Here is a 288,358-nt window from a genome sequence, read left to right on the forward strand (position 1 = left end):
CTCTCCAATTGCTGCAACCACATTTAGAAAAAAATACCTCGACTTGAACACGGTCACACTTTATTACCGACACCAGTCGCTGATTGTTCTGCCCTTTAGATGAGCGAACAGTAATGCAAACAGGGTGCCCAGATTATAAGCACAACGAAGAAACAGAAGGTGTGAGCTGGCTGAGCCAAGCTAGTAATTCAGATTCTTTCAAAAATTGTATGGGTTCTTCCTTGGCCCATTCTACATCATTCCGTTCAATTTCATGAAAATCGGACTGGTAGTTTTTCCGTACTCTTGCTAACAAACAAATAAACAAAGAAGTAAACAAACAAACACAACATAACCTCCTCCCTGGCAGACACAATGAATAAATACATAAAACACCATTATTCTTGCTATGTTTTTTCCACACCTGTTTTAACATTTTTACCACAGAGCTGATAAAAGCAGTTTTTATCAGTTTAGAGCACAAACAAATAACCTCATCTATCTATCTCTATGTGGGACAAACTGGGAGAGAGGAGAGAGGAGAGAGGAGAGAATTTATGGTAAACAGACTAACACAGACACAGTGACACACATACAAAGTAAATCTCACATGGCCTTGTGTTGAGGTAGGATTCTGAGGTAGCTTGAGTTCAGCCTTGAAGGAAAAGAGATGATAAAGAATGAAAAGAGAAACAAGGAGGGAAAATAATGTGAAGTGTTCTGTGAAGTTTTTGAGCTTTTCTCATTTTCAAATTCAACAGCAGTGGACACATTTGACACAAATTTATATTTAATTTTTCATGGGGGGGAATTGTGCTATTCCATCGTAGGTTTACTCAGTGAGTGTGCTTATGTAGGAGCATTTGAATTATTTGCTTGTAAATGTGTGATCATCCATGGAAAGAGTTTATTACACATGCTGAACAGAAGGATTGATTATGCGTTCTAAACTGACATCCGACATGTCGTGGCCTTGACATGCAGCCCAGAGACGAGCAGGACATGAGATTGTGTTTTACTAGCATGTCACAGGTGTGCACACACACACACACACACACACACACACACACACACACACACACACACACACACACACACACACACACACACACACACACACACACACACACACACACACACACACACACACACACACACACACACACACACACACACGTGTGAACACAGTAGAGGAAAAATGCATGTCTGAGAGCTGAGGTTCAACATTTATTCATTAAAAACACTGTCAGAAATATAATGTGATATATAGTTTGAAAATTGTCATAATAAACAGAGTAAAAGGGAGAAAATGATCTTGTGTTGAAAAATGTGTGTGTGTGTGTGTGTGTGTGTGTGTGTGTGTGTGTGTGTGTGTGTGTGTGTGTGTGTGTGTGTGTGTGTGTGTGTGTGTGTGTGTTTCTGTGTGTGGGCTTATCGCAACTTTTGTAACAGCAGCTTGTCTTATTTATCTGCTTCTTTTTTTATTTTCAATTTTAGTAATTGCAAAACATTTTGTGAGTTTTCTCTGAGCTGGCTATTTGCTGCAAAGCTAATTTTTTTTTTCCTCTCCCAATGAATTTAATATTTTGTCCCCTGCTGCTTTGAACAGTGTTTTACACACATTTTTCTCAAGTGCACATTTATAATGTGAATCTTTTTATCTATTTTAAAAGGAATTGAAATGTATTCAAATTAAATACCAGCCTTTGTGAGGACTTCTCTTGTCTCTAGAGGTTTTCCCGCTAATTCAGGGCCAATCAAGATGATGCTCAGTTTATGAGTAAAATGAACATAAAGGATACCACTTCAAAACTAACTCATTTCCAAACCAAGAGGGATTCATTATTCAAATATTTTGCATTTAATTACAAATTGAAGCTTCGATTGTATTTGAAACTGCGATTCAGGTAATTGTTTCATTATAAATAGGACAGCATAATGTCGCTCACAAGTTGATGGCTGTAACCTCCTTTTAATTAATACATTTTGCAAATATGTATGTATCTAATATGTATCTGCAAGCTCTACTACAGTATTTTGAATAAGCCACTGCCAGCTCTTTAATTTAACTGATTTTCATTGTCTTCCTTCATGCATATTTAAATTCCAATCAGCTGTAAATTGGACGATAATAATGTCAGAAATTTTGTTCATGGCACTAAAAAAAACAGTGTTTGCAATGTACATAGTAGAAGTGGTAAAAATAAGGGATGGACGACAAAACAACAAAAATGATAAGAAATGCAATGTAGTGAAGACTATCAGACACAAACGTGGTGAAGGAGGAAATAAACAGTTTAAGATAAGAAAGGCTATACAAGTAAGGGTTAACAATATTTATAGACCGTGCACACACATTGTAGTCGAGCAGAGATCATTTCACTTTGCTTGACTGTTTACACCTCTTTTAAGGACTGTGTGGATGTGCAGAATATGTCTGTATGCAATACTATTCAGTGCACTAACTGTTTGGCATTTAATAGGAAAGTTGAAATCTGAGTGCAAAATTGATATGATGTATTGTATATACTACCCTAAAAAAATCCCAGAGACTTTAGTCATTTCAGCAAGTGCCCCAAGACCACATAGGCTACTGTATGTTTACTTTCAAGAAGCCCTTTAGGGGCCATTGTATATATGACAGGAGCAAATGAGAAGGTGAGATGACAGCATAGTAAGTGACAAAGTCTTTGTATGAGGTAGGTTGGAGTGGGTGGATGAGTAAATAGAACACTGGACTTATACTCTAATTAATAATGCTATTGTTATTGTAACCATGACAACAAAGGTCCCTTAATGAAATATCATTTTAAACCCAAATCACCTTCCACCTACTTTAACTGAGTGCTTATTTTAACCATAAACTCAGATCTTTCTCATTTGATCACTTTTTTTTTTTTTTTTTACTGTATTGGTCACGTAATAAAACAGATTTATGTGTAATCTGATTTGTAATGGTTTTCATAATTGCAGAAATTACATTGGTGTGAGACAACACCTGATAGTAATGGAGCCAAATTAAGTGTCTATTATATAGGGTGTGTTGACTGATTAAATAAGGGAGGGATTTCAGGCAAATCTTGAGTTTGATAGACATCTCCTTCTCTCTCTCTCCTGCTTTGTTGCACCTCAGGGTGAAACAAATTACACCTGTATCATTCAGACTGGTATATGGAGCTTTGTGACCTCATTTTATATCACTTTAGCTTCATTCAACTTTAAGTAGAAATCTAATCAGCCAGAGTGAATGAAAATACCTCTCTGGGTGTCCAGGGACTTTATAATTATACACTGTATTCAAGAGTTTAGTGGCCCGGACTGTGAAAGTTTGGTTTCATTCAAATTTAAGATTAGTTTGCCACTCTTAGCTAGCAACACAGTTTTGAACAAGTGGAATGTAGTTTAGTGAAAACTGAGATATAAAATGAAAAGTTGTTGCATGCATAATAATGTAAATAAACATTTCAGTATCACTTTAGAATTGCTGTATTAGTTAAATAACAACAACAACAACCATGTTCATAAACAACGGACCAATCACAGCATTAAACAGTCAAAAGATCACAGTGATGATGTTGAAAATAAGTAACCATGCAGTTTTCAGTAGGTTTGCAGGATTTCATCCTCAAAAAATGATTAGATATGAAGAGAAATCACCAAGCAGGCAAAAGAATAGGTTTTTCATGTTCAAAACTGTTGACTAAAAGCATCTGATCAAGACCACAGAATTAAACAGGGGAATTACTGATGGTGTGTATGAACTGTTCAAAGTAGGCTCCCAAATTAAACCTAATTTTGCAAACATCAGTGTAAATTAATGAATCACAGAAAAGAGAAATGATTAATTGTCTCCCAGACGACTAAATCAGTGCTTATTCTACTCCGCTGACATCAACATTACTCACAGCTTGAACCAATAATAGACACGCTGACCGGGGCTGGAGGGCCAGGCCGCTCTTAATGATTACACCCCTCATGCCTGCGTGGAGCAGGCTGAACTGTAGCCTGTGAGGAAACATACAAACATGCTCACAGAGCGCTCTTATATTCCCTCCACACAGTGCAGTCCTTATTCATAGGAGTGGAAGGTGAGCTATGCAGTTGGTTCATGTCCCAAAGGGAGCTGTTTTTCATCCCAGATGAGATGCTGTATCCTGGGCTCTCTTTTTTCCTTCCCTCAACCCCCAACCCCATTACCCTCAGAAAACTAGACCATATATCCTCTCCTCGATATTTATCGCAAGAGCAGCTGAACTGTTGTGCTAGCTGCACATACATACTGTTTTTCTCTTTCACACACGCTGCATATACCTAGAATAACATTTGGACAGTAAAAGGAGCTGTAATTGATCTCAGGTCACCCGCAGGTAATGTAGATTACTCTTGGCAAAGTAAATCTATTCATGACTTTCACATATTGATGCTATCATGACATCTTTTAATACCTCCTAAATGTCTGCTGTTGTAGTTTTGACATGTCAGATTAGATTCAGTTAAGTTTAACAGTAACGGACAATTTGTATTCAAAGAAAATGAATTAAGGTTAAACTGTATGTTAGTTGGAAAATGGGTCCAATATCAAGCATATTCAATAAATATTACCTGGAGAGCAAAGGAACTGATGGATATGAGACTTTCTATGGGTTTTGCTCAGTTTCAGTCAAATGCAATACTCCATGGTCACATGCTATTCTTTCTTTTGCCCACAGACTAGCCTCAGTAGTTACTGCCGACCATCATAGCAGCCGTCGTCTCAGTTTGTGAAGTGGAACGTGTGCAGTACCACGTGAGGCTGCACAGCAGGGGATGCATCCAATAAAACCTTGAATTTCTGCAAATTGTCAGAGAGAGAGAGAGAGAGAAAGAGAGAGATAAGAGCTACTCCTTGAACAGATATGCAAATTCAGTGCTTTAGAGTATCAATGTGTCAAAGGAAGTCCCAGACAGTATCGAAAAATCAAATAGGAATAAAATTGTTAGAGGTCTTTTAGACCAGATTGCAGTCACCAACAAGGAGCCGCTCAACCTTTGCTTTTAGAGAAAACCCACCACTCCATGGTGTTACACAGGGAAATGAAATGATTGCATGTCTGATGATGACTGCAGGTAAGGACATCTACTCCTGCAATTTATGAACCCATTTGATGACAGATCATTAAGGTAGTGTGCAATGCAGTGTGCAGGGTCCCTTCACTCAAACCACCAAAATATTCTCTCATTAAAACCATGCGGTATGTAGTTTAGCCCTGTAGCTCCTGCAGATCATTTGATAAGAGACTAATTCTGCTGCAACATGTCAATATTCACTGCCAGTGCTTCGTCCTTCATGTAGGAAGGCAACATGTCAAGATGTGGGTGTTGGGCTGGTGGATGTACATCATGGGACTGACAGGCAGGACACTGGGGTTTGCTTCCTGTTAAAGGCTGACCACCCTGCCTCTCTAAGAAGTGTATTAGTGTTGACTAACAGTTCTTTTAGTACTTTAAAAGAAAAACAACACACATGTTAATCAAATTAAGGAAGAAGCATTTGTAATTAATGTACTGTATCTGTAAATATGCATTGATATGTACAACTAAAAAGAGTAAATTTGATTTCTGTCACCAACAATCATCTGTCAGTATGTTAGAAAACAGTTATTTGTACATGCAGCAGTTACAGACAAAGATGTGCCCATGTGCAAAGCTGAAGTAAATTCCTATATATTTGCAGTTGAAATGCATCTTTGGAGCAAATATTGTTTGTTACAGCGCCACCTTGAGGTCGATTAGTGTCTTTTTTTGTGCTTGAGTATTGGGGGCAATTTGCAACCTGCTGCTAATTTTGGTGAGGTTTGGACATACAGATTCTGCTGCATGAACAGTTTCAGCATAGAATAATAATAATAACAGGGGGTTGATAACGGGTTAAAATCATTCAAAACAAATAATATTTTACAATTACCCCTTATTTCTGATCTTTTGGGGTTTTTAGAAAAAAAAAACTTGACTTCTTGAAGAAAGATTGATCAAGCTCAACTAGATTTTCTCTGGAGTAGAAAACAGCGTGATGTTGATAAAGATGCGAAAGCTGTAGCGTCTCACTGTTTAGAGTTGACTGCGCTATCTTGAGGGCCACCAAATATCACAATAAAAGGGGTCGTTTTCAGTTTTGGCTCTAAAGGTTTCTAACGGAATCTCAAACTATTCCTGGAAAAAATGACAAAGGTTGCACATGATTTGAACATGTGACTTGGAGGAGCTAAACATCTGACACACCTGTCTTTTACGTCTGGATGTATTTCAGACAGCCAGCCTTCAGAGAAATTAACACGTGGTTTTGTTTTCCAAACGCAAGGGAAACTGACATGTCTCATAAAGCAAAGACGTGTTACCACAGACTGTATATTGTCGCGTTGTAGCTGTTTGTGGGAAGCTAAGCCGCTTCGTCTGGATGTGCGTGGGTGAAAATTACTTCACATGACAAGGAATCTTCCGTTTGGAACTTTGCTGAACTTGCAGCAGGTGAGTAGAGAACATACAACTGTTTACATCAGGCCAAGTGGTTATACTGGGCTGTGGACTCTAGCTCTGGCACAGAACAGCAGTTAACACTGTCCATGCGATGAGCCCTGAGCACCATCCAACCTCGAAAAAACCTCTAACTAAATCCCGTCAAGTCTCGTTGCTTTTCCTGCGTGATCGTGTCAGGTTCATGAACCAATCAAAATGCTATATTTAACAACAAGCAACCTGTCATGTAAGGGGATAGAAGAGGAACAAACATCTCTATTGCCTTACAATATAAAAGTGGACGTAGCTTCCAGGTCTCAAAAATGAAGCCGATGCGGAAGTGCATAAAGCTGCAATATTACAGAGTGTCACTAAAGGTTGGCTCCAAAAGACCATAGACCATAGCTCCATAGACTTCCATTCAACCTCTGTCATGAAGTACAAAGTTAATCAAGTGTTTCCACTTAAGTTCTTAGGGTGTCACTAGCTAATGTCCATCATTCTTATTAGTTTTCTTGCTGTCCATCTGAAAATAATCCTGTCATTAATCAGAAAACAAGCCTGAAAAAGCTGTTTTTGGGGGCATGTCTGTTTGATTGACAGGCGTGTAGTGCAGTCAGGTTTCCGCTATCACTGAGCGGGATGTAGTATCCAATCAGATCAAATTAGATCCACCCCCTCCTTCCTCTCAGCTTGTCCAAATATGGTCACTTCCTGCTCCGAACCACTCCGCACTAGCAAGATGGCAACGGCCAAAATCCGAACTCACAAACCAATGGGTGACGTCACTGTTGGTTGCTGCTTGCGTGATACTGATACGCTTCCCTCTGGTGGATGGGCGGGCCTATTACACACTTTGCGGTGACACTGGGTTGCGTAAAAGGTACCTCAGTGATAGATAGAGAGATCAATATTTTAAAAGTTGAGCAAACCAAACTGCAGTATGCATGAAAAGACGTGCCAATAGTGAAGCGATAATAGCTACTGATGGTCTGGAAAGAGATGAAATTGTTGGAGAAGCTGTTTTTTAAATTTCAGGCACTTGGGATCCTTACACTGTGGCAGCAAGGCAAAGATTACTGATATATCGTGGAGATTCTTGGATATTACAATCAGGCCATCTGCTGCTACTAATGCTCTCCCTGAGGACATATGAGGAGGGAATATCAAGGAATGAGTGATGACGTGTAGACTATTAAAACACTGAGTTTATATCTAATCATATTCAGGCCTGCATCAATACTGTGGAGCTTACATCTTGGCTTCTCTGAGACGTTGGAGAGAGAAATGAATTACATCTCAAACCCATAAGCAAACACAGTGACCTTCACCCAAACACATTCTCAGGATCACAGTTAATGTGATGTTATGGTTGACATGTGACCTTTAACTCATAGTCCCTCCATGTGAATCCCTGCAATCTCAGAGAGCCTTGTTACATACACAGACATGCACATGTGTAGCCACATTTCAGCAGCAAAAGTTCTTCCATAAATTCCTGTCTATGTTCGTTCACTATCAAGATTTCAATACAACGACTAAGTCTGTTCTAACTGCTTCCAGTTTGTGGTTTTAATTAGCCATGAAAATGTGATAATGTTTCATGCAGTTTTATCATCTCAACTCCTGTTTGACAGATTATTTGCAGTGTGTGTGTGTGTGTGTGTGTGTGTGTGTGTGTGTGTGTGTGTGTGTGTGTGTGTGTGTGTGTGTGTGTGTGTGTGTGTGTGTGTGTGTGTGTGTGTGTGTGTGTGTGTGTGTAAAACTGGGCGCCTGGGTGTCGTACAGTATGTTTATATACAAGGTAAAGTAAATCAATTGGCAGAAAATAATCAATGACTCTATTGAAGTCGTATTTTCGAACAATTCATCATCAGTGAAACCCAAACAATGCTTTAAAGATACAAATGTTATAGAACAAAGTCATTGATTACTGCCAATAGATTTTCACTTCAAAATGACTGGATGTGCAATATTTGCAAACACACACACAAGCACACACAGGGTGAGTGTTGGTGCTCTAAATCTCTGTGAGCACATGTAATTTCAGTAAAAATGCGCACAGCAGCATACAGTATAAGCCTCTTACAATATAATTAACAAATAAACTAGAATAGCATTTGATGATACGGCACATTTCACGAATGTTCCTTTCCAACACAAAGCAGCCGTTTACCATTTAATAAATAAGCCTGGTGAAATAAAGAAACACAAAATTCTGGTAAACAGAAGCGCTGTGATCTTTATAACTGAATGTGGAGCAATTTCTGTGATCATCACTGAATTCTGCTGTAAAGAAAACAGTGTCATCTGAAAATGAACTTTTCTTGTGTAGCCTCAGGCTATAAAGCATGTACTCTATGTTTATAAGTATATCTCGCAGACTGAGTGAGATGGTGGGCTATATGGCTTTCAAACTGATCAGCTTAAAGTCATCAGGACTTTCTATATTGTTTTTCTCCTGATTTTATTGTCAGCCTATTTTTCTGATCACTCTGCTGCACTGAAATGTGTTTTTTTTTCTTTTCAATGTGAATTTCCAATTTTCTGAAGGAGCATTTTAAAGCCTGCACTCTGTCCCAATCAATCAAGATCAATCAAGTGACTCCTGCTGAGGTCACTCCTTGGTACATGGAAAAAACACCTTTGGTGTATTAAGTGTGGTTCCAATCAGTAGGGGTCACCAGTGATCACTGCTCACGTACCTTCAATACGGCCGTTCCTGCAGTGTTAACTGCTATGACTTTCAGGGGAAATGGAGGCTGTATTTTCTGTGAATGCACTGCATTTTGGTCCCATCACAACTAATGAAAAAGTTAAATTTATTTATATTGCACACTGCAGTTTGTATATAAGAAATGCTGAACTATGAGGAGTTCCATAAAAGAAATGTAAATCAGAAGATTTTGACAGATTCACACCCAGAGAAAGTTGGGAGGAATATTTGGGAGAATAATTCAAAGAGACGAGACTGTGCTGGATTTAAAGATTCTTAAATGGATCATACTATTAAATAAATCAGAAATACTAATCAAATTTACATAACTGGATTTAATTTTGAATAAAAGTACACGAATGATGACTTAGTTTCTCATTTTCTGAAAAGATCTTTAGAGAAATGATGTCAGGGAATAGTGAGTCTGGGGCTGCAATTAAAAATGACAGTCTGCCTTTCTGTTGAACAAATACAAACTAGTGGCCACTGAAGGTCATTGATAATGCAAAACTAAATGATTTCTTTCGACAAACGGCTTCTAATGGACAATACAATTAATGGTGGCTTTTTGTTTAAGCCTGACATTTGAAAGGTAAACTAGAGCGACATCGTTGTGAAAGCAGTTGAATAGTCACTACAAGCTCTGTCTTACAACTACTACACATTTAGATGTGATTAGATTCTTAGTGTATTCTTTTGGCAGTAAATGTAAAGCTTGAATGCCTCCACCAACATGTCAAAGGAAACTATCCTTTGACATCCACGTTAGACCACACCAATTCTGCAGTGAAGACTTTGAAGAAATTGATTAAAAGGTATCAAGTGTATTTTTAATCATCAAGGACATATGTGCCATAATAACAAACAACTCAAGGTTGTTAAAGAATTAAGGAGAAAGAAAACAACAAAATAAATATACTATCTTGTGAAAAATACACGCCAAAGCCAAAAAAAACATGTACTACCTCCATCCTGCAAATTGAAACAAGTGGAATATAAAACTGATATCAAATACAGAGCTAAATAAAGCTCATTTTGAAAATCCTGCAACAAAGGTCCAAAGGTGGCTCATCAGCACAGTTAAGCTTCACTGATAACTCTTTCACAATAAATGTCCAACCAACCTCTTTTTATTTACCAGACTGAGGCAACCAAACCAAAACAGCATATCATAATACAACAAACCATTCAAAAGTCATGCACACATTTGATATGCATACTTTGAGAATACTTGATGTTGTCTCTGTTGCAGTGCAACAGTGTGTTGAAGGCTAAGATCAGCACGGCACCCCGCAGAGAGACACAGGTTTGGTGGAACTGGACCTCCTGAGCTCCATAAGCTCCTGAGCTTAAATTGATGAAAGAGACAGCGGTGCAGCACAAAAGAAGTGGACACACATTGTGTTGATTTGAATAAGCGACATAAGATTTCGAAACCTAACTTGCTGGGAAGAATAAATATTGACAGAATTTCTAGAAAAAGATTGAAGGATTTAGGAGATGCATGCATTGTCAGTAATTAGAAGAATTAGTCATGTTCAGCTGTGGTCCCTGCTCTGTCTAGTTATTCTGTGTCTGGGTATAACTGCCACCTAGAGAAACGTGCACATCATATTGTATACGTTGTTTAATTTCCAGTTTTTAACAATCTCACCACCAAGTCTCTTTAATAGATGTTCTGGAGCTTCTGGTCACATCATGTGATCTTTGTCAGCAAACAACATTTTCCATATATTTCCATAAGATGGGTCAAAATGCAGAGGCTCAATCAATAAAGTACTTTAAAAAAAATACACTGTTGGCTTTGGAAGTGATACTGCTTGAAGTGAGCTTGTTCGCTTTGTGTTTATATGTCACAGCAGACACTGTTGCATCCCATCCTTCCTCTTTCTTCTGTGCTTTTGGCTTTGTAAAAGGCAATACTGTAGGTTTTAATGAACTGAAATACCAAAATTATAATGTAACCCCCTATTCACCCCACCGACAACCTATTTTGTTTTTGTCTGTACTTAGATTTTTTTTGTCTTTTATTTCTTTCATGGTTGTATTAAAAAAAAACAAAACATCCCTGTTTAAAATGTATTGGGATGAGAATTAGTAATACTTGGCATCCACACTTGCGTCTTCTCTGTGTCCTGATTCTTCAGTAACATAAAGCCGACATCCACCCAGACTCACCCATACGCTGCTCCGTTTACCCACAGAGTGATGGCTGAGAGATGCAGGGGGAGACTATATTATATTCATCACTTCCAACGCTACCGGCACTGAAATTAAACAAACAGAAATTTTGAGCAGTGGAGTTTTCAGATTGAGTTGATTGCCATTGGGAAGGATTTATTAAGGGCAAAGAACGGCGACAATCTATCGCTGTCCCCTCAAGAAAGGAGCGTTTGGACAGGCTGAATGGGAATTGCCTGAGGCCCTACTAAGAAACAGAAGGAACAGCTGTCCTTGACACATACACAGCACACAAATATCAGTGCAGGCACACAGACAAAGACATGTACATGGACACGTATGCACACCCACAGACGCATTCAAACTAAGCCTGGCTATTGTTGCCCGAGGGCACATTTTTGCAGGGAGAGGAGTGATTACGCGGGATAACAACACAAGGCTGATATATTGCCAACTCATATCTCCTGCACTGCAAGAAAGGTGGAACAGACCTTGAACATGACTCGCCTTTGAACAAACACAACCACCTTAATCCTGTCACATTTTAAAAAACCTTTTTGGGTGAATATTTTCTCTTCAAAGAATCCTGCTGGACTTGTTAACATAGAGGGCCATTAAAAGGACACTTCTTAAGTCATCCAAGACCGGATAAATCGAGGTGACACACACATGCAAACATTCATAAACAGATAGAGGGTCTTCAGGGAAGTGTGAACGTGGCTGTGAGTTCTGGCAGCCTTTAGGCTTTCACGAGGCGTTCCTTGGTTATTGGTTTCTATTGTTTTCACTAAAACGGTTCATGCCTATTGTAGATGCTTTAAAAATGCTGAAGCACATTCTTTTTGAACGATAGAACCATTTCCGGCAAGTAAGTTGCTTGTAACCTCATGTCAGCAGCGTGTTTAAAAGGCGACATAAAACAGATGTATAGAGACACAATAACAAGCAGAACGGATGAGAAATTTGTCATCCTGGGACATTATGTACACTATAAAAAAAGATAATCATCTCCATTAGAGATGTTACATCCCGTACAGTCTGATTCAGCCTGCTATCACCCAATGCACTAAGTAGGGGAGCTGAAATCTTCAAAACCTGTAAAAGCTTTCATGAAGTTGTTTACCAGCTTGGATATTTCTGAGCAACTGAATGCAGATAATTAGAAGCTTGTTGAAAAGATTCCAGTCAGATGTTCTAATATAATGCAAACCAAAGACATAATGGAGCCTAGTCAGGAAGAAACTCCTGTTCATATACTGTAGAGGATTTAACCCGATGGGTTACATTTTCTTGATATTGTAACACTGGTAACTCTGTAGCCTTAACTGTAGATGAAACGGTTTCTTGATCTTTTTGGGCTATGGGTTAAGAAAAGCAAGGGGACAGCTTCTTCTGTGTAACACTGCTTCTTTAATCTTCCTCTTTATTAACAAAGAATAACCAAGTACCGACCAAAACATGGCCTCATCACCTTACCACATATCATTGCGCCCAATCCCAATCAACATCAACATCAACATCACAGCCAAGTGGGACACTACATTATATAGTTTCCAAATCAATGATACAGAACAATTACAAAATAAAACCCAACAAAAAGAAACCTCATCTTACAATATGAACAAAGGCAGTTGTTTGTTCCTGAATAAAGAAGAGATGGCTCGACACAGGACTTTGTCTTTTCCTTCCACTAATTCTGCAAACAATGAACTGCAAGCTCCGAGCAAACCACAGCTTGATACAAACTGATTTTATGTACTTAATAATTTAATAATGCAGCCATGTACCTGCATATCTGTACCAAGTACCATGCCAAAGAGTGTAACACACCTGTCAGTTCAATGGGGGATTCTGTGTCAGTGTTACATTTTGCCTCGCCTAAGCATGAAAAGTAAGCTGCCTTAAGTCGAGGCACAAAACCTGCTCCATTACGCATTTCTATTTGTCACTTCCTGTTTTATTTAGTATTAAAACATATCTCTCTTTTCAGATGTCTGTTTGTCTACTCCGCCCTTATTGTGTACGTATAGTTTGCTTGGTCCCTACCATCGTTCCAGATATTTTTTTCTGCCACACAGCAACCAAACATGATGTTGGTTTGTGAAATGCGTTCTGACGCCTTGAGTTCAGCATTTCGTCCGTCGCCATCTTGCTAATATTTAATCAATTCATTATCAGATGGACTGCCAGAAAACTAATAAGAAGGAGTGACTTTAGCGTATGACACCATTATGACCTGTGGAAATAATTTATTGACTCTATATTTAATAGGAGAAGTTGAGTGGGAGTCTGTTGGAGGTTTTTTGGAGCCAACCCTCGGTGTTATTGCACGATAAGGCACTTCCATACTGACCTGACTTGTCAGACCCAGAATATATACTCACTTTTTTTATACAGTCTATGGTTTCTTTGTGTAGTCCGCCCTGTAATCTGCTTGCTCTCTTTATTTTTGGGTTAAATGGGAAACAGTTGCTGTATGGTGAGGTTTAGCCACCAAAACTACCTGATTAAAAAAAGATTGTGGTTTGGGTTGAAACAAGTAATCCTAACATTACGCATGTCAAGTTACCTACTGTATGTTAAATATAAGTTAAAAATGTTCCATTATTCAAGTAACTTATGTCTTTTAAAAGAAATACACATTGACAGGGTAAAAGTCCTGCGTTTGTTCCAACCAACCATCTTCGACCTCATCCTTGTGTGTAACTTTATTGCAGTTTGTACTTTGTCACATGACCTGCTTATTCGACCCTGGTCATACATGTGTGTGCTTTTCAGGTCTAGGCAAGGAAAAAAACCTGACACTGACAGTGGTATCCTGTAGTGGACTAAAGGGCGTTTTACGTGATATCACCCAAGTCAAAGGTAACTGGGTCGTTAAGATTTTTTTCAAATAAAAAAAACACCTGCACACCCTGGTGCCTTTCACTCCTTAATCTCTATAGATCAGTGCTTCCCAAACCGTGTGCTGAAACAAGGTAACAGGTAACAAGACAAAAAAAAATTAAAGGCTAAATTCTGCTGCATAGTATTTTTCGGTTTTCTTTTCTTGCAAGATACTATACAGAGTTCTTTGCAGACCTCTAAAACTTCTCCAAGCAAAACAGGCGGTGAGGGGGAAAATCAATCTTTGAACATCTTGTTCAAAAATCCTAGATGTGCACCGAGGGATCACAAGAAGGCGCTGCTTTGTATCACAAGCAGAAAAGGTTGGAAACCATTGCTCTAGAAAGTCCAAACTGTACATTTCAAGTGTATTTTAAAATGGTTTCTTATGTGGATGAAAGTCATTGTAAATGGCTTAAATATCATCTTGTTTATCTCTGCTGGTCAAGTAACCACTGGTGCAACAGCTGAGGATTTATTTCCAGATGCTTTTGCATATGACGATGTTTGCAGTTAAAACAACCACAGACTGAATCACAGCTTTACTCAGACAGAGGAATCATACAAAAAAGGATTCACTGTTCCTGTTTAGTCACAAGCTTTTGCATTTGGGTGACGACCATGAACCTCAACATCTCCGTCTGACATGTGGCCTTCAACTCCCATTGTATTGTTCCTTTTACACAGAAATCACATGTCTGAGTTGCACAATCTTTTATGGAACTTTTACCTTTAATAAATAGGACAATAAATATGGAGACAGGGAATAAGGAGAGTGACGTGCAAGACAGGTCATTGGCTGCAGCTGAACGGTGGACCTTGGTGTTGTGTTTTATGTCTCACCCATTATCAGGATGTCCCTGTGGAGGACATTAATATGCCACAATACACTACAGGGAACTCAGTAGTCACCGTTAGCAGAGAGCATCTGCAGTGTAGTTTTCTTTACATTAAAAACATTAACCTCTCTTCATCTAATCAGATAAAAGCTATAAAACAACTTGAATCTTTTAAAGTTGTTTTTGAATATAGTGACAAAAATCTGAACATGCTGGCGACATGAGGTAACGCCAGTTGTCCTTCAGTAACTATTATTTGTCAAAGAGAGCACAACTTAGCACAGAGCACATTCAGATCAAGAGAGTCAGAGTGAAAGGGAAAGAGTAGGGATAAAAAACAAAAACAAACTGCAGAGTGAGTGAATGGGCTCCTTTGAGATGAGCCCGGCCTGAGAAGAATCGATCAGCAGCAATCACAATTCACAACACATGGTGGTTAGATTTCTGTCCGTCTTTGATCTTGACCTGCTCTGACGTCATGCAAACATAGAGCAGCGATAACCTCACGAGATCCCGCCAGCTGCAGTTTTTTCAGAGCCGGGCGCCGCATGTTGTTGACTACACAGCTGCCGGCCATAGCAACGGGCTCACACCGGATCTAGCAGCTGATTGGTTTAGCGACTGGCTCCACATACATTTTCATTGTTGTAGAATTTTAGAGGTTGTGATTGAAAATTTGAGGGTTTATTCTGTAAACAGGATACATGTTGTTGGTTTTATGGTGATGTTCAGAGCTGTAACAGAATTCTGGGCCCTAAACACTCACTGTGGGCCTTCTTCTTCACCATTCATGTCTGTTATTTATCTTTATCTGTTACAAATAGGTTACTTTAGCCAAGACCTGTACACATAAATCTGTAGTGGTTATCTGAGCAGTCACTAATGAACTGTTTATAGCAGTTAAAAAAAAATAATAATAATACAAAAAAAAATTTGGGATATGTGCTTAAATCTGTACATTACAATCTTCTTTTATCAACATGCTGCCCCTGCACTGGGGCCCTATTAGTCCCTCTTGTCCCCCCATCTTTGACGGCCCTGGTGACGTTTATAAGTCAGAGAGGCTGAATACATTCAGGATACAGATCATACATATCACAGTTCTCCTCTGTTGTGTATCGACATTGAACTGATTTAATTAGTGATATATAACAACATAAAAACTTCTGATAAGTGGGATGTGAGTATTAACTCCTGATAGTCAAAAACAATCTCACATGTAAAGAGTGAAAATTGTCTTGTATTTCCCTCTTCTGTATTTGATTATTTATTAACATTATTATGATTTAAAATGTATCTATATAGTTTAAGAGAGACGTGTCTGCTCAGCTGATTTAATATACATATAATACATTGGTATATTATATATATATGGGTTCCTGATGTACATGGCAATACAAATGGAAGCTGAACTGAACCATGAACAGATCACAGATTGCCTGTACAGCAGTTTAATGGGCTACTTTGTCATATTTAAAATTGTATTAAATCAGGATCAGTCTAACAGGATGTGAGTGTTTCTGTGACTTCTTAGACTGAAGGCTGCTGGATACTGTCTGACTTGACTGCAGCTTTCTGTCTCTGCTGCCCCTCCTGCAGCTCTCAACGATCCTAATGAGTGACACCCGTGATTGTGGGCGGGGCCAAAAAAAATGTAAAATCAAAATGGAGGCAAGTAGAAAGAGGGAGCTCCTGAAAAAGAGCATATCTATTATTTAATACAGCTTCTGGACACTGTGCCTGCAGTCTGAAAGACGAGCAGAGAAAAGCATAAGTACAAATAAGAAAAAAGATTGGAAGAGTGTGAGTGCCAGTTTGTATGCAGAACCATCTGGATTTCCTACTTGGGCAGCCATGTGCTGCTCGACAGACTGCTGATCCCCAGAGTGGCTATGATTGATTTTTTTAATCTTCACCTTTTTTTGCTTGGATTTAACCCTCGACTTTTTTCCCTCGCTTTACTGGATATTCTCATTTGCCCAAAGGAACCGACTACAGTAAATCTGCTGCTTTATTGTCCTCTCTCTCCTGGATTCTCATTGACTTTCCACACCGTTTGGCCATAAAAATATTTCTAAAGTTTCTAAACTGAGCCAAGTCCTTTGCAGACTTGTATTTGACTTCCTAAATTTTGTATTTGACCATTCATCATTTGTACATGTTCTTGTTTACTGGGAGTAAATTAGATGAACTAAACTGTCAGAAACATTGAACCACAAAATAAATGAGTATCTTTAGAGATCTTTCCCAATTGAGTTGGGATAATAGAAAATGTGTTGTATAAAATTCATTTTTCCAGGAATTTTATTGAAAGTTCAGCATTCTCTCTTTGCATGTGATAAACATGCCGACACAGTAAGAGTACAGTGTCTTAAATGCCTCATACTTTATTTACTAACCGCAAAACAAGTTGTACAGATATTATCTTTCAAATTTGGGATGAAATTACAATTACTCTCCTGTCTTTGGCACTACCTTCCTATCTATCTTATCTATCAGCATACATGAAAACTATTTCTGTGTTCCAAATGACAAACTTCACTTAATACACAAATAAAACGTAACAGTGCTCTTACATGTTAGGACTCCTACTTGTGTCATACTTGAATTTAGAGGAGTTACCATCATATTCCACTGAAGACGGATCCGTCACGTTGTGTGTGAGCCGCGACTTTGTTCCATCCTCTGCACAGCTTCATATCCCAGTGGGAGCGTATCAGATGCGGAGCGTTTTGTTTGCCCGTTTGATCCTACTTCCTGATTTGGATAAGCTTCCTTGATTTTTGTGCTTCTGTCGTTGGTAAACGCTGTTAAACTGCTTATTTTTTGTCCGTTGTGTGTTCGTTGTTGTCATTTCCTGCTTTGTGCTGCAGCGTATACAGACAAAGTTAATACAACCTGCTTTGTTTTAGTCATTAAAACATGAATCCTAGCCCCGGGTAGACAGTGATGTAGTAATGTGTTTTAGTTTGAAAATTGACCGGAAGTTTGTTTAATGTTCACGAGACATTTCCTGCTTGGCCGATCTGCTCTGGTGAGACGGACTGCGACACAGCCGATGTGATATGAAGCAATGACTTTAATCACTGCAATTCACTCCAGCAGCCGCGTCGGAGACGGAAACGGGGGAAAATAGCCTTTACTGTTGTCTCAAATCGTGCACTGACTGGACACCACCTGAGCATGTGAATGCATCACCTGCCAAAATATCTGCAGCTTTTATTATTTTACCTAAAAATGTGTCCTCTGTTTATCACACTCAATAAACACACGGATTCGTCTTTCTCGCAGCAGAAGTGAAAAATAAACATTTGTGTGGTGTTCAGGAACAGCTGAAGCTTCCTCTGGCGCCTTAATTTGAAAACTCTTTACGTCAGTGGTCCCAGCCCTTCCTCTATGTATCCAGGATGGTGACCGTCTAGGCTGAAAAGTGTCCAGAGTGTCACACTTATTTTTTGGACCGTTTTTAGTGCATCATCCTGGTGGTGGTAGTGCACTGCATGTTTTTGTACTTTACAATGAGAACGCACTTATGCACTCAAATTAGTGAGTGTTAGTACACAAGTACTCCATTTGGAACACAGCCTACGTGTCTACAAGCTGTACAGATCCACATCGCCTGTCTCTGACCTGCACACATAAATGAAGTGAATCGGTCTGTAGTGGTTAATGTCGATGGGATCATGGAGGTTCCATGATAGTTAGGAAATGATGTACACCTCTTTTAGATGAGTGATTAGTGAAATATCGCAAATGACCGGGCCTCATTCAAACACATATGCTCACAGGCATGAACACGCGCGTGCATGCGCGCACATCCCCCAGTGAATATGTATGAGAGTTGATGCTTCCTGGAGGGATGACAGACTGTTTTCAGCCCCCTTTGATCTGTATGCCTGCTCCTGTATCCCCCTCCCTTACTTCACACATGCACGCACACACACATGCGCACTTGCACACAAACAAACACCCTATCCCTTTGAACCTTGGCCAAGATGACGGGTCAGGGGCACACGGTGGCCAAAAAGGACAGGAAATGGAACCGCTCCATGGAGAAAGCATCATCAACAAACTACTGTTTACCTGTAACAGAGAGGCCAGAGATGGACGCTGTGAGGCAGGGACATGAAGGAGAAGACAATGAGGGAAAAATAACAGCTGAGGGGAGAGTGATATCTGACAAGCCTTTCTAGTACTGTCACAGTCTTTGTAGAGGGTTGACAGTAAATGCAGCTAAGTATATTTTGCGAGTATACACAGCTTGTGTGTGTGTGTGTGTGTGTGTGTGTGTGTGTGTGTGTGTGTGTGTGTGTGTGTGTGTGTGTGTGTGTGTGTGTGTGTGTGTGTGTGTGTGTGTGTGTGTGTGTGTGTGTGTGTGTGTGTGTGTGTGTGTGTGTGTTCGAGCTGGTCTCGTGTGCGCAGCGCCACTAGTGTTTGTGTGCTCTTCACTTGTGCGTCTGCATGTGTCTGTCTGTTGAATAGGCGTCTTGTCATTGACCTAAAAACAGTGTGAGAGCCTGCCAGTGTCGCTTAAATCCTCTTTTCTTCTCCATTCCTCCAGTCTCTGTCTTCTAGCCAGCGCACACACTCGTCTTTGTGTACGTGTGTGAGTGTTTCTGAGGGTGTGTGTGCGCACGCGTCACTCGCTGTCTCTATTTAAACATCATACAGACTCACAAATGGCGCTCCTGCCAACAGAGATGAGAGCACACTGTTCACAAAGACTCTTACTCTCCCACTCTTTCTCTCTCCCACTCTCCTCCTTCAGTCCCCCTTTATACTTTGAGGTACCCATGGGATATCATTAGTGTTATTACTGTATTGAGACAAACGAGAGCATGTATGTCTCCATGCGTGTGTGTGCAGTCATGTGTGTTGTGTGTGTGTGTGTGTGTGTGTGTGTGTGTGTGTGTGTGTGTGTGTGTGTGTGTGTGTGTGTGTGTGTGTGTGTGTGTGTGTGTGTGTGTGTGTGTGTGTGTGTGTGTGTGTGTGTGTGTGTGAAGGGCGTGATGGAGGAGGTGAGATGCTGCATGTCCACACCCACCCTGAAGGGTTGGATGCAATTACTGAATAAGAGCGATTATAAATGCTGCTTTCAAAAGACAGTTTTTCTTCTCGGACGACTTCATTCTCTCCTCCATCAAGCGTCTGCCTACTGTTTATAACTGCGCCTAATTTATTTATTCATTTAGGCCTCACAAAAGGTAGAGCGAGGTGCCAGTGCTTTATCAGCCCCGTGACGGCAGAGAGATGTTGCATCACCAAACACAGAGGGTTAAGCATAATTACGGCTGCCGCTTTCATGTTGTCTCTCTCCTCGGCGAGACTCCGCTGCCACCGCTGGCCTTTCGTTCTGTATCAAAGAAGACTTTGGTCCTCTGGGGCAGCAGACCCAGACACACATTGACACTGATTAACACACACACACACACACACACACACACACACACACACACACACACACACACACACACACACACACACACACACACACACACACACACACACACACACACACACACACACACACACACACACACACACACATGCGCACCCATACACATTCATCACGGTTCTGTTTGGTGATTTGCATCAGTTAGTTGTTTTTTTCAAAACTGTAATTTTAATCTTGCACACACATCAGGATTTCATTTACATTTTAATGCTGTGTTATTAATTTTGAGTTATATTCAGTTTGGCTCCTGATTCAGATGTAACCAAGTGATTTCTATTTTTAGGTTGGGAAGTTACATTTTAGCCCAGTATGCAACAAGAATAGTGCATCTTGGTAGCTGTAGATCCTTAAGTACGATTTAAAATATAATATCTGTAACCTGCCACCAGGTTTTCATATACAGTAGCCTTTCGTCACTGTAGTACACAGTACATGGAGAGCAGACCTTATTATCACTGCTCCTGTTATTCTTGTTATTATTACTACTTTTTGTTCTCACACTGTATGGACTTCCCAATGTTTCTGTTGAATTTCCTGTTAAGAACGACAGCTCGTTCTATCAGCTGTAGTTAGTGAGCTAAATGTTTAAGCCAATGGTTTCTCCATGAGTTGGGAAAACTTTTTCTCCACTACCTTCCACATGACCTATCTTAAAACCGATCCTATAATAGGATACTCTAACTCAGATTCTATTATAGAATCCGAATTGTGCATTTAAAGGCTGCCTGCAATGACATTTGTGAAAGGTTATAGCTGCATGACTCAGGCAAAAAGTCATCAGCCTCACTGATTGACTGTCCAACGCCGGGCTCTGACTACATGAATTCGGCCCGATTTAAACCCAATTTAGTCTTCGTCAGCAAATTTCCAGTGTCGGGCCCAGCTTTGTTATGTCGGGAATTACCTCTGGCCTTGTCGTGTGACTAATTGAAGAACAGCGATGCGGTGTCTGGGACACCACACAGCACCCTCATGAAAAGAGTTTTTGTTTTTACCTGTTTGACGTATTCTGCAACGTGTTCCTTGAGGTCGACCTGTAGGATAGCAGGATGCTCCCTAGCGTGCATTTGTAAACATGGCGAAAAGACCGTTAGCATCACACATAGTGCCTCTGTAGACATGATTGTCAACTTCTTGACCCTCCTCCCACACGACATTAGGCTTGCTGCACCAGACTGTCGCTCACAGCTTCAGTTTTCTTCGCTCGTATTAACATTCAATCAGCCACTTGAAAGGGCGGACCAGTCAGTGACCAGTGTGGTGGTTAAACGTGTTTGTCCTACCCCTCATTCACTATGATTGTATGGCTGGGGACGGTGACGAGCGCACTTTCAGCACTCAGTGTAGAATAAACGCTCAGCACCTCTTCAAGCTGCTGGCGTTCATTTAAAACAATTTAAAAAAATTCGCTGTACTCAGGAAAAAACACGGGCCGTAGGTAGTTGGAGCAATGGCAGAAAGTTGGACGGTTTTGGTGCATGCTGATTGGTTAAAATCAACCCAAGGTCTAGGCTTGGTAGGATGGAACGACTGCAAACGATTCCCTACGGAGCCGGGCTAAGACGATACAGGAACTCTTGCACGAACGTGAACAATGATTGGTCTGGGTCATACTTTTAGTGATTCCAGTCTTCCCACAAAAACAACGAAAAGTTATGACAGTTACCAGCGTGAAAGACAAATATATTGTGTACACTGAGTCTTACTGTCATTTTTATGATGAGATAAACATCAGGCCAGACTGTTATTTGCTTGAAATGTAATATATATATTTTAGCTACACAGCTTATATACCTGCTTATTTGATCTAATTGTATGTAAAGGCTTCAAGGAAATACCATAACAATGTGTTTACCAGACATAACGGTATACCGGTAAATGTTAACTTTCCCTAATCCAATAAATAGCTGGGAAGAGCTGCTATGTTACCTAAAACTCTGGCAAGGACCACCTTTGAGAAAATACTGCAGGCCTGCAGGCAATACCCCCTCAAATCAATATCATAATTTAGTGTCACATTTACCTTGGTAGTGATTGATGTAGTGATTATTTTTTTTATATATATATTTGTCCAAACAATCTATCTTGAAAGTAGACATTTTAATTATTTCAGGTGTGCAATAAAGAGGAAATAATGGGTTTGGATCCCAAGTTATATTCATTTAATATTAAATAATAAGAATACACATATAGCCATATTAAATCTATGCTCTAATCATCCATAATATATAATAATACTTTCTTAAACGTATGAAACTTTGCATCTCTGAGTAACAATTGTCTGTCATACTCACTGGCTCAGACACTTCCTTTGCTGAAATAAAATGTAAAACTACCAGATTGTTTCAAATATCTTTTTGATTCAGGAAATTAAAATTAAACAGTTTAAAATACTGCAGGTCTTTGCATTTGTCACCAAAGGTGCTCAAACAAATTAAAGTTTGATCATATCGGAGTAAATTTAGCAAACACTTTTTGTAATGGACTGTCTGAAAAATACCCATTGGAAGGAATATCATTTTTGTGCAGTTGCCTTTTTCTTGGACTCGCTCCCTGTATTCTCTGTTGTGTTTAAGATGTTCAAACAAATCCAAACGTTATTGTCTTTGGGGGTTAAAGTTGGTGCCAGTCCCAACAGCTGCATGGTGGCAGGGGTTAAAAGTAACCCAACAATGCCTGACAGACCTCCTTCCTCCTCTGGTCTCCTGATGTCATTCATCTGAAACGCTCCACCTGTCGGCATTTCTTTCTGCCTGGCTGTCTCTCTTCCAGCCAGATCAACCTGTCAATCTGATTCTCTGTTGGAATGACAGCACTGACTGATGGGTTGTGACGGTGTGCACGTGTGTGTCTGCGCGTCAACCACACATAAAGGAAACGTACACAGTCTGGACACGGGCACACCTATATGTACTATATATGGGATCCTAATGTCCGTTGGAGTTGAAGTGATACTATCAATGCTGATATAGCAATATAAGTAAGTGTTAGTACAAAGTGACCACGTACATATTTTGTGAATATATGATAGTCTGGTTCAGCCCGCGTGCTGTTCACAGCTTCTGTCTTCTGTGATTTTTGTCTGGAGATCCTGTTCACATGAAGGTCTGAAGGGTGGACCAGTGATTGAGGGCGGTTAAGTGTGATGAAGTCACGTGTTTTGTTTCTAAATGTAGTTCCAACCATGACGGTGGTGGTAGAGCTGGATGAAGCTGTAATGTAGTGACATATGTCATGTCTATGTGTGTGTGTTGTTGTTGTTTACAACAGAGTGACTTTCGGTGCGCAACATATGGCTTTAGTGGCCAATGTCAATTGATTAAAGGCTGGTCCAATAGCTTCAAAATGAACCCGAGGTCTACGCCCATTAGGATTCAACGAACCATAGATTCATGAATGAATGAATAAAATGATATGCAATAATATAGATAAACATGCCCATTCAAAGTGTTATAAGGCATTTATTGCCTGTTCACAGATGTACAGTTGATTCAAAGGTACTATAAAAACTGGTTATAAATGCATTAAAAAATGAATTCCTTGGAAATAGTTAATTAAATATTTCCAGATTTTCCCAGAGCTTTAAGCCACATTCGTGGCCTTTATGAGTGTATGGTGTTTGTTCATTTGTAATTGAAAGTGAAACATATTTTGATATAAATTAAAATATATTTGATCAATGAATATAATATTTTTCATTCATACTAAATCTGTTGTGTATTGTCTTCCACCCACGGCACTCAAAGAAGACATCCACTCTGAACCATTTTACCAGCGTATGTTAAAGTATCTAAATTTGCTGGGTCCATTTTGTTGTTTCATGTTTTTCTGTTTTTCATTCCTGCAGAAAAGTGGCCAAAGGTTGTAAAACATCCCGATGTGATGTTACATCCCATCGACATGTGTAGCTGCAAAAGTCTGACAGTGGAGCATTTTTTTGATGCATCAGCAGTAACGATCAGGTTGAGGTGTCTGTTGTCCAACATCAACGCTTCTTCAACATTTTCCTGAGACTTTTAGCAGTTAAACAGGAAGCGACCCCATTTATAGCCACAATAGACCACGATGCAGGACACATTTTGGAGTTGCTCGTGCTTTGGAAATACTGTCTTGTGCTGTAATGGTCCTGCACACATGTATGACTCATTTTCCAGGTGTTGTTGAAAATCAAAAAGACAGAGGCAGATGAGGCGGGGTAAGAAGAGTGCCCCAACACACACTGTTACATTAACACCAGGAGTGTGAGTCACTGTTTTACAGTGAATACATTTAATCGTGCTTCTTGACCATTTGATTCAAGTGCTCGTTTCTTTTTCCTTCCTTTTGGATTTAGTAATGTTGTAGTCAAAGAAACAACAATTAGCTGTATATTCAAAAAATAAATAGAAGATTTTTAATGCTATTAATATTCACCTGCAAGATAAATTGTGAAAAGCAGAAGTGTGTTTTAATGCACTCTTTGCTGCTTTTGGGACGGTGGACAGACTCTGATTGGCTGATCTGATCATGTGGCTGGTTGCAGGACGTAACTGTTATTTCAAAATATTATAATACTAAGAAAGTAATACATGAATTCCAAAAAAATCTGTTTCTTATCTGTTCCAAATACAGCACTTATTTGTCTCGAGGGGGTAGTTTTAGTTGTTGTGTGCAGTAGCAGTGAAATCAGTGACTGCACGTTACAGCTTCAGTCTGCATAGAGGAGGAACTTCTTTGAATTGAATTTGTTTGGCATTGATTATTGCTGAAAACGAGCCAATTGAATTGATTGTGCTTTAGCAGATCTATGTATTAATTTTGGATAACGTATAATCAACGCAGAATGAGTCATTACACCTTAAATGATCAAAGTCTGATTTCAAATAGCATAAAAGAAATGCTAAACATCACATATTATTCATTGTAAGAGTATCCAAAGACAGGTTACATGCAGACTGGCATCTGTTTGGGTTTAGAAGCCCACAATGCACCAAATGTTCACCAGAGAGTACAAAGACGGTGTTAGTTTTTTGGAGAGTTAAAAAAAAAAAAATTGATAAAGTGAATCTGTATTTGATGTCAATTTTATGTCTGAACTGAAAGGGAAAGTTTGTTTCAAAGCCTTGTCAGGAATTAGCCCACTTTCAGTGGAAGAAGCATTTAATCATATACTGTATTAATTCGTTAACCTAAAAGTAGTCAAATAAGATTTTAATCTGCATTAAAAGTCTTTTTTTTCCATCTGAGTGCAGTAGAAACAAGCCATGGAACCAACCTTGACGGCATGTGGTGTGTCTCAGCAAAATAGAGTCTTTTATAAAACATCCAGCAGAAAGTCAAATAAGTTGTTTCTTCTTTGTCTTGATGAAATTGAAGTCTCGTATTCTCTTTCTGCCAGCCTCTGAAAAAAAATGTCTCTATAGCTATTGAAAGCTCAGCTATGTCAACCAGCCATCACTCCAAAGCATGCAAAACAAATCCACAGTGATTTCTTCTTTCTGACTGACACAAACATGGGTCTCCTGTGAACATTCTGTGTTTGTGTGTGTCTATGTTGTCACATGACCTCCTTCTTCAACCCTCGTCAGACATGCATGTACTTTTCACACCTACGCAAGGCCAAATGTGACACTGACACAATGTGCCCCATGGACCGACACTTAGGAGGTCATTAACTCTGGCATGAACCTGCTGGGTCATGGGCTGGTAGATGTATGATGGTTGTTCAGAGCATCTGACCTGAAAAGAGCTGCTTATGTGTGACAACGACACTGATGAGAGCAGTAAGAGTGAACCAAGACAGAAAAGCTGCGGGAAAACTAAAGCAATGAGCTAAAGGATGATAAAATGTAAAAGATGACAGGAAGAACAAGGCGATCATTTTTTAAGTTTCAAGTCTGCCATTCTATGGGTCGCAATCTTATTTTGGAGCCAGAAGTGACCATATTTGAACAATCTGGGGAGGATCGAGCAGTGAATCTGACTCGATCTGATTGGAAACCTGAAGACACTACGCCCCACCACTGTATAGGGGAAACCTGACTGCACCACAGGCCTGTCAATCAAAAAGAAAGGCCCCCAAACATATTGCTTTTTGAGGCTTGATATCTAATTAATGGGATTATTTCCAGATGGACCACCATAAAAATAATAAGAAGGATTGAATTCAGCAAATGACACAAAAATGACTTGTTGAAAATATTTATTGACATCTTAGTTCATTAGAGAAATTGAATGGGAGTCTATGGAGCCAGAGCCTTTTTAGACCCATGCGGCCCTTGGTGGTTTGCTTCACTTGTCAGACCTGGAAGCTACGTCCACTTTACAGTCTACGGTTCATCCTGACCTTTTTTTAAATGCTGCTGAGCCAAGAAACCACAATCAGCAAATCAAATTTTCAAGAATAATTTAGTTTCAACGTTGGAAAATATAAACATGATGGGAAATTGGTTTGTCATCTAATTGACCTTTTTATTCTATAAATAATATTATGGTGATTCATTATACAGTACGTCCGTCCCTTGTGGAGAAATAGGTCAGAGGCCAGTTACCTCAGCACCCCTGGAGCAGATGCAAATGATTTAATATGTGAATCACAGACACTTCAGTGCGGTCTCTTGTGCAAATCTCTTCTATTTGATTTGACTCTATCCATGCATGTCCACAGAGACAAACAGGATAAAGGATTTATGCGAATTGATGAAGTCGTTCTGTTTCTTCCTCTTTTTTTCCCCCTTCTCTGACCTGATTTGCCTCTCATCCCCCTAATTCCTAATTACTCAATAATGCATTTGGAGGGTCACCGGGGTACAGTTCACACCATTGTCAGCCATCACCTACAGGCATACAGTGGGAGATTACAGGATTTATATATAGTTTCCATATCCACTAATCCATATCCATATGATGTAAGCTAGACAACATACAATTTTTGGATTTATGGTGTCTGTGGAAAAAAGGGCAGCTAATGCGCAAGACTTTGAACAGAGGCCCTGTTTTTCAGACTACAGTACATGTTGTACTGTTAATATACTGTTCTGTATTCATCCAATCGCTACTCTTCCAAGTTGTTTAGCTATTTATCCGCCTCCATGCCTGTGTGTGTATGTCTGCACTAAAGAAGCAGTTAATCTGACCATGTCTGCTGGCAGGACATCAGGTTGCCCCATAGTGCATTTAGGCAAACAGCCAACCTCAAATAACATTAAAGTGTTCAGTCTGGTAGGCTACAGTAGCCCAGAGACCTGATGCCTCCACCAGCAGCAGAGAACCACCCGGCAGCGTGGGCTCCCATCACTCCAGATACATGCATGACTGTTTCCGCTCTCCTGAAGAACTCCAACAGCCTGGATTGCACACTATTTCATCAAGAACTTTGCCAATTTGACTTTAGTACAGTACTTATCAGGTAATCTCGCTCTCCAAATGGGAAAGCGTCCAATCTGAACGACTGTCTGCGGCGCTCGAAGTGCCATGCACACCCCTTCTCCGCTACCGGAACAGCTGGCTGACGGTCGCTTCAGTTCAGAGGAGAAGCGACGGGTTGAGGGGCACATAGCTATAGAAAGAGAGAGGCGGAGAAGGAGAGGGAGAGGGAGAGAGAGGGAGGGAGGGAGGGGGCTGAATTCCAGCGAATTAATCACCGTCTGTTCCCGTGTGAGAGAGGGAGAGTCAAAGGCAGTCAAATAGAGAGAGAGAGAGAGAGAGAGGGAGAGAGAGGAGGGGGAGTGGAGCCTGACGCAGTGTGAGAGGCAGAAACGGAGAGGAGAGAGACAGAGAACGAGGAGAGACAGCGGCGAGGAGGCAGCGCATCACATCGGGCACCGTTTTGCATCCCAAAGAAAAGAAGATCTTGACGCGGGTCATTCGCCACGTCGGCTTGCTTCTGTGACCGCCGAGCTCCTTCCCGGTGCGCTTCACAGACAGCGCAGAGGAGACAGGAGCAAGCTGGGACAAATCAGTGACAGACAACGACTTTAGAAGAAAAAAAAACCCACAAAAAAAACCCACACATCAGCACAGCCGCACGTACTGCCAGAGGCAACCGGCGGACCCGTTGCGCCGAGGAGACCCCGCGAGGCGAAGCTGCTTTCTTCCACCCTGGCATCTGGAAGAGGTAAAGTGAAAAGCAGCGGCGAACATCTGTAGATTGGCACACAGAGCTTTGGCTTCATATCATGTGCCTGCCCTGTGATGGCTGGACTCACATTGCGTACGCAACTTTAAAATAATTATGCCAAGACCTCCGGCATTCCTGCGGTTCTGAAATCACCGACACTGAAACCATATCTCTCTGTTCGTGTGTGTGTGTGTGTGTGTGTGTGCGTGCGTGTGTGCGCGCGCGCGTGTGCGTGCGTGTGCACGCAGTCGTGATGAATGGGGGGAATTTGCAGGGCGGCTATTCCCAGGCAACCTGTCTTGCTTGTCTTATCTCCATCCCCGTGTGTCCATTGATGATGCGGGCGCAGATTCATAAATCCAGATTTACATGATCAGCTGCTGGTGAATGTGTGCGGTGCCTGATGGTCCTGTACTCCAGCCTGTGCAACCCGTAGCAGTGCAGATTTGATCATAGTCTGTGAAGCATGTAGTGATATCATATTTTGTGCACATTTAAGCTGGCCACTTGGAGTTTTTGTCCCGGGACAAAAGCCCTCTTACACCGCAGTCCAGCTGGCTGAGTGTTCAGCACCACGGACAGCGGCTCCACTCAGTCCGAGCTGCAGGCGGTGAAAAATCCAACCCACTCAACTCTTTTTCTTTTCCTCTCTGTGGTGTTTTAAAATGACAGCTTCATCTGTATGTTTTTGCATGTTTCTTATTATATTCTGTGGTTGTAAAAAAAACAACAACAACAACTTTGATGCATCAAGCCTAAAACTAGAAAACTTCTTGTCAATCAGCTTTTCTCTGAGTCTCAACCTGCAGATTCATGCACTGCAGACTACTTCATCATATGTTCTTGTGCATACAAGAGATTTCCCATGTGCACATAGGTGACCAATTAATGATTTTACAGTGATTTAGTACATTCCCATAAAGATAGAATAGAAATTATTGTCAAAATTGAATAGGTCTTTATTAGTTCCCAATATTTAGTTGTATAGTCCATTTAATCATCATCAGGGTGATTTTTTTAAACATTGGAAATCTTCTTCCAGAGCCACAAAGGGCATTATGATTTTTGTTTTCACGCCACAGTACTCATTGTGAAAAGTAATTGGAACGTCTTGGGTAAATTCAGTGGAATGTCCCTTTTAAAGAAAAAAAAAACAGAATAAATGAGTGGAGAAGCATAATATATGAGGATTCTCCCTATGAGGGCACAACGGGTCACTGAGTGGTTTAATGAGCATGGAAATGATGTGAATCATATGCTACGGCCTTCACACTCACCAGATTTCAACCCAATTGAACACCTAAGGCAGATTATGCGGTGACGTGTTGGCGCCTTTCATTGCCATCAAAAACACATCAAACTCTGGGAATAGATTTTGGAAAAATGATTCTCATCCTTCCAGTGGAGTTTCACACACGTACAAAGTGCAGTAAAGCTGCTCTGAGGAGTCGTGGTGGCCCCAAACTTCTTTAAAACCTCTTTGGATTCATTTCCTATTTATATGTTTACCACAGCTTTGCTTGAAATGTGAAAGCACTACCTAATTACATGTGCTCTGTGCAGCCAAACCCCAGGCCTGTTAGCACAGTGTTGATGTGCAGTTAAAAGACAGTTGCCTACTGAGTGCATGTGTGTGACACAAAGTCACTCAGCCAGTTCAATTTTGTCTGCTGTGCCCTGTGCCTCCTGCCTACTGCCCCACTATCTGTTGTAACGGATGTTGTTGCCACTTTGTCCCATAGGGCATGGACTACTAACAGAGTTTTTCCACTGACTGACTCCAATTGTTGGCTGAGTGCCATAGAGGGAGAAGGGGAAAGAAAAGGAAGATAGAGAGATTGATAGAAGGAGAGAGAGAGAGAGAGGGAGCGGAGCAGGGCTGCACTCCTCCCTCCATGAATAGACATGAGGTAGTTCCAGTACAGCAGCTTCAATGACTCATTTTAGGCAATAATGCTTTTGGGATTGAGAAATGGTCGGCGGGCTCTCTTCAAGGCCAGAGATCTCTCTGTCACAGAAGTCTTTAGTTATCCAGGGAATTCATTGATAACTATCTTAGAGGTCGCTCATCTCGCTTTCATCCTGCATTAGTACTGCAGTGCTCGCTGCAGCACAATTTCTTCCCGTCCCACGAGTTGTAGGAGATGAACACTTTCTGATCAGGCTGGAGCAAAAAAATACTCCTAAACCTGTGGTTACCGACCTGCTCCATGTAATTCTCAAGAGCTAAAAGCTTTACTAAATACAACCAAAACAACACTCTCTACAGGCAGCTGCACAGTGAAAGCTTTTTGTGCTGCTGCAGCAGAAGTGTCAGAAACATTGGCACTGTAATGGTTACATCTGTAATAAGGCAGGTGGCAACATTAAAAATCAGCTGTAATGAAAAGTGACAACTTTGCTAGAGAGGAACTGCCAGAATGTCTGCAAGTGCAAAATGAATGAATAGTGATGGGTTTAATGTCTGTGCTGGCTGTTCTGTTGCTGCTCTCAAACTTCACCTCAAGTTGTAATACAGTTTTTTTTTTTTTCTATTCTTGTTGTATCATTTACCGTAGACCCAAGAGTGAGTTATCCATCCGTGGTACAATCTGAGTACCTAGAGGCATCACTGTGGGGCAAGTTCTTCAGGAATACTAAAGCAGCACTGCTGTGTAATGGGAGATCCCTCCGTGCTCTCAAATCCATTTACTGCATTTTTTTTTTTGCCCCCTTGACTTCCCACTGCAACGGAGCAACATGAAGCATTGTGGAAGCTCCAGGCTAAATTTTAGAATCAACTCTCATCAGTTGTTATTTGTCAAAGGTATTTCAACAGGAACTAGCCTTCCATATTAAGGATGTTGGAGCACAGAGCCCTGGCAGTAACCCCTGTCATAATGTTGATCTGTGTTGAGAGGGACAACCCCATGGCGTGGAAGCTGCATGAATAGTTAACATGGCACTTCTATGCTGACACAGTCTGAATGCAGATTTTTTTTTTTTTAACTGTGCTTTTGCTGAGAAATTACATGTATTCATGTCCTGTGTTGTCACTGAACTACAATGAGAATGCAAATGGCTTGGAAAGAAATCTTGGATTAGGCTACTTATCATGAGAAATACACCCATGCCCAGGACATGATGTTGTGTATCAAGGGCTAACACATAGCAGCATGCACCACCTTTGTGAACAAATCCTCTGTATAGGAAAGGTAAGAGGGGCTTATTGAAAGATTCAGACAGGCATGTACGTGTACACAGGCGTACTACAGGTGTACAGGAGGCACATGGATTAATAATGTACCATATTCCCTGTAGGAAGCTAGTTATTTCAGGAAAATTGCACAAACACTGGGGAACTTTAATTAGGAAGTTATTGTTACAAGTTACAACTTATACACTCACACTCTTAAGTATTGACACATAGACACAGAATGCAAATAGTGAAGGTTGGGGGGGCAGTTTGTTATTCTTATGTGACGTATGCTACTCCATTTGTTATTAAATTATGTCTTTTTTTTTTAAGATGGTCCTGGCAAAGATAGGTTAACAGACAACATGAGCCAGGTAAGATTTAATATTAAGCAAGAATAACACAGAATAAATTAAGAAAAATACACTTCATCCTTGAAAAGAACCTGACTAACATCTCAAAACAACCCAAGAGTGGTTCAAAATGAGACTTCACACATTGAAATTCAAAAATACCCCAAACATCGACAGCCCGAAGAGCGAGCGCTTCGTTTTTAGAGTACAGAACACTGTGAGTGAATGAAACAGCACATACCGTTGAAAAAGAGCATTTAAAAATTCAACACTAACATCTCTTTTCTCAAATAGCCTCCCTGTCAGAAGAAGATAGATCCAGGGGAAATTGCTCAGAGGGGTTCATTGCATTATGGCAGTGGCAGACATCCCGTAGTGAATCTCAAAACCTTGGCAAAGTCGACAAATGTTTCTGCATTGGTACCACAAGGTATATTCCTTTTTGTATTGAGGTGAACTGACTTTTTAAGAGTCTGTACATAGGCAATTTGTTGGCATCGGTTTATGCTCTCACTGTGCTGAGGTGATGCCTCAACTTCTTCGGTCCAACGAGGCTCATCAAAATTTGATCGGCGTGTTATCTTGAAAACGAGGATCATTTTGAGTCTCGAGCCGCGGTGTGAGGATTCCTGAGAGCCGCTTTCATTAACCCCAACGCTACTTTTTGAAACGGTGAGACAACCCAACAGTGACCTCATACCTCTTGTTCATAGCGTGAATGATGAATGAGCTGCTTAATATATGCTGACGCATATCTTGCAGTTGCCAGCGTGCCAGAATTAGAGCTAATATCAACCTAAACTCTCCGGCGAAGGTCCTACACCGCACACCTCTTTTTTATTTTCTTTCTAATTCCCCTACCTTTCCTCCCCTCCTGCTATTTCCTCTCATCTTACGCCTTTTCTGCCTCCATCCTTCCATACCGCCACGATACGCACACCCTACTCATGCAGGCGGTGTGTGTATTGAGTCAGCTAGTTTGTATGCCGGCTGCTGCTCTACCAACCCCTCTCTGGAAATCAAGGCGAGATTGCGGTGTGGATGCTGAGAGGAGGAGAGGAAGAAAGAGCAGGGTAGGAGGGGTGAAGAGGGCGAGAGGTGATAGAGACTGAAAGAGAGATGGAGAGGGGGATAGGGATGCCACAGGGGTGAAATGAAAAAGGCAGAGGGAAAAAAAACCATAACAAAAGGCTGGGGAAGCGAGTGGAAGCGTTCAATAGATGTGTTTTCCACTCATCCCGGTCATCTCTATTCCCTTTCATTACCCCTGCCCTCTGTTCTCCAGACAGCACTGTCTCTGTGGCAGAGCTAGTTTGGAGACTCTGTGGCCTGGCACAGACTTGAAAACCCCTCTGATGCTTCTGTTCTGAGTTGCTCTTCAGGGCTAATAGGCGAAATCTCTGGCTGTCCCATTAGCTACTAGTGACTGGACTATTGAAATCGTATTACCTTCCATGGGCGAGCAGCTCATCGGCTGTTCCTCCATTTCCTGACAAATATCTGTCGCGCAAACCCCAAGATACCAGCAGCAGGAGAGCAGCAACAAGGGAGTTTGTTTTTTGATTTGCCTCTCCTCTCTTATCTTTCAGGCATCTCTCTCTTGCTTTTCTCATGTCTCTGGTGACAAATTTCTCTTGGGTTTGGGCACCATTTCTATCCCCTTCCTGTTGCTTGAAATATCCTGAGAGCAACTCTGACAGAGGTGATGACGGAGAAGAAGGGAGAAGATGATTTTCTCTGTTACCTTTTCTCTGATAACTTTCATATTTGAGGCGCTGATTGATCCTTGGATGTTTTTACTCTCCTGTTGAAGAACTATTAGTGAGTCCATTTAATACCCAGAAGCTAATTTTATAGCCAGTTGACAGTCTGTGGCTCTGCCATAGAAATACAATGTGAATAAAATACTCCACAGTAACCTTCAGAGACTTCATTGCATTCAGTTCTTATTTACAAGGAACTGATCTTTCTGTGAAACACGCTTTTGCTCCCAACAACTATTGGTTCGTTACAGTTCAGCAACCATTGCGGAGATGCATGGCAGGTCAATGTTAGGTTAAGTCAAAGCAAAACTCATTAAAACAATGTGTAGGCTTAAAGTGAAATACCACCGATGACCACTTGGGGTTGGCTTCAAAAAGACTCTGGCTCCATAAACTCCCATTCAACTTCTATCATGAAATACAAAGTCAGTGCATTTTCTCCTCGAGTCATTATGGTGTCGTTTGCTAAAGTCACTTGTTCTCATTAGTTTTCTGGCAGTCCTGAAAATAATCATATCCTTAATTAGATATTAAGCTTCAAAAAGCGGTATATTTGGGAGCCCGTATGTTTGATTGACAGGCCCGTTGTGCTGTCAGGTTCCTGCTAAAGGTGGGGGGCATTATGTTCTTGGGTTTCCAATGCGATTGTCAGATTCACTGCTTGCTCTACCCCATCTCGTCCAAATATGGTCACTTCTGCCTTCAAAATATCAATATGGTGACGGCCAAAAGTCAAACTCGAGGCTTCAGAGCAGCAGTTCCCAAACCAATGGGTGATGTCACATTCTTTTGTTATAAGTTACATTGAGGTAGCCTTGTTCACAATAGTACAATATATCCCCACTTTATGGTAGCTGGTCCTGGATGCTATATCATAGTTTAGTTTCACTGTCCTGCTTTTAGATTTGGAAGTTTACAATCCAGCAACACCAGCCAAACTCACTCTCCGATAGCGTTACATTTGCCAAACACACGGTGGTTATCCCTCATCCTAAAACATTTTACCTTGTGACATTAAGTGGCACAAATCTAGCTCACCTTCTACTTGTTTTCTTAAGTGACTGTAAATGGCCAAACAAGTTAACGAAACAGTCGGGTCTTAAATATGAGATAAAACAGGATCACAAGTGTGGCGCTGACTAATGCATGTGTTCTACATGAACCATCAGCGGGTTAGGTTGCTGACTTTTTGCTGGGGATGTAGATGTGGCCCCAGTCTTCCAGAACAATATCACTGAGGCCTCAAAGGCGTATTTACATAAGCCCCTTTTATAAGGCTCTTGTTTTATAATGAGTCGGATTGAAATATTTAAAAGTCGGAGCCACAGCCGGCATTTTTCAGTCAAATCACAGAGCAACCGTTAGCTTAATTAGCTCGCTAGCTGCAGCTGATTAACTCTGCCAGTGACAGAAGATCAAACAGAAATATGATAAGTGCTTTTGTCTGCTTTTGTCTGAAATCCAGGGCCCTTTTCTTTAAAAAAAAAAAATTCTTAATCTGCCAACATTATCGTTGCATATGTGCCATGCTGGAACAGAAAACTTGGCATATGTAGCAACAGTATCTAATAGGGTGAACAGTTCATAATGGTTGGTTTGTATAGGACACTGCAAACATTAGGACAGCATTAAATCCTCAAATCTAGTAGCAAGTAAGCTCTTTGTTTCTTTATTTTTGGGTTGTGGTAGAGGATCAAAAGGAATCACTGTGCCACTGAAGAAGCCACTTTGTGTGTATTTGTGCTACATGTGTGAATGGGCATCTACAAAAAGAAAAATCGTCTTTCTTGTGGTTTCAGTCTGTCAAGTCACGTCAAGCCAGGTTTCTTTGTATAGCCCAATATCCTATTCAGTGTCTCAGTGGGCTTTACAGGCTCACAAAAACAAGCCCGGGCTCTCTAAGAAGACAAGGAAAACATCAACAGCACCTAAAAAATTTAACCAATTTCAGAGGAAATACTGCTGCAGGATCAAAAAACTTGAGACGTGTGAATAGTAGAGTTAGACACTTTCTGTAAATCCAACGTTTCCACTATAGGTTTGTATAAGTGTGTGGAATAGTTTGTTGGCGTCAGTGTGCTGTATGTCAACCTGCACCATCACAGTGGTAGAAATGAAATAAAGCTGTCTATTATTTACAGTGACAATATACTTAACCAGCTTTTCTAACGACATTATCATGCAATAAAACCAACTAAAGTAATAACTTAATGTCGCCAAAAGATGCTATCTTCCATACACTGCATAATCTATGCACATGATTGAGTCCTAAAAACTCCTTTTCTTAAAACAAGTGACTGAATCTGAAGAAAAAAAATGAAATCAATAAATTATCGACTATCTTGAAAGGAAAAAACAAAACAAATTACAGATGAAGGGGCCAAACAACATAAACAATGAAAGAGATACCAATCATGTTCTTATTCACATATAAGAGACAGATGAGGCTGTCAGGATGCTGAACTCTCTCCCCTCTCTCCCTCTTACCCCATAAAGTCTGAACTTTGGCACTATGGACCTGTATTTGCACTACATTGTACTTATATATACTGCAGTTAAACGTCACTGTGGTCGTTGTCTGTTTTATTGTTTTTATTGTGACATATTTATACTTTTCTTGTTTTATCTTTTTATTTTGCACAAAGTGGGACTGAGAAACAATATTTCGATCTCTCTGTCTTGTACATGTGGTGGATTGACAATAAAGCTGACTTTGATAATGCCACCAATGAAGGAGAGGAGAGATGGAATACATTAATTCAACAAAATAAAAGACATATATTAATGTAAATGTATATTTTTAAAGTTAAAGGGACCAATACAATGAAGGACTACTTTTACCTTCCATCAAATCCACTGTAAAAGTCTTCTAGGGCTGAAACTCCATTTTCAACAACTTTAAGAACTCCTGCAATCATTGTTAAAACAGGTTGATTATGATTTGTGCTGTTTGCTGTTCATCAGTGTTTTCAATGTGGCAGACAGGAAAGTCAAATTGTGGAAAAGTTTCCCTTATTTGAAAAAAAAAAAAGTGTGAAACTGTGACACATGTCAACTTCAACAGTTTCTCAATCAAAAAACAGTTGAATCTTTGTTATAAAATCAAGTCTTCTAAGGGAATTTGATGCATGATTAATTACTATATGAGACAGATGCAGTGCGACTGAAAAACAACACAAAAGCAGGTCCTGCTGTTTATGTACTTGATGGTAAAACAATAAAAATGTTTCCACTTCACAGATTTTCTGGTTTTTATGTAATTTTCTGTAGCGTCTTCCTGTTTATTTTTTTTTATTATTTTGTAATCTTCTTTTTGTTCAGTTTAGTTTTCCAGTTATTCACAAGCTATCATCAGCCAGTTGGCAATCACAGCAGGAGCTAAACCATACAAACCTTTTGTCAATTAGCGCTCAGTAACACCGGGGGAAATACCGGTGCTTGGCAGAGGCAAGTGTGTGTGTGTGTGTGTGTGTGTGTGTGTGTGTGTGTGTGTGTGTGTGTGTCTGTCTGTTTTGTGTGAATTACTAAATGGCTGAGTGTTTGAGGGAGGTCAGAGGTCATCTGTATATGTAGCTATATGTCAATTTGAGTGTATAGTCTACGCGTGTATGTGTGTGTGTGTCGGCAGGAAATAGTGTCTGAAGGTGTGTGTGTGTGTGTGTGTGTGTGTGTGTGTGTGTGTGTGTGTGTGTGTGTGTGTGTGTGTGTGTGTGTGTGTGTGTGTGTGTGTGTCGAGACAACTAAATATCTCTCCTGGTATAATCCTTTAATTTCCCAGAGCGCTGTGCATTTTATCCAGTTTTAGTAGCTCACTTGCAGACATAGTGGAGTGTACCAGGGTGTGTGTGTGAGGGAGTGAGTGTTTGTGCATGCAGTGTGTGCATGTGTTTGAGAGCTGATCCAGAAAAAAAGAAAAGGACTCATGTCTGCAGCGTTCATATCTGACAGCTTTTGGCATCATACTCTGTGGTGGAAGTGTGACATGCTCTGCATTGAGGGTGTTAAATGTGTGAATGAAAGCGGTATTAGGTTTATATAACTTTGTAATGGTTGTCTGTATTCACACTATCATTTCCTCCCTTTCTCACCGTCAGTTTTCTGTCTTTTGGGCTGTGTGTCACGATGTGGCATGTTGTCTTAAAGCTTTTTCAGATGGGTTATATTCAGAGAGCTTTAAACACAATTTCAGAGTTTACTTTTTAATTTCAGCTCGTCTGACGAGGTAAAAGCATGCTTCAGCCCTGTGAGTGTTTAAATGGCAGTTGTCCAGTTTAGGGCTTCAACTAAAGATTATTTTACTTATCAGCGGATCTTAAAATTATTTCCAATTGATGGATAAGTTATGTGGTTTACAAAACATCAGAAAAAGATCCAAACTTGTTTGAAAAACAGTCCAAAGAACCAAACATATTACATTTATAATGATCAAACAAAGAAAAGCAGCAGCGTCTTACATTGAATGCAGAGATTGATTAATCATTCAATCAGAACTAATTTTTCACCGACCCGCCAGTCTCATAATTGAACTGCTGATCCAGCCTCAAAGATGGAAAGCTTCTTTAAATCATTGCTTCTAAGCAGAAAGCTCAGAACCAGGAACATAAAAGCAATTTTTAATTGTTACCAGAATCGCTTCTGATGGAGAAATTAAAAGGAGTAGTTTCACATTCTGAACAATTGGACTGCTCTCTTGTCCAAAGTTGAACCACTGTCATGTTTCTCTGGTAAATATTAAACTGTAGGCAGAAACAGCCAGCTTTGCAAAAGTGGCAAAATCCGCTGATATAATTAAGCTGTCATATCTCATTTGCTGTAACTGTTCAGACACCAAAGTGTGTACATTTCTGGCTACCACTGGTATAAGACTCCATCAATTTCTAAACTATAATAAGTCATCTTTACACTTTGGTTTTTGAAAGGTGCTTGTAAGAGGATTTGGTTCCCTTTGGGCTGTTTCCCCATTTTTGTGGGTGGTAGCTTCATACCAACTTTGCAGTTCAAGAATTTATAAATATTGACTGATCCACTCATCTTTTCAGTGTTGTTTTTATGTTAATATTCCTTTAAATCTGTTACTTTTCTCCAAAGGTGTGAAACTTAAACTCGTTATTGAAACTGCAGCTAACCTGCACACTTGTAACAAGAAATGTTTCAAAGGTCAGACAACACCCTTCCAAGGTAAGAACAAAATGACACACACTTAAGCAAAGCAAAAGCGAGGCAAAGAGTCTCTAAACGTATCACAATAGCTCCGTGTTAGATGGACTCCCGTCCTTATTTCTCTATCCCCCTTAGATCTCCCACAGACATGCATTACCATGACAACCCAGAGAATCCTGGGTAAGGACAAACAAGCAGCGCTGTCAGCCGCTGAGGACTGCTCCAGTGTTCTTCAGCTGCAGCAGGCAACGCTCTGCTCTGCGATGCAGTGGAACTTAACCGAAGATTTCCCCAAGATTACAATTTAATATGACCTGTCAGTTTAATAAAATATGATAAGCTGTGATGAGCATATGATAGTAGAAATGGGGTTGTATCAGTTGTTTTAGGATGATATTGTGGCACTTCCATTTTCTCTAAGTTCGTCCTCTTCTGCTTCTTTTTAGTTTTTTGGGAACACAACATTGCACAAGTGCACTTGAATGACGACGTTACTATAAGACTGGACTTTTCTGTACAGAAGAGTAAAAAAAAAAAAAATACCAGGAAATGAATCTGAAATCACATTAAAGATTTAAAGATTATTCATGATCTTAAACAGCCGTTGACAAAAATAATCAGTTCTAGTTCTGGAGCTTTCGGTCACATCACACAATCTTCTTCAGCAGACCTGCACAGAGCTCTTAAAGTTCTGGTTCCCGAACCGGATTTAGAGCTGAGCCACCAAAAATAAATATGTTCATAATTGAAAAGTTGGTTCTTGTTGGGAGCAAGAATTAGTTGGACCAGATGTCCGAACCGTGTCATTGGTGGGTAATTATTATTTAAAGGTCCAGTGTGTAGGATTTAGGATGATCTTTTGGCAGAAATGGAATATAATTTTCACAATTACGTTTTCAATGGTGTATAATCTCCATAAATACTGCTGTTTTGTCAAACACATTAGCATCAGAGAGAAACGCACGCAGTGACCTTTGGCGTTGGTTTCTTGACCACCCAGTTTGAAAAAGGAAGTTAATGGTGTATAAAGAGCAACAAAGAAGGGAGCAGATCACGGGTGGCTGCATGGATCAAACACGGGACTTTTACCCATTACATAACCTGACTTCCTTTACATATGTAACGTTATTTTTTAACCCAAACCATCAACCCTTCAATAACTATGTCGTTTTGGTGTTGTAACTTTGCACCATTATACAGATCACTGTGACACCAGCAGGCTTTGATAAAACTCCTAAGGGTGGGAGTGGGTATTGATGTCTCAACGGTAGCCCAGAAGGAACAAACTAAACCCTGGCTCTGGAGAGGGCTTTTTGCATTCAGTGGTTTCACACCCAGCGTAGATTTTCCTAAACACTGGGAAGGGGAGGTTAAAATGAGAGATGTTCAGTTGGTTGTAATCCGCCACCTCACTGCTATATGCCACAAAATCCGATCTATTGATCGTTTAAAAGAGAAGAACAATGGACAAAGTGGAGACAGTGTCTTCTATTTCATGACTGTGAAAAATATTGTGTGATTGACTTTAAATCTCCAGCTACTAAGTGAACCTTATTTATGAATTATTTAACCAACTGAAATTATATTGTTATGAATTCTATAATCACGCGTGCTGTGCTAAATATTTGAAATTATATATAAAAAAAAAAAGTCCTAATCATTGAAAAGTTCTGTAAAGTTTGGTTAAAATCCCACTATGCAAAGCCTAAGAAAGAAAACCATCGTACATCCATGAACATAATCTAAACAACTTCAAGTGTCACATGAAAACAAATCACAGTAACTTGTTGCTAGGCGACACTGGCGGGTTAACCAGGATGCAGGATACAGTGCACTGACATTTTCACAGTAGGCCTGTACATGAAGCTGCGGCGCTGAAGAACAACAAGTCGCTGAATGGAGAGGTGGTGACTGATCATAATCACCAGCTCCTGAATGAACACAAAGGAAGGGCCGAGCTGGTTTCCTTCAGCTTCCTTCAAATCCTGTATGCTGAAAAAAAAAAAAAAAAAGGGATCAGCATATAATAAATGTTTTTTAATTTTTTTTATTTAAAAGAGACTGAAAACACCACACCTTAATTTGATTTTGGCATAATAAGGTTCTGAATACAACGTGTATTTGAAAACTCCATGTTTGTCAACCACCTCCCGTTCTGCTTTCACATCTTCTGAACTGATGCTGCCTTCCTCAAATATTTCTTACATAAAAAGCAGAGCACGCCTGATAGAGCACAGTAGGTAGAATATTACACCATCTTAAAAACCAGCAATGCTCTAGAGAGGGTTTTATTTCTAAAAGCCCCCAAATGTACAAATTTAGGAAAGCAAAGAGTAACTTTAAAAAGCAAAAATAATACTTAGATTTTATCTCCGCCATGCACACAAAAATAGAGATGCAGTTTTTAGCTGAGCTTCCAGATAAAATCACAGCAGCATATCATAGACCGTGAAGCACTCACACTCACACACAGACACACAAATGCAGCAGCAGCATGATGATGTCAGGACCAAAGTCACATCATCTTGGAGAGAAAACAGGCCAGAATCTCATCTCAGCATCCTGAAATGAGATTACCACCACAGCCTTGCTTTTATATAGAAGTCAATATATCATTCATCCCTCTCTGCCTCCTTCCTCGACAAATTGCATTAAATCCCAGATATATATGTCCCCTGGAATCAAGACCGGATTACTGGGTGGGGTGGTCGAGAGACAGAGACAGAGACAGAGAGAGAGAGAGAGAGAGAGAGGGAGAGAGAGAGAGAGAGAGAGAGAGACAGAGAGAGAGAGAGAGAGAGAGAGAGAGACAGAGAGAGAGAGAGAGAGAGAGAGAGAGAGAGAGAGAGAGAGAGAGAGAGAGAGAGAGAGAGAGACAGAGACAGAGAGAGAGAGAGAGACAGAGAGAGAGAGAGAGAGAGAGAGAGAGAGAGAGAGAGAGAGAGAGAGACAGAGACAGAGAGAGAGAGAGAGAGAGAGAGAGAGAGACAGAGAGAGAGAGAGAGAGAGAGAGAGAGAGAGAGAGAGAGAGAGAGAGAGAGAGAGAGAGAGAGAGAGAGAGAGAGAGAGAGAGAGAGAGAGAGAGAGAGAGAGAGAGAGAGAGAGAGAGAGAGAGAGAGAGAGAGACACAGAGAGAGAGAGAGAGAGAGAGAGAGAGAGAGAGACAGAGAGAGAGAGAGAGAGAGAGAGAGAGAGAGAGAGAGAGAGAGAGACAGAGAGAGAGAGACAGAGAGAGAGAGAGAGACAGAGAGAGACGAGAGAGAGACCGAGTAAGAGAGACGGAGAGCGACAGACAGAGACAGAGAAAGAGAGAGAGCGACAGAGAGAGACACACAGACAGAGACACATGGAGAGCGAGAGACACAGAGAGAGAGACGCAAACAGAGACACAGAGAGAGAGACAGCGTAAGAGAGAGAGAGAGAGAGAGAGAGAGAGAGAGAGACAGAGAGAGAGAGAGAGAGAGAGAGAGAGAGAGAGAGAGAGAGAGAGAGAGAGAGAGAGAGAGAGAGAGAGAGAGAGAGAGAGAGAGAGAGAGAGAGAGAGAGAGAGAGACGTGTGTTGGGGGCTTTAAAGAGCGCACTGTTTCCTTTGTGCGTCACTCGGAGCGAGCCGAGTCAAGGACACATTGAGACGTGTAAACTCAAAATATCACACACGGGAGTTTGTATCTGTTGTCTGCTGCGTCTGTATGCATGTCACACAAAAGTTGAGTGCACCACAGTGTCTCCGCACCGCACGAACACAGCGGCCGAACACGAAGCTGCTGCTCTCGGAGCCCTGCACTCACACTGGTGGCGCTGACATTATGCAACCAGAAGTAAGTAGACACCACGGTTTAGACACTTAACCAATATTCATCAACAAACAACCAAGTGGCAACCAACAGTGACGTCACCCATCGGTTTGTGAACGGCCGTTACAAAGCTTGAGTTTGGATCGAGTTCGGAGCGATTTGGAGCCGGTGGTGACCATATTTGGACGAACTAGGGGGAAGCGAGTGGTTGATGTGACTCGATCTGATTGCAAACCTGTCGATAGGACGTCCCGCCCACCGATAGCCGTAACCTGACTGCACCACAGGCCAAAATTGTTGGAATTACGATGTTTTCTAACAATTTACCTCTAAACTTGAGAACAGATCCCGGTAATGACAAGTTATTCACAAAACATGTCAGCCTTTAGGTGAAAAACATCTCGGAGTTGAGAGGAAGACTTTTAAGAGAAATTGGCATTAAGACAAAGAGGTAGCAGAAATATTCTTTAAACACTGAATGACTGAATGAGTTGATGGAACGCTACAGATTAGATGGTGCAGGGATGATGTTTGTTGTCAATCTCAAAGGAGGAGCACACACATCTTCCACCCAAGGCAGCAGAGTGTCAACACTAGTCTTGTGTTACCAGACTCAAATTTACCACATGAATATATTTATCAGCCTACGCTCCATAGAGAACTGCAGTTGATGCACAATGATGCAGGTTAATTTTGAAACTTACTGGAGCAGCCTTTAACCAATCGGCATCGACCACCATATGCACCAAAACTCTGCCACCAGGTCACTGTCATTTAATCAGGCCTACTACTCACTGATTGGACTGCAGGAAAACTGAAGCCATGAACAGTCGTCTGGTGGAGACAGGCTGTGATCACGCAACAAATTACAGGGCTTTCAGACCTCCTTTCATTCCTCTGGATGTCACTGTCCATTCTGTGCCCCTTATCACAAAAGCTCAATTATTTTATTTTTCTTTGATCAACCAATCAAACTTTTCTGAAAGATGTGTCATACCGAGGAACAGGGTCAGCCCTAACTCCTCACTAGAGGAAAGTTTCTGTTCCTTCCTCCTTCAAAGTTGCTCTGAGAAGTTTCCTAAATCACTCCTAAACTGGGACTCCTTGCTTGAAATTTGTAGCCTAATTTAGGAGCTAATTGTGAATACGGCCTTAGGTTCATGGTTTTTGAAGTGTATCTTAAAACAATAGTGACATGCCTGTATGAACATTGAAACTGTTGTTTCACTGCAGCCATTCTCTCTGCCCATAATGATGCCTGATATAAACCGCCATGAGGCTTTAACAGTCTGTGTTAAACAAATCAAGTGGGCGTTTCCTCCTTCAGACTTTTTAACCTCTAAATTCCCCGTTTGAATAATTATCCTACAATAAAGGCAGGAAATGTTTCCTATGACAGGATGTTTCCTGAGTGACTAGACACTGTCCTGCACACTTGATTCAGCTCAGTCCGACCGCTGTTACAGGACTCTCTGGGTTCTGTCCTCCATCTGTTACATTAAAATTGCATTAGGAGGGATCTCTGTTCGGACTGTATGAACAGGAAGAACACTCATACAGACATGTGCAAGATGTTTAAGATAAAAAGATGTGAACCTATCCCACGCCAACTGCGAGCCAGGCCTTATTGCTCTATATTAGTGGCCGATCCCGCTAATGCTCTTACGGCTGAATGGAAGTAAATCCCTGCCGCTATATCTTGTGGAAAGCCCTTTGTGAGGGAGTTGAGATTGCCTGTATATATTCTTTCATATACCACGTTACATTTTATGTTTTTTCTACAGCGCAAAACAGCAGAGACGAAAATGCACCACTATGCAGACATGCAGCTCCCTCCTTCCAGCTACAGAGAGCATATCCCCACAGGAGGAAACAGAAAAAAAGTCTACTGTCCTTACAGTGTACCTCATCACACAGCAGTGTGACTCACCCACCCTTCTCTTCCCTCTCTGGTCTACAGTTGCCAACTCAGCTATTTAGCTCACGTCTGCCCTCTCTGACCATGCATGGCCTCACTCCTCCTTCCTCTCCTCTGTTCTCCTCTCCTCTCTCTCTATCGGCCTCTGTTGCTCTACAACTCTTAACAAAACTTCTCACGAACACATACCTGCTCGCCTGCCCGTGCTGGACACACATGCATCGAAGGCACTTTATATACTTAAGATGCAAATGCATCATAAAGGAGTGTCCTGATCAGCAAAAGGTCCTGAAGCCAGTCACAGTAATGAGATCCTTTGGGATGCATGTGCGGTGGTGTTTACTTGCATATGACTGTGTTTCACCATGTGCATATGCGGCTCTCGGTGTGTGCTCATGCGTTCGTTGCGTCTGTGAATGGAGCTCTCTATGATGGCTGAACAGTTGACTAGTGTCTCTCTCTCTCCACATTTTCTACAATTAGAATTGAGTGACTGTCAGAATATTTGGCTCCTCTTCCTCCATCCTCACAGCCCTTTGATGTGTGCCGCCAGCAGCTGTGTATCTACGGACTAGTTGCCAATCAGAAGCCAACCAGGGCTCCTTATATTTTGGCCCAGTGGTGCAAAACACTGGGCTCTTTGATTTGAGTGACATGATCATTTTGTGTTCAGAGGATGATAAAATGAAACGGAAACTGGGGTCTGCTGTTGATTGAGAGTTTTTTTTTGATGAGTCTGTGTAAAAGTACTTTCATCACATATGGAGCTGACAGACTGTATTTATAGTGATTTGAAAACTGGAGCCCTCCGGTATATGCATGTGATGTACAGCCATTTATGCTTATTATTACACAGACTTGCTGACCTTTAATTCATGTCTTGGACCTCAATGACCGAGAAGGGCGATGCAATAACCTGACAAGGCAACAGAATTCAAGTCGGGAAAACATCCACAACGATCAACTGAGCCAAGTTGGATACAAGGGTCGATTACAAAGTTCTGAGACTGCTCCTGTTGCACGTGAACAGTAGATAGCACTGTGACGTGCACACAGCAGGGGGAAGCTATGGCCTTCAAGAGTAAGTATTCCAAGTCATGTCGATTGGTCAACATCAGCACCTGAGTTACACACGTTTATGTGAGCGCTCATTCGGGCTCACCGCAATTTGCGAGTTTGACACAATATTTGATGTGTGCCTTCTGCTCATGTTCATGGAAAATTGCAGATGTTCTAAAACCAAAAATGTGTACAACTCAGGTGCTGATGATGAAGTAATGAAACTTAGAATACTTACTCACAAAGATTGTAGCTTCCCCTTGTTCAATGCACGTCACAATGACACTTACTGCACACGAGCAGTCTCAGAACTTTTTGATCAGCTCTCGTAAATGTATCAATTATGGGAAATGTTTGAAATTCTCATTAGCTATTTAAATTTGTCGATTTAGTTAAAAAGCTCGGAGAACTTTTGAAGGCTGTGACAATCCTTCCAAATCAGAAGCAGAGTGACAGCGACACACCAGAGAGTGACTTATTTGTCCAGTTCAGAATCAGTAGAGTTCATGTTGAAGCTTGAGTGAACAAAAAAACGATCACGTATTTGCTTTGGAGTTCACAAGAGCACCCGGGACTTTTCTTGCTTTGTTGTCTCCCCAACATGGTTATGAGTCAGATGGTATCTTATTTGTGCAGGATTTGGTTTGACTTGTGAAATTTTTCCTTCGTTCTCTTCAAAATGATTCTCTGAGCAGAATGAAAGAATTTGAACCTGAAAGCAGCCAAATTTCAACAGCATTCAATAAAATATTTTTACAATATATTGTGTAAAGTTAACGGCAAACCTACTTTAACTCTTCGTGGCTCTGTAGATTCCCAGAGTGAGGGAGAGAACTGTCAATCATTTCCTCTGTTGCTTGTTTGAAATAATGCCTCAAACAAGCGTCTGTTTAACCTCAACAAGTAAACTGTGAACTACTGCTACACTGCCTGACAATGCCAGCTCAGAAGAAAATGCATTCTCTTTTTTCACCATATATGTATCAGAACAAAGTCATGAGCTTTGTATTCATATAACAACCTATTATGTAATAACAAATTCAAGTCCCCCCAGAAGCAGCTGCTATTTGTTCGGACATGTTTTCTATTCGGTCCAAGACTTAATGCTGGAAAAACCGGGAAACACACAATAATATGTGAGTGTATTGTTGAACCAGGGGCACCGTGGTGAATAATGATGTTAACAGGGTCCAATAAGCTACTGAAGCGTTCAGATTTTCTTCAAGGGACTCCAAATAAGCCTAAACTCTAAATGTATTCAGCTGTGCTACATTGCTGAGGTAGCTTTACTGTATGTGCACAACACAGATATACAGGCATTCAGAGTCTACTCAAATTAGCTTCTTTGGTCCATCAGTTGTCAATCACCCAAAAAAACAAGTTGCAGATCATTAGTTGTACAGGTCTTTATTTTCCATCCATGTCATCATAAAATCAAGTAATTATGTTCTCTGGTGACAGCGGTGAAAGAAGGTTCTTTACCAAAGTCAAAGCAGCGGTAGAAAGCATCTGTTTATTATATCTGGGTATGTAAGAACAGTGTGGGCACATTTATTTGTCTTTTAATTTTTACATAGTTGAGTTGTATCCATAGACTGTAAATAAAAGTGGATGTAGCGTTCGTCTGAAAAACTGCAATTCCACCTAGGGCCACTAGGGGTTGGCTCGATTAGGGCTCTGGTTCCATTGACTTCCATTCAACTTATCTCATGAAATACGAAGTCAATAAATTTGATCACTCCACAAATCAAGTCACTCCTCCTTATTAGTTTTCTGGTGGTCCATCGTAAAAAGATCAAATCAATAATAGATATGTTTGGGGCGTGTCTGTTTGATTGACAGGCCTGTGGTGCCTTCAGGTTTCCGCTATAGGTGGGCGGGATGTAGTGTCATCAGGTTCCTATTCAGATGGAGTCAGATCTACCGCTCATTCCCCACCATCTCATCCTAATATGGTCACTTCTAGCCCCAAAATAACAAGATGGTGACGGATAAAATTTTAACTTGAGGCTCCAGAGCAGGAGTTCATAAACCAATGGGTGACGTCATGGTTGGTTGTCGCTTGGTTGTACTTTTATCTGTGAGGTATTTCATCATCATCAAAAGCAGCCATGGCTATTTCATCCCTTTAAACTTCTGAACTGAAATTACAGAAAATGTACTATACCCTGATGTATCAATACTTTGATACACAATTACTTTTTGTGATTAAAGGTTTCTGTCATATCACCCACACAATATAGTGGGTTAAAAGTAGAACATATGCCTCTGAAATGTGTTGAACTACAGATGTAAAGTAGCACATAGAAGTACTCTGGTGAGTAATAGTACCTTAAACCTGTAATTAACTCCTGATATAAATGCACTTGCATTCCTGTCACTGTGTCGGACTCTGAAGAAATGCAACCGAAACAAATCCGTGACTGTGTTAATGCACATCTTTTCCACATCGTCTTCTATCACTTTGGAAAGGTCAGACAATTTTTCTGAAAATGTTAAGATCATACTCAATCAGTCCTCAGTCCCCCGTGACTGGTTTTCATCAGTCGATATCTCCCAAATAGGTCATCCCAGGCCATCTGCTGACTGCCGTGGCTGATTATAGTGTTCGTGTTCCCTGTCACCTGGTTGCTAGGGAGACAACAGGAGTTGACCATATAAGCATCCAGCCTGACGAAACTTCCTTGAGCAAGACACTGACTGAGTCCTACTTCTAAATGAGGCTCCTGCTCTGCAGCCGGAGGCCAACTGAAAAGAGAAACTCCCCAGAGGGATAAACACAGTGTCACATCACTGCTAATTATCAGTGGCCCTGATGTGCTGATGATGATCACCTGATTTAATTATCATTGAAGAGTCTTTTTCTTATCAGCTCTATCGTAGCACTGAGGTGCAAAATTAGAAAGTAGATTCTGGAAGTGCTGTTTCCCTGCCTCACAGTCTATACTCCTGACCTGAAATGATCCGCTTTAAAAAGGGATCTTGTTATGCGTTGCATACTGGCCCCCACAAAAAAATACAAATTACATAATGTACAGATCCAACAAATATCGAGGCAATATTGCCAGTCTGGGTCTGTATGTGCCCATCATTAATGAAGTAGCTGTGCTCTGAAAGAAGGGACATAGGGGTCGAGCTTCGAAAGAATGGCATTGCCATAGGAACCAGCTGCGCCCACGCATTCGTAGAGGGAAGGCAGAGAGAGTCACCGAGAGCCAGCGAGAACAAGAGCGAGTGAAAAAGGGAAAGAGTGCGGGAGAGATGTGAGAGTGATGTCTTTGATGTGACTATCACCCTCAGGGCTCTAATCTCTTGCTTCTAAATATTTTTTTGCTTATGCGATGAGATTTAGTCTCTCTTTAAAATTCAACCATTTACATGTTCTTTGCATCCGTGACAGATGTCCTTGGGCAGAGTGAACGTGGAGATGGGGGTTCAGTTAGAGATACGGCCTTGAACAGCGAGCGCGGTTTGAAACAGGGAATGATGTCAGACAGTCCACCTCTGCGCGCTACAACGTGGATGTTGAAGTGATAATACCTGCAGGGTGCCTTGAACCGGGAGAAGCCTTCAGGGAGGCGGAGATGCACGGGAGGATTTTTATATGCATTGGACATGTGCGGGCCCATGTGTCACATCTTATCAGGCTGGCCAGAGTATCTTAGCAGCCGCCCCGAGTCTGCTGTTGTAGCTCTGTCTGTCACATACTGTAGCTGTTCTCAAATACTGTGGCGTCATTTTGTTTGGCTGAGCATTGATCTCTCGCATCTCGCTCACAGCGAGGCCATCAAAAATTCCTTTTATCGCAGCCAAGTTTTCATCAATTACTAACCAGGCTTGGGCGCCGAACTTTGTTTTTCTGTCGGCTTTATCAGCTTGTTTGCATACAGTAGATACAGCAGTCATGTTTTAGCTGTAACAGGGTGTGCCCGTAAACCCAGGAGGCGATATTTTATTCAGTTAGATGGACGAGTTGCTTTAATTTAAGACGGACGATTTCGCTGACAATCGGATGGTGAACACCGGCGTGCGCCAGAAACACTTTTTACTGTACGTCATTACTCTTTTGTTACCAACCAAAACGTGTCCGGGGCATCAAGTATCAAAAAAGTCAAAACTGAAAGTGACATGAAATGTCTGTTTTTTTTTTTGTCTTTTGTTGCGTTGTATTTCCTTCATCTCCTTTCTGTACCCCATCACACCTTTTTCCACACAATTTCTTTTCTTTTTTCTTCTTTCTTTTCTTCTACTATAATTTTGTTCTTCCTTTATCTTGCTATATATGTGTTCAATAATCTCATTTGTCCGTCTCAACTCATTTTGTTTTTCTAATTTATCTAATTTTGATTTTTCAACTCAATCGTTCAATTGAATTTCAGTATCTCACTTCAATTCATCTATTTCGTGTCTATTATCTCTCATTTCTCTTTATTTAGTTTTGTATGTCAGTTTTCATTCATTCCTTTAATTTCTCTTCTGTATATGAGCTCATTTCCTGTACCTCATTCCACTATATCATCTTCTTCAACTCATTGTTTTTAATCTGGTGTCTTTCCTCTCCATTTTCATCTCCTCTTTTTTTTTTTAATCCCATTTGTTTTTTCTCATTTTGTTCTTATATCTCAAATCTCATTTCTTCGTTTCCTTTGTCATCTCATTTGCTTCATCAAACTTCTCCCTCCCCGCTCTCATTTCATTTGAATTCAAATAAAAAATTGTTTTAAACTGATCTCATTGATTAACCTATTTTCTTTCATCTCATTAAATCTTTATTCCATACACACTTGTATCTCATTTCTTGCATCTACATTTTTTCTCATCACATTTCTCAAATCTAATTTCTATATCTCGTCCAATTTAAAAAAACAAACTCATTTCCCCTAATTTCTTTAACTGTTTGCTCCGTTTTTCATATCTTCTTTTATTCTTTATCTAAATAATTGATCTCATTTGTCGATCTCATCTCACTTTTGAAATCATAATCATCCTTTGCCATCACATTTGATGTCTTTATCTCATCTCTTTCATCTATTTTCCTCTTATTTCTTTCACCACATGACTGTCGCCTCATCTTATTTTGTCACGCTGATCTCTTCTCTTGTCTAATTTCTGAATTTCTTTTCTGACTCGTTTCTCATCTCATTAACGCATTTCTGTTTTTAATCTCATCATCTCGCCTTCCCCTCAATCAATTTTTATCTAAGCAACTCAGGAGCAAAGGTTAACTTCAAGCTGCTTCTCCACTCAATGAAATGCACATTTGAGATACCAGATTTTCATGTGGTACTGAGATCCTCTGTGGAGGCGCAAAAAAGAAAGTGGAGAATGATGAAGAGGATAAGGGAGGTCGGTGGAAATGATAAAGAGGCAGTTGGATGTCGTTCTGTTGACGGGACCACCTGTCATATGCACCTATTGCCCAGCTCGCTGTAGCTGCCTCACTCATTGTCATCAATACAGCCTGATGGATGGACTTGAGTGGTGTGTGTATGTGTCAAGACTGAGTCAACACCAGTGTGACTGTGTGATACGGCGGGTGAGACGAGGGACAGAGTGCCTTTAGCTGGTTTTGTCATTAGATAATTGTGCGAATGTTGTTAGCGCAACATAACACACATATGCTCCGGGGCAGCAGTGTCTATCATTTCCTTGCTCCTTTGTTCTCACTCCGGCTCTCGTGCTGAAATGTCCTTGCCCTATACATTTATTTTTCTATTCTTTTACAGTGTTTTCTTTTCTTTTCCTTTATGCACAAGCCTCTCTGCTTGTTGTATCTGACACTATATTTTTGAAATCCTTCTCCCTTAAGGCGGATAATAACAAAAACAAATATTAGGAACAAGATTTAGGTCATTTGCTTGAAACAAAAGAACTTCATACTATCTTTGTTTCATTAAAAAAATAATAATAATAATCCTGGTTGAAAGCTGTCTGACCACATGAGCTTACTCTCCTCTTAGGTGCTATGAGAGTGGATTTCCTCATGGCAGAACCATGTTTGCAGTATAGGTTTACAAAACCCAACTGATGCTGTTGTTTGTTCAAAACTCTGCAAGATCAAATTGTTCTCATTAGGACACCCTTATATTCTCTTTGACTCATCCCTCCCAACTCTTTCACAATTATCAAAATACAGTGGTTCCCCCACAGCTCCTCTCTCTCTCTCTATCTCTCACTTTGGGTGGCTAGCCCTACCTCCTTAAAAGTGATCTATACCACCACAGGGGTAATTTGCTTTAGCTGAAATCCTAGATCAAAGCCATTTTTCACCCGACAGAGTCAGGACGGCTACATATTCAAGTGCTAAGAGCAATATATTTCACAGAATAGAGGTGGGAAAGGGAGGAATAGTAAGGCCGATGGGGGAGGGATTCAGAAAAACTTAAAGTTCAGAATATACTTCACGGTATTGAGGACATTCTGCACTGCTTTTTATTTTTCCAACAAACAAAATAGCTGCCATTGTTTTTGTTTTTCTGGTGATGAGAATGCTAATTATCCAAGGGATGCCTTTGCAATCATTCGTGCAGAGAGAATAATAAGAAAGAGAAACACTTACACATGCATTATTCATTAAGACAAACCATTTTATTTTGTACTCAAATTTAAAGTCCAGAAAGTAAAGTAGTGGTCTTGTGTTTGGCTTTTTCGAGCCAGTCAGAGAATTTCTGTGACTCTGGGGTGAAAAAAGGCTACTCTAGGTCTTCTGTACATACTGGCTTTCATTTTGCACTCCACTTTAGTAATGTATGGGCGGTCACAGTAAGGTCCAAATCATCCTGCAGCCCAGGGTGCGGCCGCTTTACTGCTGTGGCGAGAAAGAGTTATTATACCCTTCTCTCTCCCTGCTCCAGTATTGGCATGCCAGAGTGATGTTTGGCCAAATGACTTTACATATTTAATGTATTGCCACAGGCTGGAAGGCAACAGGCATCCACTCCTCACTATGTGCACTACTTGTCCCTCATGCCTTCTAACAGCAGTCCTAAATGATGCTACTGGAGGGACTCTCAGCGCTGCCCTGGGCTTGTTCACATGCCATTTTAAAGACTGCGCTGTGGTTTCAGGTTTGAGTTTGAAAGGAACATTAGCAGATGTGCATGTTCTCCGGCTGAGTGAAATCAAAGTGTTTAGCTCCTCATGGAGCATCAAGGCCGAGCTTTAAGGCATGTGCTGCTAGTTCTGCTTTGAGCTCACTGGTTAAAAGGAAAAAAAAAAAAAAAAATCCGCCAGTGAGATTTTCACACCACAACTTAAATCAAATGTTGCCTGGCTCTTTTTTCCCCCCCCTTCAAGCTCGGGTCACAATTTGGTGTATACTGTTCATCTGGAAGACGTGCAGCTTGTGCACATAAAGAAGATCATAAACAAAGGAGAGGGTTGAGGTATAGGGATGTTATTAGTTTATGCTTCTCTTAAAGGGTAAAATGCATCCTCCTCATCCTTGACACTCAAATATCTGGCACAGAGACAAGCATCCTTGCATACTTATATACATTTATGTATGTATTACTGTACTTTGAATTTTGAAAGCCTATAACGCTAACTTAGTTTTTACAGATTTTTCATTCTCTCCTTCAATATGTTGCATTAAGAAGCAACACCCTAAAATACATAAAATATTCATAGTTGTATTCTATCCGATTTGTTAATGGTCCCCAAAATGTGGTCCAAGTGTTCCCACTCTCAAAGTCAAATTGGCCCCATAAAAACTATTAGGCCGCACACACTTTTGCATTTTTAGATTTGAGAAACACTTAATGACGTAAAGCATTCCTTCACTCTTTCGTCCAAATTTAGATACCCATCCAAACTGGATGGGTAATCCTGACACTGATTCTACTCTTTAGTTTTCATCCTCAAAATTCCAGTCCTTGTTAGAAACCATACCAATGTGGTCGTTGTTGTTTTCATTTGGTCTAATTTTGGTTTTATTTGTCAGGGTGTATCAATAATACAGTTTCCAGAGCACCAGTTCTGAAAGACAAAAAACTAAAGTATTTACCACACAATGCACCAAACACACCCTGAGCACATACGCTGTCAAAAATGTATCAGAAGAATGGAAACACTCGTGCAGCCAAACAAACAAACAAACCATAGAATGATCCACTCACTAATATCCTGTAAAGAACTAGAGAACTTGGCCAGTAACAATAATATAAAAAGTCGCAACTGAAAAATGGGATTTGGTGTCAGAAGGATTATAACCAAAGATGGAATTTTACAAAATTTACTGTAAGTACAAATTCAAGGTACTTGTACTTGAGTTGAGTGTTTTCATTTTATGCATCTTTATACTTCCACTTCACTACATTTCAGACGCAAATACTGAACTTTCTTCTCTCTCACATTTGTCTGACAAAACTAAGATTTCGATTAAGATTACAATTCTTCAAACTCTTCCTGTCCAGTGAAAACCATGTAACTCAAAAAAAAATTATTTTGAATTTGGATGTTTCTAGTGATTCTAGAGAATGATTAAATATTCCTTTACGAGCTGGAAAAATTAAACGTCTGATAAATAAGCTTTTTAAAAACCCTCTTGGATCAGATGGAAAATGTTACAAAGCTAAAAGCAGAGCTGTTTTTTTATGAGCTGAAAATGTGGCTTTTTAGAGAGATGTCCTACAGGACAGCAACACTATACAGGACGCTACAGGATGCTTTTGATGAATTTGATGCACTACTGTGGATTGAACTGACCAACAGTACGTACAAATTATCTGCACCAGTAAAATGCACATGATAACAGCAGTAATATTAATCCAAAAAACATTATAGATATTGATTAAACACTGACAGGGACAATTGTACTGAATGAGTTGAGTATTTTTACAGGATTGTATTAATGCTTAAATAAAAGACCTGAATACTCCTTCCATCCCTGATTATAACTTTAGCCATATTTAAACTTTGCCCTCAAACCAAGTGGAGCTGTGAACTGTCTCAAGTAATTAACTTAGAAGATTTTTTTCACCCGAGGACACACATGTGCAGGTTTAAAAAAAGACTGAGTGCTGTCTGAAGGACATAGAGGCCCGAGCGATTAGACAAAAGCATGCTGTTTTGACAAAAAAAAGAAAAAAAAAAGCGAGTCGCGTTAAAGAAGAATTGACCCCCCGAGATGGATGCATTGTTATTTTCAGCTATTAAACTCTGATGTTCAGTACATTTTGAGAATTATTATGTGCTGAAGTGTTGTAATTTACTCTCCCCTGCTTACCCGCATGTACTTTTAGTTCAGTTAGTGGTTTTCTCCAGAGACTCCAGCAGGGACTGATGTTTGAAGCTGTGGATTGTACAGAATGTTTCCCATGAGGCCCCACACGGTTCGCAGATGAAGAAACGTGCCTTGATTGCATTTTTTTATAGTGTGAAGGATTGTTCACAGTGAGCTCAGAAAGAAGCGAGCATTTATTTTTCAATTCTGAATTACATTTTTGAATCACCAGGAGCCTGATTGCACTGGATAGTTGAAACATATTGAGGCCATTTTAAGTAAAATGATAAAAAAAAAAAAAATGGAGTGTTTTCTTCAAATACAGTGCATGTTTGTGAGAAGTGGTACAATCTACATATTTTTTGTGGAATTTATTTTCACCACGTACACTATCTGAATATGTGATGGGTTTTAATTCAGTTGAACTTTGTGCAGCACTTTGGTCAAAATGTCTTTGTGTTTTAAATGTGCTTTACAAATGAACCTGACTTGATGTGATAAATCAAAATGGATGACAGCATGCACCTGCTTGGACAATCCTGTCTCCAGAAATTATATATACATACAACTAAAGTGCAGCAGCAAATATATGTTGATTTTAATAATTAAAATATCTTTCTCATGGTCTTGTTTCAGCCCCGCCAGCACTTGTTTAAAGTCAGAGAAAGCTTGTGGGTTCATACCAAAAACATCTGCTGCAACTGTATTACATTTAACCAAAACCACAATCACTACCAATCTCAACGGTCTGGTGTGGGAACTATTGGCAGAAATTAAATATTATATTCATAATTATGTTTTTTATGTAAATATTCACCTGGAACAAAGAATCATTGTGTTGTCATTACCTTATATTGAGCCCTTCATATCCCCATATGGAGCGGGTCCTCCTTGACGGAGCGTGCCATGTTTCTACAGCTCAAAATGGACACACCAAACACTGACTCTGGACAGGTCTTTTGGTTTTATCACGAGTTTTACATCCACTGTAGGCTCACCGTACATGCTTGGAAAAGGGGAGGATGAACTGAGGAGAACTCTGTTTGTTCTGCAACTTTACCTCAACTTTAACTCCTACACATTGCTCCTCTAACCAAAGGTTTATGTTGCCCCCACACCTAACCGCAGAAGTGAACATAATCCAGCCAGAAATTACATTGCCACCACAACACAACCGTGGAAACAGTTCGGTAATATATGGAGGTAATTTCTAGAGGACAGGGTTGCTTTGGAGCACATGTTGGCTTAAATGTATCCCAATATATCACTTCAGCACTAATCTACTATCCTTTTCAGTGTTATTGTTTTGCCTACAGTCTGATTGAATTCTCGTCCTTTATGTGGAATTTGAGGAGCAGCTGAAGTTCTCCTTGGCGTAACCTGCAGCCCTGAGCAGAATATTATGGCAGCACTGCAGTAAGTGTTGAAAACACAAGTCACACACAATCACTAATGTATTGGGGACTCAGAGCGAATGCAGAAAATTGGGTTTAGGCTGAGATGAGCGATTTGTTGCCTTTTCCAAGATTTTAACACGACAGCCATTGCGTGAAATTTAATGGTGGTTACAGTGTCTGAATGAAGGAGATTGTTAGGTTACTACCAACAAAACTTTTTTCATTACAATGTTTTGCCATTTTATACAAACAATATATTGTGACTTTAAAATTAGATGCTGTAACACAGCATCAAGCAGGTCCTACCCTGAAAATTGATCCCTGGATATATAAGGGATTGATAAATATCCCCCGAACAAGTCATTATGTGGTGAAAATTGCAAGAAGTATTCTGGAAACCTGGCATCATAAAATGTTCATTTTGGACCCAAACAGCTCTGTGCCTGAAGGTATGAACACAGTGAGGGAATGAGTGAACAAATGATTGCTTTTGTTTTTGAATGGTTCATAAAACCAGAAATTGGCCATTTGTCACATGAAAATTCGACATGGAAATTAAGATTTTTGGTAGCTGATATTTACATTTAAAAAGACAAATTACACATCAAATACTCTCCATGTTTTTAAAGCAAAAGATAAGAGGTAATCTTTCACTCATAAACAGACCATCATTACCAATATAACACATTTTTCTGTGTCCATGTGTGTAAATCTAAATAACCTCCTATGCCACATTAGTGATTCCCTGACAGGGTAGAAAAAAGTCCAACAATAATATAGACATTTTGTATATATGAGCTTTACTCATTTCAGGTGGTGACATCAGCTCACTGATATATTTTAAAACATCTTTTAAAGTAATATGATAGTAATATGATCAGAATATGATCAGACTGTAATATGATCAGAATATGATCAGACTGTTGGTCATTCCCCTACTTTAGCGTGAGACTGAAATACATTGACAGCGGGTGGTGGACGGCCCGGCGTGTGACTGATGTGTTTACAGAGACTCATGCAGTTTAGCGTGGGGGCGAGAGGGAGGGTGCAGGTTATTTTCTGTGTCTACAATTGCACAGATGTGTGCGGCCAAAATAGTTTGAAAAGTGTCAAAATATTGTATTGATTGTTATTTACCTAATTTATGAACACCCGTTTCTTTTCAGCTCAGTGTGTGAGTGTCTGCTGTGTTTTGCATGATGGTCTCCGTGTGTCTCACTAAGGGCGGAACAGACAGAGATGAAGGAGAGTGAGGGGAGGTTAATGGTTAATTATCTATACCTGCTTTGTCCTTTGTCCTGGCTAGAGCCTATCCCAGCTCTCTTTGGGTACACCCTGGACAGCTCACCAGTCCATCACAGGGCCAACACTTGTAGAAAAACAGAAACAAAGATTCACGCTCTCATTCACACCTGAGGGCAATTTCTAGAACCACCAATTAACTTGAGGTGCATGTTTTTTGGATGGTGGGAGGAAGCCGGAGTACCCGGAGAGAACCCACACAGGCACAGGGAGAACATGGAAACTCCACACAGAAAGGCCCAGGACCGGATTCAAACCTGGAACCTTTTCGCTGTGAGGGGACAATGCTAACCACTGCACCACTGCGCTGCCCTTTGTTCTTTCATACGGATTGAAAAAATTATAATTACACAATGCTAAAATGGCTCGCCAAATATAATTGGGCAGGCCTTAATACAACTTGGCCCTAATGAAGTTGATGTGTCATTGTCATTGTGAGTGTGTTAGTATTGTTTTTGCTCAAAGAGCTGAAAACAAAAAGTAAAATACAAAGGGGACTTCTATCTTAAATACATCATTCCATTACAGTCCTGCACAAATGGCAGCCACCTATTCATATTTTCTCCATGATGGCAAACAGTTAACCTTCACTGGACCAGAACAGCTGTTTTAGCTTTCTAAATGCTGATCTCTGGCACTTAGTAAGTGAGTGTCTTAGCAATTAAGTTGCAGAGTTGGTCAACCAAAAACCGTCACTTCCTGTATTCATTTCAAATTAAAAGCCCTTTAGTGTTTCATACACGGCCCAGCCATGTCAGTCAGTTAAACTGTTGACTGGTGCTGCCTTTAGAGTCAGATTGACAATCAATCAATCAATCAATCAATCAATCAATCAATCAATATGAACTTAACCTCTCTTTGGACATTTTGAGTTAATGCTGGGGAGCCTTTGATTGACTAATTTTCAAAGTGAAGTCTGGATAAACTTTCCAAATCATATTTTTTTGTAATCATTCTTGGTTACTTGCCATTGAGAACTTTGATCTAACTCCAGTGTCTTCACTCTATCTGATCTGCCACCCACAAAAACACGCCGCTCAACTTTGGGCTGTTTCAATTTAGACGGTAGTGTCATCGTTGTCCTAAATATCCGTTTTAGCATGTTTCCCCCTGTGTATGTTGCTATGTGATATGCCAGTAATTAGTTTTCTCTGAGTTATGTGTTGTGACAAGAATCTTTCCGAGCTAATGCAGTTTGCTTAAAAATAAATGATTACCAATGGGAAAAAGAACGCTACTGAATGCACAAGTAGGTGTGATCATAATACTGTGCCAGGGGATGGTGTAATGATTATGCAGCCCAGTGATCAGTCCTGTGCCTCAGAGCGACACAGTTTGACAGTAAAATCTGACAAATGAAAAAAAAATTAAAGCGAAGAGGTTGTTCTGCCTCCCAGACAGTGACGTCTCTGATGCTTGTCTCTTTTAAAAAAAATACTTTCAGAGTGGAAAAACAGTCTTCCAGCAAAAGGGTTACATGTGGATTTTTACCCCAAAAACCATTTTAAATGGTATCAAATTCATTTGAATGTCAAAATTATTGAGCAGTCTGAGCCCTCTGTACATCAGAATAATATCTGAGAGAGTAATGTAGTTCATACCTCCCGAATTCTAACATTTTCAGCCCTTCAGACTGGCTAGAAATGTTCACATCTTTTATCCCATGGAAAGAGATCCAGTTAAGACAACATCTGTTATAAGTTTTAATAAAACAGCTTTATCAAATCTGGTAAAATGGATTCCATTCCTCCTTCAGAAATCAATTCTTTATAGCCTTAGCTTACTGTAGTCATGACTTTTGTATGGTAAATTAATCAATTGTAACATAGAAAGTTTACTGAAGTTTGATTGATTTAAAAATGTACTGACCTAAATGTAATTTTGGAAAATATCGACGTGATATAAATATAAATATAAATATGTATATATATACATTTTATATACCTGTTTACCAGTACTACCCAGCCCTTCTTCATTTTAATATGAAATTTCCCTGAAATGTGCAGACTCTCACTTCTCTGCTTTTTAATTTTAAAAGCTTCTCTCGTTGTGTTGAGGAGCGGCGTTATGTAAATTCTAAATCGGAGTTGGAGGCACCTTCGAAACACAGCCTCAACAACCCATACGGCCTGAGTACCGCCTGTGCCCATCTCAATCTGGAAATATGCAAGTCCCCATGGAAACCAGGCATGCCAAGAGATCCGCAAAGCTCAGTGTGTGTGATTGTGTGTGCACTTCAATTTCAGAGCGTGTGTATATGCAAGTTGATACCTTTTGATATACTGTATACTGTATGTAGCCTATATCTCAAGTAAACAAACTGTATATAAAGAGTGGGCAAAAAATTTGAGAAATATTTCATCATATGATGCCATCCAACATAACAATATGGCAAAACAGCATCTACCTGTGAGATAATGAGCTTTAATAAAGTTACAGTTGCTTTATAAAATACAGAGTCATGCACTTTTCGTACTTTTTTCTGTTGTTGATTTTATTTTTAATCCATAAAACTGCCATTTAATCCCATCAATCACTCAACAATTCATAATGACAAAGTGATAACATGTTTTAAATTAAAAATAAATGTCTCGGATCTAAAATTTACAAACGTTTTCAGACGCTTAATTCAGTATTTACTGTACTTGGGTAAGTCTCTACAGGCTTTACACACCTGGATTTAAGCAGTTTATCCTGACAGATCCTCTCAAGGTTTACCAGATTGGATGGATTGAACTGCCATCTTCAGGACTCTCCAAAGATGTTACATGGGGTTTAAATTTGGGCTTTTGTCTGGGCCACTCAAGGATAGTCAGAAGCTTGTCTAAAGCCACTCCAGCATTGTCTTGGCCGGGTGCTTCGTGTCGTTGTCATGTTGAGAGGTGAACGATCATCCCCGTCTCAGGTCTTTGCACTCAGGAGCAGGTTTTCTTCAAGGACCTCTCTGTTCTGTATTTGGCTGCATTCATCCTCCCTGTAATTCTGACCACTGCTGCTCAGCATCACTCCCATCACTGCAGGGATACAAGCAGGTGATGAGAGTTCAAGTTTTGTTTCATCAGACCGCAGAATCTTTTTCTCATTTTCCTGTAAATGCAGCTCGGCAAACCGTCATGTGCTTTCTGTTCAGTGCGGCGTCCATCCAGCTGCTCTGCCATAAAGGCCCAGTTGTTGAACTTTCAGCAAGTTCTCAGACTCTGACGCTCCGTTAGAGAGACTGTTGGGTCCCTGATGACCTGGCGGTTCCAAACATCTTCAATTTCACTACACAGCAAATTCACATCTTTGGAATAAACTCTCTCTGAGTTCAAATCAACTCTTTTTGCTTGTACATGAGACCTCTTATTCACTCTCAAGCAGGGTGAAAGTAACTCTTTTCTTGGAGTTGATTTTTAACACTTTTCAGCAGTTGAACCTTGTACTCTGGGAGAAACTCCACTCCCATGAAGAGCACATTTTACTTTAATCTTGAGTTGTTTGAATGTGAACTCTTTCAGTGTTAACAGTCAACACTTAAATGTGTGTAAGGTTTTATATTCATGGAGTTACAATTTCATTACAATATAAAGGTGTTAGGTAAGACTGTAAACAAGATAACATATGTGTCACAAATTTATATTTAACAATTATATGCAATATGATTATATGCAGTGTGCAATGATTAATGCTGCATGAAAACTAATCAATGTATTGCTGTCAGTGATTGGTATACAGTGAGTACAGAAAGTATTCAGACCCTTTTAAATTTTTCACTCTTTGTTTCATTGCAGCCATTTGTTAAAATCAAAAAAGTTCCTTTTATTTCTCATTAATGTACACTCAGCACCCCATCCTGACAGAAAAAAACAGAAATGTAGAAATTTGTGCAAATTTATTAAAAAAGAAAAACTGAAATATCACATGGTCATAAGTATTCAGACCCTTTGCTCAGTATTGAGTAGAAGCACCCTTTTGAGCTAGTACAGCCATGAGTCTTCTTGGGAATGATGCAACAAGCTTTTCACACCTGGATTTGGGGATCCTCTGCCATTCTTCCTTGCAGATCCTCTCCAGTTCCGTCAGGTTGGATGGTGAACGTTGGTGGACAGCCATGTTCAGGTCTCTCCAGAGATGCTCAATTGGGTTTAGGTCAGGGCTCTGGCTGGGCCAGTCAAGAATGGTCACAGAGTTGTTCCGAAGCCACTCCTTTGTTATTTTAGCTGTGTGCTTCGGGTCATTGTCTTGTTGGAAGGTGAACCTTCGGCCCAGTCTGAGGTCCAGAGCACTCTGGAAGAGGTTTTCTTCCAGGATATCTCTGTACTTGGCCGCATTCATCTTTCCTTCAATTGCAACCAGTCGTCCTGTCCCTGCAGCTGAAAAACACCCCCATAGCATGATGCTGCCACCACCATGTTTCAGTGTTGGGATTGTATTGGGCAGGTGATGAGCAGTGCCTGGTTTTCTCTACACATACCGCTTAGAATTAACGCCAAAAAGTTCAATCTTGGTCTCATCAGACCAGAGAATCTTATTTCTCATAGTCTGGGAGTCCTTCATGTGTTTTTTGGCAAACTCTATGCGGGCTTTCATACGTCTTGCACTGAGGAGAGGCTTCCGTCGGGCCACTCTGCCATAAAGCCCCGACTGGTGGAGGGCTGCAGTGATAGTTGACTTTGTAGAACTTTCTCCCATCTCCCTACTGCATCTCTGGAGCTCAGCCACAGTGATCTTTGGGTTCTTCTTTACCTCTCTCACCAAGGCTCTTCTCCCAGGATTGCTCCGTTTGGCTGGACGGCCAGGTCTAGGAAGAGTTCTGGTCGTCCCAAACTTCTTCCATTTAAGGATTATGGAGGCCACTGTGCTCTTAGGAACCTTGAATGCTGCAGAAATTATTTTGTAACCTTGGCCAGATCTGTGCCTTGCCACAATTCTGTCTCTGAGCTCCTTGGAGAGTTCCTTCGACCTCATGATTCTCATTTGCTCTGACATGCACTGTGAGCTGTAAGGTCTTATATAGACAGCTGTGTGCCTTTCCTAATCAAGTCCAATCAGTTTAATTAAACACAGCTGGACTCCAATGAAGGAGTAGAACCATCTCAAGGAGGATCAGAAGAAATGGACAGCATGTGAGTTAAATATGAGTGTCACAGCAAAGGGTCTGAATACTTATGACCATGTGATATTTCAGTTTTTCTTTTTTAATAAATTTGCACAAATTTCTACATTTCTGTTTTTTTCTGTCAAGACCGGGTGCTGAGTGTACATTACTGAGAAATAAAATGAACTTTTTTGATTTTAGCAAATGGCTGCAATGAAACAAAGAGTGAAAAATTTAAAGGGGTCTGAATACTTTCCGTTACCACTGTATACGTTACGTTCCTACCTTGTACACTTGTGGTTTTGAATGATAGCCCCATTTTATTTATCATTATGTCTTCATTGAAATATTAATAAACAGCATGTTTTAAAAAGACTAAATATAATTTCTGCCCATCACTGATTTAATTCAGTTGCTTTATTCTAAAACGTTATGAATAAATAACTAAGGCATCCTGGGAAATGCTAATACAGCAACAAAGCTGTGCAGTCAACACCGGGAGCCGTGTTGAATCATGCTCCTCAACACTCAGCGAATGAACACCAAAATATTACCCACCAAAGAGTTTGTATTATTAATGCCACCGTGCTCCTTGGAAGACACAGAGCTTTATGGTTTTACACTTGTGCCCTGACCTTCACAGTTTTATCATGGAGGTCTCCAGACAGTATCATGGCTTTTGTTCTGTCATGCAGTGTGGACTGTAGAACCTCTTTATTTAAACAGATGTTTGCCCTTTTAAACAATGTGCAACCCATTCAATTTGAAACAGGTGGACTCCAGTCAGGTGGTGGACAGATCTAGGATTATTAAAGTGGACAGGATTAATCTGACCACAATCTGATCCAGCAAAGGGTCTGAATGGTTTTTTTTAAACGGTAGATTTCAGTCTTAAAATTAATTTTGATTCAAGATTCAAGAATCATTTGTCAATGCGGGTAATCAAGTGTAGATTAAGATTTATAGATTTAAAATTAAACCAACAATTCTATCAAATGTGCAAAAGTAAAATGGTCTGAATACTTTCTGAAGACACAGCACATGTGGTCTGTAAAGAGTACGATGCAAAACTTTTTAGATTCTTATCTTTTCACAATCAGGGAGGTGTCAGGTCAGTCCCAAGTTCATTTTGCAGTTTGAGACAACAGAGAGCGGAGTCATATCGGCAGCGACAAGGAGAACAAGGAGTCCTGCAACAGATGGTGTGTCCCCCACAGAGCCGTGATCTCAGCATCATGGAGTCAGCCTGAGATCACATGAAGAGACAGAAGACACTGAAGTGTCCTCTCCACCGGATCTGTCTGTGTCATGTTCAGGCTCTGACACGTTCATCGGAGCCGATCACTGCCATTCGACTCAATGCTTCCACCAGCCGCGCCACGCCGCATGTCAGTGAGATGTAGATTGCATCAAGTTGCAAGAGGCAGGAAGTCAGATAGAGGAAAGCATAGAGGATTTACTTAACTTTCAAAATACAACACAATGTGCAGACTCCTGATCATATACAGTGTCACATTGCTACATCATCATCTACCCACCACAGTCTTTTAAATAGGACAAATAATGTTTTCTTCTCCTGCTAAAGATACTGTATGTAAAACAGTTAAAAACTAATGAGATTTAATGTTGTTTTTTTTACAAATGAAACTTTATAACTTTAGAGGGGACAGCACAATGTACGAAATAACAACAAAAACAGAAAACGAAAAAAACAATAAACATTTAACAAAGCTTCCTTCCAAAAATTAAGGAAAAAAATGACCAAATCAGGACATTAACAAAAATGGGCTGACAACCAAAATGCTCCGAGTGGGGTACGAAACTAAGCAGAGGTCCATGGGAAAAAAACTGTTAGACGAAATAAATCCACAGAAGAACTGTGGTGAGTTCTCCAAGACGCTAAACAACCTACCTGCCAAATACCTGAACTTGATGCCCACACACAATATTGATTTGATTTAAGTTTTTTTGTTGTTTTTACTGTACTTAGCATTTAGCTAATTGATGGATCAAAAACTATTCAGGGCAGGCTATCGTTTTGAAAGCACCATAACTTTATTTTTTAGTTCCTTAAATGTTTTTCTCGGTCCTGTATGTGTTTAGTCAGTGTGATTCCAAGGATGCTTGGCAGCCCTACATGTGGCTGGTGTGGTATATAATCCTATATCACTCATCATTTAAAATGTGCTCAATGTTTAAATACAGCCATGAGGGGACCATAAACCATTTATTTTATTTCCTAAAAATAATGGTAGATTAAAGCATACACGCCGATCTTATTTCTCCATATTCAGTAGAATAAAGTGTCTGGAAAGTAATTTCTCGTGCCTTTATGTCAGCTCTGTGGAAGGTTCCAGACAATACTAGTGTCTTCGACTCAGTGGAGAACTGGTGCACCAGGTGTCTGATATGATGGGTCAGAGTCACCATGACCGTCTGAACACACGGGCGAGAAAATGACTGAAAATTGATTGAACAAGAAATAGGGTGATCTGAAGCCACATGCCAACTAACTTTCAGATTTGCTGTGCTGTCTCTTGATATGCAATGCATTTTACATTGCATTTAACTCTGCAGCATGATTGTATTTTTGTCTCTCTTTTCTCTACCTTTTTTTTTATTTTTTACCAATTACTAAAAAATATATATATTTTTGAAAAGTCAGAAGACTACTAGCCCAACTGAGAGATTTTGACACAACACTGTCTACAGTCAGAACGCTTGATTCTCCTTGTTCACCTAACTCTTGCCACCCCCCAATCAGTCTTTTCAACAGTGATGTAACTGAACTGTAACTGAATTTCAAGTTATTTCTTGTTGAAGAGTGATTACATTACTGTGATGTTGGTGTCCTCACTCTCTACCCTGAGACGCTCTCCTCTGCAGCCTCTCATCTCTCATTGTGCTTCAAGTGTCTGGTTCAACAGTGTCATTTTATCTGGTCACTGGCTGTTAATGCCTGTGATAATAGGTTCAATATTTTGATTTTATTCAATCTTTTGCCATTAAGATTTTATTGTCCATGTATTTGTATGTCCTAAAGAAGTAGTTTGTCTCCCAGACACACACATTTTCACACAAGTGATATCTGTTCAGTGCCCCAGTTAAAGAGACCAAGAATGGGATGCTCTAATAGCTTGTGATCACCAGTTGTCTCCATCATCGGTGTGCTGACACTCTCCTGTATGCCCCAGACACCACTAATACAGCGCTGAAGTGTGACTGAGAGCAACAGCACAATACTCTTCAACTGACTCTGCACTCAAAACGCTTTTTCAGTTTTGAACCGATCTCTTCATCAACTCGTCTGCCTTCCTCTTCTCCTCTCTCCGCATGTCCTTTACTGTCCTTCCCTGTTGCGTACTGCCCTCTCCTCTCCTCTTTCCAACATTACAGCTCATCCGCCCCAACTCAAGGATTGTATGTCTCGTCTCCTGCAGCAGGATAAAAAAAAAAAGGTAGGAGGGAAGGAAAAAAAGGTTTAAGAGTGCCGATGGTTTGATTGAAGTGAACCTTTAAACTTTTGGTCCCTATAGTGAGGATGAAAGGACGAGATATGAATAAAGGGGAAAAAGGAGGAGGGGGTGGAGCGGTGACAAAAGGAGCACTGATTGTGACCAAGAGTTGAAGGGAAGTGGGCCTTTCTTAGCGCAGCGCACTGATGAGGCCAAGACGTGATTGGATTGATGAAACACTTATGCATATACTATGGATTTAGTGCAGCCACATGTGGAGAAGCGTTCAGCTATTCTGGGATACCCGGTAGGTTTTTCATGGCAGTGAGTATTGTTTTTTGTGAGAGTAAACCTGACCAAGGATGTGTTCCTTGAAAAAGGTAGAGCGTATTAAATACACCATGAAACGTTCCAAAAACACTTCCTGAGTTACTGCAGAGGAGTTAACATCAGTTGGTGTTGGTTTATTTGCCTGAATTAGGCAGAGGTGGCAAATATGAAAACGTACCTTGATTACCTGAAGCCGCTCCTCTCCGTCTCGGCTACAGTTGGTCCAGAATGCTGGATGAGACGTAGTATCACTGGGTTTCCAATCAGATCGAGTCAAATCCACCGCTCAATCCCCCCAGCTCGTCCCAATATATCACTTACGGCTCCAAATTGCCCCGAACTAGCAAGATGGCGCCGGCCAAAATCCGAACTCGAGGCTTCATAACGGCCATTCGCAAACCAATGGGTGACGTCTCTGTTGGTTGCCGCTTAAGTTCTACTGACCAAGGCCCTCTGATTGTCCCCAAATTGGGGCAACAAACAAAAGGGGACTTTCAGTTGTGGCCTCCACCCTCTGGAACCTCCAGCTAGAAGAAACACACAGTCAGTTGAGAGTTTTAAGAGGCTTTTAAAAACACTTGTTTTGCAAGTACTTTGTCCCTCAATGAACGCTTTCCTTCTTGATAGTTTTTTTTTCTTGATTCTGTGTTTTAACCTTTGTGTTTCTAGTTCAAACTTTGTTGTACAACATCTTGTACTTCTGATTTTGAAAGGTGCTTTATAAATAAAGTATACTTACTTACTTACATTCAAGTTGTTTCTGAACCAGTCATATGGATAATTTTGCATTACAAAATAAAAAGTGACATGTTTTGATTATCACAACTTGTTGAAACCCAGCAATGGTTGTTAATTCAATGAGGAAATTTAATACAAAAAAGGTTTTTGTTATGTGCTCCCTGTCCTGTCCTTTATACAACCTTCATGTTCTACACATATTTGTTCTATGAAGGTAGAATAAAGGACAGGGTCCATGAAATTGGTTTTAATTGGTGACTCTGTTTCAACATCATGGCCCTGTTGATCTACAGAAGCAGGAGAAACTTTAATATTAATAATAATGTGCATTTGTTTTCCCTTACAGCATTCATTAATAACAGGAATGTGTTTGGTACTTTTATAAAAGATTGTCCTCACGAAAAGTAAGTGTGTGTCCTTCAGTTGTTTTTGCATTATTCTGACAAGAAAACTTTTTTGGGCTGTGTTAATGCAGATGGTAGGTCAATGAAGAGCTTGTGTGACCTTATTGGTGACTGTATGTCAGATGGTAGACCTCTAGTCCAGGTTCTGAGGTGTCCATGGGCAAGACATTGAAACTCAATTTGCTCCTGATGGCAGGCAAGCACTTTGCATGGAAGCTCTGTTTTCATTAGTGTGTGTGAGGGGGTGAATGGGAGGCAAGAATTGTGAAGTGCTTCTAGATCCTTAAGGGGAAAAGGTTCTATAAAAGACCATTTAGCATTTACCTCAGCAGAGAAGACTGCTGTTCATATCTTCAACCCACTTTTAAGATTTGTTTCTTTTATTCATGACCATCATCTTTTCCATCCTTAAACAAATAACTTTTGTGACATCATTAGAATCAAACCATAATGGCAGGTGTGTAAACGTGAATCACTTTTGTAACGGCTCATTGTGATGGTTTTATAAGGCAATTGACAAACACTGTCGTCCTGCCAGTGTCTGTGCCAAAATAATGACGGGCAACCTACTTTTTCTTCGGGTTGAAGGACTCAGCATTTTCTTTTAGAATAAACTATTTCTTTGGCCAAATGCTTAACAGGATGATCCCCTGAGTCTAGATGCTGGTTGAAGAACCAACAGCTGGATGATAAAACGTCTTACTAAAGTCAAGGTGGTAATTGGGAAGCCAACGACTTACCTTGAAAGACAGAACAGCAGAATCCTGGATACATGTTTAGCATTGTTTAATTTGAAAGAAAATATATTTGGGTAGATGTGATTGTGGAACAAACTGTGAAGGAGAGAAGTTAGACTGTGGGAAAGTGGAAATGATGAGGAAGCAAGCTTTCACTTTAAGACAGTAGAAGCTCAGAGCAGGAGAGCGTGAGAGGAAGTGGTGTCATCCTTAATGACATTTTTGCTTTCCTTGAATTCTTCTACTGAAATTTTAAAAAATCTAAAAATGTTTGTGCTCAATAATACATTAAAGATGAATCAGGGGGGAAAAAAAGTCCATCTTGTAATCTGTTTACCAAATGCACAAACATACATGTGAGCAAGCACCCAGTTACACACACACACACACACACACACACACACACACACACACACACACACACACACACACACACACACACACACACACACACACACACACACACACACACACACACACACACACACACACACACACACGCAGGAGAAAGTGCAGAGTTGGCAGGGTGGACTAATTTATGCTTGAGTGCGGTTCAATTAAGGCAGGTGTAAAGAACTGTTCAACAGTCTCAGCATGTGCTATCCTGTTCAACGCAATGCAGAGCGCACATATACTCTCTCTGTTACACACACACACACACACACACACACACACACACACACACACACACACACACACACACACACACACACACACACACACACACACACACACACACACACACACACACACACACACACACACACAATCCAGAGGGCATTCGAAAAATGCCCAAAGTTACATAATGAAGTTGGAATTGTTCACTGACCAATAGGATGTCTACAAACACAAAAATGGCATGGTGACAAAGAGGACATTGGAAGTGCTGGGATTCAACTAAAAGGCTTCGTGACTGAAATGGATTGTGACTTGTGTTTGAAATGCTGGTGTGAAGCTTTGACACTAAACAGAGAAAAACCACAGACATTTTTCTTTTATCTGCAGGGTATGAAAAAAACTAAATCTCCTCGTTGATTGGATAGAGCAGAGCAACGGTGCCGGCAGCAGTAGCAGCGTCGGACCGACCGAACAAGAATTCCAGATGAAACGATACCGACTGAAATAATGTCACCTTGGTGTGAGGGCCTGTTTACTGAATGGGGCAGTTGTCCCACTTGGCACTACATTTTTATACTAGAGTAGTTACGGAGTGTCTATAAAGTTCATGGTATATACTGCCGATACCTGCCGATAGGTTTGTCAACAAGTAATGGAAAGACGAAAATAGACTTAAAAATGGCATGAATGATTGTGTCTGTCTGGTGTACTGGAATAACCTTAAAAAAGAAAGGAAAAGAAAAAACTGCATCTGTCCATTGCCTGTATTGAAATGGTGTGTGAACAAACGTTTTGAGCTCCTATTGGTCAATGTCAGGGACACGATGTGGAAGTTGTCACATGACTGAAGATAAAGTCAAGTAATTCCTACATGTTAACCTCGCTGGGACGCCATGAGGCGTCCGAGGTGTGGCGTTGTTTGTCATCAACCACACTACATACAACAATATTTTCAGTTGATGTATTACCGTGTTGATATTTTGTGGTCTAAACTCGTCATTGGCCGAGTTTTGGTCTGAAAACCTACCGGATAATCAGGCCGGTGTACGTTCTTGTCACTTACACTGCTACCCAGCCCTCCATTGAGGAGAAAACATCGCCCAACCTATTTTCTCAGATGCTGTTTGTATGCAAAATCCATCGCCTCCTCCTCCTTCCTTCCTTTTTCACTCTCTTTGAGCAGAAGTAGCCTCAGTGACACTCTTCAAATACAAACGCTTTCTTCTTCCAATCCATCTGCACACTCGTATGTCCTTGTTACTGTACAGTTTCAGCTTTTCTAGTTCTTACTTAGTTCCCAGCTCTCTGTCTATATCTCTCTCTGCTCCCTCCCACATCTTATTGCTCAGAGCAATCAATTACTTGCCTTGTTTGAGACATTCTGGACTAAAATAAAATCTGAATAAATGGAGGGATTTCAGTTGCAACAAGAATGTAATGCGGATGAGGGAGAAAAAGATGAGGAAAAGCAATGAGGTATACATAGAGGATGTCACTAATGCTGAGCATCAGAAAAGCCCTCCCTGTCTTTTTCTACCATGCACACATACATACAAACACACAATTATATACGTCCACATATTTCGGAAACACATCCCTCAAGGTAGATAGGAAATAGGTAATTTTCTAGTGGATTACTAAAGAAAATATACAATCCTATCAGACCCGAGGGCTTTTTAGTGTTTCTGAGGGACAAAAAAAGCTGTCCCGCTTTTCCCTGCTTTTTTTTCCTGTGCATATTTATATTTCTGTTACTGTAAATTACCAGTGGATCCCCTTAAATCATCCGTCCTGGTCCATCATGTACTGTGACCTCCATTTGAGGCTGTTTTCAACTGCAACTCTAAGATCTTGGAAGAGATTTAAAGAAGCTAGAATAATTTAAATTGCAAATAAGACTGTGCGGGACTCTTGAGGATGCATATGTGCTTTTATTTAAAACATTTATGGCATTTCTGGCTTTTATTTTACAGTGAATGGATGAGAGGAAAAATGAGGGATGGAGAGAATGAGAGTGCGGAGGAATGTTGAGGGTATTGGATTAGATTAAGAACTTTAATGTGGCACTAACTGCAAAAATAGTTTTTTCCATTAAACAAATTACTTATAACTTATCAAGTGATATTATAGGCTCATTTGCTGTACATTTACATTAATGTCTGTTGAATGTTTAACGTACATGTCGACAGTAGTTATAATTTTATTAGGTTCTATTATTTTTTTCACATCCCTGTTTCAGTTTCAAAAGCAACATTTGACATAAACATGACACTTATGAATTAATATTGTTAAAAAGAATATATATTTATTTATATGATGTAATAACTGACTTGTTTTCTTATGTATTTCAGTTTATACAGTACACACCCTTTGAAAAGAAGTTTCAGTTTCCTTCACAGTATCACAGTATTTATCTGATTACTGTGTTCCTATTGAAAATATTAAAACATTTAAATGATCAAACTTTAATAAAACTGTTGGCAAATACACTTGTAAGGATCTAAATCAGATTCATCTTCCTGACCGTTCATTATTTAGATTTTGATGGCTCGTTAAAAAAAAAAAAAGCCATATTATTTTTATTAAAAACATTAATAGAAAATCATGAGACATTTTTGGGCATTTTTTTCATTTTTTTTTCATTTTATGATGTGCTGACAATAAAATAATTAAAAAAACAAAAAACTAAACACCATTTGTCAATGTTTTTTTCTAATTGCTATGGATCCCTTAGTGAGTCTGAAATAAAAGTCTGAATTGAATTGAAGAAAAAATAATTATGAACAAAACAACTGAAAATTAGGAAAGCTACAATACGCTTCAAAACAAAGACAATTAGTAGACACATTTATTTATTTATTTTATGTACAGAACAAATCTTATAGTGGCTGTGGTAAGTATTACAGCAGCAAAGGTGGAAGTAAACAGTGACAAAGTTTGCTACGGGAGGTCAGGGTAGATGGACAGCTCAACTAAACATTGGACTTCAACACAGAAGGTCACCGTTTGTTTCCTGTTTCCAACTGGCAGTCAATATAACAGATCCCTAACTTTAATGAAGGAGTTGTTTCCATCCAAACCTAAATAAGCTAAATAATAGTAAGCTAAAAGTTTAGCAGGGTGTTGTCATATCATAAAACAAATACATTTTTAACAGTAATTTTAATTGTAACAATAAACAGTCAGGAGTTGAAAAAACAAAGTGAGACTGCTTTATGGACTGTACAACTCTCAATAAAATAATAATTACTTGCACAGCCTTCTTTCTATTTTATATTAGTTTTGTGGTGTCCTTTAGATGATATATATCATGATACTGTTTTTCAGCTGATGGTAATTTATTATACGATTACACAATAGGAAGATATAAGGAAATGCTGCATTTCTTCAAATCCACTGGGCTTGTGTATGAGTGTGTATGAGTGTGTATGTGTGCGATTTTGTGCCGATAATAGAATCTTAATTGGTTGATTAGGGAGGATTAAGGTCATTGATTGGATAGAGCTCAGGGCTCACCTGCTGTTCCCTGCATCTAATTGGTTGGCTAAATAACATTTCAATGAAAGGCTGGGAGCTGAACCAGGCAAGCGTTCACACACTCGCACAGAAACACAGGCATACAGCTGAGAGCAAAGGACAGAGACAGATAAAAAGAGGAGCAGGGGATGAGGAATGGGGGTAGAAAGAGAGGGAGAGAACATCCTTTTATACCCAAATGTCTCAGCCTTTCTGGATGACAAAAATATGGTCTGTCACTCACAAAGCAGGCTGAAAGTAAGTGTGTGTATGTGTGTGTGTGTGTGTGTGTGTGTGTGTGTGTGTGTGTGTGTGTGTGTGTGTGTGTGTGTGTGTGCTGACACAGGTTATTAACGGTCTATTCTGAACACCTGCACCTTGTGCGCTTTGAGCATCTTTCTCCCTCACACACACACACACACACACACACACACACACACACACACACACACACACACACACACACACACACACACACACACACACACACACACACACACACACACACACACACACACACAGAGACAGTCTCACACCATGCTGTGTGTGAAGTGTGATAGCTGCAGTGACAGTGACAGGCTGTGGAAGATTAGACTAATAATTGATTGACATTGGTGTCCTTGCTGCTGTATCTGTGTTTGGATGTGTAGTTCTGGATTTTATGGGAGTGAGTGTAAAGCGTAGTGTGTATGCATGCCTCTGTGTGTGATTTGAATGTTGAATTTGACACAGTTAAAAGGGGAAAGAGATCTGTGCAAATGTGTTTTTCTTGTGCAGCTGCATGCTGCGTCTGCACCTGCAGGTTTTTAGATGCAATGGCACATGTTTAGTACCGTGTTGTCGGTGAGTTATCATGTAAAGACGCAGAGAATTTCACCGTCTTTATGAAACCTCTCGAATACTGCAGGCTGTTAGAGAATTACTGAGGTGTCTGCTTGGCAGCTACAGCCCGTATCATTATTATGAGAAATCTTAACGATGGTTAATTATCATTACTGCAGAAAAAGGCAGGCCGAGCGCGGCAGGAAGGAGGTGCATAAACAACCTATTCTCACACACAGGAGGATGTCAATTTCACTTTGGATATTTCCAATGTGCTGAGTAGTAATAGAATGAAGAGTAGAGCAGTACACGTTGTTTGAAAAGAGCACAAATCCAGGAAATAGAAACGTTGTACAACAATGTTGTAATATGAAATTCTAAAAAGGGAGTATGATGTACTGAGTAATGAGAAGTAGTCCTTTTTCTCACAGATTTAATATATTTAATATATATAGTGACATAAACAAAACAAAAGTTGAAAGGTACAAAGACAAACGGTGAGATTTCTCTATTTCTGCTTGACAGGTGAGTTACATTAGTTCGGTTTTACATTTGCATATCAGTTAACGTTAAATTACTTGGCCACAGACATTCAGCTTACTTTCTAGTATGGGAAGATACGGTTCACATAATTTACTGTCCGATATATATCACTGTTTCTCGGTTGAGTTTGGTACACATTTAGTAAAGTGTGGGGGCAGGTCCATGCCATTTTTAACATGCTCTCCATGTACTTGGGGAAAACATTTTGGCATCTGTTTGCCTTAATAAAGTTCTGACGAAGAACATAAGTAACATAAACACTCTTCATTATCAAATCCTAATTAAAAGAATAATTACTGCAAGAAAAATAATACAGATTTGTTATTTTTGAAATAAAGGGGCCACATTAATGACATAAAGGCCGTCAACATTAAGTTAAAGATCGCAGAGATGATCACCTGGGTGTCTCTTATTGGGAAGGAGTGTCTGAAAATCAAAGCTTTTTTATCTCCCACTTCTGAAGTGAAGTAGTGGACAACCACAGTGAGGTAACTCTCAGTAGCCCTGGTGGTCCATCGGTCTGAAGTAAGAGATTTTAGGGTGAGAGATAAGGAATTGTCTGTTCATAAAGTTTGGGAATTACTGTCGCTCAAGTATTTTCATCATATGCTGAAATCCCTCGTCTGCCATGAATGCATAGGGCTGCATATGTTTCACTATAAACACACCAATGCTTTAGTTCTGGATTTTGTTCAGGATGAATCTGCGTGGAGAAGTTTCTCTTTCACCCAACTCTCTCCTCCTTGCACTGTTAAGGGTCACACTGCGGTTATGTCTTCTCAACATATTGTAATTGCCTCTAGCACACATCGTCATCGTCATTGGTAACACTAAGCCCGTCATTTAAGTTGTTTTTCTGTGCATGCCTCACCTGCCTATTTCAAATGAACTGATCAATACAGGCATGACCCGAGCCATGACCAGCGATGCGAACACAAAGGATTTTTTTTAAATTTTTTACTTGAACCGTTCCTCCTTCACTTTCTACTGTGCTCAGACACGCTGATGTTGTGACGTTAGCTATTTTAGCAGGAGTTTTGAGTGCTGCGGTCTTCAGCTGGTGGGCTGGTTCTGGGAAACCTTTCATCCTGGCAGCCTTTTAGCTTTACAGTAGCAACTGTTGCAACAACTTGCTAACCCACAACTCATCAGCAAATGTTAGTTACATTGCCTGCTGTGCCATTGTTCGCTCTGTTTAATGGTATTTGTTGTTTACGAATGGATTTACAGAAGACCTAAGGATCTAAATTTACTCACACAGTGGGATTATTTAGATTGATGCATAATTCAAAATGCTATGCTCGGTAACAACACCTTGCTTGTTAGTTCTGCAACAACCCTACCGTCCTCTATTTAGTCACTGTGGTTCTGTACTAACGATTTATAAAACTAACTCTTGCTAGTTTTTACAACATTGTGTTTGTGTACTTCCAATCATTTATTTGATGTTGCTTTTTATTTGACTTTAATGTTTGTTTTGAAATAGCTATGAGAAAGAAACAATAACTGCCACGCTGTATAAGCTAAGGCTGGGACCTATGGCTTAGTCGTTGGTGTTTTGTTCAAGAGGCAACCAGCAGTGATGTCACCCATTGTTTTGTGAACAACCATTGTGAAGTCTTTAGTTTGAATATTGGCTGTTGCCATCTTGCTAGTTTGGAGGGGTTTGAAGCCAGAAGTGACCATATTTGGACGAGCCGCGGTGGATTTGACTTGATCTGATTGGAAACCCGGCGATACTACGTCCCGCTCACAGATAGCTGAAACCTGACTGCACCACAGACCTGTCAATCAAACAAACACACGTGTGAACCTCTGGTGGCGCTCAGTGATAATGCAGCTTAAGGCACTTTTGCATCGGCCCCATTTTTCAGACCTGGAAACTATGTCTACTTTTATGTACAGTCTATGGCTTCATTGTCAATGTGCATCCGTGAAAGTGAGGGGTGGAGTTGTGAACGGGCACTAAGGGGCGGAGTGTATTTGTTTGGCTTTTGAGTTCAAATATCAACAATCTTTCTCCAAATTCAATGACTTTACCTCTAAAGATACATCAGCCATGTGCAGCTTATGTGCATTTTAAGGTGCAGGAGACACTTGAAGCTTCAAAGAGAGAGGAACATCCATAAATGGGAAAAAACATGACTTACCTCTTTATGATGTGATCCAATCATACTCTACGCACACACACACGCACGCACACACACACACACACACACACACACACACACACATTAAACTGCCAGGCCTCAACCTTTTGCCCAGTGGATGTGTCATACTAAGCAGGGTGAGATCACAAACCTGACTCAGCTTTTTAACTGTAGCTGTTTAGACACACACACACACACACGCACGCACACACACAGATTATGTGTATAACAGTGTTTGTGTGTGCGACAATAATTGCAGGCTCTGCTGTCTCATTTGCCATATTGTTCAGAAGAAGCTACTCACAACCAGATGGATCTCTCTATCAAACACACACACATGCATACACTGTTTTTCACTACTAATTAAGTATGCATATTTATGAGTCACTGAATTATTAAATGGTTTGAAATGGAGCCAGTGAAGGAGCAGGAAGAGTGTGTACATGGGTATGTGTGTGTTAGAGAATGTGTATGTTGAGAAGCCAATGATGCACTTCCTCACCTCTGTAAGTATTGATTACTTTACCAATTACATGTGTATGGACACACACACACACACACACACACACACACACACACACACACACACACACACACACACACACACACACACACACACACACACACACACACACACACACACACACACACACACACACACACTCTGCACTGCACTTACACATACAGCATCTCTCAAAACCGTCCTGTGTGAGAACCTTTTCAATAATTCAGCAGCTGATCGTTTTTTAAATACTTCAGTCAGAGTTTTTAACAATTGATATATTTTTCCTGACTCATAGGCTCAGAGGCCATGTTCGTAAAGTTTAACACTCATTTGAAAAACTTGTTAGCAGTTTGTTTGTTAGGTTGTGAGGATATTCCCACATATATACAATCACATATTCAGACATTCTTGTAAAAATTAAACCCCTTTCTATCTTCTGGTGTAGTCTAGTGCGTAAAGATAATGACAGCCACATCTGTATATTAAACCATTACAACACTCTGTATATTAAACCATTACAACACTGTATATTAAACCATTACAACACTATATATCGTCATTCCACAAGTGATGTAAAATCAATCATTTGATTTGTAAAATCAATCATCTGATCAATCATCAGGCAGCAAATTTAGTTTGTTTTATGCCATTGTACCTTTCCTCTGTTTACACATACATATTTAATGTAGCATAAAATGTACATGATCGACTTTAAAACAGCTGAAATGAATTATTACCTAAAAGTATCCAAACATTGTGAAGTATATATAATTTGAAAGGAACTTCCATGTACTTTTTGACTGGAGAGATTGAATTATTTTAGCTACATCACAACAAATGGTTGAAATGAATGGGGAGGGATGTATATCGTATAACACAGCTCGAACTAACTCGGCTTTGCTTTAATTTCCATTTAGGCAACCCAAATTAATGTAGAGTTTGTATCATCTGGTCTTTGGCTAATATGCGTATTCATCTTGAAGTAAACGAGGGGATGCTAAAGGCAAGATCATAATACACACTGCTCTCTGTTAATAAGATATAATTGCTAATAAGAGAATGGTTTATAACATAAGTGCTGATCTGATGTTTCCTTTTGCGGTCATAAAGAGGTATAAATGCTCACATGACTGGACCGACTGCCCACACCAGCCGTCCTATTCTTAGCATTTTAATGAACACAATCCAGTTTAACATCTTCTTATGAATCACCCACTGCTCAGAATCTTCACTGTAAACACTCTCTGGTTCTCACTCTGTGTTAACTTGAGAGCAAATGTGATTTACTCATTTAAACGCTCATGACAACAAACCACATCAACATTCTCAGATGACAGACGTTTGCAAATTTTAGCCCCTGAAGAGTGCGAGACACACATGTTGTGCACACCCAGTTATGAGACAGCACAGCTTGTATGGTCTGATGAAAAATGAACTGAATTCACAGTCATTACTATAGCATGTGGGCTGCTCAAAAATCCACATACTGTATGATTCTCTTTAGCCTGGGGCTTAAATTAAAGCCCTCTTTATACTGGTAATCATACTGAAAAGGCCTGCGTAGAACATGGCCATATTTCATCCTGATCTCTTCTAACTCACTGTCTTCCTATATGATCTGTAAAGCGCAACACCTTTGCCCTGAAAAGCCCCCTTTTAGTTTAAAGAAGACATATTTGAAGAACATAAACAAGATAAACAGAGCAGTGATGCAGACTAACCATGGACTGTATATAAAAGTGGATGTGGCTTCCAGGTCTGAAAAATGAGGCTGATGTGGAAGTGCCATTAAGTGCAATACCTCCAAGAGCCGCTAGGGGTTGGCTCCAAAAAGCCTCCAGCTCTGTAGACTACCATTCAACTTGTGTCATGAAATACAAAGTCTATACATTTTTTCCACTTGTCAATTTGGTGTTGTTAGCTAAAGTCACTCCTTCTCATTAGTTTTCTGGTGGTTCATCTGAAAATAATCTTGTTATTAATTAGAAAATAGGCCTCAAAAGGTGTGTTTTTTTTGGGGGGGGGGGGTGTATCTGTTTGATTGACAGGCCTATAGTACCCTCAGGTTTCTGCTATCGGTGTAGTATCATTGTGTTTTCAAACAATTTGAGTCCGATCCACTGTTCACTCCCACCCAACTCGTTCAAATATGGTCACTGTTGGCTCCGAAATAGAAAGGTGGTGATGGTGGTAAAATCTGAACTCGAGACTTCATAACGAGAGTTAACAAACCGATGGGTGACGTCACTGTTGGTTGCTGCTTGAGAGTAACACAGGATGTTGTGCTGCACACAATGGTCATCATGGCATTCGTTGCAAACAAAAACTGAACAAAGCCCTAAAGGTTCACAGCAAGATCTGAGGCTCAGGTGTTTCTGCTAACAGTTACAGATGTCACAGACCATTTCTTTATTTTAGCAAAAGCTGAAGAAAACACAAAAATTCAGTTTTGGTGTTTTATTAACTTTAATTGACCTTTTATTGTGTGACTGTAATGTTTGTATGCACAATAACTGTAGCGGTTAGATTGCTAACAACTGCTTTCAGTGTGTGTTTACAATGTGACAGCTCAGGCTCAATCTGACCCTAAAAACGTAGGAACTCTGTCTGCTGTTTGCCTCTCTTTCTCCTTTCTCCTCCTGTCTCTCTGTGTTCACTGATAGGTGAGTCATACAACGTGCTCTTTGCTTGAGTTGAAACATTTTCAGTGTATGTGGATACCACTTCCCCCCGACTGCATACGCAATTCAAACCCACTGGAACCTGTTCATTGACTCGGACGCAATCATGCCTGTAAAATTTGCTTTGCATTCCAGCTGAACACAGAAGGCTGAACTTGCCTCCTGTGTTGAAGTATCAAGATATTATTGTAACTTAAATGATTTATTCATATACTGAAAAAAAAAACAGGCCTTTTACCTGGGAGACCGCTGGTTGAGTTTGTGTAAAAGAAAAAGTCAATATCTGTTTTTTTTTTTTAAGTGACGTTAGTTACTCGCCTAATGTAACATATTAAACTATCTTACTGTACATGCCGTACCTAATGTTCCTTTCATACAATTGCTCATTTCAACTCAAACCATGATCTTTTATTTACCCTGACTATGTGTGTTTTTGTGGCTAAATTTAAGGCATCTTAACTTTTGACACCTTCTCACGTGACACTGACACGGTCTCCTCTAGTGGACTGCGGGGTGTATTACACGCTTCGGCGTGGGACAGCAGGAACAATACCAGGACACAAATGTCTTCTCTCAGAAAGGCCTGTTGTTCCTGTGGTGAAGTGTTATTCTCTTTCAAAGAAAACATGAAATTATGAAATTGCCACTTCCAGTTTCTTGGCTGCTTTGAATAGACTTCATTATCTCTGTCAACCAAAGCAGGTGGCTGTTTTATGTTTTATGATAGAAGCGGATTCACTAATGTTTCCAACCGAGTTGTGTTTGTATATAGCCTATTGTCTCTGTTCAGATGTCTTACCTGCTCCCACTTTCCTCCACCAGACCTTTAAAAGTACATTATGCAATTCATGACTGTTATCAGCAGTTGCCAGCTGCTAGCCAAGTAGCATCCACGGGATTCTGTGCTTTTTTTGGCTTAAGAATGAAATGTGATGTAACAATGGTGAGTAGCTTTTAGCGCACACTTTTCTCCATCTTTGAAAAAGTTTTCTGAGGATGTGAATATATTATTGTGACTGAAGATTTGACATATGTACAGTATCTCTCGACACCCAGAAATCTCAGCAGTAATCTCAGCATGCAAAGTCATTGGTATTGATTGAAACCCATTTGGGTATATTAGGGCCATTTTAAACAGTAGAGTCTTCCTCAATGCACCTTCAACAACTACATACATTTAACAATTATATTGCAGCTGAGAAACATGGAAATTCATTCATTCACTTTGCTAATATTGATTGGGATTGTAGCTTCTTGTACTTTCAGAGTAGTGCCTACTAAATGAATCCCTGCTGTTTTATGTGAAGAAACAAACTCTGAAATATTTGTACGATAATGCGAGTCGACAGATCCGGGAGAGACGTGAGCAGAGTTCAGCATTAGAAACCGAGAGCAAGTCTATGAACACTTTGGGGAGTGGAGCCCTCGCTGTCTGTTCTGGATAAGTGAGATCCTTGTTCCATGTTTATAAGGCCAGACTGAAGTGATCAAACAGTAACAGGTGGAGTCTTAAATTGAAATTGGCCTTTTAATAAGCAGCTGAATAACAATGGGGAAACCAGCTTAGCATATCTTACATGCCTCCCAGCAGGCACGACTCCGAACTCTTGGTTAATGCTGTGACTGAAGTGCTTATTAAAAAAAAAAAAAAAGAGCCAAGACACTTAAAGCTAAGGTCTTTACTTGTAATAAGTCTAACGGTGTAATTTTAAAAATTATGCAATGACATGTGAGTAGAAAAAGAATACACACTGCAGTAAAACAAGGCAGTGTTACAAGTAAAAGTTGTGCAATTTGGGGCCACCTCAACACATTGCACCATGCCAATACAAGTATTACACCCGTCAGTTTACAAGGATACAGTGACAGTGTAATGTTTTGCATCACCTAGGTGTGAAAAGTACAAACATGTATGACCAGTGTCAAGGAAGAAGGTCATGTGACAAAGTACCAAGAGTGGAGAGTGAGTGACACTGAAATGGCATCGTCTAGTGGATTGACTGATGTATGATCAACTTTGACGAAACATCAGGCAGCAAATTCCCTGGCGAGACCTTTACTGCACGCCATTCTGCACCTTTTCTCCCCTCATTTCTGGTCTAAATTCTCATAAAGTAAAAGCACAGGGTCATTGTGTTACATAGCAGAATTTAATATAATTTTGTCTACCAGATAATTGTTATTGTTGATTAACAGCTACCATTTAATCGTGTAGTTACGCAATTTGGATTTTTTTTTTTTTTTTGTGTGTGTTTATTCTCAAGCTCATACAAATGGATTTACAAGAAACCAAAATACAGGTAATAGTGATACATTTTTATAAAGTGGCAGAAAATGTAAGTGTTACAGTAAATGTTAATTTTACTGTAGATTCAGGGATTAGATCTAAGGTGAATAGTTAATGTGTATGGTTAAACAGAAATCATTAGAAAACAAAAAAGTATTGGAAATATGATGGATGAATGTTAATGTGTATGGTTAAACAGAAATCATTAGAAAACAAAAAAGTATTGGAAATATGATGGATGAATGTTAAAATTGTTGAGCAGTTTACTTCCAAAAACAAAGGCAACCACTGCTTCCATTGTCAGGTGTGTATCTCTTCCGATAATGAGCCAAAACAACAACAACAAAAGCTTTATTCTCCCATATGTGCAGGAACATTTGCTTTTCTCTTGACATATGGGTGTAAACACCACTTATACAAACACTAAGCAGAACAACAACCAAAGACTTGACATGGCAGGTGCATGTATTTAATATAACAATGGGACAGCCGGAGCTCAACTGGTGGAGCAGGTTGGCTGATAATTATAATAAGAGTTGGCGATAGATTGCTTCTTCCTTCTGTCAATGTGTCCTTGAGCAAATACTGAAGGCCAATGGCTCCCAATTCATTGTATACAAAACATTAAGCTATTTAGACAAAAGTGTAATAACTATAATCATAATAATGTAACAATTTGGACAATTTCACTGCATAACATCTAGACATAAAAAAAAAAAAATTTATAACAATTTTCACCAGGACATCTGGACATCTTTTTACCAGTAACCAAATGTACTCTGTTCCCATGCTTTAGTGCTTATTTGTACTGCAAAGACTGAGCTAAATACTGTCAGGAATATTATACAGTATGCATTCTGCATCTCCAATTTTCTCTCTTTGTGTGAGACAGATTATACAGTTTTTCTAAATATAATTCGTATTTGTTAGGTGCTTTATATTATAGTCTTACCACATACTCTGTAAGTAAGCGTGTTGCTGCGCAGTTGCAAATAAACTGCAGGGGGACATGACGGCTGAGGACAGGTGGCTTTTAAATGCCTTGTATTGACAAAATGAGGTTATATGGAAGGAGGGCTCACGTTTGTTTCTGCTGAAAAAGCACCTATTCTACAGAACCAGAAGGTAGCGCAGGGAGCCTTTAATAAGGACTTTTATAAAAAAATTACTGGGGTGTGCAGGTACATTGAATGTTTTATTAAACTTCTAGAAAAACAAGCCTTTGCCTGCATATCTCAAAATATGGCTCTAAGGTTCTACACATTGATTCAGCACTACTATCGAAAAATGGTGTCATATACTGTAACATAAACATTAATATGCTCGTGGAATGATTCACAATAAATACAGATAAAAAGAAGCAGGATTAGACATTTATTTAGAGAGACTGGCAAACAGGATGCCACAATTATGAATGCTCCAGCCAAAAGGATGAACTTGACAAATAACATACACCAGCTTAATAGGACACATGAAACTTTTCAACCAAAACAAAAAAGGGAATTGCATCAGTCATTTCATCAAGTGACCCAAAACTGTTTATGTTTACATTCAAGTGAAAAAGGAAATAGAGGTAACATCTGTAATTCACAAATATCCATATTCTGTGTTTCTCATATCTGCCATCGGTTGTATTAACAAGTTGATTATGGGAAAAATGAACACTTTCTTAAAAAGTTTTGCTTTGTAACTATTACTACTGCTGCTGCTGTTATTGCTGCTGTTGTATTTGTATTTAAATTAGAGCATTTGGATCATGAGGTTTTTAACTGATGTGTGTAAGAATTACATTATCCTGATGAGGGTTAACACAATAAGAATGAGAATTGTTGTACTTTAGGTGTCATAAAGTTGACTTTTATGACCCACTGCACACATTAAACACATCATTTGAGACTATTTAAACCTCGTTTAAGAACTGAATCTGACAAAGGAAAAACCTTCATCTGCTAAAAAAAAAAAAAAAAAAAAAAAGTCTGACCACCATCCACCAAGAAGAGAAACATGTTACCTTCACCGCTCAATAATTTTTGTACTGTCTTTTGGAGGAGACACAACATTTTAGTCCAAAGGTTCTGAAACTTATTTTGTCTTGCCACCATTATGAAGCTTAAAAAGGTTCTTACCCTTCACCCCACATAAACTGACTTAACTGTTATCACCCATTACATTATTGGGAAAGCGACAAAGACGCCAACATGGATTTCATTGAAATGAAAGAAAAGATTCAAGCTAACTGTTGTTTAATCCCCTAATACATCATATTTACTCCCTCTGTAGTTCACCCCCTGGTCATCTATCGCCCCTGCAGTGGTTCCATGCCCCATCACGCTGCCTGCCCTCCAGGTCCGGAACCACTGCGTTATTCAGTGAGAACAAAAAAAATCAGAGAGACTGAGCTGGAATATCAAGTGCACTCTTTGCAGGTCAATATTTTTAAGATTGACTTTTTATTGCGTTTACTACCTTTGAGCTTTGTGGGGAGGATTTTTACACATCTGCTAAGGAAACGGAAAAAAAAACAAGGCAACACTCCTGCCTCAGACCACTCCTCATGTTACCTATCAAAATATGATCACACCCCATGAATCATGCAGCACCCACAACAGCCACTGTATGAATTGCAACTTACAGACCAACAGCTGGCCAGTAGAGATACCTCACAGAGGCTTTCCAGACGTGCTCAGTGTTCAAGGACACCTGCAGACGTGAAAGAAGCTACTGAGAGACTTCTTTAAACTGAGATGGAGCGGAAAATAAATCTCCAAGTTAACTTTCAGCTTCAAGTCCCTTCCTTTCTTTGTCCTCTGCTGTGTTTTTACTAGTGCTACAAGTCATTATAGCCATACCGTGTTTCTGTTGTGTTTGTTTCTGACATCATCAAAGAGTGTGTGTCTGTCTCCCTGTCTCTTTCACTACCAATTGTGCACCAGACCACTTCTTCCATTAGAGATTGTTTGTCAGAGGAGCTTCTGGACTTGGTGAGCATCTGTGTTTGTGTGTATGTGGTGCTGTTAACAGTTTAGCCACGAGTCCTGTCAAAACCTTGAGTAAACGCACACAGTAGCTCATTTGCAGAAGATGCTCAACAGCGAAAAAGACAAGACAAACAAGGCGTGAAACAGAAAAAGACGTTACACTGTACAACTGTTCGGTGTGTGTGTATGCTTTGTTTGTGTGATTCCTTTGTGTTCTGGCCTTATTTAGGCTCATTTAAAATAAACAGATGAGTTAGAAATTCTGTTTATCTGCTGTCAGGGGGCGGGAGGGGGTAGTTGGAGACGTGGGAACGATGGAGAGAAGAGACAGAGCAGCTCCCTGCATACAATGATCTATTTATCAATTCCCCATCCTGTTTCTCTCCTCTCCACCCATTCTCTCCTCTCCTCCTCCTATTTCTCCTCCTCTCTTGACTGCCCTACTTGCTTATCCTCTTCAGTGTTGCCAACTCCTCAGTAAAGAAAGTAGCTATTGGCTGTCCTAAAAGTCGCTAGAAGTCGCTAAATGACATCATCGCCTAATGTTTATAATAATTGTAATGGACGCTGTAGGAGAGGAATAACGTCATGGGAGTGACAAAAAGAGAGCAAAAAAACAAAAACACCCTAAATATGTTTAGAACTACAAATGAACTTTTTGTAGAGAACTTTTTCTGTTGACTCTTTTTTTTTTTTTTTGCCATTGAAATAGGCCATCACTTCTCAAAAATAATCAGCAGCGGCTTTGTGCAGTCTGGACTCGGAGAGTGTGGGTCTCCTCTCTGCTCGGGGCTGCTGCGCGAGGCGACTGTGAGACTGACCGCCTGTGAGAGCTTTGGGACGGCGGAGGGGCTCACGGCAGCACCCGCTGCTCGTTGAGGACAGTAACTGCAGGATGATACGTGCTTTCGCGTCAGAGTCTCCAAAACACCAGACAAGTCTCCAATAACACCAGAAAAAGTCGCTAGATTTGTCGCTAGTCGCTTTTGAAAAAAAAAAAAAAAAAAAGTTGCCAAGTTGGCAACACTGCTTCAGAGCACTTTGAATTCAACTTAACACTTTTCTTTTTCGGCTGCTGCACCGTTTCTCTTTGGGTTTTTTTTTTTCCCCCTCCTTGTCATTTAATTTCTGTTCGATCGCTCATCTTCGTTGATACAAATGAGATACAGTAGAAGCAATTGGCTGCCTCTATTTCATTCCCATCCAAACGTGCGTGGAGTTTGTTTCAGAAAGAAAGAAGCAATGAGTACAATACAGAAGGCTCTAATAACCATGGAGTTGTTGTTCTCTGCAGCACACTACTGCAATGCTTTAATTAATGTCTAAATATAGTGCCTTAAATAAATGCTTTGAGGCTGATTTGAAGAAATACATGCCAATTTCCTGTAGGCATATTGCTTAATTAAAAATGTTATTTTTGGAATTTAATATTATGTCAGTCTGTAAAATGGAACCAGAGAAGGCGAGAGAGAGCGAGAGAGTATCTCGTGTGAACTTTTGCAGCGATGCATTGTATCTGGAGTGAGTCTCCATTCGCGTCCATGTCACTAAAACGGATCAGAGGAGACAGACAGACGCTTAGTTCAGTTGCTTATTTGCTTTTTGTGGGGGTAAACATAACTTTTGGCTCTCATTCCAAAAGGGAAACAAACAAACAAACAAAGTGAAGAGACAAACGACAAGAGAGAGAGAACGTTTTTCACAGTTCCCTTCCGCTCACTTAAATGTGCGCGTGCACGGGACATGTTCAGTAACGTGTGCTCCCCCGGAAACCACTTTGTAATTTGAACCCTGCTCACGTCGGCTCTGAATAACATTTATAACCTACTGGTGTACATAAGTATATGCCTACCATGTTCTCAAATGTCATAAAAAGAACATTTGACAGAAATGTACAAATGTTGCTCCAACACTGTCCGATGTAAATCAAGTTGTTTAATTTTCTCCTAGAAGGAACACAATGGACAGTAGCTTAGCATGTTAACTCTGGCTCATAGCATCCACAGCTAAACAGCTGACAACAACTACATCAGGAGCAAAAGTGTCTATGGAAACAAGACGGTTGCTGCTGAGGATTCTCAGGTGTTTGGCCCACCTGATTCCCCCCCCCCCCCGGCTCCATCACCCACCTGCTGAGGCCAGTGTTTCGCTCTCAAACCCTGACGTCTCAACAAATCCAGATAAAACTGTCACACATTTAATAAAACGTGGAGTAAATAAACTGGTCATTTACTGGCTTGTCATCAATGTTTGCGCAGCAATTTGCGAGCAAAATGGACATATTTAATAATATTACTGTGCTTTCAGAAACACTCACTACTTTATTACAAAGTTGGACTACTTGTTGCTAAATGAAAAACGAATGAATTGAGGACCACGTTTCTAGCTCAAGTACAGGCAGGCAAAGGTCACTGGGAAGCATGTTGCTTCTGGGTGTGAGGAGGCGAGTTTATGTTTCTTACCGGTGGGCATGTGCGCTGTGTTGCCTCTTCAGCTGCTGTTGTTAAGACTGCATGTGCACGCAGCCTCACCTTCGGGGAGGGAACTGAGAGTTGTATTCCTTCAAAATTCTGCGGCTAAGTCCTCTCTCCTCTCAAAGTTACCTACTACAACTTTAAGAGACAATTAAAAAAAAAAAAAAAAAAAAAGAAACGTTAACCTGCTGGTGGTGCTAGCAGAAAAGTAGTTTAGGTATTTTAGTCCGGACCAATCCACCCAGCGTCAGACTGACACTGACTTTCCTGAAACCATGCTGCGGGCATGGCTAAAAATAACACTGCTGCTTTTCTATATTTGTCTTCTTACCTACAAACCTCATAAAAAGACGGGAACTGCTGGAACAATGTGGCACTTAATCTCGCAACACTAAATCTTTGTTACCTCGTTTCTGAAAGCTACACCCTCCCCAGTAACAGCTGGGCAGTGTAGTTTTGAGTAAATTGGCACTGTGGATTTTAAGAGGATGAAGTGTCTTGATTGAAATTGCGTGATTAACACAAATTTGGTGTGCTTGTGTGCACTTAGAGCAGCAGGACAGTGCTGTTAGCCTGATACAGTACGTTGGCCTGTTAATCAGAGGGAAGTGCCATTTAGTTTTGCTTCATTCATGCAGTGTGATGTTGATTTCACCATGTTGGCCTGTTTTTGGGGGGATGAGTGGTATTTTGTGAGTAGAAATCAGTTTTTTTCTTGTGGTCATTTTTGCTGTGTGGCTGTGGGAATGCACTGTGACCATACAGGAAGATAATGTTAGCATTTTTAATTACACTAAAACAGACTGGTTGACTGTGTCTTCAAATGGAGGGAAACAACTGCCAGTGACCCGTGTGGAAAAACAGTCAAATATGGGCAATGACGCGGAGAATCCGAAAAGCTGTTTGTGGTATTGATGCAAAACAGCAACAACAACAAAAACAAAATTTGAAGGTAAAAAAGCAATTTGTCACCTTTTGTGCAGAAGAGTAAGCTATTTCAGGACTGACTATACAGACAATACTTATTAGTAGGAGAAATTGATTATTGGTTTTGTTTTTTTCATGGCATTTGTCAACAATAAAGACAATATAAAAACTGCACTCCTGCTTTTAATGCAAGTGAAAAGGGCAAAACCAGGGGGATGTTGAGTCTGCTGTGGTGATTTGGGGAGTTTATTTTGATCGCCATTTGATCCTCTTGTATCCGGACATGCCTGTCTGTGTATGAGAGTGTGTGAGCGATGATAAATCTGTGGCTCCTCATTTTCCTTCAGAATTTTACATCCTTCTCACTGTGGGTTTTGTTTTAGTATGAACAAACCGTAATCAAAGCAGGAAAACCCAGTTGGGGGGCAGGTAGAGAGAGAGAGAGAGAGAGAGAGAGAGAGAGAGAGAGAGAGAGAGAGAGAGAGAGAGAGAGAGAGAGAGTGGGTGGAATCATTACTGTGTGCTGCTGTTTGTGCCGTTCAGAAGAAGAGGGGTTTTGGGGGGTGGAGATTACACTGAAGGGATAACTCAAAGCTGATTGAAGGCTGGCAGTGGCAGGGCCCTGAGCATGTGACTGCTTCATGTTGATATATGGTGTCATCAAGATCATAGTTAGTTTCTCTCTAACACCCTTCAATCAGCAAAGCTTCTAAAAAAGCATGTGTTATATTTAGTAGCGATGCGTCGCCGGCTTCAGGATTTGTACCTAAATGTCAGATTCTCCATACTAGAGTAAAATGTGGGATTTTGGGACATAAAGTGATTTCTAGAATCTTTATTTACAACTCATTTATACCAAGGGTCTCCAACCTTTTTTCCTGAGAGCTACTTTGAGAGCATGAGAGCTACTCATGTTCAGTAATATTTATTCACATAGCTGAGCTCCACCCAAACCAGCTGAATAAGCTTCTTTTATGTGAACAATAACAAACTGATACTCAACGCACCCCTTTTGTCTCACAAGAGCTTAAATGCAACAGCATATGCATGCTTCTTTCTGCTTGCATTTCTTTACATTTTCAATTGACAGGGGAGAGGGGGTTGGGTATTTTCTGTATCTACAACTATATTTATTAATTGCCTACTACAGGGCACACAACTCATGTGGCCAAACTGGTTTTAAAGTGTCAAATAAACCATTCAAATGTTTCCCCTTCGATTGGGACCCGTGCCTTTCCTGAAAGAAACGCATGTCAAGGTCAAAACCTAGTATATGACTGGACCCGATGTGAAACTGGAGGGCTTTTAATTTGAAAAGTCACGGCATTCAGCCGACCAGCAGCGGAGCTCCACCCTGCCTGTCCCCCTTACGCTACACTGACAGTGCGGAGCAGACACAGGTGAAGGAGATCGAGGGGAGATTGTCCACTCAGAAATAGATTGTGTTGATCGCGTCACTCTCTCGTTCGGGTTAAAAATAAAATTAAAAAAATAAAAAAAAAGGTTGAAATGCATCGCCAGATATTCTTATACTTGGTCGGCCGTCGATATACCTGGAAGGCCCACCCAAGGTAGTCTGTGTATGGGAAACACTGCATTGTTCGAACCTTCAGCGAGCTGCTCAGAAAAGGGTAACAAGCTGGTAGGTTGCGAGCGTGAGCAAACTGTACAGATCAAACGAAATATGACAGAGCCAGGCTATCTGTTTTTTTTCCCCAGCAAACATAATATTCTGCACACATGTATTATCGAGTTTCTAAATCAACTCTCCACCAGAAAAAAACTGAGCATATTTCCCAAAGTATATCTCTAATACCAAGGGTGATTGGGAGTATTGCTGATAAGATACCACTGTACAGCCAAATGACAGAGTCACACCAGCACCAGTACTACCAGTGTTTGCTCCATCTCTCATTCAGTTCAGGTGAAGCACTTATGACTGACGAATTCAAGAATGCATTTTGAGTTTCAGCCCAATTCTCTAACAGCAGACTCTCAGGTTCACCTCTGTCCAGCTTTGCTGTGTTCTTTTGAAGGGAAGTCGTAACTCAGTGTCTCATCATCCTGTTTGGAACAGTGTAACATTTTCTCAGTGTTTATTTATCACCCACTTGAGATACATGACATCACATCCTTTTTCAGGGTCAAGTGTTCAGCAATTTCAAAGCCAACTAAAAGGGAAAGTTGTCCGGCATGGATAATTAAATGTTAATGGGTGACTTAGGTGTAATGAAGTCTTTGATTTAACTTGGGACATTTACAGCATTTGGACTTTGATTATACCTGTTAAAAAATGGTGTTGTTCATAACATACCTTATTCATATGTTGAACATGTCAGCAGTATTGACATGTGTTTAGAGTTATTAAGAATATGTCTTGTTATTGGTCTTGTCAATACCAATTTGGTACTTTTAGGAAATGTCAGTTTTGAAAACAGTCATGTAGTGAAAGCTGGTATTATAATCTCTTTACCTTGTTCAGTGATCACATAGTTCCTGGCTTAAATTTAAAAAAAAAAAAAGTGGCTAGATTTATAACATCCAATGTAATCCTGTGCTGTGTTTAGACAACATTTAACAAATTCCAGTGCACAGATTTGTATTTTTTTTCTCCATGGAGACTTACCAGGCTCCAAGACTCATGAATAAATCATGTCAATAACAAAAATCCTGACTTGATGACACCTGAAATAAGTCCTCCAGGGGGAGGAAACTTATCAAAGCAGGACGCCCATGCTGCTGAAATAACCTGGGAAAAGGTTGAACGTGACACACGGAAACAGCACTGTTTATTTATGTGCAGCGTGTGCGTGTGTGTGTGTGTGTGTGTGTGTGTGTGTGTGTGTTTGGGGAGGTCTCCACAGTATGAGCTACTGCAGCTATAAGGTTTAGCTCTTTTGGCAAAAAAAAAAAAAAAACAGGGGAGGGGGGAGATATAAGGAGAAAAATGGAGAAAGGGGAGCGGGGTGACAGAGGGAGAGGTTGGTGTGTTTTCAGCTGATCCACTTCCTCCCTGATGTTGGCTCTCATTTGTCTTGGCTGGAAACTGAATACAAGGCTGGAATACTGATGACTGTTACTCCGCATCTCCACCCGCATCCTCCTCTCCTTCTACCTCTCGCTCATCTTCCTCTCCCCTCCGTTTATCCTCTCTACACATACTCTACATTCTGTCTGCTCAACTGATTTCCTGCCTCCTGTCTCTCTCCCTTTTTACCCTCCTCATTTCGTCTCTCTCTCGTTGCAGCTGCACATCGCCGACCCACATTTCCCTTCATCCCCTCCTGTCCTCTCCTTCTACCGATCTCTCCATCTGACCTCGCTCTACCTCTCCCGCTGCTCAGCCTATCACTTACCGGCTACATTATCCGGCTACATTCCTCCTCCCTCTTTCTTTTCTTTTTACCCCGCGTTACTACCAATTCTTCCTCTCATCTTGCCTTCAGCATCCCCACTGCCTCTCACTGTCTTCTCTGCTTCATCTCATTTAGTGTTGGTCTCCCATCTTTCTCATTTACTCTGCCTCCTGTCACCTCTCGTTCTCTTTCTTTCTCCCCGTCTCTTTCTGGCCCATGTGGATTGGTTCCTGGTCTATGTGGGTCATGGGGGTGATGAGACGTGAAATCAGAGCTGTGTATATATGTGTTCCCATGACATAGAGCAAGGGAAGGTGGTTGAAGGAATCAGGAAGGAGAGTTACAAGGAGAGACCCATGAAAAAAATTGACTTTGGGACAGTTCAGTTTATGTACAGACAACGTCCAGCTTGGTCTTGAGACATTTTGTGAAATCAACCACAACACAAACATGATGTGGGCAAAATGTAGTTTTTACATCTATACTACTGAGTACTCAGAAGTGTGACTGTGGAGAGAAGGGTTTGTAGCTTTCTTAATTAACAGCTTCTACATTTTTTGCTGTTTGTCTTACCTTAACTTAAACGTGCAAACATAAGCAAAAACAACAAGGTGTTGTCTTTGTTGCCGATGTTGTTATCACAAAGTTATGCAAGACTTCCTTCTTGTCTGTTCTGGATGATCTATGACCACAGATTGTATATTAAAAAATGGACCTAGTCTCCGGGTCTGAAAAGTAAAGCAAATATGGAAGTGCCTTAAAGTGCAATACCACCGAGGGCCACTAGGAGCTGGCTCCAAAAAACTTCTGGCTCTAAATAGACTCCTATTGAAAAAATGTCAACTTCTCTCATGAAATACAAAGTAAATATATTTTTTCTACATGTCATTATGGTGTAATTTGCTAATTTCACTCTTTTTGATCAGTGCTCTGTTGGTTCTTCTACAAATAAGTCTATAATGAATGAGATATCCAGCCTCAAAGAGAGATATGTTTGGGGTGTGCCCAGTTTGATTATGGTCACTTCTGGCTCCAGAAAACAAAGATGGTAATAGCCAAAATGCCAGACTTGAGAGTTCAAAATGGCAGTTCACCAACCACTGGGTGAGAAGAAAATACATTTTAAATTTAAAACAAATCTAAATGTGATGTTTAGAACTCTATAAATGTTAACCCCTCAAGATTTTTTTCAATTTACATTATCATAATAGCAACTAGTTAATTTGACTACTGTTTTTGATATTGTAATGACCCAGATATTCTCAAAAGTAAAAGATCAGGCAGAGATGAACTCTATTTTAGCATAGATCCAAAGTCAACAATTGAGTAATTTCACATGGAAACCCTGTATGTTCATGTCCAAATTGTCACCACAGGTCGCAGTAACATGAAATCCTCTTTGGGATTTCACAGGATGCACAAAGAGAACATGTAGTTATGGAAGGCAGTGAGGTCAGATCAAGAGAACTAACCCATCTGTACAGTATGTCAGACAGCCAGAGGCAGGAGTATCACAGGTGCATTCAAGGTAACTGAATTTCTGTACAGGTGTCCTCACTGAGAAAACCCAGCAGTCATCTGTTTGAACACCTTAAAATGACCAGTTATTATGTTCAGAGGCAAAACAGGAAGAACAATGAAATTTATATGGTTTATCTTTCTAAACCACAACTACAATCTTCCTCCAACCATAACTAAGTAAACTGATGCATCTTTTCCTGACTGAAGTTCACTGGAGGTGGGATAAATGATGACTCGATACCAGAAATGCTGATTGGTTGATACCTTTGTTTGCGGTGGAAAAGGTCAGAAAAATTCACATCTTTTAGAAAAATAAAACGCTTTTTTTCTGCTAGCAATATTTGCACTCATGAAACTACAACAGTTTAAAAGAATTTGAATGTGCAAATCGATCACACCAAAGAAACAATCCTAGTGTGTAAAGAACTATCTGGCCATCTTGAGTATAATTTTCATATATAAAGGTGTTTTGGGAAGCACTACAATGTAATTTCCTATTGCTTCACATTAAGACTGTATTATATAGATTGTGGAAATTTAATTTAACACATACTGATGATAATGAATAACTCTGAATGTGAGTTGTATAGAAATACATAACCTTCATATCCCTTAGTTATGTCAAATTTGACATACTCGACATGCTCCTTGTGTTTCAATATGTAAAAGCAATCTGTGGTACAGACTGAACCTTTTCTCTTCAGCTTTAGTGAATTTCATTCTAAATGTGAAAGGATGTGATGAGTGTGGTACATGTGCTGGACTAAAAAAAAAAAATCTGTCTCTCTGGCTGTTTCGCATTTTAGAGGATGGGAAGTGAAATGCATTTTATCCTCAATGTCACCGAAATTGCAGTCGTTCCCACAGCCGGTGCTCCCTTGGTGACCAGGTTTTCCGATGGCCCTGTCTCTCTCTTTCACTGCTCAATAAAAAAATGACATGATTTATGAAAGATGTCATCAGTATTAGCACAAAGGTACAGAGGAGCAGAGCATCTCACCACACACGGGGTGACTTCAATTCATCATCTGGTGACCTGGCTTCTGCTGTAGTCCACCATCGGATGAGCTCTATTGGTTGTTTGTTTCCATTCATTTGAGCTTTTATGGCGTAAATTGAGTCACTGATGGAGTGTTTGATGGAGCGATTTATTGATTGAGGTGAACATGACTAGGTTGGCAGTCTCTCCTGCCTTCCAGCAGGCAGCTCGTATGAAGCCAATCAACAAACAAAGCAAAGTTTGCTTTCAACATGACATTAACTAGCTGAGGAGAAATTTCGCTACACTTGGGAGGATCTGTTGTCGATCTGACGAGGTTTGTCAGCCGACTGCCTTTCTGCCTCTCTCCCCGAGACTTCCGCTCTTCTAATTTTTCTGCACGAGGCGAGAAGGCGCCATAAGGTTTTCTCTCTCAGCGCTCATTTTTACAATCTCTAAATTTAATGAGCATCTGCAGCGGCGCAGTCGATGGTTTGCTGATGAGCAAAAACTCGTTTGTTTTGATCATTCACTATCTGGATGGCTTCAAAGATGGAAGTCTTGAGACATTTTCTTTGGGGTGGCATGGCAGTAGAGCCTCACGGTGAGCAGCAGGGAAGAAGGAGGACACTCTCCTGAAATGTCAAGTCAAAGCTACACTCGCAAAAGAATGCAAAAGTCAGAAAGGCCAAGAGGTTTGTTGAAAAGTGTTCATCGGATCATAGAAGTGCCGCTTAATTTTCTTGCTGAATGTTAAACTCACTTATTTTGAGCGATCTTTCTGTTTCTATGGAGACATGATCAAAAACGTTGCAGCAAAGTTCAACACAAGTTTGTGCCATAAGGGGGTTTCTTCTAGTGGTTATGATGCTCATAGTACAGTATAAATGTCATACTATAGTATACATTTCATACTATAGAATAAATCTCATATTTTATAAGAGCTTTGAATGAAACAGAGCTTTGACTGATGATCTAATGGTGTTTTTCTGTTTTTCATTTCATGAAACCTATACAGGATAAAACTAGTGAAGCACATTGCATTTACCTACGAAAAAAATACCTTATCCCATAATAATTACTCACTGTCTATGTACAAGAAAAGATGACAGGCGTTCCATCTTATTCTGTGACCTGATTAGGAAATGTTCCTCTCATTGCATGCTTGTTAGCATATGGTACCATATTATTGTGATAGGATCACAAATTTTGATAGTTTGGGTGCATTTCTGATGCATGACTTTGAAGCATCCATGAAGCACCCAGTACTTTATCATCAATGTTCTTTTTGCCTGAACAAGGACTCCATATATAATTTATAATTATCACTCTTAAATAGCTCTTCGACAAGACGTGTAAAATACCGATGCTTCATTTCATGTCCGACACCATTGACCTCACATTATGGCTCCATGTCATGCCTGTTTATTCACTCAAATCATAAAATACCACACCAATAAGAATACCATCCATATTGCTCGGTGACATTAATATCACTTGTTTGCAAACCAAAGGGGAAATCAAAGCAAATTAAATCACGCACCAGCATCATGCATCCGTTCGCTCAAACAGCCGATGACTGATAACCGCTCACGGGAGATCACAATCTCATAATTACGAGAAAACTATCTCATTATGAGATAATTTCTCATATTTATGAGATACGAAGTCATCATTATGTAATACAGAAGTTATTATAAAATATGGCCTCCAGTGTTTGGTGAATGCGAAGGGTTTTCCATAATAAAGAAAACTGTAGAAAAAAAGGAAAATAAATGAAATAAACTCTTGGAGAGTAAATTGATTGGCTAGCATCGACACAAAGTTAGCAACCTTAGCACAAAAGAATAAGCCAATATCCAAATTAAACATGCATTGTTGGCACTTTTGACTGGAGCTAAACTACAATTACTCTCTTTCCATTGAGCTTTAATCATTTCTCTGTGAGTTACCATTCTTTTAGAGATTTTACCTTTCAATTTCCATTATGTCTTCACTTTCAAAATAGTAGGCACAAGCAACTCCATTTGAAGGTCATTTACAAATTGTATGACACATTAAATACCAGAGTTATTATTTTTTAATCTATTCCCGGTCTCAAGTCTGTAACTTTAGTTTTTAAGTGGATCCTTTGGTGCAACTTAATTTGGGCTTTTAGTAAATCCCTATTTGTTCAAATTTTTTTGTAAATTGAGTTTTTATCTTACAGCACTTTACCTGCTGTTGAGCCTGCAGGAGCATGTTTGTGGAGGCTTTTAAATTCATAAACACCACAAAATTCATTTTGTGTGGTGCTCTTTGTTACTTAATCTGAACAAATGCATAATGCGACAAGTTTACCCACAAAAGAGAAATCAGCAAAATGCTAAAGCAGACAAGAGGTCAGATTCATTTTCAGATGGTTTTAGAGCAGAGGGTAAACATTTTTTTTTTCAATTTAGTTTTCAGTTTTTCTGAATAAGTAAAAATTGTATTTTTTGTTCTGTTAAGTGAACTCCATTTTGACTCCAAGGTGAACCTTTGATTTTATTTGATAAAGTTAAAGCCACTTTTCTTTAAGAAAATATATTTAAACATGATTTTTCATCTTACCTGAAGGACTATCTACGCATCACAATCATATTTATGTGACTCAGTGACATTTAAAGAAACAAATTGTGGCTCAGTGTCATCTGTTGTCACAGTGAGCTGTACAAAAGTGAAGTTTCTTTAAATTAAAATAATCAATAGGTTGTTGGGAAAAGTGTCTTATTTCTGCAGGTGTGTAAATACTGTTTTGGGTGAACTGTCTCTTTAACTCATGGTCCAATACATAGTTTTCCAGCCATGTCTTGTGTCTTTATAGATAGCGATTCTCTACAGTATCATTCATCTGCATCCACTCATCCATTCTCTTTGGGATCTCTCGATTCCTTTTATCCCTTTATCTGTCCCCTCCACATGCACACACCTCCCCTCCCCTCCCTCTCTCGGCCCCCTCCTCAGTAATTCAGATTATTTTAATTCATATTTCATCCTTCACTTTTTTTTCTCACAACTTAATCTATTATTCACGGCCTGTTTTAAAAATGTAACAGAGGGAAGGTCACTGATCCGTGCTTGCTCGTCTTTGGCTCATACAACCCATCATGCACACGACGCGCACACACACTCACATATAAATAAGCAAACAAATACAGTAACACACATGCCAACTCTGAAATGTCTAAAGAAATTATTCATGCGGCATGAGACTAAGGTTTGGTAGAGTGGCCATGTGCAAGATGATAGAGAGACAAATTCAATGAAAGAAGGAAATATACGAGCCAAAGAAAGAATAAAGACAAAAAAATATAAATCCTTGGACAGTTACCAAAAAAAAAAAAAAAAAAAAAAAAAAAATCAATTATCTTTAGCTCGTAACAGATAATGCCAAGTAGCAGATTATGGGCACTGTAGGCTTCCAGAAGTGGAGAAAGACACAGACATAATACAAACTGAATGACCATAACTTGGTCATTAAGAGTAGAGGACAAAGACAAACTTGGCAACCCAGACAAAGCAGACAGTCAGGTCTGTGAGGAATAAAGCAGTGAGAACAGAGCTCCACTTTCTGACACATAACAGCCATAGAAAGACTTAAGAACCAAGTTCCTTACCCATATATATATTTATATATATATGTATAAAACAGTCAAATCCTAAGAAATAAACATACTCTCAGGCCAAAACAAAATTCAATATTTACTTAGAGAAACAAACTAAAAAACAGATATTAAAATATGTCAGAAATGTCACAGCATGAAAGAAAGCTAGCGGGACAACATATGAAAGATGTTGAGCTTCTTGATTTGAATTTTTTTGCTTTTTTAAATTCTGTGTCTCTTACTCACTATTTATTTAGTTTAATTATTTGCATGCAGTTGTTTATTTTTCTCCTTTACAACACACTGGGCAGTAAAATCATATACAATACAGTGTATGTGGTAGCAATGAGCATATCCTCAGTGAAGCGGCCGATAGGAGGATCAGTTCCGCACCAGGAGCCCATTCTGGTTCCGCTGCACACCCGTGGAGCAGTAATAGAGTAATAGTCAACTCAGACCATTATGCTCAGTTTGTTGTTTAACCCTCGTGTTGTCCTCGGGTCAAAATGACCCGCAGCTGTGTTCAACCAAGTTCTATTTTATTTTCATATTTTTTAGGATCATTGATGACAAGGAGGCTGTGAGGGTTTCTTTAAAGAATGATGACCAATGATCCCAAAAAACATAAAAATACAGAAATAAAATAGAACTTGGTTGAACACAGCTGCGGGTCATTTTGACCCAAGGACAACACGAGGGTTAAGCAGTTAAAAACTGTTAACACTTAGTAAGAGTACATGAATTCATGCTTGACTTACACATTACTTCATGCATTAATACCTCATGAAGTAATGTGGGTTCAAAGTCTTTCATTCATAATCTCATGCCTGAACGACACATTAATTAAAGCATTAACTAAGGTGAGTATGTCGTTAATGATTATGATTTATTAAGCGTGATCATGATATCTAAGCAAAAATTTGGGGCTGAACCAAACTCTGCAGCAGAGAGCCCATAATTAACTGAGCATCAGTAACTAATGAGTTTATCATGTTTGTGGCCCCTGAAGTGAAGTGGTGAACCATTTGATATTCGCTATCTTTAATCAATGTGTTGTTCATGCATGAGATCATGAAATACTTTGAACGCACGTTACTTCCTTATGATTCATGAGGTATTCATGCATGAAGTAATGCTTAAGTCATGCATGAATCTATCATGAGCCCTGATAATTCATGTCCCCTTTATAAAGTGTCACCAAAAAAACCTTGGGACCTAATGAATAAAGCTCTCAAATTTCGGAGAATAAAATAATGTGGGTGATTTGGTCTGATCGGTATAAAGGCAGACTTTTTCTGTTCATTAAATTTTATGGAAATGAATTATTTTTGTCAGTAAAAGTCGCAGAATTTGACCTCTGACTTAAAGTCGGAACCCTGGTTTCTTTTCAGTTGTTTTCCCAGCAGTATCTTTGTTAACATTTTCAAATTTCCCTTAAAAAAGCAAAGTGTACTTGTTCAGTTTCAGGGATAGTGTTGAGATCAAAGAAGTTAAAGTACAGCGTAAAAAAAAAATCTGTCTTTCTCCTCCATGTCAGAAATTTAAAATGAATAAAACAAAAAGACTAAAGAAAAACAGCAACAATAACCCAAACCTATTTAAAAGGATAATAAATGTTGATCTGCTTTTTTAACTTCCACTCGTGTTTATATATTATCTTATCGTCATTGTGCAAACATAGATGATAGATAAAAAAGATACGAGCTATGGACAACTCTTTGTTCCAGCTGGTAAAATTTGGTTTACTCTTTTTTTTTTAGCAAAATACAAAAGATTTGCAAAAGGTGACAATGGTTTTAGGCAGCAATATACAATATGTTCATCAGGCCGTAGTTCTCATATGAGAGCTGAAGTGTTACCTTTTAAATTATGACACTTTGTAAACCTTGGCATTACTGTACTAAAGTGTGATGGCACCAATAAAGTCAGTTTGAATTTGCAAGAGTGAGGATCAATGAATGACAATCAGACACGACTGACAGACATAAAGAAAGAGAAACACATCTGAGTGAAGACGGGAAGATGAGAAAAAGAAATGTAGAAGGATGGGTAAGGTTGGACAGATGCTGCATACTGAGCCAACAGATGGTGGAGTTGGAAGGAAAAAGGGAAACAGGAGAAAGAAGGAGCGAGAGAGTCATTGGACACAAAGTGAATGATGAGGACAAGGAATAAAATGAGAGGAGGATTGATGGAAGTTGTTCTAAAAAAGAAAAATGCTGAAAAGCCGAGGAAGAAGAAAGAGAAACGCCCCGCATACAAAGTACCACACATGTACTGCGAGTACACACTCACTCACACGCACTCCCACATTCATATCGAGTAGCAGATCACAGAGCAGTTAAATAGGATCATCAGTATCAATAATTTAATGAAGTGAGTGACATGCCTGCGGTCCCCCGATGTGTTTCACTTTGAAGCGCACACTCTCACATATAATGTACAGAAAGCTTCACTCTGACTCCCTCTGAGCGTCTATGCACTGAATTCTAATTGCCTCCTTTACCAGCCAATTAAATGGCAGTATCTGTCACCATGACAGCTCATTAGCAAATCAGCATTCAGCTTTCAGGCAGTGTGTTTTCGTGCATGTGTGTGTGTGTGTGTGTGTGTGTGTGTGTGTGTGTGTGTGTGTGTGTGTGTGTGTGTGTGTGTGTGTCAACGTTTTTATGTGCTAACTTTGCCAAGTATGCAAAAGCCTATCGCTAACCTGACCAAGCATGTGTCTGCCAGTGTTGCTATTAGCCGGAAATGGAAAATGTTTTTTTTTTCCTTCCCGCGACTGTGCATGCAGATAGGCGAGAGAACTGTGATCTCTGATTCGTGGTGTTATATATCTGCAGTCACTCCTGAAACCATTTTCATTTGTTTGGAGGAGAGATTAGCACCACGCCTGGCAAAACATCATCAGGCGACGCGGGGAAGCGGGTTTGACACCCTGCCAGAGAGGGAAAGGCCCAGCAGAGCATGCTGGGAGTAATGACTAAGAACAATGGCGTTTTGCCTCATAACCAAGGGAGTTCAATTATGATCTGTACTGCTGCAACTCTGACTGTATTTTATATTAAAATCCAATTGAAATTAAATAGCAATGCTTTTTTTCCACCACAGCGTACAGATTTTCTTTGCAAAATTAGATTACAAAAAGCAGAACCCAAATGAAAGACATTAATATTTTATTTTCTGGTTTCATGATTGTGCCTGTTGTCTGTGAATATACCCGTTTGAAATTCATTAGCTAGTCAAAACATTTCTGTATTTGCATATTACTTTTCTGTCACGGACCTACAGTGATAGTAAGAGTTAGACAACAACACAAAAAGAGTTTCAAACTTTGCACTGCAACCCACTTTAACTTTTTAACGAATGAGATATTTATATCTAAAGGCATAGTCACAGTTTTCTTTCTACTCCTGGATTGTTGAACAAGCTGTCAACCAAACAGCCTCCAGGTTTGGAGTGTGTTGGTCGGGAGTCCTCAGAGATCAACACAGCGTGTCAGCAATATGCAATCTACACATAACCGGTGAGGGCAGTGCATGGGGCAGTATGGAGATGTGAGAGGGTTACAGACCTGCAAACTAATGGAAATGTGGGGGAAGCCGAGGTCGTGTTTTGTCCCGCTGTGATGTCACATTTGGCCAAGAAGCGTTCCTCTCGATTTTCGCCATGTTTATTGTGTACATCAGGCATATTAGAGTGTTCTAACGAAATCCTTGTTTCTCTGGTGTGTCTTTTAGTGAGTCCTCCAGTAATACACAGAGTACAGAAGCAAGTATGTGAGCAATAACGTTCACGACACAAACGGTTGTTAATACAAATGTATGATTCAAATACAATGATAATAATAATAATAATAATAATAAACTTTATTTGTATAGCACCTTTCATACAAGAAATACAGCTCAAGGTGCTTCACAGCAAGAGAATTGCATGCAGTGTTTCACATAAAATTGTTTAAATAAGATATTTCAAATATATATATGGGTTCAGGCAGCCAATCACAGGCCAAAAATATATGAAACTCTCAACAGTTATAAAATCTTGGATGCCTAAAATAACTCCACCCACCTTGCCACTCTAACAAAATGCTCCCTGTTCTCAACTTGTAAGCTACAATTATGAGGACAGGTTCACTCACACTGTGTGCCCCCTCCATGTCCCGGCCCGCCTGCTCGGCTGTCAGCCCACCCCCTCAGAGGCTAATCTCAATCTCAATAGATGTGTTTTTTCTGTCTTTCAAGATAAAAAACGATTCGTAATTGATTTAACAATCACATTGACGTGAGTTTTGATTCAAGAAACAGTTGACTTTTGTCATTTTCAGCTTGAATCTAACAACACTACCTTATGTATCATCTCTGCAGCGCTATCCGAGTATACTGTTTGTGATTGTGGAGTGGGAAGGAGGGGATCATTAAGCCCAAGTGCTAGCTCTTGTAGTCTGCATTACAATGGTAGCAGCTAGTTGTTTCCTCTGTTTTCAGTCCACTTGTTCCTCTCTTGGTTTGGCCCGGCTGCCTGCTCGGCTGTTCTCACCGCACTCCACGCCTCCTTCAGACTGTTTTCACTGCAGATTGTTCTCTGTCCTCTCCCGGTAGGTGTTCTTCCCATCCTCCATTCTCCTCTTTAGCTCCCTCCGGACAGACTTAACATCCTCCCTTGTCCCAAAGCCCTGGGAGCTCTCTTCTTCCTATTTAGAAGGGATTTGATGGCTTTTGTCGTCCGGAGTTTGTCCTTTGGAAAACCGATTTTTGTTGGACTCTTAAGTGTCCACACACTCGCTGAAGTAAGCTGTAATACCGTGGGAGAGTCCTTTGATGTCCCACAGAGCAGGTTTGAGACTGTGCATTTATTACCAGTCCTGTAGACCGTCATACGCTGAGCTCAAACACTCAGTGTTGATCGGAGAGGCAGCAAAGAAGGATCAGGATCACATTGTCTGCCTGCCGTTCAGTGCCGTACAAACTTATATTATAACTATTATTCTTTGTGTTGTTGCCACCTACTAACTACACATATATCAAACATATATCACATAGTAAATTGCACATTAAACACACATGCGGCAGAGCAGTCAAGTGAAATGACATTCAGAGGAGTGGAACAGGGGCTGCCTTGGCCTGGCTTCATGCGCCCTGAGCTTGCCTGTGGCCAACCGGACTTTTTTTTTTTTTCCCCCCAAATCAGATATCACACACTGCAGACCTCCCACTGATGAATACCAGCTGAGTCTGACTCACTCACAGTGCTCCTGGGCTCGCATGGTCACTGTGTTTTTAGCCTTTACAGACACTAGTCTGCGGGGATAACAATAAACACCCAGCACCTCTCTGTGCTGTCCTCTCCGTTCTCAGTCAAGGGGACTACAGTGCAGCAAACGCACTGCTGATGCATAAGGAATAGCAAAATGAGTGCTGTGTGTGTGTGTGTGTGTGTGTGTGTGTGTGTGTGTGTGTGTGTGTGTGTGTGTGTGTGTGTGTGTGTGTGTGTGTGTGTGTGTGTGTGTGTGTGTGTGTGTGTGTGACAGTTTAGTTGTAGTTTCTATGTTTAGCTAATTTGCCAGCAGTAATGCATCAGAGCCTTAGTTTTGAGCTATTCTTTGTTTTTCTGTAGGCTCCTCATCCATCCCTCCCTGCATGTTTTCCCCTTTATTTCTCCTCCCTTTTTTTAATATTTTTTTTTATTTCCTCCCACTGAAGCTACCATACCTCTGCTGCTTCCTCCTCCACTGCATGCCGCTTCACCTGAGTGATTTTCATTTGTGTTGTCTTCAGTGAGCTTTTAATGTCAAATGACGTAAATAGCGGTCAGGTGGACAAAAGCCAAGGAAAAAAAACAAAAAAACAAACAATGTCTTCATGGTTGTGTGCTTGTGTCTTCATCGCCCGCAGTGATTAAAGACCATTTGTGATGTTTGTGTTGAAAAAAACAATCCCTGAAGTAAAGATCAGAGCCGGGGAGCTCAGGGATGTTGACTGACTGTTTATTCTGTCCGGCAGGCTCAAAGCAGTGCGTTGATGCGCACACAAACACACAATGGCTACATGTGTTGTCAGTATCATTCAGCTGTCAGGGCAACTCAACAGCTATTCATCTGTAACAGTTTGCTGTTTTGCCGCTACTGGAGCCTCCCCTCATTTCCCAGCATCCCTCTCTTCCTCGTTGAGCATGTCTCTTGGTCTCTCCCAGTAGGTTTTGTCCATCTCTTCATCCTCAGGCTCAAACAGCTCGCTAGCTAATAAAAAAACAACAACAAAAAAACAATGTAGCTGCAGTGTGTGGATGAGTGTGTCTCTGCATGTTGTAAATACTGGCTTTTTACTTCCAAATTTTTTCTTCTTTTTCATTTGATTGTGTGGTAGAAATGATTTAGTTGAGAGCAGGAGCTCGAGCCGTACTCTTTAGACTGATCAACTTGACTCAGGACTTGACTTGTCTGGTGCTTGGCCCCCTAAAGACCAGACTTCACTTGAGATTTAAAAGCATAACCATTAAAGTCGTAAATACATTTTGTCCTGATCAAATCCTGGAACATTTCCACACACACCAAAAGTATCTGCTTATGTGGCTTACAAATTGAAAGGACAAGTAAAAGCATCACATTTTTGAGAAATCAATCAATGAAACTTGTTATATTTACCAACGAAGGGTACAGTTTCACCCTGGTCTTTTTGACCGACACTCGTATGAACTCGTGAAACAGCACCTCGACATTTTCCTTTCAAGGACCTAAAACTATTGTACCTTGACTTGTGTTGGGCAGTAACATGAGATGTGATTATGTTGACTTGGACATTTGAGTGTCAGCTTGTTCGCTGTCTTGATTTAGGAGGATTGATGTGTTTGATCTCTCTGCTCAGTGGACAGATGTGGTAGGATGGGCTAACCTATCAAGTTTGACGTTGGAGGGGAGGCAGCTACCCTCTACTAAAAAGAGTAGACATGTTATTCCAAAGAATTCCAAACTTATCCTACTTAACTGTTGGGTGTACTTGGCTCATTTGATATCATTAGCCACTGCTACAATCAGCTTTAACATCTTCAAAAACTCAACTGAAAGTTGGTGCCTGACGCATATGCAAAGTTTCATGAGGTTTGGAGCATCGTTTGACCTTAAACATCAACTTCCTGTCTAACATCAAACTCAGCCGCATCGCCCTGGCTACTATATACACAAATTAATTTTGGGTCACTTTTTGGATTATAGACGACTTTTTTTTGAATATTTTGGACGACATAGAGTGTGTGGATTAATTTTTTTAATTTTTTTTTTTTTTTATAAATGACTTTTTGGAGTATGACCTTTTCCAGAACTGACATGCATTGCCTCAAGTGGGGTTTGAACCCAGTTACTTCTGGCAACCGCTCTAACCACTGCACCACTGTGTCATACTATAGCATGTCGTCCAAAATATGAACAAAAAGTCATACATTAAAATGTATTATTTTGGGAAAACGTTTGTGGTAGTTCGGACAGAAATCCAAGAAGAACATCCTTTATTTTTTGTTATTGATTTTTATTTTTGTTTGAGATTTTTGTTTTGTATTGTTGTTGACCTTTGGTTTAGTATTAGTATGACTGCATTTACAATGCAAACCCGAAACCGAGTGGCTTACCCTTAGGGGGACTCGCCCTCCGTGAACCGTGTGGATTATCTTGAGAGGGGCTCGGATCTGCATCCTCATGAGGTCGTTTACAGCTCTGAAGCGGCGTTGTAGGCCGTTGGACTATCTTCAGCGCACTCAACAGGTAAAAGATTCTCTTTCATCAAGGTTGCTATTAATGGTTCAGATTCCACATTGGCCTGTTGATGGCAATTCAACGTTTAGTGAAGTTGAAACGTTTGGGGAAATTGAAAAAGTTTTGCGTACACTACACATTACAGGAAGATATTTAATATCACTGCAGACCCCCTTGAAAACACGTATATCTGCTATCCAAAGAATGTCTGCGGCAATTTTGGTCGCATTTGAATGAATATTTGGGGAAGGTGGAGTTATAGATTGCAGTGAGCCAAACATTTGTCACAATGCTGACCATCTCCTGGGAAGATTGGTGGTGCAGTGGTTAGCACTGTTACCTCTCAGCCAGAAGGTTTGGGGTTTGAGCCACCCCTTTATCATGACTTCAAAAAAAAAAAAAAATACTATAGCATGTCATCCAATTTATGACAAAAAATGGCATACTATAGCAAAAACCTTCCTCAGACGCCTCAGATTGTCACAGGAGAGCTTTGGGGATGTAGGAGATAAATTCACGGCGCACAGCCCCACGAATGTCATAGACGACCCACCTGGTCGTGCGCCTAACCTGGTGCGCCTTTCTTCGGTCTTGGGCAGTGACTTTCCGTCCCGCTGAAGCGAGAATGTTACTCAAAACACCTCCCTTGCCAATTTCCACTTGAGTTTGACACAAAATCTGATGTGCACTCTCCGGTCATGTCCACGGAGAAGTGGCAGACGCACGGTGGAGTTGATTGATCTCAGTTGAAATAGCACGTTCATGTATTAGGTATTTTTTGGAAATTTACAACAGAGACCCTTAAAATGCTTCAGGAGAGGTGCGGCAATGAAGCAGTGAGTTTGTTTTCTTCTGTACCGGGGAAAAGAGTACACTAAAAACTTATAGTGAAAACATAATCTGAAACAAACGACCGCCAAAAGACCTAAAGCAGGTGTTGTAAATTACTCATGTAGGATGGGTTATTTTGGGGAACATAAAATAAGTTTACAATATATATTTATTATTATTATTATTGTTATTAATGCAACGTGAGACACATTTTTATACGCAATCGCCCTAGAGGATTTAACATTTATTTTTGAAACTTTTTTGTTATCCTTTTTTCATTTTGTGCACCACTTTACGAAACGTTTGTTGTATTTAAATGTGCTATAATTAAATCTGACTTGACTTCTTCACTGACAACAGGATGACAACTCATTGTTTGTTTTATTTTCTTATTGTCATTTTTTGTGATTCAAAACTCTAAGACTGATTTTTGTCTACCTGCGCTGCTCAGCTGACAACTTCCACATTATTTACTATGAAGGGGTTTTACTGCCAGAAAATCACCTTGACAGAAGACTACATTAGTCAGAATATGTTCATGCATAAAATATTCATGAAGGCAATTTGCATGAAAATATCCTGCAAAATGTAGATAATCAACTTATTTAGGGCACAATAACATTGAATACATTTTAAATCTAATTTATAATTCTGCAAAGACACTTGCCATTTTAAAATGTACTGCAGGGGAATCAAATTACACTTATTATCATGAGGACAAAGTTTAATACACTTGAAAGGGTGGACAAAATATTGTGAACACATGATAATGGAACATAACTCAATTTAACACATCGAAGCCACGATTTACTATCTCGTGCGCAGAAATGAATTACAATGTGCGCATGAGATACGTTTATATATAGAGACGGCACGGCACAACGGCCTTTCTCCTCAGCATGAAGTTCACTGCACCTGCTTCAAGTGTCAGTTGACCAACTACAAAATCGACAGCATCCTCAAAGTTAGCATATTGCCAACGATATAATCCATAACCTCTAAACCTCTGTGCACAATAAAAAAATTAAAAAAAAAAAAAATTCTCTCTATGGCCACTCCGGTGCTCCGTACAACTGTGTCCTGATAAAAGTGTCCAATGTGCTGAGTCAACATTTTGAGTCACTGGTTTATTGTACACTGTAATGAGCTGGGGACATTTTGGTGCGAAATTTAACAAAATGATGAGAGTGCAGTTTGGAGGTTATTTCAGTCGCACTCTTATTGTTTTGTCTTCCGTCTGACTCATTGAAGGCCTTTTTTTTTCCTCTCTCACATAAAACACATAAAGACCCACAGGTCTGCTCGACATGAATGAGCAGTCATGTGACATGAAGGTTGTAAACTCTCTGTGAGATTGTGTTTTTTCCTCTGAGGCAGAGCCACATATTATCCTCCGAAGTAGGAGCTCTTTGTCACCGTGTCCCCCCCCGTCCCCCCGTCCCCCCGTCCATCATTGACTTGCCAACTGTCAGATGTCGCTGTCATCCTCTGCCGTCCCTTCATCTGTCTCTCTAATGGGAATCCCCCTCATATTTTTTCTTATTTCAACAATCTCTCGCTTTTTTTCCTCTTGTGTCCTATGGCACATTTCCCAGTCGATCTCTCCTCCCCCCGACACACATAGAGCTTTGAGGTGTCCTATTAATGTGTTATATAAATCAAATTTGTATCATTATTTAATGAGTTTCACTCTACCACAGTAACCAGAGGAAAAAAAGATAAATCCAAACTTAATTTCCTGATGCAGCCTAGCTGTGCCTGTTGTTAGGTTTTTAATATGGCGGACTTTGATTCTGTGCTGCTGCCAAACCATTTTCAGAAATGTCTGTCGTTCTAACCACCCTCCCTATCTCTGTCCCCCCTTCCTGCTCCCTCTCCTACTTTTCTCTCTTTTTTGATAGTGATGTGAAAAGTGCACCGAGACCGGAGCCTCAGCTGGTTCGGCCAGGACCTCCATTTGCAAAGGTAAAAAGTTTTCTGCCTTCCTCTTATCGTCCGTCTGCCTCCCATTGTGCTCTCCCTCTCTGCTTCTGAACGCCAACGTTCACTGCACGATGAGAAGACGTCAGCAGAATACACACAAGCCGATTCAACAGCCAAGACAGAAAATGGCAGGCAGAAAATACATATATATATATATATCAAACAAAGGCGTGCGCGCACACACACACACACACACGCACGCACACACACACACACGTGCGCCACAGTGAACAGGATATTCATCATGTGGTTTACCCTTAATGTTCATGACACAAACACCAGAGTGCATTTTGTGTGTGACTCAGTGTGTGTGTGAGATGAGACGAAAAATCCTATTTTCTTTCCTCTTTATGGGAGATTGTGAGCTGTCAAAGGTTTAAAGGGTTACAGCCACCCAAGGACACCTGCATTTATAGCAGAAAAATATAGAGATATTTATTGTGCACTCCACTTGGAGCTGCGTTTATAGAATGACTTTCTGTGTATTACAATGTCATATATATATATATTTGGTGGGGCTGTTTTTTTCTCGTTTATTTCCTTAAATTAGCAACAGGTTAGTGCTGAAGAATCAGTTGCTATTTATTTGTGTTGCGGTTATGATCTGTGAGGCAGGAGCATCGCGGGTTTCAGTGTCGAGGGTCCCTCAAATTACCAGATGAAGTTTCTCAAATCAATATTGTTTAATTTCCACACAAACACACACTCACACACACCTGGAAGCTGTCTCGCACTGAGCTGCTGTTGGAGCGGTTGTTCAGGCAGGTCAGTGGCCTTGCTCAAGGACAAATTACCACCTAGATTTATCTTATCAGTCAAAGGACAGAGCTGCAGCATTCACTGAGGGCATAGAGAGGGTTTTTAGTGACACTCTTTTTGTTTTGGTGGGGTGGTGGGGTGTGGGAGGGGGGGTTGTGGCTCAGATGGTAGAGCACTAGGCAGTTGGCAGTTCAGTCCCCAGGCAAGACACTGAACCCAAGTTGCTCCCGTGACCAGGCGAGCACCGTGCATGGCAGCTCTGTTGCCACTGGTGTGTGGTGTTAAAGGACGATTCAGAGGCGAAAACTGTAAAATGCTTTGTAAGTCTCTAAAAGGGGTTGTATAGGAGCAGTCCATTTACCATTTTTTTTCAATTAAAAAAGCAGACACTTTGTGGATATTTTATGAGTTAAAAAAAAAAATCGTATCACCCGAATGTTGTTTTAAGCCGTGCAACAGCCTTCATCATAGGAACAAAATTGAATAACTGAACATTTAAATGAATAAATGAAACATGAAAAATTATAATAATTAAGAAAAAATAAAAACTTTATTTTCAGTGTTGCTGGTGGGCATACTGAGGGCTCCTGACCCCTGTTTTGTTTTTATGTTATTATTTTGGTTCCAGCTCTTTCCACTGATTGCACTGCTGATCATAAACCTGCTACACAGACCTTTCGCCTGCTTTTTCTATAGTGAATGTTGTTTTAAGTCTTGTAGTTGGCTGCACATGTACTGCTGGGTGAACCAGTGAAATACAAGCATGAAAACAATCTAAATGAGTTATCCTGAGTTTTGATTGTGGACTGAGCAGGCAGCTGTTTTCAGAGACAACACCTCTGATAAACCTACTGTTTGTAGCTTATGGTGGCTAATATCGGCAAACGTTAGGTAGCTATGGATGTGTACCCAACTGTGACGTCACCCTTTGGATTGTGAAGTCTCAAGTTCGACATTTAGGTGACCTTCTTGCTATTTTGGAGTCAGAAGTGACCGTATTTGTACAAGCTGCGGAGGAGCAAGCGGTGAATCTGATGTGATATGATTGGAAACCCGAGGGCACTACATCCGCCCACCTATAGTGAAAACCAGTCTGCGTCCCAGCCCTGTCAATCAAACAGACACACACCCTCCAAAATCCAGCTTTTGGAGGCCTAATGTAAATAATGATGTAATTGTGTTCAGATGGAGCCAATCCCCAGAGGCCCAATGTGGCATTGCAGTTTATGTCACTTCTGTATTGCCTCACTTTTCAGACCCAGAAGCAATGTCCACTTGTATATACAGTCTCTGTGTGAAACTGACATTAGTGAGTCACCTCCCTGCTAAAATGACTCCTCTCTATGTTTCACTATCCTGTAATTGCCACGTGCGGTCACAGTTGTCTCTTGTTAGCAAAGGTGACAATGTCTTGTTCTAATAACTTGTTTCTGCTGCTGCGTGTGGTCAACATGTGTTACTGCAGGTTTAACAATTCCTATTAATATAATATAATTGATGTTATTTTTCACTTTCGCTAATATGTACACATCAGCATTTCATCCAGTGGAATCGATTGAATCCCTTTAACCTCCCCTCCTCTGTCCGAGTTGCACAAATTGAAAGATTCTCATAGGAAAATGAACAGCAGGAGATTTTGCAGATCTTGTTATGACTGTGCCCCCTCGGTCTGCCGTGATAATGGTTGACAGAACACTGTTATTATCATCAGTTTCATAACATATTTTCTCCCTCTGACCTTCATCGTTCATCAGTTTGATCGTTATCGTCATTATTTCATCCTGCACAAATGTACACGGCATTGTGACTGTGTCCGTCCCTCCATTATTACCATCTTCGCTCTGCCAACTCTCTCCCTCCGATCCCCAGACACACGTGTGGCTTCCTGCCCTCGTCTGTCAGCATTTACACACCAAATGGTGTTTGACCAGGATTCAAGGCTTTTTGTATTCCCATCCCTCGTGCATGCGAATGCCCTGTTTGTCTATATCTGTATGTGCATGTGTGTGTATGTATGAGGGGTGTGTAATGAGGTGATTTTTATTTGTCCTCGCTGTCCTCTTGCCTTGTCAGGACCGCAGATTCAATTTGCGTGTTGAGATAGAAAGAGACAGATTGTGTGTGTGTGTGTGTGTGTGTGTGTGTGTGTGTGTGTGTGTGTGTGTGTGTGTGTGTGTGTGTGTGTGTGTGTGTGTGTGTGTGTGTGTGTGCGTGTGTGTGTGTGTGTGTGAGAGAGAAAGGGAGAGAAAGAAATTCCTGCCAAAGGATTCTCATCTTTGAGCCCAGTATCAGAGATGGATGCAGAGATGAATGCTATTTTTGCCAGGCCGTGTGTGTGTGTCTGTGTGTGCGTGTGTGAAAGGAAACGGAGAGCTCAAATTTAACAACTTGGCACCAGCCTGAGTGTGTGTGAAAAAGAAGAAAAGAAATAAAGGGAGGAAAATGGGGCAGGCGAGGTGGTTATGTGTGAACAGAGGAGTGTGTGAAGCAATGAGTGACTTTTGGGTGAACGCGGAATTTCAGATTACAGGAGGGAAGATTATCTGACAGGAGAGACGCGTGCTGCTCCACGCGTCTTCTTGAGCCAAGTGGGCGGATAAATAAATGATACTTATGCACAAAAACAAAGCATATATCACTTTACACTGATGCAAAAAAAAAAACACAAAAAAAAAGTCATGATAGTGTGTGTACCACCACACATACGCACACATTTTGTTATTAGTGCATACCGACTTTGAATTGAATTTGGGAAGCGTGCTAGTTGGTGTTGTAAAGCTGCACCAGTGGGGGAGGAAGTATTAAATTCTTTACTCAAGTAAGTACAACACTGTGCTATACAAATACAGTAACAAGTAAAAAGTCACACTTTTGGCAAAAATTTACACAAATGTACATGTACTTGTGATACACAAATAAAACTACTGGTTCAATAGAAAATCTTCATATGCAGACTGGCATATTATTAAAGATGACATGATAATATTTCAATGTGCAGGCAGCGTTTTACTGCCGTATTGCTGTTTGTATTGAAGCTATTTTTTTTTTACTAGTTTTTATGAAGTTAGGTGGTTTGGTTTAGTTGTTACCATCCTTGGATTCACTAAGACTGTGAGCAACTGATTAATGGAAAACAGGAAAGACAAAAACAAAACATCAACAAAGTTCTGCCACGTTTTGTTCTTTTCTGCTAAATATAAAGATATATCCCCTTTTGACCTTCTAGTACAAGTGTGGATCGATAAGTTCTGAGACTGCTCCTGTTGCACGTGAACAGAGCGAAAGAAGATGTAGCCCCGTCGCTTGAGTTACACAGGCCTTTGTGAGCAGTGGTCCGGTTGCTTCTGCGATGTTTTACGCTCCTGAAACTTAAGCAGAGAGCGCACACCAAACTTTGTGACAAATTATTGGGGAATAGAAAGTAGTAGCAGGGAGCCAAATCCGGTAAGTAGAGATGGAGGGGGGGGGGGGGGGATTATGGGTGAGAAACCTGTGTTTTCAACACGCTGGAAGAGGGCGCTTTATGACGTTGGAGAACCCAAGTGCTATAGCGCCACAGTTCAGGTCATTTGCACCAAATGTTTTTCTTCAGACCCCTCAGAACGTCACAGCAGAACTCAATGTTGACAGTCTGACCCCGGGGGCCAAATCCACGGAGCACACCACCGTGAATGTCAAAGAAATCAGACTGGGTTGCGTGTCTGACCTGATGTGCCCTTTTCATTTTTGAACAGTTATGTTCCGCCCTTCAGATATGTCCGGCCGGCTCATTGCTTCATTGCCGTAGGCTTCCTAAAGCATTTTATACATCTCTGTTGCCGATTTCCTGACTTTGACACAGAATTTGATGTGCGCCCTCTGGTCATGTCCATGGAGGAATCACCGTGCACACGGACCACAAAAACATGTGTAACTCAGGAAATGATGGTGATCAAGTGATGAAATTTGTAACACTTAATCATTAAGGATTATATTTTCGCCATAGTGCTGCATATCGTACGCACACAAGAGGGGCAGTCTCTGAACTTATTGATCCACCTTCATACTGAAATAAAGCCATGTTAGACATTCATATGGAAAATGTTAACAATTCATAAGCGACTAACAGCTATATGTAAATTCATATACATACACACGTTCACATACCACTGGTTCAATCTTTACAATAATACGTTGTGCTCTGTATACTTAGCCTATCATATGTGTTGTTCATCTAATTTAATTACACGTACCTCAGTATGGTGTAAGCAAGTGTACTTATTTGACTTTTATGTCCATTTTATTTACATTGACTTTATAATGAAATCACAGATCCTGCACCTCCACATCTCTCTGACAGATGCTAAATTGTGGAGCTGAAGTAAATCGTTACAAACACATTTATCTCAGAAACTCTCTCTCCTAAGAGCCTTGATGTATAAAACCACCTCCAGGAAGAACAGAGTGGACAGACAGAATGACAACAAAGAAAAAAATATCAAAAATCATGCGAGCAGTTGACGTGCTTCCAGCTGAGATAAGATTGTTCTGAAACTTTTAAACAACTTATTGGTGAAAAGCTGCAAAATGTTGATACTGAACCTATTGGTGGAATACTTTGTGATCCTAGTTACATTTGTTTACTGCGAATGTCCACTATTACAATAATACATGTGCTTGTAACTTACCAAACTTTGTATGGCTCTTTCTTGGCTCTCGACACCACTGTTGAGCACTTGATTAAGTTTAAAAGAAGTTGGCAGTTTTCATTTTGTTTAGTTTCTACTTGACAGTCAACCAAAATTACAATATTTTCCCAAAACTCAATTCATCACACGCACGACATAGTACTTGGATGATCTGTGTGTTGTACATAAATGTAGCGCTTCATTCAGTCAAAACAATCTTTGACTGTGAACAAAATTCAGGCAACAATTAGGTTCCACAGCATAACATAATTGTGGAAACAAATTTGCACTGTGTAAACATAATTTTGCACAGAGGACGAGTTTAGACGGAAGATAAGGCAGGCATTCATAAAAACAAATCTTAACAACACATCCCTGCAGCACTTAAAGACCATTTTTACAATACTTATAAAAGTGTGTGCTGAGAGAAAAAGTCTTACAAATGAGGACTTGAGCCTCGACTTGGAGCTGATTGCTGTTAGATTTGACATATTGGAGACATGACTTCCTGATGACTAAACCTGAGACAGGTAAGAAACAAAAAGTGCCTTTGTATGTCAAGTTTTGACCTGGCCATACCCGGGAACAAGAATTAAATTTAAAATGAAATATGATAGCATCACGTTGGGCTTGTATGGTCTCAGCTTGAATAATTCCATGTATTAGGCCTATAGATTGTAATTGTTCTCGGTATTAACACAGGTCAAAAACAAAATACAGTGATAATGTGTCATCTTAATGGGCAACATTTCAAAGCTGACTTGACTCATAGTCATGGACTCATAGAAGAGCAGACACAAACAGTTCTGGTACTCGGTGAACAGATTGATGCCATGTTGTGTCACCGGTGGTCACAACACAGCTCCCCTTTCATCTTTCCACAAGGTTGAGTCATCAGGTCTGAGCACGGCGTCATACAGAGTAATTCCCACATGCTTGATTTTCATTCCAGCAGGAGTAAATTGCCTTCCACATTGTGAGTCCAAACATGCAGTAAACCACACATCACATCATGAATTACATCAGGTCCTGAGTGATCAATCAACACACTGTTATGACTCACAGTGCGTAATGGTGCGTAATGATATAATGGCTGCTGCAGGGCAGTTAGTGAACGCTGACTATGCGAGACTGAGGACAGAGCAAGTCTTATTTTGTGGCACATGATGATGATTTAAGTTTATCCCCAGAGCCGATTTAGTGGAGGTGTATTAACGTTCATTTATGGTGAAGGCTACAAATGCCGCACAGGTTCAGCTTTTATGCTTCTTCTTTTTTTGCTTTTATAAATACAATTTGTATTATTCATTTATTTAAAACTCCATCATGGAAGTCAGTTATACTTTTTTTTTAAATAGAAAATTAGTTACAAAATGTTTTATTAATTCACAGAAAATGTCATTATAAAGATATAATTTTAAAAAGAAAAACACAAGTCTTTTTTTTTTACTTTCTTAGAGGGACTCAGCTCTTGAAACAATGTTTGCACTGTGCTTATCAAAACAAGAACAAACTATAGTGAATAGAGGAAAACAATTTTTTTTTTTTAAATATCAATCATCCATTTTACACATCTCACCACAGAGCACTCTTGTAGTCTTTTCCTTATTCAGACAGATGGAAAAGGAAGTCAAGATAAAAAAAAAAAAAAATGACGATTTGTCTTTTTCAAGTTTATTTGCCAGAGTAAGAAATATTGTGCACAGCCAGACATGATATCATTAACGTCGTCCGATATCTATCCAGTTGAGTGTAGGCTCCAGTAAACATCCAAATTAGACAGAGCAGCACGCAAAGCTGATCCATCTTGGTTTATTGATAAAGCACAGCGGCAGCAGGAGGCACATTTCAGCACGCAGCCATCATGAGCACCACGCTCTAATTACCCACGTGTCTACCTGAGCGAACAGGTGCATGTGTGCCATTTCTAAACATCAGGACATTTTTCTCAAATGAACTGCCATACCATGGTTTAATTAAAAAGAAACAAATACAGTAAATAGCCCCTACAGTATCTTCCTTGTTTGAATGACTTTACTTTTTAAAAATAAGACCACATTAATCCCAAAACTTTTTTAAAAAGTTTCTTTCTGCCTCTGTCTTTATCCTCGGATAAGAATGCCAAAATTGATTTCCTGCAACTCCTTAATTCCCTTCATACTTGTCAACAGCAATAAATCTGATTATCTGTGCTGCAAATCTCAAGTCATTAATTGTAAACATATTTTCTTTTAAAACAAGTTAAAAAAAAAATGCCAGTGCAGCACATTAGTTTCAACCAGTTTTCAGTATAGATAAACTTTGTGTAGGATTAAGTGTTATAATTTGTGTCTTTCATACTGACCCTGCAACAATTTGCCTCAACTGCTTTCAAGATAAAATCACTTACAGCTCAGTAACAGACAGAACAATGGATGCAGACAACGGGTAATTCTTGGGATGCATTCGACAAACAAACACTACTGCTCTTTAAGGAAAACATTTAAAAAAAACAAAAAACGTGCAAAAGAGAAAACTTTAGGAATACTAAGTTTTGATTAGATGTTTGTTTTATGGAAGGTTTCCAGGCCTCTCCTGGTGAAAAACACCATGTTAGCAGAGTTAATGGAGGAATGGAGGAGCTGAAGAGGACTGGACTCCAAACTGCTCTGGCAGATCATCTGATGATCTGATGATGGGGCCTGTGATGTCTGCATTCGGAGGAAGCTGAAATCAATCAAGTCCTGTCAGGTATGAAACATCTCCAAGATCACTACGATGTAGCTCCGTTAAAGAAACGCAAGCCAACCAAAAAGCTCCAGGGGAACATCTGCTCACGCCGTGATGAGGTGATGAAGATTTTCGTTCACATTGGCCAGGACTGTATCTGCACTCTCTGCACAAAGGATGAACTGAAAGGCCATGAAACAGTCCCAACTGGAACAGAAAGTAGACTGACGCAGATGGAGTTCAGGGAGGGTCAACAACAAAAAAACAGAGATAAACTGCAGGACACTCTGAGTAAGAGTTGGACAAACATCTCCCTGACGCTGATTGAAGGGGATGTTTTACAGCCAAAGACCCGAAGACCCAAGCTGGACTCCTGAAGTATTCATGTGAAATCACACCGGCTCCAAACAGAGTAAACTCAAGCCTGTTATTGTCTGAGGGGAACAGAGAAGCAACAGCAATGACACAACAACAGTCTTATTCTGCTCACACAGGTTCACTGTGATGCGTCAGGTCCTGAGCAGAGAGAGTCTGACTGGACGTTGTTACTGGGAGGAGTGCAGTGGGGACGGTGTCGAGCTACGATGACATCAGCAGAGTATAGGGAGCTCAGATGAATGCGGTTTAGGATGAGAAGAAGAACATTTGTTTGTCAGTCTTTGTCATTTAAACTCTCCTCACTGAAACAGCTTTGTCACACAGAAATGAGCTGAGTTTCAATCACTCGTTGGTTTTTCAAACTAAGATTTAGTTTGTGCGCTCAGTCAATAACAAGGGTTTATTAAACACGCCTCAAAACTGTGCAATTATTCAGAATTCATTTGGTCATGTTTGGGTGTGATATTTGTATCTTGAATGACAAGACAACAGATAATGTTTTGTTGAGGACTTTGATTTATTGTTGTTTTGATTTACAGAGGAGCTTTTGTAATTTATTATTTATTGGAAACAAAGAAAAGGATTAGAGAATGCCGATGTTATGGTTGAGAAATAGTTTCATCATTGTGGTAATATATTAGCATGATACAATATTAGCATATTGTATGTGAAATGCTGCATTAAGTCAGCAATACGGTACATCAGAGCAATGACTCAAAAACACGTTAACTGTTACATCATCTCTCCTTTCTATAGTATCCGCAGTGTTTCCTTTTACAAGTGTTGTTTTAAACCATCTGCTCATATGAATCTAAATCAGGTTGTGACTTTAGCTCTGAGTGTGTGCGTAGCCCTGTAACGGGCCTCGCTGTCGAGTTGCCCCTCTGAGGGACGGTCTCCGCGCCCTGAGAAATCTTTGAACTTGTTGCCCAATCAGAAGGTAGCAACCGCACCTCCTATTGATCCACTGAAAAACACCAGCGTCCCAGCCTTTCCTCTCCCTTTGGACCTCACCCCGGGACTGGGGCCAGCGGGCCTGCAGTAAGAGGGCGACACACATATTTATAGATATGGAGTTAGTCCGCCCTCTAACAGGTCTCACCACTGGTTACCTCCTGAGGCAAAGGCCATTGGGGACGTAATGTACTTCCAGACGGAGGAAGGCACGGTGGGGGGGGGCAACAGAAAAGGTCAGTTACACGCCAAGCTGAGCAGTGAGGTGGTCGCCAGCTCCGCCTCGCTCTCAGGTGACCTGCTCCCAAGCACAACACATACATACGCAAACACACACAACACACACACACACACACGTTCTCTGAGGCTGCTAATGGTGAAGCTGTTCTGAAGACGTCCACGCTGTCTCCAGCCTGTCCATCGTGAGTGGGATGTCTTGGCTGAGGAGAGACTGAGAGGAGAACGGCAGGGGAGTTGATGCCGCTCGGTTTCCTTCAGCGACGACAGGCCCAGCCAGAAGTTCTTATACGTGACCTGCAAACAGTGTTACTTTTGAATTGTAATAGGTTACAGATTACTAGTTACCCTATTAAATGTAATAATCAATGTAATGATTATAATTGCTTCATTAAAGTAATCTAATTTATTTAATTTGATTGAATGTTTTAAACTGGGCAATTAAGCTGAAAAGTCCTAAAAACTAAATGTAAACTAGGCTGTGTACTGATCACTTTCAAATTTGTGTTGAAAGTGATTAAATAGAACTGGAATTAAGATTAAAATGTTTTAATTTTAAAGCACACTAAAACAAATCACTGATTGCAGTGAAGGAAAAATCTCCTCTGATCTTAAATCAAGTCTTCATTCAGGTGGACTCCATGCTGAGAGAACTGTCAACGGGCCTGAAACTGTAAACAGTTTTCAACACTGGTTCCTGAATTACTCTTTTTAAATATCTCTTTGTCTTATCTGACAACATGGCCAATGTTTGCATAGAGCAATACTCATTGATTTGATTGGCATATCAGAGACGGTGCAAATTCATACAAGAATCAATCAAAAACAAGGGTCCGAATTTGAGCGTGTACTGAACAGAGCCTGTCTAGATGTGGACAGAAGACATTACTGCACGGCAAAAAGAAGTAAAGCAACCGAATGGCTATTATTTATACATCATGAAAATAATGTATTCCAATGTAACCCCTTTGTAACTACCAACATGTTGCCATAGTTTGGACCTCCACAATTTCTTCTGTTGTTAACACAGTGCGCTGCTTGGTTACTCGGTTCTGGGAGCTAGCCAAGAAATCCATGTTGCTCGCCAGTGCCACCACCTGTGCTGCACTGGTGTTGGCATTGTGATTTGATACTTTCTGAATGAAGCTCATTATTTCTTATTTGTAGTCTCAATCATCCAGTCAGGACACACTCCTGAATACGTATATTAGAAGGTCAGGCTCAACTCTTTCCTCTTGATTTGAACCGTGACGACGACCCTCCGAGGTCACCACAGGTCAGTTATTTAACTGTTTTATGAACGAGCCATGCGTTCAGCTCCACATCCTCCTGCTCCTCCACGCATGAGCGCCTGGAGTTTGCTGCTTTGAATACATTCAACAGACAAGAAACATTTGCAAAAGCGATTTTCTTTCCAAGTGCAAGACCAGCCCATTTGTTGTGCTTCAGAGCAACACTGTAGAAATCTCCTGAAATCTGACGCAGAGGGATCGAGAGGAGAAACAGGTGTCAGCGGCTGCCAGTGAGTGTCGTTTGTGTACACTGATTATACCAACATCTCAAAATTAAGGTGACATTAATGTATTAATTAAAAAAAAGCTAAGCTCAGCAAAAACAGTAGCACGCACATATGAGGAAAAAAAATGTCCTGAAAAGATCCCGTCACCATCTGTGTGGTTCATTTGTCTCCACAGCGTGGCGTTGACAGGTGTAGAAAGCGAGGCAGACAGAGCAAAGACAGACGGAGAGAAGTTGATGCCGCACCCGCTGACAGTTGAAAGAAGATCAAAATCATCCACATAACTTCTTCTAGCTTTAACACAGGCCCACACATCCACAGCACGTGCTCAGACGCCTCCGAGATGTGACAGACAATTGTCTGGCGACAGGACACACAAGGAAAACAAAACATAAGACAGACAAAACGAATCACAAAGTACGGGGACGTGCATTTTGTTCAAAGAGCAACTACAAGGAACAAGAAAGAGGGAGAGAACACAAGTTGAAGTGTGTGTATGTGTGTATGTGTGTGTGTGCAGGGTTGGAATAATTTGAGACACAAGTGCTCTTTATCCACTGAGTTCAGCAAACACGCAGAAACCATTGAACAAACAATATAAACCGGGTGATAAACAGATAAACAGCAGTGCAGATGGAACGTTTCTGGCTGAGGGTTTACCTCACCGTCCTCACACACACACACACACACACACACAGAAACACACACACTTTAAACACTTATAAACAGTGATGGTTTATTTTTGAATCAAAATCAGATTTCAAAGTGCGTACATGCTTTAGGGCGACGAAGATTATCCTCAAATAGCCGATTAGCTGCTGGAAATTAGCATCTTTGCCTGTATGTGTTTGCAAAAGTCTGTTTTTGTATCTTGTCCTTAAGCATCTCATTTGAATTCTTCAAATGTGGAATTTGCTAGGTGGGACTCACACTCACAGACACAGATAGACGTCTCCTGGGATTATGCAAAGTGGACAAAACCTTGCTGTAAATCTGCACCCTAGTCAGATCTTTTCCACCCAGCACCTAAAACCATATTAAATCTCCCCCTGTACATTATTTTGGTGCATGAGGAAAAATGACTAATAGAATAATCTCTCGTCGTCGCTTTAGAACCTGACTCTTAAGTTTGTCACAAATCCAAAACAATACTCGTCTGCGGCAGAGGGAACCACAAAATCTGCAGTGACGATGTCAGGTTTGTGGTGGGGAAGGCAGGTGAGGCTGCGGTGAGAGAAAGAGCTCATTTCCAGCATCAAAATGGTATTTGGGAGACAAGTACTGTGATAACGGGCATAAATATGCAGTACTTCACTTGGAATAGATTTGTAAAAGTGCCCAGCAATGTTTCACCGCATGAATATTAATCTGGGGTAAGCTGCTCTTCATCCAGTGGAGTATTTCTGTAATTGAGGAAAATTCCTTTGATTTTAAAAGCCTTTTTGTAAACTATACTTTTGGAAAATGGTATAAAAATAATATCATGACCTAAAGTAACTATAATGAAATGTTTTATCATAATATGGGATTGAACTTCTCTGCATAATGTGATGTGAAATTATCACCTGATTCTACAGTTTCCATCAACACTACAGAGTTTTGTAGCTTCTTTCAGCGCATTGTTTTGGTCCCTGCGCACACAGATTTGCTGTTTTGGTGCACTTTATTCTCGTGTTGCAGTGTTGTTTGCAGCTGCGGCTGTTTTCTGCAAAATTTCCCTGATAAACCTCCTTTATATTACTACTGCCTGGTAACACCAAGTTAGTGACTATATTTGTTGAACAGTGTGGAGCATTTAGCAGCTAAAAAGCAAGATATTTCTCTCAGGAGTTGCTCAACAGCAAAATAAGGACCAAGACGGAGAATATTGGTTTTATATGTGGTAAAAAAAAAAAAAAAAACGACTCCAAATGAATGATAATGTTACTTCATATCATTCAGATGTGTAAATAAGCGACTGTTGTCAGCTGGAGGCAAACTTTTGTGACATTTTAAAGTTACACACTTAATATAGTTTAATATACATGCAATAAAAAGCACTTGTCCTTAAATCAATGCACTGAGGAGTTCTGCCGCTGATGGTGGCTAAGGTTAAAAAAAAAAAAAAAACGTAAGGGTAGTTTGTAACGTGTAACTGAGATATTCCCGAGCCAGTTCGATGACGTTTAGACTCCTTTCTACTGCTGTATAACATTATACATCAAGTATTACATATTCACAACATATATTGTGTCATACAATTGCTAGGTGGTGTGTAAAGTTGTATGTAAAATCCTAATCTGCCCACATGGCTGTGACTTAAATGTGGTGGGTGTAAAGTCACAGAACATGTAAAATGGTCAAGTAACGTACACGTATCCCAGATTTGTAAATTTTTCCACTTACATCAGGTGACTGCATTTGATTTAGAGGACATATTTAGTGTTAAAAATAGCTACACATTAAATGTAAAGGTCACTTACTGCTATAGGAACAGGACGCTCCACTGGCGCATGACACAGGAGTGAGTGTGTAGCTGAGCGATGTGATCTCGGGAGATGGATTTATTATTTTCAGCAGGAGACATTCGTGTTTTTATTGAAACAGGACACCTGAAAGATGAGAGCAGCATTTTCATCAAATGTAGTGGATGGTCCTGCTGTTTTACAAGTGTTGAATTCACAATTTTTAAGCACGTCAGAGCTGATTTATGAAGAAATATCAACAAAGTGTAACCAGGAACTGTCTGAAGTCTGCCTTCTCTCAGGGATTTATGTCAAACACAGCTGGTTCTAATTTAAAAGGAATTAAAGGTTTTGGTTGAAATACGGGCAAAAACAATTAGACAAAACATAATAAATCATTAAAAATACATGTAAGTTGATGGAGAATGTGACCCAAGTAAGACATCTAGACAAACATGTCCTTTTCTGGTTCTAGTTTGATTAGATTTGACAGTTATTTGAACGAATCGGTGGCTCTTTGTGTGGTTTCGGCACTCAGCAGCTTCTGATTTTATGGCTGTACTTCATGTTCAGTGGAGATCGAAAACGAGCAGCAGGCATTTCAATGCAAGGGACTGGTACTGAATGGCCCTTTTAATATGCACGCGTCTGCCAAGTATTGAACGACAGAAACATAAAACGCAGAACGTTGATGGAACAAAGAGGGAAGCAGTGGGGAGATACGACAGTGGTCAGACTGATTATTAGCAGCTTGTTGTGTCTGAGTGGAGGTGTAACCGTGGAAATGAACCTGTGATGCAGCACCTCAGAGATGTCAATCAAACTGTGATGAGATGCTGTCGTGAGTAATTCCTCAGAGTATTTGCACACAGAGGAGAGATTTCTGAGCTGTTCTGAATGTAGCGTTTCCTAATTGGCAACTTACTCGATATGCCTTTTAATGACATCACTTAACATTTTAAGAAAACCATATTGCAATTTTAGGTCTTTATTATTGTCTAATGTCACTAGTTGCTGCCCAAGTTGAGTGTTCTCTTGTTAGAGATATTCAAAGTAATAGTAATTCTTAGTAGTTAGGGCTTCGCCTAACTAAAGATCCTCCTCATCGACTAATAGTTGTTAATTAAAACCAATAGTCAACTAATGGTTAAACGTTTATGATAGCTTTTAAAATATAGCTTTTACGAGCACACGTATACAGATGTTAAAGACAAAGCTAACGACAAAGTGGGTAATGATTCTGAACGTGTTAAAGCAACCAGCAATAAGACTGAACATTTAGTACATTTATTTCAAGACAGTATTTTGTATCGAGACTAATAATCTGTGTCCAAGTTACTAACAGATTATTGACAGCCAGGGCATAATAGGACCTGCAGTCTGTTTGTGTGTTTGTTAACCAGCCTTTACTGTCCAAACTCTGCAGTGATGAGGAGAGTCAGAGACACTGGTCAGGTAATGTTGCATTATCTGGGTCTTTATTTCCTTCTCCAGGGCAGCGATCACAGTACACAACATTTGAAAAACAGTTACACTGAAATTTTGGCTTATCTGGACACTTTACGTTCGATCACAGAAGGTTGATCACTGCTGTCAGCTAGTACTTCACAGTGACTGCAGGTATCTGCTGTAAACGTAACGTCTCACTTGAGAGTCGCTCACTTCCCACAACAAGGAACCACTAGACATACATCACCAACATGTTACCCATAAGGCCACCTTCCTAAAGGAGGAGGCCCGGGCGCTGACAAATGTTTCTGTAAGTCATCTGTAACATCTCTGACAAAGTTCAAAAAGAGGGTTTTTTGTCTTTTATCCTGTCCACTATATGCAGACAGTCCTAGTAGTAAGTACAATATTGATTATGTTAATAATGATCAATAAAAAGGAACGATGAATCAACAATGAACAGGTGGGTGGGGCCAGTATCCTCAGGTCAGAAACGTGCAGCGCTGGAGCTGCAGACATACCTGAAGGAAGGTGCAGGGAGAGAGAGGACAGACAGGGAAAAGGTCAAACTACAGCAGAGAGAAGATATATGTAACATTCACACTTCAGCGCAGCAACTCAACCTTTTCTTACTTTGCATTTGCATTTTTTAAACATTGTGCTTGTGTTGCGGTTCCTAAATCTGACACTGACTCAAAGGATCACATGACATGAAATGCCAGAAAAACTGCATTTAAAAAGGAATTTTGAAAGCTGGAACAGTCTAGTAAGTATAGAAAATGCAATCTTTCTCCTGTAATGCAGTCTTTAACACCAGGAAGAGACGACACTTGTCACATCATGATATTCCATGTATTCAAAATCTAAGACAACATCTCGTCTCATATCATGATACTGATTATAATACAGACATGTTGCACAGTCCTGTTTGTTTCAGTATGACAACAACATGCTACTCTTACCTCTGCTACTCAGAGAGGTCTGTCATAGCACAAGAGGTTGCTTGGCAGAGAAACATCATCATCATTCATAGTCCACATTCATTTGTGATTCTTGAAAAAAATACAGACCCCAAAAAAGAGAAGAAAAAAATGCAGCACTAAATACATCAAATATCTCCCATATGTCGTGACTACAATTCCAAAAATCGCTTCCCTCCTCGTTCACTCTCCTTCCTCGCCTGTAACTGTGTGTGAGAGTTTTTGAGAGTGTACGGGATGTCAAGACACCTCTTTCCCATTGTGTTACCTCTGGCTTGCTGCCTTCCTTTTCCTTCCCAACTCTTGTGTGAATGTATTCTTGTGTGTGCCGTATGTATACTGGTGTACTGTGTTTGCTCATGCAAAGGCATTTTGTTTACAGAAAATCATGTTTTATGTATGAAACGCATGAAAGTGTTGCAGCTTGTAATGCACGTCTTAGCAAATCAACAAGCGATGCATTAAAACTAAGTGTGTGTGTGTGTGTGTGTGTGTGTGTGTGTGTGTGTGTGTGTGTGTGTGTGTGTGTGTGTGTGTGTGTGTGTGTGTGTGTGTGTGTGTGTGTGTGAATATAAGTATGTGTGTGCGTGTATGTAAGTATGTGTGTGCTAGTGTAAATGTCAGTTTTTCCTTGGCCAGTTTAGCAAAGCCGGGTCCTTAGGTCAACAAATGTGATGAGGTTTAGAAAAAAAGGTTTACTGAGTCCCACCAGATTTGTTTCACACACACACACACACACACACACACACACACACACACACACACACACACACACACACACACACACACACACACACACACACACACACACACACACACACACACACACACACACAAACACAAACCCTCTCCATGCAGGGTCATTCCAATCGGCCTCTATCTAATCACACCTCATATGAAGTGACCTTGGCTTGGTTGCTGTGGGCTTGTACGGAGTCTCGTGAAGCTCTGGTGTGATGAGCTGTTGACCTCGGCTTGCTTTGTGTCTCAAGTCAAGTAAAACCAGCACACACAAGAGGTGGATACACTGTTTTGTTTTACTCGTCTCCATACACTGAAAATAATGAGGCTGCTGGTTCCCATGATGCCTGACTGGCCAGGTCCCCCTCCCCTCAGCCAATTATGTGGCGGACACCCACTCATTACAGCTTAAGCAGACACGCACGCTTTGATGTGTGTACGCACACTCACACACACACACACACACACACACACACACACACACACACACACACACACACACACACACACACACACACACACACACACACACACACACACACACACACACACACACACACAGAGTCTGATTTCACCTAATGCTGATCTAGCAGCACATACCATCTGTCTAGAATGATTAACCTTTCCATCAATCACTGGTCTCCCTCCATTATCCAGACACACATTTACAAAGCAGGAGCACAACTTCTCTCACGTGCTCTGAGCATCACCGCATTCATATCAACATGAAATCAGAAATTTAGATTTTCTCCTCAATGTTTTGAACCTGCACCTGATGCACGTTAACGACATTTTTAAAGGAATTGTGGATCAATCTACCGATCAGTTAGCTTCTTTAAGCAAAGGTCTCCTGCAAGAACCCTGTGCTATCAGTTACAGTTAGATTATTTTACAGAAAAGATTTCTGTATTTGTGTTTTATCTGTTTGTGCATACTCTGCTTAAAAGTTAGATTTTACCCCTATTTAATTTTGTTGTTGTTGTTGTTTTTTGTTTTTTTTGTGAAAGCAGCTTGTTATGATCCATTTCATTGTGACAGCGTCCTCTAGTGGTTGTTGTAATTCTGATAGGAGTAATGGAGAAAGGGAGGTGAGGTAATTAGTAATTGATAAGTGTGGAATGAGGAGGTCGGGGTGGATGGATGGGTCAATAAAACACTGGACTTTAACATGTGAAGGACTGCTGTTTGTCTCCTGTTTCAAATTGAAAATATTTCCCATTACTGTTCAACAACCCTTATTTTTGTGCCCATACAGAAAAAACACAAGTTACCTATTGTTTTCCACATGGGACACATGTGATCACATGTATGACACATGTTTACCACATGGTGCAACATATGATAACATGGGGAAATATGTGGAAAAGTATTCACATAGGAAACTGCATGGGCTTCCCATATTACACCATGAAAATGTCCCAAAACCACATGTGCACGTAATCACGAGGTTTTGCACACGTGAAACTCGTGTTTTTTCTGGAAGAGTAATCATGATGATTTTAACCCAAACCCTGATCTTTCCCTAAACCTAAACAAGCTAAAGTTTGCTGGCAGTTCTTAAGTGAGTTTCCCATGCTATTTAAGGTTGTGCATGCTTCCTTTTAAAGACTGAGTCAGCAGGAGAAGGGGAGAGCTGTTTGTGAGATTGGACTTTATAGTGTGAGACTAGGGCTATTTCCTGTAGGCAGTATGTACCAGTGTAAACACAATTTCTATCAAACCATCAAAAACACCAGTACGTACAACTCGGCTGTTCGTTTTGGGCCAGCACTACTGCTGACCTCACTGTTCACATTAGACAGTATTTACCTGTTGTCTGAAAGTACCTTCAGAATCTGATGACAGATTTGGATTGTTTATGTTGCCAAAGAGACATATCTGATCAGATCATTAGTTAAACTTTCTATTTGTAAAATGATAGTGCTTTTTTTTTTCTCAGTTAACTGAAGCTTATTTAACCACTAATATTTTATTTGTAAAAAAAAAAAAAAAAAAAAAAATATGATTTAAAAACAGGTTTTTAGGTGCTTTATCAAATAAATCCATTCATTCTTCCACAGCCCTCACTCACTCACACACTCTCTCTCTTTTACTGTCAGATGTGGTCAGATTAAATGAAGCTCTTGAAGGTCCTTTGTGTGTTACCTAAAAGTATTTTATGTAAACTGTAGCCTACATTCATGTTCTGCTGACACACAACAGCATTTGCACACGAGCAACCACGGAGGCATACTAATGTTTCAGAGCTGCATGAAATCCATTGTAATGGTGTTTCATTGATACTGCAGTTCCTCTTTCAGTGGTGGTTTAGTACAGAACAGACTACAATATACTTTAGATTTCTTTTTATTAAGAAGCATGAGACGCGTGACAACACTTGATTTCAAGCAGCAAACACAGATGATGAAGGATGCTGCTGGAGTTTCTTGATCTCCGAATTCAGAAATGTTCCATTACTGTGTCAGAGAAGTCCTGGGTGAGTTTTTGTCAGCCTAAATGACAAAGTACAGCAGCTTTAGGGAAGAACTCCGAACAAAAGATGAGGATTTGTTCTGTTTCAACAAAGTATTGTTGCTTTGGTATCAGCAGCAAACCTGCTAAACTTATCTGTGACTTGTTACTTTGCATCCTGGTAAAAGTACGACAGCAAAATATGTAAGCAATTGATCATGCAGAGATTGTTAAATTTTATCTGAAACTTTTATGTTCACACAGTGTGACCTTCCATTTTATATTTTAAGTGAAATGTATCATAAATGTTTCCTATGCAGGTTTTAAAAGTACTTCCTTTAGAGAGATGCATCAGAACCCCAACAAGCTTTACAAGCAGCATTTGTATTGTCCAGCCGTGTGCAGTTTACTGAATGATTACTTGGAATTAAAGCCCTCCAAACTGCCAGTGAGCAAAATTGCCAAGTGCAACTTTTAGACCAAGCACTAAAAACTACAGATGAGTTAATGGCAGTGTGGCAGACACAGCTGCTGCGGTGGCCGGGTCCCAGCTCTCAGGCTACATCCTCGGAGGTGCATTATGACAAAAGCAGGTGGAGCAACATTAAAGCTAAATTATCAGACCGCAGCTGCAGTGTAACCAACACAAAGCAGAGAAGGAACTGAAACTCACTTCTTGTAAATTTAGAATAAAAATAACCAGAGATGGACACAGCAAATCTCATCAGCTGCCCCGAGTGAGCTTATGCAACACACTGCATTTTGTTTCCTTCTTGAAAGCAAAGAGTTTTAGCATGCTGTTAAAGTCTGTGATCCTTAAAAACAGCTTCAGTATAACAACTGCTGCTGATATGAATGCACTGACACTTCATGGCACATACTTAAAATCATAGCACACAATAAAAGAGCTTGAATGAAAAGGTGAAATCTGTGGTTCCTGACCAGAACCCCCCCACACAGGGTTGCAAAATACATGCGAGGGAACATGTGATTGGTAAAAGCAGTGGTGGTTTTCAGGTGGAAGAAATGCTGGGCGGACACCTACTTGTCAAACAAAGCTTATTTTATTGTGTTGTCCAGATGACTCCTCCTGATTTCCTTGAGATCCTGAAACAATGCTATTCATCCTATCAGATGAAAGAACACACAGTGGAAGCAAAAATGCGCCATCCATGGAAAGCTAACACGTTTTCCTGGAACAATATCGTTTTTTCAACATTTACCCTCTAACAATATTGTTTGTAAAGAGAGCACCGAGCCTTTTTAATCTTTAGCTTTGCATCAAAAGGCAGAATTTCAAATCTGTGCTGTACAAAATAATCCACTTTGTTCGTGATCTGTGCACTTACTGTCTTCTTTTAAAAAAAAAATTAAAAAAAAATAATTCTGCCAGCTCTGAGCAAATGACGACACATTCATTGGCCTATTCAACTTGTGACAAAATGATACGATGTTATTGTAAAAGCTCACAAACCGCGGAAGCAGCTTATCGACTGCTGCGAGATGGTGAGAGCTTGTTTAAAAATTGTGTCTGACAAGTGACTGACAAGTCACCTATTTTGCTGCTCCAGCTCCAAAAATTACAAATGGCACCATGACAGAAGCCATGAATACAATATGCTCACTTAAAGTCAACTATTCAGGAGTTAATGGGTGAAGATGTTATATCTAATATATGTTGTTTATGTAAAGCTGGTCTCCAGACAATGACATGATATGTCACCTGAGATGGTGTTAGTTGTTGTTGCACAACATTAAGCACGACATTAAGCTGAATATATGTAATCCATAGTTAAACGACAGAATAAAGTTTGTACCAAGGTTCCATTATTTATTTAAATTTCCGTCGCCAGCATCACAACAGGGGTTGTTTCTCTCTCTCTCTCTCTGTGAGCACAGCAGTAACCAGGATAGCAGGATAGCAGGTGAGCAGCATTTCCATTACGACCAGCGGTGTACGTCCCACACAAACGCACACATGCCGACACACAGAAAGGGAACGCGAGCTGACAGCCATGCAGTCACACAAACATGTACTCCCAGCAGAGTCGAGAGTCGTCTGAATACTTTTCACCGTAATGTGTTTATCAGGAAGTGATTTGGGTTGTTTGTGTGTGTGTGTGTTTGCGCCTGTGATCAGCGGACACACTGATGCTGCTTTTATAACATTTTACAGTTGGCTGCATGTATCAAAGCAGGAAGGAAATGAACAGCTTGAGGTGTCTGAGTGATGCTTCCTCAGCTGCTGCGAGCTCTGTGTGTGTGTGTGTGTGTGTGTGTGTGTGTGTGTGTGTGTGTGTGTGTGTGTGTGTGTGTGTGTGTGTGTGTGTGTGTGTGTGTGTGTGTGTGTGTGTGTGTGTGTGTGTGTGTGTGTGTGTGTGTGTGTGTGTCTATGAGAGAGAGACAGACAGAAAAAGAGAGAGAGAGAGAGCGATGCTTTCCTCTATGACTTATGATATGTAGCCGCGATCATTTGTCTGGTGAAGTTCCCAAGCCAAACTTTGCAAAAGTTTTCAGACAGGCCATAACACGGTCCACTTACCAGAGCACATAAGCTGTGCTTTCTATTACAAAAAAAAAAAATCTGCTCCCTCTCACTCACTCTTTCGCTGTCGAGGTCTCATATTTTACTGCATGCTCTGAAGACAACAGATAACTAAAGCAGAACGGCTGTTTGAAAAAAGTCTCTCCACATTCAGAAAACTCTGGAGACTATCTTCTGGAGAAACACTAAATTGATCCTTAACACAGTTTTTTTTTAAGTAGTATCTGTCGTAACGGAGAGATATAGTGTCGTTCTAAAAAGAAAATCAATCTTTAGAGTATCGAATTCTCGCCGCCTGTAGACTTGAAAGGCTCTGGGAAGTTTGTAGTTTGCTACTTTATGGAGGACTGCATCTGCTTGGATTTTCATCCTTTAATCCACAATGTAAGGGAAAATATGTAAAGACGAAGGACATATGGCAGTCATGTGTGTTTTATGTGTCAGTGGAAGGGAGGTTACGGGTTTTCATGGCTCCACACAGACAATGTTTGCACCTGTTACTATTTTTTAGTGTTTTCAGTGAAGCAGATGCTTCAGACGGATGTTTAAAGCTGCGGTAAGCAGTTTTCTGAAAAAGGCAAAAACACCAGAATTTAAAAATACAGCTCTCCTCCTGCAGCTCTCCCCTCTTCCCTTGTCTTGTCCTCAGCTTCGGCCATCATGACAAACGTGGGCATATGCACGCGCTTCATGTGAGCATGTAACAGTTTCCCTGCCGCCCGCCACTCCCTGCGCTCTCCCTTGTCTGCAGAACTGGTTTTCTCACCATTTCCCACTTTTCGGCGGCAAACTACGGAGGTGTCAGTCAGTCATTGGCCCACTCTCCTTCCTCCGAGTCGAGGGCGGGAGTAGGGCCTTCCGTTTCTCTCCAGTGGCTTCCGTGCGGATCTCCCAGGGAGCGTGCCGGCCGCCGATGCTTGGGGCTCTTGTTGCCCCGCTCCAGACCTCCTCTGGTAGAATATACGGCCAGTGGGCACCGGGATCAAGACAGGGATCACGGTCAAAAACAGCCGTATTCTGGGCCTTACTCCCGAGCACCTCCACACAAGCAACACACTCCCAGCAAACTCCTCCAAAGACTGACAGTCTTAGCGTTGGCGATGCACTAGCGGTCGGAGCAGGGATCCCGGTGACACCTGGTTCTGGCCCCTCACTCAGAACCTTAACCTCAGCACGGTGCTGCCGGTTCCTGTCTTGCCGCTTGGTGGATCAAGAGTTGGACCGGGTCAGTTTTAATGTCTCTTAGTTGTTGCCAATACTGGAAAAGCAAATTTTTCTCAAGGATTTTCCACCACTGAATCAGACATAATATGTGAAAGGACATGCATGTGCACATTTGTACAACATTCAGTAGGAACAACCTCTGTGTGAAATGACCCTGGATTGGCTTTAAGTCACAGGCTAGATTTTCTGAAGCCTGAGCACAGAGCAAAGAGGTCTATTAGTCTCTCACAATACCTAAATATGCTCAAAGGTTATAGACTGTTTGCCCAATGAGGCTGCACGTGCACACATGCTGTCTGTTTCTACTTTTTTTTTTTCATTCTTAATGGTACACCACCTTTTCGAAATCAAGCTAAGTGCAGCACAGTGTTTTTGCAATTTTTTTTAATTTTCCCACTTTACAATGCACGTAGAAACACGAGGAAACATGACCACTTGTCCATCATGACACCCTGCGAAACAAGCTAATATGGCAACTTCTTATATCTGGTTCTCCATTCTGTCAAAGGTCATCGCTTTCATGACAGTATACGAATATACTTCAAAGCTGTGAGCTTGCATCGTGCATCATTTGTTTCTTGGGACCAAACCGCCTAAACGAATACATGTAAACGAGTAAATTAATCCACAGATTCAATTGAAATGAATTGCTTTTAGTGAGAGTCACTGCTGTTTATAGTGCGACTAACATGGATTTAAACATCAACCAAAAGTCATAATCACACCGTCGTGTCTCAATAAAAAAAAAAAAAAATGTACACCACTTTTTTGAATGTAACCCTATCTTGGTACGACAGTTGGGCTAACATATAGTATTTAGTCATGTAGTAGCAAAATAGAACAAACTGATCACAGAGATCAACAATGGAGAGACGGGTAATGGATCAGGACTCGTTCGAAGTTTCTGCGAACATTTTGACTAATTTTTAGCAGCTGACTGCGAGTCGCCATCTGTTGTAAGTGCTGCTATTCCAACCTTGTTGTCTTGTGCAAAAAAATAAACTTATCATCCTCTCAGAGGCGGCACTCAAGCCTTCAGGCACCAGATATGACATTATTAAACGATAGATTTTTACTAGAATACTCCTTTAACACTAGCTGGACAGTAACAGGTCACAGTGCAGCATTACTACACAGACACATAAAGGCAGACCTGTATGGTACATGTGTTTCTGTTCCTCCATCCTGGCAGGTTCTTGTCTTTTGGAAATTAGTGAGTAACAGTAATGTTTCTGTGTGCATACTGGAGTCCATTAGTTTTGCATGTGTACAATGTGGGAGCCTGACAAATCCTTTTATATCAGAGTGTGCATGTGTGGGTGTGTGTGTTTATTTGTCTGGGATCACACATAGCTTTCAGACATGTTTATCTTCAACATTAGTGTGTGTCCGAGAGTGTGTGCGCGTGTGTACTTCAGCGTGTGAAATCCCATTAAGCGTGTTAAAACCCTCTTTGGCCTACTGCCTGCTCAGAGAGACAGTCCACACACACACACACACACACACACACACACACACACACACACACACACACACACACACACACACACACACACACACACACACACACACACACACACACACACACACACACACACTCCCACACTCGTACAGGCCTGCACAGAAAAACAAAAACATACACAGGTGTGATAACTCTGTGTGTGTGTGTGTGTGTGTGTGTGTGTGTATCAGCTTGTGGATAAGTGCTACACCAGGTGATGGTGGTAATTTACTGATGTACATTTCACACCACAAACACTGCAGTCTGTCTCTCCACTAACGCTCGTTCTGTCTCATATCTAAGCTATCTAAGTGTGCAAACAACATATGTATGAACTGTTTCAAAATTAAAATGAATTATTATCAATTAATGAATGTTTGCATTTAAAAAGAAACCACAAATTGGCCTTTACTTTGAAAAGCAATATGGCAGATAAACAAAGAAAATTAAAGAGAAATGTTTAATGTTAAAGCCATTTTAAGATACAGTAAAAAATGTTATGTCATTCAAAGACACACACCGTTTTGCCAAAAGTATGTGGACACCCAAACATTACACCTGCATGGGATGTATAGACGTACCCACCCCCCTGTTGCCATTCAGCCACATGAGCATCAGTGAAGTTTGCCGCTGATGTTGGGTGTGAAAGGCTGACTCACGCTCCTTCTTGTTTGCTGGTTGGCCACCAGTTAGTGTCTTTACCAACAAGATAGGAAAAAACACTTTTTGTGGCGCTGGCATTGTGCAAAGTGGCCTTTTCATATTGAAACAAGAAATTGATTTAACAAAACTTTACCCACAAGTTATTTGTGTCTTCCCCAAAAGTGGCTTGTGAGATCACCAGATGTTTCAATCTTTTAATAATATCTTATATATATATATAAATTTTCTGTAGTCCAATGTTTAATTTTTTGTGAACTCATGAAACAGTGTGAGAAGTGACAATACTTTGGCTGAACTGTGCACATGCTCACAAAAATGGCACAAGAACATATGACATTAATTAAAACGGGTCAGAGGAAACCATAAAAGATTTGAGATTAAAAACATAATAATAATAAAGGATAAGAGTGCACATTGTAGGCTTAAAGTCAATTTCTAACCTCAGCAGATGACAAAACATCTCCCCTCAACGTCTACTTAATGAGAATCAGAATCAGCTTTATTGGCCTGTGTATTGTATGTGTCACATACAAGGAATTGCTTTTAATGTATATACACTCAGACAGACAGTCACCGTCTTTATCAAAACAGCCACTGCTGGATGAAAAACGCATCACTAACCAGTGTGCCGCTTGTGATATTTCCCGGGGATCGTTGCTGCAGATACTCAGTTCGTTAAATTTGTAATACTGTAAATGTAAGGGACATGCTCAATCATTCTGTTATTAAAACAAACTTAACAGACATTTATTCAGATGAAAACCTTGAGACTATTACTTTAAGGTGTTAATGTTTTTCCATCTAAATAAATAGCATGTATATTTTTTTTAGTGGCATGCTTGACACATAATTCCTGTCAATATTTTAGGGTTATCGTGGAAAAGGCAACATTTCTTTCTCAGCCTGTTTCATATCAAAATAAACTATGTGGCATATTTCCAGTCTGTTTCCTGCTCTCGTTCTCTCGACTCTCTTTCATGCTCGGCTCTGACTCTTTCCACCTCTGCTTCCCTTCCCTTCTTTTCTCTGTCCTCTTCTCTTTCTGTTCTCCTCTCTGAATACTAAACGCATTACGTAACCGCACAATGCTTCGCCACATAGGATCATCCACGGCATCTCACATGTCCACTTCTCTCTGCAGGGGAGTGACAAGTTTAGCACTGCAGGGCTCATGGAGGAGATTTATATCAGCTCTGCCTATTATTCTGGCATAACCCCCACACTGCAAAGACAGAGAGATAGACAGCGAGAGACTGTGCCATGGAGAGAAGGACGGAGACAGATGAGAAAAAGATAGACGGTGATGAGTAAAGTAAAAGATCTTGTATCAGTATCATTATTTCCCTCCGTCTGTCCCAGCTGATTCGCTTACAACGCAGTAGTGAACGTCTCTCTCTCTCTCTCTCTCTCTCTCTCTCTCTGTCAACAACCCAGGCTGGGTAGCAGGCAGTGGAATATTTCTATAATAGAAATGTCCGTCACGCTCCGTGTTTCCATATCTCTTATAGAAACGTCCATCACGTCAAGTCTGGATGTCAGCTCACCCCTCAAACTCCCCATCTCCTTTCTCCATCACCGCCCCTCAACCTCCCCTGCTTTCACCCTCTTTTAACTCCCCCCCGACCCCACCCCCACCCCACGGAGGCTGAAGAGAGTGGGAGAAAAGACGCAGGCTTTCGTTCCCCATCAGGGATGTGCGATGTTGTGTGATGTTGAAGCCTTATTTCCGTAAAAGTTCATCACGCTGCAGAAGGGGTGGTGGGGGGTGTAAAACGGACGAGTGAGGATGGGTGAGACTGAGAGTCAAAACAAATTACATTCTCATGGATGTCTTTGACTCATGCGGAGGACAGGCAGACGCAGCGAGGTGTTGTAGAAGTTGACTCACAGCGAGCTGCTATTTGATCCGACTCCCTTTTCACTACCACAGCTCCTCTCGTCTTCTTTTTCTTCTTTCACTCTTCACTTCTTCTTGCTCTGTAATCTAATCTAATCTGATACAGGTGACTCACTTTCATCGATTGTGCAAATCTCCTGTGTCATTTAGGCCTCGCAAAGTGTGTATGTTTGCGTGTGTGTGCGTATACACCAGGGGCCGAGTACTTTTGTAGCGCCCAGAACAGACGTTTTAATACCTTTTGGTGTGAACTCCCTAGACACAGAAAAACAATTAATTCTTCCCAAGCTTGTCCACGGTTTGACATCTCCACATCCTGAGGAATCAACAAACTACGTAGTAAAAACACAGGCAAGCGGAATTCACTCTGCTGTATGAAGTTTAGTCACAAGGACAGATACAGGAGATCATTCCTGCCGACCGCAATAAGACTGTACAATAACTCACCTCTGGCAAAATCCATCACATAACAATAACACTGTTGACTGTGTTTCTTGGTTGTTTGTATATAATATATACTGTACTGTATATACTGTATACACTGTGCATTTTATATTTTTTACTGCTATTTTACTATTTTATTGCTTTTCCATTATTCTATTATTATCTATTGCTTCCTGTATGCTGCTGTAGCGAAAAAAAAAATTCCCCTCGGGGATTAATAAAGTAACTACCTAACCTAACCTAACCTAACCTAAGTTTAAGATAAATAATGACAACTGGAGGAGGTTCTGCGGACAGACAGGCTGACAGAAAGTGAGACTCGCAGGCCTGGAACAACCCCCCTCCTCCAAACTTATTCCGAGCAATGACAACTCCCATGGATTCGTCTCGCACAGCCCCAATGAAAGCTTTGAACTCTGGGAGAGAAATGAGTTTCTGAATTCTCAAGCCTTTAAGCAGACAAATTTACACGATGAACTCAAAGCATCATAAAGACTGTCGAGCACATCTCTGTCAGGGCTTGAAGCTACAAAGAGAAAAACTGTACACGACCAACGTCCATATTTCTGTGTTACATAAATACCTAAATTATTTGGAAGCAATCCTAAAATAGCCTTACAAATCAACATACAGCATTAGGAGAAGCTGCACATGACAGCGTTCACAGCACAGCTGGAGAGTTAAGTAAAGTCTAGGAATGTAGTTAGAAGCAAGAAAAACATCAATTTTGAACTGAAATTTGAATTCCAGACACCTTTTGTGTGAGGAAATACAAAGGGAAAATTATATTGTAGCTATTGTGCATACTCATCCAGAGAACAAACCTTCTTTGAACATACAGTGGGAACAGCCTCAAAGCTAAGCTAATCTTCTGAGAGGGTGTTTCTCTTCACTTTGTTTGACTGACATTTAAAGACTGCAGACAAGAAGCCCACATAGCTATTGACTGGTTTTAAAACATTCCAAAGTCTGGATGGCCTCTTGTGCTTTTCCGTTTTATTCCATTTTCTGACCAGCTTTTTAACATTGATTCCCACTAGACATTATTTTTAGTTACATGTAATATTCAAAACTTGCTCAGTTATTGGCATCCTGAATTGCAGTTGTGGTTACGACATGTTTGCCCTGCTCACGGCCTCGGTCTTCGCTGTGATTATAATCTAGAAAACCTGTTTGCATTAAGGTTTGTTCAGCCAGTGAGGGTGGCTCGGTAGTTCGCCACCAATGCCTGTTTTGGTGCACAACACATGGTGGTCAACGCCAGTTGGTTAAAGGCTGCTGTGACAGTTTTAAATTTACATTAACGTCTACGCCCATTAGGATGTAACAACTTGAAACAATCCTCAATGGAGCTTTGCCAGACACATATATTCTCATAGTGAATTTAGGTTTGGAAATACATGTATATGAACTGTGGAAACTAACAACAGTGAGTGACTCTCTACTACAAGTCCAGGCAGACAGAGTAACATATGAAGTGCTCAAATATCAAATGGCGCTAACAGCTTAAAGCATTGGCTAACAGTTTTCATAGCCCACCTAAACAAATATTGAACCAATCAAATTACAGTACCAACATGGTTTCAGGTCTGAAAAGAGAGGACAATGCAGAAGTGCCTTAAAATGCAATATCACTATGGGCCACTAGGGGCTTCTTACAATAAACCTCAGGCTCCAATAGACTTTAATTAAAAAAGAACCAACTTCTTTCATGAAGTCAACACATTGTTGTCACGGCGTCAGTAGCTACATTCACTCCTTCAGATCAGTGTTCCGACAACCCTTCTGAAAATATTTCCATAATGAATTAGATACCAGGCCTCAAAAACAGATATGCTTGGGAGCATGCCTGGTTTAATTAACATGACTGAAGTGCAGTCAGGTTGCCGGTATAGTTGGGCGAGCAGTTCTCAGTCAGATTCACCCCTCGCTGCTCCCCTGCTCGTCCAAGTACGGTCACATCTGGCTTCAGAAGCGCAGTTCACGAACTACCAGATGTCACACTGGGTTGCCACTTGGCTATGGTGGGTTTGTAAAAGCAGCCACACAGCTCCGACATCATACAATCTGATTCCGTGTGGGAACGGCAGATTGCTCCACCACAAATAAAAAGTATGTATAAGGATTATCATTTTAAACTGCAGGTAATTAACACGGCAAACCTTGATGCTGTGTTGCAACCGGTCACATCATTCTTCTTTGGGGCTGAACAGTAAACAGGAAATGCGTCCTTAAACTTATTCTCAAATGACTTTTGCATACACACAAATACAGAGTGGATTTAGAGTAGATGGAAACACACATACACAAATGCAATATATGGGCATATTTGTCTTTTTTTTCCCCCCCTCACCTGCTTCATCATTTTTCTGCTGATGGCCTCTGGCAGCTTTGTTGGGTGCTGCTGTTCTCCTCACTGGTTAGGAAAAGTAATGAGAGCTCAGGCGTGAGCTCGTGACACCCCACCACACACTGAGATAAGGATCTGCAGCAAGCGTTTCTTTCAACATGTGTACGTGCCCGGTTCTTTGTTCATGTATGTGTGTATATGAATGTGTGTCTATTATTAATGTGCTCATATTTCTGCCTCGCTCACAACCTGCCAAGGAATATAACCCATCTCTTAAGTGCTGCTCATCAGTCACGGAGAAAAAGAGGGATGGTGGTAGTTGAAATGAGATGTGAATGTGTTTTGGCCACCACAAATGGTCACAGTTTACACTTACTGGTGAAGCAGCAAATAACCTGACCAGTTTAATGATCATAGATGTTTAAACAGATTCCCAGGTTTTCCAAACTTGCTTTCACCCAGCACTGGCAGGGCCTCCATTTGCTCTCAAAACAGCCTCAGTTTTATGGCATGGATCCACTACAAGATGTTAAAAACATTCCTTTGAGAATCTGCGCCATGTTGACATGATGGCATCACATTTCTGCACATTTATCAGCTGCCGGGCCCAAAGGTGTTCTGCTGGATTCAGATCTGGTGACTGGGAGACGACTGAAGTCTTTGCCGTGTTCATGAAACCAGTTAGATATGACTTCTACTTTTTGACTCAAAGGACAGGATACTATTAAAAAAAAAAAAATGTATACCATAAGCGATAACTTGACTTCAATACAGTACTTTTTTCTATGCCAAAATCCATTTTAAGAAAAAAATTAAAATTACATCACTCATTACGGTAACAATTTTTTAGTTTTCATGCAGTTTAGGGGGGGAGAGTTTAACTCAGGTTGTTTTCTGTTGCTAACATTCAACAGATGTTCCCTGAAGGCCTCACATGCAGGTCATCAACTAAAAAACACTCTCGTCCATAAATCATTGAATGGCTGAGGTCCAAAATACTTATCTGATCTACTAATCCAGTCTGAACCCTGCAAACAGTTCTGGACTATTAGTTGTTCCCAGGGCAAAAAAAAAAAAAAAAAAATTGGCAAAGCAGCTTTTATGCTGTTTAACAGTGGAACAAAATGCCAGAAGACCTGAAACTGGAATAAAGCATTTTTTGTGCCTTTTCAAATCGAAACTGAAGACTTAACTTTTAACAGTTACTTTTATCTAATTGTGTCCATCATATGCTAATCCCTCTATGGTTTTAATGTTCTCATGGTTTTCAGTTGTTCTTTGTAGACTTTGATCATGTATTTGTTTTTTGTTTTTTTTTACCAGTTGTTACTCCTTATGCTCTTACTTGCTTTGAATTATTGTATTTCTGTGGAACACTTTGGGCTGCCCTATGAAGGATAAGGTGTTATATAAATAGCCTTATCTTATTGCTAGACACTACAATTTACAACCTTTGATTACAACCTCGGCTGGGACCTTTCTGTGTGGAGTTTGCATGTTCTCCCCGTGCCTGTATGGGTTTTCTCCGGGTACTTCCTCCCACTGTCCAAAAACATACATATCGGGTTAATTGGTGATTCTAAATGATCTCTAGGTGTGAATGTGAGTGTGAGTAGTTGTCGGTCTTTCTGTGTTGGCCCTGTGATGGACTGCCAGCCTGTTCAGTGTGTATCCTGCATTCATTAAAAAGTCAGCCGTGATACACTGCAGCCTCCCCGTGACCCCACACAGGATAAAGAGCGTGTAGGTAGTGGATGGATTTACGGACCATTACTTACTTCAGCTTTACTGTACTTATGGTGAATGGTGTTCACGCCATTTTTCTTTGTAGTGAAAGATTATTGGAAGCATTTCTGGTAAACTGTAACTTTACCTCTTGTTTACCTCCAAATGACCTGGTTTGAATAATCCAAACTGTTGCCTTGTTTACAACCCATATACTTTTCTTTCCATTTGTTTTGCTTAGCTGTTGTATTTTTTTTTCTTTTACCTTTTTTTAACTGATTAAAACATGGAGCACAGGTATAAAAACATTTGACACTGAACAACAGCAAATGAGAAATTTTTTTTCATTAAAAGAACATTTTAATAGGCAAATCTGCATCTGGATCTGTAATTAAATGCACATATATGATTTACAAAATACATCTGATTCGTTGAAATAAAAATTTAAATCAACAGCAATAATAAATAGCACAAAACGTCCATCTTTTATTTGGCCTAACCTTCAACCAGGTGTCTCTGTTAAGTATCAAACAAACAGGACTGAAAATGTAGCTTTCTTGGCAGGTGTCGAAAGAAAAACCTTAATCTTTCTCAACGGGATACAACTTCTTCGTTGTAGCTTTTAAGCTTGACTCTCTTCTCAGACCTCTCTGAGTCATGCTGTGGATCTTTTTCTGTTGTTGTTGGATAATTCTATGATGCAGAAAAAGGTTGAGAGAAAAATGTTATAAATGTGCTGTTTTCTGTTCTTGGAAGCTTTGAACTTTTTACCCTTTGTTTTGATTTTGAATAGGTTTTGTTAACTGGCTTTATTTACTGCTTCACTGATGTTTAATTTTAAATTAGAAAGTTTGTATGACGATTCTCAGTCATCCATGTTTAAAGACATCTAGATCCATAAATCAAAGGACTGAGGACTTTCTTTTTTTGTCATTGAAACAGCGAGTTAAGCTGCTTCCGATTGTACATGCATGTCTGGATGTGTCTAAACCCGCATGACAAATTGTGGATGTTAACACACTCCTGTGGAGAGGCTCAGCACCCTGCTGTTTGGCAGAGGGTGTGAGCAAGGTGACACACTGCTGTATCGTAGCGCTGTCACCAAGCCCAGTTTTCTCTCCCGTACATGTTTCTTTCAGTAAAGGTGTACATCTACAGAACGTATTTTAAAACCACCACCAGTCACTGACATCATAGCAGTCAACCTTTCAAGCAACGCAAGGTTAGACTCCACCTCAGTCTTTCTCCACATGACGGTTTGTCCCCTACAAATCTTTGAGTGTGACACGACTGGAAAGCGAGCGGGTCATGATGCTGAGTGCTGGAATATTCCACACACGGCTGTTCTCCGCAGCTGAGGCAGCACCGCACAGTGAGTGTGAGCGGGGACGCTGATGAATGATGTAAAATGGAAAAGCGGCCGAAAGACTCTTAACAGTTTCTTCCGCTCGTATCGCGTTTGCTACTACGAGTGCGTTTACTACAAAAGGAAAGCCAGTAACTCTCACTGCATCTCTCTGTCTGCTGCTCCGGACTCCTGCTCCGTCTCCTGGTGCTTCAGCCGACACCACTTGCCTCGGTACAAAAAGAGGTCGTGCAGATTTCAGCCGTCTTTGCAACACTGGACTAAACTGTTTGGTCTCCCCGCCTGCTCTGCGTCCTTTCTACGTCCCCACGATCGTTGTTCGCAACAGTTTGTTTACCTGCGCTTCACCCTTGGTCAGCAAAATGGACATTTCCTGTGCATATGTGTGACTGTGTTTGTGGCCGGCAGCAGTTCCTGCCCTCTCTCTGGTGGTCCAACAACAAGTTTGTCTCATGCTATGTGGGAGGAAGTCTCACCATCAATTATAGATTGTGCTGACCGGGTGGTAAAGCCCTTTTATGTGCCGGTGTACATCCATGAAAGCCCTTTTATGTGCATACACAAACACAAACACTGGCGTCCTCTGTGCCGGTGTACATCCATGATGTTTACAGAGCTGAGATGAAACCGTGACTTCCGGGTTTTGATCGAGAATTGAGAAACCCTCATTTAAAATCACACTGACGTTTGTAATAAATCAAATGATTAAAAAAAAATACACCCCTGAAATATATATTTCACCAAACAGTATCTTGTGTTGCTCATTACGCGTGTTCATGCAGGTGTAGTGCATTAAAATAAAAATGGTTTTAACTGCATTAACCACAATTTCCCAGAAGTCCGAGACCATCTCATGTTGACCGATGAGCTCGGAGAATGGAGGGTATTGATGCAAAATGTAAAAGAGTAATATGCCATTATTTATGAGGTGAATGCATCATTAATAGGTATATTAATAAATATGAAGCATTTCTTTTCTCTGGTCTCTGAAGAGTACACATAGAGATGAATGACGATACATCAATGTAACTTATATTCTTGTATTATTCAAATACACATGATAACGACTGTGGATACTGTAGATGAATTAATTGAATAAACAATAAAAAAAATTAATTGCCAACCATTTTAATAATAGTCGATGTAGTCAAAGAAGCATTTGTCATCTCTACTTTGTCTATTGCACAAATTTGACGCTTTTCTTCATTGCACTTGTTCGTAAAATGAATATCTGAAGATTTTAGAGTGTTGGTAAGAAAAAAACAAGAACTTCAAATTATCATTGGGATTTTTCAGCATTGCACCGATGAATCGCTTAAATCAAAAAAAGCGTTTGCAAGATCAACTGACAAATAAAATAACTTAGTTAAATCATAGTCGATATCTATGCCCTGCAGAAGTTGTCCTTTTTCATAGTTCGTATAAATATTTATTATCAAAAATCACTTGGTTGAGGTTAATAAAAATGTAAACGTTAAATGCGGATCTTTTCCAGGACATAAACTTCTGGTCTCTTGCAAAAACGTCCTTCACACCACATCCACCTTTATAGAGATGTTGGTATTGAATGAGTGTACCGGACATGTGGGTGTAATTCCCAGAGATGCCTTAAATACATGCATGTTAAAAACACACATTTTATTGTGATGGTAAAAAAAACAGAACAAGGTGGTTTCTTCAGCTGCAGGGAAGCCATAAGTGCGTAAGAAGGAGGCTGATGAGTTTTTGATGGATTTTGTGGTATCAATCTTGTATCAGTACTCAAAACAAGACATTTTATACCTTACACATCGGTCCACCTGCCACTAATGAATGTTTTTAGACAGAAGCAGAGGTAAGAAACTAGAAAGATGGAGAATGTGGATGTAGCAAAGAAATTGTTTACCATTTTGTTAGGGTTTTGTTATCTGATAGCAAGTGCTGCAGTAGGTACTCCCAAGAGTCATTATTTATTTAATCTTTATTTGTATAGGGACAAGTACTGTAGTATTGTAGTAGAACCAATGCCACACACCACAGCATTTATAGCCTAAGCTAATTTGCAATGCACGTCCCTGATGGGCCTTTAAAATACATAAAACTCACCAGACAGACACAAAAGACGGAGAGACACAGAACTCAACAAGAAAATTCAGACAGAACAATAAAAGTTGAATTAATACAGAAACACACCATGCACAAAGAGCCACAGATCATTCATGACTACGCGACTGATCCCGCTTCAAAAGCTGTTGGAGTTCATTTCAAAATGATCCAAATCAGGATCAAAATTACACATGTTGATCCGCAAACAACAAAAAAAAACGATGCCTGCCCAAATGAGGGCACCTTACTATTCCCATTGGATGCTCCACGTGTTACGGAGCCCGAAGTTCTGAGCGGAACCACGAGGTCACCGTGCGCCTGGGGAGCCTGACGATGTAAGCATTCACAGATGAGTTGAAGATTAACGAATTTAACAAAATGATCAAAACATCACATGATTTAAGTGTCTCAAGAACGTGACAACGGTGTGACCTTATCGGCTTCCTGTCCAAAATGTTGATTGCTTAACAATATGGCATCGTAAGTGGCTTGTTCATTGGTTGATGATGCTTGTGACAAAGAGGTTACGCAATAACTTAAATGTGGAAAGATCATAGATTGCATGAAACTGTTTGCAGCATGAAAAGATAGGAAGTCTGTGATGAGTCTAAAATTATTTCAGTTTGGTTTTACAACCTCCCTCCCCATTTTATCGTGCTTGTCAAGCTTTAAGGGGGAATCTAACATGAGGCAGAGATGTTTTACCTCCGAGACCTGTTCAATTCGTCACCCATAAATCTTTAGATGTAACTCATTGGTTGAGGAAGAAAAGCAAAGTGACACAGTAAGACCTGAGTTTTCAAACCGTGCTGGCGTGGTTCACAGAGAAACACACTGGTATACAGAAGTGTTCTCGCCACAACGTGACATCAAGATTTCACTGAGCCAAAAAAGTTCAGAGGAGCTTTGTCCCATTCTCCTGAAGCGTTGCTCTCAGTTACCCAGCACTGATGTGGCACATCAGCACCTCTCTGCCTCGCTAGTCATCTGTAAGCAATACGGGGGGGACGGCAGCCAAAAGCTGCTCGTCAGGAAGACCGTGGACCTTTTGTTCCTTCCCACCGCTTCTCCTTCTCCATGATGTCACGTCCTGTGTGTTGCTCCTACAGCTGAGAAAAAGGCTCTCAAAGGGAAGAAGCAGCTACTGTTTGAGTGAATTCCCCTGAGACAGAGGCACTCTGCGTCCCTTTCCCCCGCCAGCCTCCTCTTTTTTCTCACAGAGTCACTGCCTCTTTCTTTTCCGACCGCCTCTCTCCCCCAAGCATCTTCACTCGCTGCTCTCTTGCACCCACTTTTTCATCCTGCTGCTCACCGCAGCTCTTTGCGAGCATCTTTCGTTTTCCCGCCTCCTTGTCTCTCCTGTTCCATCATACGTCAGCTGTTTTTTTTTTTTTCCCAGGAAGTGTTTTATTTGGAGCAGATTAATTAATTAGATTCAGTATCAGAGCCATGGCCATTCTTAGCTCAGGCCTATCGAGGCCCTGAGGCTAATGGAGCAGCAGAAAACGTGTGTGTGTGTGTGTGTGTGTGTGTGTGTGTGTGTGTGTGTGTGTGTGTGTGTGTGTGTGTGTGTGTGTGTGTGTGTGTGTGTGTGTGTGCGTGCGTGCGTGTCTTTTTACAGAAGCAGGTGCTTGTTGTGTATCTGCACTGGTGTGTGCACTAATTGGACTTGTCAAGAAACATCTTTGGAGTATTAAAAAAAAAAAGTGTGTGCATGCATACATTTATTTGTGTGTGTGTGTGTGTGTGTGTGTGTGTGTGTGTGTGTGTGTGTGTGTGTGTGTGTGTGTGTGTGTGTGTGTGTGTGTGTGTGTGTGTGTGTGTGTGTGTGTGTGTGTACACGTCCGACTGTTATATAAGAGGAAATAACTACCTCTACCTCACCATGCTGGTAACAGGGTTGTGTTTGTGGCGTCTCACAAATAAACCAGTGTTTCATTAGCGATCCCCTCCTAACACCCTCCCTCCCCCCCCCCCCCATCTTCCTCTCCCTCTCTCCCTCCAGGGACGAGTTCTCACACCGAGTACAGAGCAGCAAGCAATGAGGAAGAAAGACAAGAGGTGCCTGTCCAATCAGAGATGCAGATGGCCACAGAAGACATGAGCACCAGCCAATCTGGCAGCAGGGCCACTTCCACTTGCCAATTTAAACATAACAAATGAAATGTGACCCCCTAATTAAATATTTGAAACAGTTTGCCGAGACATACATGCTGCCAATGAAGTGACACATCCCATCACTGCACTCATTTCTACTTGAATTCTTAATTCCTCAGTTTAACACATTTTCTATTTAAATTTACTGCACACAAAAAAGAGGGGACATTTACCACGCTGTGACTTTACCGTGAATAGTCACAACAGCGCACGTCTGAAGAAAAACAAATCACTCTACACCAAAATATTACCATAAGAGACACGACCTCACTCCCTTCCCCATGGCACCAGCCCACATGAACAACTGGTAGATGGCGAGCATCTCCGGTCGGCTTTCTATGTTGGATATTGCGATGACATCCCAAATGGCCCAGAGTACCAGACAGGGACGGCAGAGACACAACACGACTGGAGCTTCTTCGGCAGCGGTCTTGTCCACAGCCAGCTCCTTCCTCTGTTGGCTCGCCCTGCTGTCAATAATGCGGTTGCCAACGGTAACAGCTGACTGCTGGCTTATCGAAGGGGAGAAAGGCTTTGTGTGGCTGGCTATCTGCAGTATGAACCAGCCTCCCTACGAGGCCATCCCCGCCCACATTAACAGGTAAGAAACTTTTCTATGAAACGGAGTTATTTCCGCTTGTCCTTTTGCCAAACATCTACAAGCCTTGCACGTCTCTCCGCAGCACTATTGTGGATCTGAGGCTGAATGAGAACAAGATCCGCTCAGTCCATTATTCTTCACTCAGTCGCTTTGGCAACCTCACCTATCTGAACCTCACCAAGAACGACATCAGCTACGTGGAGGACGGAGCCTTCTCAGCACAATTCAACCTGCAGGTGAGAGATGACGTAAAACACACTCACACATTTCTGCGTCCAGATCCTGACAAACGCACACTCATGAATGCACAAACACACAACAAAGGTCAAAAAGGTAGTTAAGGGTACAAATGTTGGGTAATATTTCAGTGTTGCTCACAGAGGCTGGGCGGTTTTGTAGACTTTATATATTGTCCAAGGACCTATTGAATGACACAATCAACATAATTTCATGTGGCGGTACTTAACACTCACAAGGTTGTGCCAGTGTAAGCATCTCTCCTCTCTCGCGATGTCTGTGCAACCTCACGGAGCTGCTTGGCGGTGAATCACGGGCTTCTGCTGCGAGCTATACTTCCTTCGGACAGTCCTGGTTTCCCCGCTGCATGAGAGCTGCTGCGAGGAGAGTAGGAGCCCCACTGGCTCGGCTCACACCGGCTACTGGACACGTGTCTAACAAGAGCCGCTAATGAGCCGCGCTTCCAATCCACTGAGCTCCGCATCCATCACGGCAAATAATCTGCATTTATTACATTATCACTTAAGGAGGCAGAGGAATAACTAAACTCAAGACACACCAAGCAGAAAAGTGAGAGAGAGCGACAGCTCATTGCTAAGCTAAAGAAACTTGCAGATCTGAATAGTTTATAAACAGCTGTGGGAAAAGGAGAACGCTATGTGTGCTGGAGCGGAACGAGTACACCAGTACAGTTAATGAAGAATATAAAAATTTAATTAGGTTGAGATAGTGCAGCAAAACTGCTACCAGTAACACAGAAACACCGGCAACAGAAAATGAGACGATGAGAACAACACAGGAAACTTTCTCACAAATCGATCTAAATGTTCATTTAATGTCGGCTTTGTATCTCGTATTTTTCAATATTTTTTACAGCTGTATATTTTCAAACAGGGAAAGAAAACCTGTTCTAACATTTTATTTTGATTGTAATCTGTTTTAACAAAAGTGAAGTTGCCTAATAATCTAATTTTATATAAATATACAGTATTTATATATATATATATATATATATATGTATGTATGTATGTATATATATATGTATATATATATGTATATATAGTTAACACTTACTATCAAACCATAATCCAATTTTAGTGCAAAACATGTATGACCTTGTTTACTTTTCTTCACAAAGACTTAAATTTAAGACTAATTAAAATTATAATGTTATGATTTTGTTGATTTTAGAACATTTAGAATCTATACCGCCACACCCTGAACGAGGCCTCTCTGCATAATGAGCACTATTTCAATATATACCTGCATTATGCTTATAAAAAAATACTTTTATTCAAGTATTTTTTGAAACCATAAGTGAGTTTTTTTGTTTTTTTTTAAACTGTTAATGATACTTTTACTCAGTTTAAAGGATCTAATTTCTTCCAGCGTTACGTTCACAGATGGAGAAAGACACCACCCGCTCATTATGGCTTCTCGACAAATTCAGGCAAAGTGTTTCACCAAACTGAGCTGAATGTGGCTATAATGAGCTGACATGTTTACACATCGATCGCTGGAGCTGTGCCAGGAGGTAAAATGTGAACAAGAAAGAGCTGACTAAATTCAGCGCAGCGCAGAGGCTTAGATCACCATGCGAAACACGGACTGTACTGAACTGTCGTCTGTTTGTTCTGTATGTTTCCCAGCTTGTAGTGAGCGATGCCTGGCACCGACTAGCTCCTCAGAGATTAGAATAATCCCACTTGTCTTTGTCTTCCCAGGTTCTCCAGATGGGCTTTAACAAGTTGAGGAACCTAACGGAGGGGATGCTGCGAGGCCTGGGCAAGCTGCAGTATCTCTACCTGCAAGCCAACCTCATCGAGACTGTTACACCCAACACCTTCTGGGAATGTCCCAACATAGAGAATATAGACCTCTCCATGAACAGGTACTGGCCTGGGTCTACGTGTACAGTGAAAAACAACATCAGTTACAGGAGATGACTGATGGAAAAAAAATAATAATAATTTTAGTATTTTAAGTTACAAAGAAAAAAAAGTGTTTTTTTTATTTTATTTTTTTACATAAATCTCTTTTAAGGTTTTTTTTTATTCACAGAAAGAAAAATAATTGGTTTTCTAAACTTGGCTGGAAAAACACAAGCAATTTAAAACAGCTAACTTGGCTCAGGGAAATTTGAATCTACATTTTATCTTTAAATTTGATTGACTAAACAATTTAACAATCATTCCATCACACGAGGAGCGATCAAAACGTTCTGAGATTGCGCCTGTTGCGCAGGACAGTGATGCGCACGGAGCAGAGGGAAGCAATAACCTTCATCAGTAAGTATTACAAGTTACATCACTTCATCAACATCAGCATCTCAGTTATACACGTTCATGTGACCACTGGTATGTGGGTAATTGCGATTTCACCATGGACCTAAAACCTGAGTAGGGAGCGCACATCTAAATTTTTGTCAAGTTTCTGGGCAACAGAGAGATGTCACAGGGAGACCATTTGGATCAGTATCAGGTGGTGAGCAACGATTGAGCTGTGGGCAATACACTGTGAGCGGGCGTGTTGTCATGAAGGGGAACCGCAGTGCCGAAGGTTTTTTTTTTTTTCCCGGATGCCAAAGAACATCACAGTAGAGATCAGAGTCAGGGGAACAAATTCACAGTACACAACCCTGCGTATGTGTAAAACCCACCTGGTTTCACCGATGTCCTGCCCCTCTTGAAACACTAATATCACTCAAAACACGGCAGCCTGCTCACGGCTTCATTGCTTTAGGCTTTCCGAAGCATTTTTTTTTTTTTTTTTTAAAGGTCTCTGTTGCTGTTTTTATGAGTTAGAAGGCATTTGTTTTGTGTGCTCTCAGCTCGGGTCCGTGGTGAAAGCACAAATGCGCACGTAACAGTGGTCCCAAAAACGTCGGTAACACAGATGTTGATCGAGTGATGTAACTTGGATCGTAACTCAGGACAGTTGCTGCTTCTCTCTGCTCTGTGTGCTGCGTTCTGTTTGTGCAGTATCAGAAGTCTTTTGATCACACCACGTAATCATTTCTGGTACAACTGAAAAAGGCTATTCGCATACTGAGTTGGGTTTATATTTCGTGGTTCTTTGTTGTATGATGGTAACTGGGCCGTGGTAGAAAATGAGGTTAAATATTTGAAACCCATCTGCACTGTAGCTAAATACAATAGTGAGGTGAATTTTGTAAATGGTGCCAAAAACGTCAGGCCTTGTTGTCATCAACCTCAAATGGTTTCTAAATTCACTTATTTGTACTGATGTTAAAGGAAAGATTCATGCAGACGACTCAGAGATACTAACTTTCTCACTTTCAGGTGATCCTTGAAGTTAAACTGTTCTTTGGGGCTTGGTAAAAAGTACTGTGGGGGATGTTTAAGGCCATGAACTGAAGTCTAAGAAGAAGAAGAATACTGTGTTTAACTGTGTGAGTGTATCTTAGGGGAATATTTCCCTTATTTGCTCTTCGTCCCTTTTTAGGATCCAGGTGCTGGACGGCAGTTTGTTCTCTGGACTCTCCAAGCTGACCACCTGTGAACTTTACACCAACCCCTTCAACTGCTCTTGTGAGCTTCTGGGTTTCCTGCGCTGGCTCTCAGCCTTCCCCAACAGGACCAGTGAGAGGATGGTGTGCGACTCCCCTCAAGGATTCTCTGGGTACAACCTTCTCAGCCAGAACCCGCGCATGCCTACCCAACGCAACGCTCTGCACGTGCTCAGTCTTGTCTGCACAGATGACGGCAGCGTGACATCCTTCTATCTCCTGGATTCCACCACCCAGTCCCCAGACTTTGCCTCACCCTGCGGACTGGATGATTGCGCTTCCGGGACTCCTCCCGACGAGCTGATCAGCTTTAGTCCCGTTTTCCCCGACTCCAAACCGATGATGACGATAAACCAGGTGCTACCTTCGAGCGCGGTGATAACGGTTCAGATTCCCCAACCATACAGGAAAATGTACATCCTGATGCTCTATAACAACAGCTTCTTCACGGATATCCAGAATCTCAAAAGTAAAAGAGAAGAAATTGAGCTAAAGAACTTAAAACCCAACACCGACTACACGTACTGCGTGGCTTCTATACGAAACTCCCTGCGCTTCAACCACACCTGTCTGACCATCTCAACCGGCCGGGGAGCCGGAACTGGCAGGATACCTAATCAGTCGTCGGCCACCCACTACATTATGACTATTTTGGGCTGTCTGTTTGGTATGCTGCTCTTCCTTGGCCTTGTCGTCCACTGCCTGAGAAAGAAGAGGATCATGCAGGAGAAGGAGAGGAAGATGAGCAGGATCCAGAGGACTCTGATAGAGCTCAAGTACGGTGGAGAAGGGGACATAGAGGGAGGGAGTGGAGGAACTGTTTCCCAGAAGCTCGCGGCTGGGGACAGCCTGTCCAGAATGCCCTACCTGCCTCAGGGTGGCGAGATAGATCCATACAAGCTTCAGGAGGTGATAGAAACACCGGCGCACAAGCCTGCTAAACTTAACTACATGGAGGTCAGAGGCTCCGGCATTGAAAGGGAGAGAGAACGAGAGCGAGAAAGGGAGATGTCGCCACAAGCAAATCCCCAGGGTTCAGTGGCCGAGATCTCCACCATCGCTAAAGAAGTGGACAAAGTTAACCAGATCATCAACAACTGTATAGATGCTCTGAAATCGGAGTCTACCTCCTTTCAACAGGGGATCAAATCCCCGTCGTCTGCAGGTGGAGGAGCCGTTTCAACTGCAGAGCCGCAGCTGGTGCTTCTGTCTGAACAGGGAGAGAGAGGAGAAAGAGGAGGAGAGTTCCTCTCCCCAGTGTACAAAGGAGGGAGAGGAGGAAGAGAAGACAGGGGGAGAAGTTACCATCATTCACTGCAGCGACACCACAGCATGGAGGGTCCTCCAACCTCCAAAAGGCCCAGCACCTCCTCTTCTCCCGGCTCTGCCCGGAGCCCTCGCTCCTTCCGCTCGGAGGGGGGGTACCACTCATCAGAGACCCGCTACATTGAGAGAACCTCACCCGGCGAGAGAGGAGAGAGGGGAGAGAGAGGAGAGAGAGAGAGGAGAGAGAGGAGAGAGGGGAGAGAGGGGAGAGAGGATAGGCGGCGGAGGGGAGGCCATCCGCACCGTCACCCCGGCAGCGGCTATCTTACGAGCTGAAGCCCAGAGAATCCGCCAGTACAATGAGCACCGCCACTCCTATCCCGGCTCCCAGCAGCATCTCCAGGAGCTGCAGCAGCACCACCCCCAGATCCTGCAGGAGCTCCACCACCACCCGGGGGGTCGCAAGCCCTCCATGTTAGACCCCATCACGCTCAGCAGGCAGGCCAAGCAGCGGGAGTTGGCCTACTCCCAGCTTTCGCCACACTACCCACTCTCGCCCCAGTACCACAACCTCAGCTACTGCTCCAGCCCCGATGAAGACGAGGAGGAGGAAGGGCTCCTCTGCACCCCGACCCTGGGGCTCTGGGAGAGGTTCAAACTGCACCGCAAGAGGCACCGGCAGGCGTCCATGGAGGACGAAGGGTACGTTGCAGCCGGACACGCACTGAGGCGAAAGGTTCAGTTTGCCAAGGATGAAGATCTTCACGATATACTGGACTACTGGAAGGGTGTGTCCGCCCAGCAGAAGGCCTGATCCCACACGTGGAGACCCCAAACACTTTGAAGATGGAAAAACAACAACACTGCATCCACAAAATATACACACACATAGACAGACCTATTCAATGAAGACCTGTAAATACACACAAACACACACAACTTACAGGATCTACAGAATCAAATTACATGTACACACACACACACACACACGCACACACACACACACACACGCACATATAGGCTCATACTTTACACAAACTAAGCCTTTTCTTCTGAGAACATGGAGGAGGACCAAACTAATATATTATATTGAACAAGAAAAATCATAACTTATAGAGACTGAGTTACTTTTTGTAATGTAATGGAAATTATAGCTCAGACTTATGTAGCTATTTGTACTAAGTTTCGAATGAAGGAAAAAAAAAACTACAACATTAAGAATAGAAACCTTAAATGTTGCTGGGTAACCCATCCTGAACAGGCCAGCGATGCTTTTAATCTACCCTGTGACTGACGTTCATCAAACCTGACCGCGGCAGATCACCCTCACCAAACAGAGTGAGGGGAAACAGAAGGGAAGTGGATTGATCCAGTTTGTGCTTCGTTGCCGGCGAGGTTGGTTGTTGTTGTTGTTGTTTTTTGCATCGCGTCCTGCGATACAGCCACGGGAGCAGACATTTTGAAAAATTTGCTGTGATTTGGGAGATTGAAAACATCGAAACGACAAATTCTGGATGGGTCGCCAGGCAACAGAAATATTTAACTGCGCTGAGAATGAGTAGGTAGCTCTCACCAGAGAGAGAGTATAACGTGCCAAATCAACCAAGGGGATAGTAGAGCCCTACAGTGTACCAACTTCTCCTCACCACTGTTTTTATATACAGAATTTAAAAAAAACAAAAAACTAGTATGATATGTTGTTATTACTATTCATTATTCTTATTATCATTACTGGTCTTCTTCTTATTCCTATGATCCTCCTCATTAATATTCTATTATTTGAATATGGCATGGCTCCGTGGTGTGACTGTGTTTTTGACTGTTTTGAACCTCTCAGCTGAGAAGAGCACACCAACAGAGACAACTATAGTGTGACGGACGAGACATTTCAGTTCTCCTTTTCTACCAAGAGGAATGTGCTCTCTTGCTGAGCCAAAGAGAGAGAGAGAGAGAGAGAGAGAGAAAGAGAGGGAGAGAGAGAAAGAAAGAAGCCGGCCTTTTCTCTTGGTGAATCCCTACAACACCTGCTCCTCATCATCCTAAAGAGGGAACACTGTACAGATGAGAGAGAAGTTCTATATTTGCAACAGAGGTGACTGTTTTGTTTGTACAACATGGTTTTGAAATCTTTCAGACTTTTCAGAAAGCAGAATCCCAAGTTAGTTACCTACCTGCTCAACTTACAATGGTACGTTTTTGATTTTGAAATCGAACTAAAAAATTCTAATCTTCAAATGAATGTCTTCGATTCCCATAGGGGAAGCATATCTGCACTGTTCAAAATCAAAAAACGACTCTGAGGAAAAGACCTAAAACTCTTCCTTCCCGATACACTGTAGCTCCACTGTGTTTTATCAACAATTAATTTTCTTTCTCCTCCCATCAACCAGGTTTTTGACTTTTTAATTTCTTGGATTTCTCTGGTTCCACTGTGGTGCCATTGTGCCAACTTGATAAATCACAAAGAAGTATTTGAAATGATTTTGAATACTACTATTTACAGACCTCTTCTCCTCCGCATCGATACACATCAGTTTGCCAAACAGAACAACAATTTGCACAAAACGATCAACCCCCATTGGCTCACTGCTCCCCTTTCTATCCTCCAATCATTTCTAAGACCAAAGTACTGTGGTAGTAAATTGACCCTTACAGCCCCGCCCCCTGACCAGGACCTGACCAGGACTCAACTATTGACCCACCATCACCCTTACAGCTACACACGCACACACACACACACACACACACACACACACACACACACACACACACACACACACACACACACACACACACACACACACACACACACACACACACACACACACACACACACAACCACAACCACACACAGATGAATGTATTCTTTGAGAAGTTCAAACTGTTTAGCAGCTGATGTACGAGCTGCACTCAAACAGCCAGACAAAAAACTTTCTTCAGATGGCCACTTGTGTTTCAGAATTGGAGATCGATCCGGACATATCGGCGTAGTACAAAATTAAATCTGACTAAATTGATGCTCACGGATGACCCGTTTGTTACAGAAGCCCAAAACTGACACCGAAGACGTCTAATGAAGTAATAGCAACGGAGTTTAAAATGAAAAGTGTTATAGTAAAATGTGATTCGTATCACTTATGTGTTGAAAAGAGACTATGTGTATATCTGAAATATCTGCAGGATTTATATACAGGAGCCGGAAAAGAGGAGAAAAATGTGATAATATATTGTAGATGATTCTTCACAGAGCTGTGCTACAACAAGTCATTTAAGCCAACCGTAAACCAGGGATGGAGTCAAGAGAAGTTCAACTCAGTGGATATTTAACAAGTTCGTAGTATTCACAGTATTAAAAAAAACAAAAACAGTTTGTAATGACAAATTAATATACTGAATGAATCGCACGGACTTCGATTTCTGATTTGAAAAGGAATTGACTCCAACCTTGAAACAACACTGGTAACTACACAACAGAAACAACAGAGCTGGAAAATAATGAAATGTTTTTAAGTGAATGGAAACACTGTATAAAATATTTTGTCTTTTTTTTAATTTTTTTTTTTATCTCTGCTATAATGAGTTCAGAATGCTCAAGTCATTAAGCCCGGTTAAAGCCATAATCATGGGTTAGTAAAGTAACCAGAGCTGTTTGTAGCAAAAGCACATTTGTTTGTGTGGTTAAAAGAAGAAGGGCCGTTTTTTGTTGTTGTTTTCTTCTGTCCTGACGCTGCAGCAGCTACGACACGTTTCCTCTGCTGCGGCGGCAAATGATCTGACTCTGATCCAAAAGAGAACCGATGAGCCGCGGTTGTTTCTGCATTAACACGTCCCAGATTGTGGCTTTAACTAAACAACAGCCTTAAAAACATCCGATTTTCTTTCATCTTTTTAACTTCAGCATTGCTTTGGAAATTGAAAAGAAAAACAAATCCTGATTTCTTAACTCACACTTTCCTGACTGATATTTTATAATTGCTTGATTCTTGAGCCTCACTTGAGCATTCTTTAAGTAACAGTAATATCAATGTAGCGATGTATTAAATTACTGTTTTTTTCTGTTTTTTTTTTTTTTCCGTTCTGTTCTTGAATAGTTATAGCTTGAATTTGATCATCATGTGTCAGAGAGTAGCAGAGCTCATCTAGAGTGAGACGACGAGGAGCCGGTGGTCGGGGCGACGGAGACCCTAATCAGCGCTGCTAGTCTTTGAACCGTGATGAAGAGAAACTGTGGTTTTGAAACAACAATGCCTAGAAAGTGGAAATAAACAGGTCCTACTGACAACAGACAGAAATGACAACGGAGCATGCTGCAAGGAAACCCTCAGTGGAAGCTTGTGCTATATTCTTCTAGTGAATGACTCAGGAGCGAGAGAGCAAGAGAGAGTGAGAGGATGCTCTGCCATAGGATCTCTCAGAGGTTTTCTTTCTTTCTTTTTCTTGTTAAAAAGTTTAAATGAGCACAATAAAATAGCCTTCCTTTCACTGTCTCCTTTCCTGGAGAAACCACATGTATGCCAGAAGTGCCAGAAGTGTCGTAGGACTGTCATTTTCACATTTCAAAGATATTTCATTGGTTACTTTTCAGTAAATGTTTACAGGGTCAGTTTTTCCAAATCATGAACAAACTTAGTTTTCAATTTGTGTCTAGCTATAGATAGTGTTGGTGTCACTTCTTAAGGATGTGAGATTTTTGCTTCCCCTCCAGTACGATAGAGGGAAACTACATTTCATCTGTGGTGCATATAGTGTTGAAAAATTGAACCGAAATATGTTTTCCCAACACTGTACCAGTTACTGTGAAATTAAGTGTTTGGATTATCCACAGAAAAAGGGACACTGCTTCAGGAACAACAAATTGCCAAACTACTGGACGATGAACATTTCTAAACAGAACCTACATTAAAAAAATTATATTTCGTCACTTAACCTAAAGTGGTGTCCTGTCATGCAGAACGTTTTAGTTGTATTTGTCCAGGTTTTTAAGATGTTTGTCTGTCAGGATTCGGCCTCCAGCCTTACACAATGAAGGTAAATGGTATTTTGGTTGTCAGGCTCATTAAACAAGACTCAGGGTTTCTATCTTTGCCTGAAACAAAGCGGCACCGAGCACAATGCAGACGTCTGACTGACACAGTTGTCATGTTCCTGCACAGCGCCCACATTGTTTAAATGGCAAATCTACTTCCGCCCATGGACTTGCTTGTTTTCAAATGAGGTGTGTTCAGGAGCACCGTCGGTGCATTGCTTTCTTAAGGCAGGTGCAACTGAGTGTGAGATTGACCAACAAAAACCTGGTCTTAAGTCAAAGGTGCAATATCTTACTGTTATTTTAGGGGCACATTGATATGAGGGTAAAATGTGTCGAGGTTGGCGGGTGCAAAACTTGCACTCCACTTGTTACACACACAGGACCACGCAGCAGCGCATATACATGCGAAAGATCAAAAATGAAACGATTACAATGTAAAAATTGTTATTGTGAAAATCAATCAGCACACAAACAGATCTGTTTCTTCTGCAGAATTCTTTCCTACAAATACGCTGTTCTTATAACAATCTGCAAACGTGTAAGCACGCCTGGCTTTTAATGGAAATGTGAGATGATACCCTGATTGTTTATAAAATGTTGAACCTAAAACACACCTATGGTTAAGGAAGAACCACGTTACTTACTTTATGCTCAGATTATCTGCTATTAAACTTGCAAAAGTGGATTTGGACATACCGCTCTAAATGCACCCGCACCGTGTACATTAGAGTGTGTTTGATCATTGAAATAGAGCCCTGACAGTCTACATCTACGTTAACGGCTCCGATGCACAGCAGTGCTTTGAAATTAACAATCACTTCAGCATGTTAACATAATAATGGTTAGCAGGTATCATTTTTTACCATGTTCACCATCTAATTAGCACTAGTAAATATAAGAAGCAGCTGAGGCTGATGGGAGTGTGACTAGTTTTGCAGGTGACTGATCATAAACAAACATGTACAAAATGAAATGACAAATCATCCAACAGTTATTTGAGTCTGGATCAAAGTGGTGAACCAACCAGCTGACAGACGAAGAGCTAAAAATTCAAAAACAATGTGTGTGTCGAGATATAACTTAGTTACTTTTGAATATTCAGCTGGGTCGATTTAGTCAGTATAAAGTAGACTTGCAATGAAAATAAAAAGACGCTCACCTACGTCGTGTTGGCAGAAACCTCAGCGAGAACCCTGGACAAATCGAACTGAGATGATCTGTATGGCTAGATAATGCTAGAGACAAGTGGTATGGGTGAAGTGACACATTACAGGGAGGATTATACTGACTGACACATTCAGCATGTTACCTAAAGTGAAGAGTGTCCTGCCATCTGGCTCTGTCTCAGCAGTCATACAGAGTTCATTATGTATTATTTATACATATAACCTGCAGCCAGTGTGTAGTTTAAGAAACATCACCCAGCAACACGAAGACATCACAATCATTTAAATCGGTTCATCTGTGACTGACTGATATTTGTGAACAGTTTTTGGCTTGTAGTTAAATATAATACTGTTAAATAAATTGCATAACCTAAGTAAAAAAAAAAAATCATTTTGGCAAACCTACACAGTTTTTTATGCATCAGTCAAACAAACTCTGAGTAAATGTAAATATAGGCCAACATTTGCTTTAGGAAAAGTTTCACGAATATGGATTCTGACAAACTCGAGATCCTCGCTCAAATTGGAGGCAAGACATCAAAAGAGTAATTGCTGAATTCAAAAGTTGACAGGAGCAGCAGAATGGACCAAGTGAACCTACAGTATCTAATGAAGACTGTCTTAAAAGTGAGTCTCCCCAAAGTATGTGTCAAACCATATTTTGAAATTTAGCGTTTAATACGTCACGAAAAATGCAGCTTTTAAAGCAATTTGATGGATTTTTCTTTCCATGTGAGCAACTACACGGTCATGGTCGATACAATGTGGCTGACGTAACCTGCTTCTCCTGCAATTTCAGGATTATTTTTGAGCCACACAAAAAGTGTGATGCGGTTGGAGATTGAGCTGTCAGGAGCTTAAACATCAGCGCGATCTAAAATCGGAGCTACCTGTGTTACGGAAACGTGTACACAGATATTTCCCTGCGTATTTACGCCATTCAATTTCTGAGAGGCTCCATTGTGCATGAAGCAGGTAAGTGCGTTGCTCTGGGAGACATCAGCAATGGAAAATACGGCACAAGTTGTGCTATAATACAACTAATACTTCAAAAGAAGAACACAAATCCTGAATCAATCATAAAAACACAACTGTTTCTCCAACTCCAGGCTACATACAGCACAGGCAATATGTTACGTTTAATGTTTGGGAAGTAGACACACAGCGGCAGTACTGAACTTTATGACTTATTGTATTCTACACTACACAAGATGAATATATTGGTCATAGAGGAGTACTTGTCAGCCTGGAAAAGAAATAAAAATAAAACGTGTTGCATGTCTTCTGCTGCTCTGGAGGAGCTCTGTGAAGTCTGAGGACATCGCTCTCGTTGGGCTGGGGACGACACACTGTGGAGACAAAGCCTGGTTACAAACAGGGAGGTGAAGTGGGGAAAAGTGGGCGTCTCATATGTGCTCCATTGTGGGAAGCGTAGGGACTTGTAAAGTTAACGACAGCTGTCACTTCCACTCTCATGACTTTGAGTTGAAGAGAGGTTTTAGAGTCGGGAAGCTTTTGGTTCGTTCTGCATAAAGAGGGGACAGAGCTGATTGTCATGACGCTGACAGGCAACAAGCAGACCTTCCAGGAAGTCACTGAGCTGTGGTTTGCCAGGAAATAATTGCACCACAAAGTACTATTTCCAGTTGTCAAATATCAAATGTTGTTGTCATTTAGTAATAACCGTTTCCTCCCGTTTAGAGGAGTGAGAAACTGCTAATCTACAGCTACGCTAAGTTAATCGCCTCCCAACTCTCGCTCCATACATGAAGGGTTTACCTAAGTTATGTTTAAATTCAGTGTCTCTCACTAATAATACGTTTCATGCATCCTTGAGGTCGAACAAACACGATAAAAAAAACAAAAAAACATTTGCGCCATTTTGATGCTTTAAAGTGCGCATCCATGTTTTACTTCCTGGCCGTGTCCTCCTTCGTTGATTGTAAGCGACTGTCAGTCCCGGAGGTGTAGCACGTATCCACTGGCGGCAATATGTGTCACATTGCCGACGTATACATACACTTCCTCGTGCGCACATCTAATACGATAAATATGAGGGGCGCTCAGAAACTACATGTAGGCGCCTTTAACACATAAACAGGAGCGTGATCTAATCTAGCTGCTGTTAAAGAAAGTGAATAAGTGTCTGTTCATTTCAGAAAACGTCCAAAACAATAAAGAAGCATTTTGCTGATCTGAAGGAGGATTTTGTCTCCAGGCTGTCCAACTTTATCGTTTTGGTGCAGGGATTTTGCACGCTGGACTCGCAGCGCAGTCGAGTGCAGGTGTAAGCAGTGACACGCGCAGCACAATAAGTCTGGATCAGGCGCTCGGCGTTCCGGCTGAAATCACTCTTTTAGATTTATAACGGCGGCGTAATTCATGTGCAGGAGCACAATCCCATTCTACCCTGAGCCGGCTGAAAATTGCTACTTGAGTGCAACAGCAGCGAGGTTCATTGCTCCTTATCTTTGCATCGTTGTGCTGCAACCAGCTCAGGGGCCCGACGGTGGGCGGCTTCTGCCAAGGCGATGTGAAGAGAATATGTCCAAACAGGATCTTTTCATTTCTCTTCTATCTCCCGTCTGTCCTGTGTGGTTTTAACCCAGGGCAGGTGAATTTCGTATGTCTCCACGGTTTCATCATCCGGCAACCCAAACTCATTTTCCCTCCCTTTGTGACATCTCAGATCCCTCGCCGCCTCTCTCAGATTCACACGCACACAGAAGTTCTCTGAAGTTTCAAGCACGTGGGATTTTTGTCCGCTTATCAACGGATGACATACGCTTTTTAAAAAAAAAAAAAAAATTTTTTAAACAGAGATATATAAAGCTGAACTTTTTTGGAGTTCGACTCTGTTATTGAATTTTTAAATCTACACGTGATATTTACCGCAACGCACATAGTGCAGTTACGGACGCGCAGGCGGCTTATTAAAGAGCACTCGCGGTCCTGTATCCGATGGGGGCGGTTGAAAAGGGCAGCCAAACAACTGCTGTTATTACAGCAAAGGAAGGGAACCTACATTAAGTCGAGCTCTGAAGTGCTGTGGTTTGAGAGCTGCCCTTTCTAGATGTGGTGTTATCAAAGCAGTCTGACGCGGAGCGGAGAAAGAGCCTCCAGCTTTCCCCGCCGTCAGAGTTTGAAACACAAGTAGTTGTCAGGCTTGTCACAGCCGGCGCTGCAGTGACCAAAATATCTGTGTGTATGTGTTTGTGCGTGTGCGTGTGTGTGTGTGTGTGTGTGTGCTGCCTGTCGCCCCCCCCCCATCACTCCATGGCTGTCCACGCTGACGCCTGCCCGAGTAACAAAAAGAGGCCTCCCCAGGAACAAGCAATAACTCTCCATTTGGTTCTCCACATGGCATTTACAGTGACGCCAGCGGCAGGGATGGAGGGCGGCTGAGATGTGAGGACAGAGAGAGAAGAAGAAGAAGAAAAAGAAAAAAAACCGGAGTAGGAAACAGAATTAAGACTAAGGGGGTAAGGAAGATAAAAGAGGACCGAAAGAGAGGGTTCTTTGCTCATTTTCAGAGTTTTGATTTCTCTCTGAGCCCCGGGGGTCGTCTTTGTGAAATAACCTTCTTTTAAAGTAGGAATTAGACTCGCTGTCTCTCAGAGATCGCGGTCTAATGTGGGCCAGCCTGTAGAAAGAGGCGGCTTGATAGAGCACGATGATAAGAGTAATAATGAGAAACATTCTCACCACTGTATTCATACATATTAAAATCAACCCGCTAAAGGGAGGGCCTTACGTCCCACTGCAATACACATGGGCATACACACACACACACACACACACACACACACACACACACACACACACACACACACACACAGGTCAAGCAGCATTAATAATGTGCAGTCTAAGTGAGAGAACACTGTGGAAAGGTTGAGGCCGGCTGAGAGGCGAACAACACGACTTATGAGTTATTAGGTCAGCGGTAACACTCCTTATCTTCTCTTTGACAGGGGGAATTTATTCAAACCTGCTCCTGTTGAAATGTCTTATGAGGCCAATCATCCAGGAGATAAAAATCTCAGCAGTAACATTTCCACTCTAAATTCCTCTAAAAATAAAAATTTAAATTTTTTAAAAAAAAAAGGCTGAACAAATAGCGCTGGAGGTACTGGAGATTGGTGAACATCTGAGTGTGAGGAGTTTGTGAATGTTTGGAAATCTGAGGCTGGTTATACAAATTAGCAGGGAAAGAGAAGCAGAGGACAGACAAAGTTTAAGGAAGGCTAAATGACATATATTTGTCGTTTAGCCTTCTTCAAACTATCTCACCTCTCTAAATGAATACACAAGGTGACACTGAATTAGCTGAAAATACAGAAATACACACACACACACACACACACACACACACGCACGCACACACACACACACACACACGCACACAAGCCAGCATTCCTTGACACACACGCACACACGCTCCCTGATTGAAGGAGGCTAAGACGAGAGATCAAGGCAGTGCAAATTAAAAGTGCTCTAATTAGCCAAACTGTCAGTCTCCTGCTCTGGCAGCCACACTGCAGTCTGCCTGGAGACCTGCCCGCCTGCACACTTCCACCGGCCCTCTGAACAGCCACATACTATACACACTGCACGGGAGTCGGGATTAGAGGCAGCGGCTGTTGAGAATTACACTTGCCAGACGTTAAGCACTGCAACAGCTCTGGAACGTATTAATGAATGGAGAGAAGTCGGTTAATGAGGCCGCTCTGTGAAGGTCCATCGTGAGCGGTATAAAGTTTGCCCCGTTGCAACTCCTTCCAAATTTGTTTTCTTGGTCTGGCATCTATTCCGAGTGCAATATTGTGCTATTAGCCTTGGCTAGCTGCTGTGCCAGGGGAGGATCACATCGGAGCTCCGATAACGGCTGAAAATATCCCAAAAGTCAAATGCGGGTTTTAGGAATAACTTGAAACATACATGTCGAAAGGACGTACAAGACGATATTGGCTCAGATATCATTTCTAGCCGTGCCACTACAGGTACGTGCAGATAACTACTGTGTCTTTTACTTGTAGAAATACTAAAAACCCCTGTATAGCACATACTTGTGTGTGCTGCTCTTTTTTTTTTTTTTGCCCATAAAGTGCACATAGTTAGTGCTCAGTAATGTTAAAACATTTTCAATTCCAGCACAATACTGTTCCTGGTTCAAAACGATAACGTCTCCTATGCTGATTCTATAAAATCCCATTTAAACAAAAATACAATTACATGACAAATCTTTCATGCAGTTTAAAAGGCGACAGTGTAACAGGTTGTTTTATAAAGATACAATTTAAAGATGTTCCCTAAACGCCTCACAAACAAGTAGAAGCTACAAGTTTCCCGGTGTTCCACAAATGCCTCACAGGCATGCTGACGGTAGAACACAGGGAAGTTCACAAACCAACGGGTAACATCCCGGTTGGCTGCTGCTTGGCCTGTATCTTTGATAAACTCCCACTAACACCGAGTTTTACTCCTGCGTAAACGCAGCAAATATTATGTTTCAAAACAAAACTGTGTTTGTAACCTTGGTGTAAAAGTTTTGTACCGAATGACGAGGCATTTTTCGACACCAGATAATATAAAAAATACATTCGTTCCGTGCCTTTAGAGTATCAAAGTTCAGTACTCAGCCCTGCAGCTTTTGCTTCCTCCCCTCGAGAGGCTGTTCGGTTGACTTTATTGAAAAACATACATGATGGCAATCATTTTCAAAATACTTCGAGTGTATAGATTGATTTTCAATCATTCAGTTCATGCCAGAAAAAAAGACATAACAAATCAAATTGGAAAACCTTGAAGTGTGGTTGAGTTGAGCAATCCATCACTTTGAAGTAGTTTCTTACGTTTAGGTTCAGTCAAAGTTCTGTTACGTCCGTGAGGAAGGAGCACAAAACGATTTTTTTGTTCATTTTCTTTGTTGGTGCTTTGAATCTCGCACCGATATTTCAACATTTCAAAGTCAAGATGTATCTGCTACAAAAGAATATTTGACTTCGTACAGATTGTGTTTGCTCATTGTTGTTTCCTTTTGTGTGATTTTCAGACTGCATTCTGCTGCTTATCAATGTATAGCTTTTTAAAAATGGATTCTTAAATCTTGATTGTTGAAGCCACAAAACGGCTTTCGGAGAAGTCTTTACTTCCTGCTGCATTACCGACAAAGCGAACATACCGACAGAAGCATGAACGTGTTCAGTGTAATGGATTACCAATCTCAAGTATGTATGTATGTATGCCTGCGAACAGCAAATGCTGTGTGGGAGGTAGGAAATCAATCTTGAAAGCTGTTTAAAGTTTTCTATGGAAAATTCTCAGCAAAAATGGAAAGAGAAGTTCAGGTGTATTCAGTGATGGAGCTATTCTATTATAGTTCCTGTGATAAATCTGAGGAGTCCATCCCGGGATAAATTGCTGGGTCTATCACCTTCAGCGTCCCGGCTCCAGGGTTTGTGTTCTATCTCCTTCATCAATTTGGGACATCGCTCTACGGAGCGGCCTTTTATAGTTGGAGTCAAATACCCAACATCGATTACTCAAACTGATTTTTCTTCAATAACTGGTTGTTACTAATCTCTCCTTATTGAAATGGTATTATTACCGATAGAGATTCCACTCTAATGTCAGAAATATTTACTCATTTCACAAGATAGCAGTGCACACATCTGCAACAAACCCAGTATGTCAGAGTTGGACCTAAAAGTCTGAGGATCAACGTTTAGGAAATCATTTTAACGTTGTCCTTGGGCTTTCTGTGCCCCGTCAGTTCTGCTAACTTGAGGGTTTGTTGGAATTCTTTGATTGTCTGACATCTCATGTTTCCTGCCCTGGTAAACTTTCCCTTTTTTTCTGCGATGTGGCTGCAGTTTTAGATCTAACTTCATACCTAGAGTCATTACAGCTTGAAATCTTGGCCAAATCCTTGCCCAAAAAATAAATAAATAAATAAACAGGTTACAATAAGTAGGGATAGTCCTGCATCAGCTACTCTTCCCACGGCAATTACAGATAAATATTGGACTGAATTCAGCTGCCAAAAATGTTACATAGCAGAGAACTTTCACTGCCGTCCCACCGAACACACACACACACACACACACACACACACACACACACACACACACACACACACACACACACACCTCAGCAAATACAGGAGATCACGCTGTTTCTACTCTGAGGGGGAACCCAAAGAAAAGAAAGTCAGATCTGAACTAAAGCAAGACAGCTGCTCTGTCTCTCTCTGCTGGGACTTGAGAGAGAGGGAGAAAGCAGGACACCGGAGGGAGAGACATGAGACAGACTCATTTCAGAGGGAACAATACAGAGCTAGAGCTTCCTGTGCAAGTGAAAACCGGCAGATGGAGAGAGTTTAGTGGGGAAGGTATAGACGGGAAGGAAGGAGAGATGAGAGATGAAAGACAGGAGTGACAGGTCCTTTTTTTCTTTTCTTTTGCTGTCCCATGAGCCCCTCTGGTTTCCAGCTGAGAATCTCCTCTGCAGTGGGATGTCTCTTCTGAGCAGGTCTCGCTTATCAATATTTCTCTGTGGTAAAAGGGTAAAAAAGCTGAAAGAGGAATTTGAAATGCCACTCCAATATTTTTGTATAAATTAATCATGCACAAGAATTGACTTTAAAGATTTAGTGCTGCTCTGATTTCTGCTGCATATTTTTTAAAAACACGTCTTTCAAAATGGATTGTTTACTGCCTAAGTGAGGAGTGGCATGTTTGTGTGTGTGTGTGTGAAATCTGATGTATGTGTTATAAAGCTCCGCTTTGGCATTTTCAACCTCACTCTACCACTTCATTTATAGTTAATGAGATATCAGGGGGTGTACTAATTGTTTTTGAATCAGAGATGATGGGATGATGAAATAAAGATAAAGAAATGAATAAAAGAGTGGAAAGAAGCAGGAACAGCAAAGAGTATTGGGGGCAGGAATAGGAAAAAAAAAATGGCAGTTTAACAGGTTGGAGGAGACAGAAATGGAAATAACCTGCATGAAAACTGAATGGACGTCTCACGGTTTTTTTCTCTGGAGGCAGAAGTCAAACAGCATAAAATTACAGCCACATAAGCATATCGAGAAGATTACCGCTTTGCTCCTTTTTCTCTCTTCTATGCACATATTTCAAGACGGTAACATTATACTAATGATGTGGAAAGAACTGTCTTCATCGAGTACTGAAAAGGGTGTTTCTGCTGTTATTTTAGTGCTCGTGCATCACTTAAATCTTACTGGTGAAATAGAGCTGGCTGTGGGTTCAATTGACTAAAAGCAAAAACTTCACAAAAAGATGTCAATATAAACACGGATTCGTGTTTTGCCTGCAGCAAACGGCCTTTGTCTAATCACAATAACACCACAAGGAGTCCCGATGGTCTCGCTGGGATAAGAAAAGAATGAAAGTAATAAATGTTCCAGCACACCTCAGAGGGAGTGCTGCCCCAGTCCAACACTACCTCCAAATGTTTCTTCAATCATTCAACAATATCCCTGAAGGAGGTCAGCCATTCTCCGCTGCCGAAACTGAAGTCGCGAATTCTTTGAACGCTCCTCACGACCGAGTTTGTGCTTCAGCAGTCACAGCAGCCTCTGTTTTTCTGAACTCTTTAGATTTCCTCTGCTCATGACGCCCAGAAGCCCGTTCTTTGGATTGACATCTTTGGATTCCTTCACCGTCAGTATCCAGCACTCTGTTATTGCTGCCCAGTCTGACCGAAGATCTCCTGACCGCAACTTAATCTACCGGCAGCTTTCAACAAGACCACCCCATGTGGTTCCAGATCCAGACCGGACCACCCCATGTGGTTCCAGATCCAGACCGGCCCACCCCATGTGGTTCCAGATCCAGACCGGCCCGCCCCATGTGGTTCCAGATCTAGACCGGCCCGCCCCATGTGGTTCCAGATCTAGACCGGCCCGCCCCATGTGGTTCCAGATCCAGACCGGCCCACCCCATGTGGTTCCAGATCCAGACCGGCCCACCCCATGTGGTTCCAGATCCAGACCGGCCCGCCCCATGTGGTTCCAGATCCAGACCGGCCCACCCCATGTGGTTCCAGATCCAGACCTGCCCACCCCATGTGGTTCCAGATCTAGACCGGCCCACCCCATGTGGTTCCAGATCCAGACCGGACCACCCCATGTGGTTCCAGATCCAGACCTGCCCACCCCATGTGGTTCCAGATCTAGACCGGCCCACCCCATGTGGTTCCAGATCTAGACCGGCCCACCCCATGTGGTTCCAGATCCAGACCGGCCCACCCCATGTGGTTCCAGATCTAGACCGGACCACCCCATGTGGTTCCAGATCTAGACCGGACCACCCCATGTGGTTCCAGATCCAGACCGGCCCACCCCATGTGGTTCCAGATCTAGACCGGACCACCCCATGTGGTTCCAGATCTAGACCGGACCACCCCATGTGGTTCCAGATCCAGACCGGCCCACCCCATGTGGTTCCAGATCCAGACCGGCCCACCCCATGTGGTGAGCATTCAGGCAAAAGGGAGCTCTGTGTTGCTGCGTCAGGGGGTGTGATGCTTATCCATAACAAAATCAAGTAAGATCCGGGATGTCCAGTTTGGAAAACATATCCATTAGTGTGAAGGCTTATTAGACAGTCCAACGCAGGCGGAGCGGTTTGAAAATAACACGAGGAAGGATTTTCCTGGTCTAGAAAGGAGCACCGGAGCTGCCGCCGCTGCTCCGCTAACATGCTGCTCGCACCTTCTGTGTTGACACGGTGTCAATCTGGACGTGGTGTGAGGCAAATCAGACCCATGGGTACAAGCACGGCCACCATTCGTTCGAGCGCTAGTTCCACTGCCCCCGCGTCGCTCATCCCGGTGAAGCTGCTGTTGCATAACCACGGGTCCATAGAGGTCTTTGAGTTGCCTCGGCTGTAACGGCACCCCACAGTACCCCACAGCACCCCACAGCACCCCCACAGCACCCCACAGTACCCCACAGCACCCCCACAGCACCCCACAGTACCCCACAGCACCCCACAGTACCCCACAGTACCCGGGGTCAAATGAACACTCTTTCAAGTCAAGTATAATGTTCAACAGTCGATCACGCATGATTTATTGATTACCATTTGCATTTCAAATTCAAAACAGAAAGGAGGTACAATCATTTTAATTTTAATGGCAGCAGACAACATGAAAACACCTCAGCACATAACACACCACAGAGAGAGAATGTTGCGTGATATATTTGTGTTGTTTTGTGAAGCCCTCTAAAATATGACCTCCAGGTGAGAGCTGCAGGAGATGTGCTGTGTAATGAAAATGAAGGAGTGTGTGGAAAAACAAAAGGAAAAAACAAACAAACAAAACAAAAACAAGGACAGTATGTGGCATGTACTGTACGGGAAAATATGTTTTCTCATGAGACATATGGCCGCACCAGCTGGAGCTCTTATATTGTTGCTGCGATAAGTGGCTTTATTCTCGGCTCACTTCCTTTTGTTTCTCACTTTTATTGGATTGCTCCCTTGCTTCCCTCTTCACCCCATGTTTATTTCTGCCATTTCGCTTTATTGCCACGAGAAATTTCAGTTGTCTTCTGTACGTACTCGCGCGCAGACAGCCAGGCACGGCCATTAACTAAATGCATAAAAGGAATAATGCACAGCTCATGAAAATCAAATTCAAAGCCGAGGGCGTCTTTTCTGTGCTATAAAAATGACAAACCGTGAATTCATTTCCAGTTTCAACGAGCTTTCCTGGTGTTTTGCATGTGTTTTCTTATTTATGTTCCAACTTCATGACCTGCCAATGTCTGCTAACATTTGATTCAATTTGTGATTTAAAACAGTCAGTGATTAAGTTGTCACTTTTTTTTTTTTTTTTTTTTTAAAAAGGAGAGCTGACAGAATACATTTCATCTTCACCTCAAGTACGTAATGATTAGTAAAATATTTAACCGAGCTAATTACAAAATAAGATGGCATAACTAAAAGACAATAGCGTATTAAACATTATTTCTTTATCACAGTATCACATCTGAATAAAACCATCTGTGTGAGGCCTCTGGAGAGGACGCAGACGTCAGGATAAAAAGATCCAGAGAGCCACACAAACGTTTCTTTTGCTCCTCACAGCAGGTGTTAAACTTGGTGGGACGTGTATTTCAAAATTCCACTTTGAAAAGACATGCTCTAAATGCAAATATAAGTGGCTTTTGTGTGTCATTTTCACTGACTGTGTTATGTTAAAAAAAAAAAAAAAAAAAAAAAAAAAAAAAAACATGTCTGGGTTTTATTGATGAAATATTCAGTGTACAAATAGGAGCACCGCGTTGCTTTCTTGGCCAGCTGAATGGAAGATGCAAGAATTCTGTCAAACAAGGTGTTCATCCTCCACAACACGGCACTCACTGCACTAGTCATATGTCAGAGCTGTTGAGAAATACCGGGACACTTACTGAATATATGATGAGAAAGGGGAGAAAAGGGCAAAGAAAAAGAGTTAAAGAAAAAGCTACGCTCTTAAATTTGTACACCCGTGTCTGAGGTGGTGTCGAATTACTTCAGATTGTGGTTTGTCGGCTGAAGAGGTCGAGGGTCACCGCGGAGAGGAACGCCGGGATGCTCTTCTGGTGATGCAAATGAAGGGCCACCATCTCTCCCAGAGTTTTGGAGAACTCGGTTTCCATGAGTTGCATGCTTCCCTTGGAGCCCTGAATCGAAAGACAATACACAGAATCGAACAGTTAGACGGTTTCCTACCGCATCCATTTCCAGAGAAAAAAAACACACAAAAAAACTTTCAAAGTGAAGCAAGATCACTTCAAGTTGTTTTTGTCCGCTGGGAATCGTCAAGTGTCTACGTACGTGTGTGTGTGTGTGTGTGTGTGTATGCATTCACAGCAGGGTGAAGGTGTCTAAATCTGTGTGGATTAATTAAAAGGAATGAGGAGCAGCTCGGGGCGATGGAGTGAAGGAGAAAGGGATGAGGGAAACGAGGGATAAAGTAATTAAAGCATTGCAGGGAGGGAGGAAGGTAGTGAGGAGCCGAGTCTCATGACACACCGGCGAGATATAGAGACATCTGAGAAATGTCCTGTGTCACTGTGCGTCAGACACACGGATTCCTTTATTTGACAAGTATAACGAGAGGGCTTATGAAGCCACAAGTCAAAAAGAAGGAAAGGGAGGAAAATGAACGGAGAAAGATTTAACGCAGCACTACAGTATTCCCCACGTGGACACTTTTACTTGAACGGTCAACTCTGTTAAATGTTCACTCACCAAGGTGTGATCTGGAGCTAAACAACATTAAGAAACATAAACTGCATGATGTCATGAACTGATCCGACTTAAACTCAGGAAATTTAAAGGCAGTGTGTCATTATGTTGGAAATCTTACTTGATAAACTAATTAGCGAGCGTCCTCTCACACGAACAAGCTGAGGTGAACTCGGCTGTTCACTTTGTCGCGAACAGTCACAAATCTCTAACGGCTGAGAGGAGAGGATACCTGAACTAATGGCATTCGCTAGCTGACTGCACAGTGCTTACCCGAGGCTAAACGCAGTGTGGAAAGTACTGAAGAGACGCAGACAGAATGACTTCGGCGTTTCAATGTTGTCCTTTAGCAAAAAATGTACAAGAAGGCACCAACTTTAGTTTGTAGTTAAAGCCAGCTGGCCGCTCAGAGACATTTCACTTCATTTTGAATGAGGCTCTCATCGTCTTATTAGAGAACATTAACAATAAATCCCCCTTCATGAATAAGAAAAGTATAACTGCAGTTACTTTATTGCTTGGCTTAATAAAAGATGAGCGCTTCACTTTTATTCTTTGCGTCTTTCTTTTTTTTCCGGAGAAAATCAAGTACTTCTGAACTCTTAACCAAGATACACATCTGTGGTGTTGTTTTATGCTGCAAAGTGTGATGTCGGCAATAACGCTCCTATAAAGGTTTCAACAGTCAGAAGTGTGAAAGTCACTCTGGGGAGCAGTGTGTTTAAAGGCATTTGTTTTGATATATATATTTGAAGTGGGGGTGTTTGAGTTGTAATGCTAGAACAGTATGTTGCTCTTTACCAACATTCATTTCATCAGACCTACTAATAAGTCTAATAACCTTGGTGACAATAACTTTTCTTTTTTCATGTTTTTTTTTGTTTTGTTTGTTTTTTTGAGGGGGGGGGGTAATTTTTCCTTTTTCCATAGCAAAAAGATGGAGACGGGAAATTAACGAGGGAGAGGATAACATGCAACAAAAGCCTCTGGCCGGATTCGTTGCGGTTATGCGGTAAGCGCCTTACACTACGAGACCACCGTTACGCCTATTTGTGCTGGTGTTCTCCAGATTAAATGTGTTTTGCTGTCTTTAATTGGGTCATTATAGAAAAGTTTTCAATGCAAGACAATTGTTTTATTAAAAAAAAAAAAAAAAAAGAAAAGAAGTTGCTTCCTCTTGTATAAATAGATGGGAGAGATATTATGCAGCCCAAAATTTAAAGCTTCTCCAATAATCTGTTTCCTAAATTGAAGTATGACTACTATGGACTCCTCTGCACATCTCTTCACATATCTTAGTGACCAACTTTAATTGAGTCCTTAGTATTCATCCTGCGGGGCACCAAAGTGAAGAAGACACACTTAATACCGAGAACAATATCACACAGACGCATGTAGCTGATTTACAGCGCGGCGGCAGAACATGTTTGTTGTAATTAGCACGGGTTTTACCTGCGGACGCCTCACAGCGACGTGGTTCTGGTCACCTCCTCCAACATTAATCTGGACATTTGGCCTCGATTTCATTCTAACCTAATCGTGACCGCGTCGGCCCGGACACCGCAGCTGGGCCGTGTCGTTTATAATCACACCATCTTTCTAATGCCTGCTTCTTCTGCTTCTTGTGACACCGTTTCCCTGACGGTCCCCGGTGTTTCACTTTCCCTGTGCGGCTGTCTGAAAGCGAAAACCATATCCTCGGGCTGCGACTCTCGTCGACGGCACGCGCTCTCAAAACACGCGCGCGCGGCGGCTCGTGAAGCTGCCGGAGCGCCGGCAACGTGGAACGCGCTTATCGGTGGGAAACACTGCAACCAGTTGCCATGGAGATCTCGGTGTCTGCAACACCTTCTGCCAAAGTTTGTCCTCGGAACAGACCGGGTGCACGAGTGGGTGCGCGCGAGACACGGCGGACCGGTTTTTGGAGGCCTGCTGGAGCCGAGGACTGCCGAGGACTCCCACGGCCAGTTGGAAAGGAAAAGCAAGAGAACAGACTCATTGTCTGGCGACTCGTGCCCCCCGACACGACAAGGAGGTTCACTTCCGCCAGCCCGGCCGACCGAGAACCGGTAGTCAGCTGCGTTCAGACGTTCAGAAATACATCACGGATTGTTTTCTAACCGCACTGAAATGAGGCTGCAGTGAGCAAAAGACGTCTCATTGCGTTAAATATCTGTTGCTGTGACTCGTCTCCCGGGTCCATCGCGCGCTTATTTACATAATGTACCTGTTCATTTGCATGTCGAGCGGTAAAGTGAGATCCGAATTGGACCCTCGAGATGCAGTTTGATGGCAGGTGCGGGCTGCCGTACTTATTAGAGCTGGTCATTTGTGATCCGATCACCCAGGATGCGTAATGCCAGGCCTCAACAGGTTTAGCATTTGGATTTTAAGAGGCCAAATGTGCATGCAGACAAACACAAACACACACAAGGCATAAAACTGAAGCAGCTGTTTTCTGGGTCTGAGGCAGAGTAAGAAAGTCACCATGAAAGACCAATAAATTGAAACAAGGACGTGGACGGAGGAGGGAAAATTCCCTGATGCCACGGTGACACGACAGAACTTCCGATTTAAGAAGGATTTTCTTGGAAAGAAACTCTTGATTCAAATAAGCACACGGTGCTTTTGAAATATTTATCTGTACTTAGTTCTCAGTGCATGAAAAGTAGGTAGCCTTAGCGCAAGACTGAGGCCTTGCGTGTATTCAACTGTTCAGGCATTTTAAAAACGTTGACGTATTCGAGGCTTATGAGCTTCGGTTTCAACGTATCTGTTCATTTCCAGGCTGAAAGTTTGCAGCCACGCTACGGGCTCGTTGAGGCGGCACTCGGGCACGGTGGTGCCACGAGCTGTAGGCCAACGTCAGAGCGTCAGCATGCTCACACTCACAACTTGAATTTCAAAATTCAATCAAATTGAATTTCACCAAAGTCATCAGGACTCGTCCTCTGGGGAACTTGAATGGTAAATCATCCAACAGCTGAAGTTTATTTCAGTGCGGATCGCAGTAGTGGGCCGACTGGCCGACAGACATTGCAGTACAATTTAAAGAGTCAGGACAGCAGCTAATAACTCCACACTGTCGTTAAAAGTGGAATTTAGATGTGACGGGAGAAAAAGTCAGCGGGAGTTATGAGTGTCCATCCACGTCTCCAACGGTTGTTCAGATGTGCCAGTCTGACGACAGCGGTGTTCGTTGTGGTCAGTCTAGAGCAGGGGTGTCAAACTCATTTTAGTTAAGGGGCCACATACTGCCCACTTTGATCTCAAGTGGGCCAGACCAGTAAAACCATAGCATAATAACGCATACATAACGACAATATTTCTCTACGTTTAAATAATTGGTGAAGGTTTCTGGATGATAAACCCTATTTTAAGGTCTTTCTACAATAAACTAGAAACATAAAGACCAAAAACTCAGACATCAGCCCACTGTTTATCTGCCCGGGCTCTCCTCTGCAGATGCCTCCGGAGCAGACGTCGCATTTACACTGTTTTTGAAGCAATTACTGGATCGATTAAAAAAAAAAAAAATTACAAAACACTAGTACTCATAAACCTCCATGTTCTCATAGAAATGCAATTTATGTCTTTCTGTAATTTTCACACTCAGCAAAGTCATCCGGCGGGCCGAGCTGGACCTCCTGGCGGGCCGGATCCGGCCCGCGGGCCGTATGTTTGACACCCCTGCTCTAGAGGCACAGCCAGGGGCCGTAAAATGGCTAAAATAACATCTTTTTCAAAAAGACCCGTGTAACCCTCGTGTTGAATGTCCTGTAGATGTGAATGTTAGTGATTCATTCACGCAGCACAAAGCCTGGAATAGCTTTTTCCTGCTCCGTGCACATCATGGCACTGTGCGTCGTTCACATGCAACGGGAGCAGTCGATCCACCCACTAACACACATTGTGTCCGCTATCTTGAGTTTTAGACATTTCCAGGGGTTTCTTCACAACGATGTTTGTAATGACGCCGTCTGTTTCCTTTTCAATGTGTCCACTTTAAGCTTTTCTACCCGTTGCAGCCAGCCGGTCTTACATCGCAGGGAAAAGTCTACAATAACCGTTATTGTTATGGCAGCGATGTAGGAGACGGTTTAAAGAATGTTTCTCCTCCTGGCAATGTCGACACTCAGCCAGTTATCCGTAAAAAGACAAACACTTACGCCACTAAACAAGAGTGTTCCGTCACCAGCAGCTTTTCTTTCTTCTTTTTTTTTTTTGATCGTGGCTAAATGTGCCGTTTCTCTTTATCGGAGCAGCGGAAAACTAAAGCGGGGGTGGTGATATTTCTTAAATTAAAGTAGATTGTGCTGGTACTCTCTAGGCAAAGCGGAGGTATTAAGAGCTTAAGTGGAAGAAGAAAAAAAAAGATGGAACAGTCGGATAAAATTCTGAACATAATTGTCGTGAGGGCAAAACGCATGGCAGACAAAGATTGACAGTTGCTACAAAGAATGTGTAAATTGATGTAATGTACAAATTAATGACATAAGCATGCTTGTTCTGTTTCACGAGGTCTCGTACCTAAACGGCTGTAAACTCGGCGGTGCTTTTATTGGCCAATCTGACTACTGCAGCACTTGGCGCTGGTATATGGTCCTCTTCACATACGGTAAAACATCTTGCACTGGCCTACAGATGGAGTGGATGAGTCATTGCTGCTCGTTGCCACCGATAAGGCCAAACTAACCAGTAACAGTGGAGGATTATAATTACACATCATGCATTATCTGAGAGTTGTGCTAAGAAAATGCAATCATAGGAGAAAAATCCATTTTTGATGGCTAAAAGAGAAGCATCCTTTAACGAAACATGACCCAGTGGAGTTCACCAACACTTGTCGGATTTATTTTCACAATTCATTTTCCTTGCGCAGGGAAAATTTCAAAAGAACTTAATAAAAGGTCAAGGGAGATCTTTTTTTTTATTTCTTTTTTTTTATAAATCAGCTTTATTCAAATACTGACCTTATCAATGCTTATTTGCATATTCCCACTTCCCTTAAAAGTGTTTTAAACAGTATCTGACCTTTATGAAAACAACAAGGTGCTGTTTATGTTTGAAAACAGGCGGATTCCCCTCATTCAGCAGAGGGAGGGAGATGCAGAGAAAATGCAGGGTGACGTTAAGGTAAATATCACACGTTTCTCCAGCAAGGTGACACCAACCTCATCCGGCAAGAAAAACAGAACGAAAGGAAAACTTCTGTTTGTTTCCTCAAGATAAGTGGCAAAAATCGAACGAAGCACAAAATCTCAGAAGGACAGATCTCAACAATGGAGAGGAGAAGTGCTATCCCATTCATCTTTTCATTTGTCTATCCAATTAAAGGAAATCAATAATTCCTGGCTTTGAGATGCAGGGCGGGGCTTGATAGTGACCTCATCCAACCAACGAGTTGCATACTGCCTGAATGACAATCGTGCTTCTCTCGCAGTGCAGATGGGGTCAGAGTAAAAAAACAACAAACCCGCAACTGAATATATTATTCAACATAACGTTGTTTGTACTTGTTAGAGGACTACTAAACGTGAACCATTTAGCAACATCATGGCTGTGTTGGTCCTTCTGTGTTGCTCAGAGCAGCCGTACCGTAACTACGGGTAGTCGGGCAAACATGGCATACGTTACATCAGAGTAAAATGATGCGACTGATTGTTTTCCAGTTCTTAGTCATACCCCATGCGGTGCCGTTGAGACGGAGATTGCACGCACACAATGTTTTATATTTTGACAGCGAATTGCCCCACAATATGAAAACATTTTGATGATGAGGCGCCTCGGTCCTGACAGCATCACTGCCATGCCAATAATAATAATAATAATAATATGTTAAAGCACACCCTCTCGTGTAATATTGCTTAATTATCAGATTCGTAGCATGAATATACTGGATAGGAGGATCATCCTTCGAGGTGTTGCACCCTAATGGGCGTAGCACTCGGGTTCATTTTGAGGCTATTGTAGCAACCTTTAACCAATCCATTATGGGCCAACAAATACTGCTGATGCAACTGTATCTAGAATTTTTTTTTTTTTTTTTTATTGAGTTCACCATCATCGCATTTAGCCACCCACACTGGTTGCAGATTGTTCCGGCCTTCAGAGTGATTGAGGGAACATTTTTGCTAACAGGGTTTTCAGACCCTAATTACAGTGAAGAAAAGTTAAGCTGAAAGGAAAAAGGCCGCCACTCTCCGGACCTTGAAACGAGCCTTGCTCCTATATTTAGTTCGTGCATGGGAGGTGCACAAACATAACAGGGAACTGTTGTTGTTGTTGTTGGATTTTGGAAAAGTTTTTTCTTAAATGTCTCTGAGAACAAGTGTCTCCTAAACGGACTATTTAATGAGTTGCTAACCAGTTGCAAAGTAACTACTTGATGAACATGTGATGAATTATGACAAAGAGCATTTGTAATTTCAAAATAAGCAAATTGGGGGGAAAAAAAGATGAACACCGTTTTGTGGCTGAAGCCTGATGTAACTCCTTTCTCCAGCTCTCTTTCTTTAACTCTCCCACCCTTCTTTCCTGTCTGATACCCTCTACTCATCAAAAACTCTCAGGGTTACCGGAGGCAACAGCCATGTCTGCCTTTTTTCCAACTTATCCTGCTAAAGTGGTGTTAAATATTTAAGTGGTTCAATATATTCTGAATATATATGACGTGATGCAGGTGGATTGTGGCAGCTTTCATTAAACTTAATAGTGTTGAGTCAACAAAAATGTCATCCTTCAAAAAAAAAACTAAAAAAAACTAAAAAAAACTTGTTCAAATAGTCATAAAAGAGCTGCTGCTGAATGATCCCATCAAATGATTGGAATAAATTATTTACTCACTTGCAGTTTCGGCAGCAGTAACATTAATGTTGCATGTAATTGTATCCGCCATAATTTCAAATCAGTTTTCGCTTTTCTCCCTTTAATAGTACTCATTTATTGCAGCTTTCATTAAAAAAATATTAAGTGGATTATTGTGCTACAAAATAATAAAAAAAAAAGAACACGAATAGATGACACCTCCGGAGACCTTAATTCAACTTTAAAGAGGAAACTTCTGCTCTTTGAATCCTGTTTTTTTTTTGTTTTTTTTTTTCATTTTCCTGCCAGTGAACAAAACGACACGTAATTTGTATTTTGTATTTATTTAGCGGAGCTCTCGGCTTTCTCATTTCCAACTGATGAGCGGGTTTCTATTATCTTACACTGTGACTGGCACAGCTGTTTGAAAGTTTAGAGACAAGTTATGTGGTGGTAAGAAAATGATTAATCACGACTCCTCTGCAGTTCCAATTTCTCAAGTTCTTTCTGCATCAAATGCTTAAAGGTGATTTCACCACCCGCGAGAACAAAAGCGCGTTTGTTTTGCAACTGCGGTGTTAAAGTCAAGGCTTCGGACCGTGTGTGCCTGTGTGGATGTGACAGATGGCTCTATATTGAGGTGCTGACATGCAGTTCACAGATCACTTGACCTCTGTCTCTGCTCTCCACTGCTAATGAGGAGACTTTCCTCCTCCGTCCGTCTCTGTCTCCGTCTTTCCTCCCTCTGCTGCGCAGATCTCGATCCAGCTCATCGAACAGTGGCGACGAAAGCGCAGTGAATTTCATTAATTCCGTTCTCATTTACACCTTTGCCGCTTTTCAGGTTTCTCCTTCACCCATCTCCACCGATCCACACACACACACACACACACACACACACACACACACACACACACACACACACACACACACACACACACACACACACACACACACACACACACACACACACACACACACACACACACACACACGGCTCTCCCACCGACAGCAGCCTCATCAACAATGAAAAATTCCACTGGATGGCAGAGCTGCTGATTGGTGGGGGTGAACAAACAGAAGGCAAATTAATTGAATAATCAGAAGTATGCAGATGAATAGCTTTCAATTTAAATGCAGATTTTGGCATTTTTCATGGAGTCGGGAGGATGTCGGAGAAAGACAAGCAGAAAGAGAAGAAGATGACGTCGAGCTCCGAACTAAAAAATAATTAAATCAGGGACAATTCTATCCATAATTTATATTTCAAATCAGCTTTTTGTTTACTAATTTTAAAGCGCTGTTCATGTGTCCGAGTAATAAATAACTAATGATTACGTACATCTCAAAAATCAAGTTGCTGCATGGTAAAATAAACACCTTAACTGAACAACTGTGATTAATCTGATTCTCAGAAGCATAAATACATAAAACATGTAGTTAGTTACAGTTGTTAATGTAAGGCACCATAAAACTTCAGATGCAACTCAATTAAATTCAAATTTAATTTAAAAAAAAAGTATAATTTTTTTGTTTTGTTTTGGTTGTTTTTGATTTCATCTGATCTCCAATAACGGGTAAATCCTTCCCTGTTGGTTTATAACTATAATTTCGGCATACTTATTTCCTGATTTGAATGTTTGCTTTTGAACAAATGCAAATACATTTGTGACAATGGAAAACTCGGATAGCCTTTGTGATAAACAGACCATCAGCTTGTTAGACGATGGTATGAATCATGACTGTGTAGTTTCAAAGAGGTCTGACTCTAGAGAGACCTCCACGGGGCGGCGTCATCCTCCATTCAAATTCTGAACGATGAATTGCCAGTGAGGAAGAGAAAGGGAATTTATCTGAGCTATAACCTAGTGCGAGGCATTATATGCAGTATGCATTTCAGATAGGACTCAAAACAACATTTTGTTGTTGGAATTTTGAGTAGTTCAGCAACAGGTGAGTTTTCCAGATTATATTTTGTTACCTGGATATATTTACTGCAGCAGATGTTGTTTTAGGTACATTTCTAATGCAGCTTGTTGGAATCGCTTAACTAATGCATCTCTCTTTTATCGTACATACACAGCAAAATGTCCAGACCTTGGACCATTTATTCATGCATTTTGTGGAAGTATTACATAAAACTCTTGTGTATCAGGTTAAGTTTCACTGTATCAACATTTAGCTCAAGGACAATGAGCATTGAAGTTCTTAGTGTGGCGACACTGCCCCAGTATTTTTGGTTTAGGTTACTAAAAGCTCCTCTGGCTCATTCATACAGTTTATGGAGATTGATGGACGTGGAATCAATGTAAACCATGACGGACATTAGGTCCAAAATTAATTGTTTATTTTGAAAATGCAATTTTAAGGAGTGCAATTCATAAATTGCATGAGCCACAATATAATTACCAGGTAGCCTACATTTTCTTTCTGTGTTCACTGTTACTGTCAAATAAAGGCATAAAATACCAAAAGAAATAATCAAAAGAAAAACTTTACATTATACGGTGATGGTTTTTGGGTGGGTGGGTAGGTAGGTAAGTTATAATAGTGACCATCACAAATACTTAGAGGAAGTACATAAGTTAGGTGACCTTTTACTGTAGAACAGCAGCCCACAGAACATTTACAGCATGAAACTTTTAGGCTCAAACTGAAGTGCACTCTTAGCATTTCTCTTATCTTCACTGACTGAAGAGAAAGTGGCGAGAGTTTAAAAGAGTGGTCCAACACATTTGCATTGCGTTCCTGTAACACTGAGAGTCACAGAGGAAAGTTAAAAAAAAAAAAAAAAAAAGAACAAAGAAGAACAAAAACCGATGCAGCGGAAAACAGAGAAAATGTCTCTCTTAAACTACACATTCAATATCTAGGGCCTACATTACCCACGATGCAACTAAACCACTAAGCATTTAGTCAGAGATTAGGGTGTAAGTGACTAATGTAACTTCATCAGCTGCCCTTGAGTAGATATGAATAGTGAACAAAAAAGATGTCCCTTTTTGGGACCAACCCCTAGCTGCCATCTGGGGTACTGCACTTACACGGTGGCCTCACTTTTCAGACCTGGAAGCTACGTCTACTTTTATATAGAGTCTATGGCCTAACCAACAAATATGCATCAACTACATGTGGTTTAGGTATTCTTGTTCACTCTTTAGCACAAAGCCCAACCAACTCATCAATGACATGTAAATGTGCACATGTAAGCAGATATTAAAACTGGATGATTTTTTTTTCTTCTAAATTATAAAGGAAAAGTCCCATTAAAATCATGCGAGTGACTGGTTTAAGTAATAGATATTTATATGAGACAACACTGGTGTGTGAACCACCGTGAGTCCGTGACAGAGCCAGAGAAGCTCTCTCATATTCATGACTTCAGGTGGACTTGTGTGTGGTTGGGATGTATCACGTTACCATGGAGACAGCAGACATATGTTACGAACATCAACCAGAGGAGCTAGTGACGCCGGCAAGAGCAGGCACGCAAATGGGCGCGCACGCACACACGCGCACGCACACGCACGCACGCACGCGCACACACACACACACACACACACACACCCTTTCCTGAGGGCGAACAGGACAGGAAACTGTCAGGAGATATCCGAGTCAACATTCTCCTCTTTCTCTGGGATTTTAACTCTAAGATTTCTCTCTGAAGGTTTAAGTACATAAAGTCACATCCACTGCAGTTAATTTATTCACTCTCGTATTCCCATCCGCCTTTTTGTTTACTGTTTATTAGTGCTGTGCTCATGTTTATCTTCATAGCTATCAGCGATACATTAGTACGAGTTTTGTTTCAGTCAGTGAGCAAAGTGAAATTCAGTCCCAGCAAGCCTTCTCTCTTTTCCCAAAATATTTCAAACACCCACTCACTTATCCTCTTTACTTTCATATTCATTTTTATTGCTCCGTCTTTCACACATGAACAAGAGTTCATGCATGTGCACGCACACAGGCATTTTAGATGACTAAAAGCAATGTACAAAAGGAACAGAAGAGATAATGTACTCCAAACAGCCAATTATTTGGGCGTACAACCCACGTAAACATTTACCAAAAAAACTCACTAAGAGTGGCTCAACAAGATCTTAAAAGATGTTCTGTATAAACTACATCGGTCTTTAGTCTGCATCATGACCTTATTTGACCAGATTCAGCTAAAAAAAAAATAGGGTCACTACAGTGGCACAGCCTCCACAGTTAAATTCTCTTGCCAGAATGAGTACAAATGGTACGATATTCATGGAAGAAGTCTGATCATCGAAATGTGGCAAATTAATTCCACAATAAACTGGACTTATTTACTGAAAACTGAGGAGGGCATTTTTTGCAAGTGGCACAGTCAGTCCTAATGAACCGGTTGTAACTAAAAATCTGTTAACTCAGTTTCATTTTTAAGTTATTAGTCATCTTGATTGTTGACTCATTATGCATTAAATAAATTCAACTATGGCTTTTTAAACAAACAATTTTAAAGATTACTTTGCATGACTGCTCTAGCAATGTGCGATGATTAACTTACTGTTTTGCATAGGAGCCACATTAAAGCCCATTTTCCCTGGTTGCAGCCAGGACCTCCCAAATACAGGAAGAGGGGGCTAATGTGTATAACTGCATCATTGGTATAATAGCTAATGGACAAGATGCATTCTACTTAACGCTTAAATTGTATATCTCGGATCAGTCATTACATTAAAACCAATGACAAGTGAAGCATTTAGTTAATAGAACAACCCAGCAATAAATCCTCTCTTCACAAGGATCATAATGTTCAGTTGTTATTTAGTTTAATTGAGAGGCGTTGGTTTATTCAAATGGTTATACCGAGAGGTGTTCCTAATATTTTGTCCCGCTATTTAAATGATTTAGGTTGACAAATTATAAGGATCACCTCTCTATCTCTCAATCAGACTGAACAGCTGAACATTAGGGAGCATTACAGAAATAAATAGTTACTTAGGAAAAAAAAGTTGTCATTAAAGTTGACTGAACAAAGACCAAAAACAAGCAAACAAACGGCAAAACTGTCGATGGAAAACGTTTCGCCTCTACTGACAGATGACGACAAAGGAACATGTATTATATCATGAGTGAATCATAACACTGGGCATGTGACCCGCATCCACTGCTGACTGATCCTCCTTTTCATTGCCTGCTTCACTCAAACAGCTGGTCAATCACTTAATCCAGGCATGTCAATCAAACCAGTCACCCCACTCCAAAAATACCTCTCTTTGAACCCTAGTATCTAATTAATCATGGAATTATTTGTAAATTGACCACAATCACAATGATCATAATGAGTGAGTGTAGCTAATGACATCATAATGACTAGTGGAAATAAATCGCTGACTTCCATGAGAGAAGTTGGTGTTTTTTGAAATGCAGTCTATTAGAGCCAGATGTTTTTTGAAGCCGAGCCCGAACTGCCCTCAGTGGTATTGTCTTCTTTACTGGCTTGGATTTCAAAGCTTGGTTGGTACAGGCCATACAGTCGTTTTGTGGCACTGACATCAGTGTTGGGTCCCATGCTGTGCTCATGCACTTGTACTACTCAGAACTGTATACTTTCACTGAAAAGACCACTCGACGCTACTTTATAGTAACATTACGTTAAACACATGCTGGTTGAGCAGGTAGGCAGAGGAGGAGAAATGTTGTCAGGTGAAAGATCAGAATCAGAAAAAAAAAAAAAACATTGACCATCCCATCAAGGAAATTGACAGTGGTAACAGTTAAAAAATTTTTTTTTTATAACAACCTACAAAATTACAAGTAAAACACACCACAAGGTAGTTCTGCTAAAATTGTCAAAAGGAATGAATATAGTTTATTTAACACAAGCAATTTGATAAAACCTCCAATCCAATCAATCCAAGATCCAACACAACACAGAGTTCAAGGAGTTTGTTAATGCGATCAACCGGAGACAGCAACAACCTTTGTAGTCAAACACTGGAGAAGCGAGAAAATATCCAGACCCAATCTGCACGCAGTTAAAGTAACAGAAGTAAGTCCCTAAATCACAGAAGCTGTCTTGCCAAAAGCACATTTGAGGCGGGTTGCACGAGCTTTTGGTATTCAGCTTCACTACTGATATTTGGACGAGCACCGTCTGCCCAATGTCTCTCACCAGTTTAACTGCGCAGTTGACTGATGAGGATTTACCTCTGCAGGGAGTTGTACTACAAGCAAAGCACTTTCAGCGATCATGCCTCAGCCAAGCTAAAGCAGAAGTTGTCAAAGTCACTGCACTGTTTACGGTGATTGTAATTGTAGAAATTCTTCACTATTGTTAAGTATTTGCACTCCAAGAGGATGGGAGGACATATTGGCACATCCATATTTTGGCAGTTATATGACAAAAGATAGTCAAAATGTAAGAATAACCTTAATTATGAAAAAGGACTGCAATCTGTCTTCCCTTTTAAAATCAGCTCATATTGATATTTTTACACCCTACTGGGTGCTTTCAATAGTTTTGTTGTGGGCAATAAATGAGGTGAAACTACCATTCCTTTGAAAATGGGCTTGTTCTTTCCACTTTATTATCTGATCAATAAAAATGGTTAAAAAGTAAAATACAAAACCTTTATTGGTCCTCATCATTTTAAGTTGCTGCCACACAGTCTGACACATAAAACGGTCTCACGCTGTGTCATTAAATGTGATTGGTCTGAGACGAGAGAGGAAAAGATAACAGGCTTATCACTGCGTGAGACATTACTGGGTGACAAAGAGTGACACCAAGAACTTTTTTGGCCACCGGCCCAGCTGAGCTCCACTGAATGAGCTCCTAAACGCTGTAGCTATCAGCTACCCCAACAGTCAAGCTGTGCTTCAAAGTTAGTTTAAAATTAAGCTGTAATAGACAAATAACATAACCACTCAAGCAGTGGCTTACAATCTGTCCTACAGGCACACACACGCTCATAAGCAAACACACATTTGTGTGGCGTTAATCATTCCCAAGTGGCTGATAAAACAGAGACAGGTCATTAAAGACTCAACAGTGTTCATAAACTGTACTTTATTAACCGTCCTCTTCCTTCACCCACTCTCAACACATGCAAACAAAATATTTAGCTTTTACAAAAAAAAACTTTTTCATTGCTTGTGCTATGTCTACGTATCACCTGCAGTCCACCATTTCTCTCTATATTTGCCTTTCCCTCCATCACTCTCTGGTGAGAGGGTTGACAGTTAATTGGGAATATGTTTTAATGAGGAGCCTCTGAGATTCTATCTTTTCCTTTCATTAGGAAGAGAAATGAGGGGAGAGAGTATCACCGAATCGAAGGAAGAGGTAGAGAGAGCAAAGCAGGGAAGGAAAAAAAAAAGAAAAGTCAGTCCGTAGAGAACATGGAGATGTTTTTAGTGACTGCTATGGAGAGCCCTGCTCTGTGTGCATGCGTTTGTTTATTTGTTAATGAGCTAATCAATATCAGTGGTGTGTAAGCCCAGCAGTGCATCTGCTCTGGGAGATTATTTACAGAGACGCATCACTTCTTTGTCTACAATACCTTTCTCTTGTTTTTTTTAACTGGTCCGACTTAACTAACGTTGCTCAACTCCAGTTTCTCGGGTACAAAGTAGAACAACATGAACCCCAATGTTGAGGTCACCATCCAGATGATATCTGACAAATGTATTGCTTCACTTGAGCATGTCTATGACCACCGTGACAGTATGGTCAAAATAAAACAATATTTTTCTAAAAACAAAATGTGCTATTTCTCGTGTCTGCAGCAACCTAATCACTGTTTGTGTAAAAAAAAATAATAAAATACTACCAATAAACTTTTAGACCGAGTTTATCTGAACCTTTAAATAGTAAAAGTAATGTTAATGTAACATGCAAGCCGTGCCTCCCTCTCCTTGAAACTTCAGGAAGAAAAGTATTCAAATAAGTCACTCCCTGACACAGCTAAGGTGTTTATCTCGCTGATTAGCAGAGCCTCATAAATACCTAATCACTGATGCTAATCAGCCCTCTCACCTAGGGGTGAGCTAAAAATATAAATTACACACATGCACATAGGCTCATACACAAAAACCTTTTCTGCACACTTTCCCTCTCCAAATAATTCAGGCATCACAGCCACTTTAACATAACATTAATACATTATTAATTGACAAACAGTATTTTTCCACAAACTATTTGTGGCTAAGTACCTTGTTTGCAACACGATAAGAGAACAACAGCTTCAGTCGACTTTGACAGCCACAACTTTTGATCTCTCTCCACTTTAAGACCGAGTAAAAGTTCATGCATTGAGAGTTCACAGGCCCAAATGGGCCAGTAAGGGCCTATCGGATTTGATTGATTTCACTGAAATACATGAGGGGAAGATGAATGCACTACAAGATGCTCTCTCAGTCTCTTACTGGTACTCGAGAAAAAAGGCCACAAGAGAAACCTACGACGTTGCGGAAAGAAAGACGGGTTTCTACTTCTGTCGGTGCAACAATACTCGTTGGTGGGAAACAGCAACTGTGGCACGTTTTGTTTGCTTTCGTGCCAAGTAACTCATCAAGACAGACTGAAGGAGCAACCTCGGTGTAAACACACAACTGATGACTTTAGTGACCTGTATAAATAGATGAAATCCCTCTGTTTCGCCTTCGGTAAATCTTACATTAGAAAGCCGTGTGTCACTATTTTCAAACTAATACATTTTTGCTTGCACACCTGTCTCAGTGATGTGAAGAGGCGTCGCTGTGCGCATAGCTCGTGACACCTTGCATATGAGGTGTTTAGGGGATATCTGCAAATTATAGCAACAGAAAATAACCTGGGTTAAACGATCCCCCTCTAAACTACTTGACTCTACATGAACATCGAATAGGTGCTTTGCTACTCACAACCCACAACTAAGTTCTCAGCCTGTGGGAAACACTGACATCTCTCAGCATCGTCTAAATTTAGGACACAGTAAGGGTTAGGTTGTTTCTCAGTTTAAAGTCCAGTCAAAGGCATATTTCAAACAGGATGAATTATAATGTAGAATAACATAAGCGTTGGGCAGTTTGGAGAACTGCTCATCTGTTGGTGGTGATCTATAAAAAATAAAAAAAAAGTCAGGCGAAACCCCTGCCATAAAGATTCAGCCTCTGAGGACCATAAATGTCTTATAACTGTCAAGGTAATTCATCCAAAAGTTGTTGAGACACAGTACTTCACTCTGGGCCAATGTTGGACGGATAGATTGATAACTGACTTGCATCACCAAACTCAGAGCCATGTCAAAATCAAGCTATCCTGGTGGGCACAATGAGGAAATGAAGTCTACATTTTCATTATTGTGACAATGTAGTTAATCTAAACAACTGGCTCTCAATGGAGTTTTCCAATATTATGCTAATCAGAGTTATGTTGCACAGCAGCACACACAAACTCACTAACATAGAAACTGTACAATCTGCGACGCAGTTGGACAGAGTATGTTTTAACTCAACCACGTATTACTGTGGTCTACTGTTATGTATCTATTTCTATTTTAGCATTTGAGTGCCTTTTACGCTTTGCAATCAAAAGCACTTTGAATTGCCTGTTTGAATTGGGCTTCATAAATAATGCTGCTTTGCCCTGTGAGAATCCGCTGCATTGTCAATTAAATGATAAAAGAAGATATATTAACACTATGGATATATGAAATCTCAGAAGCATTTTCTGCATTTTTTTTTACCTTGAACTATCTTATAATAAAGTAAATAAGCAGCAAGTTAATCATCAATAAAGTGTTAGCAGCAACTGCTTTTTGAATACAACAGAAGTTGTATTCAAGCTGTTGAATACAACAGCTGTGGATTCAATCATTTTATTTGAAAAACAATTTTGCATAAATTTACAAAAGTTATGATCACTGAAATACTGTTTTATTTTCCTCTTCTATGTAATTAACATATGCTTGTATGGATACACTTCAAAGATGAAATGAGGGAAAACATTTTTTAAATCATAACATCTGAGCCTTGCTCGTGACAAAATAAAAAAAAATAAAAAACACTTGTTGCAGTCATAATTACCATTATCATCCTGTCTGTCTACCAGTGAGAGAGACAGAAAAACATCTCTAACCATTTCAATTAGCAAACTACAGCAATGTTAAAGGGGCTGAAAAATGAAAAGGCATAAAGACATTTGAACGAGAGTGCAACATACAGTAAGGAATGCATGAGAAAAGAGAAAGTAGGGGAATGTGACTGTTGCAGGTTAAACAGCTTACACCATAGGCAGGGGATTTGGGTGCCTCTGCTAGAGGGGAATATTAGCAGGATTATCTGGCAACCCTGTTGCTGAGGTGAATAATATTAGAATCCTATTTGTAAAGACTTCTATGCTTCCTGTCCAAAATCCCCCATTTTCTCTCCACTTACTGCTGCCTCATCCAACAATTAGTCCACTTTCTATTCCCATCACCAGATTAAACTCACACAAAAGCTTAAAATATATCTTGCATTCATGTGTATTTGTGTGTTCCTTGTAGTGTGTGTGTGTGTGTGTGTGTGTGTGTGTGTGTGTGTGTGTGTGTGTGTGTGTGTGTGTGTGTGTGTGTGTGTGTGTGTGTGTGTGTGTGTGTGTGTGTGGGGTGTGACTGTTGTATTCCATTGGTAGTGCAGGCCTCTCTACTCCAATAGGCCACTAGGCGTGCGTGTCATACATGCTCACAGTCGTGAATACCAATACTGAAGGTGTTAGCATCTGTTGTGTGTGTGTGTGTGTGTGTGTGTGTGTGTGTGTGTGTGTGTGTGTGTGTGTGTGTGTGTGTGTGTGTGTGTGTGTGTGTGTGTGTGTGTGTGTGTGTGTGTGTGTGTGTGTGTGTGTGTGTGTGTGTGTGTGTGTGTACATCTGTATGCATGTGCAGCCAATAGAGGGAGGGTGGGGTGGTACAGAGGTGCTGTGTGGTGTGACAGTGTTGAGATTGGAGCGAGTATGCGTGCATTTGAGTGTGACAGTGCGCACCATGAGGGCATCCCTGTGTTTTATGGACACAGTCTGAGGTTAATAAATATTGACAGTGAATTATCTCTCAGGGCATGGTCGCAGGTGGGTTCGATGGAGCAGATTGGACACACTGGCAAGAAGTAAAAGAAAAAGAAAAAAAAAACTTGCACGCATGTTTTCGCCACCCCCCTCCCCCCCCTTTTTAAATTTTTATTTTTTTATTTTACTCTACTCCAGCGGCATTCAAGAAAATCCTTGAGCAAGGCACTAATGACCAGTCGCAATCATCTGACACTTGACCACTATAATTACCTGCCAAGATAATAAAGCCGCCTTCCACCTAGCCTGTATGGATTCTCCACAGTCTCGGTTCTAGCTAGAGGCCCCTTATCATAAGACAACAGAACAACAACACGGCGATTAGTTCCTGCTACACACTCAGATCAGAGTAACACAGAGAGGGAGAGATGAAACAAGACGGGAGAGATAAAGAGGGGAAAAGTATAGCAGGATAGGATGGGGAAATGAGAGGAGAGGAAGGGAAGAGACAAAGAGGTAAGAGCACAACAGGATGTTTTTTTTCTGCAAAGCTATTTAAGAAAAGGATTTGCTCAACAGCTAAGGGACAGTCACACGTACAGTTTTTTATTTAGCCCACTCAATGAGCGTATGAGGAGGGGTGATCAATTAATGCAGCCCAGACCTGTGACATTGCCCAGCCATCACTCTTTTACACACACACACACACACACACACACACACACACACACACACACACACACACACACACACACACACACACACACACACACACACACAACCACTCCTCCACTCACACATATTGAAGAAACACATGAAAGGAGAGCCTCTGTTGTGTTCCCCTCACTGCATGGCTTAGCCAGGCACAAAGCTATAATGTGGCGTAATGGGGCATGAACGTGTTTTTTTTTTTTTTGGGGGGGGGGGGGGTTACAGTAAATAGGTGGAAAAAAGACCACATTGTAAGGCCAAATTTGCACTTTCTGTAGCATCTGTGTGAGAACTCACACAACTGCTACAGCTTGTAGGAATTTTTGATGTTGCCAGTGAGCCCATTTCCACTTCACACTTCTGTCTAATGATCAGTGTGCACATGCTTGCTGAAACGCACACTGCCAGTGGCTCGTAGCCACTTGCAGCCATGTCTGATCTCATCAAGTGTGCAGGTACAGATGTAATGTATGTAAAGCTAAAAAGATACTGATAAAATAGATACCATTATGTGAGTGTTTGGATTTGGTTTATTGTAATATTGTGATACACGTAGTTTTAACGTGTTTTTTTTGTCTTAAGGTGAAGTTTAATATATTTTTGCTTGTATAACTCGCCCTGCTTGGGTCTCTTTGACTGCACCAACATTATTTTATGTTGACATTTAAGTATTAGGTCAGAAACAGAGGGATATTTGTGTCCCCATTGCCCTGCCTTAAATGTAAAGTGTACAAACCTTTTTGAAGAGCAAGCAGTCGTCCATGTGCTCTGCATAGACTGAGGAGAGCCTGTATTGGTTCTCAGTGGTTATATCTATCTGGTAGCCCGTCAGGACGTAGCAGACGGTGCGGAACTCCTGGATTTTTCTCTGAAACACCTCCTTCAGCCTCTGGTTCCTGAGCTCAGAGCTCTCCATCTGCTTACGTAAATCTGCAAAACACAAAGTTGGGAGAACATATCACAGCTGGTCTCGGACATACAGGACTGGGTGGGTATATCCGTATAACTTTAATCTTTATTACATGTGAATTTCACACTTAGTTCTCCGCCACATGTGCAAGACGCCTTCTGAAATGGACGGCTCAATATCAAATATACACTCTCTGCAGCAGTCCATCTGCTCATTTGAGAGCCTCCAAAATACTATAATGCGCAGAGGGGGGTGGTAACTAAAGCAGACAGCTGTGTGTCTGAGCTGGGAGCAAAGAAAATCATGGAGAGCAGACACAGAATGGGTCTTGACATTAATTTGTTGAAAATCAATTTGCGATAATTACCTTAATTTGGAGACTCGATTTGAGGAGTCAGAGAAATGAGTTTGTGTGAAGAAGAACGAGTGGAGTTTTTTTTTTTTTTTTACAATGGTATTGCAGAAAGAGCTGAAGAGGTTATGCATGCATGTGATTGTGCATGAATATAATGTGAGCTCAGAAATGGTGAAACAACTGCAAAGAGGCAAATTTGAGGTGTTTTGGGACCAAACAGTTGTGAGGAGAATGAAAACCCATTGTTGAGCACCCCGCAGACCCAAAAACAATAGCAACACAGAAATGACGTAAGTCAGCCAGCGGTTGGAAACGCCTCTTCTGCACAACAAATACTACAACATTTGTCGGTGTTTTGTTCCATTTTTGATGGCTGACACTAAAAGGATAGTTTAGTTTGAAGCGGGGTTGTATGCGGCACTTATCAATCGTCAGTTCACCTGCAGTAAAAAGGGGTCGGCATGTCCCCAGTTTGGAGAAACCAGCAGCCGTCACGGCATGAAAGCCAACCAGTAATCTGCTGCGGAGGGTGTCGGTAACAAAATGCATTTTAGACAACTAAAAAAAAAAAAAATATATATATATATGTATATATATATATATATATATATATATATATATATATATATATATATCTGTTTGAATGTATGCTAATTAGAATACTTTCACTGCTTCGCCTTGCTGTTACACAGCCATTTCTGACGGGGAACTGCGCTATACTGCTGTCTTCAAAGCCACCAGACTCTTTTGATAAAAACAGTAATTTAACCTCACAGAACAGAGGAGTTCCATGATTACTGCTTCCGCTGCCACGATCGGTTAGTTTGTTTGTGTTTTTGTGTGACTTTGGTGTTACTTCGGCTCCGAGCTAACGTGTTAAAACACCACCAAGAAGGGGTATTTGCTCCAACTGTGCTCAGAACTATGAAAAAGTTCCTCCGGTCTGAAAGCGCCAATTCACACTTAGTGCTTTCAGTCCACAAAGTCAGAGAAGTGGGGCAGCTTTTATCCACACCAGGTGTTCTCTTCATTTACTGTATGCTTGCATTAACATTGATATTGGAGTCATCAATACTCAACACAATTTAATTGCTATTTATACGCTTAGTTTGAAATCTTCCATCTGATCCCAGACATATTTAATGGGAGTGCATTCGCTGTCCTTATTAAAAGGTCCACACAACCCTGAAAGGTGGACAGACTGTTCTAATTAAAACAGGAGTGAGTATCAACACTAATACTTCACCACATCATTAAGATCTTTTGTGTCACGGTTTCTGATTTCTGTCAAAGCTGAGTTTGATAGAATTTTAAAAAGCACTTGTAAAACAGGCAGGAGAGGCAGAAACAGACTTAAAAAGGGGAGAAAAAATAATGTAGCCGAGGAAGACAAAATGCTTACTTAATAACTAAAAAAAAAAAAAAAGTGGAGGTCAAAAGCATTTCACTTGCTCAAATGTGCATCTACATCAACAAGAATAACACCTTATTAAAGAGCTTTTTACAGTCAGTCCTTACTACTGTCAAATCCCAATACTCTTTAACTATCACACACACACACACACACACACACACACACACACACACACACACACACACACACACACACACACACACACACACACACACACACACACACAAAGGGCAGTTAGTGCATTTTCATGATGATTTATAATTATTACTACCCATAATTCTTCACTTCCTACATCTAACACCTATTACATTTTTATCTGTCATTATTTAACAAGTGAATAGCGAGAAAATATAAAGCGAAGAGTCTGTGAGTGCGCCCGTGTGCCTGTCCGTCTCCTGGGTGACTGTGGTCCTCTCGAGTGTCAGTCATTGCTGATAAATACGGTTTCAAGACTTCAGGATTGTGACGAAAGTGTCACTTTATGACAGCAATCAAACTGCCCTGAAACTGGCCAATAATTCTCAAGTTACAGCGACACATACATTTACTCTAACATGGAGACAAATGGACATGCACACAGGGACACAGACATGTCATTCCCTGTGCAATCACAAAGACGAGTGCACAAATAAACATGTAGGTTTTGAGTTACTAAATCAAAGTATTCTGAGGATTTTTTTTTACATCATCTTTTGAATTTTGGAGGAAGCTAATGACTTTTGCCCTTAATTGGTCTCCATGGTTTTGGGTACACAGATGCTTAAAAGCTATCCAGAAAATTCCACTATTGAGGGAACTTCTATTTATTTTTGGCTTACTAATTTTTCAACCTGAAATACCACCAAAGTGTGCACGTATATCCGTTTAACTAACAGAAAAAAGGGGGTAGTGACACAAATTATTTATTATTTTAACAAAAGCACACATTTATAAAAATGTGACCGACCAACCCCCTTCAACACTCCCAATTTAACATCGGATAATTTTCCTCTAGAAATAAATGACTAAGTATAATTTTGGATGTCTCATTTTTTTAATTGGGTTGTCTTTATCTACTTTAATGACTCATTGGAGCAGTTTACTTCTTAGCTACATGATGGAGCACTCACTTGTTTTGTTTTTTCATGAAAATACAACTTTTGTACGAGTGAAGAGTCAAATGATTTGTGTTGTCAAAATCATTATTCTCAATAATATTTTTACTCGTCACAGAAAAGCAATCTGTAGGAAGCATTAGAGGGAGCAAAGGAATTTCTTCATTTACAAAGCAGTCATGTATAAAGCTTGGAATAATATTTTATAACAGCCTAGTTAATTGCTTTTTGAAAAATACTTTACGAGTATGATACAGAAGCAATATTTCTGATGTGGCTTCAATCATTATCCAAAACCAAAAATAAATTGTGTTACTTTAATTGTAAACTTCATTTCATACTTTGTCAGCATACTTTTTTTTTTTTTTTTTTTTTTAAAAGACCAGAAAGAACTGAAGTTTGAAAAGAAAAAATAAGGCTGGGAGTTGTAAAAAGAGAGGAGACAAGAGAAATGAGATGGTGTCAGTGAGCTGGAGAGGGATAGTGAGAGCAACGAGCGCCGAGATCCTCAGAAGACAAATGTGCAAATAGACTTCGGCCACTGAACTGCCCTGAACTCCAATTACATATTTAACCCCGTCATAACTGCACTTTCTCTCTGTCTGTCATATACTCACTTAAGAGGACAGAGGCTTTAGTGCCCTAAAATATCAACGGGGCAATTCCCATTATCAATACTTTGCTTTATGCTGTGTAGGAAGTGGTAGTAAAAAAAAAATTAAAAAAAATCCAATGGCACATGCGGTGGCCTTAATCCCAGCTACGGCACATGTTTAGTTTATGATAAAAACATTTAAAAAAAAAAAAAAAAAGGTTAATGGCATTGTGATGGACAATGGCAGGCTCAATGCAGCTACCCATCTGTTTTATTTATTTATCATGACAGGAGCAGAAGCTAATGAGTCAGCTTAGTGAAAGTGTTTCTGTAAATGTGTGCCCGTGTTGCGGATCTTACCCAGCACCTCCTTTGATGGCGGCAAACTGAGATTGAGAATGCTGGAGTTGTCTTGAGAATGAACCACAGCCCCTCCGCCCTGCAAAGACCGCACGAGATCCCTGAGACATGTCACCTCCTGCTGAAGAGCCTCCATTTCCTCTTGGCGCTGTTGCTGGGCAACGGCAGTGGGGTTCATTTTGAGGTGGACAACTCGGGTTTTGACGGGGTCATAGTCTCCCTGAGACACACAGACATAGACAGACATCAATTGTACAGTTTTTGCAGAGCGCTGTGACTTTACTGGACTTAAAATACAGTCTACTTGTCCAAAGTCTCAAAGTTGGATGGATTTTGAATCAAAGAAACAGACGTGATAGATAACTAAATAATAGGGATACTTTTATACATTAAAACAATCGTGCCAAAATTAATTCCTGTTTGAAGTCCAATTAAACACGACTCTGAAACCATTTTTGGCACTTTATGTGTGCTTTTATTCATCACGTAATAACATCAAGGAGGTGCCTGATCAAAGTTCAGTTTGTAACGCAACACAATATAACCAGACATACAGCCAAAGTCATACGGAGCTATCTTTAGAGGCGAGAACAAGGAGCACTGCATCAAATGGCATGGCTCCCACAGCGTCTGAATCTTACCATTGTCTTCTGTCTCTTCATGTGATCCCAGATTGACTCCACACAGAGACAAACTAAATCCACAGATGAATTGTGGCAAGTTCTGCAGAAACTCCCTGACACGTACCTTTAGAAACTATGCCTACGTGCACTCAGAAGAATTGGTGCTGGTGTTGTAAAGTCAATGTGTCTTTAAGGGCAAGACTTTGAAAACACTCTGAAGTCTCTGCTGGTTACCTAGCAACATCAAAATTGTGCCGGCAAGAGATTACTGTGCATGACTAAGAAAAAGTCTGGTACGTTACCTTTCCTAGGAAACCCACAAACTGCCATCTGTACACTAATCGTTGTGAATTAGTGACATGCCTCTGCAGTGAACAATCAGATTTCCTCTCTGTGCAGCTGATTAACATCACCAACTCCACTCAACCGCAGCGCTGACATGTCACCCCATGTATGAAGATAGGTTTGATGCTCCTTGCGTTAAGTTTGAGCATTACTAACTGGAGGTCTGTGGGCTTCATCGGGTTGTGCCATTCACATGCCGAGCGTAGGGGATGGGACGAGGATCAGATCCAAACCAATCTGAGGCAGTGGAGCGCTGCTAGGAAATGGTGGACTGTCCCATCCAATTGGGAAGAGAGTTGCTGACCCAAGTGAAAGAGTTCACACATCTCACGGGCTTGTTCACTCGGGTAGAATGAAGCGGGAGATAGACAGGCGGATTGGAGCTGCATCTGCAGTGATGCGGACGTTGTACAAATCTGTCGTAGCAAATAGGGAGCCGAGCGGCAAAGTGAAGCTTTCAATTCACCATTCCGTCCAGTCCTATGCTCCCCCTATGATCATTAGCTCTGGGTAACAACCAAACGAACACGACTGCAGATACAGACGGCTGAAATCACCCTCAGGGACCGGGAGAAGGCCTCAGACATTAGGAGGGAGCTAAGAGAATAACTGCGGCTAATTCCCATTGAAAGGAGCAGGCTGAGGTGGTTCTGGTATCTGACCATGATGCCAGGAGAGCACGTCCAACTGGGAGGAGACCACAAGGAAGACCCAGACTACGCTGGAGGGATTATATATCCCCTCTGGTCTGGGAACACCTGGGATCCCCAGAAAGAGCTGGAGGAAGCGGCTAGAGATGGGGACAACAGGCTACTTTGCAAAATGAACATCAGATAATTGACAAAATTAGAGCGGAGTAACAATTTATTTTCATCAGCATTCATATTTTGTCTATAAAATGTCAGAAAATTGTCAAAAATGTCTATTCCAGTTTCCCAGAGTGTAAGATTACATCTTCAAATGTCTTGCTTAGTCCAGCTACAAAACCCCAAAGCAATCAAGTTTACAATAACGAAAAATCATTTTTCATCGATAGATTCAGCAATAGGTTGATTAGGTCAGCCATAAATGACTGCACAAGGACAGTCAATGTTTCAGCTGCCATTGCACTTCACTGGGTTCGTAGTTTAGTTTAGTTTAGTTTTAATTCAGGTACATCTGGTCTTTGGATGAAAAGCACACGGGACTAGTAACTCCACGTGTCACTTTCTGATCAAGTAAAGAACATTTGAAGGTCTCATGCAAAATAACACAAAGGCCTTTAGAGTATGTGTAGTGCAGACAGTTACAGGAAAGAAAAGGCACAAGAACTGAAGCCCTCCACTGTGCTTATATATTTCTGTGAATGTACGAGCGAAAACTGTTTTCTTGGCAGAAAACCTTGAACAGACTTCATTATTCACAAGGACAGAAAGAGTTTTATAAAAAAAAAAACTCGGAGTGAGCATGCTGGTTGTGATTTTCAGGAACTAATGGGGAGGAGGTTAGGGATGAAATATGTGCACCAAATTGTTTTCCAAGAAACACATGCTCTCATTTCCAAAAGAAAAATGTGTACACTTAAAATATTACACATTATTTTGGCATTGACCATTTAACAGTGCATTTCTTAATCCATATCTGTCTACTCGAGTGCTGAGTTTGGATTTAAAGGTTCGGAGGCACGTAGAAGTTTCAAAGCATAATTTTTTTTGTGACTGTTGTGCTTTACTTTATTGGGGGGGGGGGGGGAGACTGTTGTTTGTTGGTACAGAACTGCAAAATCTAGAGTAGTGAAAAAGATGACTAGATAAGAAACAGGGTGAGGGTCCTGGGGCATTCTCCCCTAGAAGAAAACTATAGTAATTAAAGTACTTTTTATATATTTCCAAAGGTTGTCTGAAACGTACTCGTTAAGGCATGGACAAATCAATGATACAAAATTTTAAATTGTTGATTCTCATCATTCAACAGGGTTTGCGATTTCCTGTCATCCTGGGGGCCGATACAAAGAGGTCCGAGCAGGATGGAAAAAAAAGTGCTCTAAAACTAGCCACAAGTCTGAGTCCAGACAGCTTTCTGAGCCTGTTAGCACGTGAACGTGCCTGTGAATGTTGATAGAGCAGATGTTGGTCACAGAAGCTAAACACGTGAATTCAAATAAAAGTGCTTTGGCTATGTCTAAACGTCCCGGCTTCGCCCAAAGCGAGACCCAGGAACACGTCAGCCAGGCCATCTTACGTCAGCCCCTGCTAGTTCTCGGAGGTCTGTCCCTGCACCAACGCAGCCATCACAGCTAGCCGTTAGCTTCGAGCTAAATGCTAAACATTCAGACATAATTTACTTCAGCCTGAGCAAATAAACGCCCTCAATGTAGCCTCCAAACATGACAAGTCGTAAAACAACAGCGACATGTTAAGGGCTCGTTAGAAAAATAAAAACTTGCCTCAAGTTATGGGAACATTAGCGGTTACACCCCACACACACACACAATCTCTTTCTCACACACACAAGATCACAATCTCTCACACACACACACACACACACACACACACACACACACACACACACACACACACACACACACACACACACACACACACACACACACACACACAATCTCTCACGCGCGCACACACACACACACACGCACATAATCTCTCACACGCACACACACACACACACACACACAATCTCCCACGCACGCCTTAATAGTAAATTAAGTAAAATATATTTTAAGAAATATAAATGTATACAGAATACATACAGTACATGTACGCTATTCAGGTTATATTCTAAATTGACCATCTTTTTAAACCAATTTTCCAGAAAGTAAGTAAATGAAAAGCATAAATGTGTATACCCATCGTCTGCCGTTACACAAATATTTAATTGATTGCATCCAGCCAGATAAACAGCTGGTGGTGCAGATTTGTCAGTCGGGTTCCATTTTACCGCAGCAGAGAAAGATGAAGCAATACTGAGAGCGCCAATCAAACCTCTCACGGTTGAAAGTAATGTTCAGATTTATTTTCTGCAATAAATGGCGAGAGCAGCTTTGCTTTCATGAAGCAGCTCTGCTATGAACCGCTCAGAGATGTCAGCTTTCTCTACCTTCTACTGACATTTATTTTTTTTGGTGACCTATGAACGCTCTGCTTCATCTAGCCTGGCAAATTCTTCTGTACAAAGGCTTCAGGAGCATACAGTGAAGTTATGAGAATCAGACTGCCCACCTGCTTCATTTCCCGGTGTGCTGCACTTTGCCCTCAGCACGGAGCAGCGGCAGAATACCCTGCACATGAAGCATTTTAGTATTTTTGATCTATTTGTGTAGAAAGCTTCTTCACAAAGCTTCTGCTCACATTTATATGTGAGCAGATGTGAAAAGTAGTACTTATTACTAAAACGTATTTATAAAATGTGTCTTTACACCTTGGAAACATGATGCCAAGACGAACAAATCATAAACAATTAAGTGGCAGTTTTTAATGATATTTTGAATATTGTAACTGCTGTTTTTGTGATGAGTACTTTCACACAGAGTGCAAATGTTGCACCGCGAATAAAAGCATCAATCAATCACACGCTGTAGAGAATGTTCATTCAGATGTTGCACTTGAATCTCACACGCACGGATGCATTTGCATATCTACTTTATTAAAGCATCTCTGTGTCAGTTAAAAAGAAAAAGGACCATGTTTACGAAAGTATTGAAGTTTTCTTCTTACAGCGTTTTACCTTAATAACTTAATACCAGTCATGCAGATTGTGAACGGATATTTTTTGCGCTTTTAAATGCATGTTTTTAATTTTTTTGAAGATTGAGCTGAAATCTATTTGAACTTTTGTTTTGGAAAACGGTCGCAAATGTCAGAATTTCACATTGCTACCTGTATGAATTATTTTGATGCAAAATAATCGATGGCATGTACTTTGCTTTTTCATGTAAAGACTAAACTATTTTCATCTAACACAATAGCTCCGCGGTAAATTATATCTCAACCGAGCTTAAAATGTTGGAAGGCATTGACTGAACTTAACGGTAACTTTGATGGATGCAGTTTATGGTGCTGTTGAATTGTATTTTGCTATACTACTAACATCCTCCATGATATCAATGAGAAAGTAGATTTGAACTATTTACTGTATTTCACTGTTGTTTTTTTTTTTACCTCAGCCTGTTCGTGTTCCTGCGCTGCTCTCCTCAGTGACAGGTGGCTCTACACTGGGACAATTTTATAGCATTTCATTAAAAAAAAAAATAAAAAAAATAACCAAACAATAAAAACACTGCCAGCAGAAGTTTTAGTAAATGTGTATAGCAATACCATTAAAATGAAGCGCTGGGGGGTGACATAGAAGAAGAAATGTGGAACTGTGCTTCACAAAGAGTGAATGACTGTGAATGAACAAACTTAGCATAATACAATTCAAAGTTCTGCATCGAGCTCATTTTTTCAAAAGCAAGATTAGCTAAAATATACAGTTAGCAGATGTCGTAATACTCCTGCCAACTTAACTCACATGTTTTGGTCATGCCCTGCTCTGGCATCTTACTGGTCTATGATCTTTAAAACACTTTCTGAGGCTCTTAATATTGATCTCCAACCCAATGCAGCATCAGCTATATTTGGTGTCACAGATAGAAAACACTACAATAAGAAAAAGACATAAAAGCATCATGGCGTTTATGACACCTCTCGCTCGTAGAAGAATATTGTTGCATTGGAAATCAATAAATCCACCGACGGCATCTATGTGGTTTAGTGACCTGATGCAATTCATACAATTAGAGAAAATAAAATACTCACTTAGGGGGTCAAGGAACAAATTCTTCTCTACCTGGGATCCGGTTCTGACATACTTAGGGAAACTCAAAACTATGCCTGATACCCCCTAGCAGTATTTCTTGGTCTAGACCCTAAATCATGAGGTGCGCAATAAACAGAACTGTTTTTGGATTCACTTATTAATTTTACTCTCTTTCTGTTGGATAAGGAATAATTTGGGCACTCTGGTCTCTACCTATTGGCCAATCCTATTGTCATTTGATTTTTGGGTATTTTGTGCTTGTATGATGTGTTGACTGTGTATTTACTTTGTAGAGTGAAGCAGGCGTGTCTTCATACAGATGTACAGTGTATGTGTGTGTCTATGTACATTTATATAATGACGTCTGGCACAGCGTAATGAGGTGACCCCTTTCTTTTTTTCTTTTCTCTTTTTATTTATTTATTTTTCTGTTCTTCTAGGTGAGTGTACCAGTGGGAGGGATAGGTTTGTTGTTTGTTTGTACATGTTAACAAAAAGCTGAAAAACAATGGCGATATTAGTCAAAGTGCATGTTTACTGTATTCTGTGTCTGTCAATATTTCCAAATAAAAAGATATTATTTAAAAAAAAAAAAAATGAAGTGTTGTTCTCCCAAACACAATATTACATAACATACAGTGAGTAGAAAATACTCCATACGGATGTTAACAACAAGAGAAAACTCAAAATCTGAAGGTAATAGTACAGCTAAATTGGGAATGTTTCTTGAAAACGTGATTTCCTTCTTCTTTTACTTTGTTTTCTTCTGACTCTGCAAGGTCTGGGTAAATGAGAAGAGTCTATCGTAGCCAACATAAGGAGACCCACACACAAACAGGAACATACACAACCTGAGCACACACACACACACACACACAACAATCTGAGGCCTTGATTACTGGCTAAATTAGATTCCATATTCCCCCAAGCGACGGTTGCCAAATAAACTGCTGAGAGCGAAAGGCAGACGAGGGAGAAAGGGGATATATGAGGTAGGGAAACAGTGAAGGGCATACAAAAAACATGGTTAAAACAAGCGTGGTGGGGTATCATTGCCTTCAGCGAAAGGAAAAAGCAACATGGATGGAGGTAAAATGCCTCACACACACACTTATAAATAACGCCTTGTATAATTTAAAAGGAACAGAGAGTCTGAGGTTTCCAAAATGAGAAACAGCGAATGTGTGTATTTATGTCAAACCATTTTCAACTGGACTGCACACACACACACACGTCACAGCCAAATAAAGTCCCAGTTTTTTTCTACCTGCGCAAATCTTTTGGAGTTGTACATCTGTATACAGAGGGCGTATTCAAAGAAGCATCTGTACGTGTGTTATGATAAACCGTTAGAGAAAACGGAAAAAAAGAGCCTGACAGTATGAGACAGATATGTAGATTAGAGCACCAAAAAAAGAGTAAAGTTCTCAAAACGTAGCCAACAACTACACGCCGTCAAAAAGCCGAAACTCTTTCAAACAGACTTTCTTAAAATGAGGTCAAGCAAAAGAAAATTAGAATGAATTGGAATTTATATTTTATTTTCTGGATGCCTGGACTGAGCTGAAGGGTGCAGTTTTAATTGACTTCTCAAAAAGGAAAGTTATTTCTCCTTGGCATTAAAAACACATTTGCTTTCAGAGTAAGCCAAGAAATGGCATAATCACTTTTTTAATTGGTTGAACTTGCTTCATTCATCGAACTAAAGTGAGAAAATGGAAAAAAGGCCACACAATAAAAAAAAAAAATAATAATAAAAAAAAAAAAAAGTAATCCAGTGAATAGGAATGGGTCATGATTTTCTAATATCATTAAAAGTAATTAAAATAAAAATCAATTGGTATATCCTTATTCCCCCTGTTTTTAATTGGTGACTGGTTGTAATGTGCTACTACTCCCATCAGAAGGTTGCGGTAATGCACCAAAAAAAACTGTCTGCCAGCCGCCATTAAACAACATAAGGAGAAGAATACGTTGCTTCCAGGTTCTGGAGGTTGTTCAGGTGAACCTGTGTTACATTACATGCTGCGGTGCATCAAAAACTTCTGTGGAATTTGTTTAAAAAAATAAATGAAGATGAGGTGCAGTGCACTGAAGCTGAAGCTAGCAGATCATCAGCCTCCCACAACTATGCACAGTCCAATAATCAATGGCTACACAAAGACAGTTTGATGTTGGACCTGCAGCGTGAAGAAAAACCTTCAACTCAAAGATTAAGCTACAGATATGCTTCTCATCAGCTCTGTCCAACGTGAGGCTTTCAGAAGTTGGATAGCATTTGTTGAGCGAGAGTTTTAGGCGCAAGTGAGTCTCTCCTTCTTTTTGTGTGTGTGTGTGTGTGTGTGTGTTTGTGTGTGGCATTAATAGTCGAAAAATTGTTTATTAGTTCAGAGTGACTATTGAACAGTGTTTTTGCGCATCCCTACCGATGAATATTGTCAACTGAGAACATGAAAGGGAAACACCTACAAAACGCAGGACGGTATTACCTTTCACTGTACATGCAGAGAAAATGGGGCATTACATGCTTATGAATTATAATTTCGTTAATTTCTGCAAAAACAGAAAACCAAACTGCCTGAGTTTCAAAGTATAAGAAAACAACTTAATAATACAGTATTTCCGATGCCCTATTTTATTGGTGTGTGTGTGTGTGTGTGTGTGTGTGTGTGTGTGTGTGTGTGTGTGTGTGTGTGTGTGTGTGTGTGTGTGTGTGTGTGTGTGTGTGTGTGTACATGCATATATACAGCCTACTTTTCCACACAGTATTTACAGTGCAGAAAGGTGGAGTGCCATTCTAAGTGCCTCGGGCTACATATCCCTTATTCATAGAACAACAATAACAACACATCTAATACCGGGGTGCAGAGTATGGTTTAAAAAGAAAAGAGCAAGAGGCAAGGAGAGAGAGAGAGAGAGAGAGAGAGAGAGAGAGAGAGAGAGAGAGAGAGAGAGAGAGAGAGAGACAACATAAGGGTGGTTGGGGGTTGATGGAGGTTGGGGGGGGGGGTTTTCAAAGTCCAGGGTACAATATCTGTTTTTAACACAGTAGGGCAAATCGCCCCGAAACATCCACTTATACACTCAATACTGCGTCGACCACAGGGGACGCATGACTCACTGATGGAAGAGGTGACACACTAATGGTGAGTGAGTGTGCATGAGTGTAAGAGTGGAGGGTACTATCAGCCATGAAGCACATGAACTGATAAAGTGAGGTTGAATGGAGAGACAGACGAGACACAGGAGAGCCAAACCTTGTACACCGTGTCACATTATCAAAAACAGATTGAAGCTGCCATCTTCTTGATATTGGCAGTTTTAGCCTCTCTCCTTTAAGAAATGGTCCATTTCTCTCCCGAGGGAGTCACACATGCATTTTAAGGATCAGTTCACCCCTATTACAAATATCTGAGATTTACTGTGTTGGGGCTCAAACCACTGGACAAGTACACGTTATTAAAAGTGAGCAAATTCAATAGCAATGCATCTTTCAAAAAAAAAAAAAATGCGTCTTGTTACTTTGGATGATGCACAAACCGCACTGCCAACAGTTTTCATTCAAACTGCTTTGCTCGTTATTGTGAAAATTCCTGACAAAGGTAACAATTCAATATTAAGGAACACTGTGTCTTGACAAAAAAAAAATTGTGCTTTTAGGTTATTTGGGAATCAAGCAGCATATTTGTTTTAGTTGTTATAGCCCTGTCTCTATAAAAAAATAATATTGTAGATGAAGGCAGATTTAGATCCGACAGCATCCTTACCCCAACTCCCCTCGTCATCTAAGTAAGTACCACTCCTGGTCCTCATGAGAAGTCCGTTTTTAGCAAATCATGTAGGTTTTTTTCTTTGCTATATCCACCCATGTTTAATATCTGTAAAGTTATTTTGGTGTCTTTATTTTTTTTACTTTATTTGGTCGACTTAGTTTTTCTGAAAAGAAACCTCTCTTTTCTACTATACCCTTGTATCCAAGGCGATGAAGGAACCGTAGATGAATCTAGGTGGAGATTCCACTCCAGTGGTTTAGACTGCATGGGGTACAATTTGAGAATGAACTGCTAGCAGCAGCACATATGTCCTGATAATCTCTCGAATAGGGAACAGGAAGAATGCCAGGTCCCTGGTGAAATGTAGACATAAGCCAGGTGGAGCCTCAAAGATCAAGATGTAGTAAGGAGTAACAGTGACATGAAGGCAAAGGTCTGCGCTTTAAGGTCTCTTCCTGTTTTGTTGGTATCAATCCTTTCCTCTCGTGGACAGGAGCAGCGCCATAGATTCCCCCAGGAAAAGCTGGAATGCCCAATATGTCATGATGCCACTGATTATTAAAAGGTTATATGGAAGATTTTAAAATTACAGAAAGTACTTTACAGAAAGAAAGTATTCCAGGTAAAACCCAAAAAGCTGCAAAAACTACTTGGCTGTTCATTTCCATGCGTTTCCCCGTAGCAGTCAGTACTGACATTTCTCCGAAACTGCATCCAGCACTAAGCAGGCAGAAGAGGGATCAGGCACTGTTTTCTGACGTCTTCAACCATTTCACCGATTTGACAGATAAAACCAAGAGGCACTGCCGTTTTCTCTCTTCTGACCAAAACTCACAAGGCTGTTGTTGTTTTATTCACCAATGTCATGATGGGTTTTTTTTCTCCTGCACATCCCTCCTTACATTCCACACCTTAAAGAGAAAATGTGCTTGTTTTTACGTGGACGTCCGATCAGTTTTGAGGGGATTTGAAGCAATAAATTCCTAAATAAAATCTCTGGGATGCAGCTGCAAAAATCGGTTGTTCTTCTGGCACCAGCGCCATCGTTTGATGTACACAGTGACATAGTTGGTGGCTGGAATCATCTACATGCATTTACACATGCGCCTGCATTAGAGGGTGCGGCCGGCGTGGACCATGCAGAAGCTGAGCTGCAGAGAGCAAACAGCAACTGCTCAAATTGCCCTCCAATGCCACCAGAAACTGAATCATCGCGCTGTAATAGATTTTACCGGGTAGTTTTGTTGGAAGCTGTCACCAATGCCGACCGAGAGCCGTGCGTGTAACTGTGCATGAAGGTTTTCTCCTCGTGGTGACGGAGGTGAGCTGCAGACCTACTTCAGGATTCTGACAATAAACTGGAAAATAGCACTAAAACCAGTGGGGCTGAGAGGGCAGGTGAGTCTTTGAGCCAATAGATTGGGTGAAGGTGGTGATGCATGACAATGTTGGACAAGCGGTCTTCTCAGCACGTGGTGTTGTTTGTGTTTACAATGGCCGCTGACGTTACAGTATATAATCAACACTAGAAGCTTCCTGATGAAGAAGCACCTTTATTCCCGTCTTTTGTTCTCTTCACACAATATCGTCTGGCTGCTTATTGCTTATTTGTCAACTGGGTGCAACAAAGGCAGAGACTTGGCAAAATGGTCTGCAGTTATATAGCGCGATATTAACCGGTCTCAAAATGCTTCACACAGTTTCCAATTCACACACATTCACACACCAATGGCGTGATGCCATGCAAGGGGCTCCCCTCTGCCATCAGGAACAACTTTTGGATCAGTGTCTTGCCCAAGGACACTTCAGCATATGGACAGGAGGACACAGGGATTGAATAGCCAACTTTATGATTAATGTGCAGCCCATCTGAGCCACTACCTCACATGCAAGTACTGTTGGCACGGCTCCACTAAGCAGGACAACACAGAAAAACTCAGTTTCCTCTGAAAATACAGCAAACGCTGAGGCTGCATTTACCATCAACACTGAGAGGACATTGAGTCAAGTGACAAATGCTTCTTTTTAAGTATGGAGGGAACAAACACTCTTTAGTAGGAAAAAGGACACCAGCATTGGAAACACAAGCTTCATACTGGTGAAGAAAAATCCTAAAGTTTTAATAAAATGTTGGAATCTGCCCGTGTTTGACTTCAGCTTTACTCTATCCAGCCATGTTAAATACATTTCCAAACAGAGTGTTTGAGGAAGTACTGCAGTTTCTTTAGATGGAATTATTATGTTGCTTTTCTATCAATATGTATTATTAACAGCACTGTAATAACATGTCTCGGTGTATAAGCATGCTTCTAAAAATATTTTCAAAATTTACAAAGGTCACAGTGGCTTGTCTGAATAGGCGCTGATTTCATATTTCCTGCTGGCAGGAGTCTCAACTACCAATTACCTGTTTGATTAGGTTGACAATTACTCAGACTGAACTATATTTTAGCCCCAATACTAAATATGAAAATAATCTCCACACAGCAGCCTCAGGGCATTGCTTACAGGCCCTAAACACTTAAGTCATATTTCACAAACTACGTCTGTTTGTTAAATTGTTTTCTCAATTGCAGGACAGTTAACAAACAAGATGTGAATTGAAAGCATGATTATAGCTTTGAATGGTTAGAACATGCAAACGTACACATGACATCCCTGCAGGGGTGGAACTTCAGAGCCACATTAAAACTGTGAAAAACAAAAACTTAGCAGCGCTAAAGACATGCTATGATTTCAATCTAACAAAACATCTTCCAAGTGAAAATTATGTCTGAACACAGTGCTGCTCTGGCTTGTGGGCTTGCCCATGTCAGCACAGGCACAACAGAGACTACGTTGATGCAACCTCTTGCAATGGCAACAATTAGCGCAGTCTAGACGGCAGTACAACAGCAAAAACACAAAGACAAATTAGAGCTGTGTCAAATCTCCCATTACTGCTGCTGCAGTCTGTAGTGCAAGAAAAAAACATCTGTGGAGAAGAACAAACAATGGAAACGGTAAAGAATGGATTCATATTAGACTTTCTTTGCTTTTGTAATAAACTAAATTCAATTCATGGCCAAATAAACATGATTTCTCATAATAAAGAACAAAGATTGCAAACCATGGAGGGGCTACTTAAGATAAAGCAGAGCACACATCGAGGAGAGCCGCCCTTGACAGGTTCTGAAAACCTGCCTGCAAATAACATTATTTTTAACAGTACGACTGTATTGAAACTTGAAGCAAACATCTTTACTAACCCCCAACCTGAAAAATCGAATCAAACAATCACCAAATTGTTAAACCTATAACCAAATCACCAGGCCTTTAGATTTACTCTTCCGAGCAGCAGAGTAGATGGTGGTAAAAAAAAAAAAAAAAAAAAAAAAAAAAAAAAAAAAAACTGGTGCGCACAGCGTCATATGTTTACGTTTTTGTCATCATCAATAATGAATGCTGGAGATAAATAGAGAATCCAGTAGATCTGAAAATAAAAACGATAAAAGCTTTGCAGTTCAGCTTCTTCCAGTTCTCAAGGACAGAGCTCATTAGTTAGCACGACCAGCAAAAAGCAACCATGCCTTAGAAGCCAAAGAAAACAGATGCTCCAAGAACGGTACACTTAAAGGAAGAAAATCAAAACAAAAAGAAGTCACAAACCTACTTTGATTGTGAAGAGACCTTTGAAGTGCAGCAATGAATTAAAGTGATATTGCTTCTCTGAAAGTGTGTTCATAAAGACACGGATCTCATTCATCACTTGTAGGAATTGGAAGGTCTTCAAAACATCTTTAAAATTAAAATGCATTCAGCAATTTTCATTAGTTGTCTATAATACAGTGTTATCCAGGTTGTTTTCTGTAGCCACAGTTTACAGATGTCCCCCAACTGCGTCACCTACAGACTACTGGCAGACACTACAATTAACAGATGTTCCCTAAACACCTCACATGCAGACTTTGGCTGTGTTCCAGATGATATATTTCCCGTGGTTCACTAACAAGTGTCTTCTCAAACCTTACACTGCCGTTCTGCACTTACTGGGAATAACCGTAACATTTAAATGCATACATACCTGCCGGTTTTAAATTATTTTACCCAGAAATCAACATGTTTTCTTGAATCTAGCCAAGATGGCGAGCACCGCGGATGAAAAGTGTCCAGCGTTTCACACTCATTTTTTGGACTGTTTTGAGGGCATCATCCAGGTGCTCACAGAGCACTGCATGTTGCCATACTTGACAACGTGAACACACTTATGCACTCAAATTAGTGAGTGTTGGTGCGTAAGTGTGTAGTATGTAAGCTTCACACAAAGAAGCCACTCGTCCCCACTCAGTTACTGCAGCTCACACAACTCAAACGGGTGGATTTCAAAGGTGTATTCAGGGGTAAGCCACAAATCAATATCAAGCCTACAACCAGTTCAAAACACTGCCGCTCATCTGCTCCAAAGACACAATAGTTGTGTTTACATCCAAATGTATTGCAAATTGAACCACATTTTTTTAGAAAATTTTAAAAAGAAAATAAGAATATATGTGCTTCCATCTGCTGTTTTATGAATATACATCTTCGGCTCGTTTCATCTTGCTGTGCAGTGAGTGACGTGAAATATTCCACTGCAAAAGAAGAAGGCACAACAGGATCGTAAAGGAGCACCAGTCTAACCTTAAATGAAGGAAAACACAAGATGATAGGAAGCTTGGTGACAGAGAACACACTGGAGAAAGGAAACGTAAACAACTAATATCACCGCTATGTGGTCCTGGAAGAGTTTGTTCCTGCAGTGGAGCGGAAGGTTCTGGCGACATTTAAGTTTCATGATTTCATCATTTATTCACACTTATTTCCAGAATCTGTTTCCATAGCACTCAGACGCGTTTACCTTTTATCGAGAAACCAACTTTTCAACCTGTCAAGTGTAAAAACTTTTTTAAGTGATTCTCCTCAGATTTTCTTTTGTGCCAAATTGAAAACACAAAAACAGGAATGCCTGTGCCAACACAGTATCATATTACTACAGTTCTGGCCTTTCTTGACTAGCTACCAGTCAGTTTAGAGCTGATTTTAAGATTTCACCGACTACTTTTAAAGCACTTCATGGGTTGGCTCCTTGTTATATTGCCAAATTGCTCAGGCAATGAAAGCAATCTAATTACACTGGCAATCACACCAGTCAGTGGAATCAAAATATAAAGACAGGGCAAAAATGATGGATTAGGCCACAGGAATATGAAGTGCCAGTTGATATGACAGAAATCCCATTGTCAAGTTTATTCAAGCATTCAATTCAAGCCATTCATTTCTCTTTTCAACTGCTTCTCCACTCAGTCATTCATCTCTTCACTTCGTCTGGTGTAGAGGTCTCTTGGTGTGCATTAGACCATGGATGAGTCATAAAAATTAGCTCCTAAGAACTGAGCTGATCCATTGACTGTGTAACCTTGAAACCTATGCAAACACGCACACACACGCACGCACGCGCACACACACACACGTCAATTGCCTTAAAGGTGGTGGTCATGCTTGAGAAAACATGGATTTCATTCACCCCACAGCTAAATGGAACCAACACGCTTGCCCACACACATTTCATTAAAGTCTCCTGGTAGGCTTAGTTTGGCACAGTATGAGTCAGGGGAGTTAGAGGACCTGACTGTGATGAAACACACACACACACACACACACACACACACACACACACACACACACACACACACACACACACACACACACATATATATACACACATATATATATATATGAGAGAGAGAGAGAGAGAGAGAGCCAATTTAAAAAGGAGAACGGATCAGGTATAACTGAAAGAGTTTGTTAAGTAACTTTGAAAGATGAAAGTAGTCAAACATGCGTGTTTGTGTGTGTCACGAATATTACGGTGGCTACCAAGCAAGATTGAATTCATTTTAGCCAGTTCCCTTCCCAGCTGACCCTGTTTAAGATCTAAATGTATTCTGACCCCGCACCCACTGCTCTGTCCAGGGTAATCCCTTCAACCAATAAAGGAGGGACTTCCAATCAGCCACAGGTTCCACAACTTTTCCATTGGACACTGCTTGAATCACACCTGGGTCCAATTGTGCTTGAAAAACTGTCAGATATGGGAAACGTTTGTGCGAATCAATCTGCAGTGTCGTGCGGGCTGGGCTGCTGCCCTTGGGGTTATTAAATTGGTTCCTTTGTGCCAGACGAGTAAATCCATCACAGAGAACAGTTGGAGTGAGGTTTTGGTGCCTACCTGTATATTGTGTCTCTCCAGTCTCATTTCCAGAATGTCATTCTGCTCCACCAAACGTTGACGCTCCGTCTCTAAATCTTCAATTTTCTGTCTAGAAAGTGCAAGCACATCCACTTACTCACTTGTTTATTAATATCTAGCATGCAGAATAATGACTGTGCATGTTGTTGACTCAATAGGTTAATCTTAAGAGGTGGAGGTCTGAGCGAGTTAATCCACCGTAGGCATAGCCATCGGTTGTGTGTGTGTGTGTGTGTGTGTGTGTGTGTGTGTGTGTGTGTGTGTGTGTGTGTGTGTGTGTGTGTGTGTGTGTGTGTGTTTTAACTACCTGAGTATGTCGACTTCTTCTTTGGTCACTAAAGAGTTGCTGTCAGTAGCAGAGGCCTTCTGCTTCTTTACAGACTCCAGCTCCAGCTCCACCTGAGACAAACAGGAAGAAAATAAGCCTGGAGCCCTAACGTCAGGCCACCTCTGGCCGTGTGCCTGGTAGAGACCTTTTGCCTGCAGATAAATCCTCTGGACCGATTGCAGTGGACTGCTGTCTTTTCCAGAAAGAAATCCAGACTAACATATATATCATTTACACAACATTGCTCCACTGACTTGTTTTCCATCTCACCGCGTCTCAGCCCTTTTCTCTTGTACTACTTTTTAGAATATGTCTGTCTGTCTGTCCTGTCCCGTCTGTCCTGTCCCTGTCTCTTAGTTAGCTAGTTTTTCTCAGAGCTCGCTGCGTCTCTGCAATTACCCCTCATTTCCATTTGCACACCAATTTTCCTCTCTTGCTGACAGCGTCTGTCTGTCTCCAGCGCATCTTCACTCCTAGTTCTCCCAAGACGAATAAGTAATTACTGCTGTAGCAGACAGGTGGATTTCACACGTCAATACTCATTGCCATGGGTATGTTGATGTCACCTCGGCAACACGGAGCCACAAAAAAGGGAGATCCTAGAACGAGTACAGACAGTCACAGAGTGTTTAAGAGAGTTTAGGGAACACCCACCAACTATCTCTGTTATCCTAGTTTTACTCTATATTTGAAAGCAGAATAGTTCCTGTAATTCCCACAAGCTACAATTAAGGAAATATGTACCCCAAAATTAAAAGATTGAAACCCATTTTACTTTATTTATAGTCTGAACTGTTATTTCTATGCAGCCACGTTAAATTCAAAGAATAACTTCAAAATAACCCAGTGAGTCATGTATGACTGTGTTACCTGTCAAACAGCGTTGGTACGTAGGAGGAAGGAGGTAATGCTCAACCTAAATGTACTGTAAATCACCGTCTAGCTGCTAAATTATAGCGTCTCTCTGAAAAGGTCTGCAGCACCAGCATCATTGTCAGGAAATAATGATTTTAGTTGGCATGTTAGTCACACAGGCATTAGAGCAGCTTTGACTTACAATACATGTGCCAGCATAACAGCCATGACTAAAAAGCCCTAAGGCAGCATCGGTGCTGATGGCTCAAGTTACAATTTACAAGTTACAAGGAGGCGATGGCTTTAATACCACCTGGTGACTTCTCCGCAAAGTCTGGTTTTAGATGATGTCCCCAGCGCAAGATGGCAGCTCTCATTTTGGAACTTTTTTGGATTCACCTCTGGGGAGCTGTCACGTCATTCATCATTATATACTCTCAGTGGTACATTATGTCACAGGAAAACTGCCACTTACTGTTTGTAGCTGCAGCTTGAGTGTCCCTGTCTCCTCCTGTGCTTTGGTCAGCTGGGCCTGAAATGACAGGACAAAGGGCAGGAAAATATTAGATACATGATAGAAGGAATGAAAAACGACTGACAGAAACAGAGTATGAGAAAAGAGCAGGCGTTGGAGACGATAAAATGAGTGTGCAGAACATCCCTGTGTACCACAAGTCAAGTTTCATCAGTTTTCAATGTGTATGTCTGTCAATCTGTTCTGAAAGAGGAATGAGCATGCAGAGAAGGAGCAGCTGAAGTGAGTAGTATGTATTTATATTGCCTTCAACTATGAGCAGAGGGTTGCTCAGCAACATGCATACTAATCTGGCCAGTAGCTAGAAGAGTTTGAATCTATACTTTGTATTCAAGTTTGTTTCGATAACAACAAACTGTGTATGTTCCTGCACCCTGCACACACACCTCCATCTCTGCATTGTGGTTCTGTGTCTTCTGCAGAACGTCCTCTGCCTCTCGGAGTCGTTTGCTGAGTTGCGGAGAATACTCAGTGGGTGCCAGCTCGCTGTCATAAGACTCCAGTATGGCACGCATCCCATCACGCTCCTGGAACACAAATACATAGACATTAACATGACATTTAGAAATGGAAATCCGGCTGAATACTGAACTCATTTCCATGCAGCCAAGAAAGAAGAAAGTCATGATGTGACAGAATTTTGTGCTATCAGATATGTAATGTTTTTGCATGAGTAAACAGAAAATATCAAAGCTTTTTGGCTTGTAGGTCTTATTTCTGCACGACTGTTCGGTGTATGAATATGACCGGCAAACGCCTGTGTAAAGGAGGAACAAAGTATGAAGCATCTGCGCTTTTTCTTATTCAAGCTGTGACAAGAGTAGCTCTGGGATATAGTCGTGCTCATCTGCATTTCTCCTCGTGAAATAATCCAATCAAAGACAAATGTCTTTGTAGACAAAAGATCAAGAATAAATCTGAAAAAATTAGAGCACAGTCATGACAGGGAAATGTTTTTTGCAAATGGGGCATATTATATGATGCTGCCTCATCTCTCTGATCCAAGATGTGACGAGATCATTTAAAAATTCGATGAAATTCTTGTCCTGTGTACAAGTGGAGACATGCCTTTAACACTGTACCGTTCAGTAAATCAACACACCAAGTAGCTAAGGAGAGAATTAAAAGCCTCTTCAAGTCAACATCTTCACAAGAGTGACACGATGTCTCCAAATAGCTCATGACTTTGTCAGTCTGCATCTGTTCACTTGAGGTTTGTGAGTGTATGTTCAGTTTATGCATGCAGTAACATGCACGGCCTGGTGTGCTACATTTCCGAGCAATAGACAAACAAAAAAAAATCCATCGAGCGAGAAGTCAGGCATTTGTGGTAAAATATTAGAAATTACAAGCTGTCAAAAGAAAGGAGTGCATATGATTGAGATCGATGGAGGGACAAGAGAAAGTGGAAATGCTCTGTTAATTTTTTATTCACACACCAGTGCAAAGCAGCAGAACTCCGCCCCTGAAACTGCCTCTGCGTCATTAGACTGTCTTAACTAATGGTCCTTTTCAGCCACCTCAACACCGAGTCTGTATTTTCTATGATTTATTAAAACTGTGACAAGTTTAGCATTTACATTTTCAACATAGGGTTGATCGAGGATATTTTGTCAGCTGACGTGTCAAATATTACGAAGCAACTTTAACTCATTAACTGTATATAAAAGTGGATGTAACAATCCGGGTCAGAAGTATTAGGCCGATGTGGAAGTGCCTTAGTGCCGGTAGAGGTCGGCTCCAAAAAGCCTCCGGCTCCATAGACTCCCATTTAACTGTTTTCCATGAGCTCTTTCGGTGTTGTTAGCTATAGTCGCTCCTTCTTATACATTTTTCTGGCGGTCGATCTGAAAATAATCCTGTCATTAATTATAAAATAAGCTTCAAGATGCTGTGTTTTTGGGGGCGCATCTGTTTGATTGACAACTTGTTTGATTGGCACCTGTGGTGCAGTGAGTTTACAGCTATCGATGGGCGAAACATAGTATGGTCGGGTTTCCAGTCAGATTGAGTCAGATCCCCTGCTCGCTCCCCCCCAGCTTGTCAAAATATGGTCACTTCCGGCTCCAAACCACTCGTGACTGGCAAAATGGCACCGGACAAAATCCAAACTCGAGGCTTCATAACGGCCGTTCACAAACCAACAGGTGGGGTAAGGTGTTGGTTGCCGCTTGCTTTAACTGCAACTTTAATAGCACCAGCTCTTTTTTTAGGTATTTATGTCACAAGACACGACCATCTAGTAATAAACACGAGAAAAGATTAGCTGACTGAACATTTTAACTTATGGCAGTGTAATTATGTAATGATTACTGCATTCAACTCATATTAAACAGGTGTCCAGGAACAATGTTAAGTAAAAAAAATCTCATCTGTTCAAACACTGGCAAACAGTGCAAATTCACTGTCAATCAAGACTGTTAAAATGATGCATCTCCTCCCCTCCTGTCACTGTGCTGGTCGGGTCTCGGTATTATAACGCAAAGCAGGTGGCACTTTGTGGCAATCAGCCTTTTTAATAAACAGTCCACAAACAGCCAGGTTGCTGAAGACCAGCCTTAAGTTTCAAGGGTCATTGAAAGCTCAATCATCGATCATTTACTGGGGCTAATTTGAATAATACCAGGCCAGATAACAGCATGTAATACATGTTGATTGCTAAGGAGTGCTGCCTTTTAAGAATGGCATATAAGCACATTTTAATTCCTGGATGTAAAATCCTATCAATAGGCAGCAATTGTCCTGTCACGTCAGCTCATAGACTCGAATCTGAAACCAACCATCATCCCACTCATCAAATTCAGCCTGTGATTTAGGCAGATCAGAAACAAACTTAATCCATTTGAAAAGAACCGAGTCATATTCATTTACAAACACTACATGAAATACACTTAATTCAACATTGTTTTGGCACAGAAGCGGTGCCATTTGTCACGCAACATTACACCTGAAACATCCTGCGAGATCCATCTTGGGAAGGAGAGATGAAGAAGAAGAAGAAGACAAAAAAGAAGACACGCAGGAAGACAGAGTAAACAGAAGTAAATACAAAAAGGTACAAATACATTTAGAGGTCAGTGTGCATGCAGCAAGCCCCTTTGGCTGTTTACAGTCTATTAACGTGCAAAGAAGTTCATTCAATCTTAATCAAAAATCTGTCAGCTCCTCCCTGATAAAAACTCTCAATTTAAAAACACACAAACAAACAGGGAGCAGGAGGACAGAGTGATAAAACTATCATTACCTTTTTCATCATCTATTTCTTTCTTTTTTTAAATTGCTTTGTGTCAACTGTTTTATCTGGTGTGTGAAGCTGTGGCGGCGTCTCTAATGGGTCAGTGAGTCAGTCCCACACAGGTATATAAGAAACTAAATATCTGAGCAGGCCAACGGGGGCTTAAAGGAGACGTAGCCTTGTGGCAAAGACAAAAGGATTCCTTTTAATGGAAAGAGTGGGAATACCCAAACTTTGTGAAATTAAATGTAAATGTCTTTCTTAACAACTCCTGTCGAAGTGCAGCAGAGCACCTGTGAGCCAGTATACTGTACGTCTACACTCTTTTCCACAGGTGAAAGAGGTTCTGTATATTTTCGGTTAGCTAACATAAATACTTGAATGATGATTTGAATGGTTTATCAATACAAAACCAATTGACAACTATCAAATTATTATCTATTAAACAATTCAGTTCATGTCATCTGTTATTAACACGTTTTCCCGGTTCCAGCTTCCCAAATGTAAGAAATTGCATCTCTTCTTCCTGTTTCATTTCTTAGTAGAGCTGGGTGATATCAAATTAATTTAAGTTGGAGATATGGTTGGGTGAGAGGCATTAACATACTTAACTACAGGCATTAAGGCAAAACTATGAATATTTATAATGGTTAGAACCATAAAAGCAAAGTGTGCCTGAATAAATAAGAGGGTCAAAGTACTACAAAGCAACGCATTCAACAACACCTGCAAAAGATACTGTTTAAAATACATCATGACTGGAGGATAAACAACAATTATTCACAACCCTCTGAATACTTCATTACGTTCAAATGGTTGAATGCGCTCTCAGACAAAACAATATTTGACCAAGTCATATTTAAAGCATGCCTTTATCCCTGCTTACGCGTGGTGTGTGCGTGTGATTTGTGTACAAAGGCTGAGCATGATGACCGAGGGAATTACGCACACCGAGAAATCAATATCACAGAGAGGTCCAGTCAAGAACTGCAGAGCACGGCAAAGATAGACGAGTCACATGACACTAGCCAATTAGCAGCAGACAGGGGTAAAGGCGAGATTAGGAGTTGTGTGACGGCTTTGAGATTAAAATCCCAACTGTGTTTCCTGAGTGTTTTTAAGAAAGAGTCTAGCATCGGGGTGATGGATGAAAGGTAATGTGGAGAAAGTATGAATACTTGCTGAAGTCTCAGTGTTATGAATGTGTGTGCGTTTGATCACCAGGTACCTTGGTTAACAACAGCACTCGCTTCTGTAGTCGACGGACGAGACCATCATGTGCTTCTCTTTTCTTCTGCTCCTCCAGAGTCTTGCTGCGCTGCTGGGTCAGCTCTGCACGGAGCTCCGACTGGGAACGCTCCACACTCCTCACACTGACAGACCAGGATAAATGAATAGGTGGGAGGCAATTGTGTGTGTGTGTGTGTGTGTGTGTGTGTGTGTGTGTGTGTGTGTGTGTGTGTGTGTGTGTGTGTGTGTGTGTGTGTGTGTGTGTGTGTGTGTGTGTGTGTGTGTGTGTGTTAATAACAGGGGAGAGAGAGAAAGGGCATGAAAAGAGGGAAACAGGTTGATTGGTGCGGACTGTTCAGACAATTTGAAAAAGCAATTTATAGTCAATTTAGAATAACACTCCCTTAACTTACCCGACTGACACTAAATAATTCCTTGACAAGCGTCCAGAAATTATTTGCAGCATAAATTTGTACCAGGTCTGATCAATAGGACAATAATGATACCGAAGAGCAATAATTACACCGCGAGCTCCCTTCACCATCCCCTCCCACACCCACCGCTCTCCCATTCTGCTGTTTCTAATATTTCATAATGAGCCCAATACGCCGAGCAAAAGAGAAACGCTTGTTAGCTAATGAAAGCTTTCTTAGCTCGACTGAGCTGCCGCATGTCTCTACCAGAGGATGCGTGCAGCCTCCCCTACAGACATCACCTCTGTCTAAACAGGACAAGTTTAATTAGAGAATACCCTCTCTCGCACTCCCAATCTCTCACACATACGCACACACACACACACCAGTGGTTACTGTCAAGAGTGCTATCGGAATCAGGACCAGTTTAATTAACTTTGTGACAATTAAGAACTTCTCAGAGATATGCTCTAATAGATAGAGAGGCATGCAGACAGACAAATGAGAGAAATAGGTCTGAAGGGGGAGTAAAGGGATTTTGTGTGCGAGTGACTGTGTGTGTGTGTGTGTGTGTGTGTGTGTGTGTGTGTGTGTGTGTGTGTGTGTGTGTGTGTGTGTGTGTGTGTGTGTGTGTGTGTGTGTGTGTGTGTGTGTGTGTGTGTGTGTGTTACCGGCTGTTGAGTGTGTAGCTCTCTTCTTTCAGAGCAATTTCTCTCTGCTGGATCTGAATCACCTCCCTGGACAGATCCTCTGGTTTCCTACAGACACAGCGCAGAGCACTTAGCATGCACACGTGTACACAAAGACACACACAATCAAAATTCAATATGAGTGAGAAGGAAGAAAAAGGACAGAATAGAGGAAAACAACAGCGTTTCTATATTTCTTTGTTTGTGGGCCGGTGGGGAGCTGGGAAATAAAATGACATGAGCAGCAGAGGGAGAGATGAGAGGAGGCGAGTGGGATAAATACAGGTCACCGGACCACAAAACAAACTCACTCCGTGGGAGAGATTGACAGGTTACAAAACACACACAACAGGAAAATAACACTGCAGATGGTCAAATACTCTGACAAAGATGCATCAAATGACCTCCAAACTGTAAATGCTGTAAGCGACGACGAGTCTGTCAAACACTTTTTAATCCATTATCTTTTATCTCTTGTGATATAAAGGTTAGTCAAATGTTGCTTTTCTTCCAGAACAAAAACCAAACATGTCACCAAACTTTACATTCCATAGAGACTGGCAGTGACAGCATAAGACCTGACCTGAATCTACTGACTCATATGACAAATCAGGCATATGGGAGGGAGAGGCTGCGCAGTCAAGGTTTACTTCAAGGCTGGAAAACAAGAGAATACGCCACGAGAAAGTTGATTGGCGTGGATTTATTACCACTTCACTAGGTGGAGCTTTAGGTGTGAACATAATCTCGGGGAAAAATATGACTTTGTGAATCATATGATGGGATAACTGTGGTACCCAAAGTAGGTAACTCCACATTGCCCTAAGCTCACATGGATTAGCCTTTTCCTAAGCTTACACAAGAAACTGCTTTTATGTCCTCAGCTGTTTTGGGGATTTTTTTTTTTTTTTTGGGGGGGGGGGGGGGGGTTTTTGCAGGCAGGCCATTAGCCAGTCTTCTCTGTTGTTGTTGTTGTTGTTGTTGCAAATAACAGTTTGATTGAATATTATTGGGTGAGATGTTGTAAACACGTCCGAGCTGCAACCCTGTCAAGAGTAAATGCACTGCCAGGGCACTGTGACACCACTGCGAGTCTAAAACTCTCACTTAATTGAGTAATGGGAAGAGACTCCAACGCCTGAATTCAGTCTCCAGCCTTGTTAAAGTGTTGTGACCTCATTTTTTAAAAACACTCAATAACAACTCAAAGACAAACCCACTCTCACAACTGTTCTTGTGCTTTCAGACAGAGAAGGGTTTTTTCTTTCAGTTTGAAACTTGGGAGTTTAAAGCTATCTATGAGCAAACCTTATGTGACATACAATTATTATTTTCATTATATGTTTATATAACCACTCCTCTGACGCACATTCAGACAGCACACTTGAGAGATAAGTTCTTGATGGGAAAAGACAAAATTACTCAAAACTAGAAAGTGTAACTTAACCTAATGCAAACTCTGAGCAGCACCGGATAAAACATTCAATTCAATTCTGCTGACACAAAGCCTGTTCATAGAAGGAGTTAATGGATAGTGGATATTTAAAGGCCAATAAAATAACGAAGGTTTGGAGAAGGCAAAGCTAATATGTTGTGTTTACGATAGGCAAAGCGCTGCTGTGTGGCTTTTGACGGGGTTACTTCTGTTTTACTTCCCGTTAAGTGTTAAATGGAAATTTTACAAATCAAACATGTTCGTGCTTATTCCCAGGTCATAAAGGATCCTGAAGTGTGTGAATTCATTTCAGGTACAGACAGTTACGTGACAGAATTATTTGGAAGAGAGAATGGCAAATTGGTAATAGGGCTGCCACAATTGTGAAAATGTTGTTGATGATGAATAATTGTAATTACCAATTTCATTGTCTTTTTCTGTTTATTTTATACCACTATTATATTATAAGCCTAAACATAAATTAACATAACCCTTTTGAAAATAAAAAATTGCATTTCTGTTTGCCTTTTAGGCTTTGCAAACAAAAACTACATAGGGCAGATATAACATAAAAACTTGACCATGCAAACACTGTTACTGACAATGACACGTACCAGTAATCAAAATAAACAATGGGCCATGGTGGAACTAATTTTCATTAAACCACAGCAGAAGACAATGCAGCGAGATGATGTTATTAAAAGAGCCCAAGTCAAACCTCAAAAAGGAGAAAATGATATGAAAATAATAAGGGAAATATCTGTTACCGTCATTCAGCTGTTTTTACACAGAGGAGTGAAAACAATTCTAAGAATTATGCGAAATGTTTGCGGTCAGCTTAATAATTGCGACAGGCCGACATGATAAGCAAAGCTGAATGTTATTTTTCTCCCCGTCTTCCTGTTTTGTATCCTGGACAAGGAGCTTTGTTGCATTATGGGCAATCAAAAAGTTTTGAGACTGCTCCTGTTGCCCCATCATAATGTGCGCAGGTGAAAGTTATCACTTTTTTCGTAACTATTCAAAGTTACGGCATTTAAACAACATCAGCACCTGAGTTACACACATTTTGTGTCCACTGGTACATGTGCATCTGCAATTTCGCCACGACAGTCTAACCTGGGGGGACAAATTTTTTAACAAGGTATTAACAATAACAAAACAGAGAAAATGATCACATTCACACACTGCAGAGGTTGGACACCGACCACCAACACATTCTAGCTTGACCATCTAACTAAGAGGATAATGGGAACCGGAGAGACAAAAAGAAAAGTCTGAATCCGTGGGGAACAGCAGCGAGATACCCATATATATCACACATAAACACTCATATTTCTGACAATTTGTGTGAATGAGTTAGTACAATGCACTACAACAATTCTGAGTCAAAACTATTGTCCACAATCTCCAGTAGGAAGAACTTGAGACACACATGCACCAAGCTAAGACTTCTGTCTTCAGCTGGCAAAAATGTCACTGAAAAGAAAAATACATTTCCGGAAAGTCTTCTCTAATATTTTCATCATCTGTCCCTCATGAGAGTAATTATATACAAATATTTTCATTTTCCATTTCTCATTTATTTTATTTTCAATTGTCAACCACATGGGCGCACACATAAGCAGGCACAATGTTATCAAACCATGTAACAGAAGGAAAGGAAATGACTGGTAGCAACCAGCCAACTGCTGGCAAATTCAAGCTGCGGCTTTAAGGCTTGTCTACTTCAGCAGGCAGACACATTTATTGTTATTTGGGAGCGTTCTCTTCTGCCCAAAACTTGTTTTATTCTGGCAAAACGGCTGGTGAGAAATCAAATCCTTGGTTATAAGAGAAAAACTCCTCAACTACTACACCACTATATACTCTCGTAACACCACTAAACATAAAATCACCCCCAAGTGTTTGGTGACAGAAAAGGTTACTCTATATAAACTAAAGCAAAACATTTTATAAAAGTATCGCAAGCTTGCAGTTCTCTAAAACTGCTTACTGGCCAACCAAATGAACTAATCAACAATACAAATATAGACTTTGGTGGAAGAAAACCACAGTACTTATTAGATATTTTATATTAAGTGACAGAATAGGAAGCACCCTCAACAGGCAGCTTTGTTGTGATGTCGACTTTCATTCTGACACCGTGGAATTACTGATTGCCCCGAGATATTATTCTGTCTCTGCAGTGTCATCCATTTTCCTTTCATCTGAAACCTGCTGATCGTTTTTAACTCCAACAGGAGGATAGCATAAATCCACTTTCAGTTTAACTTATTGCACAATTTGTAAACTTCCCCATAAAACTTTGATAAGCACACCTGACAAGATTCAGCACAGTAAACATATTAAATAATGACTTTCTAATCACCCGCAAGGCAATCACAATATCCCACCAATGCACAAAAGCTCATCAATACTCATTTTCACACCACACTGTTGCACCTTATGCAATAAAGGTGAACAAATTACTGAATGAAGCACACTTAATTCCATTTGCCTCTACACCGCAGGAGTGTGTCGGCAAAATAACATCTTGACCCACTTAACAATTCATTTGGACATATAGTGAACAGTAAAAAAACAGCTTGAAGGAGTTTTTAAAATGCTGATTTGCAAGTTGCATTGACCTTCAGTTTTGATCAGTATGAGCTTCACATGTATGGCTGCCCTTTTTCAATTTTCAACATTATCCAGGATGACAGCGGAGTTTGAGAAAAATGATGGACAACCCAACCAACTTGTTGTATATATTAAACTGAGGAGTGTTTTACATTCGTATGATCCTCTCAGGTCTTTGTATAACCTGAGTTGTCAGGTCTCTTTACAACACATTCTATTAAACTCAGATGAAGCATCACATGAGGAAACGTTTGACTTTATTTTATAATTTATTAAGTGGTGGCCTCTACCTTTTTATTTTTGCCCTACGGAAAGGTGTAACAAATCTTACACACACACACACACACACACACACACACACACACACACACACACACACACACACACACACACACACACACACACACACACACACACACAGACAGACAGACAGACAGACAGACAGACACACACTCACACACACACACACACACACACACACACACACACACACACACACACACACACACACACACACACACACACACACACGTGGGTGGTTTCCATTAAAATATTCTGTTTACATCACGGCCAGCGTTAATAACAACAAACATGATGTGCGTGCATGTGTGCAGGCATGCATGCAATGGAGGTCTGCAATGTTTATAATCTGTCAGATCTGCTCCACTGCTCACAAGGAAACATGCAATCATTCTCTCATTACCAGCTTTGATTGAATGCAATGAGACACACTGAGCGCGCACACAAGCAGGTACAAAACAAACAGGTAGCAATACACTCCAGTGGAATAAATCCACAATGATGAGGCAGATTTGTTTAGAATGACCACAGCTCTACCTAGTGGTATTTTTTCACATCTCATCAATGTTAAAAAAATAAATAAACAAATAAAAATGTAGAAAACGCACAAACACGCACACTTTTTGTTGTTGTTGTTGTCTCACACACAATCATATGCACGTTCACACAGTGTCTGACCTTATGTTGAGTCCAGTAGACTGCCCAAGGTTTTCCCAGGCTTGGAGCTTCTCAGCCAGCCTCTAAATAATAATGAAACAATGAGTAAAGTGTCCATACACAAGAAGCTAATGTTGTTATTGTGCCAGCAGTACAGAGGAAAAAAACACAAGTTAAAGCCTCACTAATATGTCATCTTTAAGGGTGATAACAATATGTATACAGAGAACTATTAATAGGCATTACTCTTTTCATATAACACCTGTAGATTAAAGAAATTACCCTGTTCATTAAAAAGTAGTGACACATATCTATCTATCTATCTATCTATCTATCTATCTATCTATCTATCTATCTATCTATCTATAAACATGTATATAAACAAGTACGTATTGAGAAAGGATATTTTACAGTTGGACAACTGCAAAAAAAATTACATAAATTTTGAAAGAAAATTACATGACAAATATTTTAAAAAATGCAAACAAAGAAAATTCAAACAGAAACTAAAAACATCACATTCAGCAAATACGCTTAATATGTGACCAAGTACGTAAGTAAGTAGAGTTGCACACTTAACTATAAATTGGCTTTGAATATCTCCAATTCATGATTATAGTTGTTATTCATGTGAATATTAATTTACTACTAGAGTACAATGCACAACTGAACTCAGTTTACCTCTTTCTCCAGTTCGATATTGACCAACTCTTCTTTGGTTTTCTTCATCCTCTCCAGCTTCCTCCGTAGCCCCTCCGCCTCCTCTTTCAATAGGCTGCAATTCTCCCGACTCTCCCTGGATGGAGCGAGGAGGTGAACAAAGTAAACACAAAAAACACTTATTGTGGACATTTCGAGAGATTCACAAAAGAGAAGTTGTCCTTTTTTTTTTTTTTTTACACTTGCACACTGACCACAATGTCAAATGCAGAGTAGACGGGGGATAAAGAACACGCACACAATTTATTCCAACTCACTAAAATATCAGTTCTCTGAAGGACAGATAAGCCCCAGCCTTTCCCAGATAAACACTGTATACGAGATTAACTTTCTGTTGTGTTCTTGTATCTCTGCCACCTAAGGTGTAACGGAAAAACTCGATTGACCTGTGTGTGTTCTTGTACAAACCTAACCACATCTAACCAGTGAGTTGTTCCTCTGCTGAAACATTTTTGTTCCTCTTGCATGCAATGGAACTGACTTATCCCCCGCAGCTTGTTATCAGACGGGCTCAAGGCCGCTCTGAGCAAGGTGCGCTCTCCTCCCTAACTATAATAACGAGAGACACACTGCGCTCTGTCAGACTCTCAGATTCTCTGAACTGTTTTGTCTGAACCTTTCTGCAGAAAGCTTTGACTAAAGAACCTTAAAGACAAATCGCGACTCAGACTCATCATTTCCAGATTTCTACCGCAGGTGATCTCAAGAAGGTGGCTTACTTATTTCAAAAGCAGACACACATATTGAAGCACACATTAGAATAAAGCATACATATAAAAAAAAAATTACATTTTCCAGTACACACTAAATAAATTTAGGACTAAGTATCTCCTGAAGGAAGGGCATTTTTTCAATCCCTGGCTACATTCATGCTCTTATATGATTTGAAAACCCGTACAATTGCAGTGACCATATCTACACATACTACATGCAGATTACTGTGAATGATCAGATTTAAGTGGTAAAATGGACGCATGCAATAATCTGATTACACTGAAAACCCAGATTATACATGGTTTCGCTCTAAAAGGGGATGAGATGTGGAAAAAGTAGCAAAGATGAGCACAGAAGAGTGTTTCACATGAATACAGCTGTAAATTCAATATTGTAATGTTGAGGCTGACAGCTGACAGATATTATCATTGAGGTCATGTTACTTTCTGACAAGACATTACTTTTCTGCTTTTTCTCATGCAAATTTCCTTCAAGGGTTTGCATGACAAAGCAATATGTCAAAGTATCTGCAGCAGAATTCTTATCTATTATCTTGATCAAGAAAATCGAGTTTCAAGCATTAAATCAGTGTTTGTGTGATCAGATGACTGCCAACAGCGAGACATTTTAAGTGCATGCAAACACACCAGTTGCTGTATTTGTGTAAATTAACATATGGGACTACTGTTCCCCCTTTTCATTCTGGCCGTGCCTCCCATTATGGCTTGACAGCATCCACACCATGTAATATAAGTAGTATCAACACATCAAGCAAGGTTTTGCGGCATTATGTGGGTTGCTCAAGGCTATAGTCATTAAAAAAAATAAAAACATACCAATTGAAAGCTCCCAACCACCGAGTATAAACAGAAACATTTTACTTTTAAAAAGGCACTTAAAACTCATAAATGTATTTGACCTGAGAAAAGCATTTTCATCTCTGAGGTGCTTCAGCTCCTTTTCCAGATCTGGAACTCTGGCCACCGCCGACTTCACAGTCTTCACTATGGCAATGTCTTCCTCCTGGAGGGTAAGACGACTCTCCAACTCCTGCCAAAATAGGAAGTGGGAAATCAGCCGAAACAAATGCCAACAGGTTTTTTTTTTCCATATGCTGCACAAGCTTACAGTGCTTATGCCTTTGTTAGACATACGTCTTTTAAGAATTACATTATTTCCATGGTTTATGAACAAGAAAATCTGTCAAGTAAGTCTGATGTACACAAACACAAGAGAAACAACACAATATAAATAAATAAAAAACATCTCAACTTATATTATGCAATTCAAAATTGAAGATAAAAAAAAAAAACATGGTACAAACAACAAAGCCAACATGTTCAAAAATGTACATGTTTTAGTCAAATTCGGATTAGGTTTACGCGAGTTGCAATGCACTGTGTGCGTATTGTACACTCAAAATCCTCACATTATCCAAGCTTCTTGTCTGCATGGCTTTTCTGTGACTTCTCCCCACAAAGCCACTCGCTGTCATTTTTGTACAAATCAATTAGTAGCTGGGTGCCAAGACACGATAACATTAACCCCTATTCTTGACTTGGCTTCTGCAATTTATCATCCGTAATGGGGGTTTAGAAACAAGGCAATAAAACATACTTTTGCTCTCACACATTACCAGTATTATTGACTACTTTAAAATCAAAATGCAATATTTATTATTGTTATATTTATAACTATTTCAATACAAATTGGTTCCCCATGCAAAAACTCTGTGGAGTGACAACAAAGAGTGGCCAACAGTGTACAAGTGCAACATACCTTAATCTTGATGATGTGCTCTGAGCAAGAGGACTGCGCAGCTTGGAGACTTTGGCAAAGTTGAGAGACTTCCTGATACTTCCTGATTGTAATACCAAACAGACAGAAGTGTGCAGTCAGCATTTATCTTATACAGTACAGCTCAATATCTATTAGCATGAAACAAAACTTGGAATAGCGGTAGTCTCTGTGTGTCTGCACCTGCGTTGTAAATCAAGCTGTTCCTGTAGTTCCTGGTTTCCCAGGGTTTGAGTGGAAATTTTCGAGTCTTGGTTTTGAATCTTCTGCTTTAGCTCTCTGATCTCATCCTTCAAAGAACTGATAGTCTACGGGCAGAAAACAGAACCGAGCCAACATAAGAGACACGACAAGTGTTGCACTACAAGTACGCGTGCAAGTCTGTGCCCATGTGTGTACCTGGTTAGCTGTATTCAGTTTCGTATCTCGCTCTTCCAGTTTTTTGTTCAGACCCTCCTGGTTCTTACGGAGAACACGATTTGCCTCCACTTGCTCTGAAAGGTTCTTATTGGCTTCTGCCTCTCTGTCCTCCAACTTTTTTATTCGCCCCAAAAGCTCCTGGTTCCGGTCCACCTCGTGCTGTGATATAAAACGTTGAGAAACAGGCTTTAACCAAGTTTTTTTTCCCTGATGCTTTGTTAATGTGCGATTCTCCGGGTGAGAAAGTGATGGGGAAAAAAAAAACAACAACATTGCCCGGTAACTTCAAGCGAAACCTTCTCATCTGGTTATAATGTACAATCTGAAAGTGTAAAGACGCAGGATTTGTACCACCAAGTCCCTTGCGCTGTCGGAGGCCACCTTCTCCAGCTCAAAACGAGCCCGTTTGTGACTCAGCTCCATCTGTTTCTTCTCTTGGTCCAGCTGCAAGCAGCGGTTCTTGGATTGAACCCTCTCTGCTGCTTCCAAAAGCTAAAAGAGAGGACAAGCCAGTCAGTGCAAAGGTCGTACGTAGACACGACTTGACGCCACCAGCTTCTGCGTACATACCTCCATGCTGCGTTTGAACTGCGTCTGCAGGTTTGCACTCCCTGCCGGGCGCGCTGAAAGCCGCTGTGGCTGTTCAGGGCGGCTGATGAAGGAATTGAAGGACTTCAAGGTGGTTAGGACAGCGGTGTCGTCGTCTAAATCCATCTGGAGGTTGATTGGCGCTGCTGTGCAGACGCGAAAGCAACAGTCAGTGAAGTCACAGCACAACAAGTTACAGCAACACGGTTACAAGTTTAGTTAGATGTGTGCAGATACTAGTTATTAAAAGTGCACCCTGCATAGAGGTCCGACTTAACGCAACGTTATGAAGAGCCCAGCGGCTCCGGTAGCGGTTAACGGGCATGTTAGATATCCATGTAAAGTATCTTCCTTGATCACCGGGCACAAACAGCCAAATACATTATACAAACCCTCCTTTAGCAGACAGCCATAAATAAATTAAAAAAAAACAACCGGTGAAATGTTTTCGTTCCCGTCTTTTGTGAAGTTTGTGAGCTGAACTGCTTGTTTTCCTCCCTCGGTCAAACTGACACGTGTTTCTACGGATATTCAGAAGCTACAAGAGAGTTTGTAATTTGTGTTTCCAGTGAGAGTCTCGCTGGTAAGCGCGCACACACACACACCCTCACCTCAGAGCCGGCTCTTTTGTGAAGAGGAACAGCTTCGTTGCAGATAAGTTAATCGCTGCCCTGCTAGCGTGTTAGCTGCACATTGAAAACAAATCCCTCCAGTTCAGCTCGAATGAAATGCGCGTAGTATCGCGGGACTTCGTGACGTATCGCGAGAGGGTCGGTTGCACGTGAAAAAAAAAAAAAACACTCCACCAGGAATTGCATGGATGTATTTATAGGTTAGTGTTAGGTTAGGTAGTTACTTTATTAATCCCCGAGGGGACTTTTTTTTTCGCTACAGCAGCATACAGAAGCAATAAGATAATAATAGAATAATAGAAAAGCAATAAAATAGCAGTAAAATAGCAGTAAAAAAATATAAATATAAAATGCACAGTATATACAGTACAGTATATATCTATATATATTATATACAAACAACCAAGAAACACAGTCAACAGTGTTATTGTTATGTGATGGATTTTGCCAGAGGTGAGTTATTGTACAGTCTTATTGCGGTCGGCAGGAATGATCTCCTGTATCTGTCCTTGTGTGTTATAGAGGTCGTGTTCATTTAGTGGGTACTTTTACTCAATAAAAACCTCATATTAGTGGAACAATCAACCATTTCTATTCCTTCCCTGGAGAGACAAGACAACAATTATCCTTTACACGTATCCACATTTAGGTGAATTCATTCAAAAAGGTCATACAGCAATGAAGATCAACCAACAACATTATGGCCACCATCACTATCACCTTTTCCGGCATGTGTATTAAACAATCTATTTAAAAAAAGATATAGTTTATTACCCAATTTAATTGGGTTTACATCAGTCTGGCACCTGGTTTAACATAGTTTTACGGACATGAAAAATGTAGTGGCATGCTTTGTCCCACAGAGAGCAGCACAGCTACATATATGAGTTTTCATTTTGCACTGTGTGCTTAGGGAAAGTGGTCTAGTAGTGGACACAAGAGGTCTGCTCAGACATAAAGCCTAATATAATATGTATCTTTACAGAAATAGCAGCAAGCTGTGGTTGGTGCTTAATTACTACAATTCTTATATGTGTATAAATGGATATTGTACCCAGACAGCAGACTGCTCTGGCACTGATGGAATTCATTTGGCAGTGGCATGAGATATATTGGTCCAAGTCGGACACTGATGGCACAGCTTTAAATATGGCTAACAAGGTATGAGCTGACTGTTAATGGCAGTAGTATCATGGATGGCATGAACAAATAAATGCCATTTGGGCCAAGGTATTATGGCCAGAAGCATTCCATAATCCATGTTTAATGAAATCACCACAAGTTGCCTAACATGACCTTCCTGATCTGAAAAAGCGAGTCTCATTCTTATGCAACCAGTTTCTCTTGGACATAAATACTTAATTTATTCCAAAGGTGATATTCATCCTCTGCATTTGACAGTCACAGCACAGTACCTGAGGAGTTCTGTGGAAAGCACTGTGGTTTGAGGTAATGGCAGGACTATTATTTAAATCTAACATGCATTCATGTACTTCAGTGTGAGACAAAACAGCAAGAGGATTTGTGTGAAAAGGGCATGAAGGAACAAGGCCTCACTTGTAGATTACTGATTTTATGTGATATAAGGTGACTTTGAATATCATGAAATAAAATGTATATTATTTCAATTATCTGTATTATTTAGATGAGAGTGCTAACCAGCTTCTATACCTCTAAAATATAGACATAAAATGAGTCTAAATTCTGTAAAAAAAAATTAAAAACTTTTCTCTCTTCTTCTTAGCATATTTTGGAAGCAGTCCTACCATCTCATCACCTCCCAAAGGATCTCAGTAATTGTGACAAGCTGGGAGATGCAGCGAGAGACACTTTTTCACGTTGGGCATTAGGTGATGTTTTTATCCTGTGACAGCCGAATAAGCTGCAATCACCAAATCACCACGGCAAACCACGGTAGAGTAGCAGCGCGAGCGTTTAGTCATTGTCCTTGCTCACCGATGTTTAGGAATATAAAAGAATGGGAAAACATTAAATAAAAGGTAGGAGAAGCCACGGACGGCAGCTGTTTTTAAAGGCTAGGTGAGATTTAAGAGGGAAAGAGTTGAGGGGTGTGAATTTGTCTGCAAGGGTCAAGCAGAAGGCATGTCCTCTTCGGAGTGACATAAGAGCTCTCTTCCTCTCTGTCACTGTCTCTTTCTTTTTCATCCATTCACCCCCAGGAGTATTCTGCCTGTTCACTGGTCCACAGTCCTCACAGCTCCTCCTGTCTCTCATGTCTCCTTTTCTTGGACCCGCTATCTCCCTGGATAATAATGCTATTTCCCATCACTGTCTTTCTTTATTTGTCACCATCTGACACCGTCAGTCCTTTTTTCTCGTGAGTATTCTGACGCCCTCCTCGCCCTCTCCATCTGCCGTTGCCCTCCTGAAGTTGCTCTGATTGCAGCACTTTCTGTAAGATGACTTAAATAAACAAACACACACACACACACACATTTAGATGTGCTATACACACATAAGTAAATCATCAGAAGAGCCTGCAGATGTGCCCTTCATTGCCATCTGTTGTGAAAAATGTGAAAGCAGCTCACAAATAGCCATTTTACATTCAGCAGATGTTTATATCCAGTGGATGTAAACACCATCACAAACATGACTGCCTGAGTTCTATGTAAATAGTAAAGAGTTAGGCAGCTGACAACTCAAAAAATCTCTATTATATTTGTTACATGGTGCTGTTGGTAGCAATGTTAACTTTTACGTCATTAAAATTAATGATATAAACTAATAATAAACTCTAATCTTTTTAATAGTAATTTTATAATTTTACAGAAATTATTGTCAAAAATTGTCATCCTGACAATTATTTACAAAATGTTCTCTCGTCAGTGTGCCACTGCTTTGATCTCTCATCTCGACTGCCAGCTCACAGTCAGTAATGGAGGGCACACTAACAGCCCATGAGCATCAGCAGGAGAGAGAAAGAGAATACCACAATTCGTAGACAAGACGTACAGACCAATGTAATTTATTGGAAGATTAACAGCACTATGATGTGCATTGCTCATAGCAACATAAAATGTACAGTTTATAGTCATTCCACTTAAAAAAAAACAGTAAAATGAGCAAAGAGCCAAAAGAAAGACTGTGGGGGCCAAATTTGACCCACGGGCCCCAAATCGGGCTGCCCCGCAATACAGAGAGGGTGGTGACATAAAAGTCACCCAGACACAGTGACTTGCCTCAGTTAATTTTGTAACTATAAATCTACAAGCAGAGAAGAAATAGCTAATAAGGAGCAGAAGGTGAGGACAGAGAAATGAGAGTTTGTGGTAATGATGGCTCCATAAAGTTCAGGCGAGGGCATGATGGGAAAAAAAATAAGAACATTGCAGGAAAAAGCAGTAAGAGGGACAGAAAACAATGTTAGAGATCAAATAAGGCAAAGGTTAAGGAGAATAATCAATTAAGTAGTGATTTTATACTCCTCTAATGAAGGTGGACATGAGTCAATAGCTGATTCAGGCTTCCTGTGCTCTTGAGCCCCGGGGAATACTTTAACAATATCAGTGTATGGGCGTGCACACACACATATGTACAAGCAGAGAGTACAAATAGAACCCAAAGGCTCAAAATCTGAATGAATTGTTCCCACTATTTATTCAAGTAAGGAACCCTTGTGGTAAAAGTAAGGGCAGGAGAAGACGTGCAGTATATCACAAACCTCCCTGGGGTTTTCCAACTGCAATACCTTTTGTGCAGAACATCGAAAAAGTCATAGTGCTTGAATGCACAAGTGTATGTATATAATACATTGAATCCATCCATCCATCCATTATCTATACCTGCTGTATCCTGAACAGGGTCCCGGGGGGGCTGGAGCCTATCCCAGCTCACTTTGGGCGAAGGCAGGGTACACCCTGGACAGGTTGCCAGTCCATCACAGGGCCAACACAGAAAAACAGATGGAAACAAAGACCATTCACATTGTCATTCACACCCAAGGGCAATTTTAACCACTGCACCACTGTGCCGCCCACATTTAATCAAAGTTAATTTAATTGAATAAAAGTGTGAACGATATTCTGTATTATTGTGGGAGCCTTTGTAGTCTGCAATGTAGTTCTCACTCATCTGTTTTTTTCTCAACAATCTACTCCACAGCTTTCCACTGAGGGTCACTTGCTGTGTTTTGAGAGATTGAGACTTGTATTTGTGGTTGTGTGCGTGCGTGCTGGTGCGTTTGTAGTTGTTTGTCCACTTTTATGTGAGCCATCCACTGGAATGCAACCAATTGCACAGATGCAGTCTATCCACGGTGTGGCTTGATTGACAAAAACACACAGAGAGGCGGTCCTGGAGGTGAGTAAATGTATGTAAATATAGAAGGAGACTAAGAAGAAAAAACACACTCTGTGAGAGGAGAGGGAAGACACATGATGGTGGTACCAAGCACTGTGATGGAGAGAGGAGAGGGGAGCAAAGAGGGGTGGTGAAGCACGGCAGGTTGAGGAGGAGCTCTAGATCTAAGAAACTGGAGGGAAGAGGCGATGGCTGAGAGTAACATGTGGAAAAAGTGCTGCAGTCAACAGTTAGATAAGCAGCATACAAGAATTAATTCCAGAGGGAGCGATGCGTGAACACGGTGTGCTGATACTGCACTTCAACTCATATTGAATTCTGAGGGCCTGTATGAATGTTAATATCTAGACTCAAAAATGGATGATATAATCATCACCAGCCTCAAGGTAACATATGTCTCCCAGGTTAGTAGCTGTTTGTGGCTCAGTGATCCCCTTCTTATCCTGAAGTTCAGCATCAACCTCTTCTCCCTGCTCACTCAGCATTAAAATAAAAGAAATGGGAATATGAGATATTTTTGTCACAAATTCATAGGAATGGTTGACGTATCAAAATATTCTCAGATTCATCATTTCTTACACCTCGAAGTCTATTGGGATTCATTGAAATATTTATATAATTAATGAGAAACAACTACTGTGATTAGCTGTTACACCATGCCATATTTAAAGCTGTATAACAGCAAAAATTACCTCTCAATAAAAACCTGTCTTCAAATGAAATTTAATTGAAACACCATATGTCCATATGGCTTAAGGCTTTCTTTTTGTGTCTGATGTTATTTCCCAGATGTTGAGCTTCATATATGCTTATTCATGTGACAAGAAAAAAAAACACAATTTCATTCCCCGATCTGATTACTCACAGACGGCTGACCGCAAACCATCTGTTGTTTGGATCATTGTCGATTTCTGACCTTAGTTTTTTCAAAATACTTCTTTGTTTTTCTCCTGCAATTATAGGTACATACATTTACATCATCAACATATCAGGATGTTTCTTCCAACACTACTACTGAAGGCTCTGTTATCACATACAAAAATATATCTATGCTTATCTGCAACTGTGGGGCCGGAACAAATGTTGAATGAGACAAGACAGTCTACCGAATGGAGGAATCTGATAGAGAACAATGTACATCAATCGTTTCTTTTTCTAATTTACATTCTTCTCCTCTGTCTTGCAGTATATAGATGTTACTACAATATATAAACAGCCTTCCAAAAACTATCCTTGGTAATCAGCCAAGCCTGAAACATTTCCTGGGCTGTGCTCTGTGATCTTTATATGTAGAGAGAGATTCCTTGCTCCGTGAACTTTACAGATCCGATAGCTTTGGCTGGATTAGGGCAAGTAAAATAGAGGCTGATGTGACAAGTGGAAATGATAATGATCTATTATAATTTTGAAAGAGTCAATTCGGGGAATTTACAGTGTTTTCATCATTCCAGTTCACTGATGATACGTCACCACATCACTCTCACGATTATTTCTCCCCATTTTAATGTATGTTGTTGCTGTAAAGTGACTGTAATAATTTCCTAATGAGTCCGAAGTGCCAAGATAATGTATATGTAGTATTCTGAGTGAGTTAATGCAGAGTTTTGTCAAGCAGTGTTAAGTGTATTCGTACTTGTGAAGCCGCGCTCGTTAGCTCGGTTCAACCCGTAACTTCACCGAATGATTCAGCCATTTTGTGAATTCACCTGTAGATGTAATGCATGTCTGTAAAAGTGTTTAATTCAGTTTGTATTGTTTATGTAGAAACTTTAAGAAGTTTTGTATGAGCTAATTCAACCACAGCTGCATGTTAATTGCCAGTCAAGGTCTGTAATGCGAACGTTGTGCTCTGCTGTAGCCAAGTGTTGATTGTTTTGTTGAATTGTATATTGTACATGTATGTAATTCATTCCAGTAAATGCGTTCACTGAGGAAACATCACCACATCACTCTCGTGGTTATTTCTCCCCATTTTCAGGGGCGTAACACTGACAATGTCTCTGAGTCTCACAAGGAGTCCGTGGGAGGGGCCAACTTCAACTTGAAATAAGGCCCCGAGTACCTCAGTAAGACAGTTCATCAATCAACACATTTTCCTTATCGATTCTCTACTTCCTATTCCTTGTTCATCCACGAGGAAGACCTTCAGGGCATCGCCTGAAACTGGATATGAGGAGGTTACTTGTATTCAGCAGAAACGGCTACCATGGTCACAGTCCCTACAAAGGCAATGAAAAAGCTTTCATGAATGAATAATGACGATGACACCGGTTTACAGACATCTGAAATAGGATGCACATTACAGCACCAGGTTTCAGCAGCTGTTTCAGGATGCATTAAAGTGGAATCCAAAGGAGAATTAATTATTCCGTCTGTACAAGAAAAAATATTACAAATCAAAGCACATAGAAAACAGACGAGCAAATCAAAAAGAAAAACAAAGACTGTTATTGTTCTTCTAATTTACGCCAGTAGAGTTGCATTGACATACATGCAGATCCAAAAACAGCATCCAACAAAACATGAATTTTGAATCTTATTAGCCTACATTCCTAAATAAAATATACACCAGGCACCATTGACTCTTTTGAAGGAGAGGATCCACCTTGGAGTAACGCCATGTTTTTACTTGGTCTGTCCTAAAAGTCAGAACAAGGACAACAACCAGAGCATCATCATTAAAGTTGCTGTAAAGCAAATTCCAAGACTTGCTTGTCAATACATCATATAGGTGTGAAATGAGTATCTGAAAGCATGTGCAAAGTTTGAAAACTTTGTGGCACTGAAATGTGGAATTAGACCGTTAAACAGTTTCTCATCTGTCTTCAGCTCAGGGTTTTTAAGGCGGGGCTAAAAGTGCGCTTCAGTACGTCGGTTTATATAACCTTCTGCATGGCTCCTCCTCTCACACGGTGAAACACTATAAAAGCCTGGAGCTCATTTGCATAAGAGGTCATCCCACTGGACTTCAGTACATCAGCTGGCTGCTACAGGACGTCTCCCTCCACCCGCAAGGGAATCTTTCCTGGAAGCAAGAACCTCCGAAGCAGCGCTGCATCGATGTTTAAATGTCCTACTGATGAAGAAAGGAAAAAGAGGTGGATTGATTTCATGAAGAGCCTTGCTAAAGGATATGTTAGGATTAACACCAACAGCTCTCTCTGCAGGGACCATTTCACGGCGGATTGTTTCACCAACTTCCACCGGAGACGGACGGAGTTCACGGACGTGCCGCTCGTCCTGCAGCGCGGAGCCGAACTGAGCGTTGCCCTCCCGGGCCGTTCACTCTCCGGTCGCACCGGCACCGTCCGCCGCCGCCAGCAGTTCACCACTCAGCATAAGTTCTGTGTGCTTGTTATAATTATACCAGATAACTTTTCCACAGTGACTCTGCTACATTTAGTCCGCGGTGCAAACTCCTAACGTGATTTTATTCGGTGTAGAATAACTTTATTTTGGTGAAATGGGAGCTAACATGCTAATTAGCTTCTTTTGAGCTCGTAGCAGAGTTCAGAGGAGAACGCTCCGAGAACTGCAGATTGTTTTATGCGTCTCAATAAAGCTCCAATAAGGAACTATAATAAATATAATTCTGTATTTTACATGTCGGGGTGATGGTGAACATGGACCAGAGGAGATCTGGTCCTCACGATTAATGAGGGTTGTTGTTTTTGTACTCCGGTGTAACGTTACAATCACCGACCCTCTCGGTTACATGTACCGGTACCGGTCCGGATAAACGAGCCCGACTACATGTGGAGGAGGCTGCAGAGAGCAGGAGGAGGAGGAGGAGGTGGAGGAGGTGGAGGGGCATCAGTGGAAGAGAAAGACTGTCGGCTCGACCTGAGCAGGTTCAAAGTTTGAACTGACGTGATGTAATGAATTGATGTGATGTAATGAATTAACATGTGATATAATGAATTAACATGTGATGTAATGAATTGACATGTGACATAATGAATTGACATGTGATATAATGAATTAACATGTGATATAATGAATTAACATGTGATATAATGAATTGACATGTGATATAATGAATTGACATGTGACATAATGAATTAACATGTGATATAATGAACTGACATGTGATATAATGAATTAACATGTGATATAATGAATTAACATATGATATAATGAATTGACATGTGATATAATGAATTAACATGTGATATAATGAATTGACATGTGATATAATGAACTGACATGTGATATAATGAATTGACATGTGATATAATTAATTAACATGTGATGTAATGAATTGACATGTGATGTAATGAATTAACGTGATGTAATGAATAGACATGTGATGTAATGAATGAACATGTGATATAATGCAGCGTTGTGCATGTTGCAGTCGTTACAGAACTAAATCAACTCCTCCTCTCTTATTAGCTCCACTATTGTAATGCAGGTGGTTAGAAGTAGTTGGAGACTCACTGTCTGCTGTCTCTGGTGTCCAGTTTTACTCCTGTGTTGCAGCTCAGGGGGACAAGCTTCATTTATATGCATCTGTATGTTTCACTCTTTGGACAAATACATTCTGATTCTATTCTATTTTCCCAAAGCAGGCTGCTCCGTCCACCAGAGAGACAGAGTACCAGTGGGACATCGTGCATAAAGTCATCAAGAGGTTGGATGTCAGACGGACCGCTTGGTGGATGGGTAGTTAACAACCTACACTTGTGTGGTGTGATGAACTTAAAACTCATTTTCATTTCTACTTTACATCATCTTTAAAGGTTTTTCAGACCAGTTTAAAAGACTGAACAGCAGTAATTGATTTTTTTTTTGGTCATTTGTGGAAACATTGACGTAAAACTGAACATGTCAGTTGATGCGGTGAACATGTCAAGAATCCAGTATCCAGGAAAAATATCCAGTGGACAGAGACTGACATTAATTTAGAGTTGTGTTTCAAGCCACCTGGCTGGTATGATATCCACAAACTCCACAGGATTTACACTTACATATTTAAATTTAAATGTAAGGATATCTGGAATTCATATTTCATATTGGCAATATTGAATTTTAATCAAACTTAATTAAGTTCCCGATTCAACTCAAAGGACAATTCTTGCCATTAAAAATATGATGACAGGTATCTTTAATTGGAGTTTTTATTAAGGTCATAATGTCAATGTTGACATGTATAAGTCATAAATGTATTGAAGGATGTCTTTTGTTAAGTACATCAGTTTATTTTTCATTTTAAAATGATGCCTATGATATAATTTCAGTTATCCATAAATGTACTTGTAGAAACCTCAGATTGTTTTTCTGTTTAGTCAGAATGCAGTTGCAGATTTTGTGAATCATAATTTTGACTCGTCACATGTGACTACATGTGATTAAATATTACATCAGCATACCATACTGGGCAGGTAGCAAACAGTGAATCATTAGAGGTTTGTCACTGATAACAGCTGGAAACAGTATTGAACACAGTGATGAGAGTGAACCAAAACAGTAAAACTGCATGCAATAAAACATAAAATCATAAAATGATGACAAGCTCTACAGAACTAATTTATTGTATCGCTTCCTTATACATCTGGGGCATCTAACAGTTACAGCTTACGAATGTTAAGCATGTTGCCATCCTTTCATTTGTGTGTGTGTGTGTGTGTGTGTGTGTGTGTGTGTGTGTGTGTGTGTGTGTGTGTGTGTGTGTGTGTGTGTGTGTGTGTGTGTGTGTGTGTGTGTGTGTGTTTGTGTGTGTGTGTAGCTTTGTAAGCACCAGGTTAAGTTTTAGACCATCACAGTTGTGTCCTCACCTTGACAAGGCCAGTCCTCATTTTTGAGGGGTAAAGACTTATGTACTAACACTCACTATATTGAGTGCATGAGTGTATTCACACTGTCAAGAATGGAAACATACAGTGTGCTAAAAGTACCCAGATGCACTATGAGTGTTAACACTTTCCACACTCAATGGTCACCATCTTGGCTATGTAGAAGAAGTGGAAGGAATCACTGACGTAAAGATCTTCGATTTAAAGTGTCTGAGGAAGCTGCAGCTTTTGTGGACAACACCGTTTATTTTGCACTAATGCTGCGTTCAAATGGAACTCGTCATGAGAAGTTGTGCTCAAGGCATGCTTGTCGTTCAAGTGGTTAAGTTGTGAGAACACCGCTGCTCGAGTAGTTGAGTTGCAGTGTTACACAGAAGAAGCTGTCCCAGTGCTTTTCTTAACCCATAGCCCAAAAGTAAGTTGTCTCAAGAAATAGTTTAATCTATTGTTACTGCTATGGAGGTTACAGGCGTTACAATAGCTTAACATTCAAGGGAAATTTAACTTCCGCCATTTCCCTAAACGTCAGCAAATTTGTGAACTCTGGGCTTGCCAAAAATATTTAGTTCCGACATCGTGAATACCTTAAGAGGGGGGCGTTCATATGGACTCTTACATGGTAGACACCACCCCATTTGAAACCAGCATTTGAACCACCAAACTGCTGTTGGAATGAAGCCATCAGTTCTGGGTAAAATGATTAAAGCCTTCAGATGTAGGCCAGTGATGCAATCACATGCTCAGGTTATTTCCGGTAATTGGCAACTACACTAATAAGAGTCTTAACATGTTAGAACCCTATTTGTTAGTGTACTAAAGGAAGTATGTCATTTGTACACAGCTTAGGTTTTAGGGTTCAGGTTAGATTTAGCTTTAGGCAAGGGTAAAGTTTGAGGTTTGGCATTGTGATGCTTAATGTTAGAAAATGGGGTTGGGGAATGCGTTACGTCAATGAATGTCCTCACAGAGATAGCCATTGGAACCCTGTGTGTGTGTGTGTGTGTGTCTTTACATTACCTTAATTCTGAGTAATGTACCACTTTCCCTGGCCGGCAGTGGGTGCATTCATCATCAGCCCACTCCAGCACAGAGCCGAGTTGCCAGCTTCAGTGGAGAACAGTTTCTCTTCAAGCTCAGTCATACCAGGTGGAAGCAACAGCAGGAAAGATTATGTGAAACATTCGTTAATGAAATGTCCTTGTAGTACTTCCAGACTGTTTTCCCCCTCCCCTTTCTGTCCACATCCTGACAATAATTTTAAACTTTTTCTCATTACCTCTCTTGTCAGTGAAATGGGAAAATCGTAAAGCAGTGTTAAGTGGTAATAGTTCTGCATCATCAGACAGGCTGGAAATCTTTTTTTTTTAATTTTTTTTTTTTAATATGGGTCAGACTTTCAAGCATGACATGAGCTGGCACTCTTAAATGAATTTGGCTGAGAAATCAAATATCTCAGTTCAAGAATTGTGAAGTGGTTTTGTGTGATTGTGTCCAGACTACAAAGTATTGCTGTTATGAAGCAGGCACTAATAAACCATAGTCATCCAGGAAAATCCAGCTAAGATTGTTTACATATCAGAAAACAAAACCAATGCATCATCTGCAGCAAGTTTCTTTTAAAATGGATGCAAAGGACATTTGTTAAGGTAATGTAATTTTGTCTTTTTTCAAACAGATTTGCGCTTTAGAGCACATAAGCCTCCAATCTTCTCCTGCATACAAAAAAACCTACTAAGAACAAAAATATGTCAGAATATTTGCTGAAAGTCTGACATTGATTTGTTTATTCTTTCATCAGGTGTAGCACATTTACATCCTCTCATTCCACCTCCATTCCCATGTACCTATACACAGTCATGCCCAATGAGCATAATTATTACCAATCAGAAAATCCCAATATAACTGCACATTATGGGAGCCAGTGGCCTGTAGCTGCACTGTAAAGTGTATTATGCAAAGCTTTTTGCTTGAGTGTTTCCTAATTACATAATGTGAGAGAATCAAAAAGTCAATTCAAGTCAAAACCAAAGCAAAAAATTCCATTCAAGCACATATTTGATAAAAGCTTGGAGAGTGTAGTCGGTGCTCAGGTTTATAATCCTAAATACAAACGAATTATTAAAATATGATAGTAAATATGCATATTAAAGTAGTTTGGAAATTTGTGAAAAGATACCTAAGTCACAGTTTCACAAACTATTCTACATTGCAGAAAACAATCATAGATGATGGCAGATTTATTTGCTTCCATATATCAGACAAGTGGCAACGAACAGTGAAGTCAGCCATTGGTTTGTGAATTATTATTATTTTTAGACCTTGAATTCTGAATTTTGGCCACCACCATTTTGCTTGTTCAGAGCAGTTTAGAGCCTGAAGGGACCATATTTGGAAGAGCTGGGGGGAGCGAGCGATGGCTCTGACTCGATCTGATTGAAAACCCAATGACATCACGCCCCGCCTACTGGCAGTGGAAACCTGACTGCACCACAGGCCTGTCAATCAAATAGACAGGCCCCCAAAAACGCAACTTTTGGAAGGTTAATTTCAAATTAATGATGGGATTCGATGGAACGCTAGAAAGCTAATAAGAGGGAGGGATTTTAGGTATCAACACCAAAAAAATTGGGGGGGTTTTTTTTTTTTATTGCCAACCCCTTGTGGCCACCTATGATATTTCAGTTTATGGCACTTCCGCATTGGCCTAATTTTTCAGACCCATAAATTACATCCACTTTAATGATATCAGCTCACCAATAATATTGCTTTGGTTACAACCTATATTTATAAAACTGTAAATACAAAGCATCATTCCAGCATCATGTGTTTTTGTGTTGCTTTAAATACCCCACCCTGTCTCTGAGTATGACACAAAAGGAAAAAATAAAATCAGAGAAACATATATAACGCCTTGTCTCACAGTTCAACCCACAAAGCCTCTAACATTAGCAAAGGGGTGTGTGTTCGACTGTGTGTGTGATAGAAAGCTTATGAACTCCCTGTCTAAATGTGGGTTTTACCTCTTTGCAAATGTCTTCCGAAAAATGTCATGACAACTTGTTTTTTTTCCTCTTCAGTTTTTCTGTCTCATTGTCAAACACGCACTGATTCACACCTGAAATCAAATCCAGCTTCTGTTCTCTTCAGCTCAAAGGTTCAGATGATCATTTCCTCTCTGATGTGTCCATTCAACCAGCTTTTAAAATCAGTTTTCTCTGGTCCTGTCAGGAGTGGTCACCTGTACCTCAAACAATACATACAAAGGAGTTGGCTGAAAAAACAAGTGTGAAACACAAAGTATAGAATAACAAATATTTTTCCTACTGTGACCGGGCCACCTAATTGGGCCTCGGACTACGAGAACCCACAACGCCGCCCTGGGAATTTCAGCCAGAAGAATACTCAAATACACAAGCTCTTTTATTGAAAATTATTCCAATTGTTAAAAAAGTCATAAGTAAAAAGTGAATGTCTTGTGGTCAGGAAATTTGAAAGTTTTTATAACAGCTTCTTGTAATAAAGACATTCACTTTTAACTTGGCTTTATTATGACTTTTTTTTTTAACAATTGGAATAATTTTCAATAAATATTTAGTTTGATACTAGAAACGCACGTCTGTGTTCCCTCTTTCGTAAAGAGCTTGTGTATTTGAGTATTCTCTGGCTGAAATTCCCAGGGTGGCGTTGTGGATTCTCGTAGTCCGAGGCCCTATTAGGTGGCCCGGTCACAGTAGGAAAAAATATTTGTTATTCTATACCTTGTGTTTCACATTTGTTTTTTCGGCCTGCATTCATGCTTTGTAACGCGGACCATGGACAGTGTAACAGAAGATATTTCACAGATGACGGAGGCTGTGTAGTGATGGATAGCCCTTTGTCTTTTGGGCCCGGGTTAAACTGTTTGATATCTCCCCGCCCACCAACAAATTTTCTGGACTCTATTGACCCGTCACCACTCAAACAATGTGCATTGTGTGTGTACCTTTTCACTTCCAAAGTCCCATTCAGAGAGAACAGTACACATAGCAGCAGGGACACTTTAATATTTGATATATGATGTCTAGACCCAGAAACCAACCAGTGCGGTGCTGGACGTCAACAGCACCACGCCCCAGGTTTTCTATGCATGTGTTTTAATTTGATCATGCAATTTAATTTATTAGTATGCACCATGTGAGCACATCCACTAAAATATAAGGTGCAAACAAAAGGGTTGTTCCTGTTGTGCACTTTCCAGCACAGTATAGAGCAGAAGGAAACAATTGTGAGAGTAAGTATTTCAAGTTACGTCGCTTGATCTGTATCGGAGAAAAACGTGTTTTTGTGACCACTGTGTTGTGCAAATCTGTGATGTCACCAGGGACTTGAGCAAAAAGCGCACATCTCATTTTGCGTCCAACTCGTGAAATTGGCAACACAGACCCTTGAAATGCTTCAGAAGGTCTACTGCAAAGAAGCAATGAGCGAGGCAAGGAGTTCTTAGTGGAATTCACGTTTCAAGAGGGGCACAACGTCACTGTCCAAGACTGAAGAAGGTGTCTGAGGGAAAACATTGAAATTACGTGAACTGTGGCACAATGGCACATTAAATTCTTTTGGTTTACCAAAAACGTAACAGAATTTGTTATGTGGGCTTTCTGCTCAAGTTTCCACTGTGAAATTCCAAATGTGCAGACACTAGTGGTCACACTAACACATGTAACACTGGTGCTGCAATCTGGTATCACGGCAAAGCGTGAAAGAGACACTTTTCGCTGTCTAGGCGTAAAAGTTACACGTTTTCCTGTAGCAGCCAGAAATGAAACCCACTGCATGCTTAGAGCCATGTGATTTACAGGAAATTTTAACTTTGAGGAAAAACACATGGTTGGGGTTACTAAACAGGCTAATGGTTGTGGTTAGGAGAAAAAACATGGTTTGGGTTAGAAAAAATAAAACCATGGTTAGGGTTTGAAAACAAAAAAACCCTCATTAAAACTGTCATCACCTCCTGGACTTGAAGCTTGTCATCACACATGGCAGTCTGTGACTAATGCCACCAAGCCACCCCTCCTGCATATATTTAAAAAAAATATCCTTTGTATTTGGTCTGAAATGACTCAAAATCACATGACATTTATGTGCATTTAATTTTCACGCTTTCAAAACATTCACGCCGAGACTGCCCAAAGCAAGGCTATCGCACATTTTGATGTAGTGGACCGGCGTGTCTATTTCACGCTTTGATACTGGGCTGGGTGCTGATGTTGATCAAGCAACATAACTTGGTCCACTTACTCATGAAGGTTATTGCTTCCACCTGCACCGTGCACATTACTGTGCTGCGCGTCATTAATTCCCAATAGAACAGAAACAGAGTTTTTTTTTATTGCCCCTCGTAAAAGTAAATCTGCCATAGTTCATATTTTTTGAAAAACAGTAAATGGAAATAAATTAATGTTAAGGAGGATGCTCCTTGTAAAAGACCCACAGACAATTTTAACCCAACTCTGCACCTGTCCTCAGCCTTACTGAGCAACTGCTCCACTGCTTTCAAAGAAACCATTTTTTAGACCTATTTTCAGGTAAAAATGCTTCCTACTCTGCACCACAACAATAAGCACCAAAACAGTGCTAAAAAAGAATGAATAATGAAATTCTTATTCACAGAGCAACAGCTACAAATGAAAATGTTTGTTTGGTGTAAAAAAGCCACTGCTTGCGCACATATTCTTCATACCAGCATCAAAGGGCTTTGTTGTTTTTACAGTTTATCTTCATTACCAAAAGCGACCCCCTACCAAAAAAAATCAGCTCAGTCAGCCAACTCATGTGGGATTAGTTATTATGTAAATGTTTGGCATCTAGGCTCCGACTGTTCAAGGAAACATCAAGTTCAACTCAGCAGGTGGATGCTAAGGTGAAAGCATGGCTTTTAAAATACTGACAATAGCTGCACAGCTTTTGAGCAAGCAGTGTGATAATTATAATGCATGAGTACAGGGCGCTGATGCCTTAAATACATGGTTGTGATTAAAAAGGCATATTGGATGTACTGCAGCAGCACACTTGAGTAGGGCTGCTTCAACATTCAATGTAGGTGTATTGTATTATTTTCTTCCGAGGGCCCTTCAATAACACAGACGTACATATTACCTAATAAAAACAGGACTCTCCCTCGTTAATGTTGTATTATGTGAAGCACATTGGCAATGAATTTGTATTTAATCAAATTCTCTCAAACGAATGACGCAGAGTAAACTGATTGCTCGGCCTGGATGTTATTTCAGCCTTCTCGATCTTAAAACTAAACAGTAAAAGAGGACATAATAGTGTAGGAGAGGTCTTTTCCAGAAGTCACACAGGTCAACAATCATTTTGAGTTTGGGGTATTGGTGTTATATTGGGTGCCTGAGGAGAGATCTCTTTGGGTAGCCAGGAGGCTGAAGTTGACTGGTTGAACAAGGGAGAGTTGCACAGGGAGTTTTCCAACTTACTTTTAGTGACAGTCCTTCTTATAGAAGGATTAAGATTCTTTAATATATATAGTCACCTCTTCCATCAGCCACTGCATCTCCTCACCTCCTATCTGTGAGTTTACTCCATCACTTTCCCCAGACCCCAAGGCCCCAAAGAAGACAGTGGCTCATCTGAGCCAGCAGTGTTGGAGGCACCCGAGGTGATGGGCAGCAACGGCTGACTGCTCCCTCAGCCAATCAGCTCTCATGGCTGTCTTCTTCCATACAAAATTTATACGCAATAAGACAGAGAAAGTAGCATATTTTTGTGAAATATAAAATACTGTTATAAAGCCATTTCAGTTCGTGGTGGGGATTTATGCTATCAGTTTTCCTCAAGCGATGCACTAAGGCATAATATCAATCAATACCACATTCATAGTCCTGTTCTGAAAGTCAGAACTAGTCTATGACTCATTTCTCACCACTCAGATGTTATTACAGTATCAAACTTTGTGTACCACATAAAATCAGGTCTTATGAGTCCCTTAGACAAATCTGATTTCCCAGGCACAGCAGTGGAGAGAGGCAGTATGATGAGGACACTTTGCAGTGGGGAATTTGGGGACTTATGGAGTTATCTGCCAGATCGAGCCCTGCGGCGAGGAACGTAGTCTTATTTACCAGACAACGAGTAGTCACAGCAGGTTCGAGCCTGGTAAGGAAGCTGAGTCACAGCTGGTGAGATGTAGTAGCAGAGAGGGTTTACTTATTTAGATGGAGGCAAACAGAAAAACCACAGCAGCAGGCAGCTGAAACACAGTAATTGTCATAATCGTCACAGTCTTTTGAAAACACCACCTCTGTGAATTTTTGGACCAAAATTTTGGCATTTTAGCTTTTAAGATAGAGCAGCCATACAAATAAAACAGTCATATCTACAAGCAACATGAGGAGGGATAAAAAAAAACAAAAAAAACAACTGGTATCCATTTTAATACATTCTTTAAGCAGCAGGAAATTACTGAAGGTCTCTCAACTTAACAGTAAACATTAAGCTGCACTCACCAACATTTTCATACTAACAATGCATTAAATTACCATGTATATTCAAGAACTTGCTCGCTCTGACAAACCCACAGAGAATTATAAGCCAACAATGCTTTTATCCTCAGTTGGAACATTTTCTTTCTTTCAGTTAATTTTTTATGGTAAAACTCAGCAGCACTGTTTTGGTTCAGTTTCACTGCTCTTATCAGCGTCTTTTCCAGATGGCAAACCGACCGGCCGCCGTTCTAAGCATACAAACTCTAATAAATTAAACCTTCATTTTGAAACAATATTGGTCATTGGCCACGAAACAAGAAATAACTAATACATTGTAATTAATTATTATTTACAACAAATATGCCAATAATAATGGACATTTAATATTTACATAAATTATTTATGACTATCATCATAAGAATAAATAGTATTATTGTTATTTTAATAAGTTTATTAATGGCTTACATGGTGATTTGTGATATGTAAACAAATATTGGGTTTTCTAATTTTTTTTAAATAACTTCTTAAAGTGCTGTGGACTAATGTGAACAACCTCTGCCCTGACGAATCAACATTTAACCCCAGTTTGACCTTTGCAAAGTCTTTTATTTCTAAATAAAGAATCCATACTAGACAAAGCTGGGCTTGCTGGCTGCCTTTAAGCTGAAAGCTTTACAAGATTGGTTTGGATGAAAGCCAAATCAGTCCAAAGCAACTATTCAGAAAATTCCAGTTCCAGATGGTCATTTGTTTAAATTAGATAATTATATCCTAAGATTTGTTCTGCTTATTGCTAATGGTGTCTCCTCTCCATCTTTCTGCCAGTAATCAATGTGCACCCTCACTGCACAAGCTCCTAAATATTCTAACAGGAGTGTCCAAAACAAAGTTGCTCTTTTCCGTTGGTTAACGGAAAACACATGGAATGACTAATGCAGACATCCACTCTAGTGTGAAATTAACTCTGTTATTAAATTGAAATGGAAATAACATTCATACTGTAATTTAAGACTGCAAGAAGGAAATATGTCTGACTGCAAAGAAGGTTCAGTGTTTTCTTTGTATATGGAATACTTTCTCAGTCCAGATGTGTCAATCCAATATTTTCTTGTTATTTTAATATGGTTTGCTAAAGATTAATGAACTTTAGAAATTACTCTCAGTTCAGGGGAAGATAACTATCACAGTAATTTGAATTGTAACTCATCTTAAAGAATCAATATTGACAGAGAAAGCTAAGTTGATCTCAGTTGTCCTGCTTGTGCAGCCATGCCAGCAGTGCCTACATGTACCAGGATGCATTTCAAACAAGCTTTTAGTGCCCAACCCCCAAATCCATTGGTTCCCTTTGCCAACTCTCTCCTTGTGTAGCACCCACTCAACAAAAACCTAAAAAACGTGAAAAGCAGCGAGACAATATTGTTTGCATAGAACAAAAGACAAAAAAGAAGGTGGTTATCCTCTTTGTTGGCTAAAAAATAGCATAAAGTGCCAAAATTACTCACTCAGTGAGAGGGCCTCCCAGGTGGTTTTGGTTATTGAGTGAAACTTTTATGCATTTTCACACGCACACAGGCTCTATCGGCGTTGGCATCAGCGACAGCATCCAACAAAAACTTCCCACGTTCAAATCCATTACAGTAGAATGATTTCATTAACCGAGACCGCTGAAGAGTATTAGTGGCAGGAGTACCAGACCTCCATTGTCATGCTAACAATAATAAACATATGGTTGACGTAAAAGAGGGCTGTTTAATTAGGTTTATAGGTACTACTAGGTCACATTTAGTAAAAGATTATGGTATGGGTAAAATAAGTACATTAGTTACTAAAGTTTTGTTATATATAGTTATGTTGAGTGTATGACATAAGTTACATTTCATACGGAAAATAAAATACGTCAATGCTGACTTTTGTTTTGTGGTATCCTGGGTGGCAGTCCTGTCTTCAATCCATCCTTCAATTTCTGATTTGCTCCCATTGTAATTACTGCAACCTCCGGAGGTTGCAATAACTGTAAATATGAGTTGTACTAAGCTGCTTGCACAGGCGACCTGGATAAACCGTGTTTTAGTCAAGAACAATCTGTGTAAACCAAATAACTTCACGATGTAACTTTGACTAGAACAGAAAAACATGTTTGCAGCTAACAACTACTTTTAAGCAATTAAGTAATATGCCAACCTATTTTAACAGCATGCATAGAGACAAGGATGAATTTGTTGGTACCCTTCCATGAAAATAGAGAAAAGCATACACTTTCCCCGAAATAACAAAAAACTTACAAAAGTAATCAGTTTTCATTGTTGAAAATCAGACTTTGCTTTAGATTTTTTTTTTTCAATTCAACAGAATATTTTTAATAATGATGGCACAGCGGTGCAGTGGTTAGCACTGTCGTACTCCGGCTTCTTCCCACCGTCCAAAGACATGCATGTCGGGTTAATTGGTGATTCTACAAATGTCCCTTAGGTGTGAATGAGAGTGTGAATGGTCTTTGTTTCCGTCTGTCTCTGTGTTGGACCTGTGATGGACTGCCGATCTGTCCAGGGTGTACTCTGCCTTTGCCCAAAGTGAGGTGGGATAAGCTCCAACTCCTCTTTGAGCCTGTTCAGGATAAAGCGGGTATAGATGATGGATGGATAGATGGCTCTTTAATAATCAAACAATTTAAAATGGCAAGGACAACATTGATGGGTCCTATTATTTTGTTGCACAACCTCCAGACAAAATCACTCCTGAAACAAATGGCTTCTGTGGGTCCCAGTAAACTGCTCCAGCTGTCTCCGGTTTTAAAGGTGCCTTCTCCAAACTGCATGTTTCAGCTCTTTAGATGTTGGAGAGGATTCAGATCAGGACTTTTCAAAACAGTCGTTAGCCATCCTGGGGTGATTTTAGCTGTGTGATTTGGTCTATGGACATATGACCTGTGAAGTCAAGAGATTTCTGACACTGGGCAGCTTGTTTTGCTGCAGAATACCTTGATATTCTTGACATTTTATTGTGCCCTGCACAGATTCAAGGCACCATGTGCCAAAATCAGCAAAGCAGCCCTAAAATTAAACCAAATCTACTTCATGTCAGTAGGTATGGTTTTTTTTTCATCAATGAACACAGTGCTGACGGGACACTACAAAAACTTAAGTTTTGTATAATGTGTGCAAAGGAAGCTCTCCCAGAAGCATTGTGGCCTGTCACGTTGCATTTTTAGAAAAGTCCAGCCATTTTTTTTTCTTTAGCAGTGGAGTCCTTCTGGATCATTTTTCATGGAGCCCACACTGCTCAAAAAGTGATGCATGCTGGAATCAGACAGTGATGTATGACCTTGGGATGCAGCCTATTGCAGCCTACTTGAAAATGTTCCTTTAACCTTTGTGGTCCTTTACCACCATTCTTCTGTTCAATGGATTTTCCTCTTTCTGCCTCTTGCAGGCACTTCGGCTGTAGACCTATGGACCTTATAATCTTTCCCTTTAACATGCATGTCTACAATTTTCTGCCTGATCTTCTTAGACAATTCTCAGCAGTGACCACTTTTCACTATATGAATAGGCTAAATGACTGATTACAGGATTAAAGACATGTCATAATAATTAAAGACAGTAGTGACTTTGAAATATCACTATTACCCAGTCATTTCAAAGTAGTTTTATGGAGTTACCAACAAATCTGTCAATGCCATTTTAGAATCATCATTGTGGAAGAAGAAATAATCTTTCTTTGTTCACACTTTCTTTGCTTCACTCTGTGACATACCAAAGGCCTGCAGGTGTACTGAAGGACATTTCTTTCACCCACAACTGTAAACGTCATAAAGTCAACAAACTGACTCAGTTCATTATTCAACAATAGTTACCTAACATTTACTAATATTAGCAAGCATTAATCACTATGAGCTGTTCAAACCAGACCAAATAAGGCTACAGCACCAAAGCCCCTGAGGGAATCGAACAGTGGTGTATTTTATTGCCTATGAGTTTGTTATTCCTTCCATCAGAGTTACATGGTGTTTTTCAAGGGTCAGACAAAGGAGCAGGATAAAACTGTGTTTGTGATTCAGTGCCTGTGTATGCTTCTATTTACTCTGCTATTCATATATACAATAGAGTCAGCAATAGAGTCATATTAATCAAAAACAAACATGCTCAAAGCAAAAGTTGTACAAAAAACACAATGATTCCAACTACTTCCTTGAAAGTGTGAATTAAAGTGTTTGTATACAATGTTGAGATACCCAAAAAAGGTTTATATTTTCAGATACACACACACACACTAATACCTTACATGCCCAGTGGTAGTAACAAAGAGCAAAATAAATGGGAGTATAACTGAGGACAGTTTTGGAAAGGTTTATAATAAGCTGATAATGTTTATCTAATAAAAAGGATCTATAATGAAAGTGAGGTAAAGTGAAGCAAAAAATGAGAAAGAGTATTACGGAGAAGACGGGGACAATAAAAAATAAGAGTGAGACGTGCGGCAGTCATGATGAAGAGAAATAAAATACCTTTGGGATCCAGTGTCTAGACAGGAACACAGAGTACATGCTAAAAGGACACAGTCTGAATCTACCACAGGTGGGAGTGTGCTGCTTAAATACACAACAATGGCTAAGCTATCAAGAAAAAGTGCTGATGTATTAGCCATCAAAACAAATCACACCGACAGAAATCTGTCAACATATTACCAGCTCTCAGACCAGCATGAGTTCTACTCCAAACAACCTACCAACAAATTCCCATTTGTTGCCTTCAAGCAATACAACCATGTAAGTTGTCTGTTACAAGTACAAATGCAACCAACAGGAGTGTTTCCTATTTTAGCACCTCTGGTTAAGCTTGGTGTGAACAAGACCCTATTTCACTGTGTGAATACCAGTCTGAGCGTGCAGTCGTTCCATCCCACTGGGCATAGACCTCAGGTTAACTTTGACCAATCAGCATGCTCCAAAATCGGCCAACACTCTGCCACCGCTGCAACTACCTACGGCCCGTGTCCACCAAAGTGTTTTTTTCCTGAGTACAGCATATTTTTGTAATTGTTTTAATGAACGGCAACAGCTTGAAGAGGTGTGGAGCATTTATTCTGCACTGAGCGCTGAACGTTCAGGGTTTTTTCTCTGCGTCACAAAGAGTTGAACAATTTTAACGCTGCACTCGTCACTGTCACCAGCCATCTAATTACAGTGAAGGAGGGACAGGACAAATGCAGTTAACCACTGACACTTGTGACTGATTGATCCGCCCTACAGTTCCCAAAACTGTAATCACAGCAAAGAAAACTGAAGCTGTGAACAACAGATGTCTCATGACTCATGGTTTAAAACGGAAAGCAAACACAAGTCTCTTGCACCCAGGTGTGCTACATCGGGCCATCCATCCTCCTCCTAATAAAGAAAAACTCACATAATATAGATGTCATCTGAACTGCATCACTTCTCCAGTACACAAGATTGTCATTCTTTATGGGACCACTAGTGGTCACTTAACTTTAAAACGTAGCTTATAATAAGCTGCTTGCATAAAACAGCTATAAGGTTGTTTTTTTTGGAGGAGAAACGTTTCATGTTGACAAAGAGGGTTCAGGAAAAGCAATACAAATTTGTCTGGAAAAATTGTTGAACTTACATCAACGTTTGTCAACCAACAATAATACACATCTCAGTTAATTTACTTTGCAGGGTAGCATTGTTCAACTTCTATTGCTTTTCTTACAAGCCTTTGACTGAAGGAGCAAATTGCGATGGGATTCCCTCCAGAGTATAAATTATGCTCATTCTCTGCTAAGCTTTTAAACTGGACTTCCAAATTTGTATTTCATTCTTATAGCTGTAGCAAGAAATGCATGGCTGCACCGACAGTGATTTTTAACAGAGCTATTTTTGGTCTGAATGCAGCCTTGAGGAGAAAAACTGGAGGGTAGAGACAAAAGCAGTCACTGTACTTTAATGATAATTTGAGTGCCCTATATGTGAGCAAGAAGAAAGGTGATTTACACCAACAGAGCTCTATCCTGTTATTACAAACATTTGGTTGCAATGTGTTAAAATGTGTTCTTTAGCAAATGAAAAAGAAGAGCAGGAGATCTATACAGCCTAACAGCATTGATCACAGGGGGCTTTAGGCCTATTCCAAATCCCATTATCACTAGCATTTATTTAGACAAAGCTGGGTACAAAATTCTGTTGCATGTTGTGAATTGCTACTTTTCCATGCAGGTGTATCACAACTTGGGAACACATCCAAACATTGGCAGGAAGTTCCTTATGAAGTTACTGGGAGGAAATACATTATTTTATACACACAAGATTACATCCAACCATATACATTATTTATCTTTTCAATACAATTTTAGATAGTTTTTCAACCTCCACCTTAAGTGCATTATGAAAACTCATTTTTAGAGTGAAATATTGCTCGTCACCTTTTCTGTTTTCTGTTTTTAAACTGACCACTCACTGGTAGAGACGATTCATGCCTCACCCAACTTCAAAAGTCCCATACATGGATATGAACGACAACCTTTTTGTTTCCTTGTGGTGTTTCAGTTTCTAGATCCTGAGTCTTGACAACAACTGATTGGTTTAGGAAAAATCATGACCCAAAAACATAAAGACCTACCAATGGTATAGCCAGTTGACCTGCAAAATTGTGCCTTCTTCTTATATCTACTCCTTTACTCAATTATCGAATCACATTTTTGCAATAAAGCTGATGTCACCAAACTACCTCTGCAGCAAATATATTCATCACTTGCTTTTCAACTGACAAACAGGAAACAGCTATTTTTAGATCTCATTAGTCTCCAACAACTTATCATTGGAATTGAATGCAGCCCAATTGCAGAGCCAATCTCTCTGGGTTGCCTCTTTCTTTTGGCGCCAAGCCATACAATTTTGTGGTTTCTGCTTCACTTCATTTGGATATTGAGTATTGGAAATCTTTGATGGAGGTGACACACAACAGTGTCCAAACAGAGCTTCCTGTGGGGGGGGGGGGGACTCTTCTCTTCAGGCTACAATGAGTCCATCAGCAAGATAAAAATGGGAAATGGTTGGAAAAAAAAAGGAGACTGCAGATTTTTTTATTTTTTTTTTATCATTCCCAGTATCACTTAGATCCTCATATCCTGTACAAGCACAAAAACAAACAGATAAACACAGAAATGCAGGAAACCACTTCACTTCTGAAAATAACACCTACCTGCCAGAAGTCAATTTTAATGTTCATTTCTGACTCTGTGTGTGTGTGTGTGTGTGTGTGTGTGTGTGTGTGTGTGTGTGTGTGTGTGTGTGTGTGTGTGTGTGTGTGTGTGTGTGTGTGTGTGTGTGTGTGTGTGTGTGTGTGTGTGTGTGTGTGTGTGTGTGTGTGTGTTATTTGTGCTGATGCATACATTAGCAGGATTTTGCTTTGCTGACCTATTGCGCCCTCTTTAAAGAGCTTGTTTCGTAATCTTTTCACACTCGAAGAGTCTACTCAGGGCTCATGTGTGTTTGTCCCGGTGATAAATGAGAGAGAGTAACAAACAGACAGCTTAGATTTTGACTGTTGACACTGTCACGGCCTAATGCACAGCTCAGCTAAGGATGAAGGGGATGAAGACCTGACAGTGTATGGAGGAGAAGGAAGATGAGAAAAATTGAGTGGCAAAGGGAATGATTACGTGAGTACACAGTCAGCACTCACATATTTTACCTCAGGCGTGTGTGTGTGTGTGTGTGTGTGTGTGTGTGTGTGTGTGTGTGTGTGTGTGTGTGTGTGTGTGTGTGTGTGTGTGTGTGTGTGTGTGTGTGTGTGTGTGTGTGTATGATGTTTCTGTGATGAAGCAGTTAATACACCAATGAGATTACAAAAGCTTTTATGGGTGTAAAGTAGAGATGACAATTACAGTTCAGACTTATCTACCAGTACAGTCGGACACAAAAAGTCATGGGCAGAGGTTCACTACATTTCAAACAGTCTTTGAGCACCTCCGCCTTATCCTGTAATATCTTCAGTTTGCATGGCTTTAAAGCTCAAAGCCTTATGTTACGCTTACAATTTTCACTGCAGAGGTCCAGCCTCCATTCAATCAGTCAAACAGTAGCAGAAAAACAAAATACACCTTTCAGTGAAAGGGAAATGTTTTGCCCCGGGAGTGCAGACTGGCTGACGTGAGCAACAGCAGTTTCAGTCAGCCTGATCCTTGGTTAGTCACTGGGGAAGTTCAAGCAACGATACGGATCTGTTTGGTTTAATAAATGGGACAAAATGCTGAAAGTGGAAATTTAAGACTCTCAGACTGCACTCAGTTTTGCCAATATTTGACAAAAATTCTCTCTGAAACACAAAACATCATTCCACCGGTGTGTTGGAGATAATCCAAAAAGACAGGGGAGGCTTTATAATTTTGTTTCAATTTACCTTTTTATGCACATACTTTAAAAAAAAAATATGCTCCATTGGTAACATCTATGAAAATATAATAATCATTGTTGGGAGAGGAAAAGGTTGTGATAGTGTCATGTTTGTTGCATGTGTCTAACCAGCTCTGAAGGGAGCCTTTGAAACATCAGGTAGCAGCAGTAAAAAATTGCTGGCTGATAATGCAAATTTAGTCCTCATTATTTTTTTGCTGCAAGGAGAATCAGTCAGCAGTAGTGTTGTACTTGTAGTTAGTAAACACTTGTCATTATTGTCAACCAGTGACATTTTCAATGACAAGCGTTCAAACTCTTTTCAGCATAAAAGAGTTTGGTCCAGATTAGCTGGGCTCAAACAGCGAGCTAACATAAAACATATGTGCATGACTTCTAATATGTTCAACAGAAAGGTAAAGCTGGATGCATCTGCATACATTTATCTCAGAAAATTAAGAGTACTAATCAGAGTTTCTTTAGCATATCACTGAAAATGAATATTATTTTACTGATCAAACTTTGAGTTCAGTTAATAGTCTTCTCCTTATAAATATTAAATTGGCATATATCAAGAAAGGATGCGTATACAGCCATTTTTGGATCGTAAAACATTTGTTTTCAACAAATTATTCTTAAATTCAAATGGTAGGCTACTCTTCTTCATTCCAGTTATCCCCAAATCCAAAACCTGGTGCCGAATAGACTCGAGATGCTTTTACACCTACCTTGTCTGAAAGTCCATCACAGGTGGTCTCGGTCCAGATCAACTGACCCATGGTTCGGCTCATTTGCATTGTGAAAACACTGTCTGGACGGTTTGGACTTTCATAACTAATTGCAGGTTGTGTATTATTCATCATGAAACAACAGAAGAAGAAAAAATAGTTAAAAAAGAAGAAAATAAAGAGCCACATTAGCATTAGAAGAAGAGACAAATAATTTAACTGCAATTTGGTCCAACAAAGAAACCAAAACAGAGCTTGTCAAATACAGAATGCAAAAACGTATTTTCTGAGAGGAAAATATGTGCTCATAGTAACACCATAATAAAAATATAGTCGCAATAAAATCAATCTGTTCCACCATTGTTTTCCATTCAAGCAGAAAACGATACCCGATTAACTGACAACACATCAGACGCACTCCATCTACAAACCCAACAATGACAAGTAGAAAGGTTTGGGGTGTCCCGTCTCATATAGGCACACGGCACCGAAGACACGCGGCATCATGCCCGCTCTGCGTTTTATATGGACACAAGGTAGGCACCATAAATGACATGATTACGGTAAGGAAAAGATGATGGTTTGGATTCAATGACGCCGTTAGCGTAGAGTTAGTAAAAGATCACGGTGTGGGTTACTTACAAAAAATCCACCTTGACTTTTACTTTATCAAGGAACTAAACATCACACTCCCAGTTGAAAGTCCAGGGTTTGTTCCTTCCAACCAACCTTGATCTTCTTCCACCGCAAACTACACCCGCTTTGTACTTTGTCACATGACCTCCTTCTCACGGGGCACAACACTAGAGGTGCCTTGTGCGTACGTCTAACATGCCAAAGGGCAGTTTGTGTGTATCTCTCACGTCAACGACTGTGATGCCCTAGGAATCAGAAGTGTAAGTGAAGGGTCCCGCCCTTGTATGTGCGCACGCAATTGTGGGCACTTATAGGACCTCAAGGTTACACTTAATGCATCCTTCATAATTATCTAAGGGTAGGACTTTGTGCATGGTACAATTTTAAAGGATCTTTTGAACAATTGGATTTGAGGACGTAGAAATGGCCCCTCAAATGAGAGATCCTTGAGATTGAGAAACAGTCGAAATGGAACTATGAAAAAGCCATTTGACTGGGGACATAACCATTTATTAAGGGAGGGCATGCTGAATCACTTCTACTTAGCTCAATTCAACACGGTTTAAGTTCCTCTCCTTGCATTGATTACGCCTCTAAAATCATCTCTGTTCACTTCAATTACATATCTAGAGTTTTTTTCCCAAGATAAAAATGCCTTCATTCAGGACGTACAGAACTATGAACCTGCAAATATGCCTGTCATCTCCACCCACCCCTCCGCACCCCTTGAGCTGGCAGCTTAATGATACAGGAAGCCACAAGTTGACAGGATTGGTTTCGTGGGTATGTGCTTTATGAAACCTGGGCTGTCTGGATACATTTTTTGGATGCTGTCAGACTGTCCCTGCAGTTGCAAGTGGAAATGCTAAGGTGCAATTAAAAAGTTATAAGACTCCTGTTCCACGTAAACAGATCACAGCACAGAGATGTGACCGGAGCAGGTCAAAGGGATGACTTTTGAGACTAAGTATTGCAAGTTAAGTTACTTGATAAACATAGTACGCGTTTTTGTGACAACTGTTCACAGTTGTAATTTCTCCATGGATTTTAGGCTAATTAGTCATTTATTTGCATGCCAGAATGTTAATATGCTAAAGTAAGATATAACTCCCCAACAGTTCAGAAGTTCAACTGAAGCTACATCTCACTGTAACCACTTAAATTTCTTCAGCTTTTTAATTTCATAATTTTATACATTACTGAAACTAATGAGGCAAATTATAGTTTGCAGACACTTAGGGAAACTGAAATGGGTATTTTGGCTACCGTATTGCTGCCTACAGCTGTCTTGCCAGGTGCAGCAAATAAACACAAACTAGCTCATTGATGAGCCAATCAATCTTACAACAATAATGACGCCTGAGAGTTTTTGCCGGCAGAGGATTATATGTGAAATGGGAAATAAAAATTAAAACATAGCTGAGAGTGCTGACAGATGATGACGGATAGATCACGAACACTGCTGACATCCTTGAATACAAAAAGCCTGCATATGAAAGAGCTTCACATATAACATTTCAGTTTTTTAAGGATTACAATTACATGCAAAACTGTCTGCTGACAGAATCCATAATCTCCAGTGCCCAGCATTTTAAAAAGTGGTTGCACAGATAAATTTCAGGCTAAGCTAACTGACCGCTTTCCATAATTGTTTATCAGTTTTTTTGGCTTCCGCACTCAGCACAAACATACACATACAGACACAAAAGATGTGGTAATTGGCACAGATCCAACAAGTAGTCTAAATAGAATTATGATTGAAAAAAATTAACATTGAAATTGTGCCAGACATGCATTAGCCTCCTGAAATTAACAGGATGATTTGTATGTTAATTTGGCTGAATTACATTTGGCTGAACAATGGCCTCCTGCAGGTCTGGTTAGATCTCTATTGTCCCAGTTGTGCCTGATTAAATCTGTTTTTTTTGAATGATGTGACTGATAAAAGCCAGAACAGGAAAGTTTATTTTTCAGAAAGTAATAAACTGCCCATCCTGTGGGGTGTATCAGCCCAACTGAGTCTCTTTAACTTTGATGACGTTCTCTTTTAATCTGAGGGCTGAGCTCTCTCACTCTGTAACAGTACTACTGTTTCAGCTTTGCTTTTTCCAGAGTAAATCAATGTCACAGCAGCATTTGGTTTGGCATAAAAGTGAAGGTGAAGAGTTTAAAAAACAAACAAAACAACTCAAATCAACAGGGCAAAGAGCTAAATTACAACAGCAGGTTCTATGTACTTGCCCACAGCCGAGGACCTGCTACTGTTGAGCCCTGGAAAACAAAGGTCAATTCTAAAACGTGTGTGTTTGGGGAGAACTTCTGTTTAAGGTTAAAAAACTGACATTTGATGTCTAGTTTTTAACAGACATTTTCTGGTTTTCTTACATACCCAAAATCCCAATTTCTTTGCATTGAGAGCTGAAAATGTATAGCAGTCTCTTTGGCACTCCTTCATCTTTTGTTATGAGGTGAGGTGTAACAGGACCCAAACGCAGGCACACAGACTCGGTATATGTTAAAAACACAGCCTTTATTGATCAACAAAGGCCGGTACCTAAAGGGGCAGGACGGACTGGGGTGACCGTTCCAGAGGACGGCCACGGGGCAGGACGGACTGGGGTGACCGTTCCGGAGGACGGCCACGGGGCAGGACGGACTGGGGTGACCGTTCTGGAGGATGCATTGCCGGAGACAGGCGAGTTCTGGTGGGCCTGACTGGCAAAATACTGGAATAAAGTCATGTATTTCGGACCCGAGTCTGTGGCCGCTGGGTCCATATTTGGTCGGTCCATTCTGTTATGTGGTGAGGTGTAACAGGACCCAAACGCAGGCACACAGACTTGGGTATAAGTTCAAAACACAGTCTTTATTGATTAACAAAGGCCGGTACCTAAAGTCAATGTCTGATTCCCGAGTCGGGAGGGAAATACCACCAACTCTCACTTGTGAATAGCAAAGCCACACCTGCTGCACATCCCAAAAAACAAATCAAATAAATGTATGCATTTCGACTGTCGCCATCTTGAGGGGTTCTTTGAGCAAGAAGTGAGCATTTGGAAGAGCTCGGGAGGAGCAGGCAGTGGACCTGACTCGATTTGATTGGGAACCCGAGGACACTATACCCCGCCCACCTGTACGGGAAACCTGACTGCATCCCTCATCATTGCACTGCCATGAATAACTGGGAAAATTCAAGAGGCATTTTTTTTTATGTTACCAGCATTACTTGTACACTTGTACTTGTGACAGCACATCAACATGTCGACTATCCATCTACACTTATCCTTTTTTACCAAACTGAGACTTTTACAAACGGTCAACTGCAGACGTTGCACTCATAACCATCAGTCTACCACGGTTTCCAAAAGTTCATGTCTGTTTGAAATATAATACAGCATTTATGTCAGTGTTTCTTTAAAAATAAAAAGCCAACATGCCTGGTTAAAAATTGCAACATGGCAAGTGCAAGGTTGGTCAAATGTTTTTTTTCAAAGCATATGTGTGCAGATACTCCTTCAGCTTTGTGCAGCTGGCTCAAAAATCAGGCAGAAACTTTCCTTGAAGCAACACTTTAAAAACAACACTGTGGTGAAGTAACATTTCACAGTCTACTATCAATGTTTAATTTTAACTACATAACTTTTTTAGATACTTTGGCAGCAGAACATAATTTATATACAAAAATCTATTACCCTTCTGTAATGAACCTCATCAATAAATAAAAGAACGTTTTTGGCTTTGTTATTGAGGAGCTGTTTACAGCAGAGACCTCACTATTATTATTTCACAGCATTTGTAGTTGACTGTTGCTGTGTTTTTAGTGTACACCCCTGTGGGTATGCTCTCTAGTGTTAAATGGCCCTTTTCTTGTTGCCAAAAAAGGAAATTTAAGGAAGGTAAAGAAGGAAGAAAAAGAGAAGCAGGCTATTGTTAGCACGAAATCTCACATCAGTCCAGCAATGACGCAAGAAGAAAGGAAGTGACACAAAGTACAGAAACAAGAAAAGAGGGCAAGATGAAAAAGGAAGAGAGAATTCAAAGAAGACACCGGCGTAGTGAGAGGTTGTGGAAAAAAGATCTGAGAATATCAGAAAGGCTAGACGTCTACAAAATGAAAGCAATCATGAGCTGAAATGCCTCATGAGTCTTCACGATGTCTGGAATTGTGGAAAGAAATTGTGTGTCTGTGTGTAAGGGGCTCATCAAATCCTGGTGAGGTTCAAGAATCAGATGACATTCATAAAACAGGATCCCTGCCCGTGAACTGAGGTCCCTACAAATTATATATTACATGCAATGGGAAACTGTCATTTCATCCAACAAACATTTTGTGTTGCAGTAAATTACATATATTTTGTGGATAATATGACAAATATGCAACAAAGATTATATGGAAGAAGGCACAACTAGATATTCTCTGAAACTGTGTGATGGAATAAGAGGTTGAAGCAGATGTGTGGATATTGGCAATTTTACCTATAGTTTAGTATCAATAATTAAAAAAGTGTAATGCTTAAATGTTTTTAAAGCATTACACTTTTTCTTAAGTTGTTTGGCCTTCACGAACATATTCATTGCTGCAGGTATATACTTTGAAACTATTTGAAGGCTAAACACCATTCATCCAAAATTGTCTGAATTTCTTTGTTTAGTTGAGTTTTGATGATGCTGTTGGAGAACACTGTCTAACGCCTCCAAAATGTCTTCTGAGGCGATCAATTGAGTTGTGATTTGATGGCTGCGCATGCCATAGAGTGTGACTTACATCATTTTCTCATCAAACTATTTCCTGACTTGTAATGTTCAGTGGATGGGTCTATTGACAGTCTGGAAAAGACCTTCAAGGTCTTTTGGTCTATGCCACACAATGACTGTCCTTTAACGAAAATTGTGATGAATGAGGTTATTTTTTTTTTTTTGTGAATGCTTGAATGACATAATGCAGCGTGGTTCTCCATCAGCCATGGGAATTTGGTTCAAACTGTTTTGTTTGGATGAGTGTATTTAATGAGATAGGAATCTATGGAGTCTAACAAGCAAGAGCCTTTTTGAAGCCAAACTGTAGTGGCTTGTTGTGGTATTGCAGTTTATGGCATTTGTGCATTGGCCTCGCTCGTCTGTAGACTACAGTCTATGGTTTAACAAACCAAACCTTGTAATTTGTACCAGCGTCAGAAGCCTCAGCCACAGCCTCCTGCTGATTGGGGTATACAATCAGGAAACATGAGTCGAGTCCTTCTGGAGGACTATTACATTATGCATATGTTGCCATGAATTAAAGACATCTTGTTGTCAAGATATATTTTCTTAGTGACTGACACTCTCGCCATATGTGCCTTAATTATAAAACCTTGTTCTATGTGGATTGGATCCTCTCCTCCTGCCATGTTGATTTAGAACCAAGTTTAAGTGGGCCTGTGAACATTTTAATACATGTCAACCGCATAATTGTAACACCTGACAGGCAGCATCTGCATTGACTACATTCCTTCAGCCATTTATTCAGGTTTTTCCTTTATCTTGTCCACTGCCATAGTGTTTGGCAGCTTCATGGAATACTTTTAGACTCAGGTTGCAAATTTAGGGCCGGTGAGGGGAAAAAAATTACTCGTCAAGAAGCATACATTGAAGGTTTCACAGAGTTTGATAAGTAAAAGAATTTGTAAAAATGTATTTACTGTCATTACCATCAACCCCGCACTATTTGTGGTCTCATTTCACAGTATCGCTTCTTCTATAACCAACTCATGAGTTTTGGCCACGTTAAAGATGCATTGTAGGTTGTTTTTTTTTTTATCACTAGTAGTGCTATGCAGCAATGCTTTGATGAGTACCTATTCACTTTGTTTATGTCTCACATGGCTGCATGAGGTTGCAGTTCCATGAGAATAAAGGTGCAGGGAATCGTTAACTGTACCTGAAACTCAATACAGTAGATGTGGTTGCCGAACCGTAACAAAATTGCCTGAATATAAGCCAGGACATAATCAAATCCTTCACTAAGGTGGTTTCACTTTTTGAAATCTTTTAGCAAATTTTTCCACATGATGAAAATGAGCATGTCCGACTTGTTCTGCAATCACTAAACAATTTTGCGGTGCAGCGATTTCACAGATTTGATGAGACTTTCCTTGCGTGGCTCCATCCTTCAACATCTTTGTCAAATCATTTGATAAAAGAACAAGCACTTCTTATGCTCCCATAAAGATTTAATCAAGCCTAAGGGAACAAGAGAACAGTAGAAAAAAGATCCCAGAACTATCCGTTTCAGGCCGCCTACTACTTATTACTTCCCCGTTAGCTCAAGACAAGTTTTACAATCCTCTAACTGAAGTTCTGCTCTGTTGCAGGGTCCTTTGAAATAAGCTCAAAACCTGGGTCGTTTCAGGCGCACTTACAGGTGACCACAGACATGTTATTTAGTTTTTTTTTTAATGAAACACCAAATGCACATAATAAAGTACACATGCCCTCCATTAACACGAGAGAGAGAGAGAGGTAGATGAAAGTAAAGACAGGAAGAGATGAAAGACACTGTCACAGCATAATGGCATTAAGATTTTCTAAGGTACAACCAACCCCATCCAATGACATAAATAGGACAGTTACACTGCAATTTGATGCACCTCTTCACTTTTGCTGCAAAGACAGGCGTGTGATGAGCAGCTTGATGTCACAGTAGTTCATGCTACTCACCACCTCTGTCTTGCACACAACTGCAAGACGCCTGAAGGTAGATTTAATTTTGTCGTATGCATTCGTGTACGCATGACTGTTTGTATGCGTGTGTTTTTTAGTTCTTTAACCTTTAATTCTATTTCAGTACCTGGTTTCAGTCCTTTATTCAACAAGGCATGTGCTAGTTTAACAGGCAGTGTCCCTGGTTGGTCCAAAACACTCAGGTTATCAAATACTAAAACTGATATACACTGCTGTTGTAGTTACTCACAGTACAGTCAGTGTCATAGTAACAATAACTAACATTTTATTTTCACCCAAATGGCAAACACACATTTTCTCTTGTGGTTTTTGTGGTTTAATTCTTATACATTTTGAGATATTTGCCACTCCAATACAATATAAATGAATGATCTCCTTTTTGGATTTACTTTTGACTGAAGAAATTGTCCAGAAAAATGTAATGGGATTGAGTTCCACGGATTATTCAGACTACAACTACAGTAGATCTGCTCATTAAGAGTCCTCCATGAGAAAAGAACTGAGCTACTCAGAGCTGTTGGCAGGATTCATATTGTGGACACCATCTTTCTTTGCAGACTGAGAAACACAAACCAAAACAGAGATAGAAAAGTTTTTGTAACCTGGCTCCACCACACTATTGCTCACAGCTTCAGTTTTCTTTGCTGTAGTTGTAGTCTGGAAACCCTGTTCACAATCATATTTACTCTGCAACTCTGAAGGGCGGACTAATGACCACTGTAGGTGGCTAAGTGCAATGAAGTTTAACTCTAGTTGAACACTATTCTAGACTTGGATTTTATCCTCAATTAATTTTTACCTTTTAAACTACATATTCAGGAAGAAAACTAAAAGTGAAATTATGGTGTTATTTCCAAAACTTGGCTTACATCTGTTTTTAGCTAAAAGAAGCTAGTCTCAGCCACATTCCTTACTTTGCTTGACTATGGGAGTATAATTTATATGCATGTGCCTTCTCAGGGCCAGCATTACCTGGGTACTGTGTATAAGCGAGGTCAGATTCATTACAAATAGCAAGGCCCTCACACATCACTGTCACTTTTAAAGCACTGGTTTATATTATATAATATTAATTATATATACATAGGTAAAGTCATCCTTGAGTTTCAGCCTCCTGTATACAAAACAAACGTGTAAATAGTTTTGTTCTTTTCCAATTGGATGTAAAATGCCAAAACAGACTTTAATAGTGAATTTATCCTTTGAAGACCTTTCAGAAACTGCGTGCGTGTATGATACAGTAGGTTCTCATATTGCACTGGGTTTATCTTTTCTCTGAGCAACAAATGAAATCAAAACCATTAACAAAGCAATGAAAAACATACACAAAAAAATCTGCACAAAAAACTCATTACACTTTACGTCCTGCTGGGTTAGTGTCTTAAGCAGATGATAAAAACAGTCAGGACTATGATATGACTTGCTTCTAATGTCACACTGCTGCAATCTACTCCTCCTACTGATGACTATCTTTGTAGCCTAGGGCTAAATAATACTCCAACTGTTCCCCTCCAGGGTTCACTCCATCACCGATTCCTCTAACTGCCTGTAAAACCCTGAACTTGGCAGTGCAAACATGGGTCCTGTGTACTTTAGATGAGACTAGTACATGCAGAAGGAAAGAGTGTGTAGACAAGGTGGGTTTATCCTCAAGACAAGCAATGGCCTTTGCGAGGGATTAATCCAAACTGTCAACTGCAAACTGTGAAGCAGGAGCTGGGTGAGTTTTTACTGCCTGTGGGACAAAAAGAAGAAATTCCTGCCTGCTGATGCGCCAGATAATCCATAGCTTTCATAGGCAGGTCATTCTGGTTGTGTCATCCTTTGTGTCTCCTACCACAGAGTACATGTGTGATGTTTTGCTCCTGTGCTGCTCTGTGTAACAGAAAGTGTTTCTTCCCATGTTAATGATGTCTCTCATCAGCTGGCAGACCATATATTCTCTCCCCTGAATGCCTCCGCAGAGGTAGCATATCTATTTCCACAGCTTCAATGCTTAAAGGTAATGATCCAGTGTTCTCATTCACAGAGTGTCTTCTTGCTGGCAGGAAGTCTGGTCTTTGTAAGGAGTGCTGGAGTGTGTGGAGCTGGCAGGAGAATAGGGAGCTGTCGCACACACTGGGACTGGACCGACACCAGTCTGAGATACTGTGGTCAGATCCTGCTCTGCTGTCTGAACTGTCTCTGACCTTCTGCCCAAGTCCCTGGCCCGTAGCCAAGCTCAATAGTCGAGGGATTGTAACCATGGATGCAGAGGCTGCCACGGCAGCAGCAAGATGGTGGCGCTCAGTAGAAGTCACTTTGGTGTCTGTAATCACTGCGGCAGGAGAAGCTACTGCAGCTGAACTAGAGAATGAGGTGGAGTTGAAGAGAGCGGCAACTCTCTGGTAGTATCGCGTCCTAATGACCCTTGCTGAGCGGTACAGGTCCCCAATAAAGCAGTAACAGATGGGGTTGAGGCTGGAGTTTGTCAGGCCCAACCACTGGGCAAATGGCCGTGTCTGCAAGATCCAAGAAGATGGCTTTTGTTCACAGTCAATCCAAAGGTCAGCCAAGTAGAGAGGCAGCCAGGACACCGCAAACAGAATCACCAGACACACCACCATTTTAGCAATCTTCTGACGAGTCTGTAGGCGCGAAGCATGAAGAGCTTGGCTGCGAGGATCGAGATCAGCGAAAGTGGATTTTTTCCCTCCCCAAAGCCGCCGGCCGGTCAGAAAGCCTATGGTGAGGTTGAAGGTCACGGGCAAACAGTAGAGCATCACAAAGAGCAGCACATTGTATCTGAAAGAGAAGTGAAACCATTCAAACTGAGATACAAATGTAATCACCTTCTCAAACTATAGTCACAGATTTGTAATATCGTTAAACAGATGAGTGTTTATTTTATCCACCTACACTACATACATAATGAACCACTAACACAGACTTCCTGCAGTGCATTGACACTCTTCATATTCTGCTATTTAGAGATGCCTGGTGGGTTAGTGACCTTTTTATTCCAACAACAAAATGCTCTATTTGACATTATGGATTGCAGCTAACTCATAGTTATCAGGAACACAATGGAGTCTTCTCGAGACTATCTAATGTTCTCCTGTAATAGACAAGATACAGGGATCAATATGATAATATAAGAACCAGCAGTATTGTCTTACAGCCCCTGAGGGAATCAGGTTTGAGGGTGTTGCTGTGTAATCATTGCTATTTTTAACACTTTGCCACACACAGTTGGAAATTGATTAACAGATAATAAAACCATAATGGCACAACAGACAAATGATGAAAGTACAGTGTACAAAATAGAAATCATCAACAGACTCATTTGGCAACTCATGATTAGGTCAAAATATAAGAGGACAATACAGGAGGTTAAAAAAGAGCTTGTCTACATCTGTGCAAACTGCTGAATTTGTCAGTCTGACTTTTCAAGTATAGCATTTAAAAGCATTGCAGGTCTGAAATTGGTCCTTGTGTAAGAACCAAAGATATGCCAAATTTTAAGAACTATCATGGATAGCCATTGCATTGCCTCACACCTTTTGTTCGAGTGTCTCACTAGTAGACCGAAAAGACTACAATCAACAACCAAACAGCCAACTGGCACATAAATGATGCAGTAATTTTCTTGCCCCTTCCACTCTAACATGCTCAGTTGATCATTTGAAATCTAATAACTGGCAAAAGAGGTGGACAGTACAAAAACCACAGCCCAACAGCACTTAAGGCTGACTCTCAGTTTGGTGTGTCAGCACCCTCAAGCTCCAGTTTTCCAACTCTGACGGTCATGAATGAACCGATTCAAAATCTTGTTATACAAAATAGGTCATTCAGCTCTCATATATTCTTTAGTCTGTCAGAGTACCTACCCCTGTTTAAGGCGATGCTGAGGCCACTCCTCTTGACAGACCAAGATGGTGAAAGTCTCAAAGGTGATCTCTCGCCGCCTGTTCATCACTGCAATTGGCGCGCACATCATGGAGGACACCATCCACACTACAGCGACGGTGGCCAAGATCCGGCGGCGGGTAAACATGGAGCGAGCGCGCAGCGGCGATCGAACGCTGTAGTAACGATTCACGCTGATCACCGTCAGCGTTAACACGCTGGCCGAGACCGAGACAGCCTGCGTGAAGGGCACGGCGCGACATAACAGGTCACCGTAGACCCAGGCAGTGTAGATCTGGTTCCCCAGTGTGATGGGCATGCACACACACACCACAGCCAGGTCACACACCGCCAGGTTCACCAGAAGACTGCGTGTTGCGCTGACACCGGCAAGCCGCCGACTGCGCCTGCTGGTGAGGACTCGCAGGGACATTAGATTCCCAATGATTCCCAAAATAAAAGACAGACAGTACATGATGGTCAATGCGATGGTGTTGGGCTCATGGAGGGTCCAAAGCAGCATGCTCTCCAGGTCTGCCAAATCATTAGAGTAGTTGGAAAGTAACAAAGGAAAGGTGGAGGTGGATGGTTGTCCAAAGGCTGATGAGGAGGTGGTAGAGAATAAGGGGAAGGCGATGAAGGAGGAGTACGGGACAAGGGAGGAAGGCAGCAGAGAGGGCAGCGGCTGGTGGAGGGAGTCAGTGGGGGAGCTGAATGTAGAGGGAGGCCTGAAAGCGCTGTGGAAGCTGTAGGTGTGATTGAGTTTTTCCTGAGAGCCATCGGACTGCAGCAGTGGGGAGAAGCTGGCCTGAACTGAGGTCCAGTCTGATTGCTGTTCCTGTGAAGGACCCATGCTGCTACAAACAAAACCACAGCTGGAGAGGTACGGAAACCTCTCAGCTGTAAGGCTTACTGTATAGGTTTTCCCTGACTCTTCATTAAAATCCGAAAGGGCAGAAAATCCACACCAAAAATGTCACCTCAAGTTCCACGTTCAAACCTTGTGATGATCCTTCTTAAGTGTGTGGGTAAAAATCTCTGTCGCAAAGTGAAAATTCTCCATCTTGTGCCACTTCCTGTGAGTCAGCTGTGGTCATGTTCAGCACTGGTCCCAGTGCAGTTCTTCTATAACATTATGTACATTCATCCCTTCAGGGAGTGGCTGTGTGAACGCGATAATCCACCACCAGAGAGTAAGAGAGTCTCTCACCTTCGGAGAAAGTAGACCTCACGCTGACTCTCTCTTCCTCATTGCACCTTCAGTCTACCACACATTTAGATCTGTTGAGAGAAACATGACAGATTTCAGAGATGGTTTCCAACTGCAGCTGTATTAAGAGCAAATAACACACTCTGGGATGGAAAAAAACACTGAAACGCTTTTAACATCTCCTCGAGGTGAGTTTGGATCGTAGCTTCTCTCTGCGAGGCTGGAGAAACATTCAAAATAAGGAGCAAAGTGAGTAAATAACTTCATATTTACCGTCATTTTAAGGGACTCGTTAAAAATAAGCACATCTGAGTTATTAAATATTAATTTATCAATTTCAGGGAGCACAGTATCACCTAGAATATAAAATCCAAGCTTATTTGTTTCACTTATGACCAAAGAGAGTCTGCTGCCTCAGTCACCACAACCATGAAATGTCACAAAGCAGCAAGACTTTTAAAAAGAAATTATTTCAACTTTAAATGGTTAAAAGGAAAAGAGGAATAGCAATGATGATGATAGGAATAATGAGCTAACTCACAGAGAAAAGTAGATTCCAGTTAGTGTTTAGCCTACTCACCAAAGATCATGTTGGATGCTGGAGGAGGCAGCAGGATGCTGACTGAAGATCTGCACCAAGAACGGAAAAAAAAAAAAAAAAAAAACCCGGAGAGTGTTGTAAAGTTGCTCCTGGATTGCTTCCAACCTTTATATTCGCTTTATAATCCGAGTTGCGATCCCATAATGGTTTTGATGTTGTGTTTTCCGTCCGCTTCTCTTCTGACACGGACGGGCTCCTCGGTTGTCTGCGCTCCTGCCGGCGGGAGCAGCGAGCCCATCCACCACTGCCTGCAGGACTGAATGAGGGAGAGAGAGAGCGGAATGAAGTCAGGGAGGGAGCAGCTGCTACACACACACACACACACACACACACACACACATACACTAACACATTCTCCACTTATGGCACGACATTGCAATCAATCAGAAAGTGTCTGTCACTTCCCTCCGTGGGGTTGCGTCTCCTAAAGCGAGGGCACGTCACGCTTCAGTTAACCTACAACCCGACAAGATTGGCAGATGCCTCCTGAAACTCACAAGTAGCATTTATTCCATTTTCTCCTCTGGTTGATCGCAGCGTATTGACACGCAGCTTATTGTCCTGTCAGGTGTTGACAGCAGTGGCTGTTTCTGACCAGATCACTCAAAGAACTCCGTTTATAAAGCTTTTGTAGGTTTATTTTTGACATTTTTCTGTTACAGTAACTACAATCCTGTCAAAGCACTGATGATAAATGTCAGGGTCAGTAGTTTGCAGGAAAGGCTAATGAGTCCATTTAAATATTTGAGAATCCACAGAAAAGGAAGTTTTGTGTACAGAACCCGGAGTGGCCATATAGTGAGAAAACATTTAAATTGTGCACACGAGATACAAAATCGAGGCCACTAGATACTAAATCCTGAGCACGAAATAGCATCTCGTTCCCACGTTTTTATGAATTCGTTAGCATGTTTTTATTAATTCCCACGCATGTAAGTAATTCGTGCACAGGAGATACGTTTATATAGAGAGAGACAGCACAGCACAATTAAAAACATTTTCTCTCTATGGCCACTTTGGGACTCCATAGTTGGGTGTGCAATGCAATCAAACTTTACATCCGCTTCTGTACAATTTGAAGGTTGCACTTTACTTATGTGGATTTTCTTCTTCATCATTTCAGCTTGTCCAGAATTGGAAATGCACAAACATAGGTTTTCTGCATGTTAATTCCCTTCAAGCAGACTCCATTTTATTTCAGAATTCAACATATGGGCACAATGCAAACCAAAAAGTAAATTATGCACATTTGGATGCAGGTAAACTGTCTCCTGCCCAACTGTTGCTGGGTCAACAGCTGAAAACAAAACAATTGCTGTGCTCTTAATGCCTCAGCGGTACAGCAAAGTGCACAAACAAATAAGGACAGCTGAAACAAAAACACTACCAGAGACAGTGACCTTCCAAAACTACAAGAGGGAGAGAGTCATTGTTAGATTCAGAAATTCATGGCAGCCGTGCTGTTGTGAAACATACAACCAAACACCTCCAGCACCTTCGCGAGACATAGGCCACACCTGCTAAAAAGTAGAAGGGAAAGTTTTCCAAAAACCAAAGAAGACACGTCGGGACGATTCCCGGCATCAATCAGTGAACCAGCAGACACTAGTAGTGATGCAGCACCTGTTTCTTACTGAATGTTCAAACATAAAGTCAAATTAATATTGTTAAATTAAATGTTTATGTTGAATAAAAAAAAATAACCCAGTTACAAAAGTAAAGGACCGGAAATTGTTTAAATTAAGAAGAAGCATTGATAATCTACAAAAGAAAGACGAACAATGTTTAGATCGCGTTTCACAGAACGTTGAGCGCTAAATGCAGAGTAAACGGTCAGCGCCTCGTCAAGCTGCTGGCATTCATTAAAACAATTAAAATGATATGCTGTACTCAGGAAAAAAAAACACTGGTGGCTGCAGCGGTGGCAGAGTGTCGGCTGGTTTCGGTGCATGCTAATTGGTTAGGATTAACCCGAGGTCTACGTCCTGTAGGATTGAACGACTGCTAACGATTCGCTATGGAGCGATGTTGTTGTTACATCTGCTATAATCATATCATATAACTGTATGATTACACAATGGCTCAACAGTCACAGAGATTTACAAAAGTATTATTTCTGGAGAGAAGGGGGAAAAAAATCCAGTAGTGCAAAATATTGACTTTTGCTTTTAGTTTCCAAAGTCATTTTATAGATAAATGTGAAGACGGCACTTCCTTTTAAACCATGTAAAAAAAAAACAAAAAAAAAAACAAGAGGTGTAAATACAAAATGCTATGTGGGTCTGTCTCTTTTAAAGACAGACCTGCAAACCTGACATTCACTGAATACAGGGACAAACATAAATGATTCAGTCTTTAAAATGGAACTGAATAATAAATATCATGAGCAGACTTAGAACTTCAACAATAACTTTCATGCCAGCAGTCAATATTGCAGAATGGGATCTTTTTTCTTTTTTCAGTTTTTTTAAATTTATAGTAGTTGTCTACTCTTGGAAGAAGAGGAATTGTTACTCTATTATATTGGATGTGACAGCTTTTCCTCTTTTATCTCTCTTACTGTGAGAGAAGGAGACTGTTTTGCATAAAATATAGACTATATTCAAGTTTCCCTGCTGTCATTTTAAAAACTTTCGTGTTTCATAATGGAATTGTTATTCAAAGTGAGGCAGATGAGGGCAAAACGCCAATTTGAGCAGCAAAGAGGGTCAATTTAACTTTAAGTGCAGCAGACATGCCAAAACAAATGTGTTGCTTGGTTTACTCTCAAATTAAAAGTGTGAGATGTAGCTATTTTGGCCTCGGCCATGAACTTCCTGTTTATAAATGGGCTGGAGACACAACCTGTCCACCTGAGTCAAAATAAGTGAATCCCCTGCAGAGAGTGACAGCCAGGCGTGCATAAATTGGAACTCAGCCGATTTGATTAAAATGTGATATGACAGGGAATTATTAATTCACTGATACTGGCCTGAAAAGACGAGGCCCAGTGATACACGCCCATGAAATTTTTATTTAACATTCCTAGTCAATTAGATTAAATTCTTCTTTTCTATATGATCTCAAATTTAATCTTCCAAGGTCTGTGCACATGGGACTAGTCCTCCAGAGGCCTTTCTGTGCTCAGCGGTTATCAATATTAAAAGAAAGAGGGGTCAAATCTGCTGACCTATGCAATTATTCCATCCCATTTAATTAATTTATACAATCCTTTTATCATACCAACAGCAGTGAGAATCATATAAGTGGTTTCAAACATTAGCGGCTACTCAGTAAAATGCAATACAAAGCATCTGTAACACTAATACATGATGTGCATTAGCATGGCTTTATGTAAACACAACAGAACATTTGTATATTTTAAAGGGAATAAATGAAAATGTCAGATCCTGCATTTTTGTTTTGACTCATTCTAAGAACTCAAGGTGAAAATATGTCTCTGCCTTTCAGTAAAAATTGCAGTAACACAATATAAAAATACTTCAATGCAAGTGTAACTCCTTCATTCGTAATGTTACTTAGTGTCCAAAGCAATAGTACTCATTAAATGCTGTGGCTCTTGTTAGTGTTTAGTGTTGGGGAGTAACCACAATTAATGGAGTAATATAAATTACCGCTAAATGTTGCTGTAATCTGTAACATCCGTCCAGTAACTATATCTGCTTTAACTTGAACAGGGTCATGGGGGAGCTGGCAGAGTTGACTTTGGGCAAAGGCGGAGAACACCTTGGAAAGGTTGCCCTCGTTTCAATTAAGCTCCAGCTGAGGCTTGAACCCAGAACCTTCTTGCTGTGAGGCGACAGTGCTAACCACTGAACCACTGGAAAGGCTCACATCTGAATATATTATACGTTATATGTAGAATATAACATTCAGTATGTCGCTGTGCAGCTTCTGTGTTTGTCTGAACAGGCTCCATTCTTTTCCGGGTTCTCTGAAGGTTTTCAAGATTTTTCCATTTAAATAAACCGCAGATATTCTTCCATAAGAGTAGGAAGCAACAGGGTGTTTTTATTGACATCATGAACACTTTCTTGTGGTCTTAATTTCTTGTGGCCTTAACTAGTCATTGCTGACTAATGAAAACTTTGGAGGAGTGTGTGCCAGGTGGGTAAGATACTTGGTACAGTGAATGCTGCAGAGTAAATGCCATTCAGTCACTTTACGGCGGTGATGATTGTTAGCAGTGCCTTGTTTAGAGACTCTGTGAAAAGGGCAGAGAAAACAAAGGGCAACAGCATTCATCCACCTCCCGCTGCACTTCGTAGCACATCAGGATGAGTCTGAATCAAATCACAACATGAGCAAGTTGACATGGCCGTCTTTTGTTACTCATATAATATGAACATTGAGGCTTAAAGAGAAAAATGATATCTTTATATTTAGCATTTTGATGCCATATGTTTTAGAGAACTGATGTAATCCTGTGTTATTTCAGCCCATTCGTTTGTATTCACAGGTCAGATCTGGGTTTTTTTTGGAAGTTGGAAATTTGCAAGTATACACGTAGTTGCTTTAAAAAAAAAAATTGTCACTCATCTAACAAAAATATGTTTATTTCACTTATATGCAGCCATGGTGATAGGTTTGCTGTCATTTGTACAGGTATCGACCATCGACTGTGTTAAAAATAAAATGTATGTAGGATGTAAACATCACTCCTAATGTACGTTTTTCTACAGAGTAAATTTGAAGCTCAGTTCGGGGTAAATCTGGCCGTTGCCACTCTGGCAGTGTCTGACTCAGCATTACTCCCCAATAATCCAGAAAAGGAGGTGGTGCATGGGTCAGGCTGAGGCCAAAAGTAGCCTGGAAACCTGCAGACAGCGAGCCAACTGTGACATCACCCATCTGTCACTTAAAGCAGCTCTGTCCTTAACCATATAGAACGGGTGAGTTGTGTCTTACCTTTGTTATTTTTACTGTTGTCCGATATCGATCTTTGGAGATTTTATCTGTCTAATTTCTGATTTTATTCGCCTCAGCCTTGTGATGTTTTAATCCTGGGAATACCATGTATTCTTTTATAAGGACTTTGTAACTTTGTTTTGAAAAGTGCTGAAGAACTGCAGTTGCAATTGGTTTATTTTTTTTAGTTCTGTCGGTTGCTGCTTGGTTTTTGACACATCTGCTTCTAAAACATCCTCGTCCACCTCAGTTTTTGTCTTTAGTTCTAATTGTGAAATAGTAAAAGTAAAAAATAGAATTCACCTAAGTGGCAAATTGTTAAACGTTCAAGAGTGAAATATACAACAAATATTACAATACTACAAATACCTGCAAAGAAAACAATAAGCTAGAAACACAATAAATCTCGTGCCAAAAGTTTACAATTCAACAGCTGTATAGCTTGAGAGAAAGGAGCGTATTTCCTTAAAGAGAGGAACTGCTGTGTTAGAACCATCTCTAACAATCCTCAGAGCCTTTTGGTGCAGGCAGATTTCATCCGCTGAAGAGATGGATGCAGTGATCAGTAGTTTAACATGTAGTAAATTCACTTCAAGGGGTCTATTTTTTTCCAATTACACATACACACACTGTTGTCCCATGTTAGAGCAGACACTTATGATGCAGGTTTTGATTTGGGTGTCGGGTTTCACCATGTGGCAGAACCACTGCATCGCTCGATGGATGGATTGTATGTGACTGGACCACATTGTGCTTGTAACTGTGTTCACATGTTTCATTCATGCTGTGATATAGTGTGGTGACAAAGTTGTACATACAACACGGGGGGGGGGGGGGGGGGGGGGGGGGGGGGGGGGGGGGGGGGGGGGGGGGGGGGGGGGGGGGGGGGGGGGGGGGGGGGGGGGGGGGGGGGGGGGGGGGGGGGGGGGGGGGGGGGGGGGGGGGGGGGGGGGGGGGGGGGGGGGGGGGGGGGGGGGGGGGGGGGGGGGGGGGGGGGGGGGGGGGGGGGGGGGGGGGGGGGGGGGGGGGGGGGGGGGGGGGGGGGGGAAGGTACATTCTCCCACAGCTACAAAAGAGTCCTGTGCAGTTCTTTTATTCAGTGAAAATGTTCTCTCAACATGTTTCAACCTAACTGATAGATTCTCACCCAGGGCTTCCATTTGATGGATAGATATGACAGCTGCTGGAAGAAAAAAAAGGTTGTGATCCTTGAATAAAAACTTGCATTCTTAGCAGTAACTGTACTCAGATAGTTGTCCACTTAGTTTAAGAGTCAAAATCCTGCTGATAGAACTCCCCGTCAGTCTGAGAGCATCATCCATCACTTAAAGTGAAGCAGCGCTCTTTTTCTGCTCAGCTCAAACAAGCTGACTTGATTGCTTTTGTCGATAAATTTCACCCTTACAGCAAGTCCCTGACAAATGTGATGCGACACAAAAACAAGCAACAGAAATCAAGTTTCCAAAAGGGCAGCTTCAAAGGGTAATTCACCAGGAGTTCTGGTTAATGGGGTTTTATAAGCCACATATTCTCCAATATGGTCTGTGCATTTATGAGAATAAAGACATGATGACTCAAATGAGCCAAAAAAAAAACAAACTAAAATGCAGATGTAATTTTAGTGGCATATTTTCATGTGACACAGAGAGAGCTCTCACCAAATCCTCAGTATCTGATGCAATACTCCACTGTTCACTATTATTCTGAGGATATGCAACCACATGCTGTGACAAACTGCCATTGCTATAAACATTGTTCTTCCCCAATGTTTACTACATTTAAACAGCTAAGAGTCCATTAGCAAGCTCGTTAGTTTGGTTGATACCAGGACAATAAAGTTGACATGTTTTATTAAAAAGACATATTTGCCCCGTCTCATCTACAAACCATGCAGTGGTTGAAAATTAAATAGAAACAAAGTGGGTGAGCGAGGAAGCGAAGTTCCTCCATCTTAAACACATTTTGGTGGCTTTGTTCTCTCAAAGGTCAAGTTGACACAAAAGATTTGCAGATTTTGTACAAGTGAACGCGCGCTGATTGTGTCAATTCAACTGCAGCGGATTGTTTAATATGCTTGTACTGTTAGACTGAGTTGTTTCAAGAAAAAAGGGGAAGGGTCACATTACTCGTACAAAAAATAACCAGGGAATTTGTCAGTTTCTTTCTGTTTTTTTCTATTTTATAGAGAGCAAATGTTTTATAAAAAGTTGCAGCAGAGACATTGCATTGCAAAGAGGAGCAGGGAAATAGGTGAAAGATAAAAAATAAAGCTACAACAGCACTGACTCACAGAAACATAAACATCTTCTCTTCCTGTGTTGGTATATTCATCTCTTCCGATAAAGCTGTCCGGCTACTCTTCTAACTCGATCGTCCTTGCCACTCTTAGAATTTGGATTCAATTTCCCTTTCACTTTAAATTTCCTAGAGATTCTTCTCTGGGTCTGATTAATAACCATCACTCATTCCTACCTTCTGTAGTGACAAAACCTTTTCACAGTGGAAAAGAAGGGGACTGAAGTGTTTCAGGGATCTTTTTGACAGTGGACAGTTCTCTAGCTTCGACTCTCTATGTAAGAGATGCGATCTGGACCGTTTAAATGTCTTCCGATACTTTCACGTCTGTCACTTTGTCGTGAAACAGTTCCCTTCATACCCTAACCACCCATGAAAAACACTTTGGGAAAGCCTAATGGACACACATCCAACTCAGAAGGGACTGTTCTCTAAAATAAAGACATCTCAGTCTGCTGCTGTGACAAGTCAGTATGTCCCTGACCTGAAGATTAGCCTGGACCAGTGACACAATCTGAGTGCTGTATCCATTTGTCCATGTCTGTTGAAGCATGTACAGTATCCATGTCTGTCTGTGTGTGTGTGTGTGTGTGTGTGTGTGTGTGTGTGTGTGTGTGTGTGTGTGTGTGTGTGTGTGTGTGTGTGTGTGTGTGTGTGTGTGTGTGTGTGTGTGTCTTCGTCACAGTATGTTGAACATCCTTTTGGGACGGGAAGTGATTATCATAAATCATTAGTGCTGCAATTTCTCTGTGGTCATGCCAGGATCCCTGCTGAAGGCACATATGAATCATGTTTCATGTTCACACACAAACAAACACACACAGAGACAGACACACACGCACACAGAATTGTCTCATTTCTGCCATTAATTGAATCTCTGAAAGTGTTAAATGAACCGTCTCAGTCATCAAGATGTGTGTGTGAGGACAATCCATTTTTTTAGGCAGCGCTAACCCCTCCACCCACACACACACACACACACACACCGTGCACACATGTACCCCCCACCCCTGTTATTCACCTCTCTCCCTGATCCTCCTGATGACCTTTCACTGCAACCTTTGGATCCGTTATCCATTTCAGCAATTTTGACAATTATCTTAAACTCTGAAGTCCTCCATTTTAAAAAGAACTGAGAATCCTCACAGCAGCGTGGTGCTGATCCGTTTCACTTTCTCCCCACCGCTTCCTCGGTTTCATGAAAGTAATTTAGTGCCACGTTGTCATGACCTTTAGATCTGTGTGTGTGTGTGTGTGTGTGTGTGTGTGTGTGTGTGTGTGTGTGTGTGTGTGTGTGTGTGTGTGTGTGTGTGTGTGTGTGTGTGTGTGTGTGTGTGTGTGTGTGCTGCAGAAGCAGCGATATCTGTCAAGGAAAATGGTAAAAGATGCTAAATTGGACAGCATCCTAGCACGTCTCAAATTCTATTATCTGAGATGATTCGAATTTAGATTTAGCTTTTGGAAGAGACTGAACATGCTTGAACATCTGCTCATTAGAAAGATCCTTAACTGGGATATACGGCATGCATGGCCTTGGATAAGTGAAGGAAAACATTACTTCGTATGATTGATTAATTTTCTGTTGCAGATTACAGTAATGGTTTTAGTGCTCTTTCAGTACAAATTCCAATAAAAACCTTAATTATGAACATATTGTCTGGTGAATGTCTGTACAGCGTGGAGCCTGAGGAGAAGCAGAAGAGTCAAAGATCTCGGTGTGAACGGCGAAGTTGAACTACATTAACATTAACTGCAGCAACATTTAATGGTCTCCCTCAAAGACACTAAATGCTCCATTACATTTTCTACTGCTCGTTACATGGTGATTCAACAAGCTGGACTTCTTGGTAAAAAATTCCTTTGATATTAAAAGAATTAATAATCTTTTAAAAATGGTCTGGGACAGGAAACAAAAATCTGATTGGGAAAAGATGAAGTTCATGCTTGAAAAATGTTTTACCACTGCAACTTTATTTTCTTGGTGTCTTCAGAATGAATAGACAACATTAATAATTGTCAGGATCCATACTTCGCTCATGATCTGCATTATTTCCGTGTGTCTGTACTGCGGAGGTCTCAATGACGTGCCATTTATAAAGAAAGCACTACTTTTACCTTTCACATACTTTGCATTTCACTGCATTCTACCTTTCTTTAGTCACGTCACATTAAACGTTTGCAAGAAAATTGTAGAGGATGTGCAAGCTTTTTTGTGCATGTGCAATGCACAAACTTTTTTATGTTGCGACATAAAACACTGTTTATGTGGCAGCAGTGTATGTGAAACCTTTTTATGTGCATGTGTGAGAAAAAGATTGTGTATGTGCAGGTTTTCTTGTTATGCAGCCTGAGTAACACCTCATAGCCTCACATACAGGATGTCATTTTTATTGTTTGTTGCCCGTCTATATTTTCTCTTTCTTTAGTATTTTAATAACAAAATAACACAAGTAAAGCACATGATCAGCAGTATGAGGTGTGCATACTGTAAAGACACAGAGCATTGGTTTACTGTACATAATGGAGGTGGAATAAAGGAAGGAACTTCACTGGTTTACGTTTGATAAAAGGGTCGAATGGCGTTTTTGTGATTAGAGAAGGCTTCATTTGCTTTGATATTATTCGCTGATACTTTTTATAAATCTTAAAAACCTTTCATCACCCAAGTCCAGTTCGTCAAGTTGGCTGAAACATTGACTGAATACAACAGACACAACGAAGTGGAAATCACAAATCGCTTTGCTGATTCAAGTAGTGTTGTTCACGTCAGGCCAAAGAGTCTCAGTAAGTGATGATGGAGTTTGTTCACTTTGTTTCTCACTCAAAGAGAGCGCTCAATATCGTCCGCCTGTTTCTCATCCAAGCCGTTACATTCAGCTCAGCAAAAACTAACCATTACAAGCACTGACTCAAAAGTGAATGAAGTATGAGATTATGATTGTCACGCTGTCTTTTATGCTCTTTTAATAGGATGGTAACATAAAAGCAGCACCTGTGTGCCGACTATCAGTCCACTGTTGAGGTGCAACACTGATTCAATCAGTGACGATGGTGATTCTGCAAAGTCACTTCTGCTTAAAGTCGATACATCACAACAGCAGTGACAAAAACATTACATGTGATTAACTTACATTTTAATTTACTTATTTGTTTCCTTACCTAACAAGGTGTCGGTCGGTGGGAGGGTGAAGGGGGTGATTTTTAGGTTAATATTGTCAGCATGTTCCTCGTTGTGCCATTAGTTCTGTGTCAGACTGACATACTGTGTCTCAGTCTGTTCCACATTTAAAAATACAGAACTGGAGATTCTCTTTTGGAGAAACCGCCTGGTTTGGAATCAATGATCAGTAACATTTTCCTCATCAAAGACTGCCTGTCTTTGATGTTGTTAGTTGTGCACTGAAAAGTTACTAATAAACAAGGATAAACGGAGTGATCTTTGTACACACCAGTCAGGCATGAGTAGTCCATAAAAGGGTGAGCTGCTACGAGTTTCATCAGAATAACTATGCCATGTTCCTTGATGTGCTGCATTATATTTTTGGTACTTTCATTCTCAGCATGTTCACAGAAATCTGTAATTCTATGTTCACCGTCTCAGACACCTTTTCTCATCATGAATCCAATTTTCTTCAGTTACCTTTTAAGTTGCCTACATCGTGTATGCGTGTGCGTGTGTTTGGTATGGGTTACAGAGGAAATGGATGCTTCCGAGATGAAGTGCAGTTCAACTCAAGGAGCCTAGGGCCATCCCTCACCCTCAGCCTTGGATCATAAATATTTAATTTTAAGTCATCTTTTTTCTTGCCCCCTTTGCTTGCCCTGTTTTTCCAAGAGAGAGAGAGAGAGAGAGAGAGGGAGAGAGAGAGAAAGAGAGAGAGAAAGAAAGAGAGAGAAAGAAAGAGAGAGAGAGAAAGAGAGAGAGAGAGATAACCTTTTATATGTACTAATTGAACTAAAGTTCAGAAATGTTCATGTTTAAATCTTTTTTTGCTCCAGTATTGATATGAAGAAGTGCTGAGCTGACAGCATTTGCAGAGATGCTCATATCTGATTCAAAAACCTGCAGCTGCTGTTCAAGGCTACGAAGTTACTCTCAGTCCAGAAACGCTCGCTTTGCTGTGTCTTTACTTTGGCAACCTGGTCAGTTTGGCCTTTTCCCTTCACCCTCCAGCAGTTCTCCTCAAGCAAACTTTCACATCCTCCTCTCACTGTGATTAATATTTCCCAATCTCCTTCCTCTAAATTTTCTCACATTTCAGCTCAAATCACAAAAACAGGATGTGATCTCAAGTTTTGGACACGGGTATTCAGGAAATACAGAGTGAAGCCCAACAAATCAGATATTAAACAGAGAGCAGATTGTGACATTTTTTCTGTGCATTTCATTGTGAGTCTGACCCAGTGGGATATAAAAGAAGGGGAAACTGCAGTGATGAGTAAATTAGTTATGGTGACTGACGAGTTAGTTTAGGTGCTTCGTATCGTTTGCAATACAGAAATATAAAAATAAATAAATGTATGGGGCCACAATCAAATGATTTCTCATTGGGTGCATAAGCTGAAAAAAATCATTCAAGCCTATAAATAACTGGGATAATAAATCAAGATCAGATCAATCAGATCAAAATATTACATTAGGCTGCATAAATTGCTGCAGTTATATTTACCATGTACACAATAAGAGTCCATTTGAACGGCACCCTCTTGTGGTATTCATAAAGTCAGAAATACAAATTTTCTATAAGGCTCAAGTTCACAAGTTGTAACATGTTTACTTACGTTTTTATAAATGGCAGAGCCCATAGAAGGTCCTTTTTCATTGAATGTTAAGGTAATATATTGTAATTTAAGTCAGAGTTTTACTTCAAAACCTAAATAATGCATCTGTGGAATATGTTGATGTTCCGACGGCCCTTATTTTCTTCTTCTGTTATGTCTTTGCATTTCCTACATTACGTTACCCACCTGCTAAATTGCTAAAGTGTTAGCCTCCGTGGGCTCTAGACACTGTCCATGTTACCGTTGCTTAGCAGCGAAATTGTAATCATTCAAATTGTAATTTCGGCATATGCGTAATTCTCATCAATCTATGCTGTTTCATAGTTGTCGTTTTCACAAAAGTTAAGCGACGGAAAAAGGACGCAACACTGTGAATTCTGGCCGAAGCCACCACATCGAGGATGCTGCACAACCGACTCCGGTTCCTTGGGGCTCGGCCTGTTTAACTTTCCTCCTGACACTCCGGCTTCCTCCCACAGCTCAAAGACATGCAGGTCAAGTCAACTGGAAAGAACTGTTGGTTTGAAAGTGGATATCTGCTAAGTCAAATTTAAGTTTAGGGTCACATGACAAACCGGGTACTCAAAAGGCACATTCAGATCGACTGTGAGCCTGCATTAAAAAAATGTTTATCTCTCCACTCATTTGAACGGGACTATTCCTGCTGCCACGGACACACGGGTGAGTCTTGGAAAATCAAATATATGCTAAGGCACATTCCTGGCAGATTACTTTTACAAGTTCAAAAGGCGAGGACCCAAACGCACCACACCAGAAGCAGGAGGTAAAACAAAAAGAGTGCTTTACTTACACCATCTTCAAGCACCATTATCAAACAGCAGGAAGTAAAATCCAGAAAACAGGTACGATCCAATGAACAAAAAGGGAATAAACTGAACGCAGAAACTCTGAGGCACACGTGCTGACGTGGCAGTCGGGAAAACATGAAAGAGAAAGACAAGAACAATATACACACGAATTGACTGATCTCAGAGTGGCTGCAGCTGGGCCAGTGGGAGCAGGTTAGGTGGGCGTGGCCTGTAGGAGACCTGACAGTACACTCGCATATAGTACACTTACATGTTAGTACACTTACCTGTGTAGTACTTGAATTTCGACAGGGTAATGTTCACCCACTGCTGTTCTGCACTTACTGGAAATAACCGAAAATCATCACCAACGTATCGGGCTATCTATGATTATTTTAGTCAGAAATCAACATTTTCTCTGTGCCCTCTGTATAACTCACACAACAAATATACTGGCATCTTCTGTCCAACAGCAGTTTAATGGTACTTAGGGGGAAAATAAACATTTACGTGTGGATGTGTACAACTTGCATTGGTATAGTGTGTTATCCTGCAACAGCTGCAGCTTCCTCAGGCGCTGATGAGTGAGTTGATGTTTACAGATTCTGTTCATGTGCGTGATGTCCTGGTGCACTTTGAAGATAATACTCTCTAAAAGTCTGAGAAATTGATGTTATAAAATGTGTTTTGATGTAATTTATGCTCAAGATAATAATTTTATGTGAAAGCATGATGTTTATTTTTGTTGTGTAGTTCTGTACGGTGTCGTTGAACTGCTGCCACGTGTGCTTGGGCTGATAAGAGCAGGATGTAGGGAGTATATTGAGATATGGAGATTTACAGCATGATTTCATTTATTAGTGTCCCAAATGATACATGTTCTACTGGGACTGACTGTACGTGGTTCTGTTTATTTTGAGTTTATGTACTGAGTCTATGCCCTGGGATTATGCACTGGGTTGGTGCATCAACTTGTTTTCCTGATTCAGATGTGTTCAGGCACTTTTAGTTAGCATTAAAATCTTTGTTGAAAACCTAAATCTACTTGAACACCCCTAACCAATTTAATGTTGCTCTCTTATTCCGAGAGCAGACAAGAAAATAAAGAGCCCTGATTATAGCATTGTGTCCTGTGTCATTTAAATTGGACCAGGCTACAAATAAGTGTATGCTATATGAAGAGCTGTTGTGTTTGTTTTAGCATAGGATGCACAGGACCATCCTTTATGAAGGGAAAGGCGATAATGCCGTATACAAACCTTTAATGCAACACATCCCTTTACCGTTCAGGAATGATGGTAATGTACAATAGTAGATTTGTAGGCTTAACATGTGATGCATGGATTTATACAATCATATAATAATAATTCATGTTGATAAATATGAGCAGACAGGAGGGTGAGTTAGAGCAGCCATCTCAAACTTTTCTGAACACATAATGAAGTCCTAACATCAGGATTCTTCCACATTTCAGAACCAATATTGGTCCATTTACATTTCAGAGAACAGATATGTCAGTTTGCGTGCCTTTAGCTGAGTGACGTGCACCCATAAAAATTCAACTTTACTTTAAAGATGTACAAGCTAAATGTTCGATTTTCAAGACAAACAATGGTACATTGTGGGGAGCTGCAGGAGCTTTAGCTTGTGTTGGGTTTCAGTAGAAGTAAATGAAGAACAATCACTGACCATGCCTGTCAGATGGAATCACATTTGTCGGAACATTTTTACTGCACTAACTTGGGAGAAACCTGCCCTTCCACTATGATCGATTCACTCGTCACGATACAGTTTCTTAAATTTAGTTAATACCTAGAATGACTCAGCCAGCTTGTTTGTTGGATAAAGTCTTGGTGACCAATGGACCTGCGAGTGTAATGATCTCGGCAAAGTGAAGTCTGACAACAAAACAATTCCAGATCTGTGATGTCAGGAACCGCTAATGGACTTTATCGTCTGCCTTCTTTCTGCTGTCAGGCTTTCACAGGCTTTCCAAACATCGAATGAAGCTATGAGATCGATGTATCACACAGGTTGTTTTCATGTTTCATGTCATATGTTCGATATTTGTTTATAGTAGTCTTTCATCAGGTGTTTTAATAGAAATGTGACATATTTAAAAAGAAATATGACAGAAGAGAGTGACAACAACTTCCCGACATGAAAACCCTGCTGGAATATAACAACATTTTGATATAAAACAGCTTCTATGTCATGACTTGGTGTAAAAGTGAATTTATGAATATATACATTTCCCAGGTCTAAAAATACTGTATGAAACTGAATCATATATTAAACGTGACCACTATACTTAGCACGTAACCAGGGATCCCAATCTGTTTAAACTCCAGTTGATTCTTCTATATTAATCACTGTCCTTTTCATGGTGCACAGACACTTGCTGTGCAATAATGAGGGTTATATGGAAATACAGGAAGCCCCATCTTCTGCTATCTTTCATCATCTGTGAACTCTAAGCCGCCTGCGGTCCTTCAGTATTTACAAGGAGTCATCAGCAATGTCGTAGCAACAGCACAGGCCTCCTTTTATCTGGTGGCGACAGGCTGGAGGTTTTACCACCCTGGTTTCACTGGGCAGTTTCTGCAAGAACACGGACACAAATAGCCAGGGGTCATAATACAAGAGAAAGGATGGAGGGAGGGCGTAATACAAGAGAAAGGATGGAGGGAGGGCGTAATACAAGAGAAAGGATGGAGGGAGGGCATATGGATGTGCATGCATGGGCATGGAAGAGGAGGCAGGGTGGAGGGCAGAACAGATGAACTGTGCCTGTGTATTTCCCCCATGACAGCACAAGATACATTGTTTACTTGAGTTCTTCTGACACTCTCTGACGTGTCGATGAGCTGCTGTCCATTTCATGGGGAAGACGTACGAGCTGCATCATCCGTAGATCTCATCAGGTCCTGCTCAGCTTGTGTGGACCATCCATCCCCGTCCTCCACAGGGACGGCTCGAGCTCGGGACGTGAGGTGGCAGGAGCCTGAGGAGCTATGTGTGTTTGTCTGTCCTGAGTCATCAGTGTAAAAATAATACATCCAAAAATGCCCCGACATACATGCTTTTGTCCGTGCATGTTTGTGTGTGTGTGTGTGTGTGTGTGTGTGTGTGTGTGTGTGTGTGTGTGTGTGTGTGTGTGTGTGTGTGTGTGTGTGTGTGTGTGTGTGTGTGTGTGTGTGTGTGTGTGTGTGTGTGTGAATCTTTAGGCTAAAAAAAAGATAAAGATACCCTTTGAGGATTTATGTACATGACTGTGATGTGTTGCACAAAGAAGCAACAGCATCATCTAGTGGTGAGAAGTCTAGTGGTTCCATCATTAAGTTTCTCTTTTTTGGCTTGTTTTGTTTTTTGTTTTGACATCTCAAAGCTTTTGGTGTATTTGTCATAATAGTTTATTTGGTACAGCACAACATCACAGCTCACCTGCAAAAGGTCATAACTCAGCCAAAACACAGGTATTGTGTCGTATTAAAATGCAATGTCCTTTAAATGAAAAGTTATTCAGGCATAAACAATGTAGACTCTGGAAATGTTCCTCATATCAATCTTTCTGTTTCCTCATATTTTTTTTTTTTGAGTGACACTTTTGTGGAGCTCACTGAAAGCTACCGTGTATTAAACTGAATATAGATACAAATTCCACCAGTGCACAACGGGTGGTACATATGCATGGTACCCACATTTCCATGGAAATTGTTACTGTACTTCTAATTATGTAAAGTAACTCTGTTACACCACATCAAACAAAAAGCTTTCACAGTACAGTAAACAAAAGGGTGGAAATAATGCCTAGCCGAACACTGCAGCACAGTGCAGTGTTTTTTTTTTCTTGCAATGCAACGGTGGACAGAATCTAGCCTGTTATTATCAGACCCAGAATCACTATGAACATATGGGTCTGCCCTCCCTCTGTTCAGGATGGGTTTCAGTTGTTGCGTCATAACAACTCAGGTTTATTTTGAAACTACTGGAGTAGCCATTGACCAAGATATGTTGTTGTTTGTATGTCGTGTGCCAAAACTCCTCCACCTCTGTCGACTGAGCCTGTGAGCAAAAGAGGGGCAGAGCCAAGCAAGAAAAAGATCTTTCATGATGCACCCGCCCCCTGCACACTGTTCTGTAGCGTCATCACAAGCAGCATTTATTCCAGGGAGCAGAGACATCTGGTCCTGGCACCACTGAGCATACAGCAAGCTGAAAAAAAAATCCCTCATTTGGGAGAATGTGGTGGAAGAAACACCATCAGTAACACTTCCACATTTGCATGCTTTGGAAGTTTAGATTATCCCACACAGTTACAGAAGCTGGCAGTCAGACCTGACCAAACCTCTCGATCTCTCAGGGATAACATCTCTGTAGAGGGTGTTCATGAGGATCTGGAGTTTCTGGGTGCTGTGAGGGCCAACACTGGGAATAAATGGACCCACACCATTCTCAGACAATGCAGCATATATGATCATATTTTACCACCGTCATCGTCGCCATTGTCTTCTAAGGTATCAAAAGTATTGTTTGTTTCTCGCGGTGCTCGGTCCCACACGTCGGAGCTCACGAATACGTAGCATTATATGAACTGTTTTGTAACACATCGTCCTGTGTTGTACTGTCTGCCTCATGTACAGTATTTCTTACATAGGTTTTTGAGATGCATTGACTTTTATTCTCACTTTTATTGACAACTTTATTTTTCTTTTACTTCAGTTGTACTGTATTGCTACTGACACACTGCAACATGAATCTTTCCTGTATTGACTGAATACGTAACTGTTTTCACTGCGGATCATTTAAGACACTGTAGCAGAGTTTACATTCAGCCACACTCGTTGACCAGCCTCTGCTGCTAATAGGCCATGGTTAATTACATCGTCCACAACACTGGCCTGTATTTCCCCTGGGACAGCTCTGTGCCATCCAACTCTTCTGCCTGATTCTTCTGTTCACTACACCACCACACATCCTTACTGCTCTTCCTCAAGCAGGCACTTGGCGTTGTTCAACATTTCCTCAGATTATTTTTTTTTAGAAATTGTTCTGTTGGTCAAACGTACTAATGAATAGCCCTTGACGTGTTATGACAGCTATGACAAGAAATCTATGTTGCTGTAACGATAGTCATATATGACTGACAGATTGTGACAGCTGAATAGACTTTTATACATGTGCTTACCTTACATCATCAAAGAATTCATACAGCGTCGTACATGTTTTAGAGAGTGCATCTATTCTATTGAGAAGCTGCGTGATCAGTTTTAATCAGTTATATATCTTCAGTTTTTATTTGTGCAGACTGTAGGGAATTACACTGACTCATTTCCACAGATGGGCTGGAACATTTTTAATGTGTTTGAAAGAATTAGAAACTCAAATCTGTTATGAGCCAATGCCGAGTTGTTTCAAAAAGATGCATCATTTGAGAATTCAGACAAAGCAAATGAGGGAAGCTGTAAGGTAGGTAGGTAGGTAGGTATTTACTTTATTAATCCCCGAGGGGAAAATTTTTTCGCTACAGCAGCATACAGAAGCAATAAGATAATAATAGAAATAATAGAATAAAATAATAGAATAGAATAGAATAATATAATAATAGAAAAGCGATAAAATAAAATAGCAGTAAAAAATATAAATATAAAATATAAAATGCACAGTATATACAGTACATTATATATCTATATATATTATATACAACAAACCAAGAAACACAGTCAACATATATATATATATATGTGTATATATATACAGTACAGTATATATCTATATGTATAATATACAAACAAACCAAGAAACACAGTCAACAGTGTTATTGTACTGTGATGGATTTTGCCAGAGGTGAGTTATTGTACAGTCTTATTGCAGTGGGCAGGAATGATCTCCTGTATCTGTCCTTGTGACAGCGGAGCTGGAGGAGTCTTTTAGAGAAAGTGCTCCGCTGTCCCTGCAGCAGGTGGTGGAGAGGGTGGACAGGATTATCCAATATGGACAATAGTTTGTTCAGCGTCCTCCTCTCCACCACCTTTTCCAGGCTGTCCAGTTTGCAGCCGATGATGGAACCGGCCTTCTTAACCAGTTTGTTAAGTCTGTTGGTGTCACCGGCTCCAATGCTGCTCCCCCAGCAGACCCCAGCGAAGTACAGTTCACTGGCCACAACAGACTGGTAGAACATCTCCAACATCTCGCTGCACACATTGAAGGATCGAAGTTTCCTCAAGAAAAAGAGTCGACTCATCATCTTCTTGTAGACAGCGTTGATGTTGGTCTTCCAGTTCAGTCTGTTGTCGATGGACACACCCAGGTACTTGTACTCCTCCACCATGTCCACCTCCTTTCCCAGAACTCTCAGCGGTTGTGGAGCCGTCGTCTTCCTCCTGAAGTCGACCACCATCTCTCTGGTCTTGGCCACGTTCAGGAGCAGGTGATTCCTTCCCGCCCACTCCACAAAGTCCTCCACTACTGCCCTGTACTCGTCCTCCCGTCCATCCCTTATACATCCTACCACTGCAGAGTCATCAGAGAACTTCTGCAGATGGCAGGACTCTGAGTTGTACTGGAAGTCAGTTGTGTATAAGGTGAACAGAAAGGGAGACAGAACAGTCCCCTGTGGAGCTCCAGTACCACTGACCACCGTATCAGACAGCACACTGCCCAGACGGACAAACTGTGGTCTGCCTGTCAGGTAGTCAGTGATCCAGGAGACGGTGGACGCGTCCACCCCCACCACCCGCAGCTTCTCACTCAGTAGCAGTGGTTGGATGGTGTTAAATGCACTGGAGAAATCAAAGAAAGTGATTCTCACAGAGTCACCGGTTCCATCCAGGTGAGACTGAGCTCGTTGCAGCAGGTAGATGATGGCGTCGTTCACTCCCACACGAGGCTGGTACGCAAATTGCAGAGGGTCCAGAGAAGATTTCACCAGCGGCCTGAGGTGGGCCAAGACCAGCCTCTCCAGCACCTTCATCATGAGATGTGAGGGCAACCGGTCGGTAGTCGTTGAGGCCAGATGGAGTCGTCTTCTTGGGGACAGGAACCAGGCAGGACGTCTTCCACAGCACCGGGACCTCCTCCTGCTTCAGGCTCAGGTTGAAGAGGTGTTGTAGGACCTCAGCCAGCTGGACGGCGCAGGTCTTCAGGACCACGGGGCTGATGCCGTCAGGTCCTGCAGCCTTGCGCTGGTGGATTCTCTCCAGCTGTCTCCTAACCTGGCCAGTCGTCACAGAGCGGGGGGTGAGGGGGTGTGGTGTCGAGGTGTCGATGGAGGAAGAGCCCTTTGAGATTGAGGGCTCTATGCAGTTCACCAGGGGGCGCAGAAGGGGGAGGGGGAGGAGGCAGCAAAGGTGTTTGGGAGGTGTGAGGTGTGGAGGAGACAGATGAGGGTGGTGAACTAAACCTGTTGAAGAAACAGTTTAGCTCATTGGACCTCTCCAGGGAGCCCCCTGGTTGTCTCTCTCTCCCCTTGAACCCAGTAATCTCCTTCATACCGGTCCACACCTCCCTCACGTTGTTCTGCTGGAGTTTGGCCTCCAGCTTCCTCCTGTAGGAGTCCTTGCACTCCTTGAGCTTCTCCTTCAGGTGGCGCTGCACTCTCCTGAGCTCCTCCCTGTCCCCAGACCTGAAAGCTGCTTTCTTCTGATTAAGAAGAACTTTCAGGTCACTGGTGATCCACGGCTTATTGTTGGGGAAGCATTTTACAGTCCGGGATGGTACGGTGGAGTGTTCACAGAATTTGATGTATTCTGTGATACAGTCCGTCCTGGTGTTGATGTCGTCCCCATGTGGTCCACACAGCACGTCCCAGTCCGTGGACTCAAAGCAGTCCTGCAGGGCGTCTTTAGCCTCCTGTGTCCACCTCCTCACAGTCCTGGTGGTTACAGGCTGCCTCTGCACCAGAGGAACATACTTGGGAGTCAGCAGGACCAGGTTGTGGTCTGATCTACCAAGGGGGGGGAAGGGCAGTAGTACTGTATGCATCCATGGCATTAGCATACAGTAGGTCCAGGGTTTTATTGTTCCTTGTGGGGCAGTTCACATACTGGTGCAAAGTTGGCAGTACTTTATCCAGACTGGTGTGGTTAAAGTCTCCAGTAACTGCCAAAAATGCACCGGGATGCTTAGTCTGCAGTTTAGCCACAGTGGAGTAGATGGTGTCCACTGCTGCCTCTACGTCAGCTGATGGAGGAACGTACACAGCGATAACAATGGCGGACGTGAACTCCCTCGGTAAACAATAAGGGCGCATGCCCACGGCTAGCAGTTCAATGTCCGGGCTACAAAAACGTTCCTTCACACACACGTGGTCGGGATTGCACCACCTCTCGTTCACATAGACTGCAATCCCTCCACCTTTCTTCTTGCCGCTCCGAACAACGTCTCTGTCCGCCCGAACAGTCCTGAAGCCGGGTACGGCCGCGCTGTGGTCCGGGAGATGTGAGTGCAGCCATGTCTCGGTGAAACACATGATGCTGCACTCCCGGTACTCCCTCTGGGTCTTTACCAGCGCGCCGAGCTCGTCCGTCTTGTTGGCCAACGACCTCACGTTCCCCATTAAGATCTCCGGTACCGCTGGTTTATATTTCCTCCTTTCCGCCTTCAGCTTGGCTCCAGCTCTGCAACCCCGCCGTCTTCTCCGAAGTTCAACGGGGATCTCAGGCCTCGCTCCGGGCAGCAGCAGTAGAGGTCTACTCAGCGCGATCAGCTGATCACAAGAGTAAACAATAACAGTGCCCCCAGCCAGAAACGTGGAAAAATTACGGTCCATTACGGACCGTTAACTTAACACACGAGAGAAAGAAAAAAAAAAAAAACTCCGGAGAAAGGCTTCAAAAAATACTAATAATACTAATAACAAGGGGAGGGGAGCTGCTGCAACAGGCTGCCGCTAGCGCGGCGCCATCTGCGTGATGTGATGATCTGTAAACTTGTTCTACATGTGTGCAGCAGATCCAAAATCTGCTGCACATCTTGTAGTCAAGATTAATGTCCTGTTACTTTTTTATGGACAGGCTGGAAATGCCTTCGGGGAACTGAAATTTACACAAGTGGATTCTGTCCAGTTTGGCTGAAAGTGAATAAAAGTAAATAATACTTGCTGAAGAGAATGACTAGAGTCTATACACGCAGGACAATAACGCAAGAGAGAAGCTGTGGTCTATGTGTTTTTTATTTGTCTGACCCCATCCTAACACCAATATAACAATAAGAACATGTGTCTCCGCTGGTCGGGTTGTGAATGGAAACACTCAAACGAGGTAAAAAGCCTGCTGTCATAGAGACGGGCAAGATACAACAAATTGTGCATACAGAGGTTATTAAAATGAGGAGTGACAAAGAAACGTAACACTCCTACACACTTCTGCACACTGCATTATGTTGCATGAAGAGAGCAAGCATTTAACAACACAATGTAGGACTGAATTCGGTCAATTTCAGTGGAAATTACTACGATTGGAAATTTTGCCTGCAGAGTTGAAGTATATCCATGCAGAGCTTTAGCATAGACTTTAACTTTATGTGAGCTTTTGACACATAACAAGGTATCATGAGCAACTGCAACCCATCCTGACAGTGCCGACCTTTGAAGGAACAGAGAACCAGAAAGTCTAAAATAGAGTGTAGTTGTGACAGAGCAGCCCACACCGACGTGTGTAATACACCATCACTACACGGCACCAAGTCAGTCACAGTTTGTCTCGCTTTGGCATAAAAAGTATACGCCTCTTCAAAAAGAAGGTACACCTTTAGGCTAATTGTAGTAGTCAACATAGATGTTATAAATGACGTAAATAAGTTATGTAACGCAACATATTTAACTCATATGTTAAGTAACTTACCTACGCGTAACGTTACCTTGGCAAAATTATTTATTTCAACCCTAACCATGATATTTCTTTAACCCTAACCAAGTCAATTTGGTGCCTAAACCAAATTGCGATTGTCACATTTAACCCAAACTATGATTTATTTTTTATTTTTTTGTAAACCTAACCACATGGTTTTTACTTACTTTTCGTGCCAATGCAAGACAAAATCTGACACTGGCTCAGTATCCTCTCATGAACCGACAGATGTATTATCCGCTCTGTTGTGATATTAGGTTGTACAGTAGCTGTGTGCTTTCACTGATGGAATATCACTTTTTGT

The 288,358-nt window shown here is 40.8% G+C and overlaps 3 protein-coding genes across 5 annotated transcripts; 1 reads left to right on the forward strand and 2 right to left on the reverse strand.

The window, feature by feature from the left end:
• Positions 1-28,201: 28,201 nt before the first annotated feature.
• LOC138615809 (protein ELFN1-like) lies at positions 28,202-155,430 on the forward strand. Its single transcript, XM_069689640.1, has 7 exons — positions 28,202-28,643; positions 107,991-108,054; positions 145,166-145,918; positions 146,001-146,154; positions 147,880-148,046; positions 149,621-151,157; positions 151,234-155,430. The coding sequence occupies exons 3-7, from the start codon at positions 145,629-145,631 to the stop codon at positions 151,762-151,764; spliced, it is 2,679 nt and encodes an 892-aa protein (XP_069545741.1). The 5' UTR covers positions 28,202-28,643; positions 107,991-108,054; positions 145,166-145,628; the 3' UTR covers positions 151,765-155,430.
• A 7,364-nt stretch (positions 155,431-162,794) lies between these two features.
• mad1l1 (mitotic arrest deficient 1 like 1) lies at positions 162,795-225,703 on the reverse strand. Of its 3 annotated transcripts, XM_069689643.1 has the most exons (19): positions 225,612-225,703; positions 224,983-225,146; positions 224,764-224,904; positions 224,392-224,571; positions 224,176-224,300; positions 223,975-224,056; positions 223,115-223,245; positions 221,443-221,557; positions 220,783-220,844; positions 215,730-215,816; positions 214,644-214,788; positions 210,567-210,707; positions 210,121-210,177; positions 208,770-208,861; positions 208,442-208,532; positions 192,660-192,879; positions 188,668-188,861; positions 168,696-168,846; positions 162,795-164,696 (listed from the first exon to the last, which is right to left on the reverse strand). In XM_069689643.1, exons 2-18 carry the CDS (start codon positions 225,124-225,126, stop codon positions 168,697-168,699), a joined length of 2,157 nt encoding a protein of 718 aa, XP_069545744.1. In that variant the 5' UTR covers positions 225,127-225,146; positions 225,612-225,703; the 3' UTR covers positions 162,795-164,696; position 168,696. The 3 variants fall into 3 exon arrangements, with proteins under 3 accessions (XP_069545744.1, XP_069545743.1, XP_069545742.1); XM_069689642.1 differs by lacking the exon at positions 162,795-164,696 and having other exon boundaries at positions 167,219-168,846; positions 224,983-225,143; XM_069689641.1 differs by lacking the exon at positions 162,795-164,696 and having other exon boundaries at positions 167,219-168,846.
• Positions 225,704-261,440: 35,737 nt separating this feature from the next.
• On the reverse strand, positions 261,441-264,585 carry LOC138615644 (neuropeptide Y receptor type 2-like). The gene is made up of 2 exons (XM_069689396.1): positions 263,583-264,585; positions 261,441-262,497 (listed from the first exon to the last, which is right to left on the reverse strand). Exons 1-2 carry the CDS (start codon positions 264,452-264,454, stop codon positions 261,618-261,620), a joined length of 1,752 nt encoding a protein of 583 aa, XP_069545497.1. The 5' UTR covers positions 264,455-264,585; the 3' UTR covers positions 261,441-261,617.
• Between the last annotated feature and the right edge of the window lie 23,773 nt (positions 264,586-288,358).

This window comes from Brachyistius frenatus, unplaced genomic scaffold (assembly GCF_029030835.1).
Source record: "Brachyistius frenatus isolate BFR_SWC_R1_liver_20210118 unplaced genomic scaffold, ASM2903083v1 Contig_7, whole genome shotgun sequence".
Classification (NCBI taxonomy): Eukaryota; Metazoa; Chordata; class Actinopteri; family Embiotocidae; genus Brachyistius; species Brachyistius frenatus.

What these genes read in the sequence shown, in the direction of transcription:
- LOC138615809 (XM_069689640.1), top strand. Translation starts at nt 145,629, where the DNA reads ATGGCGAGCATCTCCGGTCGGCTTTCTATGTTGGATATTGCGATGACA. An exon ending in ATCCCCGCCCACATTAACAG is followed by an intron (nt 145,919 to 146,000) that starts GTAAGAAACTTT and finishes GTCTCTCCGCAG; the next exon opens with CACTATTGTGGATCTGAGGC. An exon ending in GAACCTCACCCGGCGAGAGA is followed by an intron (nt 151,158 to 151,233) that starts GGAGAGAGGGGA and finishes AGGATAGGCGGC; the next exon opens with GGAGGGGAGGCCATCCGCAC.
- mad1l1 (XM_069689643.1), bottom strand. Translation starts at nt 225,126, where the DNA reads ATGGATTTAGACGACGACACCGCTGTCCTAACCACCTTGAAGTCCTTC. An exon ending in CAGCTTGATTTACAACGCAG is followed by an intron (nt 224,057 to 224,175) that starts GTGCAGACACAC and finishes TATTACAATCAG; the next exon opens with GAAGTATCAGGAAGTCTCTC. An exon ending in GAAGAAGTCGACATACTCAG is followed by an intron (nt 208,533 to 208,769) that starts GTAGTTAAAACA and finishes TGCACTTTCTAG; the next exon opens with ACAGAAAATTGAAGATTTAG.
- LOC138615644 (XM_069689396.1), bottom strand. Translation starts at nt 264,454, where the DNA reads ATGGGTCCTTCACAGGAACAGCAATCAGACTGGACCTCAGTTCAGGCC. An exon ending in CAGCATCGCCTTAAACAGGG is followed by an intron (nt 262,498 to 263,582) that starts GTAGGTACTCTG and finishes CTTCTCTTTCAG; the next exon opens with ATACAATGTGCTGCTCTTTG.